Here is a 266409-nt window from a genome sequence, read left to right as displayed (position 1 = left end):
TATTACAGACTTTCGAATGGGTGTAACTTTCTTTGATCCATGGAGCTTCGGAAAATCTTTAATAAGTTTCACTAGATCATTAGTCCTGAACATTTTTGCCAGCAAAGAAGGGAGAGAGCTAATTTTTTTAAATCTATATAATCAAATAAGTCCGCCGTAATTTGGGTAAATTGTAACTAACTGCTGCGTTTGTTTTGGTATTAATTTGAAGTTCTCCATGCCTGTTGATTCATATTCTAGATTTTTTCCTTTAAATTGTGACTGCTTATATGTTTTTAACAGTTATCAATATTCTTTAGATGAAAAGAAATGGGATGCGTTCGACCCGTTATGGTCCCGCCAAATAGAACATTAGCATTTTGCGGACGGCAACTCTTAACGTTTCTGCTTCAGGAATCTATGCGCTCGACCACTCACTGTTTCAGTAATCGATTTTCAAGCAATGGGGTGCTTTACTCTCCTACATTTTCCACGTGTCTGAGACAATCTTCGAAACCGCATCTTTGACAGCATTTTATAATTCACTGACGTTCTTCTATCGTAAACAGCAAAAGTGCGCCTTTCACTGTATTTTCTATTTCACAGACCAGAAGAAATGGGACGCGTTCGTCTCGTACCGGTCCCACCCGACAGAGGAAGACTTTGTCCTCAACACGCTCTACCCCAAACTGGAGAAAGAACTCGGATTCACGCTCTGCCTCCACTTCCGGGACTTTGTACCCGGAGAAAGTGAGTCATGCATGGGCTGTGGAAATTGGCATTTATTGTGAAAATAAAATAATTATATCTAAATAAAATCCAAGCTGATAAAGCTATTTGGCCTTACGTTTCATTTTGCGATTAATTGGCCTATATAACTTCAACCACAATTTACAGCAACAATAGATCAACGATTAGACTTATTAAGATGACGTCTTACTTGCCATATATGTACATATATTTGTTAATCGGGTATCGTCTTATGTTATGCAATGGCACGTGTACATCAAACGTTCGTAGTCAGATGCATTTCTAACTTCAACCCTGTGTTATGAAAATAAACATAACTCATGCTAATTTTACAAAATAAATGTTTTTGTTTTTTCTTTCCAGTTATGTCTAAATGCATCACGAACGAACTTTTTTCCAGCTTTCTTTATCATCATATGTTCGTGTTTTTCAGCCATTGCGAACACAATCACCAAAATGTGTTTTTTTCTGTCCAAATATTTCAAACAAAATGACGGAAAAGTGCATGTCATCGTTCCATCAATCGGAGAGGCATGTACACGTAACATACATTGGTTTCTTTCAAGCTATCTCTAGCAAAATGACCAACTTATTTGCATTTAATTTTAGCTATCTCTAACAACATCATCAATGCCGTGGATGGCTCTAGAAGGACGATTTTGATTCTCACGCCGCGCTATATCGAGAGCGAGTTCACGAGATTCGAGTACGAGAAAGCCCAGCAAGAAATGATGAAGCGGAAACACCGAATCATTCCAATCGTGCTCGAAGACATTTCCCGCCTCTCGTCCATAATGGACAAGAGCTTGAAAGCTATAATTAGCGCAGTGACGTATTTGGAGTGGCCAATGGAAAGCGATTCAAAGAAAATCGATAAATTCTGGAAGCGGTTACAACTTTCACTACCAAAGAAGAAGGTCGCAGACACTGAGCCGAGTTTGGATTCAAATGGGACATCTTTGACTGATTTAAGCTCTACTTGTTCAAACATCACTTCGCCATGCTCCATACTGTTTTGCCAGCCTATCAACAAAATCGATTTTGGCAATTATGCAAACACATTTAATTGCGAAGCTGAAAGACATAAACCTACTGACAACGACGAGACCGGCGAAACTATCTATGACGAAATTACTGAGCTAAACCGAAGTATTTGTATTCCAATTAAATGTGTTAGCGTTGGCGAGGACCAAGTTTAAGATATTGCGAAGGCAGTCTTACGTAAGATCCAGACAGAAAATATGTAGATGTGATTTATGACATGTACCTGTATTTCAAGCCAAAACCTCGGTAGATGACTTTGTAAGTTGGACAGAAGGTTGAAATAAGTAAGATGTATAGTTCCAAGAGGTGAATCTTATGTTATATAATACTCTTTGAAACAACAGTTGTTTAAAAGTATAAAGTTTCGTTTAGTTTTGTGACTAGTGACCAATCTGTGTAATGATATGGTCAATAAACGCAAAATGTTGAGACAACAAGTTTATTGGCGAAATACCAGACATAAAACGTCAGCTCATTTATTATAACTGAATGCTATAATTAAATCTACACAGTAAGTATGTCGCGATGTGTGTTCGTAACGTCAGTTACAAAATTACATCTTTTTTTATTTTTCCAACATTACAATATTATTTCATAAATGTTTATTTATATTTATGCATTGCCCATAACGCAGTTGAAACTGGTTGAAACGCTTTTAGCAGGACTTTAAAGATGCTCCAAAAAGCCGTTTTTATAACAAAAAATGTCAATTTGAAAGGTTACAATTGTGGGATGATAATACTTATACGAATACTATTACTAATACTTCTTCTGCTACTACTACTACTACTACTACTACTACTACTACTACTACTACTACTACTACTACTACTACTACTACTACTACTACTACTACTACTACTACTACTACTACTACTACTACTTCTACTGCTGCTGCTGCTGCTGCTGCTGCTGCTACACTACTACTACTACTGCTACTACTACTACTACTACTACTACTACTACTACTACTACTACTACTACTACTACTACTACTACTAATAATAATAATAATTATTATTATTATTATTATTATTACTATTATTATTATTATTATTATTATTATTATTATTATTATTATTATTATTATTATTATTATACTAATAATAATATTTTATCAAAATTGTTAATTTAATTTTGTTAAGCCCTTGTATCGAAATTTAACTTTGTGTTGATAGCGATTCTTTTTAATGAATCCGTTAACTTGATGACTTTGGATCGATTCTGACATACTACATTGTATATGCATCATATTCCATAAACATGGTCAGTTTTAAATTGTTTGGGATAAGTTAATGATTTAACCATTAGTGGATCCCTTTCTTTTAAACTAATGTACATTTATCAATACTCAATATGTTTAACGTTGATAATGATGTTGACAATTACAAATGTCATGTTTCTTCCGATTCGTAGAAAGACGTTCAGAGAGCTTAATTCCAGTCCTAAAATTTGAATTTGTTAATCATGGTACTTCTAATAAGAACTTAAGACCTTTTAACTCTTTGAACCCTTGCGTACTCGCAAGATAATAATGCTCAGAGCCTTTCATAATGCAGTTCGCCTGCAAAAACATGTATATAATAATATTAATATAAAATCAATCGAGTTTCAATCATAACATAATTTGTTAATGTGAGATATTATCACTTGTACGTTAAAAACTTGCCAATGTTGAAACTGTTTTATGGCAATTAATCTGCCATTATTCAAAGACCAAAGATTAAAATTGTTTCAAATTCTTTTCCGGATAGTTTTACCGTTTTACCTCTAGAACATTGTCCTATGGAACATAAGCCTGCAATTAGCTGATGAGACATTAGATTTTCAGGTTGACAGACATGAACATGTCATGAACTTGAGATCCTCAAACTATTTCTTGGAAACTTTTTTTAATTTGATGAAAAGGCGATGCTTATCTAATTAACTAATTACAAGTAGTATCGTTGTTATTATACGGTATGTCGACGGAACAGTAATGTGGACGATAATAGGCGGCGCTACGTAAGAACGCGTATGTAGCATTTAAGAGGCATTTTATGATAAACAGCTAGTTAAGGCGGTGTTAGAATGGACATAAATACTTGTCGGTCATAGTTTGTGGTATAAAATCCCACGGCGGATGTTTAGATCCGTAAGGATTCAATCCCGTGTGCGATATGTGTTTCTTATACAAACCTAGTTAATATTGAACATATTTCCTTTCACTTAAGCGTTTAGTTTCCATTAGTTGACATAAAGACAACACAACAATTAGCGTGCGACACATTTAATTATTATATTACAATGACATATGATATCTAGCAAAAATGAATTGTTTAAAAAAGGAAAAGATTTTAATAATAATTGTCATTTTTGCCAATGCCGTGAGGTCTTCAATGTTTGTTGGATCTAGACTGCGCAGCAATTGTACGAAATGGATAGGTCATCTGTGATAGCAGAAGTTTATACTAAACACCGTCATATGTGTGCAATGAAATACCATGAAAATCCTAAATGTGCGGCATTCTTGTGTAAATCCACAGGTATAAATATTGGTGAAAGGTATATATAATTGTTTGTTGTACTTGTAAGTAAACATTTAACGATATTTATTCATGGACGTAAGCCTATTACGTTAATTTTCAGGAATTGAAATCATTGACATTAATTACGTAAACTGGTAATGGTACATTTTCTTTATTATAATTGATACTTACAACATTTTTAAATCCAAAATAAAAGGACATACAATACACTATTTTTGATTATGTGATTATCATGAACATAATTTTTAACTTATACAATCAACATAACTGTTACAGAAACGCTAAGAATTTGGACGTTTTATAAATATATGTGTTTATTATATGACCCATACAAAATTGAACTTCATTGGTTTAGACAGTTGAAAGCTAACGACAATACATTTTTAATAAAACAAATTGTTGTTTCCCACGCTATAAATCTGGTACTTCATGGCGTTATTTTAGTTTAAATAGCTGGCGCTGGTACTCTTTCTAGAACTACGGTCGTACAAAAGCTACCGGGATATAATAATATCAATTCTATTACTGCATCAGTATGAAGAACAAATAAGCACCGTAATCATCACTGACATCACTGGCATAAGTCATTATATTGACCTTGGCTAAACCTAGGTCATATGAATTTGTGTCATGGATATCAGATAATATTAGATAGCCACGTTATAAATTTATGTATGATACCTTTATTTTAAGATATGATGTGCTGTAAATAAGATGCTGTTAATGTACTAAAATAGAATTCGTTCGATCTACAGAAATACCAGACACACGTTGCTACACTTCTGAAAAATTAAGTCACTACAATGGAACCTGGTCACGTTCGATGTCCAACAGAACTTGTCAGAGATGGGATTCCCAATCGCCGCATGACCACACCCAACAACAGTTCGTGTAAGATTGCCCCGAATTGAACTTGACCAAGGCCAATAATTACTGTCGCAATGGCGAAAAATAGTTCTGCCTCTGGTGTTATACGACTGACCCGAACCTTCGCTATGAATGTTGTTATATATATCGATGTTTCAACGCCGACGGTATGTTGTTTTTTTTTGTTTTTTTTTTTGGGGGGGGGGATCTTTTTTCCGTTCTATATAATTTATTTGCCTCGTCAATAGGTATGTTGGGGTCGAGGCAATCCCCCTCCATACCGTACATAATTTCCCAGGAGGGCAAAGGGGCATGGCGCATTACTTTCAAAAAGGGCATTTTAGCGCGCAGTTTAGGCAAGAAAGGGCAAAAACGTTCCCTGAATACCTGAATTACGTGGAAACATGTAATCGCATCAGAAGCAGTTGTGGAAAAAATAACATATAAACAAGCACATTTAATGGTAATAGATGTATTTAACTTACTATGATTTATATTAATATATTTACCTTGCAATGTACATTTAAGTTCCATGCTGTTTCAATAAACTGTACAGCACGACAAACATAATAAAGCAATATATGCATATGAATCTGATTATACACAGATCCACTAACATATAAATGAAACCATGTTTGTCTTATCCCATTTTCTAACAATAATCTCGACAGATGTTTAAAATAACATTGCGAGTAAATTGATCGCTAACAATATGCAAACACTCGTTTCCGTGACATACATCCACCGAGTAGATTACAAATAAATAAATAATGTTGTTGCTATCTAAAACATTTTTATGCATCGTTGATTATCACAGACATTTAATTTATTCCTTCTTAATGTATAATCTCCATCGTTAGTTCGATCGTTTACGACGTTATTTGCCATTTTTGCCGAGTCACAATTTAATTCTGTATAGTCCGCCATGTTGATAAAATGTCAAATGATGTAAGCGACAGGTGCGCATAGCAACGTTAAATCGTATACGCGATTCGTATTTGTTAAATTGGTATACGTCTCGGTAATTATTTCAATAATTAGATCTAATTATCTTAATGACGAAAACGATAAAGAATAAATTTGTTTGTGAATTTAAAAGTAATTATGCGTAAAAATATATGTTTTGATATAACTGAATAATGCATGCAAAGCACAATTGCCACAAGAATAACATCGAGTTTTTCATCAAATGTCTCCGAAGTAATGATTATATCGTGGAGGAGTACACATTGCCGAGCAAAAAGTGCGCTTGGTATAACATAGCCTCCGGCATTATCGATTGATACTGACACGGGGTTATTCACGCATGACTAATTCACAGCTTTGGGGCAGCCAGTAAGACCTAATCGAGCACTGTTATAGATTAAATCTGCTCAATTAAATATAGTCGATTAGACGTTGACGCCTCTCGAGTAAATCAAGCACAGTCGGAGCGTCACAGACAATCAAGGAAGCTGATATATAACAGATCATAATGTATAGTGTACAATATTGAATTGTATACATGCGCTAAAGACTACGTGCTGAAAAATACACAAATTGCCATTAATTCATGAACAGCAATAGATGTATACATGAATTGAAGAATAAATAATTATATTGTTAATATATGTAAGTCACTATGTACTACTTACAGTTTTGCAAAGTAGACACAAAGCTTGCAGTTGCGTAGTTAAGGTAATATAATATAGCGGTATACAACTTGATACATATATTGGAATTATCAATATACAGATGAACTTTGCAGTCAGCAATAAATATATACATGAATTGAAGAATGAATATATTGTTAATATTTGCAAGTCACAAAGTACAAATTACAGTATTGCAAAGTAGACAACTGTTCGTAGTTACATAGTTTGGGTAACATAATATAGCGGTATACAACTGGATACATATATTGGATTTATCAATATAGAGATGAACGATGCAAGTCATTCTTTTCTAACGATACAGCCTTAACAAAATGCCCTAATCTTAATTTGAACTTATTAAGTTGTTATCTAAATTGCAAAAGACATTCATATCCTTTAAACTATTATACTGGAATGAAAAATATGATTTTGCAGCGATTGGTAGTTTTTCATTCATTTTACAATTATATATATTTTTTTTAGTAAGAAGGAAAGTAAGATTAAGAGGAGCACTTGTGTTTCAATGTCCTAAAATAAACGAGGGTGCATTTATAAGTTCAGTAAATACATCAAAACCTTCAAACAGTTATGTAATAAACATTTTAACACATTTACATTCCCAAAAAATGTGTTCGATTGTTTCTGGCGCACTGTGACAAAAAGAGCATTCTGCAGATGCTTTATAATTGATTTTATACAAAAAATAGTTGGTACCAATAATTCGGTGTATAATTCTATACTGATACCATTGTAGTGTAGAATCTTTGGTTATTGAAAATGGCATTCCAAAAATATGGTTCCAGTCTTTTAATTCAATAGTTCCAAAAATGCTCGTCCATTTTGACATATATATAGGTAAATTGTCATTTGTTTTAACAATATTATACATGGGCTGGGTACCTTTTTGATATTTTAACATGGATATCATTTGTAAGGGAACACATGGCTTAACAAAGTCAAGATTATTTAAATCTGTAATTCTATTTAAAGCAGATGTTTTATCGAACAAACCATATTTTTTAAGTACTTGGTTACTACATGAGCAATACCTGTATAATGCAAGTGGTTTGGAGTGAAATTATATTTGTTACACAGATCTTCATAGCTATAAAACTCTAACCCCTCTTGATCTTTAATCAAATCGCCTTTAAAATTTACACCATGTTCGAACAACGTTTTTAGGAAAACACTCTTATTACCGATCGTTATATCTGGATTATAAAATATTGGGGTTTGAAGTATGTACTTTATATCAAATGATTCAGCTTTGCGAAAATTGACAAAGGACTGTAAAGTGTCTTTCCAGAAGGCATTGTTTTTTATGTATGAGGTTTTCCGGATAGTGAACACCACAATTATAAAGTTTTTGGGTATCTAATGTCATTTTTACTAAATGTATCCATTTACCATTTCCTGTGGTGAACCTTCGTATCCAAGAGCACTTCAGGGCAATTATAAAAGAAAAAATGTCGATCATATTAAGGCCCCCATCAGAATATTCTTTAATAAGAAATTTTTTGTTATTTTTTGAACTCCCATTCAACACGAAGTTTAAAAAAAGGTCATTAAGCTCCACCAACAGGTTGTGTGGTGGATTAGGAAATGAAACCAAACAAATGGGCAAGAACTGGCAAAGCAATGGTTTTTATCACTTGTATCCTTCCAATAGGAGTTAATATTCTTCTGGACCAGTTTTTAAGCAGTGTTTTAACTTTCGAAATTTTTTCTGTATAGTTAATATCGATCATCTTGTCAAGATCTATATGAATAGTTAAACCGAGCATATCGAAAGTCTGTTGGTTTCATTGTAACTTCCATCTAGTTTCGATACTATCAGAACTGAATTTATGTTTTCCTATCCAAACCACTTTAGTTTTGTCGAAGTTTACCTTTAAACCAGAGCACATTGTGAACAGCGACAATTCATCAAAGGTTTCATTAAGGGATTTTGCAGAGCCATCCAGGAGAATTGATGTGTCATCAGCAAATTGCGATAACTTATATTCAGTATTATTTATTTTTATTCCTTTTATTTTGGGATTTGCCTTGAGTTTAAGAGACAATATTTCGGCGCATACAATAAAAATATAACAACTGAGGGTATGTTCCATTGTTAAAACGTTTGAGTACGACCCCAAAATGGATTTTGAAAATGAGGGTTATTGAATTCGTCATAGTTTTTTTTGACTATCTCATAATAATGATTGATCAATTGCACAGTATGAAATATTACAAATATACTAATTCATAGAAAACTTGTGACTATCAAATGAACGTTTAAATAAGACATTGACTTTGCCACACATATGCCATGAACGGGGGTATATGCCTGTTAAGCTTATTGTTGTTATCTCGTCAATGGTATGTAAAGGCAGCATTCTTACCAGTATATATCGCTATAATGTTTAAAATCTAACGTTTCCTTTAGTATGCAGTTTTTGCATGTTTACAATTCGTTGACTGTTCAATAAAATAAGTCTCATTGACAGTTTCGACCAATATATAATTGCATTTATTGTAATGCTTGCATTATACGACGGGTCAATCTTGATTTATGTTACACATAAACAACTGACGTTCTGTTCTTGTGTTGTAGCCAACTGCAGGCTGTATAACACATCTGGAAAACCATTTGAAGATGTCTAAGGATACAGCTACTTTAGAAAGAAAGAATCCTAAACTCTTGTTGAATAATGTCGTACGTTATGTTAGATGACCGCTGTGTTTTCACAACATTGTAATTATTTTCGCTTTTACATTGAAACACAAACTTTTTAGCTAATATTAAAATTGTGAACGTTTAATACCATATATTGTGCAAGGTTCTTTTCACTTTTAACTAAACTAGTTTTTGACGTTTTATCATGTATTGTATATACTGCATTTACTGGTTTGTAAGTGTGCTTTATTGATATACCAAAACATTTTCCATGTAATTAAAAACAATTGTGCACAGTTATAACGATAGTACAACTCAACTTATACATTTGGTTATAAATCTCCAATAATGTATGTTTGACAATTGGCTTATCGCATTTATGTACTAAATTAATTCGCGATGGATTTATGTTGTGTATACATATCTACCAGGACCGATAATATATCGAACATAATCTTATTATATGTGAACACTTTAACCAGTAAGAGTAAGATAGTTTGTACAAATATAACATTTGTATTTGGCTTACTGATAACAATTTTTCAAATTTCAAAAGTAATGTTGTAAACATATATAATGCAGCAGCTTACTGTGTTGCAATAAACAGTTTATTCCTAAGTGTATAAATAATATTGTTTTACCACTGGCGCAAGTATCACACGTTATTTCTTTTTGAATTATAAAGTGCCCTCTATTTTTTAATTTTATGTTAAATTCTTAATTAGCGAGGCCGCTAGTTTTTAAAGGCTGAAAAATTAATTGTAACTATAAGATTTTGAACAGCGATGTATATAATATGCACTGACTGCCATAGGGCCAAAAACCCACATTCGTCGCTTGCAACTATACGTCACACTCAAAATATCCAGTCATCTCGCTTACAAAGTCACCTATTTGATCTTCTGGTTTGAATTCCAGGTACAGATCGTCAGACATATCAACATATTCGCTGTGCGAATCTTCAATAAGACTGTACACGTTTTGAACAGTGTCTTTATCTTTGTCCTCACACATTTTAACAAATTTTATTGGGCCACAAATACTTCGGTCAATCTCAGATATCTCCTCATAGATACTTTCATTATCCTCATTGTTTTTACCGGTATCGTCTTTTTGGTCGCATCTGAATGTGCTTGCAGAATTGCAGAAGTCGCTTTCGTTGATAGGCGGTAAATATTGCTTGGAGCTAGAAACGACACTGTTTGAAACAGAAGAACTGAAATCAGTTAGAGTTGTTCCATTTGAATCCAAACTCATGCCAATATCCGCGACCTTCTTCTTGGGAAGCGAAAGTTGTAACCGCTTCCAGAATTTATCGATTTTCTTGGATTCGCTTTCGATTGGCCACTCCAAATACGTCACTGAACTAATAATAGCTTTCAAGCTCTTGTCCATCGTGGACGAAAGGCCGGAAATGTCTTCGAGGACAATCGGGATGATTCGGTGTTTTCGCTTCAGCATTTCCTGTTGGGCCTTCTCATACTCGAATCTCGTGAACTCGCTCTCGATATAGCGTGGTGTGAGAATCAATATTGTCCTTCTAGAACCATCCACGGCGTTAATGATATTGTTAGAGATAGCTGGAAATAAAGATGCACATTTTTATGGTTTTATAATTTAGTTAAAAAGAAAGGAAAAAACCTATAAATTTTGTCACAGTGTGCCTCTCGAAAAGAAACAATACAATATTCTGTGATATTGTGTGAGATATAACTATACATATTATAGTCAGTTTTTGATTGAATTATTTGTTCACGGATTCATTAAAATAACGACACGTTGTTTAATTGACGTGGTTGGATGTAACACTTGTATCAACCGAACAGATACCAGTTATAATTTAGCGATACGCGTATCATATTATTTATATTTCCTTTAGATGTCTTATTTATGATGATGAAATAATAGAGGCCATAACGAAACATTATATAAAAGCGTATTTTTATGTATTTAAAAACATTGACATTAGAGTGGTAACTTGTAGATGAATATTAATATCCAAACGTAGCGTAATATGCCCATAGTGTGACAAATACAGTTAACGTAAATTGTCGATTCATATTTATATTCAAACATATCGTAAATACGCAGAATGCGGCAATTTAAGTTTCAGTAGTTTATTCACACGACACGAATTGCTAACTAAGCAGGTATGACGTCAACCCATGCATGAAAACGTCATCTAAATTAGTCAATTTAGTTATGCCAGTCAATCCATACATAACTTTCAAAGAGTTTCTAAGCATTAAAGAACGCGCATATCACTATGGCTGAAAATTGTGTTTTAAGTTTTATGGACCAATTTAGCAAATATATAAAACGTGAATCACTGACTTTCTCCTGGCACGAAGTCCCGGAAGTGAAGGCAGAGCGTGAACCCGAGTTCTTTCTCCAGTTTGGGGTAGAGCGTGTTGAGAACAAAGTCATCCTCTGTCGGATGGGACCGGTACGAGACGAACGCGTCCCATTTCTTCTCGTCTGCGAAATAAAAATGAGTCTCGTCTCACTCTGAGAAAACGGTGTTTAATTGTGCGTAAAGTGTCGCCCAAGATAAGACTGTGCAGTCCACACAGGCTAATCAGGGACCACTATTTTCGTCAATTTTTTTGTTGTTTTTTTTTTGCTAAAATACTTCCTTAAAACGAAAAATGCCATTAAAGCAAAACGTGTCGTCCCTGATCAGCCTGTGCGGACTGAATAGGCTAATTTGGGAGACAATTAACGCACATGCATGAAGCTCTTTTATCCCAAAGCGAGGCTCAAGTTCAGGGAAAGGTGAACTTTTTACTGATGGTGAAAGAACAACGTCAGCGAAATAGACAGTATTGTTATAGGTGTAGTTTTAACCCATTTATGCCTAGCGTCTAGAAAAAAGGCCTGGCAAACAGCGTAGACCCAGATGAGACGCCGCTCGTTGTCTGCAAAATAATAAAAAAGTTGTTTAAGGTGCGGTTCTCCATTTTAGGGTAAAACACTATTTATCTGCGGGCGAGAACGATCCCACTGAGTCCTCTAAATACAGCGTTCAATCTTCAAGAACTATTTACGGATTGGTAGAGTGCCGATGAACACATCTGCTTCCGATGTGTAAAACAGATACATAGATCTCGTTGTCTCGCTGAAAACAAGCATATGCCCTCTATTTAATTAATAAACTTTCTTTAATTAACAATAGCATGTGATATTCGCAAATCTAGGCATGTATCCACTTGTTGCCTCAAAACCCCGCCGATGTATAAGAAAATGACCTCAACATACTAGCAATATGTACAATTTCGCACGCCGTATATTAAGTTTGCAACTTTATATCACTCTAAAATGACCATTTTATGTTATGAAATGTTAATATGCTTAATGACGCGACAGAAATAATCTGTCTGTCTGTCTGTCTGTCTGTCTGTCTGTCTGTGTGCCTGCCTGCCTGCCTGCCTGCCTGCCTGCCTGCCTGTCTGTCTGTCTGTCTGTCTGTCTGTCTGTCTGTCTGTCTGTCTGTCTGTCTGTCTGTCTGTCTGTCTGTCTGTCTGTCTGTCTGTCTGTCTGTCTGTCTGTCTGTCTGTCTGTCTGTCTGTCTGTCTGTCTGTCTGTCTGTCTGTCTGTCTGTCTGTCTGTCTGTCTGTCTGTCTGTCTGTCTGTCTGTCTGTCTGTCTGTCCTGTCTGACCGTCCGTCAGTCCGTCTGTCCGCCAGTCTGTCTGTCTGTCTATCTGTGTGGCTGTCTATAAGAAATTGTTTTCGAGTTACCGCGACACAAAAGTACCATGGAAATAAGCATTGGTGGATAAGCTACATAAATAGTGCAATGAAGGTCTAATTGAGCTTTGCTAGCTCAAGTGACAAAGGGGCGAAAAGGCTTACTTTTTATTAATTGTGTCTTGTTCTGAGAAAACTGGGCTTAATTCATGTGCGTAAAGTGTCGTCCCAGATTAGCCTGTGCAGTGCACACAGGCTAATCAGGGACGACATTTTCCGCTTTAATGCTATATTTAGTTTCAAGGAAGTCCCTCCTTACCGAAAATCAAGTTTAGGCGGAAAGTGTCTTCCCTGATTAGCCTGTGCGGACTGCACAGGCTAATCTGGGACGACACTTTACGCACATGAATTAAGCCCAGTTTTCTATGAACAAGACACAATTGCCTGTATAAAACCAGTACAAGACCCATCAATTTGAAATCGGATATCACATCCACTTTGTGACCGGCACGAATATAAGGGACATGCGTAGTGGTGATTTTTTTTATAGAAAGCATGTTTTGTACCTCGTGAGAGGTCATAACACTCTTTTTAGCGGAAAACCATCGTATCTTAGTTTAAAGACAATATCACTATCAGCAGATGTGAATACTACCAATACTACATGGAACTCATAGATTTATAAAACGAATAACAACAAATTAAGCGTGGGATTCCTATTTTGAGAGTGTAACCGCTGTTTTCATTTGTCTTTTTATTAAAAATCTCTCATCTTCCGCTATTATGACAGTCCGAGTGACGATGTTTATTTTTACCTCAAAGCAGAGTCAACACCGTAATGATTTCCAAATTAGGGGAGACTACTTTGACAAACGCAGGTTTACTTCCTTTAGTTATCACCCATGCATTACTCGCGCAGATTGTTTAGTTAATACATCAACGAAATTCAAAAAAGTGTTGTTGTTTTTTAATCCGTACCGAAACGCCCTGTCAAAAATTCAGATTTGTTCACTCTATATTACATCGATGAGATTAATCAACATCCGTGCAGAGCTCTGAATGTATCCGACCAAAGCTTCATCGAATCTCTGTCGCAATTTCTGTCTATTTGCTTTGTCATTTTTTTGACGTTAGACAATATGATCAAGTACCATTCTGTATAAATCACTCTGCTTTTTATTAATTACAATATTATATGCATTTTATTCGGCCAAATATGGAAAATTGTAACTTATAAATGCAATAGTTGCCGTTAAGGATTTTGATTTAGGATACTTATTAAATGAGCCTCGTTTTGGGAAAATGGGCTATATGCATGTACGTTAAATGTCGTCCCAGATTAGCCTGTGAATTCCGCAAAGGCTTATCAGGGATAACACTTTACGCCTGGACTTGATTTTCGGTGTGAAGAGACTTCCTTCTATCGAACAATTCTATAAAAGTGGAAAAATGTACTCACGGAAAAGCTTGTGCAGACTGCACAAGCTGTTATGGGACCTTTACGCATATTTATTAAGCCCAAATTTCCCACAATTCGGTTAAGATATTTTGTCATTTTACCGTCGTCCTCATAAGCTTGAAAGTAGTGCACAATCTTCATGACAAGGATAACTCTGTGTCTCCACATGTAGTAAAGGATGACGACTGTTCCAATAAGGAGCACGACGAAAGTTCCAACGCATGCGCCAACCACCCACATGTACCACGTGTTCTCTTTCTCTACAACACCTGCGGCGGTACAATACGAACTTGTTGAAATACAAGTGAAATTGTTCTTCGAAATGACAATGCAATTGCTAGTTAAATTCAGCATCGATAGTAAATATTGAAACCTTTATTATTTCTTAACATGCAAAATTGTAAATTATGATCTGGTATAATTTAGTACTACACAAGTCGAGAATTACATCGACCAAACATACAGGGAAACATGTACGTATTAAAAAAGGGACAGTTACATACACAAAAAATGTCTTGCAGCAAATATGAAGTTAATGACAAAGCTATATATTACTTTTATTATTTATTTTATCGTATATGTACGTTTTGGAATGTTTTCGTTTTTTCGGTATATCTGAAACTAAACAACATTATTTTTATGCACGTATAACTCTACAACTACATATACCATTAAAGCCACACACCTTGAAATGAAATATATGGCAAAGTAAATTTAAGCATAAATAAGAACCATATTTTATCTATGCCATTTATAATATATCTGGTGGATACAAGGTTGTAATCTGTTTCTTTTGCGCTTTAAAACTTAAAAATAATAGCGTTTGTCGAAATGGACGTATACGGCTAGAAATCCTACTTTCGGTTTAAAAAGCGGTGCCGTTTAAAAAATAATAAATTACTTGCTAACTAGGCTATAGATTTAATTTTATCTATGCCAATGAGAATATATCTGGTGGTTACAAGGTAGAAATACGTCTTTTTTGCGCTTTAAAACTTAAAAATAATCGCGTTTGTCGAAATGGATGTATACGTATAGAAATCTTACTTTCGGTTTTGAAATTTATAAAAATAATAAATTACTTGCTACTATAGATTTAATGACAATTGTGCACACTTTCAAATTGCATCTATATGTATTGATCAACATGTATTTCATTTCAAGGTGTGTAGCTTTAATTTACTCCATTACCATAAATCGCTCTATACTAGTATCAGGCGATACAGAACAAAACACATACACAAGTATAATTGAATTTCCATGGCAACCCATACTCACTGACTGGGTCAGGCAGGCGGGTCTCGCACCTCTCGCCCACGTATCGGGACCGGCAGTCGCATACCTCGGTATTCTTCAGCAGGTTACAGCGTCCGTTTTCCCCGCAGTCTAGACAACAACGCTCACTGCAGTCGAGACCTATGGGGAGTTTTAGAAATAGTGTCAAACTGAAATAAATTTGCCGTTCTCTGTGAAAAAGAGATGTAATGCATGTGCGTAAAGTATCGTCCCAGATTAGCATGTGCAGTCCGCACAGGCTTATCAGAGACGATACTTTCCGCTTGAATGATATTTTTCGTTTCAAGACAGTTTCTTCTTAGCAAAAATCTAGTCTAGGCGTAAAGTGTCGTCCCTGATTAGCCTGTGTGGACTGCACATTCTAATCTGGGACTACGCTTTACGCATATGCGTTAAACCCTTTTTTCCACAGAGCACGGCCCAAAAACAAATCATGATAACATTTTAGACGTTGCTCACAATGCTGGAAATGGCTCGATATAAGAGTTCCCTGTCCGCTCTCAACGCAGTCCTTTCTGGTAAACGCGTCCCGGTATAAGACGAAAGAAAGAGCCATGTTCTGAGAAAACTGGGCATAATGCATAACGCGCAAAGTGTCGTCTCAGATCAGCCTGTGCAATCCGTACAAGGTAATCAGGGTCGACACTTTCTGCTTTTATGACATTTTTCGCGGACTGCACAGGCTAATCTGGGACGACACTTCACGCACATGCATTATGCCCAGTTTTCTCAGAACGCGGCTCGAAAGCAGACATAGTTTTAACCAACTGCGACATCATTCTTCGTTAGAGCTATAGTAAAGAATAAACAATTGTTGTAATGAAGTTTAATATAAATTAACAATGACAAGCGAATTTGACCAGTTTTATCTGTGTTATTGTGTTTTTATTACAAGCTTGTTTTTGCGTTGCGCGAATCATGAACTGCAATTTTGGATTTTTCAATGACTATGTCCTTATAATCCCACAAAAGCAGTTGCAGTGATAATTCGTATCTTAAAATATCTATAGCACTTATTTAAAAACGGAGATAGTATGAATTGCAAATAATAACTAAAACGACCACGAATGGTGTTATTTTACATGAAAAAATCACAATATAATAACTGTTGTCATAATATAGATTTCATATCATTGCAATTATAGAATGATAGAAGAAAAAAAACAGCATTACTTGTGCGTTTAGTAGACCATCTATACGGCTGTTCGGTATCGATTTTTGTTTGCAACGATATAATCTTTCATTTAATGATATTAATTATAGCATGTTCATTCATGATTTTCTTTTTATAGAAGAATCAATTTTTATTCATAAACATTTACAAGGAAAGACAAAACGCTTGTAAAAACTTTTTAAAAAGGATCAGCGGAAGTGATATTTTGTCACTGACGCATGGTTGTCACTTTGATTTGACGTTAAATGCCAAGCGCAATTAGAGAATACCATTCTTAATGAGATGTTAATGTAACTCAACGCGTGTTTGTGTATTATCGTGTAGGTAGTCACTGGCGAATATGTTTTCGGTCATCGAATACATGTAGCTAATGTCTATTTTAGTAAACGACCGTATATTACTAGTACTTGATTAGTAGATATTTTTGTAAAAAATAAAACGCTAAATACATACACCGAACATAATGCAACAAACGTCATATACATAACGGAATGGCTTCTTTCATGACGATGATGATGATGGTGGTGGTGCTGGGGATGATGATGGTGGAGTGATAATGATGATGATAATAATGATGATGATGATGATGATGATGATAGTAGAAGTAGTGATGATAGTAGAAGTAGTAGTAGTAGTAGTAGTAGTAGTAGTAGTAGTAGTAGTAGTAGTAGTAGTAGTTGTAGTAGTAGTAGTAGTAGTAGTAGTAGTAGTAGTAGTAGTAGTAGTAGTAGTAGTAGTAGTAGTAGTAGTAGTTAGTAGTAGTTGTAGTAGTTAGTAGTAGTAGTAGTAGTAGTAGTAGTAGTAGTAGTAGTAGTAGTAGTAGTAGTAGTAGTAGTAGTAGCAGTAGTAGTAGTAGAAGTAGTAGTAGTAGTAGTAGTAGTAGTAGTAGAAGTAGTAGTAGTAGTAGTAGTAGTAGTAGTAGTAGTAGTAGTAGTAGTAGTAGTAGTAGTAGAAGTAGTAGTAGTAGTAGTAGTAGTAGTAGAAGTAGTAGTAGTAATAGTATATAAGTAGAAGTATTAGTAGTTGTTGTTGTAGGTAGAACTAGTTTATGCCATTTTCGATTTACCTCTTGCCCCTATATCACATTCACACACGATCTTAGTCCCCTGCCAGGTACCGTGGTTCACCACTTCCTGTTTACACGTGCCGAATACGCAAACATGTGGCCCACATTGCCGTTCTTTCATTGGTGTCTGTGCAGAACACGCATTGTAGCGCGGATCTAGGCCCTCAGGAAAAGATGTAACTCCATTATTAGATTGCATTTCGGAAGTAATAACAGCCTTGCTTAAAGGGTGTTCAATGGGGCGCTTGGTTGGAGGCAGAAATAGTTGCCACGTTACGTTAGATACCTGAACCGGTGTTTCCTTCTTAAACTGTTTCTTGAGTTTCTTCATTTGTTCCAGCACGTCATCCAAAGATGACTTTACTTTCTTGTCATGGAATGTGTGCATCAATGCATTGCTAGTAAAGTTAGGTTTGTTGGACGTGTTAAATGACTTTGATGAAAAAACGTCCTTGAGTATTGAACTATTAACTATAGTGTCATCGACCTTCGGTTTAACTTCTAGTTTTCTCTCTTGGTCGGCTAGATTACCCTCTGATAATAAAGTTGGTTTAAGTTTTAGAGAAGGTCCGTGTTGTACTAAAACATCTGACGATGAGTTCACTGAAGCTGATCCTTTTAATGCAGTTAAATCAGATACTGCTCTATGCTGGTTTGCAATTGTTTGTAATTCGGTGTTGTTATATAGCATTTTAGAAAATTGTTCTATAATACGTTGCCCTTCTAAGTTCGGGTCCGTTGTTGTATAAGTTTTACTTGTTAGATTTGTTTCATTTGTTGAGCCTTGATCGCTTCTTAATATGCGTTCTTCTATTGATTTATGTTCACTAGATGTTTCAAAGATTATTGTAGTATTTTGTTTACTGTATCCAGATATTTCGGTCGAATAATTAGGTTCACTTGTTTCAGATATTGCAGTAACAGAATAAGATTTACTAGTTGAAGCTATTTCTCGCTCAGGATTACGTGAATTTGGTGCACTGGTATCAGTTATTTCTGTAATTACAATGGTTGAACTTTGTTCGCTGGGTACAATCGCTTCCTTTAGCGATTTTGATTTACTGGGTATAACTAATCCAGTCACTGAATGGTGTGAATGAGGTGCTTTGGTTACATCTGTAACTGTGTCAGGTGTCATTGCTACAGAAAGCTGTGTTTCAAAGTTTGATTCAGTTGGCATCAAATAAGTAGCTGTTGGACTTGGTCCAAATGACATAGTCGAAGATGATGAAGAATTGCACGGGTAAGACGTGCAATTGAGACTCACTTCCGGCGATACAAAAGTGATCAAAGAAAACATCCGAAAAGTAATAAGAAGTTTCAACATTATGTCTGTATCAGTTTTCGGAATCATGCGCTAAAATATTTGTATAGGTATGTTATCGACCATTATTGAAATCATCCACACACTAAGCGATGGCAGCTTATAGATTCGTGTACTAGTGTTGAGATTAAAGAAAAGGAACAAACACACTAAAAAAGTCCCCTTGAAAAGTCAATATCGCTTCATCTTCAATAACAGTTTATGATAATAAAGTCTTCCTACTACTCAGCCCTTTTTCAAATTGTTACTCATAATCCACAAAAGGCAGTTATCCATCGCCACCGTATCTCTTGCTGCTATTGTTGTTGGTCCTTAGAGGAACTAAATCAAACACCACGAAAACACTACTTTTTCATATTATAATCCAAAACACAATAAAACTTCTTTTTTCTGTTCTGCATTTCGTTTACAATCCGATTAAGTTGACATTAACTGAAATGAACGCCACCACTAAAGTGCGGATTTTATTAAAACAACTGTCACACCATTAACGCTATGCATAAAGAATGCGACCTTTTCAGTTTATGACGCTTTATTTCCTCAACACAATAGTTCAAGCGAAACATTCTCTTAGTTAGAAAATTGGACACCAAGAAACAACAAAAAAATCAATTGTAACTGTTACAAAATTAATAATTAATCGTTTCAAAACGTTTAAAGTCATTCCATTTTGAATTCGTAATCCGAAATCTAGATAAAATAGCACAAGGGACAAGTGTTTTATTTCGAGACAATGTGGTTATTATAGATAATTTACATGCAGCATACAACGTCATTAGAGCGTTAACGTCTTTATTTACGTCGACTAAAGTATTCTTAGCTGCGCAAGTAATGATGCGTAGAGGTTGTAACACGATGTTACTCACTGCAAATATATGTTATTTCCGCAAACCGAATTTACCGACAAGCGTTTAGGTGAAGGCAATATGAGCGATCTCGACCTTGTGACAAATGTGGGCATGTCGTTTTTTATGTATTGTATGGTTCCCTTATATCGAGCGTCTCCTGGTGTCGATCATTTTGTTTACATGAGGAACGAGGCTCTTGCGATGACGTCACACCCATGCGCTCCGAGTAATTTGCTTAACTTACATAATTTCGCATGAAAATATATACCAACACAACCATAATGAGGAAACAACAGTTGTAATTGCACGTCTAGATCTTACTTCAACTTAAATACTCAAATGTATCCACGTCCCATACATTTGTTAGACCTCTTCATGAAATATCCACATAAATTGCAAAGCGAAGTAGGCGATTGACCTAGTGTAAACACATTAGTTTGATTTAACTTTATGGTTCATGGGGGGGATAAAATTCATTAAAACTTCGCTTTGGTTTTTCTTCATTCAATGTGGTACAATATGGTCAAACTATATATCATTTTAAAGCTGAAGACGGGTAGAATAACATAAACACATTTTTGACATTCAATATTTGTGTGCTTTATTTATATTTTGGTTTAAAACCAATACATTTTTACACTAATTTACAAAATCTCAATCTAAAGTTAGGAAGGATATTCACTACCCTAAGTTGAATAAATACAAAGCTATATACATATACAAGGTCAAGATAGCAACATTTCACAGAACATTATTGTCATAAAACAACAAATGAGTTTTTATTCAACTGCCTTTTTTGGATAAATTTCCTAAACAAAGTTCTAAAAATAACTAAAACGTAACTACTTTTTAAAAATCCAGGTATGGTGGATAATAAGAGTCACAATTCTATTTCAAAGGCTTAACAATTTTGTTATTTACCTCTCAACCAAATTGCAAATTTCAACCATCTCAAATTGAAATAGATTGCAGACGACATATAACATTGTAAAGGAATATAAAGAAATTGGCAAACCGATTGATTTTATATTTCGATTCCTTCTACCCATTTTGAAAGCGTGGCCATCGCTGTGCTCCGTAGAAAAACGTGCAAAACAAATCGGTCGAAACCACGTGCATTGGTGAGAAAACCGGGTATGTGTATACACATACCTGAGAAAACACAAACTTATTTTGACAGTTGGTTCGCAACTAGTAAAACAACTATTAACATTAATCAGCAAGAGATCGCACTCAATAACAGAAATGACCACGTAGAGATATCATCACTTACCCTATTTCAAATATTTTCCAGCTGAAAATTGTCCCCCACACGTCTTTTTTAGTTTATTTGTATTGTTTTTCTGGAGCCGAAGTGCATCTCACAGAATATCCATCTAACTTCCGTTGTTTTCACTTTCGTTATTAAAAACTTTGTTTAAAAGAATTATTTCTTCTTTTAGATTGTTAAAGCGATGTGTTATTATATATTATCAATAGAATAGTATACCGTGATGAATTTAACGGAGTTACGTATCGATTTTTCTGTCAGTCTGTAAGCGTACAGTGATTCGACAACAATTGTAAACATTGGTGAAATGCTTTTAACATAGTTATTTTTTTGAGTGTTTATGACGTCTGATCGTGCAGTTTGCAAACATCAACGGAAAGATTACAATCCAATGCATTTGTCATCGTCAACCGTTTGGAATGTCAATTAGGCGATGAGTGAGTTTTTAGCATGTTTCTTTCTATTTTATTAATTTAAAAATGGCTGCCCCCATGGTGATGAAATGACATGTGTTCGTGTTTTGATATTTCTAGATATGTATTTTTTTTTCACTATTTAAGCGTAACTTGCCCTCGTCAATGTCGATATTATTCACTAGTGCTATACTTTTTCACCGAAATACGTTAAATAAACATGATTCAGATTTTTGAAAATAATGTATATTTTAGTGTTAAAATCGCTTTGTATTTTGATTGATTTTGAGGATGGTATGATACGTTGATGTACAAAATTGTTAGCAGTTTGAAGGAAAAACATCCTTTAAAGCATATATGTATACATTTTCAATGTGACACTCTTTCTTTAGTCAAATTTGAGTTCAATGCTTGGGGTCCCACATTTTTCAAAATGAAGCCTCTACATGAACCTTAAGAAAATTACTTTCACTTGCTTCCGATGTACAGAAAATGTCGAACGAAGTTATTGTAGACTCTAGTATAGACCGCACATCGTGTCAGTTGACTATCACGTGTTCTGCGGGAATGTATCCGTCCCGATAGGACGCTAATTTTACTTAATCTTTTCAAACGAACATTTATTCCGAAACTTCTTTCAACAATTTGCGAATGTATGTGTTTATGCAATATTTGAGCACATTTATCTACCCATATTACTCAAATGAAGAATGGCCGATAAAAGAGAAACTTGTTATATTGTTAATATAAGTAATAAACAAGTTTAATTACTGTTTGAATTTAAATTTAAAAAAGTATAGTGAATCCATTTTTGAGTTGTTTTTGGTCTGATGCCTATTGCATTTGAATACTCTCCCTTTTCTGTGAACGTCTCGATACGAGGTTACCATGTGCGTAGTAGATGCTATTGCGGGTGTATATGGAACTATTGGCTTTGCGTAGTTACATGTAAACACGCTGTTAATAAGCAATGTTGACATGCAATTAACGGGAATTAAATAATTCTTTGAAGGTAAATCGTCTATTGTTGCATTGTTTGCATTAATTCATATATTATATTACTCGTTTCCTTAACCGCTCGATACGCGGTAACCTGCGCATACATTAGTATTTATATCGTTACCTTCACAAAAGAGCATATGTTTTATGTGGTCTGTTTGAATGTTATTGATTAATTTTATAATAAACCTCACTTAGGTGACAACTTTGTTACAAAGATATGTAGATCTATGTATAAATGACTCGCGTGATTCTATTTTATATAAATGAAGTACTGTATATAACATACACTTAATGCTACAGAAATATGTTCTAGTTGTTCGAAATTGAAATAACATTTCAAGAAAGGAACATAATTATGTAATTGTAAATGTCTGTGAGTGTACACATTATTCACGCCAAATATGTTACATTCGATTGATTTCAAAGCGATGTTTTGGTTTTGGTCAATAAGATTTACATTAGTGTCTGCACATTTTTTTTCAAGGTTTTGCGAACTCGGACTGTAAATGATGAATGTTTTTTACTATGCTTGACTTAAAATATTCATCGGTCAAGTGTTGTAAATAATTCATTTCATCGTGACTTTAAATGCATTCAACGTCATTCAAAGTTTCGAGCCGTATAAACACTTGTATTTGTTTAGTTAACGTTTATATAACGGTAGTTTTCGATATGCCAAGTTTTTGAAATATTATACTTGTATAGTTAAATGCTTTAAGCGGAATTAGTCTGTGCTAATACTAAGAATAGTATTAATTTAAAATGTACGCCGTTATTGCTTAACTGCTAAAATGCTTAACTGCTAAATTGTAAACAATAAAATACTTGGTGTACATGTAATACGTCAATAATAAACCCCCTCAACCTAGTTAAGTTATTAATAAAACATATAAAGTTATTATCATCATATAAATATTGAACATGATATATACGGGATAATGACTACAGTATTGCCCCACGTTGTATGTATGCTTAGTGTTTTACTTGTTCTTCTTTAACATGTATCTTGAACTATGACATAAATTGAGTTTTGTTCTGAGAAAACTGGGCATACTGCATGTGCGTTAAGTGTCGTCCCAGATTAGCCTGTGCAGTGTGCACAGGCTAATCACGGACGACACTTTCCGCCTAATTTGGATTTTTGCTAATAAAATACTTCATTTAAATAAAAAATGTCATAAAAGCGAAAAGTGTCGTCCCTGATAAGCCTGTGCGGATTGCAAAGGCTAATCTGGGACGACACTTTACGCACATGCATTATGCCCAGTTTTCTCAGAACACGACTCAATTACGGTTGTTGCGTCCTCAATTAGCTATGCAAACTTGTCATGTCGTTTCTAATGTGCTGTATGCTCCAACTACTGTTTCATAATGTGTTCAGGCCTGATGAATATAAGTATATGAAGACCGACTTTGCAACATTTGACTCGTAAATAGTGTGTATATATCAAACAAGTACGATCAAGACACTTTGCAAACCAAAAAACAAAATAGACAATCCGACGCTTTAATTACAAAAAAATAACAAGTTAGATCTTACAATTTTCCTTTTTCTTCTAAACATGAATGCATTTTAAGTTTTGTATTTCGTATTTATTTTGTTTTATTAATAAGCCTTAAACAAACCAAGGAGGAAAATCAGCGGCAGTGGCTATGGAAGAGGAAGCAGAAAGAAGGAGAAAAATCATTGCTAAAACATAAATATAAACAAGAAATATCTTTAAAAAAGATATACGGCGTTGATTTTGGTCGATGTTTATGAACGATTAAAAGTTATCTCTATGAGATAAAAAGTAGCGGATGCCTTTTTTCTGCGCAGTTGTTAGCTACATCATAAGCAAATCAATTACGGGTTGTTGCGCCAGATTTCGTGGCTTATTTTGCTTTATGTGATATTATTACTCAGATATCTATATTTACAGAATAGAAAAACACAAGAAACATGAAAATAAACGAGTGCATATAGGTCAGCCGGCAATACTCGAATCTTATTTAATTGCATAATTATAGTATAGCGAATTATTGTGGTCATGCTTAATAAACTGGTCTAAATGGATAAATATTTCTAATTAATTTTATCAAAATTGGTCCTTATCATGCAAATTTTGAAACCATATTAAAAATCGATGATTGACATACCACAATAATATCGCCGAATATCTTTATTTAGTATCTTTCTGATCAAAACAGACTTCAAGTGCACAAAGTTTACGAGACGGCGTTTATAAAAAGATTTCTGCAACTGACCGCAAACTGACCTTGATACCTTGCGGATTGGAATGCAATGCATTACAGTCACTACGTTATTGTCAGTAAGACACAATGATCGCAACCCCTTTTGCGAACTCCGGTGATGAACTGTATATAAACTCTGACTTTCACAAAATGACCGCGTATTGACCCGAAACCTCGCGGGTTGAAATGCAATGCAAGTAAGTACTAAATATGACAACATAGCCTTTAGTTAAACGCTTTTGCGCTGGTAATTCTCTGAAAATAAAAGGTGAACGCACAAACTGTATTTATGTCGAAAATTGATTGTAAAACTGTTCTATCTATTGGGCCTTTTCATTAGAGATAAAATTGTTTCATGCAGTAAAACAGTGTTACAAAGACGCGGATATGTTTCCAATGTTCTGGTGTTATACTCAAATCAGCCAATGGAATAAATGAAGTGTATTCATTCGTACCTAGCTGCGGGAAATTTTATTTGAGTATTATTGGACACTTACAAAGGTCAAGTCAGGGTGAAAAGCTGGCTTATTCAGCTTACGCCGAAAAATCACTATTGATGGCTGTGCTTGTCACTAGGCGACAAATGATCTCTGAGCGGAGAATGTATGATTGTACCGGTTAACCGGTCACTAGGCGACAAATGATCTCTGAGCGGAGAATGTATGATTGTACCGGTTAACCGACATAAACCTGAAACCTATATGCCGTATTGCGACAGCACATTTGAATCATTGATTAGCCTGCTTGTCATACCTAACTGCATGATCTGCATAGAATCATACGCAAGCTAAATTATTGTCGCGTTTGTCATGTTCAAATGGAAAGCCAATAATTTAAACAAGGTTGAAAGTATACTTCAAACGAAATTTTAGTAAATTATTCTCTATCTCCCGGTAAAACTCACGCCGTATGTATTCCCTTAATCATACCGATCAAATAAATCTACGGGCAATGTCATATGAATGCTGCGTGTACTAAATAAGTAATTAGCAAGCATGCTTTGAAATGATTATAAACTTGATGAAACTAGGTCAGAATGTATATTTTCGATATTCAAGCCAACTACGAATCTCACGTATTTTAAAAAGCATCGTTAACTAGGTCATTTCGAAGACAAAAGCGTGTAACCAATTTACAAACATCACGATTGTGCAACTTCAAATTGATGACGCTTGGTCAGCATGCGTATCTTGATAATATGATGGCAAAGTTTAAAAACAAGTCACCTGTTTCTAAACTTGGTCACCAAGACAAATCTTGAAAAAAAAACACTCTAGACAGTGTGTCTGCAACAACAAAAATTGTGCCTGACACAGTATTCTATGTGCCTTCTTAACAGGTGCTCAAATAGAATGTTCCTAACTATGGACTATTTGTAATGTAATAACAACTTTAAAATATGCAAAAACATATAACAACATAATAATACCTCAAAGGAACGTTTTCTGCCATGAATTTGATTCATTTCAGCACTTTACAATTAATTAAACACAAAATGATTTCAAGGACTTTAAAAGTCGGTTTGACAGAAGTTGCTTAGCAACGGGCACGGTAAAAATCAAGACGGCTGCCGAAAATTTCTAAGAAACAAGTGTGAGAGTTTAAAATCAAAAAGCAATGGATTTAAACAATTCTAACTGTCAAAAAATGGCAGAAATGTGCACAATAGGACTAAAATGTGATAGCTGCTACTTATTTTATATGAATTCTTAAATAATGACATTAACTTTAAGAGACAAATGTCTATCTTCAAACCGGAAGTAGGAACATTTTGACAATAGCAATGGAGTAAAAATCGTAAGTATGAAGGAAAACTAATTCTAGCCTAAACATGTGATATTAGTGGCTGGTCTGTAAAATTGGTCAGCACTATTAATTATATGACCAGGCTAGGAAAAGCAACATGAATGAATGAACAATGAAAACAATTATGCTGTTGACAAGGAAATTCAGGTAACTAGTTTCAATGTAAATTTTGATTAACACTTAAACAATGTACTATGCACTGGGTTGTTACAATATACATATATATATATATATATATATATATATATATATATATATATATATATATATATATATATATATATATATATATGCTATTGGACATTACCATAAAAATGAGAAATACAACTTGTTTCGTTCTAAAAATACAGTGTCCTACAAGTCAATTGTGTTTTTCAAACAATTAGTTTATTTACATCGCTGTTTACTCATTCATGCCGATCGATTCCGAACCGATTTTCCGATAACAAATTTTGATTGGTCTGCACAAGACATTGTGTATCACGTGACCAGGTCAAGGTTGAAGAGGCCAGGCATTCCAAACAAAAAAATGGCGTCAAAAATGAAACATATATTAAAACAAGTATGCATGATGCAATTTCATGTAAAACAAAATATTATACAACACAAAAATATTTTACCGAATTCATGTTCTCTTTCTTTGTTTACGAGGATAATGTGTTGTTTGTACTGCGTCATCAATATATGCGTACTTTACGAAAGAAGCCGAGGAACATCGGAGGTAGCGAAAGTCTACGAAAATTGCAAAGTTGTAAACATTTCTGCAAATTATGAAACTTTTCCATAATTCTTGACAACGTAAGCTGTGTTATTATCATTATGTATGCAATAGTTACTGAAAACCGGTAAAAAATAGACCAGTTTATATGCATAATAATTGGATTTGTCACCTTTTACGGGCCTTTAATGTCATCATCTTGAGCTCTTAATCACTCTAGAAGGTTCTGTTTCCGAAAACTAAACCACCAGGTTAATTTGGGAGAAAACCTATTGACCACTCGTAATACAACATGTACAGAAGGATTATATTGACAACAATAATGCTAGGGCGTGTTTCAAACAGGGTCAAGTGCGGTCAAAAACTAGTTTGAAAGGTCAAGTGCTTGACGATGTGCGCGCCTTGAACTCAGATGAGCAATTAAAGGCCATGAAATCGCTCTTGTGTTTATATTATTCTGTGTAATGGTTCACAGCCTCATACAAAAACCTTATATTCGTTCCGTTATTGGTTCGACAACGTTCCACATGTTTATAGTGTCTTAGATTTTAATTTTGCTTAGTGCTCATTTGAACACGTGAAGTAAGTATGTGATCTTGTGTATTTGGGACATAAAGTCAAAATATTGTATGCTAAACTTGCTGTCTAATTCTTGTTGCCTTTATTTCTAATAAATTTGTCAGAATTAGTGTCAAAGTATTTAATACACATGTACTCAATGTGTCAATATATGAACTTATTTATGTCAAATATTCTCAAATAACTTATATAAGATAGAAATCAAAAGAATTGAAATTAACACTGTCTATCATCACCGCCGAAAATAGATAACCAGCGAAGCGAAATAAAACATCACGCAAGAGGAAGTGCTCGTGAAAAGAATAAAGTTTACCATTTTTATCGCGAACGTTTTTAAAAAACTGTGTGACAAATTAATAATGGACATATCAAACTTATATCGTAAGTAGATGGGAGTTCTTTATTAATACATTCGAGTGTTGAAATAGATCAATCATCAGCTACCTGGTACCGAAAATTAAGTTCATTGGGACATCTTTTTTTCCTTTTGTCCGAGGAAAATGAAATAATTTTGCCGAATTTTGCAATGGTGTGCAAATAGAATGATAGAAACTATCGGGTTTTGCCAGCTTCAGCCTCAAAAATCAAGTTAGTATGCAAATGTTTGGCTAAAATATAAACTTCGTTGTGTACGGCGACTAGAACCTGACGTGTACGGCGTATAGCAAAATAAAATTAAATTGTGTACGGCAAATAGTTTTGAGTTTGTAAGGGAAAATAAATGAAAATTTCGCAAATACGTGACCATCTTGGTATAAAACAAATAAATACACTTATACTCTTGACGATGAGACCGTTTATGGCCGAAGAATACGTCTGATGCATTGTTGATATTTAAATAAATGCTTTGTTTTACGGGCAACTGCTACATAGAGAATAACAGGTTAATGTCCGATCTTTTTGTAATATATCAGGCAAGGCTTAGAATAATATATCGGCGAGGCTTGCCGAGCCGTTATTTTATATGTGCCGAGCCTGATATATTACAAAAAGATCAGGCACTAACCTGTTTTTCTGTTTATCATACCTCTACGTCCCCGATTTTTAAGAAATAATGAAACAAGAGCTGTCAGAGGACAGCGCGCTCGACTATTCGAGTGCTTGACAGTATAACGTAAGGCATCATGGGGAAATTGTTCATATTCAATAATTTATTAGACGATCTTTCAAAAATAAAAAAAGGAAAAAAAATTTTTTTTAGGGGGGGGGGTAGGGGGGGGGGGCTGAGAGGGGGTATAATGTGGAGTGTGGTAATTTATTAGATTACGTTTAAAAAAATGGGGGGGGGGGTGGGGGTAAGGGGGTGGGGAGTAGGGGGTGGGGGTGAAAGGGGGGTATAATGTGGGGTGTGGTAATTTATAAGATGATGTTTAAAAAAAAATTGGGGGTGAGGTTGGGGGGAAAGGGATTCTGGTAAGGGCGTGTGGTATTGTTTGGGTGGAATTTATTGTGGTATTCAGGTAAGTGTTGTTTTGTCAAAGTAATAATAAAATGTGATAATAAATAAAGAAGTTATGGCAATTTAAGCAAAATGTTCAATTATCTAAGTGTAAAAGGGGCCATAATTATGTCAAAATGCTTGATACAGTAGTCTGCTCTTGTTTATAAGTTGGGGTCATGTTGGTTAACAAGTATGCAACATATAAAAGCAATATGTCAAAGGATATAGGAAATATTTGGGGTAGTACGCAAACTTTAACATAGATTTATCAATAATATGCATATTCTAAGTATAAAAAGGGCAATAATTATGACAAAATGCTTGATAGAGTTGTTTGCTCTTGTTTATAGGTTGGGGGTGATGTTGGTAAACAAGTATGCAAAATATCAAAGCAATATGTCAAGGGACAATGAAAATAAATGGGGTAGTACGAAAACTTTAACATTTGCTGCATATTCTAATTGGCAAAGGGGCCATAATTATGACAAAATGCTTGATAAAGTTGTCTGCTCTTGTTTATATGTTGGGGTCATGTTGGTAAACAAGTATGCAAAATATGAAAGCAATATGTCAAGGGACAATTAAAATAATTGGGGTAGTACGATAACTTTAACATTTGCACGCTAACGCAGACGCTAACGGTAACGCAGACGGTCACGCCTACGCCGGGCTGAGTAGGATAGCTCCACTATATATATTTCATATATAGTAGTCGAGCTAAAAATCGCTATAAACAGAATAAAATAACAGCTCGGCAAGCCTCGCCGTTTTAGTATTCTAAGCCTTGTCTGATATATTATAAAAAGATCAGACAGTAACCTGTAACTCTCTATAGATCAGGCAGATATCAATGCGGTGGTATGATAAATCGATCGACCATTGTTCAGTCCGTATTCTAGTTTAATACGAGTCTATTGTATTTCAGCGTAGTTATGTTTCAAAATCAAGATGAATCGATAAAATATTTACTAACAAGTGGTTTCCAATCAGGATTTTATATTCAACTCGTGTAATTATTGGAACTTGGCTGACTTGTTGTTCACAGCGTTGTAGCGTTCAACCGCAAAGTCAGCACATGTGCTGCGTTTGCGTATTTATTCGGGGGCAAAAACAAAGTTTCAAATTAAGATTTATACATCATTAAATCGGGCAAAAGTCCGCTTTTAAGAACATTTATTGACATTGAAAAAATATTTTCTTAAAATCATTTTAATTTGCGACAACTTTGGCCAATACGCTGTAACTATTCTCCGTACATGACTTTAACTATTTACCGTACATGACTTTTGCCATAAACAACTATTCGCCGTACACTACAGTTATTTTAATTTAATAGATTTCCACGAACAATAATAAAACCAAGACAAAAATAGCGTTAAGATGGTATATATTGCATATAAGAATAGGAAAACAACTCCATACCCGATGGCAAACCATGTAATCATGAAAGAAAAGCTATTTCTTCTAGAAGTTCCAATTTCAACTCGGTACCAAGCAGTCATAAATTTGTTAATAACGCTTCATCAATACGAATTATTATAGATACACATTTTTAAACAGAGTAATCTTTCTGTAAGATGCCTAACACGCACTGGTTATCCAGGAGCGAGTTATTATTAGATATTTTAGGTAAATACTGACTGCACTCCGTGGTTGGTTTGTTTACTTTCGCTTCGCTGGTAATCTATTTCCGGTGGTGATGATAGACAGTGATTAAGAAATATAGAAAACTACCAAGAAATATTGTTGATAAAAAACCTTTACAATTATTACCAAATAAGTAAATGGCAATGTAAGTTATACTGCAGCATTCGTATCTGTCTCAAATCGTCATGGTAACATGTTATGTTTCTGTGTTGTTCTCATCATATCACCATTGCTATTTCAACTTGCTCAATGCTGAAAATATATTTACTTGACATTAATGTTGACATTTTGAAACAATGACTATTATATTTTTATTTAATTTATTTATTTTTTTTGTTTTTATTTGACCACGTTTAATGTGGATTGTAAAATTATTGTGTGTATTAGGGTCTATGTAAACATGTTTTTTAATTATTGACAATAGGCTTTCAGCGCGTGTTGTGTAATACAAATAATACAATATAAAAACAAACGTTAACCTACTTTCTATACAAAACTATTTAATAACTCATGTGTTTCGCTAACCCTTCAGTTACCTGCTTAATTATATATGTGTCAATAATGTCGTTTCCTTCAAGAGCAGTTTTGTTACATGGCCAACTATAGATATTATCGGTGAAACAAATCTGAATTAAATCGATTGCCAGCGTCGCATGATTAGGCCTTAAAGATTTTTTTTCTTCAAACTTGAGCGGCTCAAATTTTTTGCAGAGCCCGAACTTGTATTCCGTGTTATGCTTTCGATCTGATTGCATATTTCGATCTTTCTCACTAAATTAACTAATCATATAAAGAGATAATGCATAATGAGAGAATCGGACGATTTCTCCATGGCATATTCTTCTGAAAGGGATTACAGCACGTGAGTCATAGAAAAGTTATCAAAGATTCCCAAAATTACTTATGGAATTGTGTATGTAATTGCGCGGCGAAATAATAATAGTATAATTCGTTTGTAAAAAAGCGATATAGCTCTTTTATATATCTCCGCCATTTAACACGACGTGATGATGGTCGATTAACGTATTTTTATTATTATATATCTTTTATAAGATTTTATGTTTTATTGTTAATATTAGTTAACCGCTTTAAATGTTAACCAGATATAAAACGTAAACAATCCATGTTGTAGAAAGTAGAATAAAGAAAACAAAAAGTTACCAACTAGACATCAGTCCAGATCAGAATGATTTGAACGTACGAGTGCATGGTTTACCGTTAAACCGATCGGTATTGTCGAAGGTTAAATCGCATGACATTGTCTACCTTAAGACCAAATAGCATTGCCAACTGTTAAACCGCATGGCATTGTATACGGTTTAATCGTATGACACTGTCTACCGTTAAAACCTATGGCATTGTTTACGGTTGAACCGCATGATACTGTCTACGGTTAAATCACATGATTTTGTCTACTGTTAAATCGCATGACATTGTCTGCCGTTAAACCGCATGGCATCAAGTACCGTTCAATCGCATGACCTCATCTACCATTAAATCGGATCAGGAGATCAACACTGCGAAGGGGTTGTGCTCTTGCATTCCGGGAAATCAGAGAAGTTAGGCGTTTTTTCATTTTAATTGAATATCTTTATTATTTTTTTATTGGCATTGAACCTTCAGTCCTAGTGATTAAATATGTCTTCATTAAATGACATGTTTTAAATTATGCCCAAATTTGTGAAAAAGTCCCAAGTATTTGCTTATGTGAAGAGGAATTCGTTTAACCCGTTGGATGTTAACCAATTATTTTTATTTTCCGTAAAGCGTATTCAGGGACGCTATCTGGTCTGTACCTACTATCATTTTGTACACACCGTTAGTGTAACGCTTGAAACATATAAGAGTACAACATATTTGATTTAAACGAGCTTCATGTTTGTAAACAGCCATTAAATATGCTTCAATCTGCTCGTTAAAGTGTCGTGCACATTCTCAGTTTTTCTACTCAACTCAGTTGTGATTTGAATTCCCATTGAGCTAAGCACTTATGGTGTCGTTCAGGTAACGAATACTCTAAAATAAATCACAGTTAAATGAATATTACCATTCTTTTTCAAACTATTGATTAAGACAGATTTAAAAGAAAACTTTATGTGATCAAACAATTGGGCATGGTGGTAAACCTCATTTCAAAAATTAAGAAATAAAATCAAAACTGAGTCAGAAAATTGACCCTAATAGGTTATTGGTGCAAAGCCTTTTTTAATCAAGGTTTAAACACATGAACATACTTCTAACCCACCTAATCATTATTATTTTAGACTTGGCCAGACATTCTCAAAAGTTTTGAAACAAAACACCAAAGAACATACCGATACCCAAAGTAGATGTACGATGCATCGTAAAGTGCTTTGACCAAAAAGCGCATTAAACAGCCCTATAATATTTTACGAGTCAACATACATATAGGTCGGTCAATGAACAACGACTTGAAAATGTTATAAAAGATAAATTATACCATGAGTGCGTTTTTCAACGTTGTTCAATAGGCACAACATATCAGCAAAAAGTTGTATATTGACGGATAAATAACAATAGGTCGAACAATATTTCAGGTTAAAAACACAAGACTATACAATTTCTTCTGCGATTCAAATATAAACGTTATTATATAATACTGTATTCAAATGAAAGTTTGTTCTTTGTTTATAGATAATTAAATTAGTTTCAATTAACAATTGTCAATACAATTCGAATTTGATTTTTTATGACTTTGTCTCACACACAAACGTGAGCGATCAAGACTGTGCAATAAATAAATAATTCCGTCGTGAGTTGAGCCGGAGCTTATGCTGAAAAATGATGTTTCATAAATTTCCAATAATCAATATCGAGACACTAATAAACTCCTAAGCAAATGTAAACCCAATTTTATAACTGGATGAAGATTTTCAAATCATAAGGTTCGAATACTTCCTTAAGAACAAATCGAACATCATAGAAGTCATGCAATTAGTGTGGTCAAGTGCGTCGAACGTCACACATAATCTCTAATAATACCCTTTTCCATAAGAAGATTAAATGGGGCCTTTTCACGTTTGGGAAATAAAAAAAATATAAATAAAATGCTTCAGATTCGCAAATTTTCGTTTTAGTTATGATATTTGTGAGGAAACAGTAATACTGAACATTAACCATGCTCTAAAATAGCCATTATATGCATCTGTTTACGATTTAAAAACCCGAAAATCATAAAGCGTTGCAACGCGAAACGAATTAATAATTTGGAGAGTTCTGTTGTTGTCGTTATATTTTGTGTAACTACGAGGATTGCTTATATATAGTAAAAAAATACGTCTAACATTGTATCCGGAAGGATGGCCAAGTCGTCTAATTGGTAGACTTTTTACTCCAGGACTCCGGGGGTCAGTGGTTCGAGCCCTGCTAATGGTTACCTTTTATATATTTTTTTATTCTTGATTATTAACTGGAGCTTTTTATATCCAATGTTAACATTTATCAACATAAAGCATTTAATGACAAACTTCAAAACATGCCAAAATCTGTGAAAATGCCACTTTAAAATGTTCCTTGTGTTGAAATAAATCTTCGTCATGAACGAATGAAGTAACAAATCTTTCTTAGCAATAATCCTGGCGTTCTAGCATTCTTACTTAATATATAGCCACGTGTTAGACCATTACCAGGTGGCTTGTCTGATCTATTGCAAGATAACAAACACGTTCGTGTAGTGTTACCTCATTTAAACTGCATAATCATCAGCCTTACTTTTTTGACTGTCTAGTGATAAACCACATCCTTGCAAAACATTTAAAACGCCGTTAACAGTTATGCAAACATAATGATGAATGTCGTAAAATAAATTGTCTTTACAGACAAAATCGATGTCGTTATTAATTATTCGGTTTCATGTTTGAATACCTCGTGCGAGTACAATGTAAACGTTCCTTGTTCACAACAGTGGTTGACAATATAGTGAATTAGTCCTTTGTGCCGTTGTGTAACTTGGCCTGTTATGAATACCGCATGTATGTTGTGTGTCGCGGAAAAGAACTTACTTCATTGCGTGTAAATAAACGAATCTGTAAATCTGTATGAGACCTCCTTATGTTGGTGATGGCTTGTCGTTGTTGGTGATGGCTTGTCGTTGTTGGTGATGGCTTGTCGTTGTTGGTGATGGCTTGTCGTTGTTTGTGATGGCTTTCGTTGTTGGTGATGGCTTGTCGTTGTTGGTGATGGCTTGGCGTTGTTGGTGATGGCTTGTCGTTGTTGGTGATGGCTTGTCGTTGTTGGTGATGGCTTGTCGTTGTTGGTGATGGCTTGTCGTTGTTTCTTAAATTGGGTTGTTTAAATTGCCGTGGTCCAGAGGGGGTAATCACGCGATAGCCAAGATGGCGTCGTCCATACCGAGACGGTTATTTTTCGCCGTTTTATTTATTAACCCTTTATTACATCTGTTTATTTTTTAAATGACTCTCACTTTCCAGCCATATCAGTAAAAATATGATAAGCGTTTATTTCGTATTTAAATTCGCTTTATATCTCGACTTTACTCCCCGCAAATGTTCTTAATGGAGCCCTAATGAGGTCATCCCGCTAAGAAATTTCGCACGAGTAAAGTCGAGATATAGAGCGAATATTACTATAAAATAAAAGCCAGTAACTTTCTTCCTAATATGGCTGGGAAGTTAGCGGAATAAAAATAATAATACAAGTAATACAGGGTATAAAACGACGAAAAATACCTGCCTCGGCATGGACGTCGCCATCTTGTTTGCCACGTGATTACCCCCTCTGATGGTCGTTTTGAGTCAAACTATAAAATACAAATAAATTCATTACCAGAAAATATATTCTTAATTATGTCACAAATAGAGGAAGAGACATCGAAATCAAACAGAGGAACATGCAAAACAGTCATAATAAATACAAAACATGATTGATTAAAATTGAAGTGTGCGTGATAGTGATTTTGTTTGAAATATTTACAGCTGACTCGGTGTTTGCTAGTTTGTCTGTTTATGAAAAGTATTTAATGATTAAACAATGGGTTAATACATATGTAAGGTTTGGTTAGCAGAAACAGTGTACGACTGAATAAAAAATTAGTACTGAGTATGGATTATGTTAAAACGATTACATAGTGTTAAACCAAAATATGGCCCATGCGTCAATGTGAAATCGGGTGGTATGGTCTCAGGTTGAGAATGGCCATGAGAAATTACTGTGTGTTTGATTAAAGGGATCTTTTCACGTTTTGGTAAATTGACAAAATTGAAAAAAGTTGTTTCATATTCGCAAATTTTCGTTTTAGTTATGATATTTGTGAGGTAACAGTAATACTGAACAGTTACCATGGTCTAATATAGCCATTATATGCATCTTTTGCAAAAAACGATTGAAAATTATAAAGCGTTGCAACGCGAAACGATTGAATACTATTAATTTGGACAGTTCTGTTGTTGTCGTTTAATTTTGTGAAACTACGAAGATTGCTTATATAAAGTATAAAATACTATGCTCTGTATAATTGGCAGGATGTGCGAGCAGTCTAATTGGTTTTTACTAGGTTTTACTCCAGGACTCCGGGGATCACTGGTTCGAGCCCTGCTGCGGGCTACTTTTTTAAAAATTTTATTCTGAAGCTTTTAAGATCCAATGTTTACATTTATCAATATAAAGCATTTAATGACAAACTTCAAAACATGCCAAAATCTGTGAAAAGGCCCCTTTAAGCATGTTTTAGCAAACACCAAAGAGTAAAATACAGTTGAACTGCTATACGGTATAGTTAAATGGTTGGAAAGACGACTCCGGTCTAGAGCACACCGAAGTTTAGTTGTATGATTAAATCAGAATAGGTAATATTTAACTTTTAAGTAAGAATCACAATGTTGTAGCAAATGGTGTTGACAAACTGTGAAATCTTGATTAACCAGTTACGTGTTGCAATGCCTACACGTATAGGGTCAAAGTGGGGTTAGGTGATGAGTCTGGTTATAACTAACAACCGCGAACTCGTAAACGTGAAACTGTTGGAGTTTGTTTTGTATTACTAGACGAAAGGATCAAATTGTCCTTACATCTTGGGGATGGTGATACATTTCCAGACATTATCGTCGACAGGTTTTTGTACATTATAACTGATTCCAGAAATGTTTTCATTTAGTAGTTGCTTCAAGCGTGTTAAGTACTGTGAAACCATTATTAATCGTCAGGCATTAATTTTCATAAATTTCGTCAGTCGACCGATCGGCGAATTTAAGATCCTTACGAACAATCATGCTCTATGTTTGCACAAAAACAAACACTAAGTTGAACAATATTTTAAAACTTTACCGTAGACATGAGGAATTAAATTCTAACATAATCCATGCACACATTCCCTGCTGTTTCGTAATCAAGATTAATCCGGTTTTGACACAAAGGGATGTAGATTACACAAGGTACTTAACTGACACGTTACAATTCTTTAAAACGCGTGTGCAGTACAGCTGTATCGAATGCGTTGACTTCGTTTATGTAGAATGGTAATGCATTAGCGCTAATTGTTTATAACTTTATTACCCATTAGGTGCATTGTGTTTTTCAGTGGTGTTGCATATTAGCCATCACGCAGCGAATGCTGATGAAAGACAATAAACCAAATGAAAAGATGACGATGTGTGATCAATAGATTAAGACTAATTGGCAATTGGCTTGGTTGTTACAAACACTCGTTAACGGTTATTCGATACCACTTGTCCGCTAATCATAACAATGAACGTGTGAATGGCATACATTAAGAAGGTCCATTACTGTCCCTTGATAACAAAAGACTAGTTAATTGGCATGTGACAAACAGGCCCCACCTCCTGCAGTGATTCTCAAGTGTGTTCCCGCATTCGTACCACGATTTTTCGCAACTGCGATTGATCGCGAATATGTATTACACACAAATCGGATATTGACTGACGCATTTTTTTTAAAAATTCAAAATCAAAAATCGGCGAATTTAAGTGCTGACGAAATAGTCATTTTTATAAAAATGACGAAATTTTGTGCTGTCGAAAATAAATGGTTTCACAGTATGTTAATTGAAACTGGTGTATGCTACAGAGGGTGTTTATTAAATATCTTTATAACATTTATCATTAGCATGTAAAATAATACATATAAAATACATGCAAAACAAAGTATTTTGTACTAACTCGTGTGTTGCGTTTGACGTTTGCATATTGATATCATTTATCATGTACTTTATGTTTAAAACAACATGGCTGGATCGATTGGGTATATGTCAATAAAATAACAGGACCTCACGTGATCGATTGAGTGGTGTGATTTTGATTTATTTAAAGTTTAGTCGATAAACAAGTGTAGTTATTGTTTGAAGAGTATAGTCAATCTCGCCTGAGATGTTCCCCACCCCCATACGAATAAACGGTACGCACTGCATTTCTAAGTAAAATTCTTCCAGTTATGTATTCACGCATAACCGTGGTTGTAATGAAATACATGTATATCGGTTGTGAATCACGACTTTCCATTTGAAAGCAATTTGGTTTTTTATGTATCGACTTATCGACTACAAAGAGCAATGAAATCGCACTGCGTATTATTTGCATATTTATAATTGCAAATGATAAAATATTCATTGAAAATCGCATTGAAATTTCCCATACAAATATACACATTTTTGTCGCGCTTTTTGATTTGCATTTGGAATTCGTTTGCAAAAAACAGCACATTTTGAACTTGTGTAACTTGCAACTCAAAACTCATTGTTTTTCAAACAATTAACCCATTTATGCTTAGCGTCTAGAAAAAAGGCCTTGGCAAACAGCGTAGACCCAGATGAGACGCCGCATGATGCAGCGTCTCATCAGGGTCTTCGCTGTTTGCTTAAAGGAATTTCTGTAAGAAATACTCTAAATATAGAAATAAATATACTAGACATCCCTAATTTTGAAAATAAATTGATTCAATATGGAAGGATGGGAGAGTCCACTAGGCATAAATGGGTTAAACTTTACAAAAATAAATATCAGCATGTGCACTTGCACACCTCCATATGTTAGTGTTTTTTTAAGTTGTTCATGACCGCATTTTGCTCTTTTAACAAACAATTTTTTTAACTGTCGGGGGTAACTCAACAAGTATTGCTTGTAGATTGATGTAACTGTAAAAACACATAAACCGTCATGGCAGGATGAGCACATTCATATTTGCTTCTTTTTGTCTAAATAATGCGAGTTTGAAGACACACAGGGAATCTGGGGGAATCCGTGTCTATGAGCGCGTTTAAAATTGATTTAGTTCTTCCGATAAAACGACTCTTTTACAATTCATCGAAGTCAACTATTGGTCGATAGCTTTCGAGACTTTCCAAAGCATGACCAATCGGATTGGCATAACAAATTCATCTATGATCTCAGCTATTGCTACCCAGTTAAAGCTATTTGAAACAGATTATCGGGCACGAGGTGCTGACAATCTGCGGTTTCATTTATGTGTTCAATGTTTTCTAATTAGGATTGAATAATAAACACAATAGTATGCTGTTTTGTATGCCGTATGAAATATAATGGTAAGTTAATTAATATACTTATTTTAAAATGGAAGCATTATTATGGATATTAATATAATGAAGAAGTAATATTAGTAAGAGTTTTAGTGTCCTTTATTTTATATCAACGCATAAACATTTTTTTACCAATAAACTTCGCTTATTAGACACATAGTTCGATTCTCAAATCCGACAAACATATTGAGTTGAAAGTAAAATGACAGAGTCAATTCACTACGATCTGCTCGGAATCTGGATTTATATTTTGATTGACTATGTTTTCTTTGTTTTCTTTTTATCTTCGTTAAAGCGTAATGATCAATCAATCCGACTTTCACGATGTGCATCATCGATATCAAACTATAAATAACCATTTTCACGATGTGCATCGTCGATAGCAAACTATAAATAACCATTTTCACGATGTGCATCGTCGATAGCAAACTATAAATAACCATATCTAAATGAGGCTCGCTCTGTGAAAACCGCGCAAAATGCATGTTCGTAAAGTGTCGCCATATATTAGCCTGTGCAATCCGCACAGTCTAATGTTTGGCGACACTTTACGCACATACATAAAACCTGGCGGGAGATATATATATATAATAGTTTTATAAGCGAGTATCATTTTATACTATAAGATAATATGACGTTAATGTATAGTATAGTATTCATGCGCATCAGTGTCCGTATTCACAAATAGGCTACAAATGTTAATAATGTCGTAAACAAATTGTTCTAAATTAGGAATTGTGTAGTAAATTGTGTTAACTTTCATGTCATATCAAGGTCAAAATCATGGTTTTTGTTTACAATCTGCATCCACAGCAGTAAATTGTTACTTAGGTTAGGCCGTGCTTATTTTCGATATTCCCATTTTCTTCTTTTATTTTTCCAAGCCGGATTTAAGAGTCCGTTTTGTATTTTCCAAAGTGTGTTCCCACTTAGAGTCAGTAAAATAGTGCAATTAAATAATACGAACCATCATTAAGTGTAATAATGTCCGCTTTCGGGCTCCATCCATTATAGAATATTTAACTACATCATCCACCCGGTAGTAGCATTATAAGAATGATAGCCAGACAAGGGTCGCTGGCAAGCGGTAGTTGCATTATAAGAATAATAGCCAGACATGGGTCGCTGGCAAGCTGTAGTTGCATTATAAGAATGATAGCCAGACATGGGTCGCTGACAATCGGTAGTTGCATTATAAGAATGATAGCCAGACATGGGTCGCCGGCAATCGGTAGTTGCATTATAAGAATGATAGCCAGACATGGGTCGCTGGCAATCGGTAGATGCATTATAAGAATGATAGCCAGACATGGGTCGCTGGCAAGCTGTAGTTCAAATTATGTGTCAGTTGTTTTATATATATAAACAGTGATACACATTATTATCATTGAACCTAAAGGTAAGTCTATACGTGTATTTATTACACAATAGAGGCATACACATGGGTATTTTTATTATTTAGTTGTTGTTGTCGTCGCAGACTTTCAACGAACAACAAATATGTTAAGCATTCAAAAGTATAATCTACAACTTCTAAATATGTTACATATATTTTCTAAATGAAGTTTTGTGTTGTAATATGTGTGAAATTCTATATAATAATGAACTGTATAACACTAATAGAAAATTACAGTTTAGATAATATTCTTTATTTGCACATTTTAGTGTAAGAATTGTTTGGTGAATACGGGTACAGAAATGACAATCGCTGTTTACTGGCTATAACAAGTGACGAGTTTAAAATTGTACTTCTTCAACAAATAGTTAAGGACAAACCTCGCAATGCGCTGTAAGATCAATGTTTCCGGAACCTTGTTCGAATTCGATGGAAAAATGCTGGAGAATTTTTCACAACACACGCTGACTGATTTATTTCCGCCCGGGGAATTCGTAGGAAACCAAGAGGAAGTGTTCGTCGGCCGTTCGGCGGAGACGTTCGCCGCCATCTTAGGGTACTACCAGACCGGGGAGCTTCACATGCCGACGACGGTGTGTCCCCAAGCATTCCGTCAAGAACTGGAGTTCTGGAAGGTCCCCGCCGAAGATATGCAGACCTGCTGTTCTTACAGGTTTTCTTCTTTTTTTTTAATTTTTTGTATTTGTTTCATTACGTCTCATTTCTGTCATTTGCTCCCTGACGCAGCATGTTTTCTTTCTATCTTTCTCTTTATCTTGATTTTTTTTCTGTGTGTCTTTATATTCTTTTCTTTATGCAATTCGTTGCATACTGGACAACAAAGTAAAAAGTGATGATCTGATTTACAAACATTTTGTTAACAAAGTGATCGTTGGTGCAGTAAAAGAGTTCATGTTTTTTTGTAGAATATTACCGATATGTTCAAACAATGTTCAGTATCATATTATTGACCATTTGCTAGCAGATAGACCCATACTTTAAGTACTTTTATACTCGTGGATTCGTAGTCAACTTGTGACATCAACTTGTCTGAGTTGTTCGATGCTGAACGCGCAAACAACTACTATAACCGGTGGAGATATGACCACTCCTCAAATGTACTACCATTTTCCAGATCATACTAAATTTATCCCTGCATAAAATAAGAACATTCTGCGTCAACAGCCGATACGCGTTTGTCACAATTATACATACTAACATATATTTAATTGAAAGGAAATCTGTGTTTAAAGGAAAGACAACATTATAAAGCAATTTTAAAATCGACCTGAACTATTTGAACAACTCTGAAAGATGGTCCCTAAGGATCATTCATGTGAAGTTTCGTGAAAATGGCCCTAGAACTTTTGGTGGAGATGTTGTTTGAAACATATTTTTTACGACATACCTGACATGACATGACACTCGACACTTGTCAGTCGACGATAGACTCTTTCCACAATTGCATAATATGAGTATTTGGTGCTAAGATGAGCTAAAAAAATCGTATTAATACATTTACAAGTTCATGCTTAAATCTATACTTCACAACAACATGAATGCAAACATATATTTTATTTGACTTGCGACTTGTCTTTTGTTACTAAGTGTGACATTATAGCTACTGTAGTTAAAATTGAACAATTATAACAAATAAGAAGGGTATCTGGTAAATTTTAGCCAAAGTAAGTGTACATACAATGTGTGTATATACGTGTTTAGTACATAACATAAAATTAAAATGGTTATTTTAAAAATACTCATCTAGCAAACGACGCTTCTTATTCGTATTATCGTAAACATACATTTCGAATTATGTATGCAATTCAGATACTACGGCTTCTTTGACGAGTTTGAAACCCACCAAGATTTCAAGATGGCGTCGCAGAACGAAGACCGGAAGCACCAGTCACTTCCGGTTGTATCGGGAAACTCAAAACTAAGGAATCTCAGGGGCCGAGTCTGGAACGTGATCGATAACAGAACTCAGACCTGGGCGTCAAAGGTGATGTAGTTTATTGCTATGACAACCGAATTTGTTTTCATAGCTAATAAACCAAGGCATTCAAAAATGGTCCCTAGAAAGATAGCATATTCTTCTTCGTCTTCGCCATATCTCAGTGCTATGGCACGTCGACATGGGCTCACATATGATTAGACAACAAACGGCATCGGTTTCAGTCTTTGACCGCCCATGTTAAAATTTGCGGACCCTCATCGTATCTTGAGAATACTGCCGACACCCATGTTGTTCTTGGGCGTCCCCTCTTGTTGTCTTGTCAACTCTTTCAGGTAGTGAAATTTTAGAAACCCTGTTCTTGACCAATCTTAGTACATGACCGAGCCAATGTTTTTGGCGTACATGTACTATTTACACTTTCGCTTCCTTCTGGTTAAGAGCTTTTCCGATGTTCTCATTTGTTATGTGGTCAATGTAGTGAACTCCAAGTTCCTTTCTAAGAACATATAAAACACAATAAGTTGCCTTCCTTCGGTTCTTTAACGAGTCCATGTTTCGCATCCTTACATGGCGATCGGGACCATGATTGTACTGTAAAGTCTCATCTTGGTTTTCGGCTTGATGTTCTTGTGTCTTATATATGCTGTTCATCTCGCTCATTGAGCTCAATGATCTGGCTGTTCTCACTCTGATATCTTTCGCGCTGTCACATGTTGTGGTCAAGATGGATTCTAGATACTTAAATCTGTCTGAATGCTGTTGTGTCTTTCCTCTTAGCATCATTCTCTCTACCAATATCTTCTCCACCGTTCAATCAAGTTCCGAGCTCAATAGCATCCACTTGGTATTGTTGCTGCGTATCATCTGTCTGTATCTAGAGCTGACGTTACATAGTCTATCCGCTAGGAGCTGTTCGTGATTGCGAAGTTTAACCATGACGCCGGAGACGGAAGCACAACGTAAGTCGTTTATCGTTCTACCTTTCGCACAAGCTCCTTTGTCTTCCAGACATTCGAATGCCTCCCGCATTATGTGCTCTGGATAGATGTTGATTAGATCCGGTGACAAGATGCAGTATTGTCTTACACCACCAAATGTTTGTTGAAACCAATCTTCCACATCTCTTCCGACTTTTATGGCGCTCTACATTCTCTTGTAAATGTTCTCTATCAGACCAATCAGCTTTAGATGGATGTCGTGTAAGTGTAACACTCTCCATAAGCCACACTCGGCCAAAGGCTTTCTAGAAATCAATGAATATCAAGTACAGCTCTCTGTCCTGCAGTGAGAGGTACTTTTCCGCTGAGTGAGGAGAACTGTTGAATCGTGCCACCTCAAGCCGGATTTTTCTACCGTCATGTGTGTTTCAATCGAGTTCTTCACTCGACTCCTGATAACTTGGAACATGATCTTTTTTGCGTGACCTATGAGGCTAATCATGTGGTAGTTCTCGCATTTGAGTCTTCCCTTTTGGGGATGGTGACTACAAGAGACTTTGTCGAATGGGGTCGGGAATTCACCGATGGTACATATCTTGACGCTCATAAAATCGCTTTCAACCCTAATAATACGCTTTGCGTTAGATATTGTGTTTGTCTTGTTCATTTGTCCTGCTTCTAATTGTTTAACGTTTAGTCGCATACCATTTGCAAAAGACCAAGCATTATTGATGGTAATAGTCAATTCCTGCTTGTGAAACGGGACTCTAACTTTGTTTATATTTCAATTGATTACGTTATGTATGTAATGTATATAGTTATGAATGTATATGATACACGTTTATAATGTTAATATAATTACCATTTCGGCTGATTTGGTTTTCAAGGAAATTGCCAATGCCAACTTTAATATTCCAGTTCCAAAACCGTGTACACGTATTGAGTCTCTTATATTTCAGGTCTACTTGGCGATAGTGTTCCTGATGATTTTGCTCTGCATTTTGGTGACAGCTCTTAGCACAGAGCCTTCATTGCAAAGAAAAGCGACAAAATGTGAGCGTCTGGAATACTTACTCGCTATCGAACACAAGGATGCGACCATAGCCCGCGAGTATTTCAATTTAACGGAATGTTCTTTTGGAAATGTATTGGATTATTGGGAAGATGAAGATTACGAGGAGTTGGACAATGAAATCCAAAACCCCACCAGAAACATAACGCTACCAAACCTTATAAGAAGAATGGCCGTATTTGATATTCTAGAATATTTCACGACAGCGTTCTTCACACTGGATCTGATCATGCGCCTTTTGACGTGCCCGAATATAGCACAGTATTGCACAAACATTTTGACCTGGATCGACATCATCTCCCTTGCTGGATTCTACATTCACCTGGCGATCACTTTCTCCTTGAAAGAGCACATCTACAATGACGGGTGGATCAAAGCGGTCAACTACTTGCAAGTATTCAGAATTCTTCGCCTGTTTCGCGTCGTAAAAAACGTCCGCGCTAGTCGCGTGCTTAAATACTCCTTGCGCCAGAACGTAAGGGACTTGGGCTTACTCGCAATTTTTCTACTAATAGCCGTTAGCGTCAGCTCGAGTTTGATCTACTTCATGGAACCTCGAGAGAGAATCGACTCGATTCCCAGTGCAGCCTATTGGGCCGTGATCACACTGACCACGGTGGGATACGGTGACGTCACACCGGTCACTGGCGCTGGGCGTGTGCTGGCCTCAATATTGGCGATTTGTGGAGTTCTGTTGCTGTCGATCACCCTGCCCATGTTCGTGAACAACTTTCTGACTCTATACCAGTACACCAATCTCGACGAGTACATCGATAACAAACGACTGGCCAGCAGGAAAATGAAAGGGGCTGTGACTGCAGTCGCTGTCATCAACTTCTTAGAGCCCAAGCTCTCGGGTGACCATGATATCAAAATGAATGCGTTTGCTAACAGTACAATACCTGGAAGCACAAGCGAGTATTAAAATCGTTGCGGAATCGTACAATATATTATATCAAATAACACGCGATTTTGTATCCCTCGGTTTCCTGTTCAATGAATAATACCAGAATCTAGTTACTGCTTTATTCATGTGCTTTAATGAGCAAAAAACAAACAGAACAATCGTTGTGCGATTGTATAATTGGTGACAATCACGCGGGTAGTAAATTTAAGTAATGATTGATTTGTTGTGTGCCGTCGTTATTGTAATATCGAGTTGCTGATTTCAGTAGAGATACAAAATCGAAGAATCAATGGTTTTTGAAACTTCATGAATAATAAAACTGTAGAGTGAAATCCGATGTAGTCTTTTCATCCCCTAAGACGCAATAATGCTTTCAACGCTCGACATTGTCGCAACAAACGCAGGTCGTGTCCTTTTGTTATACGCATCAAACAACTTTCACACTGAGAAAACATTACTGGTCTCGGTCGAAGCTCGATTTCAAAGCCCTATACACATGAATCTCAACGTGACCTACGTTATTTTATGACGTTAATAATGTGTTAGACCAGCGGAGGATACACCAACGCCGATTGTATATTTATATTTTATATTTTACTTACTAATAGATGTGTATTTTTTTCTCATTATGAACAAAATCTCTGTATAAAAACCATTTGCACAGCGAAATACCTAAAACAAATCCAGAGAAAGTTAAAGCAGACATGATTGATATTTACATACGTAATATAAATGAAAAACACTAATTTCGCATGAAGCAATTTTTTGTAATGCTACACTGCTGTGCTCTATACGTATTATCTATCAGTTATCTATTGAAAACTGTACTTCATTTTTGCAGTTCCCTTGTCATATTTGATTCTTTATATTTTATATCACAAGAAAACAGTTTAACGATCTGTAAAAAAATATATCATCAATGATATATATTACACGCATATTCCAATCGATTCACTCTAAATAACATGACGGTTCACAAGTTCAACGATGCATTATCATATGTGTATCTGTTGTTAATCGTGTTAAATACATACATGTACATGCATTTGATTTGAAATTGTTTATATTTGTCATTTTTTCATTATTTGTCTCTACATATTACGTATTCAATACTTATTAAAATGCCACTTGTAAACACCACATTTTTCATTGCATTATCATGTGAATTGCCTGCATACGTGTGCTTTCTTTGTGTCAATACGTTAATGTTATTATTCATTTGCAACGGTATACACTGCTTTTTTTAGCTGTATTGGGAGGCTGAATTATGTAACCTCTCAAATCCGTTTTATGAGAACCGCCATGCATGGGACAAATGAGAAACGATTTTATTTGCGTGCATATTTATTATTATATTCATAATAAAATTATATCTTCAATCCCATCCGTTGATGTTTCATACTTGTTACCAATCAAATATCAGAACAAACCAGAACAGCATTGTATTACGCATAAACTTTACAGTTTATAGTTTTAAACAAAGTAATGATACAAAATACAGGAATATAGTAAATGGATTGTGCAGAAATATAATAAAATAGTGATGGATGATATCTATAGATATTTGAACCAAATTTATTTTATATCGCATTATAGAACCATTTTAGTACAAAACAAAACAAGAAATATCTTTAAAAAGATGTTCGGCGTTTATTTTCTGTACCACTTATCGTAAAAAAAACGTTCTGTTACAGTAAAACGTTTGTGGGTTATAACATTACGTTTCAGCAGATATATTCAAAACGTGTCATGCTCTTTAATTACACCATGCTCTTTAATTACACGTGTATATCTTACCAAACTTTATATTTCGTTGTTTTCTTTCCTAAGTTAATGATGTTATGTGTGCGGACGTGATTTCACTTGCTCATGTGCATGAAGATATGACTTTTCCCTTTTCATTAGTGTTTTTCTCTAATTCAATAAGCTTAGGCATGTTTGTTCGTTAAGTACGGCAATAAGTTCGTGATGATTCTCGAAAGTCGGTATGAGCACATAGCCGGACCCGTGTCGTAGCACTTTTATACGTGAGTTCGCCCATGAACACATGGTAAAGTTAACTTAATCTCCGCGATATGACCTAATATATGTTGAAAACAGCAAACACTATCCAACAAACGAATGAATTATAAAACATAGTATGTGCACTGATGTGTCTCTGTAATTGATGTTTGAAAAGTTTATTAAATATGCATAATGAGTAAGCAGGCAGTAGAGCGAGTTTCATATAATTCTTATGTATCTATGCTGCTTATATACCATTCTCGCTATAACGTATACAAATGGCAGATTCGAAATTATTCGTTTTCTTTACACTCATGATCGCGTTAAACGTTAATTATACACGTTTTCATTCGCAATGTATTTACATAATCACGACAAACGTCAAATACAATACAGAAAATACATAGTTGTTTCATTGATCTATAAACATATAATGGATTGAATATAACTGATTATAAATTAACGTGTTTAAATTATTATTAAATCTTTTTCCCAGAATATGCTGTCCTTTATAGCTGGCGATGTTCTAATTATTGATCTTACACGGCCGAGAAACACTAGCTACGCCTCTACAAAGAGAGCTGTTGGGAATCGTGAATGCGTTCAATGTGTTCTGTCTATTTCGAAGTGCTGTGTGGTAAATGTTTAATGGGGCTTTCTATCAAATTGACCAATGTAAAATTTGGGAAATTTCTTTTAAATTATCTTGGCTTTCTGTGAAGGTCCTGAAAGATCAAATGTGACGTTAAACAGCTATGCCGAATAACCTCATTGATTTGTGAATGATTAGACCACAAATAATACAATCCATATTTAGGTAGTAAGTCCCTCACCTTCCCGATAAAGTTCAAAACATTATCATTAAAGGCAATAAGACAAGCTTCCAATATGGATCGTAATATAATGTTATCACTCCAAGATATTTTAAACGAATGTTTTACAATACATACATATACAACGTGTATCTGCCAAGACGACGGTAAACGGTTATACCGTAGTTGTCTGCACAAAACATTTTGGTCGGTATGGTCAAACGAACCAAACAAGCTTTTCCCGTCTAAGTGTTTTTGTGAATACCGACCAGAGTATTCTATGAAAAATACATAAATCTAATGGAATACTGATACTCTAGAAACACTATAAGTATAGTCCATATTGTTTCCATCAAACATGCATACATTATGAAATAATACTTGTACATACCGTTTCAGATTTATGTAAATGTTCTGAATTCGAATGACATAAACGCATAACGCCTTACAATTAAATAGCATTTCGTAGTGATTATTTCAATGACTTGCAATTTAATGCTTAATACCCATGATACCATTGACAGGTAAAGCAGTGAGTTATTTATGGGAAAAATGTCGTTAAAAATAAAACATGTCAAAACAGGTCATTTTGCGCTCCATTACTGATTTTCTTTCATAACGACCAACCACCGTCATACGTTGAAAAACGCTGATGCATGATATTTTCTCCGATGAAAAATAAAGTTGGCTCGTTTTTCTTTCAATTCTGAAATTGCTACATAATGTTTTGATTGGCATTTTCATATTCCCCCTTTGAACTGTTAGATGCAATATTTAATTTATATTTCTGGTGTTTTAGCGCTACGTGCACGACAACTAAGTGCCATTGATAGTGAAGCAAAAGATCAAAGTCTGGTTTACAAATATTAATACCGAGTTGTCATTTTTTAGTCGCTGAACAAATTCTGACTGCCACGTAGTCTTTGAAACTCAATAAACGTACACAACTCCAGTGCAGTGCTCATAACAATTTATTTGTGTTGATTAAATTCTGATACAAAGATTTTCCAATGTCTGGTCCGTAAATTTTTTGGACTACCAGATACATGCGGCCGGGGTCGCCCCGCGATAACAAATTGTTAGCCTTCTATGTTCGGTTCTGTGCGTTATATTGTCTAGTTACTAAAGTCAAAATACAGATAAAAAACATTCAACCATGGCAATTTGCAAACCATTGCAAATTCTGACGGGCCTTGTGCAAAGTCACGTTTCTAAGAATTGCAACGTAAATATGACGTATGCAACGGTCACATAACTAATACATACGGAATAGACCGATGTTGGACGTTTAATACCCGACGAAATGAATTGCTGGTCTAGGCGTGACGGCTTTTTGAAGAGTGTGTGTGCTCCCGTTGTAGTTGTCCGCCTCCCATATTCAACGCGGATGTGTACTAAGAGTAGTTTGTATCCTTAAAAGTTAGTGGTTTGTAACATGTGATATTTACAAAGAAATAATTTAATGACATTTGTTATTATCGATGAGAATAATAAATACACACTAAAACACTAAAAATAAAACGTAAACATTAAGTGTCAAATTGATATGGTTTGAAACAATCTTGATCAAGAGAACATCAGTAAAACATGGTAAGTGTCTTATAAATTGAGAATCATACAACCATCTTGACCAACACTGACTCAGTGACTGTGACTGTGTGCAACCATAGGCACAGGGGCATTTATAGTTCTGGCTACCATAACTTAAAATGTCGCTTTTTATGATTTTTGACTGGCGCGACTTTATAGTTTTGGACCAACCCCATTAGGAAAGTTAACCAGAAATTCCCGAAAAGTTGACAGTTAACAAAGACAGGTCCAAAACAGCTTTTAAATGCAGTTGTTGGCCCAAATCAACCACTTGATTGGAAAGATTGACATTTTTCACATTTAACTGATATATTCTTTCACAAAATACTATGTTAAACATTTAAAATGTATCCTGCTCTTACATATCGAGAAAAACAGCGATGTGACAGACTTTCTTGAAATGCGAATCTCCCGAGATTTCACAGTCATATAAAGTTATCTCTGTTTTTAGTAACAAACCATGTGCTCAAGTGTTTTCAAATTCAGAATGACATTTCCCGGTATTTTAATAATTCTGGCTTATTTTGTAAACAAATTGTAGTGTCAATACAAAGTCAAAGTAAATATATAAAACTACCTGATTCACATTGAAATCAGTCTTATAATCCACCAGACGTAAGTTGTTAATCACAAATTCAGATTTCATAAAACGAAAGTAATGTTTACAATTTCAGCATAAAATGTCAGTCATTGAAATTGAGATTTAAATCTACAAGCAAGTCGGGCTAGAACTATGGGAATTTGAACAAGCCCGAGTCAGATTTTACTGGCCCAAACATTTTTGTTCAAATTGCAAATAAACATAACATAAAACATCCAAAGAAGCATTCATTTATTCAATCTTTAAAATACAATACAAATCTCTTATCAATTTCATCCTCATCCAAGTTAGCTTCCTCTTCATCTGAGCCAGCCTCTTTCGGATCCTGAAATAAGAAGAAATTAATTCCACACACGGATTTCAATCAAATCACAATTATAAATATATACATAAAGTTTAGGTAAAAATTAGCAGAAAGTTATCCCATATATCCATGTGAAAGAGAGAGCAAACCTGAACCACCCGAAAATATATAAGCAATTAAGTGCCAGGTTATTCTACAAAAAGCCAGTTGACAAATGCGTCAATCACAGTTACCTCAGATTTGCATTCCTCAACGAGGTACTTGAATGACAACTGTTGGCCATTACTCTCTGTGTTCCGAACGCAACGCAAAACATTTACATAATAGTAATCCGGGAATCACAAAACCATGTGCTTTATGCGCAGTAATCCAATTATCAGCTGATTGCCCAGCATGTGTGTGCAGTGTGTTAAAACATAAGCGGTTGTTGATTTAAGCGACTCAAAACTTTGTTTACAAATATTGAAAATGAAAGTGGAACTCGTTTTCTGTTTAATGAATTGTAAAAGCACGTCGGGCTTGTAATATTGGATTTCCTACAAGCCCGAAAGAAAAAATACTAGTTTTTTGCTGTCGGACTAGTGCGAATTTCGACGACTGAAATGTCAAGGTCGATCCCAAAGTATCCAAATGAAAACTCGTCACGTGACAAAGCGATAATGGCGTCGAAATTGTGAATTTCAGACTGATGAGAGTTATTTTCATTTATTGTAAGATGCATTTGAAACATTTGAACCTTAAAATATTCCTCGATGCAGTAATTTATATTCATTCACCAATATATGTAGAAATGTATCCAAGAAAATGAGGTTTCTTTGATTTAAAGCGTGACATAAATATGTTACGACTCTGGTTGACTTTTGATACGGGGTAAGCTTCAGCGTACAGGTATGTCAATACTATATAAACTGTACGCTGAAGTTTCTTTAGCTAGGACATTTAATAAAAATTATCTACATTCTACAAACATATATACAAGGAATACAACTGTAAAATTTCCTTCACAACATCATGGTCTGAACAAAAGCAAAATAATTGCTATGAACAGCAATAGTTGCACCAAATAAATAATATAACCAGGGTTCTAAGTAATAGCCGGCTGCCGGCCAAATCGTCCGTTTGAAATCAGAATTTGGCTGGTTGTAAATCGCTCAGATTCGGAAAATAGGCAATTTACTTTTCGAAATTTGCGTGTCTTTTCGGAAATTTTGCTCCTTGTTGCTTTTAAGCAAAGACATCGCCTGATTATCACCCTTAACGCATTACAACAACAACAATGAAAAAGCGCAAATTAGAATCAGTCAAATAGCAGTCAAATATTTTATGTTCTTTTCATCAATTGGTAAGTTTTTGTTCCTGATTGCTTGCGTTTTTTGTGTTAATGCAAAGTTTTTGTTGTTGTGAAAGTGTGTTTTAATTCAGTTAAGTTTCAAACTAGAAGTGTCACGCAAAATGTGCATGGTAGACGGACAATCATCAAAGATACATGTATACTATTAAATGCTGAACTAATTAAGTGGCTGTGAATCTGATGACAGTAATGGTGATTGGGATGATTAGTAAATGTCCAGAAATATGAGTTAACATTTTACAAAAGTAATAAAGAGATTTTTTTTATCTTTTGTTAGTTATTAAAGCTAAAATTCATAAAATGCACAAAAAATGCTAAAATATAAGTGCCTGGTTGACGATTAAAATGGCCCAAAATGCAGGAACTCAAGTGCTCAATTTAATTTTTTTTAGGGGGAGCATGCCCCCTGACGCCCCTTGAAGGCCTGTTGGTTTTACAGTTTGGCCTGTTGGCTCAAAAGTTATTGAGAACCCTGTATAACAATAGCCAAGACATTTATCTTTCAGAATATTACTATCTTTATAGCAGTCAATGTGTAAATGGTTTTGTTTGAAACGGAAATTTCATGAAAAACTGTAAAATTTTGGAACTCAGACAAGTGTGCACAACCACTTTGACATATTTTGTTCCATAATGTAATAATACTAAGCAGTTCAGCAAATTTTACCTTGTTTTATAATCCATATATAATCTATGAATCAAAGTAGACAACTTTTATGATGGCATGTAACTGCATATGTGTAAAAACATTATCTACAATCTTCAAGCATGTGTACATGCAAGCTGTTAAGTAATGTAACACGCAACGTGATTGGTTAGCTGTTTCCTGCAGTGGAGAATTAACCAATCACATCACTTGTTTGAAATACATGAAGCGTTATATCTAAAATGAAAGTAGACTATTGTTATTGTGACATTGAAGTGCTTTAATACCAATTTCGAGAAAAATTTCACCGTTAATTGTAATTATGTTATATTAAACTTTTCAACAGAAACTAGCAAATGAATATGTTCTTTCAAAAGGGGTTAGTTTTAAAGGAATATGGAAATTACAACTAGAATGATCAGTTTTCAGTTGTACACACCAGGGTCTTCCCCAGGCCATTTAAGCTCCTTGCCGGGGCGCTTGAATTTCGAAATCAGAGTCCCCGGGGCGCTTGAAATTTTCCGATCAGTGTATTTTTCAGTAAAAGAAAGTGGAGATTGTCCAAAAATATCAAGGTTTCCCTATCAGTGTATCAATATTCCCTGTTTTAAAAGAGCACTCAGTACCTACTTTCACAAGTAATCGCCATAAACACCACATGGGGTAATGGATAATCCACTGATAAGAGAATAGCATGACGCGCGTATCGATTTTTCTAGCCACATTACACGGTCATTTAAATGCTGAAAAGGATGTATCTGGTAACTTTCCAGTCGTCAAACTGTGAAGTTCATCGTCCAATCGGTTACGCGAATGCTTATGAGGGCGGGGTTAACTATCGACCATTATTTTTGATTGACGTCGGGCATGAAGTACCGGTAAGAGTTTATCGCAGCTTGATTCGCAAGAAGTTGTATCATTTGAGTAATATAAAACCGGTAATTAGTACAGTACAGAACATTAAAGACGGTTTCGGGCATCATCATCACACCTTTTTACTGTAAACAAGTGTTACCTATTACTCACAATTAATACAATAAATGACTCCCTGTTACAATTATGTGATAACAATTTATTTAATTCCAGTACATGTATATTTCAACATGTCCATTTACAGAACTGATTCACCTCGTTTTTCTGACATAGATTCGACACATTATGCGCTTTAACAAATTTTCGTTGAATTAATTACGCACACTTGTAAATGTTTCGTCTGATAATCGATAGTTCGAAGACTGATGATGGCAACCGGCCGTGATCCTGGCGGACAACGTGAATTTCATGCATAATTCCGTCAAGACATTTATTCGACTCGTAAAGTGTTTAAACAAATTATCGTTGAATTAAGAACACAACGGTAAATATTTGTTGAAATCTTAAATGGGAATAATTAAATGTGTAATCCGAAACCCATTCCCGTAAGTCGATAATAAAGCGTTTTTAATCCGAAACACACTTCCGAATGTAAATGTTATCGCAACGTTAAATATTTTTGCTTCAAATTAGCAGTGCAAATTTATTTTGTGTTGAATCTTTTTCTCAATTAAAAAGAGCGCAAAAATTATGCAGCATGTACAACGTCGCGTCTATTGCATACAAATGGCGTGTATTGAGCGTTTTAACAAGCGCACAACAAGTCAGGGGATTGACGCATATTCAGAGGCAATATTTCATCAAATCTATAAATAGTCACTTAAAAAATGGCAAGGTTTGTGTTAAAGAAATAAGAAATAACTGAAAGGTTTTATCGTAAATATTTACCAGAAAGAGATTGATAAAAACGGAGTAAACGGGATTATCGGGTAATAAATAGAAACTTGAAAAAAGTAAGTATACAGTAATAGAGTCGGGTTGAAACGGATGTATTGGGGAATCGTTCGAGTCGGGATTTTACTATATGTGCGGAAAAGTTTTAAAACAATTAAACAATATAAAAAAAAAATATTTTTAAATGACTGTGGGATTTTTAGCTCATCTATTTTTTGAAAAAAAAATATGAGCTATTTTCATCACCTTGGCGTCGGCGTCGGCGTCCGGTTAAGTTTTGCGTTTAGGTCCACTTTTCTCAGAAAGTATCAATGCTATTGCATTCAAACTTGGTACACTTACTTACTATCATAAGGGGACTGGGCAGGCAAAGTTAGATAACTCTGGCGTGCATTTTGACTGAATTATGTGCCCTTTTTATACTTAGAAAATTGAAAATTTTGGTTAAGTTTTGCGTTTAGGTCCACTTTTTTCAGAAAGTTTCAATGCTATTGCATTCAAACTTGGTACACTTACTTCCTATCATGAGGGGACTGGGCAGGCAAAGTTAGATAACTCTGGCGTGCATTTTGACAGAATTATGTGCCCTTTTTATACTCAGAAAATTGAAAATTTTGGTTAAGTTTTGTGTTTAGGTCCATTTTATTCCTTAAGTATCAAAGCTATTGCTTTCATACTTGCAACACTTACTAACTATCGTAAGGGGACTGTGCAGGCAAAGTTATGTAACTCTGACTGGCATTTGGACGGAATTATGGGCCCTTTATACTTAGAAAATTGAAAGTTTGGTTAAGTTTTGTGTTTTGGTCCACTTTACCCCTAAAGTATCATAGATATTGCTTTCATACTTGGAAAACTCGCAAACTATCATAAGGGTACAGTAAAAGGACAAGTTGCATAACTCTGGATGTCATTTTTACGGAATTATGGCCCTTTTTTTACTTAGTAACTTTGAATATATGGTTAAATTTTGTGTTTCGATCCACTTTACTTCTTAAGTATCAAGGCTATTGCTTTCAAACTTCAAATACTTTCATGCTGTCATGAGGTTACTGTACCTGGCAAGTTGAATTTTACCTTGACCTTTGAATGACCTTAAATTTCGATAAAATTGCCATAACTTCTTTATTTATGATTAGATTTGATTGATACTTTGACAAAACTCTTACCTGACATACCACAATAGACTCCACCCAAACCATTGCCCGTGCCCCCCCCCCCCCCCCTCCGAACCCCCCCCCCCCCCAACCCCCCCCCTATTTTTTTTTTAAACGGTTAAAAAACAAAACTATTTATTTTGATTATTTTCTGTTTGAAATACCGTCCAACCATCGCACCCAAGAATCCCCCCCCCACCCCCCCTCCCCCCACCCTAATCCCCCCCCTAAATTTTTTTTTTTTTTTTTTTAAGATCATCTCACAAATTACCACCACACCCTCACACTATACCCCGCCACCTCAGCCCCCCCCCCCCCCCCCCAAATTTTTTTTTTTTAAACGGTTAAAAAGCACAAATATTTATTTTTATTATTTTATGTTTGAAATACCGTCCAACCATTGCACCCAAGAATCCCCCCCCCCCCACCCATCCCCCCACCCCCACCCCCCCCCCCCCCCCCGATTTTTTTTCCCTTTTTTTCGCATTTTTGGAAGATAATGTAATAAATGTCCACACCCCCACACAATGCACCGCTCTTCATTCAACCCCTCCCTCCTTTGTGATTGAAAATGAAAGTCCCTACACCTTTAAAAAGAAAATAGATGAGCGGTCTGCACCCGCAAAGCGGTGCTCTTGTTTTGAAGAGTCATAGCGCACCAAATGACGTCTTTTGACGCTGTTTTTCTTTGAGTTATAATGCATCACAGAACGTTAATTGACACGTTAAATTAAAAAAAAAATCAACGTCGGGAGGGGACAACCCCGGGGCGCCTGAACAAAATCCTGGGGAAGGCACTGCACACTTGTGTCGCAGTTAGGACTTTTGAGCTTTTTTGCATGAAAGGTATCGTTTTAATTTAATGAATGATCTTAGTTTATTGCCAAGTTTATTATTTTCTGAAAAATAAATGTCTCTGCTGTTGGTATACCGTTTATTTTGTATAATAAATGCTTTTGGAAGAGATTTTTTTTTCTTTTGTTCAGACCATGGTGTTGTGCAGAAAATTTGACAGTTGTATCCCTTGTATACTGTTATATAGTATGTAGTATGTAGGTTTTTTTCTTAAAGATCCCTGTGTGTGCAACTTTCAGATTTCTCACATCACTGAGCCTGAATCTCGGCTTTCATTTTAGATATTCCTGTAAAACTCAACTAGTAGTAACAACCCACAATCTTTTTAACTTGTGTGACTAAACAAATGTGGTGCTTACAGGGCTCAGCCTAGGTTCAAACTTGAGGGAGAAGTGACTACTCCCTGAGCTGAAATTAGGCAGAAGTGAGTCCACTGAAAGGAGAAGTGGTTTCTGTTCGGCTTTTCATAAAATCTTCACTTGTTTTATACCCATCATTACACCAAGCCTATCAATCATCATCAATGATAAACAAATAATATCAATTAAATCAATTTATACAAATAAAACTTGTGATTTCCATTTGCATCATAAAAATAAACAGTACTTCAATAATGCAATTGCAATCCAAACCCTATTGACATCATAATGAACTGTTTGTACATGATAATTACATATTGTAGAGCTTGCGTCAAATAAAAAATCTCATTTTACTACTGTTATTTTGATTAGCAGACAAAATGCCCGCCCTACCCATTCCTTCTGGGACAGAATTGATTATATGTACCGGTTGCACCTTTTCATCACATATTTAACGTCATTATATTATCATCATCCCTATGACTGCTTTTGTAACAAAACACAATCTAAATGCATGGGACATCTAGTATATGTATATATATATATATTACTGTTTATTCGAATACTATACATGTCCGAAATATGTTCACTTAAGAATGCCTTACCTGTTTAACTTAAATAATCCAAATTTTCCTTGTTGTTATCTGGTTTAACAAACCTTATCAAATGTTTGTTAAATCCAGTTAATGCTTTCTCCATTATTGAATCAACATTTCTTGTAATTGGAATCTCTAGCTTTGAATTGAATGCGGATTGAATGTTACAATATGTCCGCCATTTTAAATGTTGAAGGTCATGACGTAGTAATTTAATTCTACTCGGATAATTTATATCTAGGACAGGGTTTTTTTTGGCCCGATTTTATAGCCGAAATTCGGCTATGTTCCCAATCCCAAAAAGTATATTTTTTCCCAAAATGTGGCAAAAAATTCCCAATGGCCAAAAAAAAAATAATTTATGTGTATTTTATCTCAATTTTAATTCAATTACATCTAACAAAGTATTATATGATTTTTTTCTTTTAATTTGAATGATTATAAAGAGTTAAATCAAATTTAGTATTTCCCTAATCAGTGGACTTTTCGTGTTGAAAAAAATGCTAATGAATTTATTTTCCCAATTTCAATTAAATGCCGATAAAATTCCAATGCCATGGGCTATCTTCCCAAAAAGTGGAATAAAAACCCTGTAGGAAATGTGTTTTCTCAATGTTTATGTGTAGTATTATGACTTTTTAGTATAAAAATGAACTGTGATTCCAGTTTTTAAAAGATGGGTGTTTAATACTTGTAATTATTGGTGGATTAACAAACTGACAAAACTCGCTGGACTTAATATTGGGCCAAAAAGAAAAATAGTTGTGATTCAGGTCACCTCCTGAAAAAAAGAAGGGTCGGTAGGTAGGAAAAACTTATTATTATTTAAAATTCTTTTTATTTTTCATGTTTTCCATAAATTAGTGTAAAGTGTTGACCACTGTTCTAATATCTAAATATAGCAGTTTGGATCAGTTATATCAAATATTTGTTGTTAGATATTTCACACAATGTTAACTCTTTACCATCTAAAGGTGAAAATGTTCATTTTGCTGCAGACTACTTTTAGTTCTATAAAATTGTGAAAAACCTTTTATATGTAAATAGTTCTAAAAAGTAATGTTGCAAAAGGAGGTAGTACTTTTGATAAGCAATTTCTTTTTTTTGTCACAATGCTTTTTGAAATACCTCTCGCGAAAACTAATGACACGAAAGACGACTGTCGCAGATTTACACTTGAAAATACTATAAAGGTCATTGACTACATTTAAATTGATCCTCGCTGTTCGCCAGAAATAAAATGATTGTTTTTGTTTATCTCTAAATTAATACGTGTTGCTACAAATTAGTTGACAGGAGCAGGCCAATCCCGAAGGAAGGCTCATTGTAAGCTCGACTGTCCAACAGACAAAAAAACTCACCTTTTCTTCAGCAGCAAACCCACAACTTCCAGTTTCAATCGCTTCGACTGTGCTGGGTGGTATCTGTGCCACACATTCTTTAAAGTCATGGAGATTGAATAAGAATTCAAAGACTTTGTTCCGGCATGATGAAAACATTTGTTCAAATTGACGGACAAAATGGACGACGCCATGTTTACAATCAAACGGAACGCCGGATATCGATTTTGCGGGAAAAACAGGCTGGTCCCCCGATTGCACAATGTGTATAATATAAAGCGTTTGCGGCGACGGGATGTTATTTTGCAGGTCACAATACAATAATTCTGGTAATCGCCGAATTCGACCAGACGGAGATGGAAAAAAATCGCCGAACTCGGAACTCGACGAGGAAAAATTAACAAAAAAGGCATATATTGGATAATAAGTTTGTGGGTCGGCCCCAAAAAGATAGCGTCGGACGGGTGACCGGAAACACAACTATTTTTCTTTTTGGCCTTAGTTGATCTACGTAATTAATAGACCTTTGATCAATTTTGTTTTTCTTCAATTATTTTTGTCGACTTTCTTTAACAGTGCCGTCAGCCAAAAAAACTGCAATTATCGGATGGTCAATCACTTATAACATTATCATTAGACAACTTACGGCACGCGCAAAGAGGCACGAGTGTGTTGTTATAGCAACCAATATTAAGGGACTGCTTTGTCACGGTCAATTAACAATCAGTGGGGGGGGGTAAATTATGTAACCTTAAGACAATTATCACTCTAGTCGCCCGTATGGTAGTCCCTGCAGTGTCACATACAGGCTTTAACCTACCACACTAATCGGTCCATACAGGTATATTCATCAACGAAAAAATCATGACCAGATACTTAAGACTGATGATAACAAGCAGGTGTAATTCTCATGGATATTGAGCATTTCATGCATATTTTTTTTCTATCGAAACACACTTCCTAATTTGAATGTTAACGCGACGTAAAAAAAATCATTCATGCTTCAAATAAACCATGTTCACGAATATTGTGTTGACCAAAAGTTCTGATTAAAAGCATGCGAAAAGTATGCGGGACATGTACAAACGTCACGTTTTTCGCATGGAAAGCGAGGGTGTATTGAATTGTTTGCACTATGTCAATAACAACAAGATTATTCGGGTGAGTTAGTTTTCGTTTATATGGTTATGAATTAATGTATAACAAAATAAATTGCACATTGACTTGATAATTAGTGTTTAAGAGTTTTGTAACACGAAACTAGTAAACAGAAGAATATACTAGAATAAATCGTATTGAAATTTGCTGTTGGGAAAGTGTTGCAAGTGTAAACCTTTCTGTGCGTAAATACATGTATGACAACGTCATTTCATCGCTCAGGTAAACTACTGCATATGTATGTATAATGCGAATGTTCTCACTGGTTACTTTTGATGTTAATGTACCGCTTAACTCCGACTGCAAGGCGTGTACTTATTGCGCTTGCAGAACAGAGAACTATCAAAACTGTCTGCGAAATGGCAATCGCTTTAAACTTTTGATCTAAACCATTATTGTTTGGAGTGAATGCCCATGTATGCTAGTTTCCTGGAAAAGCTTTCACAGCAGTCGATCTTTTGCTCTGATAACATAACAAGCGTCATCAGTGACTTTAGGACATGTGAAAATATAGAATTTCTAGATGGAAAAATTGAGAAAAAAAACGTTGATGTTGTAAAAAAAGAAGGCAAAGTCAACTTCTCCTTCATGTAATTTAAGGGTGACATTATTATGTCCCGGGCGAAGTTATAGCCCACGTCGCCCTCACGGCCAAGCCCTAGCTTATCACAGTGAGCTCTTTGTGGGTTTTCGACTAGCAACAATACTAAATACAGAAACATTGACAGGAATCCTCGTCAGGATGACACCAATCGTCCTCGGAGTTCTAGAGGGAAACTCGTCGGCATGTCAGCTTCACTTTTGGGCTCGTAACCCGGAATGGTACTTTTACCTTATTGGAATACCTCTCAATAGAAACACGTTTTATGACACAGGCCCATGCTTACATATATAATCACAGGCTTACAATTCCTCCTGGCAATTCTCACCTCTGGCAAACACATCTACTCATGTCAACCGCCCGTGCACGAAAAGAGCATAAAAACTTCTGCTCTTTCGTAAGCTCTCTTCCGATTGGCCGCTGGTTCCCAATCATGAGGGATGTGCATGTTTGTGAGCTGGGCAACGTCACTACACTAACAAGTTGATATCAACATCCTTGACTTTAGTTAGGCCTTCAACACGGTCCCACATTGACGCTTGCTACTGTAACTTTACTTGCAATAATTCAACTCTCAGCTTAATAACCCAAAGGTTTGCTGAGAGTTGCAATGTGCCGTCTATTGTCCAAAGGTGCAAAATTGCATTACGACTGCAAAGGCTAAGGAACACTGATACTGCAAAAACTGATCAACGTTTACCTGTCTAAAGCACAAACTTGTGCAAATGGTTCCATCAAAGCAAGAAATAATTGCTTTTTATTTACTTTGTTATTCTTTTGTACGCTCTATCCACCATATTTGGAACTGTCGTAATGTTGCAGACAAACAAGAGTCGCTATCGGTTTGGTTGCAGTACACCAGTCTTATGCACATTGTGATATTTGATGTACCCCTAAGTTTATGACAATGTCGAGAGTCGTTGAATATTTGCACTGTTTAAAGTTTCAAAATGAAAATGACAGCAATAATAGTGTGTTAAAATATCGTCATGTTTTTTAGGTTGCATGCAAAGGATAATGTCTGTAGGCGGCCATTCAGGTAAACTTAATGTGTTTATGAAGTTTATTCATCGCTTTCCTTAATTGGTAGCTAATGACATCTGTTTAGTGATTGGCACGAAATCTTTGCGCAGATTTGCGATTGTGTTTATATAGGGGTGCATATGGAGTACGTTTATATGGACTACTGAAACTTGAGAACCTAGGAATCCCTCTCCTGGATCTCAAACCCGCCCTGAAATGTGTGTAGTTGTTGACGATGGGAAATCACATACAGAACCAGTGAGCTCTGGAGTTCCTCAAGAGACAGTGCTAGGACCTGCTAGGAAGGATGAAGTCTCTGATCTGACTATTTGTAGATGTCTTCTTTACAAACCATGAAACTCATTTAAAGAAAATAACATTATACAGAACGCGGCTTAAGCCCTAGACAACCTTCTGAAATGGGCCAACAAATGGGAGAGGAAATTCAAAGCATAGAAATGTTATCTTCTAACTGTCAAACACACATCTAGCTTCTTCTAAAATGTTAACAAAGAAATCCTCAAAATAGTACAAGAAAACTTTATCCTTGGTATTTATTTGTCAGAAGACATGGAATGGAAAACCTTTATCACCAACATAACACGGTGAGCTAACTCTACTCATGGATTTTTAAGAAGAAACCTCAGTCTCAGTACAATTAAAATTGAGAACTTGATGTTGTCAAGTTGTCAATAATATATTTAATTAGGGGTCAATCAATAAAGCTGCAAAGGGAAACTAACTAAATTGCGCATTTTATTTAAACAAAAATGTATATATATTTGTTAAGAAACCTTCAATAGGTATTTTTTAATGGTTTCATTTTTTTTCGACAGCATTTGGGAAATTTGTAGGTTTTTCTTTTTTGGGAAAGTGCCATTTTCAGGTACTTTATAAAGAAGGAAAAAAAACGCTGATACATAAAGTATGTGTGCCTCTTTCAAAATCTGTCAAACCATACCTTGCCAGTAAAACCATAGCAGTATTCAAAATAAGCAGTTCAAAAACAAGCAAGCCCAAATTCTTACATAATTTCTTGAATACAAGATAAGGAAAATGTTACAAGCTAATGTCCACCTAGCAAATTCTCACATTATTGCTTGAAGACAAGAAAGTTTTTGCCAGCCTGGCTGCATATATGAAACTGGAAGCTGAGAGACAGAAAGCATGGAAAATGGTCATTATTTTATAATATTTTTAGAAACTTGTTTGAACAATTCCAAGTGTTATTAATTGATTGCTATTTTGGCTACTGATACTGTATCAGTAGCCAAAATAGCAATCAATTAATAACACTTGGAATTTTTCCTCCGCGTAACGCACAAAAAATATAAATAACTAAAAAAAAAACAATAACGAAACTCTGGAAAATGCAGCTTTAGTTCATAATTTGTCCCAGCCTTTTGTGCGGAAGGACCTCATAAACTTCGAAATATACGATGCGGTTGTCAAAAATTGAACGAACAAATATACTTTAATAACATTTTATTGTCTGCAACAATTTTGATTAAATTAAATTTTAATGCAAAAATTTATCGTTAAATTACGATGAGCATATATAATGGTAAGTCACAATGTAAGTGCGTTTAACGGCGTACAGATAGATACATTATTCATAGCGAAACACTCGAGTGCAAACTGCATATTTTTGCGAAATACTTCGGGTCATTTGTTTATTTAAGTTCAAGTAGCCGCTTATTTGCCAATGGTATTTAATCATACATATTTGCCCTATATTTGCTAACAATGGTGCAGTGCGAGTGAATGTTCGCTTTTTTTTTCCAAAGATTCTTAAGCAGTTTAATCGATTAAATTTCGTTTGAAATAGAGCACAGCCCTTTTGTTTAAAACAAAATCGACAATGTGTGTATCCATTAATCAGTCATGCATTATAGTTTGCTGATAATGATCTTCGCTGCGTGATGAACTCTAGGAGGGCAGTTGGAAAATAAATCGTCTGCATTTAAACCGGCTGAAACTTGATCATGTGCATACGTTATTTAGCACATGTCAATTCGTTATGTAACTTGCAAATTGCGATGATGATGGCAGATCAGATGAAAAGGGCATTTCGGTAGTCATATTAGGTAAGGGCGGATGCTCGGAGGGGCAGGGCGGATCGTCTGAGAGGCAGGGCGCGGCTTCGGAAGGGCAGGGCGCAGCGCCCTCCGATTTACGCCTAGCTGGAGCACTGATACAAAATGTAAACAAAATGCGTATCGTGTGTTTTTCTATGGTATGGACAATTAAAGGGAATTAACTTATTACTTGTTTATGTGAACAGTAACACAGTTGTATCCCTTGATTAGTTAAATTTAACCTTCAAATAGTTTTAGTTGTTGAAATGTACATGTACGTTTTCATTTGATGGGTCAAATTTAAGAAGTAAGAAGAGTATATTGTAGAAAGACTCCTGGCATTAAAAGATCTTAAATTATGTGTATTACTGCGGTCAAAAGCAACATGTATCCATTGAATCCATTAATCTTGCCCTTTATTTTACATAATTTATATGGTACATTAATCTCTCAACACATAACTCAAAACTTTTGTAATTATCACAATTCTGTCACTGGAGATATTCTCCGTACGCATATACAACTAACAAGCACCAGTGCTCCAGCTAGGCCTAAATTGAAGGGCTCCCCGCCCTGCCCCTCCGAACCTCCGCCCTGCCCTTCCTAGGGACCCCCCTGCCCTTATTTTTTACATATGATAATTTATCAATCTCTTATTACATTGTAATTAATATATTCTTCATTGTAGACATTATATTTGAATGGTTTAATGATAATAGGAATAATATATTCTAACAATTATTAATAACATACAACAGGAAGCATTCCTGAAACGCCAGTGCGTTTGAAAGTGCCCTTTTGACAAAATACTGCGTGTCGAAAGTGCACTTTTCACTTAAAAGCCCCTCTGCCCTTTTCAAATCCTAGCTGGAGCACTGAAGCACTATGCACACTTAATGCTCCTGGAGCACTGCAGCACTATGCACACATAATGCTGAATACATGTATCTGTATACTGTTTGAAATATGTTTGTGCAAATTTTTTGCATTTCACTAAGTATTAAATCCTAAGACACTGGACTGATACATTGTATGTTAATTTTTTATTATGTCCCGCAGTTCCCCAGTTTATACTGGGGGACATATTGTTTTTTCCCTGTCTGTTTGTTTGTTGGTTTGTTGGTTAGTGTGCGACAAACTTTAACATTGGCCATAATTTTTGCAATATTAAAGGTAGCAACTTGATATTTGGTATGCATGTGTACATTACAGCAAATGCAGAACAAACATAATCCTCGGTCACGCCACGGCCAGAACCTTTGTTACTCAATGGCTGCGTCGTGTGTTTACGCAGCGCATCAACGAGGCACGCAGCATCTATCTGTGCAATGACGCAGAGTGTTTATTAACCTCCCGTACTTTCGCGGCATAAATTCGCTGCATAGGTACGCGGCAAATCAAGTGCAATTTAGATATACACCTACATGTACATTTGTGTAACATGGAAACCAAGACTTACGCTAATTTAATGGTAATTATTTTCACGTTTTAATAAGCGGATATGATTTTTATGCTCCCCCAAAATAATTTGGGGGGAGCATATAGTCGCCAGTTCGTCCGTGCGTCTGTGTGTCCGTGTGCACAATTTTTGTCCGGGCTATTTCTCAGCAATTAATAACCGGAATTCAATGAAACTTTATGGGAAGCTTCACTACCAAGAGAAGATGTGCATATTATCATCCGGTTCTGGTCGGATGATTTTTCACAGAGTTATGGCCCTTTGAAATTTTCCATTAACTGTACATATTGTGCAATTTTTGTCCGGGCTATTTCTCAGCAACTAATGACAGGAATTCAATGAAACTTTATGGGAAGCTTCACTACTAAGAGGAGATGTTCATATTATAAGCGGGTTCTGGTCGGATGATTTTTCACAGAGTAATGGCCCTTTGAAATTTTCTATAGAAAAATTATTGTCCTCCCAACTACAAAAAAAACCTTTGTGGAGCATCACCCGTCTCCGACGGTTTCTTGTTATATGATGCTTTATAGACTATTTATATAATATCACGTCCTCAAATATATTCAACACGTAATGCACCTTAAAAAATTATTGTTGAATTAATTACGCACAACTGTAAATGTTTCGTTCCATTCTCAAATGAGCATTATTCAATTTGTAATCCAAAACACGCCCTCCACATTTTAATGCTAACGCGACAATAACAATTAAATTCTAGCATCAAATAAATAGTGCTTTATCCTTTGTCTCAATAAACCGCATACTGACGCTGCTTCAACGACCGACTTGGCATTGACTCGTTGCGCCATGACTCTGCGGATCGCAAAATATGTTTGGTTTACTGTATCTCATGGAGCTGCACATTTGAGTGGTTAAAGGTCAAGGTCATCCTTCAAGGTCAAATGTTAAGTGTAAGGGGGGGGGGACATAGTGTTTCACAAACACGTCTTGTTTCTTCTGTTCTTAATAAATAAACAATAATGATGCTTTTTTCATGTGAATCTCTTGCTTACTTCATCGCAATCTTGATTTATTGTTACATGTATTCAGAATTTTCTCCTTTTTTGTTTTGGCTAGTTTGTCACCAACCATAAAATTTATTAATATTTTTTTTTCTATTCGTAAACAATTGATTTGTGAGTACATGTACATGTACATTGTACCTATTTGCTTACTTGACATGTCAGTGACTGCTATCCTATATACATGTATACCAACTTGACAAAATGCTTTACAGAAATACAAATCAACCATGTCACTTAATTCCTAAACTTATTTGCAAGTCTTAGTGCTTGTTTACTATTTAATCTCAGGTGCTAACATTACCCAAACACACTTTCAATGCAGAAGTAGTTAAAGTGCTGTCAAACAAAATGGTAATTGAAATTGTTCAATTGATTCCTTTGTGCACAATTATTTGCCAAATAATGGCCTTTCTTTTGATGGCTAATTAGGTATTACAGGCCTAAGATGGTCAAATATTGACCACTGGTGATCATGAATGGCCGGAGGTTTAGGTTAAGATGACCACTGGTCAGCATACTCTAGGCTATTCTGTCCAGGTCGTAAGTAACCGTTAAAGAATCATGGACTCAGTTCTCAGACCATAGGCTAGTTCATCATGAATACTTTTAGCATTTGAGTACATATTAAATGCACAGTGACCCAGATGGTTATATACTAGAGTGTTTTATTGCTTTGAGTTTTTTAATATTTTAACTAGACCTTGTGGGCTATCTTATGAAGTTCAAAATGTACCAATTTTGGTCAATAATGAAGTCAAGATTTTGCATCCTGTGACACCCATAGCCAATGCATGCATATACACCGAATCAGTTTCTAATGTTCACATTTATCCGATAATCCAATATAATTACAACATCTTTTACGAAAAATAATCTTTAAACATTTATGGCGATAAATACTGTATGTTTAAGAATTTCATACCATTTTTCAGAAGTGTAAAGAGTACAGTGCATTATGGGACACAGCTTTCATTGGACAAGCAAATTTAAATTTAGATTGAATGCGATACAATCATGTACAAAAATGTGTTTTATTTAGGAATGTCAACGAATATCCGAATATCTGAATATTCGCTCCCGGACCGAATATTCGGATACAGTTTTCCGAATCGAATATTCGGAAAAAAAATTAAAAAAATCGAGTAATTTCAAAGACTTTGTATTCGTGAAATTTGCTTCAAACATTCTAAAAAAAGTTGTTCCTCGTGTCATAATGTTTATTCCTGCCACGCGCGATAATGCGTCGCTATGGTGATGACAGTATACCGGTCATAAATCCCGCTAATTGCCTAACAAAGACAGACACTTTGTGTCAAAATTATGATAGGTGCAAATCGCGTCGGCAATCAAAACACCGACCCGTCTTGATGTAATAACTCGAATTACATTTAAAATGATCAAATGAGTAAAGGAAGTGCCGACTTGGTGTGAAAAACAAAAAAGATCGTATGCTTATAGTCACGTTGTCCAATCAAAAAAGCTTTTAGAAAATAATTTACTTAACCTCTAATGAGTATTTGCGTGTCGTATGGTCCAAACTTCAGTTAATTACTCAATATTCAATCAGGTATTATACTTTAAAAGACTGACTGTTTAGTCTGTTAAACAGGTTCAAAGTGTGTTGTGGCTATGTACATAATTCGTTTAAGTTCTGTTTGGTCATGTAATTATTTTGTCGTCATGTAATATAATGTTTCTCGTTCTATTGTTGATGTACAATATTAATAGTTTAAAAACAGTTTTTGTCATTCAATTTTAACACTAAAAAGTAATCAACAAAATCAGCTTCGAATTAGCGACGGCAACGCTGTGTCAATATTTAGTCACTTCCAGTAAAAACGAAAGTAGAATTCATGCAGTAATGGTACGGTAAACAAAGTTGACTTTTTTTCCAACAGATGTTGACCGAATATCCGAATATTCGTTCGAAAGGATGACCGAATATTCGAATACCAAAATCGGTATTCGTTGCCATCCCTAGTTTTATTATGTCATATACAGTCATGTAAAAAGCATGCTTCCCGGGGACTTTCTGATAACGGGTACAAATGAAAGTGAATATCTGTTAACAGGTAGCTGCGTATGTCACTAATCATGTAAATAAATCGTCTTGATTATTTCATTTATTTTTCTTCCACGTTCTACTCTGATAGGGAATACATGTTATTAACACTGACTTGCGAGTGATTTCTACCTTTATTGACATTTCACAACAGATTAATACCAATTAGCTGTGGAAGGTCGTTTTACATCTAAGCGATTAAAATGTGTTAAACAGACGGATAAAGCCATGAAGCTGTGATTGTCGACATCTTTGTACTGGATTTAGAATTTCAGATTTCCAATTTGCGAAGTCATTTTTTGCCAATTCCAAACGGGCCGAATTTTTATTATTTCGGTTATTTACAACGCAAATCGCGAAAAAAGGTGAATCACTGCAGTTCGCAGTGATTTGCGCTGATTGCCTTACAGTGTGATACATCGCGCGACCATTACCATGGAATCACGGAGGTATCACCCAAATTTTCTTGTCACTAAGAATCACCGCGGTTTGTCATGTTGCATCGATCGCGGTGATGCAAGATGTATGCAAAAGTCACAGGTAGCGTAGTGTACTCATAATTATCCCCACGCTTTTTGAAAAAAAGGTGGGGATATTGTGGTTATCTCCGCCGTCCGTCCATCTGTCTGTCCGTCCGTCCTGGCCACTATCTCCTCCTACACTAAAAGCACTAGAACCTTGAAACTTACACACATGGTAGCTATGAGCATATGTGCGACCCTGCACTATTTGGAATTTTGATCTGACCCCTGGGTCAAAAGTTATAGCGGTTGGGGTGGGGCCGCGTCAGAAATTATCACTCATTTTTTTAGGTTATTTTACATTTACTTCTTTATTTCTACACCGATTCACTTCAAATTGATACTGGACCTCTCTTATGACAATACGGTCAATCTCAACCATGCATGGCCCCATTCCCAACCCTGGGGCGCCCCGCCCACATAGGCCACACCCACCAAAAATTTCCATTTACTATAATTTTTTCATTTCTACACGGATTCACTTCAAATTGATACTGAACTTTTGTTATGACATTAGGGTCAATCTCAACTATGCATGGCCCCAATCCCAACCCTGGGGCGCCCGCCCACATAGGCCACACCCACCAAAAAATTCCATTTGCTATAATTTTTTCATTTCTACACGGATTCACTTCAAATTGATACTGAACTTCTCTTATGACATTAGGGTCAATCTCAACTATGCATGGCCCCATAACCAACCCTGGGGCCCCGCCCACATAGACCACACCCACCCAAAATTGCCTTTACTATAATTTCTTCATTTCTACACCGATTCACTTCAAATTGATATTGAACTTCTCTTATGACAATACAGTCAATCTCAACTATGCATGGCCCCATTACCAACCCTGGGGCGCCCCGCCCACATAGACCACACCCACCCAAAATGGCCTTTTACTATAATTTCTTCATTTCTACACCGATTCACTTCAAATTGATACTGAACCTCTCTTATGACAATACGGTCAATCTCAACTATGCATGGCCCCATTACCAACCCTGGGGCCCCGCCCACATAGACCACACCCGCCTAAAATTGCCTTTTACTATAATTTCTTCATTTCTACACCGATTCACTTCAAATTGATACTGAACTTCTCTTATGACAATACGGTCAATCTCAACTATGCATGGCACAATTACCAACCCTGGGGCGCCCTGCCCACATATGTCACACCCACCCAAAATTGCCTTTTACTATAACTTCTTCATTTCTACACCAATTCACTTCTAATTGATGATGAACTTCTCTTATGACAATACGGTCAATCTCAGCTATGCATGGCCCCATTACCAACCCTGGGGCACACCTAGGTCAAACATTCGGCGTGGGGATACGCGTCGGCCTCTGCCGCGCCATTTCTAGTTAAAGAATATCATGACAAGCATAATCATAACACATGTCTTAAATTGAAATCATGTCTTCCAGCAAATCAAAATGATTTTTTTAGAGAGTATAATCTAGAATTTGTCACTTAATTACTGTACTGTAACCTATACACATTATGAGCATATTTACATTACAATGACATTTTTACGGAAGTGTAATATTATGCTTAAACCACGACCATATGCATTGACTGCTTACCATTTTATTTTGTTCACCTTAATACTCGATAAGACTCGTGCCACTTATCCATGTGTAGAGATGGATAAATCAATAGAAAATGCTGATTTCAACCAAATTCAAATTAAAAAAATAATTGTTACATTGGCATCATAGTTTTTTTTTCTGATCAGCAGGATTAAAAGGAATAAAAAGATAATGGGCCAGTTTCTAAAATAAAAAAAATGTCTCTAAGAACAGAACTTTGAACTTCAACTTTTAATATTACATGTATTTTATGAAAATTTCTTTTAATGTCCTGCTGTGAAAAGGAATGTGTTTTATGAAATGGTTATAAAACTGCTATTGAAATGCTTATATCGAAATGGATGAGATAAGATTAAAAAATAAATTTCAATTTAACACTCCAGTTAAAATATGTTAATATGTAAGACATAAATAACATAGAGATTTCATGTGGAAGTAATGGGATTAGAGGACATTTTGTAATTGTTATACATAGATAATTTAATATCAAGACTTTTATGTATCAAAGGGTTTCGTACGGGCATAGTTGATTGAAATTGGTCGGTTGAAATCTGAAATGAATTATTGTCTGTGTACCCTGGAGAAGTGTCAACTGCTTGATGTACAATCTACACGTGATGTTGCAGTATTGCAAATAAACAGTTTCTGGAATTGTCCATTACATGTAATTCCAATTGATAAGGCAGTTACTTCTTTTGCTTCAGAAATTCAATGGTTCATAGTGTATTGTATTATAATAACACAAATTGAAATGTGCATTTCTGTCTGCTGTTCGCTTGTTTATTAAATTTTCTTTTCTTATATTGTTCATACCCACAAGCAAATCCTACAATACGCTAAATTCAAGCTTGAATTGTCAGTTTGAATTTGCCCAAAGAAATTTAATAAAATCACAATGTAAAGCCTACAGTAATCTAAATTTATGTTCATTCTTTTGTAAATGTCAAGTACAAAGCTTGCAGGATGCATAATGCATATTTGATGGCCTACTGGATGTTGAAAAGCTGTGATATTTGCATATCTTTCTGTTTTATTAATTTTTCCATTCTTCTGTGGTTGAAGAGAATTCAAGTGTAAATGCAAACAGTTTGAATGTTCATTACATGCCGAACATGTTTGTGCTATGGAACCTTGAATTTTTAAGTGCATCATACTTGGTTACTAAGTCCTCAATCTTATCTTCATATACTGGCTATCTATAGCTCACACATAGTGCTAACGGTAAAAATATTGTGAACACCCTATGCACTGTTCTCCATTAAAAAATTGAGTAGCCTGAGTTATATTTTCAAAGAAGCAAGCGACTGAGAACTATAAGAGGCGTTTTTGCGCTGTTTTGAATTGATATTTTGGAGAAAAGTTTGTTAGAAACAGAAGAAATCACCGGCTGCGGGTGCTTCGATCTGGAGTCAATTCTGGCCCTATTTCCTGGGTCAATTTGTAGCTTGTTTTTGCACAAGAGGCCATATTATTCGTTCAGTCTTGATAAAACTTTCTCAGAATCTTGAAAATATTTACGCTCAGTTCAAATCTGGGTCAAATGTGACCAAAATCTAGGTCACCTTGTCTTTATAAAAACCTTGCTATTACTCTAGAGGCCACATTTATTACTCAATATTAATGGAACTTTTTAAGAACAGGACCTGTTATTGAGTGAGGTGCCACATGTATGACTTAAATTTGTTAAACGTTGTGTTGAATCCAGTATACTAATTGTACTGTACTATAGGAATGTAATCCTTCCTATCCTGTTGTAAGATAACTAACAGGGACATTTACTCAATAATTGGAAATAAACAACTGATGGAAAAGTTTTATTGGCTTTGAGCTGCAATTGAAAGTGAGATATGTAAATTTATTCGGCAGCAAAACTTTGCTCTAAGCAGATTTACAGCATTTTTGGCACGCGACAACTTTTGTACCCCTGGCAATATGGAGTTACTGAGCGGATCATCCGGGCGTCAGGTAATGCGCGTGTCACGTCGTTAATCATACAGAAAACATCCCATTCACAATTTGAAGGTCCATTGAAAGAGAGGATTATGGTTCCTTTACGCTAGTCGGCTTTTAATGGCACAGATAAAAATGTATGCAAAAATATGCGTACTATTGACTTAGCTTGTGGAGGGTGCTTCAAATTACTTAATGAATAATTCGTTGGTAAAATTCTTTCTAACATGTATAGTTAAGTTTTATTGAACAAGAACTGTTCAGATAAATGTGTTTGAAGTTGTTTTTTTTGTTATGAGCAAAGATTCTTAATCATCAGGCACTAATTTCTTAATACTACATGTATTGGGAATAATAAAAGGGCTGAATTATACTGGCCTGAATTTGAATGGAAAAAAACAAACACGGATACATTGTCATTTATGAATTTCTGAGAAATTGGGGTCAGAATTTAGTCATATACCGGTATGAAATATAAAGAACGACCGCGATAAATCTGAGAGTATGATCAATAGCAAATCATTATTATTTCAATTTCATAACAGCTTGATATTGTAAATTCAAAATGATTTAAATGTGTGACTGGTAGTTTGACAACTGTGAAATATCATTTCATTGATTTTGAAGTATCATAATTATAAAAACTTATTTAAATGGTCTTTGTGAGGGTGCATATATGTGAATAATACTTTTTAAAACTGAATTGTGTTGTATAGAAATATGTTAAATAGAATAATGTTTAATCAGAAATGGTGCATTGTAAAGTTTGAGTGCAATTCACAATGGCTCGTTTGTTAACAATGTTCAATTATGCAAAAACTAAATGTCATCCTAAAACAGTCAAAGAATTTTGCGTGAGTTATTGATAATGTCTTTTGTCTAAGTCCCATCATAAAAAAGATAAAAATTGCAAAATGCAAAGATTTATTCATCAGATAAATGCTGCGTGCATTGCAATCGCTCAGAGATATCATGTTGTACAGCTTGTACATAATTTGTAAAGGTGAAACAACAGGTTGATCACATTCTCAACTGAGATGTGGTAAACAACATCACATGTTTGCGATGACACGTACAGTGTGGCAAGAATGTAGCATAGATATTTTGAGACTTGAGAGTAAAACTGTTGTATATGCTTAAACACTCTATATAAGATACGGCAGTTTTGTGTTCGACCTCAATCTTCTTTCTTGAAACTCTTCCTTGATTCTTGTAGTACATAGATCTATATCATCTCTATTTATGAATATTTGCATGTCATAGAACAATTAGTTATGCATGGTTATGGTTAACCTTTGTTGTTTGGACCAAATTGATTATTTTCCGTCTTATACATCAATATCTGCACTTAAATCAATACATTTTTGTGCTTTTTTAAGGCTCTGCTATAATTTGACGCTTAATACTTCACTATAAAAAAATAATATTGATACTTTTTTAGTTATTATGAAATAGTTGCTTAAAACTGAAATTTGTACAATTGTACGGTTATAGTAGTACAATCATTATGGATTTAATGTACATGAAGTCCCACTACAAGCATGTACTCTACCGATAACGAAACTGCAATGTGGTTAAATTCTCCTTGAAGTTTGTGATTTTTGTAGATTTTTCTTGAGTGGCCATTATGTAATCCCTTTTAAGGCATAGTGGCATAAACTTATTTTAGCAGTGTGTACATTTTTATGCCCCCGGATCGCATGATCGGGGGTATATTGTTTTATGCCTAACTGTCTGTCAATCTGTCATTGTATGTGTCTGTCTGTCCCAAAACTTTAACCTTGATCATAACTTTTGCACTATTGATGATAGAAACTTGATATTTGGCATGCATGTGTATCTTATGGAGCTGCACATTTTGAGTGGTGAAAGGTCAAGGTCATCCTTCAAGGTCAAAGGTAAAAAATATGGCCTCAAAGCGGCGCAAAAGGGAGCGTTGTGTTTCTTACAAACACATCTCTTGTTTAGTAATGATTAAATTTATATAACATTTTTAGCTCGGCTGTTTTTGGAGAAAACCCAAGGTATTGTCATAGCCAGCTTGCGTCCGCTGTGATAAAACCTTAACATTGGCTCTAAAATCAAAGTGCTTCCACCTACAACTTTGAAACTTCATATGTAGATGCACCTTGATGACTTCTACACGCCACACCCATTTTTGGGTCACTAGGTCAAAGGTCAAGGTCACTGTGACCTCTAAAAAAAAATATGACAAGCTTTCATTTATTATGCCCCCCTTCGAAGAAGAGGGGGTATATTGCTTTGCACATGTCGGTCGGTCGGTCGGTCGGTCTGACTCGGTCCGTCAAGAGGTGGGTTCCGGATGATAACTCAAGAACGCTTAGGCCCAGGATCATGAAACTTCATAGGTACATTGATCATGACTCACAGATGACCCCTATTGATTTTGAGGTCACTAGGTCAAAGGTCAAGGTCACTGTGACCCGAAATAGTAAAATGGTTTCCGGATGATAATTCAAGAACGCTTATGCCTAGGATCATGAAACTTGATAAGTAGATTGATCATGACTCGCAGATGACCTCTATTGATTTTCAGGTCACTAGGTCAAAGGTCAAGGTCACGGTGACCCGAAATAGTAAAATGGTTTTCGGATGATAACTCAAGAACGCTTATGCCTAGGATCATGAAACTTGATAGGTACATTGATCATGACTTGCAGATGACCCCTATTGATTTTGAGGTCACTAGGTCAAAGGTCAAGGTCACGGTGACCCGAAATAGTAAAATGGTTTCCGGATGATAACTCAAGAACGCTTATGCCTAGGATCATGAAACTTGATAGGTAGATTGATCATGACTCACAGATGACCCCTATTGATTTTCAGGTCACAAGGTCAAAGGTCAAGGTCACGGTGACCCGGTCAAGGTCACGGTGACCCGAAATAGTAAAATGGTTTCCGGATGATAACTCAAGAACGCTAAGGCCTAGGATCATGAAACTTGATAGGTAGTTTGATCATGACTGGCAGATGACCCCTAGTGATTTTCAGGTCACTAGGTCAAAGGTCAAGGTCACGGTGACCCAAAATAGTTAAATGGTTTCTGGATGATAACTCAAGAACGCTTATGCCTAGGATCATGAAACTTCATACATGTGTAGGTACATTGATCATGACTGGAAGATGACCCCTATTGATTTTCAGGTCAAAGGTCAAGGTCACAGTGACCTGAAATAGTAAAATGATTTCTGGATGATAACTCAAGAATGCTTATGCCTAGGATCATGAAACTTGATAGGTACAGTACAGCCAAAGCGGAACAAACGTATTTCGCGATCCGCGGCGGCAAGGCGAAACGAGTCGATGCCGCGTCAGTCATTGAAGCCGCGTCAGTATGCGGCGGCAAGTCGCATTTCGCCGCGAAAATTCGCATCTGTCCGCCGAGGCATGCCGCGGTCCGCAACATGATGCCGAGTCGATGCGATCATGAAATATTTTTTTTTTAATTATTAGTTACATGTAGTTAACAAATTTTGAAAGAACAATTATAATAATAATTAAAATCATAATAAATTTATTGTGCGCGGATTGTATTAGCATATACATGTAAGCATAGTTAATGTGTCTGGCCAATTATTAAGTTTGTTTCCCGCCCGTAGCGTATGTATTTCACACATAAACAAGGTCACGTAATTATGTTTTCGCACATACAAGTGGTCAAGGCTCCAGCATATGGTGGATTTAAAAATTAATTGCATGTTGATTCCGCTATTATATTTTAGCTGAGAAAATTAGCAGTTTGAAGCCACATCAATAATCAAGACGGTGACGACGTATTTGTAGTTTTGTTAATTATCAGCTTATTATAACTATTGTTTGAATATGCGTATATAAACACGTTTTATTTTGTTCATATTATACAGTTAATATCACTACTAATTACCCGATAATCCCGTATATTCCAGTTTTAAAGCAAATGCTGGTAAATATTTACGATACACAAACATTCTCGATATTTCCTTATGTATCAAATACATTTTGGCATTTGTTACTATTTATAGAGATGATGAAATAACGTCTAATCAGGGCGTTTTTTTCTCCACTGAACACGCGATTTACGCCTGACGTGATGTTCATGTATTTATACAACACAAAATACACCCAAACTTTCCAAACGACGTTCTACATGTCTGCATAATTTTCGCGCGCTTTTTATGAAACAAAGGATATTTTAGCACTGTTTATTTGACGCTAGAATTTGCCAAAGGACGCGTTAGCATTAAAAGGAAGTGTGTTTCGGATTACAAATTTAATAATGATAATCGAACGAATCATAAACAGTTGCGCGTAATTAATTCTACGCTACACATACATGTATGTACATGTAGGTGGATATCTTTTCACTCGATCCGCCGTGTACGTATGCGGCGGATTTACTCCGCGAAGGTACGCGTGGTTAATACAGACTCGGCGTCGTTGCGCGGATCGATGCCGAGTGCCATGGCGATACGCCGCGTGAACACACGATTCGGCCGCCGCGGACTAATAATCTGGCCGTGGCGTAGCCGCGGATTATGTTTGTGCCGCTTTGGCTGTACTGTAGATTGATCATGACTGGCAGATGACCCCTATTGATTTTGAGGTCACTTGGTCAAAGGTCAAGGTCATGGTTACCCGAAATAGTAAAATGGTTTCCGGATGATAACTCAAGAACGCTTATGCCAAGAATCATGAAACTTGATAGGTACATTGATCATGACTGGCAGATGACCCATATTGATTTTCATGTCACTAGGTCAAAGGTCAAGGTCACAGTGACCCGAAATAGTAAATGGTTTCCCGATGATAACTCAAGAAAGCTTATGGCTAGGATCATGAAACTTCATACGTACATTGATCATGACTGGCAGATGACCCCTATTGATTTTCAGGTCAAAGGTCAAGGTCACAGTGACAAAAACATATTTACAAAATGGCTGTCACTACAACTGAGAGCCCATATGGGAGGCATGCATGTTTTACAAACAGCCCTTGTTCAAAACTGCATCCGCAGCCTAGCGTTGGCACCCGTTATGCGGTGTTCTTGTTACTAGCTAAATATCGACTCCAAAAGAGGACATTGGTTTAGCCATTTCTATTGTTAGGGGGTATGGTCAATGTGCCCCTTTAAAAATACTGATGCACATACTGGTTATTAGGCAAAGTGTTACAAAAAGAAATCAAACTGTGTGCAGTCACATGAGAGTATTTTTTTATTAACATCAAAATAATAATAATATTACATTTGTTTTTACTGTTAGGTTTCATATACGTTGTTTTGTGTAAAAAAAGCATAAAACATTCTAAAAATTCAAAGAATTTTGCTTCCAATATAAACTCTTGCAAGTATTCTCTTGTTGCAAGATAATAATCATAACATGGACTGAAGATAAATAGTATTGTGCTGCCTTTCAGATATTTGTACAGATAAATCATGTCCCACAGCAAATTGTACATATTTTATGAAGGTGTAACATGTCACTACTGAGAAGCAGAAAGAATGCATGTGATGACAATACATTATTTTCCTCAGATAACAAAGGAGATTTTTTTTAAGTCATTACACATGTTCCTGTCATATGAAGGGATTAACATTGCAAGGGAACAGAGCTTGATTTAAGTCTTGAAACTTGCAAAGATGCACAGTTTTAAAGTGTAAGGGAGAGGTCAATTATACACTGAAATTGAAGGTTGACAATCAAATTGTTGAAACAATTGCATACATGCCAGAATTTTTTAGGTCCAAAGCGGGACATTCCATAAAAAATTGTCGGGACATTTGACCAAAAAGCAGGACACCTAAACGGCCTATTATTCCACCTTTACTGTTGTCAGTATAGTACTAACATAAACTATTGATACTTTTATCCAAGACGTAAAACATCTGATATGAAGCATGAAATCTAAAACATAACAATAACAGTTTTATTAAATAAGACAATAGCAAACAACGAAGATAATATTCATCTTTTTAGAGTACAAAATCTGGAACATTACGACAACAATAGTCAATTACTTTCAATGGCAAACATTAACGCAGGGGAGGCTATCCAGTACACTGAAAGTACGGGTTACAGTAAACTATCTACTGAACAGTTACATCAGCTTGACACGGAATGCGCGTCCGTACACATTTCCGAGGTAGGTTTTTGGTGGAAGCAAACCGTCTTTGTGTTCATTTTAACTGCCAACAACGCATTGAACTAAACATTGAATGTAAAAGACTCATTAATGACGTAGAGTTAATTTTATAAAACAATTGTTTTGTAAACCGTTTCAAACAAAGACAAAAACAAACACATTTTCAACATTTATTTAATTTTAATACAACTATCGATAGCAATAAGCGACCACTATCTTGAAGACCACCATGGTGTGAATGCCTGATAAAATCAATAATTAGCCGATAAATCGCTGATAAGGTGTCATAAACAACACTGGTACACACGAGAAGTAGAATCGGATTGTTAATTGGGGGCAATAAAGGGATTAGCGGTGGTAAGTGTTAGCGAAACAGAGCTTGAATAGCGAATTTTATTGGGAACCTATAGACCTTACATCGTTTTTTTACGAATGTCGGGACAAATCGTCTCATATCGGGACGCCGGGACAAAGGGCCCAAAAGCGGGACTGTCCCGCCGAGATCGGGACGTCTGACATGTATGCAATTGTCTTAACCCATTTATGCCAAGTGGACTCTCCCATCCTTCTAAATTGGATCAATTTACTTCCATAATTAGGGATGTCTTGTACAGTAGAATTGCAATAACTCGAGCTGGCGATTTCTCGAAAACGGGCGATTACTCGAACATTAAAGGAAGTCCCTGACATTTTCCTTTCATTTCTATATAAAAATACCAGCAATAACTCAAACATGCGATTTTACAAACTCGCGGTTGTGTGCTGGTCCCTGAAAGGCATTTTACACCTAATTAACGCACACCTAATTAACTGGCAATTATTCGAATACACTTTCTCGTCTGGTCATGCTAAAAATATTTGAGTTGTGAAAACAGCGTGATCAAGCAGACAAAAAACGCTTGATAAGGTGTGAAGTTAGTAGCATAGAAACACTGCAAATTGTCAGCCTTTGAGATGCAGATAAAAGCTACACAGTTTTAATGATAATAAAATAATTACCAGCAATCGATAATAAGGATAAAATGTATGGTATAAAAGAGAACGTAGCAGATAATACATCGGAATTTCTTAACTGACTTCCTTCTTGTCATTTGCGCTGCATCATGGTAACAAGGAAAGAAAATAGTCTTACGAATTGTCAAACTCCCGAGCAATCTAGTGAAGGACCCACTTGTGGGGGGATACAAACTGTAGCTAGATCAGGAAAGCTTCAGAGTGTTTCCTATATCGAGTATATGCTACATGTTACGTACATTGAATATTGTTTGAATATTTTTATTATATATGTGCTATGTGTGTATGTTGATAAAATTAAATGAATAATCATTCTTATTGTTTAGTTTAGAAAGTCTTTTCTCTTCCAAGCACCGTCTTACATGTAAATAAAGCGTTTGCGGTCAGAAGTTAAGCATCACCAACCCAAACAGTGAAAACAAATAATACCATGGATTATTCGAAACCTGCGATTACTAGAGCATCGAGGTCAGTCCCGTGCTATCTGGAGTTATCGCAGTTTTACTGTATATTTTTTTCTTACAGAAATTCCTTTATGCAAACAGCGCAGACCAAGATGAGACGCAGCATCATGCGGCGTCTCATCTGGGTCTACGTTGTTTGCCAAGGCCTTTTTTCTAGACGCTAGGCATAAATGGGTTAATTAATGTTGTAACGATGAAGAGAGGGTGTCTACAGGATAAGTATAGGGTAATAAATTAACGCAAGATGTAGTGATATATACAATTGTAGCATATAAATACAGTCAATCTTGTACTAAAGGGGCCTTTTCACAGATTTTAGAATGTTCTGAAGTTTGTCATTAAATGCTTTATATTGATAATTGTAAACATTGGAAATAAAAAGCTCCAGTGAAATATCGATAATAAAATTTAAAAAAGAAAATAAAGAAACCCACAACTGGGTTCAAACCACTTACCCCTGGAGTCCTGGAGTAAAAGTATAAACCATTTAGACCGCTCGACCATCCGCGCTTACACAATGTAGAAAGTATTTTATACTTAATACTGTAACTCCTATATAACGCTCCGTTATAACGCTGAATTAAATATAACGCGGGGGGTGCTTGGATCCTGTTTTTTCTCCAACCTTCCATTTCTGATTCATATCCATGCAACTTCATGTATTTTCAGAAAATTCAAAGCTGGCGGCGATCACAACTTGATTGCTTAAAATTTTTCAACTGTCCATTTATCCGATTTTAATCGCTTCAAGGTTAAACAACACCGACAGCTTATTGGGGTTTATCTGTATTATTGTAATGTCAATAAAGGTGTGAAAAACTCGCGTGTCAGTGTTTATTACATGTAATCCTTATCAGAGCGGTTCGGTGCGCTAATTTCAATAAGTTAAGTGCAAGCGGGATAATTATCAAATTAACATTGCTCAAAACGATTAAAACATTCTTACTTTTATATGATTGCAGTTTGACTATATTAAAAGAGCTGCTGTGAAATATACTGCACACAGTATGAAACACGTTTTTCTGTCATTTCATTATCATTCTAGTATTTAGGCATTTAATCTTTCAGTCTCGTGTACTAAAAATTAATTAAATAATCCAGACGATTTATTTACATCCTAACGCAGTATTCACTGTCATTTTTGCCCGGTATCAGAAAGTCCCCGTGAACCACGTTTTTTGCATGGGTATGACGAAATAAAACAGTTCTTTGTACATGTATTGTATTGTTGCATTCAATCTATATTTAAATTCGCTCGTCCAATGGAAGCTCTTCCCCATAATGCACTGTTCTTTTTACACTTCTAAAAATGACGTATGCATATGGTTGTGTTTATGAAAGTTTTAAACATATTTATTGTCATAAATGTTCAAGATTATTATTTTTAAAGTGATATTGTAACTTTATTGAATTATCAAATGAATGTGGACATTAGAAAAGCGGTATGTATACTGTTAACAATACGATTCGGTTTATATGCGGATGACAACACAGCATGGCAATAAACATGACCTATATTATAGGCTATACTATACCTGTTTTTTTACAGCTCCCTGCAATAAATAAGCTCAAAATTTATAACGTGGATCCGTTTATAACGCTGTTTCGTGGCTTGGACCCCATTTACCGGGTTCTATTGGAGTTACAGTGTATAAGCAATCCGCGTAGTTTCACAAAATGAAGCGACAACAACAGAACTCTCCAAATTTTTCAATCGTTTCGCGTTGCAACGCTTTATAATTTTCAGGTTATTAAATCGTCAAAAGATGCATATATTGGCTATTTTAGAGCTTGGTAAATGTTCAGTATTTAACTGTTTCCTCACAAATATCATAACTTAAATGAAAATTTGCCAATCTGAAACAACTTTTTAAAATTTTGTCAATTTACCAAAACGTGAAAAGGTGGCTTTAAGAGACCACAAAAGGAAGTTACCGAAATTGGTTTCTTAATAAAAAGTTTTTTTTACGGCTTCTTGACAGGAAGCAGGCTTCCTTTGAATATGTACAAAATGTATAACTGACGATAAATAGGCGATTAAGTTTTTTCCTTAAGATCAACAGATTTTCAAATCTTACCACGACATGGTCGCTAAATCCACTATTAGGAAATCAAAATACTCGAAAATCAGCGGTCGCTAGTTGCGTAAGACAACAGTCGCTAAATACGATATCAAAATAGAGTGAAAACGCTGGGGGAGAATTCAAAGTGGTTGCATAAGACAAAGGTCGCTTTAAATTCAAGTGGTCACATGCACAAGATTGACTGTATAAATTGAAAATAATGTGTGTTATGTAGAATGTAGAATGATGGCCTTATAGTTGTAGACCTAAAGTGTGCATAATTTAGTTCAGGGGTAAACATTATAAAGCTTGAGTATGAGTGTTACAGCCATATTCGGGTAGGAATGTAGCCTTAAAATTAGAGGTGTACTGTAACCTACAGGAACAGGTTGAGTGTAGCCTAAAGGTTGTAGGTATGTAATCTTAAGGTAGTGATGAGTGCAGCTTAAAGGCTGTTGGAGTGTTACCGTAAGGTTGTAGGAGTGTAACCTAGTTGTTGTAGGAGTGTACCCTAATTTTTGTAGGGATGTTGTTTAAGTTTTGTGTAAATATGAAGTCAAAGATTTGTAGAGGAACATGGCATCATTACAACTAATCTAATACATGACAGTGATTTTAGTAACTGATGTTGATGGCTATGATGAAGTAACACTTTACAAATGTCATTAATTTGTTTGAGTTGGTTAGTCTTGAGAGAGACAATGGACAATGCCCCTTGAGAATGTCATATTTTTAGCTCACCTGAGCACAACGTGCTCTGAGCTTTTGTGATGGCTTTTTGTCCACAGTGTGTTGTCCGTCATGCGTCGTCAACATTTTGCCTTGTGAACACTCTAGAGGCCACATTTATTGTCTGATTTTCATGAAATTTGGTCAGAACATTTTTCCCATTGATACTTCGTCTGTGTTCGAAACTGGGTCATGCTGGGTCAAAAACTAGGTAACTAGGTAAAAAAAAAAAGAAAAACCTTGTGAACACTGTAGAAGTCACATTTGATGCCCAATCTTAATGTAACTATGTCAAAATGTTTGTCTAAATGATATGTTCGTTGAGTTCAAAAATGGTTCCTGTCCGTTGAAAAACATGGCCGCCAGGGGGCGGGGCAGTATTCCTTATATGGCTAAAGAGAAACCTTGTGAACACTCTAGAAGTCACAATTTTTGCCCAATCATCATGAAACTTGGTCAAAACATTGGTTTCATTAATATCTCGGATGAGTTCGAAAATGGTCCAGATTGGTGAGAAAACATGGCCGCCAGGGGGCGGGGCAGTTTTCCTTACATGGCTATAGTAAAACCTTTTTAACACTCTAGAGACCACATCTATTGTCCAATCTTCATGAAATATGGTCAGAAGATTGGTCTCAATGATATCTTGGATGAGTTTGAAAATGGTTATGTTTGCTTGAAAAACATGGCTGCCAAGGGGCGGGGTATTTTTCCTTATATGGCTATATATGGCTATAGTAAAACCTTGTGAACACTCTAGAGGCCACATTTATTGTCCAATCTTCATGAAATTTGGTCAAAAGATCATGGTCTCTGCAATGATATCTTGGATGAGTTCGAAAATGGTTACGTTTGCTTGAAAAACATGGCTGCCAAGGGGCGGGGCATTTTTCCTTATACACTACGCGACCCGTGATTTTTGCCGCAATTCTCGCATCACCGCAATCGATGCAACGTGACAAATCGCGGTGTTTCCGAGTGACAAGAAAATTTGGGTGATGTCTCGGCGACTGTCGGGCGATGTATCTCGCTGTTGCGCAATCAGTGTGAATCAGCGCAAATCACCGCGAACCGCCGTGATTCCACTTTTAAAGCGATTTACATGTACGTTGAGCGTTATACTACATTACATGTAACATATATGTTAACACTTACATTATACATTGCAATAATAAAACTTTTTTTGTTGTTGTATACTATGGGCGTATTTAAGCTAAAATACTCCTGTTCCGACATGAACTTGATGAAGTAATGTCGGAAGCTTTAACGGCTCCAAATTAATATAACAGCGCAGAATGATCATGCAATAATTATTGAACATAACATGTAAACGTTATTTAACTAATTGCATTAGCAGAATGTTTATTAAAACTTACAATCAATTATATTCCAGGCCCGAATACACTACCACTGTTCAAATTCCATATTGTTGCCATATACATGTAGCATAGCACTGTGTAAATTGAAAGTTGCATAGTGTTTCGTCATTGGTCGGTTATAAATACCTTGTTTCTCTATGCATGGTATTTGATTTAGACGAAACTAATAATTTGGTAATTTACGAGAAATATGATATAAGTTTTCCTTTTAAACTTTGATCTTACCGTGTGTGTTTATTCACGTTATTAATTATGTTAATACTTATTTTTGCATTTCATTAAGAATTATAACGTGTAGCCTTTTTATACGCCCGTCTATGACGGGACGTATTATGGTATACCCCGCGTCTGTCCGTCCGTCCGTCCGTCCGTCTGTCCGTCCGTCCGTCCGTCTGTCCGTCCGTCCGTCCGTCCGTCCGTCCGTCTGTTAATGTCGTACGCTACGTCAAATATCCTTTGACAGATTTTCTTCAAATTTTAACACAATCTTAATATTGATAAACCCTGATCCCCTTTCGTTTTTGACGGAATTCTGAATTGTCGTTCCAGAGTTATGGGACTTTGTTCGTCAAAATTTCGTGATTTCATTGAATGTCCTACTGTAGCTCAAATATCCTTCGATGGATTTTTTTCAAATTTCAACACAATCTTAATATTGATAAACCCTGATCCCCTTTCGTTTTTGACGGAATTCTGAATTGTCGTTCCAGAGTTATGGGACTTTGTTCGTCAAAATTTCGTGATTTCATTGAATGTCCTACCGTAGCCGTCCGTCCGTCCGTCTGTTAATGTCGTACGCTACGTCAAATATCCTTTGACAGATTTTCTTCAAATTTTAACACAATCTTAATATTGATAAACCCTGATCCCCTTTCGTTTTTGACGGAATTCTGAATTGTCGTTCCAGAGTTATGGGACTTTGTTCGTCAAAATTTCGTGATTTCATTGAATGTCCTACTGTAGCTCAAATATCCTTCGATGGATTTTTTTTTTTTTTTTTTTAGTATCCCTGAAAAATTGAACAAGGTGAGCTTTTTTCTATTCCGATTGTACACTACCACTTACCCATCTACATTTCTCTTTTATTATTGGTCAAAATATCTATAACAGGTTTACTTCAACTCCATATCCTCTAAAGAAATGCATACATATACTCAAAAAAAGATATGGTATGAATGTCAAGGAGACGGCGCTCCATGCTCATGTACTTATAAAATAAACCATGTATTCAAATACAAATAAACTGAAGTAAAAAAATGATTCAAAGGGTTATTTATTACCTTACTACTTCATTGGCGAACGACGGGCGTATCATGCGCTCATGGCGCAGCTCCTCAGTTGTTAACAGTGTTTAGCAAAATATCGCGCCTTAAGGCACGGAAAATTGTTTAAGTAACACTTTCATTTAAAGTTTAAATGTAATCGGTAGATTACGTCTTATTATTTGGACTAAATTATGCTATACTTATTTATTTTCTGTTTCAGGCTCTAATGCGGATAACTCGTGTTACTCGCGTTACTACCGAGCATTGTACATACATTCACAATGCTTGATAAGCCGGAACTCGGATATACATTACCGTTCTATTTTAAAGTACATGTTATTATGACATCGTGTTATATAATATGTTGTTGTTACATCATTGCCTATATATTAAAGCCATTAAACATTGTGTTTGTTTTGCTGAAAAAAAAAACAAGTATATCAACGTAGCACTAAGCATTCGCAGAGTTCAATAAATATGATGATGTATAATGTACATGCATTCCTCTGGGTTTTCACGCCCAAAACAAAAAGCACTCTTTGTACGTGTTCAAACTGTGAAAAGATGTCACAATCACAGAAACAACGATATATGGCGCTGCCAATTAAGTGCGATAATGGATCAAAGGGCATTGACAAAAATAACAGTTTGTATATATTCTTTGGCGCTTACTCAGATGGTCTCTCACAACAAAAAAACTATACCAGTCAAGGTATTATGTTTTACTTCTATCAGTAACGATACGGATACGGCGTGTTTGATTTGATACGACTTTAAAAGAAATATCAAATTGTTGGCGATATAACTGTTTTAAAAATACCAAAGAAACATATAACCAAAATCAACAGAATTCAATGTTCTCTGCGCTTTGCAGTTTGTATAAAAAATCAATACTTGCACACTCTATACCTTGACCTTGTACATTGCCTCATAATTTTCGCGCTCTTTTGTCGGGAAATATACATGATGGCTATATTGGAAGCATTTGTAAACGTCGTGTTAACATTAAAACATCGGAGGTGTGTTTCGGATTATTATTATCATTTTGGAATTTAACGGAACATTTATACTTATGGTATAATTGTTCTGAATTGGATATTAATTTGTTACAACGCTTTACGTGTCGAAAAAATGTTTTGATAATATTATGCATTAATAGCACAATTTCCAGGAGGAAAACTTTTTTTACATGAAGGCGTATGACGTAATAAAACGTTTTTTTGTAAGATCGTATTGCATTCGATCAAAATTGAAATACGCTCGTCCAATGAAAGCTGTGTTCCACATTATGCACTGTACTCTTTACACTACTGAAAAATGGCGTAGTCATATAGTTGTGTTAATGAAATTCTCAAACATATTTACGGACATAAATGTTATAAAGATTATTTTTCGTAAGTGATGTTGCAATTATGTTGGATTATTTGATAATTGTGAACATTAGAAAAGCGTTATGTATACAGTTATCGATACGATTCGGTTTATATGCATGAATTGGCGAATCATCGATGTCACCGATATCCACTGCGATCACAGGGAATTGCGGCGAATCGCAGCGAATCACCACAACATTGAGGGGATTTAGCACAAAGATTATTTTGCTCTCACGCGACGTCGGAGTGACGAGTCACGTGAAATCGCAGTGATTTTACACCCAAAAAGCAAAATGCCCGCCTTGACTCCGCTAATTAGGCTAAAATCACGGGTCGCGTAGTGTATGGCTATAGTAAAATCTTGTTAACACTCTAGAGGCCACATGTATTGTCCGATCTTCATGAAACTTGGTCAGAATACTCACCCCAATAATATCTTGGATGCGTTCAAAAATGATGCTGGTTGGTTGAAAAACATGGCTTCCAGGGGGCGGGGCATTTTTCCTTATAGGCTATTATAAGTAAAACCTTCAATATGTTAACACTCTAGAGGCCACATTTATTTTCCGATCTTTATGAAACTTGGTCAGAAGATTTGTCCTAATGATAACTTGGATGAGTTCAAAAATGGTTTCGGTTGCTTAAAAAACATGGCCACCAGGGGCGGGGTATTTTTCCTAATATGGCTATATATCATGCTTTAATTTGAATACGGAAAAATGTTTATTATTTTAATAAAACATTTTTTTGCTTCTCCTGAAAATTAACAAAATGTCAGTTGCGCTAATTTTTACATTCAGAAAATGACATGTGTTTGTTATGTCAATTTCGAAAATTTGATAAAAACATTATTTTTACCAAAAAGGTTGACTAGATAGTTTAACAGTTGATGTATGTCACCTTAATTAACACAAAAATGGAAAAAAGTAAAAATGTATAAAAATGTCAGTTACATGACTTATAACATTCAGTAGACGATATTTATTGTACGATCATCATGAAACTTTGTCAGAAGATTTGTCCCAATGATATTTTGGACAAGTTCGAAAGTGGTTCCAGTTGCTTGAAAAACATGGCAGGGCTTTTTTTCCTCCTTTGGGACCCGCTGAAAAAGGCCCTTTCCCCGTGGATTTTTTTTCCCCTCAGCAGGTAAATTTTCCCCTAGACTTCATTTTTTTCCCCTAAACTTATTTTTTTTTTAAACTTTAAATTGCCTGTTGCCTTGAATTTGTTTTAAAAACAGCAAAATATGTTCAATTGATTATTTAAGACTTTCCTTATTTTCCCCAAAATCCGGCGGTTCGCATTATTTTTTCCCCCAAAGTCTGGCATTTCGCGTGTTTTTTTCCCTTAAAAAAAAGCCAGGCCCTTTCCCCAAAATCAGATAAAAAACCCTGCATGGCCACCATATATGGACTTATGAATCTTCTTGAAACTTTGTCAGTATATTTGTTTAAATGATATCTTGGATGTGTATGAAAATGGTTCTGGTCTGTTGAAAAACGCGGCTGCCAGGGTGTTCACTAGTCATAAAAGTTGGTAAGAACATATTTTTTGTTCTAATGACTTCTTGGGCTGCACAGAACAGGTCAGTTCCTTTGAATCTCAGGTGAGCAACTTTGGGCCGTTCAGGCCCTCTTGTTGGTTGTTTATTAAGCATCAGTTGTCTTGTTCAGTGGTTGTGTCTGCTGTTCAAACCCACTTGGGAGTGGTAGTCTATGCTGGTCCGGTCTCCTTGCAAGTATAAAGGCCCAGTTGGCTGCTGGTTGCAGCTCTCTGCCTTGTGTGCGCCTGTAATTCTCTTACAGTTCCTTCATGAGGGGAGAGTTTTAATTGCAGAAAGGGCATCATCTGTTACGCAGTTCTGAGAGCCTTTATGCACCCAGTAAGTCAGGCGGACTGTGGCTGGACAGTACAAACCGCCCTGAGGGCTGCCCATCTTGAGGCATAGCAGTAGAATGACATGGTGATCTTTCATACTGTCGCAAGGGCCTCTGGTGCCAAGCTCTACGCCATTTGAGCAGAATTATGGCAACTGGTAACTGCTGCTTCCTGTCAACTCTTATAAGGGAAGCTGAAATGACCAATTTAAAAATGAATAAACAAGCATTAATTATTCATCATCAATACAAATCCTCCCAGTATCAGGCTACCCACCTTTCAACATGATTATTTATAAAGCTCTGTTAACAATTAATGTAGCATAAAGGTGTAAGACATAAAGATCAGAAATCTCCCAGAGAACATTCTATCTAAGATGTAATCATACCTTTTTGTTTTCCAAGCCAAGAAATGTTGCCAATGGAATAAAACTCTGTAAAATGAGTGTTATCATATGATACAAAATCTTGCATTCTTGAAAATTATTGCTACATGTGAAGCTGTCATTTTTCTGGTCCTGTTTTAGTCATTAATGTTAGTTCTGGATTGGTTCTTTGGGAAATCGATGAACTCTTAAGAATTCCCAGTGTTTTGCTTTCAATTGTGTGTATTTTCTGGCTGGATAAAACTGTGGAGAGAATTTCAGAATTTTCAGAACCTGTTTAAAAAGTAAAATGTTAATTGCTTTTGGATTGGAGTGTATGGGGAAAAGGAAAAAAATCTTGAGAATGAATGGTGCATTAATTAAAAGTTCCTGTTGTGCTGATAGCTGTTTGCCTCAACGTTCTCATGATTTGAACATTCTCTTTAATGGAGCATTCATGGAGTAATTATCTGGTTTTCTGTTTATTGTCTTATTATAAAGGAGCTTTTAAATATTGGTGTGCAGTGAATGCAGATGCATACCCAGTAAAATACTGGAGAGTTCAGTTGTTTGTGCGTGGAATATAGCGGAATACGTTATTCTACAAAATCTGGTAATGTGTTGTTGTTTTTAGATCATGTGAGCACAGCATACTCATGGTGCGCTTTTGTGATCACTTAATGATCAACTTTATGAATTTTTGTGTTCTGTGAAAAGGATTTTTCATGCATGTGCGTAAAGTGCTGTCCCAGATAAGCCTGTGCAGTCTGCACATGCTAATCAGGGACAATACTTTTCGCTTTTATAATATTTTTCATTTCAAGAAAGTCTCTTCCTTGAAAAAATCATGTTAAGGCGGAAAAAGTCGTCCCTGTTTAGCCTGTGGGGACTAATCTGTGACGACACATTCACGCTGCTGTCATTTAACCCTCTTTTCACAGAGCATGGCTCATATGTATTCATTTCTGCCGGCAGCATTAATTCCCCTTGAATCACTGTCGGTCCCAATACATTGCCTGGAGAGGTTTCAAAGTTACAGACACAGCATGTATTTCTGGACTGCTTGAACAATTCAAGTTTAAAATAATGATCATCTAGTTGCAGTGAATATAATAATTTATTGTATTCTTTACAGTGGTTTAAAGAGAAATATCAGTGTATTAAAACTGATAGTTCAATGTTTCAAACATTAAATATTAAAAGTGAAAATTATTGATAATTTTCACTGTTATACTGTGAAATGATGTCATTGCATGACATAACAGCGTGATTTTTACAGCAAAAGTACAAAAATAATGTTTGTAAGCATTGAGTAAAAAGAAAATTTGTTGGATTTAGTGGAATATTGATTTTAATTCACTCGTTATTATAAAAAATGGTATATTTGTTATTCCACAGATTCTAACAAATATCCTTTATGTGATCAGCTCAGGAAACATTACCTCTACCTTGATGTAAAAAAAAAAATGTAGCCATTGAGTTGGATAATTGATGCAAGATAATTTAAATGTTTTTGTTGTATTTTCAGGAATTCCAAAACTCTTCATCAGTGTGGAAAAATTGTGATTTGAATCGATGATGTAGCAGTCCAAGTCAGTCTGTATGAAAATATTTACCAGAGCCTTTGCTGCTGCAACAATAATGGATTGGCCTCCAAAGCTCGACTGACAGCAAGAGAAAGGATAAGCTGTGAATCGGTACATTTTAAAAGTTTTCATCCCAACTTAATGGACTTAAACTTAAATCAGAGGATTGCAAGTTTTTACCTTACCTGGCCGTAATAATAAAATGTGACTTAGGCAGTGATTGGTCATGAAATCCATTCTTTGGCCAAGATCTTTCCCCTATTTTTAGCTCACCTGATAGTAATGTGCTCATGGTGAGCTTTGTGATAGCCTTTTGTCCATCGTGCGTTGTGCGGTGTCAACATCTGCCTTGTTAACTCTCTATAGGCCTCATTTTTTGTCTGATTTTCATGAAATTTGGTCAGAACATTTGTGCCAATTTTAAATCTTGGACAAGTTCGAAATTTGTTCCCGGTTGGTAACCGTTGGTTGAAAAACATGGCCGCCATGGGCGGGACATTTTTTTTCCTTTCCTTATATGGCTATAGTAAAACCTTGGTAACACTCTAGTGTTTTCAAGACTAGTAGTCAAATAAGGGCAGCTATCAGCTGATGGCATATTAGTATGTACGCTTAGTACTGGTAAGGTCCTGCTTACCCAGAAAAAAGTGTGACTTGGTAAAATGACTGCCTTGATTATGACTGAAATACTGTTTGAAACAGCCAAACAAATCAACCAAACAAAAACTTAATGGAAATTAATTGTGTTGCACTGCATTTGCATAAAAATGGTAAGTTTGTACATAAGTAATTAAGTTAAACAACGAATAAGTCATGCTTAAATCCTCCCTTTTGCACTGACCTACTAAACTCCATCACCTCATTGCCTGCTAAAGGCCAATTTAGCATGCTTTCTACCTGGGACTTTTGAATTTTTACCTGAACAAAGCCTAGATCTAGGGTCCATGCAAACTGCCAATCAAAGAGAATGTCACTTCTATCTCAACAAAGGGAATGTCACTTCTATCTTAACAAAGGTAATGTCACTTCTATCTTAACAAAGGTAATGTCGCTTCTATCTTAACAAAGGGAATGTCACTTCTATCTTAACAAAATGAATTTCACTTCTATCATAACAAAGGGAATTTAACTTCTATCTTACACTTTTTCTTGTAACTTAAGTTACTTCAAAGTCCTCTGTGGGTTGATGGTTATATGGGCTTTGCTCTGGGATAACTGGGCGTAATGCATGTTCATGAAGTGTCATCCCAGATAGCCTGTGCTGTATGCACAGGCTAAAAAGAAACAGCACTTTCTTCTTTTGTGGCTTTTTTATTTAAAGGAGGTCCCTTCCAAAAGATAATCCAGTGTTTTCCTGATAAGGCTGTATGATCTGCACAGGCTAATTTGGTTTGACTCTTATCGAACATGCACACAGCTCAGATTTCCCAGAACAAGGCCCATATACTTTTCTTACCCCTGTCAAGGGGCCTCACTAATGGCCACTCAGAGACCCTGGGGATGGGTAAACTCTATCTGTTCACTTTCCCCTGAAACCGGTTAATAACAAGCCATATTCCTGTGAAAAAAGGTACCATGTGACATTGAAATTATAAGGCACATGGTACTTTTTGCACCAATCGGGAGATATACTCTGTTAGCCCTGATCTAGGGGTCTCACAAACAGCCACTCAAACATGACCCAGGCTGGAAAAGGAGTCCACCTCTATCTTATCCCTTTAAGTAATACACTGTAACTCCAATATAACGCGCTCCGTTATAACGCTGAATCTAATATAACGCGGGGGGTGCTTGGATCCCATTTTTTCTCCAACCTTCCATTTGATTTCTGATTCAAATCCGTATTATGCAACTTCATGTATTTTCAGACAATTCAAAGATGGCGGTAATCACATGTTGATTGCTTTATTCAACCGTCCGTTGAACCGATTATAATCGCCTCGAGGTTAAACAACACCGACAGCTAATTGGTGTTAATCTGTTGTGTAATGTCAATAAAGGTGTGAAAAACTCGCGTGTCAGTGTTTATTACATGTATTCCTCATCAGAGCGGTTCAGTGCGATAATTTCGATAAGTTAAGTGCAGGCGGGGTAGTTATACAATTAAAGTAATTCAAAACGATTAAAACATTCTTACTTTGATATGGTTGCAGTTTGACTATATTAAATGAGCGGCTGTGAAATATACTGCCCACTGTATAAAACAACTTTTTCTGTCATTTCATTATCATTCTAGTATATTGTCATTTAATCTTTCAGTTCGTATATAAGAAATTAAATAATGCAGACGATTTATTTACATGCGAACACAGTGTACCGGTAATTGTTAACAGAGTTTCACTTTCATTTTCGCGCGGTATCAGAAAGTCCCCGGGAAACACGTTTTTTTTTGCATGCGTATGACGCAATAAAACAATTTTTTGTACATGAATCGTATTGCATTCAATCTAAATTTAAAGTCGATCGTCCAATGAAAGCTCTGCCCCATAATGCACTGTACTCTTAACACTTCTGAAAATGGCATATATGCGTACGGTTGTGTTTACGAATTTCTTAAACATATATCGTCATTAATGTTCAAGATTATTATTTTTTAAGTGATGTTGCAATTTTATTGGATTATCGGATAAATGTGCACATAAGAAAAGCGGTATGTATACTGTTATCGATACGATTCGGTTTATATGCATGTATTTGCGTCAACACAGAATGGCAATATACATGACCTATATTATAGGCTATTCTATACCTGTTTTTTATAGCGCCCTGCAGTAAATGAGCTCAAAACTTTATAACGCGGATCTGTTATAACGCTGTTTCGCGGCTTGGACCCCATTGACCGCGTTATATTGGAGTTACAGTGTACAAACTAACAACTCTCTTGGCAATTGACTTATCAAATCCAAACACACATTTGATTGTTAAATAGTATTACATAAGGTTGTGTTAAGCTTTGTTACAAAAAGAAGGCAATTATTTATAATTACGCCCATTGAAATGTATGTAACTTTGGTGTTTTGAAATGTTTTATGAAACCTAAAACATTTACTCAATGACATCATTTAATGCAGGAGTTCCTTATGCTAAACATAATGTAAGTTAAATTCATTATTTGTACTATTGATTTGTAAAAGATGAACACTTATCAAAATTACAAAGCAAGATTTCTACAAATATTGACTGAGTATGTAAATACAAATTGTGCAAATAGACATCTGCTTTGCCAATAATGTAAGTACTTGTTATGAACATCACGTCCCACTGGTACGGTAATTTATTCAAATAACAATTTATTAGGGAAGACATTGTATTCATCTAAGAACGAATTATCAGCTTTCTGTGTCAATTTTGCTTGAACAGGGATTCTAATTAAAGGCTTTACCTGATTGTGTTATAATAATTATATATCTACAAAGCTGCAGCAGTAAGTGTGTTTCACTTTGTTACAGTCACAGTAACATGGTGGAAATGTACAGATACAAATTTTGTCTTGAAGGCCACATAAGATTTATCGTGGTCATTCTATAGCGTGGTTAAACAAATAATTGTCTTTGATTGTTGACCGTGACAAATAGTTGGCACCAAATGTTATATTGATAGTTGTTCACCATTAGCAAGCAGCCAGATATTTGTTGACCATAATAAAAGACCGCACAAACTGTAAGATTGATTATCAAAGTTGGACATTTATCATCAGCTAAAAACAAAGTTACCATTGTCAACCATTCGTCAGCAGAAAAATATCATAATAACTGACCGTCGTTAACCATAATGCGGCATTCATTATCAATTTGAACATAGCCGTCTATTGGCCAGTACTGTTTATTATTTTACCATGATGATTGACCATAAATTGGCTCCACAAATCAAAGGGACAATTGTTAACTATATATCAACTTCACATCTGATGCAGACCATGGTTGACCACAGCTTCCCTTCACACAGCCAAAGTCTTATCCCAGAATAAAGGATTTAACATTTCTCACTGCAGGCTCGCTTGCCATGGCAAGTGAAGAATGCCCTATGGCAGGCTTAATTAATCTTTCAGTGCATTTTGTGTGTGTTGTATTTTTTTTAATGTCCATATGACAGCATCTTTTCCTTTTCTTCTTATGTAAAAACTTCGGCTAACCATAAATTACATGGAAAAGGCGAAATAGAATGATGTTTATTACCAACCCATCTAGAAGTGTCTTAGACTTTATAAACCCTAGACACATACAGGCACAATATGAATTGATGCACAAACAATTAATAAAACATTTTTATTTGCTTACCATAACATAAGTGTTTAAGGGTGATGACACTACATATATCCTTATAAGTACAATTTGGGATTTGTCATTATTGCAGGACGAGACCATTTCTTGGAATGTTCAGCCCTTTGGAACTTATGAACCTATGTGATAAAATCCATAGCAGTTCACTGGTGAATGGTCTATCGATTAATTATCCATCGCCATAGGCGGAGGGATATTGTTTTGGCATTATCTGTCCTTCCGTCCGTCCGTCCTTCCGTGGCTCTAGGAGAAGTGCCCCCCCGGAGAACTGCCCCCCAAAGATTTTTCACTGGGCGGAGAACTGCCCCCTCACTGTTTTTTTTATAGGGCGGAGAACTGCCCCCCTGCTGATTAATAAGGGGCGGAGAACTGCCCCCCTGTCAGAATTGATGACCCGGAGAAGTGCCCCCTAATTAAAGAAATTTCGCGGCTATATATAAAGCGAGTATTATAATGACAATAACGCCAGTAACTTTCTTGCTATTATGTCTGGAAATTGAGTGAAATTTTAAAAGTAATATAAAGTCGTTCAAGTAATAAAAGTTATAAAACGGCAAAAAAATACCTGCCTCGGCATGGACGTCGCCATCTTGATAATCACGTGATTTTCGTCTATGTGAACAAAGAAAAACAAATCACTTTTTGCTAATAAAAAGTTTTCGCGGCTGAATTATGTTGATATTTTCCCCGTAATTAAAACAAACAATTAGCATGCAATTTAATACATCCATATGCAAGCTGAAAACAATAATTTATTTGTTTGTTTTCGCCAATTACGGATTTGGACGGTTCATTATAATAAACCCGTATGCGGCTTTATTCAAAGCTAACAATTAAGGTCGGTCCGGTCTACCAATTAAAAGATTAAAAGATCGCAGTGCTTATCGTTAACGGTAACAAGTTCTCTGCCTGCCTAATTAGCTGCTAATTAAAGCAACTGTTACCGCTTTTGTTTGTTTGGCATGTCGACATGATCTGCTATGAATGTATGTTTTGAACGTTTATGTAAGCATGTATATATTTTTTAATGTATGTCTGAATGTATGTATGTATGATTGTAACTGTGAATGTATGTATGCATGTAATGTGTGTATTTATGTATGTTATTTTGTATGTCACATGAATTAACTAAACAACATAAATAAATTGATTATAAATTCGACTTCACTTCACTTTTTTCTTCAAGTCAGCCAAATTATTGCCTTTGCTTTGCCTATTAATTTACTTTTTTATACGTAAATTTACGGGTTTTTTTTCCATGGGTCAATACTATTTTTATAATGTAAATTAATTCTGATGTAACTTTTCCTCCATAAGTACTGAGTTGCACGTCTATATTTAGTTGCGACACATGGCCAGTATTAACACGCACGCGTTTCCTGTGTGGATCTCGACTATGTTTCGCGCGCTTATTAAAATACGACTTTTACATGGCATTCATGTATAGTGAGTGGTGCAGATGTACCAAGGGCCTTAAACAGTATTATCACATGCCTCTAGACAATTTGTGTTATTCAGTTCGATAAATGGAAATTAAATTGTTACCGGATAAAATGTGTACGGCGATAACGTAAAATTACCCGTAAGTATTGTTTTCACTACGTAACTAAAAACTAATATGACACCGGGGGGGGGGGGGGGGGGGGGGGGGGGGGGGGGGGGGGGGGGGCAGTTCTCCGCTCCTACAGATTTGATGGGAGGGGCAGATATCCGCCTACTAAATTCTGACAGGGGGGCAGTTCTCCGCCCCTACCGATTTGATGGGGGGGCACTTCTCCGCCACCTTTAAAATAAGAGGGCAGTTCTCCGGGGGGCAGTTCGCCGGGGGGGGGGGGGGGGGGGCGCTTCTCCGTGCGTCAGGCACTTTTGTGTCCTGAGCCATATCTTGGAAGTGCTTTGGCGGATTTCATTGAAACTTGGTATGAGTATATATATTGATAAGAGGATGATGCATGCCAAATGGCATTGTACACCAGCTGTTAATAACGGAGTTATGGCCCTTTGTATTTTGAAAAAAAGCTTTTTTGAGTGTCAAATATAACACTTTTTTGTCCAGAATATATTGGCGAGGGATATCAATTCAATGAATTTGCTTGTTTTAAATAAATTTCCAAAAATACTCTTAGTGTTATTATGTTTCCTTTGAGAAATTTCAATTTAAAACTAAAAGGTATAAGTTTTATTGCAGAAGATTTCTTAGTCATCAATTGAACAGCTTGAAAGGGTATGTGGTCAATTTTTAGAGCAACATTGATTTAATAGAGGTAATCAAACCCCTACCAGATAGCAAGTCTTTGTGCCACATTACATAAATGGCATGTACAGTATCAGACAAATATACACAGGGATTTGAAGCTTAAAGTGTTATAAAGATATCACTGTATTCCCTAGGCCTTGCAAAAAAGCCACGGCATTATGTGATATTTTATGTGTCTTATCTGAAGCAAATGAAAAACTTGTATTTTTAAATATAACCAAGTAGTAGGATTTGAAAAGATCTTGAATAATTGCTCAGCCTTATGTGATGGGCATAATTTCTGGGCTCTTCAAGTAAATAAATCTGCAACAATATAGATAGCACTTTGTTATGAACAGATATGATTATCGAAAATTGAAAATTGGATTACAAAGCACCTTGTTATGAAAAAATTTGATTATCAAAAATTGAAAATTGGATTACCATATAAACCTCATGGTGTTCAAATTTGTTCCTTGATATATGTTTTGTATTATTAATATTGTATCATCAGGTTTATGTTTAATCTTACATATAAAATACCCAGTGTAGTTTATCATTTTAATATTCCATTATAATTCTTAATAAATTTATTGACACAAATGCCTGTTTGGTTAATAAACTTAGGTATCATATAACCAGAGATAACAGTTACAAATTGTTTGGTCAAACTTTTACACCAAATTAAATACACATGATTTTACAATAATTTCCATGATGCTTGACAATTGTATCTTGAAACATATAAACACTAGTCTTTACAACTGCATGAGGAATGAATCAGCGAAATATCCAAATATTTTTTGCTTATTAAAATATGTACGTTCTTTAGATGCGAAAGCATGAAAATCAACCTTCAAGTCAATTAGCGGTAAGAGAATTCTCAATAGTGGCATTTGAAATGATCTAATGCTGATAGATAATCACTTGACAAATTTCTGTCAGTCAGGGGGTAGATTACAAACTTGTGTCCAATCTAATATACATTTTACAAATTACTTGATTTACACTGCAGAAATTAATCCACTCGAGACGTAAGCTTACGCCAAACACGTCTCATAGGAGGAAAACGCTCAAGTTCATACAAAATCACCCTGAGTGACAACCTGTATTTACCCCAAAACACTGAAAAAATATTTGTGGAGGGTGGTTATCCACTATGCTTGTCGGCTTAGGATGCCTTAGTTGTGAAAGATGAAGAATAATCAAAATAGTGTTGAAGGTATCTACTAGACAACCAGGTGCGAGAAAAGATTGTGGAAGTGGATTTGGGCATTCCAACAGTGTATTAAATGTACCATAGGTCATGGTGTGGGTGCTGATTGTGTCCCACTCGGAAGCAAAGTGAAAATGGCTGTGTGTAAACAGCATAAAACCCGAACAGGCTGCGAGTAACTCTCAGTCTGTTCGGGTTTTATGCTGTTTGCTGCTCACCAGTAACAAAAGGTTTAAAATGAAGCCTTTTAAACTTGAATTTAGTAAGAAAAGTATTTAATTAAAAGTAACTTTCTAAAGACCTTTAAATGCCAGTCTTCGAAATGAGCACATGCTTGATTGCCCGTGGGGAGTAAAGTTAGTGCCGGGCACATAAAAAAATCATGTTTGTGGCCCGCCAGGCATGTAAATTAGTGAAGCCAATTAGTTTAACCTATTTATTTTAGCTCGATTGCATGGAAAGCCTAAGGCTTATATAAACGCACTGGAGTTAGTTTCTTGGGCATAGAACCAGTACTTGGTGTCTTTGGTGGAGATCTAAAGAAAGCTTTCATGGTGGGGATCGAACCCGTGACCTCCCAGTCGCTAGGAAGCCAATTGACAGTTCATAAAAAAAAATCGTAAGTTGTTCTTGATATTTGCAAATCTATTTTTCAGTTTTGCAAACAAACACCTGGCCGGAAGTTGTAAAGCAATGAAATTTGATTGGTTTAACAACACGCACCTGCTTGCACACGTCATCGTTATTGTTTAAATTGATGGTTGCATTTCGGTAACATTCGGTTCTTATCGACGGTTTCTCTAGAAATTAATTAAGTAGATGCTTTTTGAATCGATTATTTCAATCAATTAATACGCTTCCGTTTTCGTCAATGTCAACAAATGTCATTGTCGACATAGAGGCTTTTCAGTTACTAAGGTATGTTGATGGACTAAGCCCGGTAAAGCACTTCCAAAATAAAAAATTGACAATGATTTAGAGAAAAAGGAAGCCATAAACAGTACGAGGACACCAGAGAATGTCTTTTTAAGAGCACTGGTGTAACAATCGAACATCTTTATTTTAGTGACTGATTAGATGTCATTGTATTCACTACTATTGAAACAAATGTTCTGCGTTATTATGTGTAGCATTTAGTGCTAAAATGTTGTAATTTATTATATTTTTGGTTAAAAAAGTTTGGGCATGTAAAAATATGTTGGGCATGTAAAAATTCTTAAGTAACTGGCCCAATTGGCATGTAACTTTTCAAAGCTAATTTCAAAGACTGACAGTCTTCGAAATTAGCACACGCCCGATCGCCCGTGGCGAGTAAAATTACTGCCGGGCACATACAAAAATTCACGTTTGTGGCCAGCCGGGCATGTAAATTATTGAAGCCAATTGACAGTTTATAAAAACAAATCGTAAGCGGTTCTTGATATTTGCAGATCTATTTTTCAATTTTGCGAACAAACACCTTGCCGTAAGTTGTAAAACAATGAAATTCGATTGGTTTAACAACACACACCTGCTTGCACACGTCATCGTTGTTGTTTTTTACCGATGCAGTTCAGTAACATTCGGTTCTTATCGACGGTTTCTCTAGACATTAATCGAGAAGCAATCGTGATACATCGGCTATCTCGGATTCCTCCGTAAGATAGGAAAATAAATCGTCTGCTGATCCAGAGTGATCAAAAAGATGCTTTTTGAACCGAGCATTTCAATCAAGTAATACGCTTCCGTTTTTGTCTTTGTAAACAAATGTCATTGTCGACATAGAGGCTATGCAGTATCTTTGGTATGTTGATGGGGCTAAGCCCGATAAAGCACTTCCAAAATAGAAAATTGACAATGATTAGAGAAAAAGGAAGCCAAGAAATGGTACGAGGACACCAGAGAACGCTCTTTTCAAGAGCACTGGTGTAACGATCGACCGTCTTAATTCTAGTGACTGATTAGATGTATTCACTACTATTGAAACAAATGTTCTGCTTTACTATGTGTAGCATGTAAGTGTTAAAATGTTGTGATTTGTTATAATTTTGGTTAAAAAAGTTTGGGCATGTAAAAAATATGTTGGGCATGTAAAAATTCTTAAGTAACTGGCCCGACTGGCATGTAACTTTTCAAAGCTAATTTCGAAGACTGCAAATATTTAATCATTAAAAGTAATTTTCTTTGAAGACTGAAAGAAATTGTGACGAAACAATACAAAGTTATGTCCCTTAAATATGAAAACTGTCCTTCTAACCATATTTATAAATGACCCTTGCTTTGAGAGAACAGGTTTAAATTGTATTCATGTGCGAAAAGTATTGTCCAATAATCGCCTGTGCAGTCCGCATAAGAAGTGACTTCTTTTAAACACAAAATTCTAAGTATTTAGCGGAAGCAAGTCACAATGATTGTTAAGCTTGGATTTAGATGAACATAAATTTTTGTTATAGCCCCTCAAATGAAATGTGATGTTGGGAATAATGGAGTCACAATTGGAGTTGGTTGTTGGTCAGTGACATACCACACAAACATGTCATACATTTATGGAGAACATTTCCTTCAAAAATTTCTCCTGCATTAAAATTTAAAACTTATAAATTATGCCATCACTATGAAGTCAGTAGATGTGCAAGATGTGTATGTTAAAGGATTCTCAACTTCCTGAGTTGTTTACCCCTGAACATTGCTGCAGTGCTGAAGAAGGTCAAAAATCAGTAGTGTTTTTCCCAGGAGAGCAAAGGGGCATGGCGCATTACTTTCAAAAAGGGCATTTTAACGCGCAGTTTATGCAAAAAAGGACAAAAACGTTCTGTTGATAATCATACCTGATTTTGAGAGAAACATTCAATCGCATCAGAGACAGTTGTGGGAAAAACATAAAAATATTAACAAGCACATTTAATGGTAATTGATGTATTTCACTAACTTTGCAAAGATATACACCTAAAAGACCATTTGTGTAGCGTTGAAACATAGATTTACGCTACTTCCATAGCTATTATTTTCACGTTTTTATGCTCCCCCAAAAAGTTTTTTTTGGGGGAGCATAAAAACGTGAAAATAATAGCTATGGAAGTAGCGTAAATCTATGTTTCAACGCTACACAAATGGTCTTTTAGGTGTATATCTTTGCAAAGTTAGTGAAATACATCAATTACCATTAAATGTGCTTGTTAATATTTTTATGTTTTTCCCACAACTGTCTCTGATGCGATTGAATGTTTCTCTCAAAATCAGGTATGATTATCAACAGAACGTTTTTGTCCTTTTTTGCATAAACTGCGCGTTAAAATGCCCTTTTTGAAAGCTCTTTATTTTCACGTTTTTATGCTCCCCCAAAAAAAACTTTTTGGGGGAGCATAAAAACGTGAAAATAATAGCTATGGAAGTAGCGTAAATCTATGTTTCAACGCTACACAAATAGTCTCCGCTTCGTCTGTCCGTCCGTATGTGTGTTCGTCCGTGCACAATTTTTGTCCGGGCTATTTCTCAGTAACTAATGACCGGAATTCCATTAAACTTTATGGGAAGTTTTACTACCAAGAGGAGATGTGCATATTATCAGCCGGTTCTGGTCGGATGATTTTTCACAGAGTTATTGCCCTTTGAAATTTTCCATTAACTGTATATATAGTGCAATTCTTGTCCGGGTTATTTCTCAGCAATTAATGACCGGAATTCAATTAAACTTTATGGGAAGCTGCACTTCCAAGAGGAGATGTGCATAGTATCTGTGGGTTCTGGTCGGATGATTTTTCACAGAGTTATGGCCCTTTGAAAATTTCCATTAACTGTACATATAGTGCAATTCTTGTCCGGGCTAGTTCTCAGCAACTAATGACCAGAATTCAATGAAACTTTATGGGAAGCTTCACTACCAAGAGGAGATGTTCATATTATCAGCCGGTTCTGGTCGGATGATTTTTCAGAGTTATGGCCCTTTGAAATTTTCCATTGTACATATAGTGCAATTCTTGTCCGAGCTATTTCCCAGCAACTTATTACGGGAATTCAATGAAACTTTATGGGAAGCTTCACTACCAACAGGAGATGTGCATATTGTCAGCCTGTTATGGTCGGATGATTTTTATCAGAGTTATGGCCCTTTGAAATTTTCCATTGTACATATAGTGCAATTCTTGTCCGAGCTATTTCTCAGCAACTTATCACGGGAATTCAATGAAACTTTATGGGAAGCTTTTCTACTAACAGGAGATGTGCATATTATCAGCTGGTTATGGTCGAATGATTTTTCACAGAGTTATGGCCCTTTGAAATTTTCTATAAACTGTACATATAGTGCAATTCTTGTCCGGGCTATTTCTCCTACTGACTGGACTTCAATGAAGCTTTATGGGAAGCTTAACTACCTTGAGGAGATGCGCATGTTATTAGTGGGTTCTGGTTAGATTATTTATTTAGAGAGTTATGGCCCTTTGAAATGTTTAGTTGCTAAACCATCCATCGTATTATTTTGTCCAAAGTTATGCACCTCAAGACGTTTCCTTTTATTTGAATATATAGTGCAATATTGTGACAAAAAAAAACATTGGAGAGCCTCACCGGTCTCCGACAGTTTCTTGTAATAAGCGGGTATGATTTTAATATGATGCTTTATAGAATATTTATCAGGTCCTCAACGTTTAACGTTTAATGCATCGTTCGTTATCACATGCATTAATTTGCATGTCAGTAATCCCTTCTAAATGTATGATCTACATCCTTTATTTGATCATTGTAAATGTTTGCCATTTTTGCTGAGAGTCACAATTTATTTTCTGTATTGTTAAAATGATGTTAGCAACAGGTGCGCGGACCCAGGTGCGCATATCTATCTATCTATCTTTAAATACTGGCAGGTAATACACGTAAAATGGTATAATATGTCCATCAAATACACGATTCGAATTTAATTATACCCCCACAAACGAAGTTTAGGGGGGTATATAGTAGTGAACTTGTCTGTCTGTCAGTCGGTCTGTCGGTCTGTCAGCCTGTCTGTCCGTCCGTATTAAGTGTCCGCTCTCTAATTCAAGTAGTTTTCATCCGATCTTCACCAAACTTGGTCAGAAGTTGTATCTACATGATGTCTAGGCCAAGTTCGAACATGGGCCTTGCCTGGTCAAAAACTAGGTCACGGGGTCACTTAGTGCGTTTTAAACATTCAGCATGTTGTCCGCTCTCTAATTCAAGTAGTTTTCATCCGATCTTCAGCAAACTTGGTCAGAAGTTGTATCTAGATGATCTTAAGGCCAAGTTCAAACATGGGCCTTGCCAGGTCAAAAACTAGGTCACGGGGTCACTTAATGCGTTTTAAACTTTCAGCATGTTGTCCGCTCTCTAATTCAAGTAGTTTTCATCTGATCTTCACCAAACTTGGTCAGAAGTTGTATCTAGATGATCTTAAGGCCAAGTTCGAACATGGGCCTTGCTGGGTCAAAAACTAGGTCACTGGGTCACTTAGTGCGTTTTTTAACATTCAGCATGGTGTCCTCTCTTTTTTATGCCCCCCTTCGAAGAAGAGGGGGTATATTGCTTTGCTCATGTCGGTCGGTTTGTCGGTTGGTATGTCTGTCGGTCCGTCCACCAGGTGGTTGTCAGATGATAACTCAAGAACGCTTGCGCCTAGGATCATGAAACTTCTTAGGTACATTGATCATGAATCGCAGATGACCCCTATTGATTTTGAGGTCACTAGGTCAAAGGTCAAGGTCATGGTGACCCGAAATAGTAAAATGGTTTCCGGATGAAAACTCAAGAACGCATACGCCTAGGATCATGAAACTTCATGGGTAGATTGATCATGACTCGCAGATGACCCCTATTGATTTTGAGGTCACTAGGTCAAAGGTCAAGGTCACGGTGACCCGAAATAGTAAAATGGTTTCCGGATGATAACTCAAGAACGCATATGCCTAGGATCATGAAACTTCATGGGTAGATTGATCATGACTCGCAGATGACCCCTATTGATTTTGAGGTCACTAGGTCAAAGGTCAAAGTCATGGTGACCCGAAATAGTAAAATTGTTTTCGGATGATAACTCAAGAACGCATACGCCTAGGATCATGAAACTTCATAGGTAGATTGATCATGACTCGCAGATGACCCCAATTGATTTTGAGGTCACAAGGTCAAAGGTCAAGGTCACGGTGACCCGAAATAGTAAAATGATTTTCGGATGATAACTCAAGAACGCTTTTGCCGAGGATTATGACACTTCATAGGTACATTGACAAAATATTACAAAATACCTCCAAAACACGAAATGAGCAGTTATGTTTGAGAAAATCAACAAAATCATGCCCATTCAAAGCTTGATGTCTTATTCCAATTTGACTTAATACAGTGTGTTTTTAGCTCCACTGGCCAGAGGCCAGCGGGGCTAATGTGGTCCTGTGTCCGTCGTGCGTGCGTGCGTTAACTTTTCCTTAAAGCATCTTCTTCTCCTAAATTACTGGTCCAATTATGATGTCATTTCTCAGGAATGTTCCTGGGGTGAACCTCTTTTAAATTTGTTCAAATTATGCCCCTGGGGTCAAATTTGACCCTGCCCCGGAGGTCACAAAAATGAAAATTTGCTTATATAAGGCCTATTTTGTGAAAACTTTCAAAATCATTTCGTCCATAAACACCTACGAAAAGAGGGCAGCCGATTTCGAGAATTATTTTTACTGTGCCCATGACATCATTTTTCATTGTCAAAACGAAAGTGCAGTTTCTTTGGGTACTAAACCTATTTTTTGTTCGTTAGGAAAATTGTTTGCAATTTGTATCGATGTGGCAGGAGTTCTGGAACTGAATTGATATTTTTCAACTTGAAAAACAGCACTCACCCGGTCGAGTATTTTACAAACTTAACTCGCCCGACCGTCAACTTCACTCGCATATGCGAGCAGTCGAGTGGATTCTTTGAGACCTGGATTTCAAATCCTTAAATTTTCAAGCTACTGGGTCATTTTCTTTTTATTTGATGTGTCATGTGGACCAGTATAATTATTGCTAGATATTATACTCACATACATATAAGTTTACAAAATATTTAATACACTGACAGACAATGTTCATAAAATTATTAATGATATGCATATCATGAACAATATCATAAGATATTTATAAACAATAAGTAAACAAATCCTCAAACAAAATCATTTTAATAGACTGTTCTTTAATGCTTGTAAAATCCTTTAAAACTTAGTTTAAATTAAACTAATTAGTTGCTTCTTTTGCTAATGATATTTGAGCATATTTCAATTTATATTTTTCACTGATGACGATTTGGAAAAGATGTTTCATGGGATATTTGTAATAGTTTCATACAGGGAATATTGAATAGTTCCTATTCCAACAGTCACTGTGTCTTATATACATTGCATACAAAAATGTAACACGGTTTCAAATGAAAATTGTTATCATGAATGTGTACATTCTAATACATGGACATCATCCTACTCCAACAGTCACTGTGCCTTAAACACTCTAATGTCCTTATTGTCCCACATTCCTACAAGGATTGATCCTGTGTGCTTGCTGTAGCAGACAGATATAGGGCGAGTCACAACATCATTCTTTGTGACCACCTCTGCCAGTATCTGTCTCCCATCCCTGTCCACCTGGTAGATTGTGTCTGTAGAGTATCCACACACAAGAACTTGTCCTGAATCAGTCACATGTAAGCCTGCACATGCTTCTCCCGGTGAGTTCAGTCCACGTACAGTCAGGGTAGAGATCACTGTGCCATCCCTGGACAGGGTGACCAGCTGGTTACTGTTATTGTTGGTCACATATATCCTGTCTCCATCTGGACTCACTGCACAGGAGGTAACTGCGGTATGGAAGACAGTGATGATGAGATGTTGTATTTACGTTGAAATGAAGGGTGTGATATAAAAAGCAGCGAGTCGAAGGTTCTTTATATACAATAAATTGATAAAATTTATTGTGGAACTTAGTGCATACAAAAACACGTAACAAAATTAAGAAACATAAATAAATAGCTATACAAGAACACGAATATTGACGTACAGTGCAGTAAATATCAATTATAATGACCAGTTGTGTAGAGAATGTGATATGTTGAGGTTTTTAATTTAGCTTGGAAATAGTTATCAAAGAAATCATTGTCTACTGTGATATAAAGTTGTTAACTTATGATGATAAAACTACTTTTTTCATTTGCAGGTCATCTACCTTTGTGAATATGCATTCAAAACTAGATTTTGTATTTTGTTCATTATGTTCAGCTCATTATTGACAAAAATAACTTTATTTGATAAGATTACTGGTATATGTGCAGATTATTACTCTTTTTTTTTTAATAACAGAAGAAGCATGGGTCCTTAACGTTTTAAACATTAGAATAATGCTAGGAATAATTATTACCTTCATTGTAACCTGATGTATCCTTATACATCTCCCTCACCAGACTTCCATCCAGAGTATAGAGATACAGAGCTCTACCGTCTGTAATGTACAGGTTACCATTCTGATGGGCAATACCATTACAGTGATGTTGGAGCTTCAGTATCCTGTCCTTTATTAACTGGCCATTGGTCACTCTAATAAAATGGACCTCATTGTTTTCTACGGTAACAGCCATCAAACTGGAGTCAATGCTGCACATGGACCATGGTGACCTAGGCAAGACACAGTGGGCCACCACCTTGTAGGTCTGATCCAGGAGCTTCACATTATGGTTGTTCAGATCTGTGAGGAGGAGTTCTCCAGAAGCTGTCTCACAGATACTGCTTATAAAGCATGTGTAATCACCCTTAATATTCATTCTGTACTTCTTACTACTCTTCACTTTTATGATTTGATCAGACTTGCTTACTGCCCCTGGTTGATGTCCCTGGACCAGCTTATGTGATGAACTTGATACTGGATCAGAAACCTGTCCTAACTTGGTCAGATCACTTGTTTGGTTTCCAGGGCTATAACTTCTAGATGTACTGGATTCTGGATTGGATTTGTTTACCTTGAATCCTGAAGTTGTTTGGTGTCCAGGGTCAGACTGGCTGGTATCTTTAGGTTTATTCTGTCTGCTATCCGTGTTCTGTGTTGTCCTTTTAAAAGGTTGTGATTGTCGCGCTGTGCTCAGTATTTGTCCCAATCCTGAGAGAGTGGACAGGGTTTGTTGGATGGTTGTATCAGGCTTAAAGGTAAGTGTCATTTCAGTCTTTGTTGTCATTTCTTGTAAAACTGATTCTAGCTTAAGGGACTGGTCAAGACATTTTCTGTACTTGATAAAACTAAGTGCTTCACTTTTGTCTTTTATTTTCAGCAAATCTTCATGCAGGCATGTAATATTTTTGATGGACTGAGTGCAGTTTTCAATGTCAGTTTGAATTGATGTTCTCATTGTGACCAGAAATGTGTCCATCTCCTTCTTAGTATATTTCTCCAGTTGATCCAAAGAATCATTAATGGTCTTTCGTAAAACATTGATTTCTTCCAAAATTTTCTTGTACGATTTCTCAAGAGACTTAATATTCTCCTCTAAGTCATCTTTCTCATGTATCAATTTCTGGTGTTGTGTATAAATAGTTGCTGACAACTGGTTAAAGTCTCCTTTTTGATGCAGCTGTTTCAATTTGTCAGATATTAGAACCAAATGACTGCATTTCCTACAAAAACATAAATTTACATCATGTATGTGTTTTCCCAAAGGATGGATTATATTTTTAGATCTACAATTTATGTTGAATTATATTGATTTGTCACACAAGATATCTTTAAAAACATATATCAAATTCAAAGGTCAAGGTCACATAAGTTTGGAGCATGACATTTGTATTTGCACTATATTTATTTTAAGAACACCTTGACCTGTGATCATGAAAATTGGTATAATGGTTAAATGGTTGGAAAAGACGTTTTTAGCCCCCACGTAAGCCATAATATTATACCGTTTATCAAGGGATTTTCTTCCGTCCATAAACCAAGTTTATTTGGCAGGGGATATCAATTCAACAAATTTGCTTGTTTTATTTTGAGATCACAAGGCACGGTGCCTATACCATGTGACTTTTAAAGATCTGTGTTGGGAGAATAAATCGAGACCGAGGTAACATTTTTAAAGATGTCTTTTTAAATATGTCACCATTTTTAATGGGATAAAGAAGAGAGCCCACTCATTCGTGAGAGTTTTCTATAGGTATCATGATTTTTTTAAACAAATAAGTATTTTTTCAGTAAAGTGCAACAGTACTGTGCGTTTGAACGATTATAATAATGTGAGATCAGTGTTGAGACCTCATATTATAAACGCCCGGTTGCATTTTACTGAAAAAATACTAATTCGTTTAAAAAAATCATGATACCTATAGAAAACTCTCACAAATCAGCGGGCTCTCCACTTTATCCCATTAAAAATGGTGAACTATTTAAAAAGACATCCTTGAAAATGTTACCTGGGACGCGCTTTATTCTCCCAACACAGATCTTAAAAAGTCACATGGCATAGGCACCGTGAAGGTTAAAGGTCAAGATCATATGAGTTTGTATAAAGAAATTGTTTTCTGCATGATATCTAGAGAACGCTTTCTTATATGATCATCTATATTGCTATGCTTGTTAGGAGGAAAGAAAAATGATATTGAGGTCAAGAGGTCAAAGATCAAGGTCACATGTGCTTAATACATCACAATTGTTTATATATATTTATATCTAGAAATCTCTTAGCATCATTTAAATCAGTATGCTGGTTTGACTATATGAAGAATGTCCCATAATGATTATCAAGTCAAGAGATAAAAGGTCAAGGTCATATGTACGGCTTTGCTGCATTTTCAAATTATCTCTTGTTTCATGAGTGATGCATGGGTTAAACATCTGTATTCAATCAAAACAAGATGACAATCATCTTAAGGCAGGTGAACAAAAAATATGTATCAGGAACTCTTGTGAAATATTTAATATCTTGGGAGAGATAAAGGTTTGCTAAAGATTGGTATACCGTAAAAACGCAGTCATAAGTCAAGATTTTTACTTCCAAAATTTGATTAAAAGGATGGTATCGACTTATGAGGTCAACCATGAAAAAAATTAATGAAATTCGACAAAGGTTGATCCCCGCCGCAATTGTTTTTTTGTTTTTGTTTTTTTAAACTCGTTGATTTACGACACATGAAATGTTGTCTTTAAACTGATACTTACCAATTAATATAACCACAGTTTGCAACATTTCCATTGTTTATATTTTCATAATTTAATCCCAAGTTTTCATGTTAGCAGGTGTTTTTTATAACTGAATGTGTAAACAAAAGATCAGGTCATTTTTAAAGTCAAGCGATAATTGGCAACCTGTGTGAATTGACAGACGTCATCAAAGGAAAGCCGCTTCCTGTCAAGAAGCCATAAAGCATCACCCTTCTAGCCGATAAAATAAGATTCCTTTAATTTGTGAAGCGACATGTTTAAACAATCGCGAGTCATCGTCCAATTATGTTTGAGCACATGCATAGCTCCGCCTTTTTAACTGTTATGTAGAACAAAGGTGGAGTTAGCGGTCTATTGGTTATGTCAATCATTGTAATAAAAATGTGTTTTACCGAGGAAGTAATCAATTGTTTTGATAGTCAGATTAAAAGTGGAAAGATTTGATTACAGTGATCACAGTGTGTCATCGGATTAAAAGTTTGTGGATTATTACTAGCGTGGACAATTTAGTGCAAACTTTATAATAATAATTTATTTATTTGACTAACACATTTGATTTGTGAAAATGCCTGGAAAACGCAAACGCCATGCGTATGACAATGCGTTTAAAATACGCGTGATAGAATTTGCAGAGAAATCAAATAATAATAGTGCTGCTGAACGCGACTTTATGGTTTCGTATGTCGTTGTTGTGTAAATTACAATGTACATGTATATAGGTCTTGGTTTCCTATGTTGTTGATTTTGTTTTTATGTGGTTCATAATGATTTGCTTGTCTGTATTTTTTATCTATTATTTTCGATTTCCTAAATATATATTGTATTGATTATATTACACAAAGTACCGTACATAAAACACGTGCCCACTATGTCTACATCGCACAGGGCTATAATGACGTCATGGTCTATGTATAGAATAAAAACTTCCCGTACATTTAAAATGGCGTCTGTTTATGAAATTCGTAGACGGACAATTTCTGACTCGACTTATGACTTGGACATATTCGAAATCTCTGATTTTCGTATAATTTTTTACCCCCCGACTTATGAGCGGGCAGACTTATGACTGGGTTTTTACGGTAGACATTTAAAAAAAGATCTTCATAACAAGTGCATATGTACTTACTGATGATTGTGGAAAAGGCAGACATGACATATCAGCACATTGTGCTCCTCACAGAATATGGTCAGTTTTTCTTTCCGGTGCTCCTTACATTTCTCTTGTTCAACCACATCAGTCTCAGGCCATAGGCTGATGTTTTCTTTGCCCAAAATTGCATGCTTCTTGTAAAGATAGTTATGATGCTCCACACATTTGTTACAGTACAATTTGGAACATTCCTTACAGTAAAATTCAGCCTCTGTGTTTCTGTTAGTTTCATGACAGGTGAAACAATTGAAGTCAAAAATAAAGTCACATCCTCTATGGATTGAACCCTCCATATTGGAAGCCATTTTGCCACTATTGATATTCTCTATCGTTAAAATCTTAGTAACCAATGTCAGACGATATCCGGTCATGTGATTGTGTATTGCGTCGCACATTTTTTGATAAAGAACCTGTATCATATTACCAAGAAAGGCTATTTACAGTATAACATGGTTTAAATTGTAAACATGAACTCTTTGTCAATGCTGTTGAATTTTAAAAACTCGTCAGTAATCCATACATTGACAGATAAATGTGGTATATTTTAACTCAATGCAAAAGTTAAACATCAGGGAACTAAAAACGTTTTTATGTAAAATTGTGTAAAATATACAAACTATTATTATGCCCCCCTTCGAAGAAAAGGGGGTATATTGCTTTGCACATGTCTGTCGGTCTGTCGGTCGGTCTGTCGGTCCGTCCACCAGGTGGTTTCCGGATGATAACTCAAGAACGCTTGGGCCTAGGATCATGAAACTTCATAGGTGCATTGATCATGACTTGCAGATGACCCCTATTGATTTTGAGGTCACTAGGTCAAAGGTCAAGGTCACGGTGACCCGAAATAGTAAAATGGTTTCCGGATGATAACTTAAGAACGCTTAGGCCTAGGATCATGAAACTTGATAGGTAGATTGATCATGACTCGCAGATGACCCCTATTGATTTTCAGGTCACTAGGTCAAAGGTCAAGGTCACGGTGACCCGAAATAGTAAAATGGTTTCCGGATGATAACTCAAGAATGCTTAGGCCTAGGATCATGAAACTTGATAGGTAGATTGATCATGACTCGCAGATGACCCCTATTGATTTTCAGGTCACTAGGTCAAAGGTCAAGGTCACAGTGACCCGAAATAGTAAAATGGTCTCCGGATGATAACTCAAGAACGCTTAGGCCTAGGATCATGAAACTTGATAGGTAGATTGATCATGACTCGCAGATGACCCCTATTGATTTTCAGGTCACTAGGTCAAAGGTCAAGGTCACGGTGACCCGAAATAGTAAAATGGTTTCCGGATGATAACTCAAGAACGCTTAGGCCTAGGATCATGAAACTTCATAGGTAGATTGATCATGACTCGCAGATGACCCCTATTGATTTTCAGGTCACCAGGTCAAAGGTCAAGGTCACAGTGACAAAAAACATATTCACACAATAGCTGTCACTACAACGGAGAGCCCATATGGGGGGCATGCATGTTTTACAAACAGCCCTTGTTTCAAGTAGTTTTCATCCAATCCTCACCAAACTTGGGCACAAGTTGTATCTAAATGATCTCTAGGACAAGTTTGAACATGGGTCATTCCGGACCTAAAACTAGGTCACGGGGACACTTCACCAAACTTGGTCAGAAGTTTTATCTAGATGATCTGAAGGCCAAGTTCGAACATGGGCCATGTCAGATCAAAAACTAGGTCACAGGGTCACTTATTACTTTAACACATTGAGCATGGTGTCTGCTCTCTATTTCAAGTAAATTAAATCCGATCTTCAACACACTTGGTCAGAAGTTGTAACTAGATGATGTCTAGGTCAAGTTTTAATATGGGTCGTGCCGGGTTAAAAACAAGGTCACCCGGTATCTTAGTGCGTTTTAAACCTCACCATGTTGTCCGCTCACTAATTCAAGTAGTTTTCATCCAATCCTCCCCAAACTTGGTCACAAGTTTGATCTAAATGATCTCTAGGACAAGTTTGAACATGGGCCATTCCGGACCTAAAACTAGGTCACGGAGACACTTAGTGCGTTTTTTAACATTTAGCATGGTGTCTGCTCTCTAATTCGCGTAGTTTACATCCGATCTTCACCAAACTTGGTCAGAAGTTTTATGGAGATGATCTTAAGGCCAAGTTAGAACATGGGCCGTTCTGGGTCAAAAACTAGGTCAAGGGGTCACTTAGTGCCTTTTAAAAATGTAGCATGGTGTCCGCTGTTTTTTGTGAAGACGACATGCAAAATATTATGTGTCAATGCGGCATGTGGGGGTATTCGTCACGTCTGTGACAAATTTCTAGTTAAATTTAAATGGTTCAGTAATTGTTTCAATAATTAATAATCTAAACGACCATAACGCTAAAGATACAACTTTTTGTGTTTTTAAATTATTTGTTTTTAATTTAATTACGCGTAGAAATAAATGTTTTGATATAACTGTATTACTGTATCATGCATGAAATGCACAATTTCAACGAGGAAACCATCGACGTTTTCATTACCGAAGTAACTGTAAACGATTTTGTCGTGGACGAGTACACATTAAGGACCGATTAGTGTGCTACATGTAGGTATAAGCCATTGTGATGATTGATTGATATTGACACTGGTTTATTCACGCATGACTTATACATGTACACAACCACGCGAATTTTCGCTGCTTGGGGCCATTATATGATACTTGTCGGCATAGAAGTTTGATCAAGGGGCAATACAGATTTTATCAAAAAGGGCACATGGCGGATTTTTCCTTTGAAAAGAGCAGAGTGGCGCTTATGAAAGGCGGCCACGCAAAAAGGGCCTGGGAAAAACACTATATCAGTCACCTTTATTTTGAAGCTCTAGTGTAATGTTGTTCCTAAAATATATTGTTTTACACTTTTAACCTGACAAGTTCTTTGTGATTATTAAAATCTAATAGTAATGTATCAATCTGTATGTGTACTATTGCATAAGCAACAATATGTATTTGAGTTTAAAACATAACTCTAAATCTTTAAAGCTCAATTTCATTGAAGTTCACTGAGTTTATTCCAGAAATGCATCTGTTTTTCAGAGAAAACATATGCTACTAATAACTGGCAACTGCAGTTGAAAACATCATTTTCTTGATACCTTATCAATGATTATGAGGAGTAAATGATTGTAATGTCAGTATGCAGTTGTTTGAGCTATTTGTTTTGTGTGGTGCGAGATCTTGGGAGCAACACATGATTAATTTCTTCAAATCTTTCTTAAAATTTATCAAATTTTCCAGATGAAGACTTATTGTTCAGTGCATGGTTGAATACCAGCTGTACAAATAAATTACATAAATTAAAGCAGCGATTCTGTTATCGGATGTCTGGTTGTAAATTACGCCCCAAAACGGCAGTCGTACATCCCAGGGCTTAACACTAACTTGTTTTCAACTAGCCCATTCGGGCTAGTAAATGCAGAACCTACTAGCCCTGACCAATCTTTCATGTGCCCTGACCCAAGTATTATCAAAACCTTTATATTGATCATTCAACTTGTTTTTTCTCATACTTTCTCTTACTTTCCTCCTTCCCTTTTCTTTTCTTATCCGATGAACCCCGATCCCCACTTGTAAAGCTAAACTTAAACAACTACATGAACGTTTAAACCTATTTTACATAGATTGCTATAACAAACCGTGGTTGCTGTCTGACAACAAATGGTAAGTGAATCTAAGGTGTCACAAAATAACGTGTCACGGTAGTCGTAACAATTGTACAGGGTTAACTCTTTACTAAAAGCTGGGATCAACCATTAATATTAGTTTTGCTAATTGAATTGCAGAAAAAAGATTGTCAAAACATTTTTAATAAATCAAACAAATTAAAGTTATTTAAAATTGATAAATAACTAATAATTTTATAATAATTTTAAAACGTATATTTATCGAGAAAACACGTCACTTCATGGAATCCAATCAAAAACCGTATCTAGCATAATTCCATTTAAAAATAGGTACTGACATGTTTTACAACGACAACCGCTGGGGTTTTTCTAAATTGTCGGCCTCTTTTTGATTGCAATCAGGGGGTTCCAAATCTTTTTCGAGATACGATCCGTTGTTGTCTCTGACTTCACTCTGAGATTTAATTGTCATCTGATCTTACTGTATTAAGATTTTTGCATCTTTGAAAAGCTTATTTAAAGCGCAGTTTATTGGTATAGAACACATAATCCTGCCCAGAATACACATGACTGGTCAGATATGTTCCTGGGACAGTGGCTAGCCCGAACCTAGGTACAGGCAGTGAATGTCGTTCGGACATGCCTTGGTGTTAAGCCCTGCATCCGTTTTACAAAAGGTGGAAGTCCCTGGACGACTGATAATCTGCACTAACCCTGTTTTCTAATGCATGGGACATACAAATCCCATAAATAAATCTGGTGATTCACTTAGTTAACTCCACCCATTAGGTACGGCTTAACGAGTGGCCAATATTGATTTTTCTTACTATGCCTACTATGCAGTTATCAGCATTGCGCTAATACACACAATTATGATTTAAGGGTTGTTAACCACCCGTTCTCACAGAGCTGCGACTTTACGACAATTATCCGGATCAAGCCAAGATCTGAAAAAGGTTTGGATCGGGTCAAATCGAGGCCGATCTGAGTCTAAATCGAGCAATTTGGCAAAAAATGATCTTCAACTTTTTTTCTTCTTGTGTCTTGTTGGACACGATCCTGCTACGCTTGTTTTGAGCATGTTCAAAATAAGCGTGGCAAGAGCGTAGAGCTCTCTGATTATGAAGACTGTACCGTGATCATACTGGGCTTATGAAGACTCCACTACGTTTCTCCTGCGATTTGTCACGATCAGACCGCGTTTTCGGCCACGCTTTGATCGTAGAAGAAGCGGCGTCTATGTGTGAACCGGGGGTAATGAAACATGGAAACAAAAATGTTTAATATAATAAAAAAAATTATTTTGTGCTTGGCAATTTTTTTCATTCTGAAATAATCATTTTAAGCTCATCTATTATTTGAAAAAAAATTATGAGCTATTGTCATCACCTTGGCGTCGGCGTCCGGTTAAGTTTTGCGTTTAGGTCCACTTTTCTCATAAAGTATCAATGCTATTGCATTCAAACTTGGTACACTTACTTACTATCATGAGGGGACTGGGCAGGCAAAGTTAGATAACTCTGGCTTGTATTTTGACAGAATTATGTGCCCTTTTTATACTTAGAAAATTGAAAATTTTGGTTAAGTTTTGTGTTTAGGTCCATTTTATTCCTTAATTATCAAAGCTATTGATTTCATACTTGCAACACTAACTAACTATTATAAGGGGACTGTGCAGGCAAAGTTATGTAACTCTGACTGGCATTTTGACAGAATTATGTGCCCTTTTTATACTTAGAAAATTAAAAATTTTGTTAATTTTGGGGTTAAGGTCCAGTTTTTTCCTAAAGTATCAAAGCTATTGCTTTCATACTTGCAACACTTATTAACTATTATAAGGGGACTGTGCAGGCACAGTTATGTAACTCTGACTGGCATTTTGACGGAATTATGGGCCCTTTATACTTGAAAATTTGGTTAAGTTTTGTGTTTTGGTCAACTTTACCCCTAAAGTATCATAGATGCTTTCATTCTTGGAACACTCGCAAACTATCATAAGGGGACAGTAAAGGACAAGTTGCATAACTCTGGTTGTCATTTTTACGGAATTATGGCCCTTTTATGACTACGTAACTTTGAATATATGGCTACATTTTGTGTTTAGATCCACTTTACTTCTAAAGTATCAAGGCTATTGCTTTCAAACTTCAAATACTTTCATGCGGTTACTGTACCTGGCAAGTTGAATTTTACCTTGACCTTTGAATGACCTTGACTCTCAAGGTCAAATTATAAAATTTTGCAAAAATTGCATAACTTCTTTATTTATGATAAGATTCGATTGATTCTTTGACAAAACAACTCTTACCTGACATACCACAATAGACTCCACCCAAACCATCCCCCACGCCCCCCCCTCAATCCCCCCATTATTTTTTGTTTAATTAAAGATCATCTAATAAATGACCACCACACCCTCACACTTCACACTATACCCCCCCACCCCCCCCCCACACACACAAAAGAAAAAAATTGTATGCCCCCAGTAGGGTGGCATATAGCAGTTGAACTGTCCGTCAGTATGTCAGTCATTCTGTCCGTCCGTCCAAAGCAATTGGCCATAACTTTTTCACTTATGAATATAGCAACTTGATATTTGGAATGCATGTGTATCTCATGGAGCTGCACATTTTGAGTGGTGAAAGGTCAAGGTCATCCTTCAAGGTCAAATGTCAAATTTATGGTGTCTGTCCGTCCGAAAACTTTAACATTGGCCATAACCTTTTCAATATTGAAGATAGCAACTTGATATTTGGCATGCATGTGTATCTCATGGAGCTGAACATTTTGAGTGGTGAAAGGTGAAGGTCAAGGTCATCCTTAAAGGTCAAATGTCAAATATATGGTGTCTGTCCATCCGAAAACTTTAACGTTGGCCATAACTTTTTAATATTGAAGATAGCAACTTGATATTTGGCATGCATGTGTATCTCATGAAACTGCACATTTTGAGTGGTGGAAATTCAAGGTCAAGGTCATCCTTCAAGGTAATTTTTTTTTTTAAATCAAAGCGGCATTCTCATGAAGCTGCACATTTTGGGTGGTGGAAGTTCAAGGTCAAGGTCATCCTTCAAGGTCAAGGTCATCCTTCAAGGTCAAAGGTCAAAGAATAAATAAAAATTTTCAAAGTGGCGTTCTCATGAAGCTGCACATTTTGAGTGGTGGAAGTTCAAGGTCAAGGTCATCCTTCAAGGTTAAGGTCATCCTTCAAGGTCAAAGATAAAATAAATAAATATTTCAATGCGGCGTTTTCATAAAGCTGCACATTTTGAGTGGTGGAAGTTCAAGGTCAAGGTCATCCTTTAAGGTCAAAGGTAAAAAAAAACTTTTTTTTCTCAAAGCGGAGCAATAGGGGGCATTGTGTTTCTAACAAACACATCTCTTGTTTTTTTCAAACATGGTTAAAAATTACAAATATTTATTTTTATTATTTTATTTTTGAAATACCGTCCAATCATCCCACCCAAGAATCCCCCCCCCCCCCCAAATTTTTTTATATATTTTTTGTTGCATTTTTTGTTGCATTTTTGGAAGATAATGTAATAAATGACCACACACCCACACTATACACCCCTCTCCACTCCACCCCTCCCTCCTTTGTGATTGAAATTGAGATAGGTCCCTACATCTTTAAAAAGAAAAATAGATGAGCAGTCTGCATCTGCAAGGCGGTGCTCTTGTTATTCTTCTCAAAATGGTCTGTTACATTCAATCTGAATTTTAAATTCTCTTGTTGATTGCTTGTTAAAACAAAATGTGAATTTTGCTCGATGCTTGCTGATCTTGCCACTTGATTCACACATGTTCAAATGGGAATTCTGCCAAGCCATAATTCACTGAATGTATATGCATTTGTGTTAAATAGCAGAAGTTTGTGTTGAAGAAATTCTTTAACACATTATTGTCAATATTGGGCATATTTTGGTTTTGAAAATAGAAATGGTAATTATACTGCATTATAGGGTAATGAACATAGTTGAAACATGTATGCATCAAGCAATCAACACAAACATTATGGTTTCTTTAAAGTATACAGTACAGCCAACGTGGAACAAACATATTTCCCGACCCGCCGAGTCAAGGTGCCACGAGTCGATGCCGAATCGGCTGTTAAAGCCGTGCCAGTTTGCGGCGGCACGTCACATTTCTCCGCGATGCTTCGCATCTGTCTGCCGAGGCAAGCTGTGATGCCCGTCATTAAATAAAAATCTTGTACAAATGACTAGTTAGTTAATTAATTTTAAAAGAACAATTATAATAATATTTAAATATTTAAATAATAATATTTAAAATCATAATTAATTATGCCCCCCTTCGAAGAAGAGGGGGTATATTGCTTTGCACATGTCGGTCGGTCTGTCTGTCGGTCGGTCCGTCCACCAGGTGGTTTCCGGATGATAACTCAAGAACGCTTGGGCCTAGGATCACGAAACTTTACAGGTACATTGATCATGACCCGCAGATGACCCTTATTGATTTTGAGGTCACTAGGTCAAAGGTCAAGGTCACGGTGACCCGAAATAGTAAAATGGTTTCCGGACGATAACTCAAGAACACTTAGGCCTAGGATCATGAAACTTGATAGGTAGATTGATCATGACTCGCAGATAACCCCTATTGATTTTCAGGTCACTAGGTCAAAGGTCAAGGTCACAGTGACCCGAAATAGTAAAATGGTTTCCGGATGATAACTCACGAAATCTTAGGCCGAGGATCATGAAACTTGATAGGTAGATTGATCATGACTCGCAGATGACCCCTATTGATTTTCAGGTCACTAGGTCAAAGGTCAAGGTCACAGTGACCCGAAATAGTAAAATGGTTTCCGGATGATAACTCAAGAACGCTTATGCCTAGTATCATGAAACTTGATAGGTAGATTGATCATGACTCGCAGTTGACCCCTATTGATTTTCGGGTCACTATATTAAAGGTCAAGGTCACGGTGGCCTGAAATAGTAACATGGTTTCCGGATGATAACTCAAGAACGCTAATGGCTACGATCATGAAACTTCATAGGTACATTGATCATGACACGCAGATTATCCCTATTGATTTTGAGGTTACTAGGTCAAAGGTCAAGGTCATGGTGACCCGAAATAGTAAAATGGTTTCCGAATGATAACTCAAGAACGCTTATGCCTAGGATCATGAAACTTCACAGGTACATTGATCATGACTCGCAGATGACCTCTATTGATTTTCAGGTCACCAGGTCAAAGGTCAAGGTCACGGTGACCTGAAATAGTAAAATGGTTTCTGGATGATCACTCAAGAACGCTAATGGCTAGGATCATGAAACTTCATAGGTACATTGATCATGACTGGCAGATGACCCCTATTGACTTTCAGGTCACTAGGTCAAAGGTCAAGGTCACAGTGACAAAAAACATATTCACACAATGGCTGTCACTACAACGGAGAGCCCATATGGGGGGCATGCATGTTTTACAAACAGCCCTTGTTTAATGTATCTATTACTGCATACTTGCTATTTTCCCCGTCGCTACTCATTACCCGATAATCACGTATATTCCAGTTTCAAAGCAAATTCTGGTAAATATTTACAATAAAAGTTCTCATGAATTTTAAAAAATTCAAGCATTCACCATTTTTCTTAAGTGTCAAACAAATTTTGGCATTTGTTTCTATTTAAAGATGTGATGAAAGAACGTCCAATCAGGGCGTTTTTTTTTCACTGAACATGCGTAAATCGCCTGACGTGATATTCATGTTTTTATACAACACAAAATACACCCATACTTTCCATGCGACATTCTACATGTCTGCATAATTTTTGCGTGCTTTTTATTTAGACAAAGGATAAAGCACTGTTTATTTGACGCTAGAATTTAATTGTTAATGTTGTGTTAGCATTAAAATTCGGAAGCGTGTTTCGGATTACAGATTGAATAATGCTCATTTGAGAATAGAACGAAACATTAACAGTTGTGCGTAATTAATTCAATGATAATGTGTTATGGCGCATTAAGTGTCGAATATATTTAAGGACGTGATATTATATTAATAGTCTATAAAGCATCATATAAAAAACTTATTGAAACGTGAAAATAATAACTATGAAAGTAGCGTAAATCTAGGTTTTGACGCTACACAAATGAACATATAGGCATATATCTTTGCACTCAATCCACAGTGTATGTACATACATGGCGGATTTATGCTGCGAAAGTACTCGAGGTTAATACAGACTTGGCTTCGCTGTGCAGATCGATGCCACATGCCTCGGAGATACGCCGCGTGAACACATGACGCCGCTGCAGAGTACTTACGTTCTGGCCGTGTGGTGACCAAGGATTATGTTTGTTCCGCATTGGCTGTACTGTAGATTGAAAGTGGGACTTCAATCATTATGTCATGTAAATTGAAGTCTTAGAAGTCAAAACTACCAAGTTTGGAAAACTAGTGGAAGTGTTTTCAAAGTGTATACAGTCAAAATTGATCTAACAGTCACTTGAGAAGAACGGTCAAATGCAGACAACGGTCAGCCTGGATCTCACCCCACCCCGGACGAAAATCACTCTGCATTACACTTGAGAATAACGGTCAATTGTCCATAACGGCCAATGGCCAGTATATTTTGCTCCGAAAGTTATGTTTGAACCGGAAACAACTGTCGCGAAAATTAAGGATTCAAACGAAATAGGTGCACATAACAATAAGAAAGTATATAATTAGCAATTATCGGCTGCATTCATAATGACAAAGCATCAGCGCATGACAAAGTCAATATATCTTGATCGTTGATAAGGTGTTAAAAACAACACTTAGCTGGTGATTGTTGTTATAAGGTGATAAAAAGATTAGTGATTGTCTATTCAGGAAAAATATACATTGAATTGCATCTTTTATAAACAAACTAAATATTTTTAAACAAGATTTTGGCGTCTTTTTCTTTGAATTAGAATGATACAGTTACACCTTTCGGTTTATGACAGCGAATCCGCTGTTATAATTGTTGGGATGTGACGTCAATAACACGTGACAATCTTTATTTGAAAATACTGTCGGATTTACTGAATGAACAAGATGCACGAGTAAACAACAACTCTAAATAATCATTGATAATGTCGTATATTTAGTTTAAAAATAATTATGAAATTAAATCAATTTATAAGACTTTATTCTGTATTATTTAATAGAAATTATTTCTGTTATTTTGCAAGATATTGGCAATTAGCCTTTGTTTTACTCTGTGTGCCAACGACTGGGTGGGGTAACGACGTAGCAATACTACTTACTGACCAACCATCTAAAAAGTGGGGATCCGAGAATTAAGCGGTCACTCGTCGACAGTTTTGACTGTATGTACAATTTGTATGTCCACATTTATTTTGCTCATTCTTCAATCAACACAAGAATGTCCATGCAAAGGTACTTATATGATTGACTGTATAATTATGATTGAGTGATTGACAATGTAATGCTCTAATAGCAAGACTGCTTTAAAAAGTTATTCTTTTTTACGCAAGATTCTTATTCATCAAAGTTTTTGTGACCTCTTTACCTTTCTATTAAAGTTCACCTGCCACGGTTTTAAAAACCCGTAAAACACCTTTATTTATCGAATTTAGTGCATATCTAAACTATTTCGCACCTCACTTCATTTCAAATACGGTGTTATTAGTGAGAACGAATAGAACAAAGTCGCGATTTTTCACACATTCCGATGTTCTCGCCATTTTCATTCAAACCGGAAGTGACGTCACAGGCACTCAATAACGATTCAATTACGAGCCGGCATCATAAATGGCTTCAGATGTATTATATCTTGCAACTTTAGTTAAAAAATTGTTGAAAAATGGAAGATGATAGCGATTACGATGAGTTTTCCGTTCAACCGTATATGTATGAGCCAGAATTTAGTGACAGTCAATCAGATTTTTCTGATTCTGACTCGGACAGCGAGGAAAATTTTGCCGATGCCCAAGACGACCATCGTGTTGGGAATACGGATTGGTAAATATATAATTTTGTTACATGCAGGTGTCGGCAAAAAACAAAATAAAATTATTCTTTGATTGTTATTCTACAGTACAAGCTTGTTGAATATGACTAGGTTGTATGATCTAATTATTATAAATTAGAACGGATACTTGAGCCTGTTCTGATTAGGAAGGAATGTTTGTATTGCAATTCGACGTATTTGTTTTATTTTCAGATGTGCATGTTCATGTTGCACACCATATCGTGTGCAGATTGAGTGCAAATGCTGCACAGAATACCCAGAGCTGATGGAAAGGATGGACGAGGCAGGGGTAAAGTGCATAACTGAGCATACTGGCTTCAAAGCTAACTGTCTCCATCCAGATGTCATTGAAGTTTCGTTTTATGAGTTCCTTGATGTAAATGGTCCCATCGGTGATGAAGAACCAATACATGAGTAAGTTGTCATTAATTATTAAAAATGTTTATGAAACCAGGACAGATTGTTTGTAAAGAAAATACACTGTAGACATTAAATAACACAATGTTTTGTGTGAACTTGTCATTTGTATTTCATACTGTAAATATGTTTTGATACAAATAATAAAAATAACATAAAAAAGACAACATTAAAATACGCGTGTATACAAGATGACTGGGTTATCTCACAGGTGGTTAGCGTGTGGCTATGATATTAATTAGTGAAAACATCATTTTGAATGATAAATAATCATATTATAACGAAAAATTAACTTTTCTGAAAAAAAATATTTCACTATCAAATATATATATAACAAGGTATGCAACTCAAAATCAGCCCAAAACGGGGTGCATCGCTTTGAACAGCCATATCTTCATCAATTTTGCAGCGATTTTCACGATCTCGGTCTTATTCAACGCAGAAATGAATTTCCTTTCTGGAAATGTATATGTCTTGCAATATTTTTACAAATGCTGGGTCAACTTTTAAGAAATAACACGATACACAACACGCATGACCCAGTTGACAGTGATCATGTATTCTTTATGAATGAAATTTCCAGTTGTAAAGACACACCTCCGCATTGGACCAATGAAATCACTCGTATGTTTAAAATGTCAGTTAGTTGAAATGTATGTAAACAAAGGTTTCAAACGGCGCTGGACAGTTAGTCTTGATGCAGAATGTAACGACAAGAACGGTAATAATGTTTTTTCATACGTTTTATTGAATTATGGTATCAAACTACATGAACTTTATAGGGAAGTTGCCCTTTACTCCGTGAAGATTTCAGTCTTAAAGACAGCATGATCACTGTCAACTGGGTCATGCGTGTTGTGTATCGTGTTATTTCTTAAAAGTTGACCCAGCATTTGTAAAAATATTGCAAGACATATACATTTCCAGAAAGGAAATTCATTTCTGCGTTGAATAAGACCGAGATCGTGAAAATCGCTGCAAAATTGATGAAGATATGGCTGTTCAAAGCGATGCACCCCGTTTGGGGCTGATTTTGAGTTGCATACCTTGTTATATATATATTTGATAGTGAAATATTTTTTTTCAGAAAAGTTAATTTTTCGTTATAATATGATTATTTATCATTCAAAATGATGTTTTCACTAATTAATATCATAGCCACACGCTAACCACCTGTGGGTTATCTAATTGTAAAATGAAGTATCAATTTGCTACACAATGATTTTTGGTTACTTACAAATGCCAGTTCATTATTATTTTTCAACATTTGAAATAAAAATATAAATACAAGCTGTTTAATTTTTTCATAAGTACACTACAATAACAACCTGCTACAACATGATGTGAAGTTGCTTACAAAATCTGATTTCTGACATATTTTCAGTAAAATATATATTATATAATATTATATTCAAGCTGAATAAGTTTGTTAAACTGTAAACTTAAGTAAGAATCTGCTACAGCATGGCTTGTGTAATTGTCAGGTTGAAAAGTACCTTTGTTTTACTAAACATACTAATATTTATCATAATGGTATCCTTATACATTTATAACTTCAGAGTATACAGATACATTGCATATAGAAGACTGGCTCCTTGGATTTGGCACCGTCTGAGCAAGAAGGACCGACGACCTCTTCCGTCAAGCGCTGTGGCAGCCATTCGCCAGAGATTTCCATACGACTCATACATTGGATTTTGCTCGCCAGGGATGGAAACTAACATTTTACAGTTGGTTTCCCACATGGACAACCATCTATAGTTTTTTGGTTTCCCATCGTAAGCCTTAACGCGCCCAGTACTATGTACATGTAGTGTCATGTGTAACCAATACTTTCTTTAAAAGTAATAGATAACTATACAACAAAACGGGCAACCACTAATGTCCATCCCTGTTCGCTAATTAAATCGCGAACGATGGTTCTGCACAGCCTCTGACTTCAGGATTCTGTTTGCAGATGAAGACAGGGGTGGCGGTGAAAACAGAATGTTGCCAGAGGCAGCCCTTGCATTGGCATCGCTCTTGTACTCCTTTCATCCTAAGCAGCCCTGCCATTAGTTCATCAACATAGTCTGAAAGTTATATTAAAATAAATTATAATTATTGATAAATTGTTCCTTCTTATTAGAGAATAATAAACAATGAATGTTTTTTGTATTGTTGTCTTCAACCATGTATTACAGAAATCTATTGCTTTAAGAAACCAAACATTTTGATAAAAGATTGCATGTAAACTCATGTATTTATTTTGATATCTTAGATAATTTCACTATCTGTTCAGAAAAAGAGACTTGTATCAAGCTTATTCTAAAAACTCAACAAGTTCAAAATGCAAATACATTTAATGTTGTTTTACATTCAGAATAATCACCAGATTTTAGAATCATAATTTCTAAATTTTGTTTCAACATATTGGACAAGTTCAGGTGATTTCTGTAAGCGGTAATGTATTTTTTTATGTGCAAAAACAAAATTCTTCAACAAGATAATTCAATATTGCTATCTGTGGTTATTATTTATACAATAAAATTCATTATGAATACATTACCATAAGTGCAATTCTCTTTAACTGCTTTAACCACATGGTGTCCAGCCTTGTACTTAGGATAGGAGAGTCTGTATCTTTTTTCCCCCTGTCTGGTCTCAGCCTGCTTGCGGTTTGCATTTGCCACGGAATGCAAAGCAGCAAGATGTAGTCTGCAATTTAAAAGTAACATTATTGGAATGAATTACAATATGAACTGAGACACACAACAGAGGCCCTAACACTTTTGTCCTTTCCCTGTGGTTTGACAGTGAACCCCATATGTTCTGTTGGCCAAAATACAACCGTCTGAAATGATGAACATTTTGCATTTTTCAGAAAAACACAATGCCCCCAGCTGCGCCACTTTGAAGCATATATTTGACATTTGACCTTGAAGGATAGCCTTGACCTTGACCTTTCACCACTCATAATGTGCAGCTCCGTAAGATACACATGCATGCCAATTATCAAGTTGCTATCTTCAATATTGCTAAAGTTATGACCAATTGTAAAGTTTTCGAACAGACTAACAGACTGACAGACGGATGAACTGATGGCCAGTTCAAAAACTATATGCAACCCTTTGGGAGCATAAAAAATAGAAAGTTTCCCCATGTATAGAAACAGAAAATAAAGAATTAAAACTATATCACAAGAATTGAGGATTTTTTTTCAAGCCAATGTAAATATGTAACTCCTATCACATAAAAATCAGGCTGTTTGGAAATAATTAAACACACTTATTAATAATTGACATTGTTTGGAGATTGTTAAACAAACTAATTATTAATTGACATTATTACGAACCTCAGATGTCTGTGATGACTGTGAATACACATTATCAAAATGTGATTCAGGATCACTGATCCGAACAGGCGACTGTTCACAAGACATTTCTTCACAGACATCTGGCTCTTCCACACATGATGAATATGGGTCCTACAAATAATTGTCATGTTACTTTTTATAAATTCACACAGAATAATGACAGAATGACACAAATGTTTATATCACTTAATATAAGCCAAACTATGCTATTGAACTTTGAAATAGTATGTGTCGCACTCTGAGAAACTGGGCATAATGCAGGTGCGTAAAGTGGTGTCCCAGATTAGCCTGTGCAGTCCGCACAGACTAATCAGGGACGACACTTTCCGCTGGAATGGTATTTTTTGTTTAAAGGGAGTCCCTTCTTACTGAAAATCTTGTTAAGACGGAAAGTGTTGTCCCTAATTAGCCTGTGCGGACTGTACAGGCTAATATGGGACGAAACTTTACGCACAGGCATTATGCCTAGTTTTCTCAGAACGCGACAGATATATTGCAATCATTAGCCTTTTAGTGGAAGTGGGGATAGTCTGATCAGTTTCCTTTTCGGATTTTGAAATTGAAGGGTGCTAATTTTTAAAAGAGCTCTTCAGTGCACAATGCCATATTATCTCATTTGCATAATTTTAATATAAAAGCATGTGTTTCATTATAATTACTAAGTAAATATTTCTAATAACATGATTGTTAATTGAAAACACAATTTCTATTATAAATAAAACTAGTTTCAGTTTGAACATTTATATTAATTTATTGATAAATACAACTTCCTTTATAATCATATGATAAAATCCACACAAGAGCATGGTGTAGGGCATAGTGAGACCTTGGGTGGGACTTGGAACTGCACCCCTTGGTTAGCTAAGCTAGGGCACTGGTCTGATAGTAATACATTTTATGATTGTTTGTTGATTTAATTGGGCTAGGAATAATCTTTATCTTGAAACCATACTGTGGTCTACCATAATCTTGTGATATATCCAAAGATAAGGCGCTATTCAACAACTAAATAGCCATAAACTCCAAGACACTGATAGCAGTTCTGTATGGATTAATACACAACACTGGTAACTGGTGTCAATTTGACTGGTAACCATGGACATTCTTGAAACTTAAGAAACTAAGAAGCAATCATGTGCTTTGTTATATTTAATTGAATCTAGAGAATATTATTTCAGAGAAATGCCAAGCTGTTCATTGTTTAAGAAATAATAAATTGTACAAATAATTACAGTCCATGCACAAAACCCTTCTCAATTTACATTTTTATCTGAATAATTCAATACAGCATGCTGAAATGTGTTAGTAAATACTATTAATATTTTTATTAATACTATTCTAATTTACTTTTACAATGTCTTTTAATCATTTGTGTAATAGACAGTACTTTTTTTATTTTGTTCAATATATCAGTATAAGAAAGTTTACATAATAATTATTGTTTTACCAGCACTTTGATTCTCTCATACTTTCTTATCTTATGGAAATGTAATTGAAATAAGCCCAATATTATTTTTATACTTTGAATATTTTTGGTGAGTTAGCTAGTCTTATTTATTTATCAAATGGAATGTTTTTGTCAGTTTTAAAGCTGTTCCACTGATTAACCTATTTTTCCTTATTAATAAGAGAAGTGTTTTAATTAATTGTTTGTCACTAAGCCATTAATTCATACATGCATACAAAATATAAGAAAATTTTGAAAAATATATATTAAAAGGTAAAATAATTAGGCATATCCATACTGGGCATAAGGCTGAGCCTGTACATGATCGAACCCATGTGTGCCCCATCATTCCTTATAAACTGACTAGACTTTTAAAGTGTGGATGAAATTGGAATTATCATATAAGCAGCATTTTCCAGCTACTTGGTACAGAAAGATTTCCATTTTTTGCGGATGTGTTCTGAGTGGAAGGCTCATTATCCAGAAAAACCTAATCCATCCTGTATGTTGACCATCAACAGCACTGACATTACTCAACAATATACAGGAAATGGCCTGCCGCCTTGAGCTCAGGTCACCTAGCTGAGAAGGACACATATCAACCACTGCGCTTATAAGACCATCTTTATGTTATTGATAAAATATAATTTATTTAAATATAATGCATGGTTAATACTGTGAAGAAATACTTATAAGTTGTTTGCGGATTCAAATGTTTGACAAAACAATGTGTGAGAATACTATAGTCTATAGGTCAAACAATATTTCTACAGTACAGCTTCCTCTCCTTTGTATTAGCCTGACCAGTATTTGAAATAAACTTGCATCGGAGACTATTGTGCATTATTTTCTAACCAGATGTCAACGCATTTTTTAATACAAATGTCTTGAAATCATTTGTAATAATATGCTGACTAATCAGACTAAAATTATTAAGCACTATGAATATCAAAATAAACAAGCATAGATTTATAGTCATTAGAAACATAATTACCGGTTTCTGGTTCCTATTAGAATATGCGCCATACTTCGCTCGGTTGTGCTTCCCTGGTCCAAGGTCGTTGGGATTTAGTGGAGCTTTCTTTGAAGCTTTGTATGCCTCTGTTTCCGGAAATATCGTTGGAATTGCACCAGCTTTGAGCTTGAGCTTTAACGCCATTCCAACACTTGCCATAACACTTGGAGGATGAAAAAAAAAACTGTCGTCAAAATGTTTCAAGCACAATCTAGATGCCTTACTCGGTTTGAAATCAACCAGTCCCCCATCGATTACTCTCCTGGAATTCACTGCCTTTATCCATTTCTTACAAGTAACATCATCCTTCGGAAAACGGAAAAAACCTTCTTTCCCTTTTCCTCACGTTCTTTGCACCCGAAAGCAACACACTGAACCATATCGAATAACGATTGTCATGCAAAAAATACAGAAAAAAACACACGATTTCAATAAAACTTGTGTAAAAGAAGTGTATTATGCTAACGTGATAGATCTATTGAGCGTCAAATTTGACATTAAGCGCGAAGTGTTCACGCTTTGATTCGTAATAACAATGGACGAGTTTCCGATTCATGCGCGTTGAGTGCCTGTGACGTCACAACCAAAATAGGTGGCGGAAATACCCGGGCGGTTTACGGAAAACAAAAACATAGTTTTTTAGTATCGTAACATTTTTTGCCATAGCTCTTGATGATTCCACTCGTTTTAGAATATACATATTTATAAAAATGCATTTTTCGTGATAAAATCGACAGTTCACCTTTAAGATTTTATATCGCATTTTCAAATCATTGTTTCTTAACCCTTTATCACTTAGATACGTATTTTTACGCAATTGTTGTCCCTTAGAAAGTTAAATTTAATTTGAAACCTTTCTTACTAGATTCAAAATAAAAAGGCTTTATATTTCCAACCCTTAGATACTGATGAGCATCAAACAGCATTAAACCTGAAAAGACTGTGAGTTACCTGCAGACTATTCTGGTATAATGCCGTTTGCATATAGCCATTTTACTTTGCTTATGAGTGGGAAAGGGTAAATGTATATCAATTGATTCAGACTTGGTGAGTTAGCATTACTAACTGCCATTTTAGAAAGCCATCTAAAGTATTGAGTAATAAAATGATATTGATTATGCCAGGAAATTAAGTACTTAACAATCTAATCTACTTGTCAAAAAATCAATTATTCTCAAATTTCACATAAAAAGAGACAAATATCATTAGCATACTCAACTCTGTGTAAAATGGATACAATTTCATTGCCACCATTACAATACTTGATTCTCATTATTAGCTTCTTTTAGGCCCAAATGACCCTTATTAAAGAATAGTCCATGACTTGCCACAAGTGGTTAAAGGTTATTCTTGAGCTGATCCCTGCATCCAGTGCCCCCTTTTGAAGTGTCAAAACCAAAAACCATCTGTGGGCTAATAAGGGTCTTGAGATATTATTACAAAAGGGCAAGCATGACATGGTGACATTGAACCAATCACCAGTAAGGCTCTGTTGCTTTTTATGCCCAGAGATGGAAAGATTGGGGCATATAGTTTTTTAGCCTGTTTGTCTGTCTGTCATTCATTCATTCATTCATTCATTGTGTGTGTCCCAAAACTTTAACCTTGGTTAAAGTTTTGCAATAACTTTAAAATTATTGAAGATAGCAACTTGATATTTGGCATGCATGTGTATCTCATGGAGCTGTACATTTTGAGTGGTGAAAGGTCAAGGTCATCCTTCAAGGTCAAAGGTCAAATATATGACTTCAAAGCAGCGCATTAGGGGGCATGGTGTTTCTGACAAACACATCTCTTGTTCCATTTAATTGGAACTTAAATTTTCAAGGTAAGATTTAGGTTTTGAGGGACATGTAGGAGTTTTAGGTTAGGACAAGTTTAAATTACTGTATTAACTTTGATCAATTCAAAATGTTTTAGGAAATTAAAGCTTGTAACTAAATACTTTTAAGAATTGTACAATCTTTTTATCTGACCTAAGAATTTTTTTCTCAAGGTGAGAGTTAAATGATCGCCTTTTGTTTATCATGGGTTGACAACCTTGTTACCTTGTAAACACTAAAGGCCACATATAGTGCCCAAATTCATGTGATTTTCTTTATAACATTGTCATTACAAAGACCAGCAGAAGTATATTTTATGCCCCCGAAGGAGGGCATATTGTAAGTGATCGCATTGTCCGTCTGTCTGTCTGTATGTCCTTCCGTCACACTTTTGCGTTTAGGTTTCGAAAAATGCTCGTTATTTCTATGTCGCTTCAGATGTAACCTTCACAGTTGGTATGCATGTGTATATGGACAAGGCCTTTCCATATGCACAACAATTTTGACCCCTTTGACCTTGACCTTGAACTTAGGGTACATGTTTAGGTTTTGAAATCTGCTTCAAGGTTTCGAAAAAAGCGTTTTTCGGGGCATTGTCTTCCGATGGAGGCAGCTCTTGTTTAGTCTTAAATATGATTGAACAGGAAACCACAACAATAATTGTGAATATTGCAGGTGATGAACATTAGGTTACTGTTTGTGGTTAACAATGGTAAATACATTCTGATATGTTCTGATTTTGTATCACCAATACTCTAATTTGCATTAAAACTCTTCTTTGGTATGCAAGCTCAATTTTCACTCGTGTGTCAACCAGGGAACAATGAGTGTGAAATATTTAATAAGACAATGAAATACTTTACATGTCACCAAATTAAAATGAATTTTTTTCAATCAGTGCACTCATCTTCTTATGTTTGGCTTTGTTCCCAGAGTGAAGCAAAAATGAGTGTAGAAACTACTTTTAATGAAAAAAGACAGCATATGAAAGATATAACTAGTGTCTAGTAATAGTTAAAGCAAGGAAAAGCCATGGCAGTTTCTTAATTTAAATCTATGTATTTTATGTTGATTGAATGGAAAAGCTTAGTTTGACATTCTCAAGTCCATTCCCTGGGTAGAATATCAGTATGTCTGCAGTATTATGGTATTGGCAGAATATGTTTTCCTTTTGCCAATCATTTGTCAGAATATTTGCAGAATATTGGAAGCTTATGTTTGCAGAATATATTCTGCAGGTAAGGATTCTAAAGGTGATAAGCAATTAATTTGCAAATATTTTGTTGCGCTTGTTAAAATAAGCTTTACTGTCTCAATATTTTAATTAAGTATTGGCAAATGCTAAGTACAGAATTTTACAGAAGTTCCTGATAGCAGAACTCTTCAGTGTTTGGATTGAACCCTTTAAGTTGCTGATGCTTATGTTTGCAAAAGGCTTGCAGATAATTATAATGTGCAATAATCTTTAAGTACCTGGCAACTCCTTACTTTAAAAGCTAACATGTTGCACAGGGAAAATGATGTATGGGTTTTATATTATTCTGGGTTTCCTTAAAGAAAATCTTGAAAGCCATGATTGCCTGAGTGGGGATCAACTACTGGGCCTCTTGGTCGCTAAGGGGACATCATATCCACTACCTCCCTTGTTAAACAAGTCATTATACCCAGCAATAAGGGGACATCATATCCACTGCCTCCCTTGTTAAACAAGTCATTATACCCAGCAATAAGGGGACATCATATCCACTGCCTCCCTTGTTAAACAAGTCATTATACCCAGCAATAAGGGGACATCATATCCACTACCTCCCTTGTTAAACAAGTCATTATACCCAGCAATAAGGAGGTGTTGAATAGGCGGGCATTGGTTATGTTTTACATCTTCATGATCCTGCTTTTGACTTTTGGTAAAACTTAAGACTCATTTTGCCAATGTTGACAATGTTTCTGATCGATATAAAAGCTTAGTTAACAACTGATGTAGTCTGTGACCTTAGATTGCTCTCACTTTCTTAGGGAATTAGAACTCACAATTTTCTCACAGGCCAGTGCTAAATTGTTTGAATTGTTCATGTCACTTCAATGAATGCAAGTGATACTAAGGTATCATATATAAGTTATCCTTTATTTAACGAAGATTAGAAGTTTTAAAGATATCTACCCAAGATTGACAAGTTTACGACCTGCAGTATTTACCCGATTTCAGAATTTTCCTTTTTTCTGCCAAGCACAGACTGATCCAAGCCAGGACTTTAGATAAGGCCCAGGCTTCGACTCACTTAAGGCAGATTTGGCTATCCAGGACTTCCAACAAATCACCAAACAGGGTCTAATTATCGTAGATTTATCACACCTGATTGTGGAGCTACCCAGTTAGGCTCAATAGTTGTTGAGGTTGACGAAGATGAAAGTGAAGTATTTATCGTTTGTCAACACTGGCATTGATATGTTGTGTAATAAATAACGATTATCGATACGACCAACTGCTTCTGTAACAAGATTGGTGCTTGATTAAATGCCACATTACAGTTGCGTGAGTCAGATTTATAAGCTGTTAAAGAAGTGAAATTTTTTTGGAATTTTTATATCCTTTCTCGCAGGCATGCATTGTGAAACTGAAATCAGTAATCAATAAATATAACTACAATCTAATGCAAAAGTATATGTATGTATTGGTATCAAATGATTGATTTTAGCCTCACTGTGGAAAAACGGTGCTAAAAACATGTGGGAAAAGTGTCGTTCTAGAGTAATTGGTGACAACACTTAACACGGTGACAACATTTAACACTTGTGTAGTATAATTTCCATTAAAGGAAGTCACTAATTAAATAGCAAATATCCAGTGTAAGTGGAACGTGTCCTCCTTGATAAGGGAAGGAAGCAAAGGCATATCTGGGACAACACTTGATGCACATGCATTATGCCCCGTTTTCCTGAAGTAAGGGGCTTTTTTTGACAAAAGTAAACAGAAACTGAATGACAAACTATCAATGTAAACTTCTGTCTGTCAACTCACGTTAGAAAGTTTCACTCAATCATTGCATACTGCTTTTATTATAAATTCTCCTTTGACTTTATTTGCCTATTCATTCTATAAGTTAACGTAGATGTTCCTGATCAGACTGCTCAGTCTGGTCCATATGTTATCATGCCCAATAATGGATTTTTAAAAACATTGGTTCAAATAATTGCAATATTAAGAATACGAGTAGTTTGCAATTACCATGTCTCTTACTGAAAGGTCAAGGTCAAAGTGGACAGTTTAAGCGTGAGCATATTTGTTATACAGTACAGCCAACGCGGAACAAACATAATCCGCGGCTATGCCACGGCCAGAAATTTAGTACGCGGCGGCCGTGTCGATTGTTCATGCGGCGTATCGCCGAGGCACTTGGCATTGATCTGCGCAACGACGCCGAGTCTGTTTTAACCATGTGTACTTTAGCGGAGTAAATCCGCTGCATATGTACGCGGCGGATTGTGTGAAAAGATATACACCTACATGTACATTTGTGTAGCATAGAAACCTAGATTAACGCTACTTTCATATGTATTATTTTCACGTTTTAATTAGCGTTATGGCATGTTATGTGATTAAACAAATTATCGTTGAATAAATTACGCACAATGTTAATGTTTTGTTCGATTCTGAAATGAGCATAATTCAAATTTGTAATCCGAAACACGCTTCCGAATTTTAATGCTTATGCAACATTAACAAATTCTAGTGTCAAATAAACAGTGCTAAAATATCCTTTGTCTCCATAAAAAGCGCGCGAAAATTATGCAGACATTGTTGAACGTCTCATTAAAAGTTTGGGTGTATTTTGTCAGGCGATTTATGCGTGTTCAGTGGAAAAAAAACCGCCACGATTGGACGTTATTTCATCACATCTTTAAATAGTAATAAATGCCAAAATGTATTTGATACTTCGATAATTGCGAATGTACGTGTGTGTGTGTGTCTTTAGTACTTTTATCGTAAATATTTACCGGAATTTGCTTTAAAATTGGAATATACGGGATTATCGGGTAATGATTAGAGATATCAACTGTATAATAAAAACAAAATGAAACTACTTTATATACGCATAGTCAAACAATAGTTATAATAAGCTGATAATTAAGTGTTGGTTATTGATGTGGCTTCAAACTGTTAATTGTCTTAGCTAAAATGTAATAGCAAAAACAACAAGCAATTATAAATCCACCATCTGCTGGAGCCTTGACCACTTGTATGTGCCAAAACATAATTACGTGACATTGTTTATGTGTGAAATTCATACACTACGGGCGGGAAACAAACTAACTTGGCCAGACACAATAAATATGCTTATATGCTGATACATGTTGTCGTAAAAAATAAACCCATAACAAATATGTTTGTTGATCCTTTAATATAAAGACAATAATCATACGGCACACAAAGTAACTTAAAGTACTTTAGCCTATTCTAAAAATGACAATGGTAAATGATTATTGGAATTTTATTAATACATGCCCGTGATAATCGTATTTTGTTTTTATAATTATTTTTATTTGCATTCTTTTAAAATAATAATTATTTGTATCCGGATGACATCAATTTCTTTAGAAACCGGAATGCAATCACTAAAAAGATAACAACAACATGCTTTTTTATTAACTCGTTAATCTATTTTGATTCCGCGCACATTAAATTAATTAAGATTTGAAATATTATTATAATTGTTCTTTTAAATTTCTTTGACTAAATAATCAATTTAAAAAGATTTTGATTTGAAGATGCGCATCGACTCGGCGTCATGTCGTGGATCTCGGCATGTCTCGGCGGACAGATGCGAAGCTTCCAGCGCATTATGCAACTGTCCGCCGCATACTGACGCAGCTTCAACAGCGGACTCGACATCGACTCGTTGCGCCTTACCGCCGCAGATCGCGAAATACGTTTGTTCCGCGTTGACTGTACTGTAGATTATAGTAGAAGTTCATGTTTCTGTTTGGTCCATAACAATATTGTGCTTGGTTGGACATTGAAAATGCTAAGTTTGTGATGATGAGCCACTGTGATGCATTTACAATGTCTCTTGCTGAAAAGTCAATGTCACAGTGGACAGTTGAAATATGAGCATATCCTGCATATGGGTAGTAAAAGTAGATGTTCAAAATATAGTGGCACAAAAAGATCATCATTTCAATATAAAATCATTTGTACATAGTTATGTTTGAATATAATTGCTTTGATATAGTGCGATCTGGATGGTCTGGTTTTAACATTTTGAGGGAGTGAAAAGTACCAGTATAATTAACCCTAACATTAGGTCCATACTTCATGTCTGGTCACCATTGCTCTAGTGACTACCTGAAGCTACTTCAGTTTTGAGAACACAACTAATTTAAAATAATTCTGAAAACAGCTGGGCAGGTGGAAATACTCACAGCAGTGAATGCTTTAAGTACTTTATGTCTTTATTTGCTATGTAAAGACTTAAAGCATTTCTGCATTTCATACTGATTTTGCTATTAATGCAATGTGAACTGATATTTAGGACCAAAGGTCTAAGAATAAGATGCCAGTGGAAATCACTTCATATTTCAGGGCAGGTGATTTGTGGATTCTTCTCAAAGTATGTTTGATCAGTGAAACATTATCTTGTCAAGTAATCAACTGGTATTTTTATATTGTGTGATGTTTTCTTTCTGTTATAATTTAATGCTTTCAAGAGCTTAGGTTGGGAAACAATTTATCAAATGAGGAATAGTGGAAATTCAGGGTATCAGATAGTGTTTGACCGTAATGGAATCAAACATGCACTACAGAAAATGAGGATAAAAATACATGGATATTTATTACTACTTCAGACAAGCAAAATGTTCATTGACTCCCTTCTCATTATATTTTTTTTTAATTTAAATATTTATGCTCAATCAGTCCAGTATTCAACCAGAGACTTAAATATGTTACAAAAAGCAGCCTTCTAGACGTAAATGTATATTACGATATGTGGGCTTAATATTATGTAACCATGCATTAATTGTTAGGTTATGTCACTGGTTACATGGCCATTGCCAGGTGTGTGCTTCTGCATCTAATTGTCATGAAATTGGTTGCGTGCTTCTGGGTGGTGCCATGCTAATTAGCTACAATAACTAGGTTATTTTTGTAATCACAAATAAACATTCAAATGAACATGAATTTCATGCACTAGCTGTAACTGCAATTTTTGCTATCTTAAACAGTTAAGGTGAAACTTCGTGACAATGTTTTAATTGGTTTCCCTTAAATACTGCAGATCATTAAATATTAATTCTAAGTGATGTATTGTAGTACTGCTGTGCCTTGTATATTTTTGAAAAGTTGGCATTACTTTTACTTTTTAGTACATGACCCAATTTAAGCTCCAACTGGCTGTTTCGTATTCTTTAATCAGTGTCAGCTATACTGTCTGCACAGCAAATTTGTATGGGAATGTGTATATAGTGCAGAAGAATAAAAACTCTCGCAATATTTTAAAAGTTATTTTTAAATTTTTATTGTATGGATGATAATTGATTAAGGATGATTGGAAATGCAGTGCACATGAAACATACATGCTGCTTTTATAATTTTACAGTAATTGACCTTGTGAATTTTCAGTGCATTTCTTGAATATAATATGAGGTATCAAGTCAAAATCATACGTTACAATTTATCTAAGCTTGAAATATTGTTGCTAAACAAGTTCTCATAACTGAACTGCCATGGGGAGGGGATGACAGTGACTTGAACAGTTTTTGTAAACATACCTGCTAAAAAAAATGTTAATTTAATTGCAAGTTTTGTATGATGGCGGATTAGTCATAATGTTTAAATACAGGTTTGATGTTTTTACTCTGTTAATTGCTTCAATTCTGCTGTGTTAAAGTAACAATTTGATAGGAGTCATTCATCACAATTAAAATTTGAATCACTTCCTTCAACGAAACTCAATAAATTCCCAGATTTACAATCAATCTTGTGTGTGCATGGGGACAGAAAAATATGTATCCTTTAAAGTTTAATTGTGAAAATTGCCTGTGATCTGTACTGAAGCTAGGTGCAGGATAGATCAAATGTTGAAGAATAATCAAATCTACTGCTAATTGGAGAACATGTCAATAAGCAGCTATCAATAATCATGAAGATATTCATGATTTTGACAAGTCCAACCTCTTGAAAGCCCTTTCTTGGGAGGGATACTACAGCTCTTGTATTTACTTTCAATTTCTTATCAAGTGTGCTCCTTAATGGTGTATTGATCAATTTCATTTCTCTTCTGATCTCTTGAGAAGGTAATGAAGATTTCTTTCAACGCCTGATAAAATTGTTTTGGACAATCTGGTTTAAATATTTTTGAACCTACTGGTATATAAGTTATTTTAATATAAAAAGTGTATTTAGCTCAAGTGTGCTCCTTATAAAGGTGTATTGATCACTTTCATTTCTCCCCTGATCTCTTGAGAAGGTAATGAAGATTTCTTACCATGATTGATACAATAGTTTTGAACAGTCTTTTATAATATTCATTGAGTCTTTTATCATAAGTTACTTTAATGAAATATGGACAAATAAGGACAAGTTAGGATTTGTGATCATTACAGAGTGAAAACCATTTTTAGCTCACCTGTCACGAAGTGACATGGTGAGCTTATGTGACCGTGTGATGTCTGGCATCCGTTGTGCGTGCGTGCGTCCATCAATAATTTGTTTGTGTAGACAGTGGAGATCACAGTTTTCATCCAATCTTTATGAAATTTGGTCAGAATGTTTATCTTGATGAAATCTGGGTTGGGATTGTATTTGGGTCATCTGGGGTCAAAAACTAGGTCACTTGGTCAAATAATAAAAACCTTGTGTAGACAATAGAGGTCACAGTTTTCATCAAATTTTTATGAAATTTGGTCAGAAAGTTTATTTTGATGCAATCAGGGTTCGGATTGTATTTGGGTCATCTGTGGTCAAATACTAGGTCACTATGTCAAATAATAGAAAAACCTTGTGTAGACAATAGAGGTCACAGTTTTCATCCAATCTTTATGAAATTTGGTCAGAATGTTTATCTTGATATAATCTGGATTGGGATTGTATTTGGGTCATCTGGGGTCAGAAACTAGGTCACTAGGTCAAATCATAGAAAAACCTTGTGTAGACAATAGAGGTCACAGTTTACATCAGATCTTAATGAAATATGGTCATAATGTTTGTCTTGTTAAAATCTTGGTTGGGATCGAATTTCGGTCATCTGAGGTCAAAAACTAGGCCACTAGGTCTAATAATAGAAAAACCTTGTTTAGACAATAGAGGTCACAGTTTTCATCCAATATTTATGAAATTTGGTCAGAATGTGTATCTTGATAAAATGTGGATTGAGATTGTATTTGGGTCATCTGGGGTCAAAAACTAGGTCACTAGGTCAAATTAAAGAAAAACCTTTTCTAGACAATAGAGGTCATAGTTTTCATCTGATCTTAATGAAATATGGTCAGAATGTTTATCTTGATAATATCTTATTTTGGATTGTATATAGGTCATCTGGGGTCAAAAATTAGGTCACCGGGCCAATTCTAGTAAAACCTTGTGAATGAGGTCACAGTTTTCATCATGTCTTAATGAAATTTTGTCAGTATGTATTAATTGATGAAATCTGGCTTGGGATTGTGTATGGGTCTGATAGAATTTAAGTTGATGTAGCAATGTTAGTCAGATGAGTGATTCAGGGCCATCATGGCCCTCTTGTTAGGAATTTTACACTATTGTGGCATATATGAAGCTATGTGATACAACACATAGCAGTTGACAGGTGAATGTTTTATCAATTTATTTTAATAAAATTTTGATAAATACATGTGTGTTATAACTTGTTCTGTTAAACAAAATATTTCAAGATTTCAGGTAATTGTTTTATTGCAGAGCATCTCTCAGTCACCTATTACATGCTTGAAAGGGAATGTGGTCAATTTTCAGAGCAACATTGATTTAATAGAGGTAATCAAACCCCTACCAGATAGCAAGTCTTTGTGTCACATTACATAAATGGCATGTACAGTATCAGACAAATATGCACAGGGATTTCAAGCTTATAGTGTTATAAAGATATCACTGTATTCCCTAGGCATTGCAAAAAGCCATGGCATTATGTGATATTTTATGTGTCTTATCTGAAGCAAATGAAAAACACCAAGTAGTAGGATTTGAAAAGATCTTGAATAATTGCTCAGCTTTATGTGATGGGCATAATTTCTGGGCTCTTCAAGTAAATAAATCTGCAACAATATAGATAGCACTTTGTTATGAACAGATATGATTATCGAAAATTGAAAATTGGATTACAAAGCACCTTGTTATGAAAAAATATGATTATCAAAAATTGAAGATTGGATTACCATATAAACCTCAAGGTGTTCAAATTTGTTCCTTGATATATGTTTTGTATTATTAATATTGTATCATTAGGTTTATGTTTGTCTTACTTATAAAATACACAGTGTAATTTATCATTTTAATATTCCATTATAATTCTTCATAAATGTATTGACACAAATGCCTGTTTGGTTAATAAACTTAGGTAGCATATAACCAGAGATAACAGTTACAAATTGTTTGGTCAAACTTTTACACCAACTTAAATACCCATGATTTTACAATTTGCATGATGCTTGACAATTGTATCTTGAAACATATAAACACTAGCTTTTACAACTGCATTAGGCATGAATCAGCAAAATATAAAATGACTTCTCGCTTATTAAAATATGTACGTTCTTCAGATGCCAAAGCATGCAAATCAACCTTCAGGTCAATTAGCGGTAAGAGAATTCTCAATAGTGACATTTGAAATGATCTACTGCTGATAGATAATCACTTGACAAATTTCTATCAGTCAGGGGGTAGATTACAAACTTATGTCCAATCTACTAGAAATTTTAAAAATTACTTGATTTACACTGCAGAAATTAATCCACTCGCGACGTAAGCATTTAAGCCGAACACGTCCTGTACGAGGAAAATGCTCATGTTCATACAAATCACTCTGAGTGATAGAAAAAATATTTGTGGAGGGTGGTTATCCACAATGCTTGTCAGATTTGGATGCCTTACTTGTGAAAGATGAAGGATAATCAAAATAGTGTTGAAGGTATCTACTTGACAACCAGGGGTGAGGAAAGATTGTGGAAGTGGATTTGGGCATTCCAGCAGTGTTTTAATGTACCAGAGGTCATGGTGTGGGTGCTAAATGTGTTAGGAGGGATTTGGAACTCTGTTGTTAATGGTTTGAGGTGTGAATGGGATCTGACCAAGATTGCCATCAGATTTGGAAATATATTTGTGAACATTTTTTTGGAATAAATTAGGAAAATGGATAACAATAAACAAATTCAATCATTAAAAGTATATATTTTGAAGACAGAAAGAAACTCTGATGAAACATTACAAAGCTATGTCCCTTGAATATATAAACTGTCCTTCATCTAACCATATTTATAAATGAGCCTTGCATTGAGAAAACAGGTTTAAATTATATTCATGTGCAAAAAGTAATTTGTCCTATATTCAGCATGTGCCTCCTGCATAAGAAGTGACTGCTTTTTAAAACACAAAGTTCCAAGAATTAAGCGGAAAGTGTTGTCCCTGACAAGCCTGTTTGAATTGCACAGGCTCATCTAAAACAATGTTTTATGCACACGCACTAAACCCTGTTTTACCAGAGCAAGGCTCAAATGATTGTTAACCATTTGCATGCTGGGAAATTTGTCGCTTTCTAAAATGCCGTCTGCTGAATTTCTTAAATTAGCATTTTCTTCGATTTTTTTCAAAGAATACTATCAGAATAGCAAACAGTTTGGATCCTGATGAGACGCCACGTTCTGTTGCGTCTCATCTGGATCCAAACTGTTCGCAAAGGCCTTCAAAATTCGGTTCCAGCACTGAAAGAGTTAAGCTTTGATTTAGAATGGGCATGACTGTTTGTTATAGCCCCTCAAATGAAATGTGATGTGGGGAATAATGGAGTGACTTTTTTAGTTGGTTTGTTCGACAGTGAACATTCCACACAAACATGTAATACATTTTAGGTAAAACTTCCTCCAAATTTAATTCTCCTGCAATAAAATTGAAAACTTGTAAAATATGCCATCACTTTTTACGTTTTTGTTTAAGGATTCTCAACTTCCTGAGTTGTTTACCCCTGAACATTGCTGCAGTGCTAGCTGAAGAAGGGCAGAAATTAGTCATGTTTATTTTGAAGCTCTGTAGTGTCGTAAAATTTAATGTTTCAATCTTTGAACATCCTTTGTGATTATTAAAATCTAATATTAAATTTTAATATAATGTATCAACCTATATGTCACTGTAATATTGAATAAGCAACAGTAAATATGTGAGTTTGAAACAATTGATTCTATATCTTGTATGCCCAATTTCATTGAAGTTCACTGAGTTTCCTCAGAAATGCATTTGTTTTTTTAGATAAACATATGCTTCTTATAACAGGCAACTGCAGTTGAAAACATCCTTTGCTTGATACCTTATCAATGATTATGAGGAGTAAATGATCATGATGTCAGTATGCTGCTGTTTGAGCTATTTGTTTTGCGTGGTGGGAGATATTTGGAGCAACAGATCATTCATTTCTTCAAATCATTCTTAAAAATTATCAAAAACATGTATGCCAGATGAAGACTTATAGTTCAATGGTTGAATACCAACTGATACAGACTTCCATAGATAAATAGCAGTTTTATTACCCTTTTATGCCCCCAAAAGAGGGCATATAGTGATCGGACTGTCCGTCCAACCATCTACAAATTTTGATCCCTGTGACGTTGACCTTTATAGGGTCTTTGTTTAGGTTTCGAAATCTGCGTTAAGGTTTCGAAAAATGCTCATAACTTCTATGTTCCTTGAGATATAACCTTCATATTTGGTATGCATGTGTATATGGAAAAGGCCTTTCCATACCCACACAATTTTAAACCCCTGTGACCTTGACCTTGAAATAAGGGTCTGCGTTTAGGTTTCAAAATCTGCGTTTAGGTTTCGAAAAATGCTCATAACGTCTATGTCCCTTGAGATATAACCTTCATATTTGGTATGCATGTGTATCATAGACAAGACCTTTCCACACAAGCAAAAATTTTGACCCCTGTGACCTTGACCTTGAACTTGTGGTCGGCATTTTGTTTCAAAATCTGTGTTTAGGTTTCGAAAAATGCTCATATATTCTATTTCCTTTGAGATATAACCTTCATATTTGATATGCATGTGTATATGGACATGGCCTTTCCATACGCACACACATATTGACCCCTGTGACCTTGACCTTGAGCTTACAGTCCGCGTTTAGGTTTTGAAATCTGCGTTTAGGTTTCGAAAAATGCTCATAACTTCTATCAAAGCGTTTATAAGGGGCATATGTCATCCTATGGTGACAGCTCTTGTTTACTGTGAAACCATTATTAATCGTCAGGCATTAATTTTCATAAATTTCGTCAGTCGACCGATCGGCGAATTTAAGATCCTAACGAACAATCATGCTCTATGTTTGAACAAAAACAAACACTAAGTTGAACAATATTTTAAAACTTTACCGTAGACATGAGGCATTGAATTCCAACATAATCCATGCACACATTCACTGTTGTTTCGTAATCAAGATTAATCCGGTTTTGACACAAAGGGATGTAGATTACACAAGGTACTTAACTGACACGTTACACTTCTTTAAAACGCGTGTGCAGTACAGCTGTATCGAATGCGTTGACTTCGTTTCTGTAGAATGGTAATGAATAAGCGCTAATTGTTTATAACTTTATTACCCATTAGGTGCATTGTGTTTTTCAGGGGTGTTGCATATTAGCCATCACGCAGCGAATGCCGATGAAAGACAATAAACCAAATGAAAAGATGACGATGTGTGATCAACATGCGTATTTATCACAAATTAATAAAGACTATTTTAATTGCTGTTTGTTGTTTGATTGTTTGCGTTTAACCACACTTATTACTATTTTATATGTATCAATTTATTTATTTTTAAATTATTGACATTATCGATTTATATACCGGTAGTTTACTTTTTAAGAACAAACACACACATAGAGTTTATAATTTTAATGTTGATATCAGAATAAAAAAGCATTTTATTTGAAAAAAAAAACACTTAACAATCTGGAACCTCCAGATTACGATACGATTGTTATCAGTATGGCAATTATAATAATAGAATAAAACTAATTGGCAATTGGCTTCGTTGTTACGAACACTCGTTAACGGTTATTCGATCCCACTTGTCCGCTAATCATAACAATGAACGTGTGAATGGCATACATTAAGAGGGTCCATTACTGTCCCTTGATAACAAAAGACTAGTTAATTGGCATGTGACAAACAGGCCCCACCTCCTGCAGTGATTCTCAAGTGTGTTCCCGAATTCGTACCACGATTTTTTGCAACTGCGATTTATCGCGAATATGTATTACACACAAATCGGATATTGACTGACGCATTTTTTTAAAATTCAAAATCAGAAATCGGCGAATTTAAGTGCTGACGAAATCGTCATTTTTATAAAAATGACGAAATTTTGTGCTGTCGAAAATAAATGGTTTCACAGTATCATGTGATTAATTTTAAAATAACAATAAGTTTTAGAATTCTTAAGATCCTTAGATCTTTTTTTCAGCCATACATAGTCTGTACCGGTATTACATAACAATTTCAATAAATTAAAAATGTTTTTTGGTTTTGGCTAAGGAATTGCTGACCTCACTGTACTCAGATTGGGCATGCAATTCCAAATATTCTTTACCATCCAGTGTATTTATGTACTGTTTAAATGAATTCAGATATCAAATACTTGCAGTCGTGCATCGGTTTTACAAATGAAGGAAGTTCTTTGAAGATCTGCTGATCTGCTTGTAAGCTGTTTTTCTAATATATGAGATGTACAAATCTCAGCCATAAATATGGTTATCTCTTTCAGTTTTTTCCTCATCGTGACTTTGTAAGCATTGAAAGCGTGGACGTACTGATTTCTGTATAACAACTTTTTAGTGCAGAAAAACATTCAGATCATTTAAGTTTGCTTCAAAGTTTTGTAACTAATTTTTACTCAAATATGATTAAAGAGTCGTTAATGAGACATGGAAACAAGTATGTTTAATATAAGAAATTAGTGTCTAGTTTTTATGTCCCCCTTGGAAGAAGAGGGGGTATATTGTTTTCCTGGATGTTGGTCGGTCTTCTGGTCAGTCAGTCAATCTGTCTATCAGTTGACCAGTTCGTTTCTGATCAATAGCTTGTTAACGAATTTACCAATTGGCTTGATACTTCCCATTGCAATGGCCTTTGCCAGTAGATGACACTTAGTGATATTGGGGTCACTAGTTCAAAGGTCAAGGTCACTAACACACTAAGAGTGAAAATTGTTTACTATCAATAACTTTTGCATTATTGACCAATTGGCTTGATTTTTACCATGTGCATTGATGTTGGACAGTTAAGATGGCCCTTATCAAAATTGTGGTTACTAGGTCAAAGATCAAGGTAACTTTCACACAAAGTGTGAAATCGTTTCCGATCAATAACACCTCAACTGATTCACTTATTGGCTTGATACTTACCATATGCATTGGCATTGGACAGTAAATGGCCCCTATTTTATGTTGGGTCACTAGGTAAAAGGTCACTGTCACAATAAGTGAGAAATTCGTTTCTGATCAATAACTTGTCAACAAATTTACCGAGTGGCGTGATACTTCACACGTGCTTTGGATAGACAGTAGATGACCCCTATTGAGATTTGGGTCACTGCTTCAAAGGTCAAGGTTACTGTGACACTAATAATTAATTAATTATTCATTCTTATGGTTAATTTTGTTGCAAAAAACTTGTGTCAAGGTCCTGTTGGGGGGGGGGGGGGGCCATCTGTCTCCGACTGCAGAGCTCTTGTTTATTTGGTAATGGCAAGATTTTTACAGAAAGAAGATTTTTTTTTTCTCTGATAATCATTTTCAATATTCGCAAAATTGTTGGTTACATTCAATCTTAATTTGAATTCTATGGTTGATTGGTCGTTATTCAAAAGTATGGACATTGCTCAATTCTTGCACATAATTACAGGCTTGGCAAAATTGGAAAAATTATATCCATTTAGGCATTAAAACAACGTCAACTAAAGAAACAAGAGGTATCAAAAATAAAATTACGGTTAACGGACACTAACTTGTACAATGTAAAATGATAACATTTTTGGAGACCAATGACGAGTGCATGTTTTAAAGATATCACTAGAACATTGTTTATATTGAATAAACAACCTTTTTAAAACAATGCTTCATAAAGAAATGCATATTTTAATGTTCTTATCTACTCGAAAAATATGTCAAAGCTATCAAGATCTTTTGCGATTTTGCGACTGAGTTTAAAGTAGGTGTTGTGTTACCAGTTGGATTTGCTAATTGTATGTAACAAACTTATTGCAAACATCAAAACAATAAGCGATTTCATTTTCATGATGTAGAAAGGGGTTTGCTCTTGGAATTTTCAACTTTGAAAAAAATATGATTTGTTTGCATTCATTTCACATTTTGCCGGTCGCCAGGACCGACATTCTTGTTAAACCTGTCGGACCAAATCGAAATCTGCCGGTCCAGACCTGCGGACCGGCAATTTCGCCAAGCCTGCATTATAGTCACTTGATTCACGCATGTTCAATGGGAATTTCCCCAATCCGCAATTCACATTGTATTATGCACTTGCGTAAAATAGCGGATGTTTGTGTCAAGTATGTATCCCTGAGCAATCAGCACAAAATTACTGTATGGTTTCTTATATACATACATTTAAATAAAATTGTGACTTCCAACATTATGTCAGGGACATCCACAATTTAAGTCTTGGAAGTCAAAACTTCAAAACAAATTAAACTAGTGGAAGCGCTGTCAAAGTGTTACTATCATGTATTATTTGTATGTCCACATTCATTATGCATATACCTTAAGCATGACACATGAATGTCAATTCAAAGATAGTTATATGATTAGGTGTAGTTGATTAATTGTTTGACAATATAAATATGCGCTAATAGCAAGGCTACTATGAGTTATTCTGTTGTTTTGTATTAATCACCAAAGTTTTCTTTTGCCTCTTTATACTTTTCTATGAAGATCCAACATACATGTAACATCTAAAGCAATGTATCTTAAACCTTTTCCACTTAGATACGTATTTTTACGCATTTTTAGTGCCTTAATAAGAAAGTTATATTTAATTTAAGACCTTTCTTGCTAGATTCAAGTTTTTAAAGCTTCATTTCCAAACCTCAAATGCTGATGTGCAGCAAACAGCATGGTTTTATGCTGTTTTCACTAAGCATGGTTTAATGCTGTTTTCACATAGCATGGTTTTATGCTGTTTTCACAAAGCATTGGTTTTATGCTGTTTTCACATTGCATGGTTTTATGCTGTTTTCACATAGCATGGTTTTATGCTGTTTTCACATAGCATGGTTTTATGCTGTTTTCACATAGCATGGTTTTATGCTGTTTTCACATAGCATGGTTTAATGCTGTTTTCACATAGCAATTTCCATTTTTCCTCTGAGTGGTAAATGGTTAATGTATACCAAATGACTCAGACTGGGTGAGTTAGTGTTACTAAATGGCCTTATAAAAAGCCATGAAGATACCAGGAAATTAAGTTACTAAAATCTAATCAACTTGTCAAAAAACAATTATTCTCAAATTTCACATAAAAAGGGACCAATTTCATTAGCATACTCAACTCTGTATAAAATGGATACAATTTCATTGCCAGCTTTAAAATACTAAATTCTAATTATTAGCTGCGTTTAGGCCCAATTGACCCTTAAAAGAATGGGCCATCACTGACCACAAAGGGTTAAAGATCATTGCTGAGCTGATCCCTGTTTCCATTGCCCCTTTCAAAGTGTCATTTACCGTGGCCATCTGGGGGCTTTAAAGGTCTTAAGACAAGATTGCAAAAAGGGCAGGTAGGGCAAGATGATTTTGAAACACCATAAAGCTCTGTTGCTTTTTCCATTAATAAATTGAGACATACATTTCCAAGCTAACATTGAGGTTTTTAAGGACAGGTAGGATTTTTAAGATAGGACCAGTTGAAATTTATTTGATAAACTTTGATCCAAAAAAAGGAAATGAAAGTTTGTTTCTTACTTAGTATTTTGACATATTTTTTTCTGACCTAAGCAACAAATTCTCAAGGAGAGGGTTTGTGATGGTCTTTTGTTTAGTGTGCTTCAATAACCTTATTACCTTGTGAATACTCTAAAAGGCCACATATAGTGCCCAAATTCATGTGATTTTCTTTGTAACATTGTCATGACAAAGACCAGCAGAAGTATTTGTATTATTCTTTAAAATATGATTGAAGAGGAAACCCCAACAATAACTGTGAATATCGCAACCGTTAGAAGGTGAGGGAAATATTGGTAAAGTGTAACCTAACAAGGTTACAATCTGTTTTTAACAATGGTTAATATTGTCTTTGCCATTTTGTATCACCATTACTATAATTTGCCTTAAAACTCTTCTTAGGTATGCAAGCTCAATTTTCACTTCTGTGTCAACCAGGGAACAAAGAAATGTGAAATCTTTAATAATACAATGAAATACTGTGCATGTACATGCCACCAAAATAAAATGAATTTTCCTATATATGTTTTGCAATTTACTGCACTGTTTATCTTCTCATCTTTTGCTTTGTTCCCTGAGTGAAGCAAAAATGAAGCACAGTACTCTAAAGTAAAAAAGAATACAATGTATAAAAGAATTTTAACTAGTCGCTGATAATGTTAAAGCAAGGAAGAGCCATGGCAGTTTCTAAATTTAAATCTATGTATTTTAGGTTGATTTCATTAAAAGCTTAAGGCTTAGTTTGACATTATCATGTCTATTCCCTGTATGCGTAGGATATGTATGCAGACTATAATGGTATTGGCAGAATATATGTTATCCTTTTTCCAATCATTTGTCAGAATATTTGCAGAATATTGGAAGCTTATATTTGCAGAATATATTTTGAAAGTCAGGATTCTAAAGGTGATATAAGCAATAAATTTGAAAATAGTTTGTTGCACTAGTTAAAATAAGCTTTGCTGTCTCAATATTTTAATTAAGTATTGGCAAATGCTTTGTACAGAATTTGGAAAAGTTCCTGATTGCAACACTCTTCTGTCTTTGGATTGAACCCTTTAAATTGCTGAAGTGTAGTGTACAAAAGGCTTGCAGATAAATATAATGTGCAATAATCTTTAAGTACCTGGCAACTCCTTACTTTAAAAGCTAACATGTTGCAGAAGGAAAATTATGTATGGGTTTTATATTATTCTGGGTTTCCTTTAAGAAAATCTTGAAAGCCATTGCCTGAGTGGGGATCATTTACTGGGCCTCTTGGTCGCTAAGGGGACATCATATCCACTGCCTCCCTTGTTAAACATTAGTCTTTATACCCAGCAATAAGGAGGTTTTCAATAGGCATGCATTGATTTTTTAGCTCGGCTGTTTTCGGAGAAACCCCGAGGTATTGTCATATCCAGCTCATCCTCCGCCGTCCACGTCGTGCTTAAACCTTTACATTGTCTCAAAAATCAAAGTGCTTCCACCTACAACTTTGAAACTTCATATTTAGATGCACCTTGAAGAGTTCTACACGCCACACCCATTTTTGGGTCACAAGGTCAAAGGTCAAGGTCACTGTGACCTCTCAACCACCCGCAGCCGAGCATTGGCACCCGTTATGCGGTGCTCTTGTTTTACATGTACACACTGTTTTTGACTTTTGGTAAAACTTAAGACTCATTTTGCCTATGTTGAAAATGTTTCTGATCCATATGAAAACTATGTTGACAACTGATGTAGTCTGTGACCTTAAATTGCTCACACTTTCTTAGGGAATTAGAACTCACAATTTTCTCACAGGCGAATGTTAAATTGTTTGAATTGTTCATGTCACTTCAATGAATGCGTGTGATACTAAGGTATCACAGGCTTGGCGAAATTGGAAAAAAACTGCCGGTCATCCGGACAGGCATTTCAGAAAATGTGCCGGTCCGGAGAAAATTTAGCCGGACCGAAAAAAAACAACAACACAACTATGTACATTAAGATAAACCCTTTTTTTCTCAGAAAAATCGGAAAAAACGCATCGTACCGAAGTATGAGCGTCCTAGAAACTGGTCCATATTCCGTGTTTTGTTGAATTCTCAAATGCGCATAATTAAATTTTTATTCCGAAACACTCTTCCCAATTTAATTTTTACTCGACGTTATCACATTCTTCAAATGAACTGCAAATGTACAGTGTGTTTTAATCCTTTCTCTCCAGAAAAGCGCGCGCAAATTATTCCCTACATGTACAACGTCACGTCAAACGCATGGAAAGCGTGCGTGTATTAAGTTTCTGTTAAATGTTTCGTGGTAAATTTTAATAGAATGATATCGCGAAGAATGTGTGAGTGTTGTGAAAACACGCTTAGCGGTTTTACTGACCCTGTGTAGACTGCGATGTTTTAACAAAAGGGATTAAAATGTGCGAAAGCAGTTGCCGATTTTGCGAGTTTGAAGTAGGTGTTGTGTAACCAGTTGGATTTGCTAATTGTACGTAACAAACTTATTGCAAACATCAACACAATGAGCGATTTCATTTTCATGATGTAGACTGTAGTAAAGGGTTTGCTCTTCGAATTTTCAACTTTGAAAAAATATGATATGTTTGCATTCATTGCACATTTATTTTGCCGGTCACAAGGACCGACATTCTGGTTAAACCTGCCGGACCAAATGAAAATTTGCCGGTCAGGACCGACGGACCGGCAATTTCGCCAAGCCTGGTATCATATATAAGTTATCCTTTATTTTAGGAAGATTACAAGTATTAAAGATATCTACCAAAGATTGACAAGTTAACGACCTGCAGTATTTACCGAGTTTGGAATTTTCCTTTTTTCTGCCAAGCGCAGACTGATCCAAGCCAAGACTTTAGATAAGGCCCAGGCTCGAGTCACTTGAGGCAGATTTAGCTATCCAGGACTTCCAACAAATCACCAAACAGGGTCTAATTATCGTAGATTTATCACACCTGATTGTGGGGCTACCCAGTTAGGCCCAATAGTTGTTGAGGTTGACGAAGATGAAAGTGAAGTATTTATCATATGTCAACACTGGCATTGATATGTTGTGTAATAAATAATGATTATCGATACGACTAACTGCTTCTGTTACAAGATTGGTGCTTGATTAAATGCTACATTACATATGCGTGAGTCAGATTTAATAAGCTGTTAAAGAAGTGACTTTTTTATGGAATTCTTATATCCTTTCTTGAGATCATGCATTGTGAAACTGAAATCAGTAATCAATAAACATAACTACTCACAAATGCAAAATTATAATGTATGGTTTCAAATGATTGATTTAAGCCTCATTGGGGAAAACGGTGCTAAATACATGTGCGAAAAGTGTTGTTCCAGAGTAATCAGTGACAACACTATAAACACTTCTTGATAGCAAAAATCCAGTTAAAATGGAAAGTGTCCTGGAAAGAGTAAGGGTCATTTTTATGCCCCCCTTCGAAGAAGAGGGGGTATATTGCTTTGCACATGTCGGTTGGTCGGTCGGTCTGTCGATCCGTCCACCAGGTGAATTCCGGATGATAACTCAAGAACGCTTTGGCCTAGGATCATGAAACTTCATAGGAACATTGATCATGACTCGCAGATGACCCCTATTGATTTTGAGGTCACTAGGTCAAAGGTCACGGTTACCCGAAATAGTAAAATGGTTTCAGGATGATAAATCAAGAACACTTATGCCTAGGATCATGAAACTTGATAGGTAGATTGATCAGGACTCGCAGATGACCCCTATTGATTTTCAGGTCACTAGGTCAAAGGTCAAGGTCACGGTGACCCGAAATAGTAAAATGGTTTCCGGATGATAACTCAAGAATGCTTATGCCTAGGATCATGAAACTTGATAGGTAGATTGATAATGACTGGCAGATAACCCCTATTGATTTTCAGGTCACTAAGTCAAAGGTCAAGGTCACGGTGACCCGAAATAGTAAAATGGTTTCCGGATGATAACTCAAGAACGCTTATGCCTAGGATCATGAAACTTAATAGGATGATTGATTATGACTGGCAGTTGACCCCTATTGATTTTCAGGTCACTATATCAAAGGTCAAGGTCTCAGTGACCCGAAATAGTAAAATGGTTTCCTGATGATAACTCAAGAACGCTTATGCCTAGGATCATGAAACTTAATAGGATGATTGATCATGACTCGCAGTTGACCCCTATTGATTTTCAGGTCACTATATCAAAGGTCAAGGTCTCAGTGACCCGAAATAGTAAAATGGTTTCCGGATGATAACTCAAGAACGCTTATGGCTATGATTGTGAAACTTCATAGGTACATTGATCATGACTCGCAGATGACCCCTATTGATTTTGAGGTCACTAGGTCAAAGGTCAAGGTCATGGTGACCCGAAATAGTAAAATGGTTTCCGGATGATGACTCAAGAACGCTTATGCCTAGGATCATGAAACTTCATAGGTACATTGATCATGACTCGCAGATGACCTCTATTGATTTTCAGGTCACTAGGTCAAAAGTCAAGGTCACGGTGACCGGTAATAGTAACATGGTTTCCGGATGATAACTGAAGAACGTTTATGCCTAGGATCATGAAACTTGATAGGTAGATTGATCATGACTTGCAGATGACCCCTATTGATTTTCAGGTCACTAGGTCAAGGTCACAGTGACAAAAAACATATTCACACAATGGCTGTCACTACAACAGAGAGCCAATATGGGGGGCATGCATGTTTTACAAACAGGCCTTGTTTTACAGAAACTGAATAACTATCAATTAACTTCCGTCTGTGTCCTCACCTTAGAAAGTTTCACTTAATCATTGCATACTGCTTTTATTATAAATTCTCCTTTGACTTTAATTGCCTATATTCCTTTTATAAGTTAACATTGTCTTGGATGTTCCTCTCTGCCCTGTGTGCTCCATCAGTTTATCATGCACAATACTGGATTTTTTAAATAAATTGGTTGAAATAATTGCAATATTAATAATACGAGTAATGTGCAATTACCATGTCTCTTACTTAAAGGTCAAGGTTAAAGCGGAGAGTTTAAGCATATTTGTTAGATGGATATAGTGAAAATATATGTTCCTGTTTGGTCCATTAAAATATTTTGCTTGCAGTTGGGACATTGGAGTAAGAGGCAGAAGACAACCACTTAGTGGGAGATAATGTGGGACATTGGAATAAGAGGCATAAGACAACCACTTAGTGGGAGATAATGAGCCATTATAAGTTTCTTGCTGAAAAAACAATGTCACAGTCCGGGGACAGTTGAAATATGAGCATATCCCTCGCATAGGTAGTGAATTAAGGTAGATGTTCAAAATATAGTGGCACAAAAAGATCATCATTTCAATATGAAATCATTTGTGAATAGTAATGTTTGAACATATATTATTTGCTTTGTTAAGCAGCTATCTGGATGTACTGGTTTTGACATTTTGAGGGAGTGAAAACTACCAGTATAAGTTACGCTAACAAGGTCCATACTTCATGGCTCACGTCACCATTGCTCTAGTGACTGACTAGCTTCAGTTTTGAGAACACAACAAATTTAAAATAATTCTGATAACAGCCAGGCAGGTGGAAATACTCACAGCAGTGAATGCTTTAAGTACTTTATGTCTTTATTTGCGATGTTTAGACTAATAGCATTTCTGCATTCAGTTAAATTTCATACTGATTTTGCTATTAATGCAATATGAAGTGATGTTTAGGACCAAAGGTCTATGAATTATCTGCTATAGTGGAAATCACTTCATATTTTAGAGCAGGTGATTTGTGGATACTTCTCAAAGTATGTTTGATCAGTGAAACATTATCTTGTCAAGCAATCAACTGGTATTTTTATATTGTGTGATGTTTTCTTTCTGCTATAATTTTATTTTTTCAAGAGCTTATAAGGTTGGAGAACAATTCATCAAATGATGAATAAAGGAAATGCAGGGAATCATAAAGTGTTTGACAGTAATGGAATCAAACGTGCACTACAGAAAATGAGGATAAAAATACAGGGACGTTTAATATTACTACTTCAGTCAAGCATTTTAATGTTCATTGACTCCCTCCTCATTTTTTGTACACATTTTTTTAATTAAAATATTTATTTATGCTCAATCAGTCCAGTATTCAACCAGAGACTTAATGATGTTACAAAAAGCAGCCTTCTAAAAGTACATGTATATTATGATATGTGGGCTTTACATTATGTAACCATGCATTAATTGTTAAAAAAGTTAATGTCACTGGTAACAATGCCATTGCCAGGTGTGTGCTTCTGCATCTCATTGTCATGAAATAGGTTGCATGCTTCTGGGTGGTGCTATGCTGATTAACTACAGTAACTAGGTTCTTTTTGTAATCACAAATTAACATTCAAATGAACATGATTTCATGCACTAGATGTAACTGCAATTTTTGCTATCTGAAATGGTGAAGTTGAAATGTCATGACTATGTTTTAATTGATTTCTCTTAAATACTGCAGGTTATTAAATATTAATGTTAAGTGATGTATTGTGCACAGACAATGATGAAATGTACTGCTGTACCTTGTATATTTTTGCAAAGTTAGCATTACTTTTACTTTTTAGTACATGACCCAATTTAAGTTAGAAGTGGCTGCTTTGGTATGCTTTAATCAGAGTCTGCTATACTCGGTCTGTTCAGCAAATTTGTACCTGAATGTGTAGTTCAGAAGAATAAAAACTCGCTGCAATATTTTAAAAGTTAATGTCCTAAAGTTTATTCTTGAATTTTAATTGTATGGATGATTACTGGGATGATTGGAAGTGCAGTGCACATGAAACATAACTCCTGCTTCCATAATTTCACAGTAATTGCCCTTGAGAATTTTCAGTGCATTTCTTGATTATAATATGTCAGGTATCAAGGCAAAACTTCATAAGTTACAATTTAACTAAGCTTGAAACGTAAAATTGTTGCAATACAAGTTCTCATAACTGAACTTCCTTGGGGAGGGTATGACTGTGACTTGAACATAGTTTTTGTAAACATACTTGATAATAAAACATTTGTTAATTTAATTGCAAGTTTTTCATGATAGCGGGTTAGACATTATGTTTAAATACAGGTTTTTTCTCTGTTAATTACTTCAATTTTGCTGTGTTTAAGTAACAATTTTATAAGGAGTCATTCATCACAATTAAAATTTGAATCACTTCCTTCAATGAAACTCAATAAATTCCCAGATTGACAATCAATCTTGTGTCTGCATGGGGACAGAAAAATATATATCCTTAAAAGTTTAATTGTGAAAATTGCCTGGCGATCAGTATTGAAGCTTGGTAAAGGATATAGATCAAATGTTTAAAAATAATCAATTCCACTGCTAATTGGAGACAATGTCAATAAGCAGCTATCAATACTCACGAAGATATTCATGATTTTGACAAGTCCAACCTCTTGAAAGCCCTTTCTTGGGAGGGATACTACAGCTCTTGTATTTACTTTCAATTTCTTATCAAGTGTGCTCCTTAATGGTGTATTGATCAATTTCATTTCTCTTCTGATCTCTTGAGAAGGTAATGAAGATTTCTTTCAACGCCTGATAAAATTGTTTTGGACAATCTGGTTCAATTTTTTTTAACCTACTGGTATATAAGTTATTTTAATCTAAAAAGTGTTTTTTGCGCACCTGAGTACAACGTGCTCATGGTGAGCTTTTATGATCGCCTTTTGTCCGTCGTGCGTTGTGCGGCGTCAACATTTGACTTGTTAACTCTCTAGAGGCCACATTTATTGTCCAATCTTCATGAAATTTGGTCAGAAGATTGGTCTCAGTGATATTTTGGATGAGTTCGCAAATGGTTAAGTTTGCTTGAAAAACATGGCTGCCAAGAGGCGGGGCATTTTTCCTTATATGGCTATATATGGCTTTAGTAAAATCTTGTTAACACTCTAGAGGTCACATTTATTTTCCGATCATCATGAAACTTGGTCAGAAGATTTATCCCAATAATATCTTGGACAAGTTCGAAAATGATGCTGGTTGGTTGAAAAACATGGCCACCAGGGGGCGGGCATTATACCTTATATGGCTATATTAAAACCTTGTAAACTCTCTAGAGACCACATTTTTGCCTGATCTTCATGAAACTTGGTCAGAAGATTCATCCCAAAAATATCTTGGACGAGTTCGAAAATGATGCCGGTTGGTTTAAAAACATGGCTGCCAGGGGGCGGGGCATTTTTCCTTATATGGCTATGTATAGTAAAACCTTGTTAACACTCTAGAGGCCACATTTATTGTCTAATCTTGATGAAATATGGTCAGATGATTTGTCTTAATGATATCTTGGAAGAGTTTGAAAATGGTTACGTTTGCTTGAAAAACATGGCCGCCAAGGGGCGGGGCATTTTTCCTTATATGGCTAAATAAGGCTATAGTAAAACCTTGTTAACACTCTTGAGGTCACATTTATTTTCCGATCATCATGAAACTTGGTCAGAAGATTTGTCCCAATGATATCTTGGATGAGTTCGAAAATGGTTAGGTTTGCTTGAAAAACATGGCCGCCAAGGGGCAGGGTATTTTTCCTTATATGGCTATATAAGGCTAAAATCTTTTTAACACTCTAGAGGCCACATTTATAGTCCGATCTTCATGAAACTCGGTCAGAAGATTCATCCCAATAATATCTTGGACGAGTTCGAAAATGATGCAGGTTGGATGAAAAACATGGCAACCACAGGGGCGGGGCTATTTCCCTTATATGGCTATAGTAAAACCTTGTTAACACTCTGGAGGTCACATTTATTTTCCCTTCATCATGAACCTTGGCCACCAGGGGCGGGGCATTTTTTCTTATATGGCTATAATTGTTATGGCTAAAGTAAAACCTTGTTAACACCCTAGAGGCCACATTTATTGTCCAATCTTCATGAAATTTGGTCAGAAGATTGGTCTCAATCAGGGATCATATTTTCCCGCAACATCAATCGGTCTGGATATAAATGGGGAAAAAGTATCGGATAATTTATGCCCGAAATCATGACAAATTACGTTAAAATATATACCATCGATTTTGCCATTCATGAAGGTGGTATAATAAACGTACAAGTAAAATTCCCTTAGGTATTTTTTTTTAAACGGAACATGCGAGTTTTTTATCAGACTTTTTTCATCGTTGTCAATACTATTAATCCGTGTAAGTATACCAATGTTTTAAATCGTCGACTCGATTATAAGTTACAAACATCCACTGAACCAAACAAATGTCTGTGCGTAGGTTGGCTTCTGACAATAACAAACCAAATAATTAAGAAATAATTTGTGTATGTTATAGTTTGTTTCAAATAACCCACGGCCGATAGTTTAGATGCGTAGGGATTAAATCACGAGAGCGAAGCATTTGAAACCACGCATCAAATTTTCAGTTCTTGATTTATTTAACAACAAACTATAAAGTACACAAATTATTTCGATTCTAACATGGTTGTACGAATAATTTATACAATGTATATTATTTTTCTTTTGTACTATTTTATGTGAAGTTCCGCCCATAAAAAATAACTTTCGACTGTTCTGTCGATCAGATCCGCGACTTTCATTCATAAGTATATTACCGGATTATTACGCTGGTGGAAAATGTATCAGCATGTTTGTTTAGTTACAGCGCGTGCTTTCAGAAGATTATTTTTTGATGCGTCTTTAATCCGCTGTTCGCAAGTTTTTGATTCTTGGTCTGACATGCAATAAACCTGTCCTGACCGGTTTAGAGACAGTGCAGCGAATGATTTATCACACCTTATCGAGATAAGAATGTCAGTAGGGTGTGTTAGCATGTACACCGTGATATTGATTTCATGACATGGGAATTTTAGCAAACAGAATCGGACCGACTGTTTGGGATTTTCAATCAGTCTTTCATGACCCCAATTGGTCTAGGACCAACAAAACCGAAAAAAATATGTTCCCTGGTCTCAATGATATCTTGGATGAGTTCGAAAATAATTATGTTTGCTTGAAAAAAATGGCTTCCAAGGGGCGGGGCATTTTTCCTTATATGGCTTTATAGTAAAATCTTGTTTACACTCTAGAGGCCACATTTACTGTCCGATCTTCATGAAACTTGGTCAGAAGATTCATCCGGATAATATCTTGGACGAGTTAAAAAATGATGCCGATTGGTTGAAAAACATCACTGCCAGGGGGCGGGGCATTTTTCCTTATATGGCTATAGTATAACCTTGTTAACACTCTAGAGGCCACATTTATTTTCCGATCTTCGTGAAACTTGGTCAGAAGATTTGTCCCAATAATATCTTGTTATCTCAGGTGAGTGACTTTGGGCCTTTCAGGCTCTGGTGTATTAATAATGTATTATTTATGAATTATATTGCGCAGTCAAACTATTCTAATTTAGAATGTGAAGTTGGCATCGTAATTCATGCTGTTTAGACTTTTTTTAAATGTCTGGATAATGTCATTTTGAACACTTATCTTGAATGATTTGAGCATTCAATATTAAAATCCTTCATTTTTGTTGTATTTAAGACGGGCATTATTAGTTTTATCTCTGACAGTGATCAAACCTGATTAAGCCCTCTTTTAAGCTTTGGAATTCACAATTAGCCGTGATTATCTGTACAATAAGACTGTATGTACCTCAAGCGCTATACCCTTTCCTTCAAAGCCAATTAAAGGCTGATTTATCAATTATTGAAAAGTCCAATTAGATAGGTGTAACAGCAATAGGCATCTCTTGGGGATACTTGTAGAATTCGTCAATTTTAAATGGTGACAATGACATCTTTTATTCCTCTGTTATCTGGGAAGTTTCTTGTGATAACTGCTTAAGAAACCTCTAACTAGCAGGTATTCATTTTGTATTGATAATTTTTGGAAATTATTTGAAGCTGACACAAGTCAATAGTTTTAAGTTTTGATTAATTGGTCTCTTTTCTTTAGAAAACATTACAAATTAGGTCACTCACAGAAGGAAGATTGAAAATAATGCAAATTATTTACAAAATGTGAGGTTTTGTTTTCATTTGAAATACATAGCTTTAAATGTTTTGAGATGAATGCATTTAAATGATTTTAAATTGCATTTTAGACGGTACATATTTCTTGTGTCAAGATTACGATAGAATTTCGGACAATAAAATGCTTGACTGTAAGACGTGTGCATTCACTTTAATCACCATAATCAGTAAAATTATAATTATTTTGCATAAGCTGTTTTTAATGCATTCATACTGTAATTCTCCATGTTTAAATATAAACTTAAAAGTCAACAAGAATCTGTCACCACATTGGCATTTGGTACCGACACCCCTTTCCATCTTGAACTTATCTTTTACAAAACCTATCTCACCAATATCTCCATTGTTTGTGAGATTTTACCATTCAAATAAAAGATACCCATAGACCAAAACAAAAACTGCTTTTAATGTGTTTTGAGTGTGTTTTTTGTGAAGAGTATCAATTTAAGTTCAATGAGAGCCCAAAGTGAGTTCTTTTGTGCCAAAAGCAAATTGTACACCCTAAAAGGAAATGAAACTGTAACAAAATATTTCCCTATGCATGAGCTTGTGACAAAAGCTCTTAATGTTGAAACATCGCAGGATAATGAAATATTTTCAGCGATTTAGTCAAATTTAAAAGAAAACACAAAATGAAAAGATTGTGGTTTGACAGAAAACAGTCAAGATTTGGATATTGTTAGCGATTGGAAGATTTAAATGTGGATAAAACCTGCCAAGATGGTATTCATGATAACTACTATTTGTTGGTCAAATGGGTTAAAATGAACATCATCGAATTTGGTTTTGAGTTACATTTTGTGGAAACCCCAAGTAGTTAATTTGAAACAGTTACAATTAATGATTGTTTGTACTTGTTAACACATTAATCAGCAGTTAAACGTAATGTGCTAATCGGAATGACTCTTTCATGTCTAATGTTCCTCAAAGAAAATTTTAGATACTCTAAAGGAATGATACAATTTACAAAAAATATTTGATGTGTACTTAAAATTACTTATAATAGTCAAGGGATTTTGCATATTGAAAAAATTAATCCCACATGCATGACAAAATTTTTTGGTATGTTTCTAGTACAGTACAGTCAATTTTATTGTGAGAAATTAAACTTAAACTATTTTTAAACCTATGTTTTCACCAAAGTTGAAAATCCTGTTTATTAGATTGGAGTATGGTGGCAGCAGTGGGGTGTTGATGGGTTTGTGGTTGCAGCATCAAACAGTGGTTTCAGGTCAATAACTGTATTTAAGGGATTGACCAAACTTGATAAAACATTGGAAAAAGCAAGCTTTCTTCTTATTAAAGAAGACCTTGCTTGGAATTACATTTGGGTCCAGTAACAGGGTCAAGGTCACAAATACTAAAAATAGAAAAAAAAGATCAATAATTAGAGTAAATACAATCCTAAGGTTACATTACATGTAGCTTACATTCAGACTTAACATGGGATTGCATTTGTGGTTAATGTCAGTTCAAGGTCACAGTAATTTAAAAAAAGGGAAATGTTTTTCATCGAAAGATCGGGGGCTTTTTTTGGCCTGTCTGTCTGTCATTCATTCATTGTGTGTTTCCCAAACTTTAATGTTCGTTAAAGTTTGGTCATAATTTTTTGAATATTGAAGATTTGACATGCATATGTATCTCATGGAGCTGCACATTTTGAGTGGTGAAAAGTCAAGGTCATCCTTCAAGGTCAAAGGTCAAATATCATTGTTTTTTTCGTTCCTAAAACTTTAACCTTCATTAAAATTTGGTAATAACTTTTTGAATATTGAATATAGCAACTTGATATTTGGCATGCATGTGTATCTCATGGAGCTGCACATTTTGAGTGGCTAAAGGTCAAGGTCATCGTTCAAGGTCAAAGGTCAAATTTATGGCTTCAAAGCGGCGCAATAGGGGGCATTGTGTTTCTGACAAACACATCTCTTGTATAAATTATTGTTCGGACGTGACGTCAAAAATAATGTGATAACCTTTTAAAAAAATATCTCCCAATGAATGTAATAAGAACTGTCGGATTTACTGAATGGACGATTATGCATGAGTAAAGAATTATATACTATCGTTGATAAAGTCATAGATTAAGTTTAAAAATATTTATGAAATACAATCAATGTAAAAGATATTATTCTTTATTATATAATAGAAATAATTTATGATATGCTAAGTTATCAGCAATGAGCCATTTTGTTTTACACTGTGTAAACGACTGGGTGGGGGTAACAACGTAGCAATACTCAGCAACTGGACAAACAATCTAAAAAGTGGTAATCTGAGAATAGCGGTCACTTGTTGACAACAGTCACTTTGGCCATTTACCTTGACTGACCGCTGTACGCAGTCTTGACTGTATTGAACTGCTTAATGTCTTTATTGCAGAGAATTATTTGCAATTGGCTGCCAGATTAGCTCTTTTCTTATTAAATTGTAATGATGTTTTATTCAGCATTATTATAATATTAAGATATTTCACTTAAACATTTATATATAATGCTTTTAGCTCATACATTATGGCGATACAAACATGGAATGTCAGTGTTTTACAGGCTTCTCCAATTTGACTGTCATTTTCTGAAGTGTACTGCAGTTAACTACTGGCAAAATAAGGCTAATTTGGAGACCAAATTGACGGGCCATTATAAAAATCAACTGATGCAAAAATAAAAGACAAACCATAAAAACATAGAGCTGTTTTAGGAAGACCCCCTGGTGTATAACAAGGCAGTTTATTTGCACTAACTGTTAAGCTCTTAAACCAAGATTTTCACAGTATGAGGCTACTGACAAATAAATCTCTATAATTTATTTGAAAATATGTATAAACTGTAAAATCAAAATTTCTTGTGTGTGGTTTTAAATGAAGATAGTTTGGGTGCCAACAATAATTATTTTATAATGCTTATTCATACTTGTTTATGTTACAAAAAAAACTTATGTTTGTCTAGATCAAGATGTTTGTTTAAAAAAATAATAATAACCACGATGTATAATCAAACATACAACCATGCAAAAGCCCATTCAAAATCTTAAAAAACAGTAAAACATTTACAACTGGAAACAAATCTTTTTTCTTATAATTATTTTGTCAGATACCAAAATGGTAGCACTGCACATTTAAATCCCCTGGGCGTCACAATGCATTGAGCTGTGTGTGTGCTTTGGTGGTCTACTCTGGGCTCATGAAAAGAGTCCTGCTGAGCTTGATAGAGCTGAGAACCCATGAGTGCTGAGTCTTCACTGTTGTCACCAGTGGTTGCTTAGCGCGGTATGGGTAAAGAATTTTTATGTGAGCATATTGGTACTCAGTCAATTTTGTTATTTGAGCATTTTGTGTGATCATTTGAGTCGAGTTCTGAGAAAGCTGGGCATAATGCATGTGCGTAAAGTGTTGTCCCAGATTAGCCTGTGTTAAAAGTCCACACAGGCTAATCAGGGACGACACTTTCCGCCTAAATTGGATTTTTGCTAAGAAGAGACTCCATTCAAGCGAAAAATGTCATAAAAGCGGAAAGTGTCTTTCCTGATTAGCCTGTGTGGACTGCACAGGCTAATTTGGGACGACACTTTACACACATGCATTATGCCCAGTTTTCTCAGAACGCTACTCATTTTATTGTTGCTGGCATTTTATTTCAAGGTTAGAGGTGTGAACAGTTGTATCTGCGAAACATTTCTGTATAAGATACATTTGTTTGACATTTGACTGTTGCTAATGACTGAGGATTGTGAAAATTGATAATAGTTTAATTGCTTGATGTTAAGTTGAGTCCTATTTATTTTTTGTCAAAAGCTAAAAAGCCAACTATTTAGAAACGTTTAAGTAGACCAAACCAATGCAACTGAGTAAAGCTTAAGTATCTCATACACTGATAGTTTGATATACAGGCCACAAGCAAAATGTGAAAAACCATAAACAATCATGTTTCTGAATGCCCATATCTCTGACCAGTTTTTAAACCCAGGTATTGTAAAGCCTCTGGGGCAATCAAGTGGCCATAATCATTATAAAATTGCCCTGGGCATTTGAAAATGGCCATTAGTGGGTTGACAGAGGGATTTGGCTCCCAGTTGAGCACAAAATCACCGCCCAAGATTAAATCGGTCACTTAAGCCTGCATGTGGATGACAAAGTAAAAATTTGTGGCAAAAGTAGCAATCATGGGGTTCAACAGTAGTTCAGTGTTAAGTGACCACAAACCCGGGATTGTGACCGTGCTTTGTTGTTTAGTGTTTGTATTTCATTATTGTATATAATAATCCTGCAATTTCTAATTTAGAGATACCTTGCAAATATTGGCTATTTTGAATTAAATCCTCTTAGAACCTTGTATAAACCTCCGGTCCACGTTATATCTCTTTCATAAACATTTGCTTTGTTCAATTAAGTTGTCCATTCACAAATATTGAACTTTGGTGAATTACCTCCATTTCAGAGAGTAGCAGTATAGAGCGAACCAATCGGAAGCCATCTTGCATAATTTGACTTTAAATGGATGTGCACAAGTGTGCCAATTAACCAATGAAAATGCATGTGACATAGAGCTGCGAGGAAAAGTGGGTGGAGTTACCAAATTGAAGTAAGAAACTTTGTCTTCTTTAATAGATGTAGTAGAAAAGTGTGTCGCAAGCAGACGACTATTGTGGTTGAATAATATTACACTGTGGAACATTGGTAAACAGTGCTCACTATCCAAATTCGGAAGTAATTGATGTTAAAGTGGGGCTCAAAGATAATTTAATCAGGCTTGATAAACTTGCTGGTTTATAGTCAGCTGTGAATACATACATACAAGTTTGCAAATGTATGATTATTATCCAAGCGTTTGATAAGTTTTGTGTGTTTGGTTTATATTTAACGGAGGACTACCTAATATACATGTAGCTGGTGAGTGTTTTTCACGTTAATGATTCCCACGTGTATTATTAGAGTGAAATGATACTTTTCCCGCTATTTTTAATTAAATCATCCTTTGTATTGGCAGGGTTTGAAACTTGATATTGTATTTAATTCACGACCTGACTCTGAAAGTAACAACTTAAGATTGTATTTGGCTGTAGTTATTATTGCTTTAATGATCAGTATAGCTAATAACAAATTGGTATGTCGATGAAATGATATTATGAATGCATTCTGAAGAGAGTAGTATAATAATTGCCTTAATAAAGTGTATGTTTATGAACAAATATTAGGGTAATAGAGAAGAAAGTTATGTCAGTGTAAAATAACCCTTGCAATTAGGCATAATGTCAATGTATAAATCTGCAAATAATACATATTGTCAATATATAACTTTTTCAAATAGGGGTAATATCTATGTACATGTATTACTTAGCAAACATGAGGAATGTAAATGTTTCAAATAGGAGTAATTTAAATGTATTTCTGTTTCAAAAAGGACTAATTTAAATGTATTACTGTTTCAATAGGAGTAATGTCAAAATGTTCACTGTTTCAATTAGGAGTAATGTCAATGTATTACTGTTTCAATAGGAGTAATGTCAATGTATTACTGTTTACAATAGGAGTAATGACAATGTATTACTGTTTACAATAGGAGTAATGACAATGTATTACTGTTTCAAATAGGAGTAATGTCAATGTATTACTGTTTCAAATAGGATTAATGTCAATGTATTACTGTTTCAAATAGGAGTAATGTCAATGTATTACTGTTTCAAATAGTAGTTAAATACCAATGTATTACTGTTTCAAATAGGAGTTAAATACCAATGTATTACTGTTTCAAATAGGAGTAATGTCAATGTATTACTGTTTCAAATAGGAGTAATGTCAATGTGTTACTGTTTCAAATAGTAGTAATGTCAATGTATTACTGTTTCAAATAGGAGGTAAATACCAATGTATTACTGTTTCAAATAGGAGTTAAATACCAATGTATTACTGTTTCAAATAGAAGCAATTTAAATGTATTACTGTTTCAAATATGAGTCATGCCAATGTATTACTGTTTTAAATAGGAGTAATGGCAATGTATTATTGTTTCAAATAGGAGTAATGCCAATGTTACTGTTCCAAATAGGAGCAATTTAAATGTATTAATGTTTCAAATAGGAGTAATGCCAATGTATTACTGTTCCAAATAGGAGCAATTTAAATATATGACTGTTTCAAATAGGAGTAATGTTACTCTCAATTTAGAGTTATGTCGATATATACATTGAAAATAGAAGTAATATCATTTAATACCCATTATAACTTTAAAATAGCAGTGATGTCAATGTGTAACTGTTTCCAATTGAAGTTACATGCTAATATAGTACTCCGCACATAAGAGTTTTGTTGATGTCCATATTATCTTTATACCAAGAAAGTTCAATGTATTACTTGAAAATTAGTGTAAAGGTAATGTTTTACTTTGCAAGTTATTATTATCCCCACGCTTTTTGAAGAGTGGGGATATTGTGATTATCTCCGCCGTCTGTCTGTCCGTCTCTCCGCCTGTCTGTCCGTCCTGACCACTATCTCCTCCTACACTATAAGCATTAGAACCTTGAAACTTACACACATGGTAGCTATGAGCATATGTGTGACCCTGCACTATTTGGAATTTTGATCTGACCCCTGGGTCAAAAATTATGGGGGTTGGGGCGGGCTGGGTCAGAGATTTTCACTCATTTTTTTATGTTATTTTACAGTAACTTCTTCATTTCTGCACCGATTTACTTCAAATTGATACTGAACCTCTCTTATTACAATACGGTCAATCTCAACTATTCAGGGCCCCATTACCAACCCTGGGGGGCTCCGTCCACATAGACCACACTCACCCAAAATTGTCTTTTACTATAATTTCTTCATTTCTACATCGATTCACTTCAAATTGATACTGAACCTCTCTTATGAAAATACGGTCAATCTCAAATATCCATGGCACCATTACCAACCCTGGGGCGCCCCACCCACATAGGCCACACCCACCCAAAATTGCCTTTTACTATAACTTCTTCATTTCTACACCGATTCACTTCTTATTGATACTTAACTTCTCTTTTGACAATACGGTCAATCTCAACTATGCATGGCCCCATAACCAACCCTGTGGCGCCCCACCCAAATTGGCCACACCCACCGAAAATTGCCTTTTACTGTTATTTCTTCATTTCCACACAGATTCACTTCTAATTGATACTGAACTAATATAATGACAATATGGTCAATCTCAACTATGCATAGCCCCATTACCACTGGGGCGCCCCATCCACATAGGCCACTCCCACCCAAAATTGCCTTTTACTTAACTTTTTCATTTCTACACCGATTCCCTTCTAATTGATACTGAACTTCTCTTATGACAATACGATCAGTCTCAACTATGCATGGCCCCATCAACAACCCTGGGGCGCCCCCTGGGATAAACATGCGGCGTGGGGATACGCATTGGCCTCTGCCGCGCTATTTCTAGTTATATCATGATTTAACCATTGAAAATATGATTGTGTGTATTTTGTATAAAATGATTAGTGATAGTATAATTGTCAATAAATTACTTCTGAATATTGCATAAATATCGATTTTAAACTTATGATGCAAATATGAGCAGATCAATGTATTATATTTGAACTCTCAAAAATTACAGCGTATTTTTTATTGTAAATAATTAATGTTCATCTCTGTTTAACAATTTTAAAACATAGAAGTCAGACTGTGCTACTCTTTGTAAATACACATGCAATATCAGTGAGACCACTTTTACCTTTGCAAATACAGGATAGATGGAACTCAATACTGTCAACAGGTGGTCCTGCTTATTTATTTTACTCATATAAGTAGAGGAATATTTGTAAAATGTGTATGATTATACTAAATAATTGTGAAGTTGTCACGATTAGTGTTTTCTTTTCACATTGCATATATGATATCTACAATTACTGTTAATTTCTGCAATAATATATCAATTATACACATGAGAATAAAATAATTCAATTGCATATAAGCCCAAACCTGTAAAACCTGTGAATACCGTATAGATTGTACTAGTTTTTCAAATCAGAATATTATAAAGCAATAAGAGAATTGTTGCCTATTGTCTGTCAATATAATTTACGGCTTACCAATCCCTTGAGGTTACAGTGTCAGTATTATTCAATTTGAGCATAAAAGATGCATCTCACGTATTCAGCTCTGTTGTCATAAATCATAAAGAGAGGTATCATAACGTATTATGGTCAATTTGTTTTTAGTACACTTACCGGCAATACGAGTTTATTTAAGGCATTCAAAAAACCATCCATAATCGTAGCCGTTTAAGAGGCAAAATGTTTATAGAATACAATTTGGTTATAGTCTGTTGTAAAGTAATCCACCGATTATTGAAATTGCATCCCATACAATGGTTAACATTTGGGTTTCAATGTAGCAGGAACATGAGATCAGCATTGAATACTCGTTCTCACGCATGATCTATTCACAAGCTATTTGCTCTGGATCAAGCAGCAGATAACAGTTTGTTGCGCCCTGCCCTGCTTGTAAAAATTAATTTTTGCTCCTTAAACTTGGGATCTCATCTGTTCTTCAATTTTTGAGTTGCTGTATACTTTTTTAATGGCAAAGGGAATAAAACAACACAATGGTAACCAAATAGTTAATTGTGTACATCCATTTATTTATGGGTTTGCTCTGGGAAACAGGGTGAAATGTATGTGCAAAAAGTGTCTTCCCGGGTTAGCCTGTGCTGTTTGCACAGGCTTATTATAGTCAGGGAAGATACTTAACGAATTCATTGGATTTGTTAAAGGAAGTCTCTTAAATTCTTAGCAAAAATCGAGTCAAGGTGAAAAGTGTTTATACTACAGTGCATATATACTACACAGGCTCATCTGGGACAACATTCTATGCACATGCATCAAGCCCCCTTTACCCAGAGCGAGGCTCAAGTGGTTTTGCATCTTGTTAAAACATATCACAACCAGTTCTACAGATAGGATTTCCACTCCATGGTGAACATGATATCCTATCAAACAATATTGGTTGTATACCTGATTAAATAACAACTGATGTTACCTACTATACTGTTTAGGGCCGTCATGTCCTGAGTATATTTAGGTATGTGATATGAGGTTGGATCAGTGTATGAGAGGTGGAAGATAATGAGGATGGATAGTAAAACAGCTGTATCTCAGTTAATATTTTTATAGTGGATGTTACAGTTTCCTCAGTTCAACTCTCTTTATATGGCTAGTTGCATAATAATAGTTATTTCCTGTTAGATATATGAGAACTTTGTGCTCACCAGAGCATTTTACAGATTGATGGAGTTTTTTTTGTCTGCATTTTGTATGCTGGAATATAAATATTAACTGCTCAAAGTGCAATAAAATACAGTTTAATCAGAGAAGGTTGCATGTAATTCCAAACAAAATTGTACGCTTTCAGTAGGTTGAAATAAATCTTACAATAGATATTTAACTTTGGCTATACAAACCAGTGTACATTGGGGCATAAAGTTGCATAGCATTTAAATAATTCAACTTGTTAATCATTACCTTTAAGTCGAGTTGTATCGATGCAAACCTTTAAGTCGAGTTGTATGGATGCAAACAAAATTTAAGACTGTCTGTTTGCAGATACAGTTATGATGCCTAAGTGTAAAACTGTAAAAATTGATTGAATGAATTAATCTGTGGCATGCGTAATTACGTGAGTACAATAATCTGACAGAGAAATTATTACACATGGCTGCATTCGTGCAGTTGTAAGACGTCCATAAATCAAGCGGCCCGCAGGTTCGTCTCCTATTGTGGACTAACAAATTGTGTTGGCATTGTCAGCTGCAGTTTTAACCCATTTATGCCTAGTGGACTTTCCCATACTTCTTAATTGGATCAATTTATTTCCAAAATTAGGGATGTATAGTATATTAATTTCTATATTAAGAATATTTCGTACAGTAATTCCTTTAAGCAAACAGTGAAGACCTTGATGAGACGTCGCATCATGCTGCGTCTCATGTGGGTCTAGCTATTTGCCAAGGCCTTTTTCTAGACGCTAGGCATAAATGGGTTAAACTTGAAAAAGTACATAAAATAACATCGATTTAGCAACTGTTTTAGTGATAACATATTTTTGTATTCTTTATGGAGGATAGATAAATGTCAGTGTCCCAAATGTTTTGTTGTTTTATTGTACTTTGTAGTGTATGTGTGGTCATTGTTTATAGATAGCTTCTGAACTTAATCACTGTCTGCTATCTTTTTAAAGGGAATCCAAATGGGTAATTAGGTGAAATAACAATTGCATGTCGTGTCAGATAATTCGCCCGTATGTGGCAAAGTATAGGCTTGAAATCAATTTAAATCAATTACTTATCTTTTGGGTTGTTTTTTTATAAGGAAAGCTGAAATCCGATCAAGTGAGTCTCATGGATACTAGTTGTATCATAATTTGTCTTGCTGTAATTTTGGTAATTGCTTTTTTAATTTTACATGTTATTGAATTATGAAGTGTCAAATGGTGCATAAATTGAAGTAGATTACATGGAAGGAGTATAGACAGAATAATGAACTTATTCTTATCAGAAACAAATTAGAGACTGTCAAATAATTTATAGATTTTATGAAATATAATGTTTTAATTTTCTAAATATATTTAAATTTAATGGGTATAATTATTCAGAAATAAACATCTATTCACTAAGGTATACCTATATGTAGTCATATGTTTTGCTGATTTGCATTTCAGCGCAATACAAACTTTTCAGTTGATTTGAGTGTAACAAATCTTATAACAATTAGTTAACACTTTGATTTGTGAAATGGGCATTTTTTGTGTGTACAATTTTAAGTATTAAATTTGTAAAATACATTTCATGTCAATGTGTTTTGGGTTATTTTATCTTAATAAAGATTTAAAGATCCCATGGCAAGTTTCCATCTGAGACTCTGGGTTGATTAATTAATCAACCAAATGGCCTGACTGACCTAAACAGCCATTAGTTGTGTTAATGTTTGGCCTGCTGGGTGATAAAATTACAAAGAAGGTTTGGAAGGATGCATTTGAGTATGCATCATGGCTTACAATGTCCACAAGGGATTGAAGTGTATCCTATATCTACAAATTATTGTGTGGTGGTGATTGGTTGATGATGATTATACAAGATAACGTTATGCATAGTGCAAAGGTGATGCAATATAAATTAAATCAACTGTGATAATTGCTTATTAATTAAACACTCATTAGTAGTTTAAGTTTCCAATGTAGCATTTCATTGCTGTCATTTGAAAATGTCGTCATCAATGACTCAGATGGTGACATCCTCTCGCCATGTCTAAGATTATATACTTATCGAAAGCAGTTATACTTTTTTGAATAATTTACTGAATTAATATAATGATATCTCATGAATGATAAAACACAATTTGTTAATAAATTTACTATTAAATTAATTTGATCTAAAAGACTACACATGAATAAAAATGTGTATCTAGGCGGTAAAGTGTTAAACTTCATAGGAAGACAATTCCATACTGGCATCGGGAGATCAAGGAATTTCCTGCATACTAATTTCAAGAATAGACCTGGCACATCACTATGTGAGGACAAGATGTTTCCCTGGAAAAGAATGACATGTTGATGCTGCCTTATATTGATCAGCTATGTATCCTCGGGATGTTACATTAAGGAAGGCTAAATACTGCTAGAGAATATTGCATTTTCTAGAATAGCTTCAGGTCTCCAGTGTTTTGTATCCAGCAGTGTTGTCATGTAGATCAACTGGCTGGCTGATTATCTGTCATGTTCATTAGGTTTATGTTTGTGCCTTGATTTATTGAGATGTAGTTTATAATAATGGGATACTGTATGTGAGATGTCAGATGTAAGGTATAGAAACATGTGGTGGAATATTTTAGCAATATAGAAATTTGATGTGTGGACAGTTTGTTGAAGTGCTTTAAATGGTATGTTTTTCTAGGAGACACTGGTGACTGTCTGATGTCACTTTGCATATTTATTAAAGATGATAAATATATGCATTGAAGAGACTTACAAAGACTGTGTCATGGGATATCTGTTGAGATGAATGGACCTGAAGTAAGTTTGCATAAAGCATAAATATTTGTCAAACATGCAATATAAAATGCATACAACTTATTGGTCTGTGTTGATTTCAAATATCTTTGAACATGAACAGTGTTATTTATGAAGATTAAAGATGGAATTTTAGAGGCTATTGTGTTGAAGGTAAATTTGTTTTCAATCATTGGTTTGAAAAAATGTTATAATATGTATGAAGTTGCAAACTCGTCAAGAGCAGTATTTATTCCTTTCTATTTATGCCTTTCTTTACTTATACTTCTGTATGTAATACATCATAAATATGGCTGATATATATGGCTGTAACAGGAGACAGTATAGTCACTTCATTTTGACTTATAATTCATTTTAAATTATTTTTTTATGTAATATGTTTCTAAACTGTTTTCACTAATGCATGAACATAGTTCCATTTTTTTAGGCAGATTTTATTTGTATCCAAACATAATTTTTTGGGTAAAATCATTTTAAAAGATGTAATTATATAAATGCAAATATCTGTAATTTACATATAATTTGTGGAAATTAATAAATGCAATAAAAGTACATTATAAAAAAAGCATGGTTGACAAAACACAATTGATTTTAAGATTGCTGTTTTTGAACATTAAAAATAAATTACATATTAATGGGTTCTAATGTTATTTATAAATATAATGTAAAATTGTTTAGGCCTCAGTGATTCCTCAATGATTTTTTAAGTATCATCTCTAAAGTGAAAGAAGATCTATTAATACACGTATGGCTCTTTTATGGCAACATTTACAATAATCTGTAAAAATGATCAGCAGTCAGTGAAAACCTCAAATGTCACTGGCATATTTTATTAAACATCAAAATACATAGAAATAATTTTGTATGATATGAATTTATAGCTTTTAAGCTTTCAAACGTATACTAACAATTTATATGTAGGCATGGCCTAAATCAAATAAAGATACATGATTTGAATATGTATCAACTGGTTAGAAGCAATTTCAGATAACAAATAGCAGAAATATTGGTGTTCAGTCAGTAATACTGAGTAATTGACGCACATGTTGTGGGATTAGAATGCCATCAAATATCTTTTTAGAGATTAGTGGACTCAAGTGTTTTGTGTATCAATCCTTTCATGATATATTATCATCTTATTATGTCAATAGATATATGGCTGATAAACATATGCTTAAGTCTTGCTGATAAAGCTTTTTAGCATGTTCTTGTATATTTTTTCAAGCACATATTTCTTTGAAGAGATTGATTGTGTAACATTTTGTTTTAATGGAGGTAAGGAATTGTTATTGACAGTAGATAAAGGGTGATAAATTCATATTAAAGTTGTTCCATACATTTTGCTTATCAGCTGAAAGTTAAACATGCAAATAAAAAAATCTAATGTGTTTGGTCCTGTTTTCAGTGACAGTTAAATGTTGATATTATAGTGTTATTTTAACCTTATTTAATGTTTATTTTTCTGTTTGAAGTTAAGAAAATGACCTGGGTAAAAACAGTACACTGCTCCATTGATTATGCAATAATATCTTGGTTATGTAATAAACAGCGCCAATTATGATCAACAATTATCATGTGATACATTTGCAAGATTAAAAGCAATAGTTCTTTAATGTAACATTTGCTGTCAAAGGCAAAGGGATATAGAATTAGGGGTGTCAGTCTGTCCGTCAGCCAGTCTGTTCGTCCCTAAATTATATTGTTACACCAATTGTCAGGGCTTTTTCTTAAAAATTATATAAGATATTAACATGAAATGTCATGGATGTATAGATATTAATGAGGAGAAGTGTCATGCACAGCATAAATAACCATGCACTTTCTTTGATAAAAGTTATTGCCCTTTGTATTTTGTATGATGTAACTTTTCAGGGCTCTTCTCTGATACCATACAAGGCTTCAACATGAATTTTTTTGGGTGTGTTGATATTAAACAGGAGTAGTGCCAAGTTAAAGAACCATAACCCTTCTTTTTCTTAAATAAGAGTTATTTCCCTTTGTTGTTTTTGTATGATGCAACTTTTCTGAGGTCTATATCTTGGTTACTATAGGATATTTCAACATGAAACTTCATGAGACTGTGTTGACAAATAGGAAGAAGTGCTCTGCACAAGAACCATTACCCTACACTTTCCTAAGTAAGACTTATTGACCATTGTTTTTTTTGTATGAATTGTAACTTTTCAGAGCTTATTTCAGATACACCAGAAGATTTCAACATGAAACTTCATGTGTGTATAGATATCATAAGGAAAATTGTAATGCACAATATTTATGCCCCCGGTAGGGTGGCATATAGCAGTTGAACTGTCCTTCAGTCTGTCTGTCAGTGTCCGTCCGTCCAAAAAGTTTAACATTAGCCATAACTTTTGCAATATTGAAGATAGCAACTTGATATTTGGCCTGCACGTGTATCTCATGAAGCTGCACATTTTTAGTGGTGGAAGGTCAAGGTCATCCTTCAAGGTCAAAAGTAACAAGAAATATCTTTAAAAAAGATATACGGCGTAAATAGTTTAATGAATGAGATCAAGGATAGCGAATGTCTTTTTCTGTGCAGTTCTTAGCTGCATCACACGCAGTACGGGATGTTACGGGGAGTTTTCGCGGCTTATTTTACATTATAACATATTGCTGGTCATAAACCTATAGATACAAAACAGAAAACCAAAAGAAGAATGGAAGTGAAATTTAAACATATGAGTCAACCGGCCACACGAGAAGTATCCGTATTTATAGGCGCATTCTTCGAACAAACCTGTTTTAGTGGTTTGTCGGGCATTGCTATTTGATTCGATTATTAACAGTATCAATTATCATCGTGCTAATGCTTAAAGTAATATTATGGGCATTTTGCACTGTTGAATTGAGCTGAAAAGAATTAACAGGTCAAAATAGTTAGTTAAAATGTGGTTACTGATTAATTATCTGCAACTCACCTTGCTACCAGTTGTTTATAAAAATATATTTTATATTCGATATTCTTACGTGACCCACCCAGTCCTGTAAGCTGAAATGATCCGTAAAACAATTTCGTGTCTTTGTGTCGTATGAACAAATCTGCACTAAAACTAAATTTAGGTTCAACTCGTAAACGCATGATCAGTTGTCAAACGAAAGTACGGTTGATATTCAAATGCATTATTTTTCTCTTTCTGGTATATTGTTTTAGTATGATGATGCTGCATTAATTAATATAAGTGTATATGAAGTAGAAACATCAAAAATAATCAACGGTTGCGATAGACACCTATAAACTGTTACATGCTCATAATATCACTTTAGTACATTAGGCAATATGGACGAATAATTATTGTTAAATTTATCAACAATAATATTTATCATTGTATTGTTGAAAACACATTAAGAATCTATTATTTACATACCATAATTATATTGCTGAATATCTTCATTTAACATATTTCTGGTCTAAAGAAAATTCCAGGTCACCTAGTTCACGGATAGCGTCTGTATTATATAACGATTATTTTACTGGCCGCCAACTCCGGTGATGACCTGTATATAAACTCTGAATGTCCGCGAATTGACCCGATATACCTCGCGGGTTGAAATGCAATGCTTTAAAGTGAGGCCTCGCTTCCATTGCTCTCTATACTTTTACATGTTAACATGTTAACAGGAATAAGGAAGTAAGTACTAAATATGAGAACATAGCCTTTTAAGTATAAACGCTCTTGCGCTGGTAATACTCTGAAAATAAAAGGTGTACGCACAAACTGTATTGATGTCGAGAATTGAGTGTAAAACTGTTCTATCTATTTAGCCTTTTCATTCGAGATAAAATTGTTTCATACAGTAAAACAGTGTTACAAAGACGCGGATATGTTTCCAATGTTCTGGTGGTATACTCAAATCAGCCAATGGAATAAATGAAGTGTATTCATTCGTACCTAGCCGCGGGAAATTTTATTGGAATTTTATTGGACACTTACAAAGGTCAGGCTAAGGTGAAAAGCTGGCTTATGCAGCTTACGCCGAAAAAATAGAATCCAAGGGAAGTAATAAGCTGTAAAAGGCAGATAATTTCTAAACCTGCCAAATGATATATTGAAATTTTATTTCAAAGCGGCACAATAGGGGGCATTGTGTTTCTCTCGGTCAGCAGCTGGAGCGTGCTCGTCGCGACCGAGGCCAGGAGCCGCCTGCAGAAGATTGATTCTCGCGGCTTGATCTTCTGCGGATGGCTCAGCAAATCCAGCTGAGTCCGTCACCTTCGAGCCGGACGTCTTCTTCACTGCTGGGACTGCTGTCTTCTCCAGGATGCAGCGGACCTGACCAATCCGCTGTTTATCGTCGAGAGCTCGCCTGCCCGTACCGGTCCAGAGGTCCCGTCTGTAGAGGGACGGGTACGGCGGGACAGCAGGACCACCAGTGGAAGGACTTACGGGACGGCAGGGTTCGACATTAACTTTTTTTAGAGTAAGACCGTCGGACCAGCTCCTCTTAAAATGTACTAGCCCAAACCTGATGTCTACTAGACCATAAATGACATTATCATAGCAAATTAACACAATTGTGCTATGTAACTGTTTAATCAGGATTTATCAGTAAATAATCAGTGAACACCAGATTTTTTTAATGCATAGAGTAAAACAATAAAATAAAACTTTTTTTTTTGCTTTTCTTCGTCAAATTCAAGCCATGGGAACTGACTCGATTTTCCATCTAGGATAAAATTGACGTTTTCGTGTTTCTTCATATTTACGTTTCGTGTCAGTTTGAGTGTGGGATTCTTTTTTATTAACTGATTTGTCGGACAAAAATCCGAACTTGAACAAAGCCATTCTTTTAATAACATTCTCTTGTCTGCTACGCAAAAATGTTTACATTGACGATACCGATTTTCGATATAAGTCGTAAAATCATGCTCTACAGTTTTACGACACTGCAGAAAATCATTAATATTCATGACAACTTGACCAATGGAAACCAGCAATTTCTGCAGGAAGCTCTATTTTGCGTCTAAAAATACTGATGAATCATGTGAATGCTCCGCATTTATTAGACTAGTTTTGTTTTAATGTAAATAACGGATACGAGAGTAATTTTACACATTAAAAATAAAGGTTTTCACAGCAGTTAGTTATAGTTATATATATATAAATCAGTATTGATTTTTTTATGTACGACCAGTCGGACAAGCTAGCCCGCAGTTTTACTAGCCCGACCACCGATCTTACTAGACAATGTCTGTCGGACGTGCCTTAGTGTCGAACCCTGGACGGACTCGGGGTTCCTTCGTTATGGGAGGGAACTCGAGGGTGTGGCTTTAAAGAGGGACCCCGGGGCGGCGGTACCTAGTGCGCTCAACGCGCTGGGGAAACTGTCTCGGGGATGAAGACGACAGCCGGTGACAGCGAGAGGGGCCATAAAGGCAGAGCGGTGCTTGCACTCCCTTGGCGGAGGCGTCCAGACAAGAATTTATCTTGAGATTGTCTCCCCTGAAACATCACAGGGGCAGGTCGATACCAAATGTAGTTGTGAAGACGCGGGAACGACCTGTAAATAACCTACAACAACACACACACGGGCATTGTGTTTCTGACAAACACATCTCTTGTTTTTACCTTACACCTAATTCTATTTTTTAGGATTATACCATATTTCAAGGGATTTGCATCCATCATTAAACAAAATGTATGTGGCACTCAGGGATATCAATTCAATGAATTTTCAACATCATTATCTCAGGTCCTTGAACTTATAATAAATTCACAGTTGAAAAAAAGCTAGGCATTTTAATTAAGAGCTTAATATACTCTCATAAACTTAGAATTTTGGATAAGCTATTTTGCAAATGTACATGTTTCTAAAATGTTCTACCACAGCCTTTTGTGATTGTTTGAATCAAACTGTTATAATGGCATATTATAAGTATTTTAGTACTTGTATTATATTAAAAGTTTAATAACCCTGCTTTAAAATCCTTGAAAATGTTAAATTAAATTACTCGGAGGTCTTAATAGGTACCCAGTGTTTGTCTGAAATATTAATGATATTTATTCTGTTCAATATCAACATTTAGGTTATGTTTAAAATTAAGTCAATGACGGTCATTAATATGGTATAATGATGTATGTGAAGAGGTAAATTGTCCTTATATTACATGTTTAAGATATCTTGATCACCCTCTAAATATTTGTCTATGATGTCCCATGAGTAAAATATGTGTACACTATTGAATATCTAAACTTCGATGAGGTTTTATTTGGTAATGAAAGATTATTTATGACCCTCATCCAAGTTATTTCTTTTGCCAGCATACAAGGTTTGATTATTTTAAAATTCCACTGTTACAGTCAAATCATGAAAACATGAACATTAATTCTGAACAGTGAGCAGTGTTACTTAAAGATTGGTTGGGGGTAAATTACGATTAATTTATTAGGAAAAGAGTATTTATTTTTCCATATAATGTTTTTTTCTTCATGTCACATGTGCAATGTATTTTTTTCCCATTAATTATATATTTAGGTATAAAATCTTTGTTTGGGTGCTATTTGTTTTATATGGATTAATATCATAATGTATGCACGAAAACTTAATTATATCTGTTATATATTATATTATTCAATAAACAACACATGTTCTTAGGGGTGGTCTGACAGCCACTGTTGCAATTTTAATAAAATGTAATTGTAAAATATTAATATACCCAATCAATCAATTATTCTTATCTGTACACTTTTGATTTCAGAATCGATTCATGCTGAAGGTCATAAACTTGACATTAATTATGTTTTTTTATTGCTCAAGAGCTCAAAAGTGTTTTTTATGTCAGTTAAATGTGAATTTCGTTCTTTCTTTGAGACCAGTCTAAATCTTGTACAAGATTGATAGATATTAAATGACTCATCTTGAAGAATGTTAATTTACTTACAAGCTTTCAACAAATTTTTAATGTGTTTCTCATCTTTTACTTTCAGATTAAGTTTTGAACATATTATAGATGGCATACGTGACCTGATATTGGAAATCAAATGTTTAACTTTTTAAATTATTCTGTTTGCTTTGATAATTGTGAACCTTAACTACATCAGGGTTTCTCATGTTCTTAATAGTTTGAGTTTGCAAGGGCAGATTTTAATGTCCATGATTCTTGTAACATTATAAAGTTGGATAAAATGTCATGGAAAAGTTCACAGTTGCACAACTGACATCATTATTTCATATTCGATTTATGTTAAATAGAGTTTTCCGGGAAAGAAACATTCTTTTGAAACAGCAAGAGTTATCTGAGATAAGCTGGTGTGAACTGCATAAAATTAAGGAAATCCAGACTGGCTTATCAGGGACAACCAATCCTGACCTTAACTGGGTTTTCTCTAAGAAGATAGCTCTTTTTAATGAAAATTAAATACAACAAAAGCGGAAAGTGTTGAACCTGATTAGACTTTGTGGACTTTCTAAGGGCTAATCTGGGACGACACTTTACATTCATGCATTATGCCTGGTTTTCCCAGATTACCCTCATGCATTATGCCTGTTTTTCCCAGATTACCCACATGCATTATGCCTGGTTTTCCCAGATTACCCACATGCATTATGCCTGGTTTTCCCAGATTACGCTCCTGCATTTTATAATGCCTGGTTTTCCCAAGGTACACCATATTAACTAGTTATGCCCTCGGATCGAATGATCCGGGGTATATTGTTTTTGGCCAGTCAGTCAGTCAGTCAGTCCTGTGTGTGTGTGTCCCAAAGCTTTAACCTATGTCATAACTTTTGCAATATTGAAGATAGCAACTTGATATTTGGCATGCATGTGTATCTCATGGAGCTGCACATTTTCAGTGGTGAAAGGTCAAGGTCATCCTTCAAGGTCAAGGGTCAAATATATGGCTTTAAAGCGGAGCAATAGGGGGCATTGTGTTTCTGCCAAAAACATCTCTTGTTTATTTATACTGATTATGATAATCCATGGATGACTAATGCTTTCTTAGAATATTAAAGATCTCAAAAATGTAAATCAGCCTGCATTCATTTTATCATTCATCTTGACAAGTCTGTTTCTGACATAATATCTTTTGGAAATTTGTAATAATTGTGTGTTAAATGTACAAAGTGGCATACTTTTTATGATACATTTAAGTTTTTTTTAATTAAACAAATAATTTTAAAAATAGTGTTGTTTAATGGGGTAAGTTTGAGTTCTGAGACAGATGAAACAAACTAATGTATGGTTGGGTCAATAATTTGCTGAATTGTGAGAATTTTAAATAATGGTATGTCATGAAACTGTTTGCATGCAGTTTGCAATAATAATTGTTTGTATCTTTTTGTAGTTTAAAGAGCCATAATTATTCTCGTTATGTACATAATTTTATCTACAAGTATAATTGTCAAATAAAATTTCAGTTTAAAAAAGTATTTAAATTAGTATATGTCTCTACAAAATTGAAACAAACATGTATTTGATATCTTTCCCTGTAAATATGTCTCATGTTTTTACACTGCTATTCAAGTTTTGTGCATTAAATACATAAACATGGAGACTGTATGTAAATTTATCGTCATATCGACAATCTCTCGCAACATCATAAATCTTTTATATTCTTATCATATGACAAGCCGTTTTGAATATACAGGGACAAGATATCACCTTTTCCCCATTAAGTCACTGTATTGAATTTTCGTAGCTCAGCTTTTAATTTACATATTAGTTTTTCAATTTCGAGATTCATATGAAAGTTTAACTGAGTACTAAATTGGATGTGTTTAATTTAAGTTGATGTACACTGTTCTTTTTTTATTGTATGAAATTAATATCAGTCGTTTATCTCTATTTGTGTTGCTTTTTATTGGTGGACATTTAAAGGGACTTTTTCACAGATTTAAGTATCTTTGAACAATCTCATTCAATATGTTTACTTACAAATCTTTTATGTTTTTAATAGTATTAACTTATTACAATGGCAAAAAAAGGTTAATGAAACTCATCGCTGGTCCAGGACATCTGGAAGCAAAAGCTAATTGGCTGCATGCACCGGGCCGTGCCACGCATGCTTTAGTTATACACTACAATTATAATTGCATGATTATGAAATACATGTATTTTCCAAATTATTGAGGAAATGATGGTTTACGATTAATGAATCAATAATTTAAAAACATTTCTTGGTCATTACTGTTATTAAGCTTTAGCTTCATCTCCTTGAAAGCTGTTACATTTCTGTAATATATCAACACACTTGACATTTTACTCTAACCCTTTGCATGCTGGGAAATATGTGTTCTGCTAAAATGTTGTCTGCTGAATTTCTAAAATTAGCATTTTCTTCGATTTTTTCAAAGAATACTATCAGAATAGCAAACAGTTTGGATCCTGATGAGACGCCATGTTCTGTGGCGTCTCATCTGGATCCAAACTGTTTGCAAAATTCGGTTCCCGCACTGAAAGGGTTAATTGTTGCCAGCATCTTTATGCTCAAGGTGGAGGGATAATTGCTGTATAAATCGCCATCAATCACAAAATGCAGTTTGAATCTTCAAAAGAGTTCTTATATATATCATTCTTAGCATACATCCATTTGAGTTGAACAATTTAAGCATAAATGGTCATCCTAGATTATGCAAGCGCAGACTGTTAAGGGTTATGATTTGGGACGACACTTTACATACATGCATTAAACCCCATTTTCCCAGAGCAAGGCGCAAATCAATTTTCAGACTCCAAACTTTGATGGATTTTTAAAAATATTTTAAAGCTATATGTGTAGTGGCTTCGCATTCTAGCATTGATTACTTTTATTAACGACATATAAACTTAGAACACAAAGCATGACAAACAATGCCGGCAGAGTATCATCAAAGTATCATTACGACATTCCATGTCAATGTTTGCACAGATATTCAGGCGATATATGTTTTCAAGAGGTTTGTTTTCATTAATCAGCCCAGGTGGTAGGTTCCGTAGATATCACAGTATTATGTAATGTTTGTCTTTGCTGTTGTAGACCAAGGTGTGTTGGATTGGATGCATGTATGGGTAAATTTTATCTTTGAATGTTTTTGATTCTATGTTCCTGATTTGTATTATCTTTTGCGTTGCATTAGCATTTTGTGCTTTGATTAAAGGATGAAATACCATATCTGGATGAAATTATAAAACAAAAATTATTACATGAATACAATCAATCAAAGTACATGTATACATGTCAAATAATAACAACCTTGTTTTCAGATTGTCCCTAGTTAAACTTAAACAGTTATCTCCCCTTCTAAATCATATTTAAGACATTGAATATGCTGAGCTTAGAAGATTGATAGTTCTTTTCCATTTTGATTTAAAATACTCCGGAGCATTCTGCAGCCCAAAAGCTATAGTATACCAATCACTTTGCTGCTCTCAGCAGTTTTATTCATATACCCCGGTAAACAGTTGAGTGCAAAACTATTGTATCTTTGGTAATATTTTTATCATTTTTCTTCTCAACTGTTAATTTATAGAACTGCTGAGAGCAGCTAAGTGATTGGTATACTATAGCTTTGTGAAGCATGCAGATACAATAGTGTCATACTAGACTGGTGTGATGCACTTTACTACTGTATAAGTGTTAGGTAATTATCACTTGCACCAATGGAGTATATCTGAAGATTTGTCTTATGTTCAGTTGTCCTGGTTACTGTGGAAGAAAGATGCATGGATGATTCAAAGTTGTTTTTCTGAATGAGTCCATCTCTTATTAGTCATAAGTCATATATTTACGAGTTGTGAATAAATACTAAACAGCGTAACTACTGATACTTTTCAGTTATACTAATTTTGATGCATAGGGTCCTGCTAATGTTTGCTCTGCTAGTGCTTCAATATTTACTGATGGTTTAAATGTCAAAGTCAAACACAGTGACATTTAGCCTGAGCTGGAGACTGTTTGTTTAGGGACTGATGTCAATTGTGAATGCACTGTGGCCTAATCCCATTGTGAAGCTAGTGATATTTGATTGCAATGACATCTTTTAGTTTATTGAGTAGTAGTGACCTTTGAAAGTTTTGGCTTTATCCTGTAGTAATGGGATTTATGATTTACATCGTCGGTACGTGTACATGTATACAACATTCAAGTGTAAGTAAATTATTTGTTTAACAGTTATTATTTTTTACAGTATTGTTAATGAATATGAATTGTTAGTCTATTATTTTATAACCGATTAAGTATATTATATAATCAGATTTGAACAAGGGCCTGTTGCAAGTTGCTGAAACCATTGCACAGTCAGTGTGGTTAATGAAATAAATGTTTAATTGTTTGAAGTCACATTTGGACTAAATATCTGCCCCACATTTGTGGTGACACTGAGATCAAAGGTTGGGGTTTGAGGTAGAGAAAGACTGAATGTCATACCTGCTCCTATCACATGTATCCTCTGTTAGAAAAACCCATTAAGACATGTAGGGTGGCATGTCAAACAAGCAGATTTATGTGAAATGAACATCATGCTTGGTGTATTATGTGTGTGGCTATGTAGTGGAAAGAGGAGGAGGTCGTTTAATACTGCTACATTTGACACTTGTTTCTGTGTTTTAGCTGTGGTTAATTGGTTTATTAATGGGCATGGTAAGGTTGTTTAGATAACTAATTCATGATTAGATAACTGTAATTCGCGAAGAGCATTCTTTTTAGTTGCTTTGACCAACTGCACTCCTCAGGGGTCTCATGTTCAAAACTCTGCTACAACTTAATTTTACTATATACCTTGCGGAAATAAACCTTGCATATACAACTTTAAATGAGCATTTATGACATGAAATTTAGACCTGGTTCATGCATGTTGGCAAAGTCTTGTCCCAGTTTCAAGAGTGCGATCCACACAGGTTATATCTAAGACGACACTTTCCACTTTTATTGTCTTTTACGAAGAGAAAATCCAGACAAGACAAAAGTGTTTTTCTGATTATACGGGTAAAGACTGCACAAGGTAATTTGGGACAACACTTTATGCACATGCTTTAACCCTTTGCATGCTGGGAAATTTGTCGTCTGCTAAAATGTCGTCTGCTAAATTTCTAAAATAAGCATTTTCTTTGAATTTTTTCAAAGAATACTATCAGAATAGCAAACAGTTTGGATCCTGATGAGACGCCACCTTCTGTGGCGTCTGATCTGGATCCAAACTGTTTGCAAAGGCCTTCAAAATTCGGTTCCCGCACTGAAAGGGTTAAAGAGGGTTTTTCCAGCTTGAACCTCAATTGATTATACATTGGGCACGCATGCAACACCCTGCATGGCGTTTGCCTCACTGGGAAGGGCTATTCTTGTATATGTAGTAAAAACCTTTCTCATTAATTACCCCCTTTTATCACCCCTGTCCCCTATTTATCCCAAAATAAACTACTATATACCTTGCACAGAAAAATTATCTGAAATTTACAGCTATACAAAGTCAAATGAATCTCTGAAAAATTGTCCCTCATCCAAATACAATCTCTCCACAAATATTTGTTTACTGCTTGAAAGCATCAGTGATTCTTTACAAGGAAATGCAAGTGTTTCATGGTTAAGTTTATATATGCAAATATGGATCAATGTCAACATTCCAATGGATTTAGGCCCATATTTTCTACTCATGCTAATTCGATGTGGCTTTGATGAATCCAGTATTGCATAATAATGAAAGAATAACTTGCAATAAATGCGACATGCAGTTGATTTGAATCAATGCCAGAAAAGGACAGACATAAATCCCCAAGGTATATGTGGAATTATGTAATACTTAGTATGCATATTTGGCTGCATAGATCATTCAAAGAATGTGTATTTATGATTTCTGCGTACTTAACTATTTATTGACGAGGGGAAACATATGTTACAGGTGCATAATACAGGAACCTCGAAGTTAAATTAGCATTTAGAGAGGAGCGTAAAAACTAGTTTTAACCCTTTTCCACTTAGATACGTATTTAAGTGCATTATTATCCCATAGAAAGTTACATTTAAGTTAAGACCTTTCTTACTTAATTTAAGCTTTAAAGACTTCATTTCCAACCTTTAGGTACTGATGAGCAGCAAACAGCATAAAACCTGAACAGAATGCGATTGAGTTACTCGCAGGCTGTTCGGTTTTATGCTGGTTGCAAAAGCCATTTTCACTTTTCTTCTTTTGGAGGAAGGGGTTAATTCAACATTCACAAGGACTTTGATTTTAACAACAAAATGCTGCTGTTGAGATTTTGCGGTGTGCATGTTATGGACATATTTACTATTGACACCACTAAAATGTTTTTGTTTAAGTATCTTTATATATATATTATTCTGACAGCTCAAGGAAAGACGCCAGAAATTTGGTCTAACAATATCTCATAAATTCCTTGGCACTGTCATCATCAACCATTCTTATAGACTTCAGTCTTAAAATAAAGAATATATCTTAAAATTGGAAATACTTTATTGCTGAGTCTTAAATGACATTTGACATTTAGTGTGTTTATGACATATCTATCAATGAACAATTATTCATAATATTCTGATTGATAGAGTCTGCTCCTATGCTAACTTTGAGGTAAGATTTCTTGGCTCAAAGTCTATTATTTGTATTGAAGTCTATTAGAATAGGATGGTGGATATGTACCCTGGACGGCCCAAGAAGTCCCTAATCTGTCTCAAACTACTGTCACCACCTTATATGTTCTTATAATTCATTTAAACACTTTCCAAAACAGAAGCAAAGTGAAAATGGCTATGTGCAAAACAGCATAAAATCAGAACAGCCTGTGAGTAACTCACAGTCTGTTCAGTTTTTATGCTGTTTGCTGCTCATCAGTTTCTTAGGATTGGAAATTAATTGCCTTTAAAACTTAAATCTAGTAAGAAAGATCTATAATTAAATTTATCTTTGTTAGTGACTACCAATGAGTCACAATACGTATCTAAGTGGTAAAGGGTTAATAAAGCCCTTCAAATAGAAATGAACATGAAATTTACCCTGCATAAAGCAATGTTGATCCTTTAATTTATGAATTAACATAGAGATGAATTTATGACTTTCTTTTCATCTGACCCTCATATCAAAGAGCAGGTGTGGTATTAAAGTGCACAGAGGAATTCCATGATAAAGACCCTGTATTGAGTGGTCAAACATCTAAATTCACCCAGGGATACTTGAAATGGTCAACTGTCTCATACCCATCAACACAGGTCACACTTCAGTTTTAAGTGGAGACTTCTTTTCTTGCAGCTGCCTGTTTTATGGTGACTCATGGGAGGAAGATGTTTTTGTCCTTACCAAGATGTCCATTAAATGAGGATTGAGGTCTTATATAGAAAATATCATCTCACTGCAATATTTAATTTAATTTAACAAATGTGATTAATTCTCTCAGAGGTTCATAATGTATATGGTATATTTAACAGCTGATAAAACTTGAGGTAGAGCGGATGATTTGAGGTTTATGAGGTTATTAAAGGTCAAGGATAATGACTGCAAGCAGGTAACAATTTTTTCAATTTGCAAACATGTGTCACCAGACAGTATTAGTCAGGCAATATTGCATTTCACTACCGGGCATTTGGCGTTTTCATAAAAATTGATAGACTGACAATGTATATTTGCGTTGTCTGTGGTATAGTACATTGAATTATGCAACTATATACTCTTGTAAATATTTTAAACGTGTATGAGACTGCCTCTTTATTGCAGAAGATAATTAAGTTGACTAATCATTCAATCAAGATGTGCCTACTGCTATATCATTCTGTTAATTAGCTTTCATTGATCAGTCCTAAATCTGAACTTCCTTGTCGAGCTTAAGTCAAAGTTCCAATTACTTTATGATGGACTAGCTGCATTATAAATGCTTACTTTATCCCATCAAATAAATTTATTTACATCAAAGTAAAACTAACTATTTTCCTGGTATGTTTCACTTACTCTCTTACTTTTGTAAATATTTATTTTAGAGAAGAGTTATGTCCCTTGATCTATAGCCTGGATATTGACTTTTTATTTAATTTCATTCAATAACATATGGTTAAATTGCAGTCTTTGTGTCAACAGTTATTTATTATGCTCCCCAAAATTTTGTTGGGGGGGAGCATATAGTCGCCGCTTCGTCCGTCCGTCCGTCCGTGCACAATTTTTGTCCAGGCTATTTCTCAGCAATTAATGACCGGAATTCAATTAAACTTTATGGGAACTTCACTACCAAGAGGAGATGTGCATATTATCAGCCGGTTCTGGTCGGATGATTTTTTACAGAGTTATGGCCCTTTGAAATTTTCCATTAACTGTACATATAGTGCAATTCTTGTCCCCCCAACTACTAGACGTTTCCTTTTATCTGAATATATAGTGCAATATTGTGACCCAAAAAAAACCTTTGGGGAGCATCACCGTCTCCGACGGTTTCTTGTTATAACTGTCACTATTCATTTTAAGATAGAAGCATGCCCTTCAAGCATAATTCATAGGTGTAAGAAAAAACAGAACAATGATTATTATCTCCCTTATGTTAATAAGAAATATTAGCCATAGATTATTATCTACCTTGACATGTTTCAAATCAAGATAAGAACTTATCTCCCTTAAAGGATCTAAAGTGTTGATACATAAATGACATCACCTCCTATTAATTGATAATGTTAACAACAGTTCTTTGATTGTTTCAACAGATATGTACATAATAATTCATTGTTTTTGCAAACACTTGTCAATCACCGTTCGTTGTGACTAATATAAGAGTGTATACAGGCTAAGTGCTGACAATGACCAAATCAATGTTTCGTTGAAATAGGAATGCTATGTATCTAAATTGAATTCATTCTTACTAGTCTCAAAATTCTTGTGGTTGCAAAACATATTCACGATGAAGTGAACCAACAGTCAAAAAACTGTGGACGTAAATGTAGTTTACAATGACAACACCCTTGTGGTTTTGATTGAATGTTTTGGCATGTTCCGTATCCTTACTGTTTTATCAACACATTTCAATACACACCTAACTAACAATTTCTCATCTGTTTTGCGTACTTCAAATTTCATGTAAATCATCAGTTTTCTCACTCTGTTACTTTTATAAGCTCATGCTTTTATGATTTTCTTTATAATTATCTATAACAATTGCGTAAGTGATATAGATTTCTCCTTATTAGGCTGCTAAATATGTGTAGCCAATGTCGAAGCATCCCCTGCGAAATGTTGTTCTGCAGTTCACGACTAATTCGTGAACAGTTCATGAACTGTTCGTGAACTGAGTTAATGAATTGTTCACGAATAGTTCGTGAACAGAAAATGAGCCACATCTGTGAAAAAGTTCTTGAAATTTTAGTTCATGAACTGTTCATGAACACTAATGGCATGAAGTGTTCGTGAAATATTCTTGAAACCTAATGGCATGAAGTGTTCATGAACTATTCTTGAACCCTTATGGCATGAAGTGTTCATGAACTATTCTTGAACCCGTGTGGCATGAAGTGTTCATGAACTATTCTTGAACCAATATGGCATGAAATGTTCATGAACTATTCATGAACATCAATGGCATGAAGTGTTCTTGAACAGTTCATGAACAACACAATTCTTGAAAAATTCTTCAGGGTTTTGCTGTTCACGAACAGTTCATGAACATTTTCCTTCTATTTTTCAATGGCTCATTTTCTGTTCACGAACTGTAAGTGAATAGTTCATGAACCATAGTTCTTCAAGAGTTCATGAACTGAGGTGGCATGAAGTGTTCATGAACTATTCATGAACAAGAATTTGTCAATTTATGCAAAGGTTATCATAAGTGTTACCAAAGCTCAACAAACAGGTCAGGGTAAGAAAAAACAAGTCTTGTATTAGCACTTAACATATTGATAGCAACATATAACAATAATTTAAATATAACACTAATAACTGAGATACAAGTGGTTTGATAATACTCTTTAAATTTCATAATACAACTTTGCACTCTATGTTCATGAATAATTCATGTATTGAAAAGATTATGAATAGTCTCATTTTCAGTTCAAGAATCATTTACTAATCAATGGTTTCCCTGAAATGGTTACACTTACAGTGCCAAAGAACTTGAAATGGAACCAATGGCTGATCAGTTCAGCCGGTAATTTATTAAAGACTTACATTTTCAAATATAACATAAACAATGTGCCTTCCGTTTCAACTTCCTGTGCACACAATATTCTTTCTTTGTAAAAATAGCAATGCAATGTACATTGAGTTCTTGATATCATCTTAAACTGTTCTTGAAATAAGATGTCCTTAAAACGTTCTTAAACTTGTCTTTTAAGTCTTCCAAGAACAATGACAGATCCTTTTAAGAACATATTGAATTCTTAAAAAGTCCATCATACGTTCAAAAACATTGTGTAGACCTGTTTAAGAACATCAGAAGGAAACATGTTGTTCAAAAAAGTTCTTAAAGTGTTCAAGAATAGTTTAAGAATAATTCAAGAACAGGAAAGGTCCTTAAAAAGTTATTGAAGTGTTCCTGAAGGCAGTTCTTGAACAGTTCTTGTACAAAATAATGTTCTTAAAATTCTTTAGAACAGGTCAAGAACTCTAACTTACAGTGGTGAAAGTACTATGCATATTCATCTAACTTCACAGGTTTCACAAATCTACAAGATTTGTATGCTAGACATTTCAATATTACTTTCTAAAATATGTATGAAACATCTAGCACAAAGGAATTCATGAATTATTCATGATGGATCCTTAAAGTCTGTCTCAGAAAAGTCATTAGAAATACTTGTGCATGAAATGTTCATCACTAAGTATTTATGGTTAGATGAAGAACTGTTCATGAACTTTGAAATGTTCAACAATAATTCATAAACAGTTCATGAACATGTCTTAAGAACAGTTCATGTCCAAAAGTTCATGAACCAAGCTCAGGAACTTTTTCAGAACCGTTCATGAACAGTTCTTGATTGGCTTGAAGTGTTCATGAAATCATGAACAACATTTCGCCGGGGATTATCTGATTATTATAACAGGCCTATTCCTGGAGTATCTACGCGAACGTTAAACGGACCAGTATAGCAAACTTTTTTTTAATTGCATATTTCGAAAAAAAAAGCAATTTAAGAAAAAAAAGAAGTGTCTGTTGATTATTTTATCTCAATTTAACATCAATTCCATCTTTCAAAGTATGTAAATACTAATATTATTTTGTTGTTTGAATTTTAATTGCTATTTAGAGTTATAGTGTATTAGATTTTCCAAAATCACTATTTTAAAAATCCCCAATCCAGCTGTTGTATTTTTCCCAAATGGCCAGTGATGCATTTCTGAGTTTGGCTTCTAAAGATACAAAGATATAGATCATCAATTGGTCAGGAATGTTTGGGGCTTGATGATTGGACACTTTTTTTATCACATTTGCGTTAATTCGGACTATGGGGCACTATGAGGACACATTTGATATTTTGATAAAATAATATCACTATGTTGTTTTTTTTTGTATGATGTCTACTCCTGAATGTCAACCAAAAATCAGGAACATGTGACTGAACATTTATGTGTTAAGAAATTTACTAAAATGTCCCCTTTAAAGCTCCATCAATCAAGGCCAACAACTCACTATCAGCTACTGGGAAATTTACATTTTTATCATCCCATCTGTACCTGGTAGATACAGAACTTCTGCAGCATTCACTGAGATGATAATTATGGTCATTTGTATGCAGACAACCCCCCTCCCCCCATTAGATGTTGTCCTTGTAAAATTTGACCGGGGCATGACTGTGGTTCAAGCTGACCATTACAGGGTTTTGAGACATTTTATCTTAATGGTGTCTGCCCATTTTGGGATGTCATTTGTCTGACAATCAAATGAACTTGAAACAGGATCAAAAGTAATGTTAAATACTAGCAGAAGTGTATAGATACATTGTATAGCCAACTTACAAAAAAACAAAACTTAATAGCCTGATATAGTTATGTTTTAGCTCATTTAAGTGCAGTCAGTTAAGCCACTTAATATTTAAGAAAAAGATCAATAATTGTTAATTTTTATTCTGCAATTTTCTGGTAAAGTGGGATGTGGGGGAAAGTTGTAAATATGGGGAAGAGGGATTATGGGCCGTTGAACAAGTCCCCATCCTTAGAAGTATAAAGGGGTATTATGTAATGTTTTGTTTGTAATTATTGGAAATTTCTTTGTAATTCAAAATTGACAAAATGATAAGTCACTAAAATTGAATGTGATGCAGATCAGTGTGTGAATCAGCTGCAAGTTAAAGAAGGGCTTTGAGCTGCATCATGCTAAATTGGGTCTTATGCAATACTGTGTATGATGGCCAGCATTGTTCCAGATCTTCCTGCGCATTTGCAGCTGCTGATGAAACCACAAAACCTTGTATTACTATATATTGAGCAGAAAAAAGGGTCGACCCTGACCAAACCCTGTGAAAAATGCAGGCTCAATAAAACCCAATTTTGCGCGACACGGCTCCTCATTATATTGTAAGGTCTGGATATTTGCTGTATTAAGTGGAACATTACACTTGTTGGGTTATTAATGGTATTAATGACTTCTGTATCATTCCAAATACCAGACTGACACACAAAAATTGATGAGAGAGGCGTTATTACTATCATTTAAATATATGACTTTGCTGCCCCCAGTTGACAGTGTATTATTTGAGGACATGACCCTCATAAGCATGAACTTGACACATTCATCTCTCACCTTACATAGTAAAATGACCGCTCAGTGGACACTATAGGCCATACTTAAAATATTGTTGTTGTTTTTTCGTTTTTCAAAGGAATTATTTTTTAGTTATAAGAGTATTTGTCCTTTTCATGGGTTTCACCTTATTTTCATCTGAACAAATATGTTGACCTGTGCCATATGTGTAGGAATTCACAATGAAGTTGTTTTTGAGTGATAGATATATATACGCCTTGTCTGAACTAATAATTAATAATCAGTTCAAAGATGTTTAATTTTTGTGTTATGGCTTCCTACAATTTATGATGAAATATTGGTGATTAAAAATCACGCCCGTTAATTTGACGCGCGCAACCTTTTTTTTGAGATGCATTAATAAATGAGCCAATGCAACTTCACAGGTGGCATTCAGGCCCGGATGTGATGCAAAATATGTTGAAAAAACATATAAAAACTAAACACCCTTTAAAATTATCCGTTAAATTTTAAAACATCTGGGCCTGAGCGCCACCTTGGAAGTTATAGCGTTGACTCATGAATATTAATGCATCTCATAAAAGAGGTGACACGCGTGATTAACGGCCGTGAAAATAGGTATTTCACTTTTCTAAACAATACAAAATATCAGCGAAAATTATCAATAAATGATTTTGATTTTAATTCCACTTATCATGATTGTACATAAAATCCATAACTATCTAGTAAAACCAACAAATATCAACAATTTATTCGGATATTCCTATTCTTATGGCTTTGTTACTGTGACTCTCACTTTTTTTGCACAGCTTATCGGCCACAATTTTTTTAAATTTAAAATCAGCACAATTTCTCAGATACTGTAACAACACTTATTTGAAGTCAATTGGAAACACACAATAGATTTGGCCTAATTGTGACAATATTTTGCTTGTGTGAAATTAGTTTAGATTGTAAATCATGATGTTTCTGCTGTTGATGAAGAGACAAGAAAGAAAGGTCAAACTGCGAACATGATAGTTATCATAATGTTTTAAAATACCATTGGTTCACAGTTAAAAATGTATGAGATCTAGTCTCTACCAAATGTCACTGAGTCAGTGAATTCTGGTCGTCAAGTGTTGCGTTGTTTATGAGGGATTATATCAGGATATGGTTCAGAATTAAAAATAAATGATAATAAATGTACAATTATGATAATTATTATGAAAAAATAAAAGTGTTTTTTTGTTGTTGTTTTTTTTAAATATGACTTATAATTTATTCTTAAATATTTTGTTTGTGAAAATCAGATGTTCAGTAAGATTTCTTCAACTAACATAATAAAGTTTAAACATGAAATCATTATAAATTGATTAAATAATTATATCTAAATGTTAACTGAGATATTCATAATTAGCATTAGTATATGCAATTGTATCATAAATTTAAATTTAAATAATTGAGGCAACTTAAACAGAATCACATAGATAGCTGAGACATACATTATACACTGGCTTCATACCAATAATATTTTAACTTAAATGTAAAACAATTAACTAATACAAGGAAAGAATAAGCAAAAAATGCAGAATTCAATTGTATATAATTAATTATTTGTGTCCAAACCTAAGTTACCAGTCAACATGTCTGCAATTAAGGAAACAAATAATTATTATTATTTAATAAATTTATTTGTGTGTCATGTTTTTAACTTTTAATTATTACCTAACCGAGATTTAATTACAGGATAAAGTGTCAAGTTAAAGTAGGATGATTGAGCAAAAAGGGACATAAATTGTGTGACAATAACACCTAATTGCTGTGGAATGCACTCTCTCTATCTCCAAAGTGAAAATTGTCAATAGGGTGATATGCTTTTTTAGCTAAAAATGTGTGAAAAACATTTTGATTGGCATGTCCCATTGAAGTCATTGAAGAAGTTGGATGGACTTTATAAAAAGATGTGTTTTTAGGTGTTTACTATGTATTGTTGTTTGTGAGCTTAATTAAGTGCTTAAGACAGAATTAGGAATCAATGTTGCACAATAATTATGTATTCTTGACATAAAGTAGATTCACATTGGATGTGTAGATATTAGCTTTGATGGATCATTTAACATTTGGTTGACTTAGTTAACACAATATGTTTTGTGAATGAATTAATTATTCATGTTATTTAAATAAGGAGATTTTTAATATCTGTTTGGGTTGATATCCAAATATATTAATAAGGTATATGTATAGTTAGCATATTAAGAAAATAACATTTCTATGTGTTGAAGTTTTTTTAATTAATGCTAATGTGTCATATTTACTTATATAGTATGAATAGGAACACGTATCTTTGTTTTGATAAAATATAATATAATGTATTGTATTGTAAATAGTCGACTCTAGTACTAATTAGCACGCTGTTATTTATTTTCAGGTGAAGACATAGTGCGACTCTCTGAAACTTTTATCTGGAAAATGACCAACAGTAAGTCCAATTTAAACTGTTAAAAACATAATTAATAAGGCTTGAGAAATGAACGGTTTCAAATCTGCTGATATACATTTTGGTATAATTATAGGCAGATTTAACAGTTACATTCTTAGCTGTTTAAACAAACACAACATTTAAAACCAATTAAATGTGCATTATTACAAAGTTTGGCTAAACTATAGGTAGTGAAAGCAAATATCCATTATTCAAGGTTATAATATTAACCCTTTGCATGCTGGGAAATTTTTCGTCTGCTAAAATGTTGTCTGCTGAATTTCTAAAATTAGCATTTTCTTCGATTTTTTCAAAGAATACTATAAGAACAGCAAACAGTTTGGATCCAGATGAGACGCCACGTTCTGTGGCGTCTCATCTGGATCCAAACTGTTTGCAAAGGCCTTCAAAATTCGGTTCCTGCACTGAAAGGGTTAATATATTGACACTGAGTATTTCATAACGGGGTAGGTGTGGGATGGAAACACAATTTTCATAACATTAATAGCTTTAGGACAAAAAAAGACATAAATATATATATATATATATGGGGATATTTGTAATACGATCAAAATTGTTATTCAAATGTTGATTTTGGCAAGCTTTCATTAGATTTATGTTATATGGATGATCAGATTTGTATTCAAATATATGCTTAAGAAAAACACCTCTGGACGCATTTGCATTATGGTCTCTGAGCTGCAATATTTCATTTTTAATTAATTGATACAAAAGAAAATTGGCAGACATTCAAACCTATTTTTTCCAATATCTATCAATCATCGAAGGTTTTACGACTTGCTCTTTATATTTAAGTGATTTGCACTCTTGGTATATTAAAACGTTTTTTAACAGAGCAATTAATTTGCTAACTATGAATTTGCTGCAATATGCTGTGTAGCATTAACTAATGTTTGCATTGAAGCTTTTAATTTGTAATAAAAATATAAATATGTATTGCGTTGAATATTTTTCATATGTAGACAGTTGAACAAATGTTATGTTAATTACATGTTACATCATTAACATTATACCTATTTTTATTACGTTTTACCACAACATTGAAAGCCACAAAAATATCAACCATTCAATCTGACATGTATTTATATTTTTAGTATGTTTAATCATAATTTCACCTTTTTGCAGTTGATATTAAAACTGTCTGACTTTGCACACATTTGATATTTACATGTGACATTTATTCTTCTTGTGTGTAAGCATTTCACCCTATGTTTTATTTGACGTTCTGTAATTCCCTAGGAAAAATGAAGTTGAACAAATTTCTTTTCTCGTTATACCCCCAGAAACGAAGTTTAGAGGGGTGTATAGGAGTGAGCTTGTCTCTCTGTTGGTTGGTCGGTCGGTCGGCCCGTAATTAGTGTCCGCTCTCTAATTCAAGTTGTTTTAATCCGAACTTCACCAAACTTGGTCAGAAGTTGTATCTAGATGATGTCTAGGTCAGGTTCGAATATGAGTCATGCCGGGTCATAAACTGGGTCACGGGGTCACTAAGTATGTTTTAAACATTGAGCATGGTGTCCGCTCTATAATTCAAGTAGTTTTCATCACAGCTTCACCAAACTTGGTCAGAAGTTGTATCAAGATGATGTCTATGTCAAGTTTGAATATGGGTCATGCTGGGTCATAAACCAGGTCACGGGGTCACTTTGTGCGTTTTAAACATTGAGCATTGTGTCCGCTCTCTAATTCAAGTAGTTTTCATGCCATATTCATCAAACTTGCTCAGAAGTTTTATCTAGATGATGCATAGGTCAAGTTCGAATATTGGTCATGTGGGGTCATAAACTAGGTCACGGGGTCATTTAGTGGATTTTAAACATTGAGCATGGTGTCCACTCACTAATTCAAGTAGTTTTCATCACAACTTCACCAAACTTGGTCAGAAGTTGTATCTAGATGATGTGTAGGTCATGTTCGAACATGGGCCATGCTGGGTCACAAACTAGGTCACGGGTCACTTAGTGTGTTTTAAACATTGAGCGTTGTGTCCGCTCTCTAATTCAAGTAATTTTCATTCCATCTTCATCAAACTTGGTCAGAAGTTTTATCTATATGATGCGTAGGTCAAGTTTGAATATGGGTCATGCGGGGTCATAAACTAGGTCACAGGGTCACTTAGTGCGTTTTAAACATTGAGCATGGTGTCCGCTCACTAATTAAAGTAGTTCTCATCACAGCTTCACCAAAGTTGGTCAGAAGTTGTACTTAGATGATGTGTAGGTCATGTTCGAACATGGGCCATGCTGGGTCAAAAACTAGGTCACGGGGTCACTTAGTGCGTTTTAAACATAGAGCATTGTGTCTGGTTTTTTTTAAAGACAAAACAGGGGGTATTCGTCATGTCTGTGACAGAGCTCTAGTTAGCGCAATGTGCTTATAAAAACTTCTTAGGTATTTAAAGCCAATACACTAAGTACATGTGATTTCAAATAAATGTTATGTATCATTTCATTTTTGGTCCTCATTTTTAGCTCGACTAATATATATGAAATATATATAGTGGAGCTATCCTACTCACCCCGGCGTCGGCGTTAGCGTTAGTGCTGCGTGCAAATGTTAAAGTTTTCGTACTACCCCAAATATTTTCTTTGTCCCTTGACATATTGTTTTCATATTTTGCATACTTGTTTACCCACATGACCCCAACCTATAAACAAGAGCAGACAACTCTATCAAGCATTTTGTCATAATTATGGCCCCTTTTCCACTTAGAATATGCAGCAAATGTTAAAGTTTTCGAACTACCCCATTTATTTTCATTGTCCCTTGACATATTGCTTTCATATTTTGCATACTTGTTTACCAACATCACCCCTACCTATAAACAAGAGCAGACAACTCTATCAAGCATTTTGTCATAATTATTGCCCCTTTTATACTTAGAATGTGCATATTATTGATAAATCTATGTTAAAGTTTGCGTACTACCCCAAATATTTCCTATATCCTTCCTATATCAAGCATTTTGACATAATTATGGCCCCTTTTACACTTAGATAATTGAACATTTTGCTTAAATTGCCATAACTTCTTTATTTATGATCACATTTTATTATTACTTTGACAAAACAACACTTACCTGAATACCACAATGGATTCCACCAAAACAATACCCCACGCCCCTACCCAGAATCCCTCCTCCCCCCCCCAACAAAACAATTTTATTTTTATTTTTGAAAGATCGTCTAATAAATTATTGAATATGAACAATTTCCCCATGATGGCTTACGTTATACTGTCAAGCACTCGAATAGTCGAGCGCGCTGTCCTCTGACAGCTCTTGTTCAGTCTCTCCTTATTATGAAATGCTTGTAAGTGTTCTGGGTTTTTTTTCGTTCAAATTTGGGGGACAAATCCCAATCTTTAAATTCCCAATTGAGGGTTTAAACAAAAAACTTTTTTTAAGCCAATAACAAGTTTACTTTGATCCTTACCTAATTTTATAGTATTTGCAAGCAAAAACACCCACACATTTTTCTAATATTAGTAGAAATAACGCTATTTTTCCCAATCCGAATCCAAAGGTGTCCCAGTCTCATTAAAAAATTGGTGAACAAAGTACTGCTTGTACATTTCTCAGTCCGAAGTAACCCCTCTACCATTTCATGAATTCCTTCCATCCTTCTTGTCGCCAGTCATTCAATTGTTACAACTCTCTGTCTATCTATCTGCTAATTATTCTGTAAATATTAGTCTTAAATAGGGAGACATAGCATTATCTAATTAGTTTATTCAACCTTGAAGCTAATCTATTTACAACTTTGGCTACCAGAGGGTTTTCGTTTTTATGGTTCATAATTTTCTTTTGTCCGTCCAAACATAAAATTACAGGGAGCTTAAGATATTTTCTATTTTACTTTGATAGCGATCTCAGTGCAAAATCAATTTTCTTCATCTCTCTTAAATATAATATTGGAAAGGAAAATATTTTGAAACAGAATGAGACGCTTGTGTTACTAATATGCGCGTTTATATCACCATCAAGTGATAGGTTTACAAATAACAGAGTCATTTAAAACAGGTTTTGTTTGTATTACAGTTTTTCAAGTAACAGTTTTTGGACTCTTTCTTTCTTAAAAATGGGTACGTTATGATTTTATTTCTAGTTTATTATATCAGGCTCTATTGTTGGAAATTCTTTTGAAACAGGGTATTAATCGTGTAATATGATTGACAATTCAGTAACTCTTTATAAAGACTGTTTGCTTTAGTGGCGACATTGGAAGGGAAATATTGGTTTAATATTTTATGTCATGTATCTGAATGACATAGTGGTATGTCAATAATAATTTGGATTCATAGACAAAACTCCATACAAAACTTCAAATAGGGAATCTCTATTCTTAATGAATAATTTTTATATTATCAATATTTGCTGATTTTGTGTATACGCTTAAGATATCATTCATTATATATATAATACATCAAAGATTCATCTCTTCAAATAACTCAAAGAATAATTATGTTGTAAGATCTCAAAAATCTATCAGAAGTTTATGTAAACATTCTTTATATATGCCTGTTGTGTACTAATTTGTTTCTATGGTACAGTGTATTGCCTCCCTTCTCTGCATGTACAAACTAGTTCACCCATTTATGGCTAGTGGACTCTCCCATCCTTCTAAATTGGATCAATTTATTTCTAAAATTAGGGATTTCTAGTATATTTATTTCTATATTTAGAATATTTCTTACAGAAATTCCTTTAAGCAAACAGCGCAGACCCAGATGAGACGCTACATCATGCAGCGTCTCATCTGGGTCTAAGCTGTTTTCCATGGCCTTTTTTCTAGACGCTAGGCATAAATGAGTTAAGATATGATTTTATTTAGGATTATTTATACAGGAAATGCTCACGTCTGAATAATAATTTAACATGAATTTTCCATTAATTTAAGTTTGTAAGGAAATGTGTTAACATTTAAATAATTTCAACACACCCATTTTGAATACTGGTACACACTGTCATGGAACATTTCCTTATGCTACATTTATCTTGATAACCAAAAAAGCGGCACACAAAATAATAAAACATATGTTTGAAATAATTGTAGTAGTCTTTACACATGTTCCAGGGCGCTACCGCTTGTTAAATCACATAGTTAAACAAGCGATATTTCTTGAAGCATCACATTGTTTCTTGTTTTACAAGACATTGCAAAATTGTGTTTTTTGTTCCACGCTGGGAAAACCGGCCTTAAAGCATGTGTGCAAAGTGTCATCCCAGATTAACTTGTGTAGTCTGCACAGCCTAATCAGGGATATTACTTTCGCTTCATGAGGTCATATTTTGTTAAAAGGAAGTACAAACAAAAACAAAAATCCAGTCCAGGCAGAACACGCTCTCCTTATTTAGCCTGTGCAAACTGCACAGGCTTATCTGAGAAGACATATTACACACATGCATTCAGCAGTGTGCAGCACTAATGTTTTATTATGCCCTCGAAGTCGGGCATATAGTGATCGCATTACCGTCCTCTGTCTGTCTGTCTGTCCGTCACACTTTGCGGTTATGTTTCGAAAAATGCTCATAACTTCTATGTCGCGTCAGACGTAAAATTCATATTAGGTGTGCATGTGTATATGGACAAGGCCTTTCCATACACACACAAATTTCGGCCCCTTTGACCTTGAACTTAGGGTTTGCGTTTGGGTTTCGAAATCTGCGTTTAGGTTTTGAAAAAGCATTTTTCAGGGGCATATGTCATCCTAATTGGTATCTAAGTGGTAAAAAGCGTTAAGCCACATCGCTCCAATTTATTGTTAACACCATTTTCAGCTCGGAAATTCAGATGAAGAAGACGCTAGGAAGCTGTGCTAACACAATGATGCGGTTCAACAAGAGGGCGTTTGTGTGCCTGCTCGCCCTGTGTACGGTCCTCACATGCTTCTCGTTCTGGTCGCGCTGCACCACCAGCACAAACCCAGAAAGGTAACCTTGGTTATACACTACTGTAAATTTTGATGTTTTTTATGTGGTTTACATTTCAGATTTCGACTCAATGGTGAAATGAATACTGTTGAAAATTTGTTATAATAATGTTTTGATGAAAAACAAGAAATGTGTCCACTTTAATAAAAAAAGTAAGTACAGACGTTTTGCAGTAACTCATTCCATTCTGCAGACTTATCTCTAGGCAACCGCTATCAGTAAAAGCCATATCAACCCCAAAGATCAATAAGTCTAAAAATAGGGGAGCAAGAGTTTTTTGTATCCAGCAGTTAATATCCGCTCAATTCAATCTACCCAATTATGAAATTTCTGTTGATACTCCTTTTAGTTTGTTTGTGACTGCTAAAGTGGAGGTGTTTCCAACATTGAAGTTTAACATGATTTCAGTCTCACTCTCGGAAAACTGGGCTTAATGCATGCGCCTGTGCAGGCTAATCTGGTGTGATACTTTCTCCATACAGTGGACCTGTGCAGGCTAATCTGGTGTGATACTTTCTCCATACAGTGGAGTCCTGTGCAGGCTAATCTGGTGTGATACTTTCTCCATACAGTGGACCTGTGCAGGCTAATCTGGTGTGATACTTTCTCCATACAGTAGACCTGTGCAGGCTAATCTGGTGTGATACTTTCTCCATACAGTAGACCTGTGCAGGCTAATCTGGTGTGATACTTTCTCCATACAGTAGACCTGTGCAGGCTAATCTGGTGTGATACTTTCTCCATACAGTAGACCTGTGCAGGCTAATCTGGTGTGATACTTTCTCCATACAGTAGACCTGTGCAGGCTAATCTGGTGTGATACTTTCTCCATACAGTGGACCTGTGCAGGCTAATCTGGTGTGATACTTTCTCCATACAGTAGTCCTGTGCAGGCTAATCTGGTGTGATACTTTCTCCATACAGTAGACCTGTGCAGGCTAATCTGGTGTGATACTTTCTCCATACAGTAGACCTGTGCAGGCTAATCTGGTGTGATACTTTCTCCATACAGTGGACCTGTGCAGGCTAATCTGGTGTGATACTTTCTCCATACAGTGGAGTCCTGTGCAGGCTAAGCTGGTGTGATACTTTCTCCATACAGTGGACCTGTGCAGGCTAATCTGGTGTGATACTTTCTCCATACAGTAGACCTGTGCAGGCTAATCTGGTGTGATACTTTCTCCATACAGTAGACCTGTGCAGGCTAATCTGGTGTGATACTTTCTCCATACAGTAGACCTGTGCAGGCTAATCTGGTGTGATACTTTCTCCATACAGTGGACCTGTGCAGGCTAATCTGGTGTGATACTTTCTCCATACAGTGGACCTGTGCAGGCTAATCTGGTGTGATACTTTCTCCATACAGTAGACCTGTGCAGGCTAATCTGGTGTGATACTTTCTCCATACAGTGGACCTGTGCAGGCTAATCTGGTGTGATACTTTCTCCATACAGTGGACCTGTGCAGGCTAATCTGGTGTGATACTTTCTCCATACAGTAGACCTGTGCAGGCTAATCTGGTGTGATACTTTCTCCATACAGTAGACCTGTGCAGGCTAATCTGGTGTGATACTTTCTCCATACAGTGGATTTTTATGCCCACAGATCGAATGATCAGGGGGTATATTGGTTTTGGCCTGTCTGTCATTGTATATGTGTGTCTGTCCCAAAACTTTAAACTTGCTCATAAAATGAAAACTTGTGGGTCTAAGTTCTTTAAACTTCACATATGCATTCATCTCATTGAGATCTACAATCAAACATGGTTTGATGTAACTAGGTCAAAGATCAAGGTCACTGGGGGCATTGTGTTTCACAAACACAGCTCTTGTTAATTAATTACTTCCTTGAAGAAAAAATCCATAAACGTAGATAGCCTCTTCCCTTATTACCCTGTAAGACCGCACAAGCTAATCTGGGACGACGCTTTACACAATGCATTTAGTTTTACTCGAATGAATCGTTTCTCAGGCAAGCAGTGTCCACAGAAGAGTCGGACCAGGCCCTGCACTTCCACAACCGGAACGCCAAGAACTACGACCTGCCGGTCGAGATGGAGATCCCGGTTGCCGCTGCAACATCGCCCATGCACGACGTGGATTGCGACATCAATCACCAGTACATCGTCCATTGTCGCCGAGAGAATGACGAGATCTACATGCCATTTAGCTTCATCAAGAAATACTTTGAGGTACAGGAATGCATGTGCGTAAAGTGTTGTCCCAGATAAGCCTGTGCTGTCTGCACAAGCTAATCAAGGATGACACTTTCTGCTTGTTTGTAATTTTCATTGGAAAGAAAGTCTCTTTTCAACAATAATGCATTGTAGGTGGATAGTGTTGTTTCTGGTTTGCTTATGCAGACTACGCTTTAAGAACATGCATCAGCCCCATTTTAACTGATCTTAGTTCCATGTCTATTCAGGTTTGTGGAGAATTGAAATAATTATGTTGAGGGCTAAGAGAGGTTTTCTATCTCTCACCCGTGTCTATTTGTATCCATGTTTATGGGGAGCTGCAGTCGGTGGAGGGCCAGGAGAGGTTTTCAATCCCTCACAGTGTAATAATCCATGTCTATTTGCGTTAAGGTTTATGGAGAGCTGCAGTCGGTAGAGGGCCAGGAGAAGTTTGAGTTCTCTCACAGCTACTCAGAGGTCCACCAGCCCCCCGACGTGATCCGACCAGACGGCATTTTCATGTCCTTTGAGCATTACAATGTGGAGATACGCAAACGTGTGCTGTGTGTCACTGCCACAGAAGGTGTGTATGATAGAGAATACTATGTTAGAGTGGGCTATGTAGATGAAATAGGCATGTGAAGCACACGTTTACATTACTCTTAAAGTTTCCCCCTATAAAATCATTAGTTTGTTAGATACAATAATTTTTCCCTTACTACTAAGACACGCACTTCGACGGGTGTGTTATTCCTAAGAAAATCAAATTAAAGATATATCCTAACAGATTTAAGTTGTAGAGCCTTGAATTAAATGCAGCAACCTACTGTTGACATGCAAATAGAATAAAACCTGAACAGACTGCGAGTTACTCACAGCATTCGGGTATTATGCTGGTTGCATTTTGCAATTTTCACTTTGTTTTTCAGAGTGAAATGGTTCAAACAGTTTAAGAATTATTTGATAAAAAAAATGAAACATTTCACCAATGGGCTTTGTGAAGGCCTTGTTTTGATAATTATGACAATGGCTGTTGTTGTTTTTATGCCCCCAAATCGAATGATCGGTGTTATATTGTTTTTGGCCTGTCTGTCTGTCAGTCTGTCTGTCTGTCATTCTGTCACAAATCTCTTGTTTAAATTTAATGTGAAAAGCTTTCTACTTTCATGGTTATTTAAAACCAATTACATAACGTGTTTGGGGAAATGTCATAAATTGTTATTTACAGCCATTCTCCTTATATCTTTGATTCAAGAAGGGCAGTTGTCAGTTACTTGCAAAACTGTCAGCGCATTAACTCTTTGCCTTGATATGACTGAAATATTCTTGAAATCCAACTGACAAAAAAACCTAACAATTCGACCTCAATGTTCACCATGGCAGGTGTGCCAATGTCAACACAGTGGGAGCCAGCTGGTCACTACTATCCCATCCAGATCGCCCAGTTCGGCCTGTCCCACTACAGCAAGCAGATCTTCGAGGGCGACCCAGAGGTCACGACCCTGCTGAGCGGCAACGACCTTGACCTAGATAGGTGGCTGGTCGCCAGTAAGACCACAGTGCACAGTCTGTTTGACAAGATGCGCCTGTCTGATGTGATTGAGTTCCAGTCGTCAGGTTGGTTGTGGTAGATTTACACAAAATAAAAATCATGGTTTCCTCTTGGAAAACAGTTCTTCATGCATGTGCGTAGTGTATTTCCTGATTAGCCTGTGTAGACTGCAATGAATCTTTCAAATAATACAGGAAGAAACAAAGTTATATTTTCTGAGCCACATGTTGAACATTATTAACACAAACAGGCATTTTCAAATTGCCAATTTATCCTATAAAAAAATATTCATGCATTTTGCTGAGCTGTTAATCAGTGTGCTTTTAACATAGGCCAAGCAGTTGGTCAAAGTTTAATTATTGCGAGTGAGTTATTAAATATGTATTTATTGATTACCAGAATATTATAGAGATCTTTTGATTGGTTCTATTACATAGTCTTACAAGTTTATGCATACTGGGTTTATCCTATTGAACATGGTCTACTTTCAGACTCCTTGACCAATCAGGGTTTCCATGCATCAATGAAAGAAGGCTCACACTTTGCCGTTACCATGGATATTAAGTTTATCTCAAACGGGAGCATCACAGCGACCATTCGAAGTGACTCCAACACATTCCGTGTTCATTACGTTTTCTCAAGGCGGCTCATATCTTGCAGTGGAAGAGACATTTACTACGGACTCGGTGAAAATCATCTTGGGAAGTGGATTCATTTAGCGAGAGACATCGACCTTGATTTATTCAAGGGTCTGGCTCTGAAGTGTTCAAAATCGAGAAAAACAAAGGATTTTACGTTGTTAGACATTGCCATTCGTGGTCACGGGTGGGTAGATAACGTGACGATATCGTCTTCTGCACACATGGATCATTTCTACGATGCCGCCAACTGGTTCTTGAACAATCAAGACACAAGGGGTGGCTGGCCAATCGGTGTCCAGCGTAAGCTTATTCCTGATGTTATGGAGCTAGCGCCAGGCTGGTATTCAGCCATGGCTCAGGGTCAAGCCATGTCCACATTAGTGCGAGCATACCTAAAATCTAATAACAGCGTGTATTTACATGCGGCTGAAAACGCTCTGAAAATATTTGAAATCAGCAGTGCTCAGGGCGGTGTCAAGGCAAGATTTGGCGACACCTATGACTGGTACGAGGAGTATCCCACTACTCCGAGTAGTTTTGTGCTAAACGGGTTCATTTTCTCCCTTTTTGGACTCTATGACTTGAAACAAGTCGCGAGCGGCGAGGCGTTAGAAACAGTGACACGTTTTTATAACGAGGGACTACGGTCCCTGAAAGCAATGTTGTTAATGTACGACTCGGGTACGGGTACTTTTTATGATCTCCGTCACTTGACCGTGGGTCTTGGCCCTAATCGCGCCCGCTGGGACTATCACACAGTGCATATCAGTCAGCTTCTGCAGCTCAGTCGCATGGAAGACGATCCGCTATTTGCTAGGACAGCTAAACGCTGGGACGAGTATCGCGTGGGCAAATGGGCACCTCATAATTAAAAATACCTGGTGTTGTGTGTGTGATAAGAGTGGAATATAGCCTTTTTGGAAGTTATAAAATGTGGTATGTACCCTATCACAGAAAGGTCGAAAGATTGGAATGTTACAAAGAGTGGTGTGTTGTTTATCATGGGGAGTTAAAAAGAGTGAAGCCTATCATGGGAAGTTACAAAGAGTGGAATGAAGCATATCTTGTGAAATTTAGTCTATCATGTGAAGTTACATGATGGTGACTTCTTAGTATTGGCAAGATCCACAGTCCAACTGTAGACAGCTTGTAGTTGCACTGAGGAATCAAGAGTTCTGTGATAATTGTGTCTCGATGGAATGAGCGGTTGTGTTCATTTTTCATTACAAAAAGCAAGAAACTATCTGCTGATTCCACAGATATGGATGTTCAACAGGAAACCTGGCTAAAGGAAGTTAAGTAAACGCAGGACAACTGCAGAAGATTGTTATATTGTCTCAATGGGACACAAGAAAAATGTGTTCATAAACCATGAGACAATTTATGACTATGTGGCTATCTGTAATAAACAGATAATAAACAGACAAACTTGCTTCAGGCAGTCTCAGGGTCCAAGGACAGAAAAGAACGGAAATGTGTACCTAGCTAGCAGAGCAATATTTATATTGATTTGATTATAATCAAGGGAAAGATCTACGAAGGAATTTGTAAGAAAACTCATTACACATTTGTATTGTCCTATGCTTTCATTATTTTTTGCTATATGTTATCAAAATTAATACTAAAGCAGTTCATTTGCAGAATTGTGTACATTGATTCCGATGTGAGCTGGTATTTCATTCAATTTGTATTTTTAAGCCAAAATTACGCTAAAGAAATGTATTGCATCATTGTTGTTTCTGTTTAAATGAATTGTTGTTGCAATAGATTAATTTACTCAGTTACTAAAAGTATTTTGAGAAAATGTACCTGTTTGTGCCAATTGCTTCACATTTGGTTTGCCTAATCAGGGTATAGGATCAACGGGGTTCACACGGGTTTACATACGGGCAAGACAGAATGAAAACACACTGTTGAGATCTTTTGTTTTACAAATGTCTCAAGTTATTGAAATATGTTACAAATGTAGCAAAAATCTTAAGTGCATAACAGACAGTTTTTCTTGCAGTTTGTGGCGATTCCTTAAGATTTAAGAATACATGATTCAATACGCCTGAAATCGGTGCCAAAATTTCATGTTGCATGCAGCACAACCATGTTTATGAATTCATTATACATAGAATTGTTGAATATCTGGCCAAGAACACAGTCTTATTAAATTAAATAATTCCGATGTTTTTCACATTGCCGTATTAAGCGACATATAAAACTGTATTTTATGCACTAGTTGAATTTCTTAAGAAAAATTGTTTTAAAAAGTAATTTAAAAAATAAAGAACGACTAACTGGTGTGTTAACAGTCATTTACATCCATTTGTGAACCCCATTAAGTCAGGTGATCCTGTACCATGTAATTGATGTGTGCGACAGGTTAAATGTCTTATAGTGTTCCATTTATAACAGACATGTACACTGTGCTTCACTCCTCATAAGTACATGTATCATTATAAGTATTGTATGTATATATAAGAGATTGTAATACCCTGTTGTGATATCATGTAAATATGTCTAGATTTAACTATTGATCCGCGTTCTGAGAAAACTGGGCTTAATGCATGTGCGTAAAGTGTCGTCCCAGATTAGCCACAACTTTAACATTTGCAATAACTTTTGTAATATTGAAGATAGCAACTTGATATTTGGCATGCATATGTCTGTGCAGTCTGCACATGCTAATCAGGGACGACACTTTCTGCTTTTACGGTATTTTTAGTTTCAAGGAAGTCCCTCCTTACCGAAAATCAAGTTTAGGCGGAAAGTGTCATCCCTGATTAGCCTGTGCGGACTGCACAGACTAATCAGGGACGACACTTTACGCACATGCATTATGCCCAGTTTTCTCTGAACATGACTCGATTCATGAACCAGAGTGGTTTTAAAATTTCCAGAAAGAGGTGATATCAGATGTAGATGTAAATAGTATTTACCTTGATTAAATTAATTCAGTTGTTGGGTATGTAAATAATGAATATATCAGAATAATGTTATATAAGCAAAACTTAATTGTTTTCTAATTGAGCACATATCACTATTTATCCAATACTTCAATTTCCAGTATCAACCTGTGACCTTCGAACACACATACTTTTTACCACAGCAGACCTTTTATTTGGATGATTTTATAGCCGATGTTTAGTCAAATTCCCAACGACAAAAAATGTTTTGTTTTTCTTCTATAAACTTCCAAAACTCCCAATATGTTTCTATTTCTAAAGTTTTGGTAATAGAAATGTTAAAGTGCATAAATAAAGAAACCAGTTATTTTACTGTTTACAAGATTTAAAATTTAGCCAATTAAATTAAGCTTCTATGTTACCGTCATTTTAAGCAGTCAAGATGCACATTTTAGGAAAAGTGACAATTTCCTTTGGGTGCGGGATATTACTGTAATATTTTCGCAAATACTAGTATCAGAGATTTGTGTTTTGTATTTAGCTTGAGGCACTATACTAATATGTTTTAATCTTCTATTGTGGCATAATAAACAGACCATTCCAATTAATTGTATAGGATATTTAAAGTGTGTTAACACCAATCATATTATGTTTTCTTTGGGGAAATGAATGCTTTATACATATCGTTGATTGCTTACATATATTATAAATATTTTGCATGTTTGAATATCCAACACAATGAGAAATCGTGTGCTGAGATTCATATTTGCAGCGTTTTAACAATGGTTGTGTAATAAGTTTCACTTATTTTTCCTCCTGAACACATTTTGTTCAATATTGTGTCTTAAAAATGATTTTCTTGTAAGAATATCTGTGAAGTCCCAACAATTTCTTGGCGTCAATCATTCTTCTACTTATGCTACTGGTAGCATTAACCAAAGTATCCATGCTTTTATTTCATTATGAATATTGTTGACAAACACAGGCAACCATTATTTTAGCAGACTATATATTAAATATATATGTAAAATGATACCAACAAAGACTGACACAATGAGCACATAAAATTGATTTGTATAAACATATAATTGTCTTTTTTTTTTCATGTGAAATTCTGTTCAAATACACCCCAATACATTACTTCTGAGCACTTTTATATTTAATGTGATAGTTGTTACATTAAAAAAAGGACTGACCAATAATCTGTGTAATTGATAAATAAAACACGTCAATTTATTTTAATTTTTTTGTATCACTTTGAATATGTTATCGGCTTGTTTTAAAAGTTTCTGGAATCAACTACTTTACCTATTAACTTAACAAATGTTTGTAGTAATCTCCTTTACTTGTTTATGAATGTTTTATTTTGAACCATAATGCATATTTCTGGCATACATGTCTTACCTCCCTTCAAGGATGTACACATTAGTGTGCTTTCATCTGCTAGTTACTTTTATTCTTTAAGATTTTTGTAACTGTATACATCTTTGATTTGATCAATTTGGTCACTTTTTCATACAACAGTGTTGTGGCCCCGCATTTTGCTTGTTACCCAATTATGATTGTTACTGATTGTTGTCTATGTATTTTTGTTATGTATTTCAATGCAGAAACATTGAATGCCTTTAAAGATAAAAATAAAAATCTAAATGCATGGGGGATTGTTGTTGTTGTTTCAAAAAGTCTGCCAAATACATATAATACATGAAGCAGAATAACAATGTTTTATTATTGAGATATTTGTCTCAAAACAACTTAATTAAATTAAAGCATTGTATATCAAACTATGTTCTTAAGCAACTTGAGTACCTATCCAAAACTATGTCAATGCAAGTCAATAAATTTCTAGTTTCAACCCTATAAAACCAGTATACATTTATTTCAAAAGATGTCACCATACCATTGCTTTTATCTAACTTTTATAGGAGAGTACCAATACTTTTAACATAGCAAAGTCACAAATTCAATTTCTACCAAGTAAATTTAAAATAATGTCTAGTTGTCATGTACATTTAGAATGTTATAGTAATCCATGATAGTGGACTGAATTGGATCATTTGTACCCTAACCAGACAAGCAGTTACGTTAATTGTTTCTTGTGAAAAGTAAGGCCGTCTTATTCACATGTATGCAATGAGATCCTAATATTCACCAATGTTAACAATAAGAATGTATTTTTCACATGTATAAACAATGAGATATTAATATTCACAAGTGTTAACACTTGGATTTTTATGTCCCCCACCACTATAGTGGGGGACATATTGTTTTTGCCATGTCTGATGGTTGGTTGGTCTGTTGGTTTGCGCCAACTTTAACATTTGCAATAACTTTTGTAATATTGAAGATAGCAACTTGATATTTGGCATGCATATGTATCTCATAGAGCTGCACGTTTTGAGTGGTGAAAGGTCAAGGTCATCCTTCAAGGTCAAAGGTCAAATATATAGCTTCAAAGCGGCGCAAAAGGGGACATAGTGTTTCTGACAAACACATATCTTGTTTTATTCATAAGTATTACCAATGAGATCTAATTATTAACCGGTGTGAGCAATTAAATTTTAATGCACACAAGTGCTGACAATCAGATATTAAAATGTTAAAAAGTTTTAACAATAATACCCATCCTAATATTCACACGTGTTACTATCAGACCTTAATACTCACAACTCGTGACAATGATTTCATATTAACACTCGTTAACACTGAGATCTTATCATACTCACATTAATGCTATAAGATCATAATCTTTGCGGTCATGGTCTTACCAGACATATGTTCTATTCCATTCAACAAATGAAAAACGACTTTGCATGATATTTTCGAATTAACGAAAGTTGGATATTATGCCAATAAAAAAAACTAAAGCACTATTGACCACCAGGATTTATTTGAATTTCCAACATGAAATTTTTAAGTGGTTATTTTGTTGTCCGTTAAAAAAATGGGACAAATAACATACACTGTAGAAATAAGGAATGGCATTTTCGTTGCATCTTATTTTGCATTGTCTGTCGTGCTGAACACCGTTTCACTTCTTCAGAGACATAAGCAAAAGCTCACGCGTATCAACAAAGCTTTTATGATACGAAATTCTCTCACGATTCGATGCATGATAGTGATCGCATATCATCGATCTTGATTTCTTCAATTCAATTACTTAAATGTAATGATAACCACGAAATATGTGGAACTTGACAGCCTTTGCGTTCTTATATTACCAGTGTAAATTATCGACTACAAAGGGTAATACGATCGCAGAAGCTTGCACCCACTGACATTGATAGAATGTAAGCATTAATCTGATCATATCAGTGCAGTATATGTCTATTAACTTGCATGATTAATATAGTGTACAGTCATAGAAAACTTCTTCGTCGCCTATTTTTATTATCAATATTTTTGCACGTCATCACGTTATATAAAACGATTCCGCTCGCTGCCAGTGGGAAAATGCATGTGTCAAATAAAGAATGTAGACAGTGAAACCGTGTTCACCGCTTCTCACGAGTCGATATTTTAGTTTGGTTTATAATCATTATAATAACTGACAATACCTCACAATATATAACCATACCTGGCCATTAAAACTGAAAAGCTGGTTATTGCAACTATAATGAAAAATTCGTCCTAACTTTCCTAAATTTAAATGACATTTCTACTATCGGAATAATCCAAACCACGTGCTACGACCCGAACGCTGTGCCAATAGAAAGAAGTATGGCCTTGTTTTATTTGTTGTATTTTTTTAGTTGAGCGGAGATATTTGCCATGATTTACAGCATTGTTTGTAGTAATAACTGTCACCAAAGATCACAGTAGCATTTGTTTAAATATTGAATAACAGGTTACTGCCTGATTTGTTTGTAATATATCAGGCAAGGCGTGGAATAATATAACGGCGAGGCTTGCCGAGGCAGATATTAATGCGGTGGTATGATACTAGTAAAGAAGAATATCACGTTAAATGTCGCAATAAGGATCAGGATTATCCGGTAACAGAATACAATACTTTTATAATGTTAAATGCATACTAGTATACGTGTGTTTGGTATTAATTCATTAGTTGTCATATAATCTTCATCCAAGGTTTAAAAGGCGTATTTCAAAAAACGGTTTTGTAATGAAAGTAAATGGCGTGTCAAAATCTGAACGACAGCATTGAACTATTTAGTGAAGAGCACAATATCAGATTGAATAAAATGCATTAAATCAGAGAGAAAGCATAATTATTTTAGATATTTTCCTTTTGTTCGACAAGCTTATACGGAGAGCTTTAAGCAATAGGCAATAAAGCGTGATTGGTACGATAAGATAATTCTGCAAGATTGTGGGCGAATTATGCATGTAAATGTGTGTGTAAGACAAATTGAAAGGATTGTAGATATTAATCTTGAATTTTTAATGTAATTGTTCAATAACCAGATCGTAAGTGTGACATTTACTGGGATGAAATGGGTCTCCGTAATGTGGTACCGTTCATTAAGCATATAAGGAATTACAGTTATGTTTGCTTCTACGGCCCTACTTTTGGCCAGTTTTAGAGAACCAAACATATGTGTAAGATGTATTAAATGGAGATTATACGATTTTGTCAAATATTTATGAATTTATATAAAATGTGTAAATAACTTATTATACATATATTTCAATATAAATCAATATAAATTAAAATAAAAGTTAAGAAGAACATGTGTCGAAAAATGCTAAATAAGCCAGCTATTTATTTCTGAAATCGAAAATGTCTGTACAGTCGAATTCGCCAGCATGTACATCATGCATGTACGATGTAAATTTAAATTAAGTTTTAAGGATCATTTTAATTTCCTGCAACGACATCTATTCATACGACACACGAACACTAACTCCTATCCTAATAAAAAGACGAATGCTTCGGTTATTGTAGGAAAATATGTGAGAAATATCTTCGTCGCAATCGGCTCGGGGCGTTAATTTGTTTTGCTGCATTTTATGAAAGTCGTCTTCAATGTATAATTTGTCTTTCCTATTTTGTGTTATTGTAACATATTTTTTATCAATATATTGCAATTTAACACAAATAAAATTCGTGAATTGTGTAGTACAAACAGTTATGAAGACTTGCTCTCTACTGTATTTGTACTATTGTAAAAGTATATTTTTCGTATCGAAAAAATTGTCCTCGGATAATGAAAACATTACTCTCGGTATTCGAAAATAAGGTAGTAATATATTATATACATATACACGCATTTGGATTCATTAGTCAGTAAATGCAAACAAATGCGTGTTAAATACCAGATTCATTTACAGTCTAATAACTTCTACAAATGACAGTTGTTTGGAGACATGCACAGTTTGTTAAATGCTGTATGAGAACTAACATTATGTACCAGGAAACACTTGGCATGTGGATAGCTATTGACATTTCTCACGGTAAACAAAAAATAAACTAAGTAGAAATTTTCATGCCAAAAGATATACGCATACATATTGTTTATACCGGTAATAACAAACCGGAAACCTGGTTCAATAAGCCGTCGTAATATACTTAAGATTCGTAAACTATTAGCGATTCTCGCAATTGATCATTTTTAAATTAAAAAATCGTTGCCACTTGTTTATGGGTGTTAACTAATAGGGTTGCAACTGAAGTTGAAATTGAAGGATATTGTCAGAACACTTTTTCTATAAGAAATACAATTTCGTCATCTTACAATAAACTACTAAAATGTTAATAACTTAGGTGATTTTTACTTGTTTAAAGTATGTTCATGTGAAAAGACGTACACACACAATGGTCCGAAGCGTCATGAATTTGATAAATTTAAGGATCTTAAGTCTATCCTATGGAGCTTTTTGAATACGGACCCATGGTGTAACATTCTTGACTCTGTCATTTTATTTCAACCACGAAAGCTGACTCATTAGAGAATTGTGTCGTATAAACAAGTTATCTGACCATAGTTATCTTATTACGCACAGTGTGTCAGAATAATAAAATGTTTGATGTTTTGTTAACGGGACAACGAAAATAGTCGTGATGAAATGTTTAACAATATGAAGCGATACATCTTCCACATACCTTCATTGCTATATTATACATGTACACATGTTTCGTTGAAATAGCATTGGTATGGCAATACATCAAAGCAATACGATATAATTTGTAGAATGTTTTTAAATATGACTGTTTACTGAATCGATCAAGCGGCAGATAATGGTTTTTGTGCCCCGCTTTTCTTGTAAAATAATAAGCTATGCTCTAGAACAACGGGACTTAACGCATTTGCTAAACGTGTTTCCACAGATTAGGCTGTGCAGTCCGCACAGGCTAACCATGGACGACACATTCCGCCCACACTGGAATTTCGCTAAAAAAGAGCTTCTTTAAACAAAAAAATTCCTTAAAATCAGAAAATGTCCACATATATCTGGGACGACAGTTAATGCATATTCATTAAGCCCTTTTTCACTAAGCAATGTCATTTATTCATTTATCTCTTATGAAATATATCTTCAAAAGGCAACAATTATGTCTCTTTTAAATGCTATTAAGTATAATACTACTTAGCCGTAGTTTATGTAAAAGAAGTACAGATTTATCCGTTACATTGAGAAGTCTAATTTGTTTTAACACTTTTGGCCGAAACTTTGTAAACAAACGTTTAATACGGTATACAAAACAAAATTACAGATTTTATTGGCGCAGTACTTTAAACTTGTATTTGTACATATTAATAGATTTTCTTGCTCACATTCAAATGTTTAAAATGTTATTGGCACAGATTTAATAATTTTAACATATTCTTACATAAAGTTTAAACATGTTTTTAATGCATGTACAGGTGAACTCCAAGAGCTATCTCCACATACACAAGGACTGAAAGCCCTTGATGATGAATGAGACTCGCATTGTGAAAAAAGGCTTACTGCAAGTGCGTAAAGAATTCACCAAGAAAAGCATGCGCAGTCCGCAAAGGATAATCAGGGACGAAACTTTCCCCCTTTATGGTAGTTTTCGTTTAAAGAAAATCCATTGTTTGAGAAAATCCAGTGTAGATGAAAAGTGGTGTCCCTTATTAGCTTATACGGAATGCAGAAACCAATCTGGTACTACACTTAACGCACATGAATTATGCCCCATTTTCCCATTACATTGTAATCGAATACTGGCATCACAACCAGTTCTTAGGGATCTCCACTACATGTTGACCATGATATCTTATCAAACAATATTGGTGGTATGCCTGATTGAATAGCAAGTCATGTTATCTTCTACGACTGGGACAACACTCTATGCACATGCATTAAGGAAGCGCACCTCTAATGATTTCCCGCGATTTCTTCGAAGGTTGAAGAGCCTACTATTAGGTGCCGTAGCCTAGTGGTTAAGGCGATAGACTAGAAATCTTTTGGGATATTCCCGCGCAGGTTCGAATCCTGCCGACGACGTATACTTTTTTGCGACGCGTTTTATTTATTTTCTAACGTAATTTGATTTAATATGGCATATAAGCTATATTTATTGTTAAATATGTTGCAATTTTTATGCACATTGTTCAATTATTAAAATTTAAACAACGTTATGGCGAAATTGGGTGATTTACTGTTGAAAATACGAACCATGCATGTTGCATTTTTATTTTTATTTCAAAAAGTAAACGGTAAATCTGTCTAGTTCTTGGTAGTTTTGCTGTATATAGTGTTTCTATAAAAACTAAGTTTAAAATATGACTTAAATGATACTTTTTTGAATTTTTTGACACTTTGTTTTTAACCGACCCAATTTTTACTTGGCTGAAATCACTTACATTTCATGGCGCTCTTCCATAGATAAAAATTTGTAAAAAATAAATGTCTGTAAAAGAATACTTATTTCACCTTGTTTAAACTTTAAACACCTTTACAGCATCTGTACACACCAACTGCATGCCCATATTTGGAAATTTGAATGAATTATGGAACTTTTATATACCCCAGGGGTGAAAATAAACTGGACAAAAGCCGAGCGTTGGGGTGGTTTTGAAAAAATCGGTATATTTTTTTAAAAAGCATGGAAAGCCTACCTAAAAATTGGCATGTAGTTCAGTGAAATGATGCTGATTAAGAAAATAATTAATTAGATTATATTTGGATATGTGCCCATTAGAGGTGCGCTACCTTAAGCCTCCTTTACCCAGAGCCTGAGGCTCAAATGCCTTAGAATCTTCTTAAAACATATCACAACCAGTTCTTCAGATAGGATGTCCACTTCATGGTGAACTTGATATCCTATCAAACAATATTGGTTGTATACCTGATTAAATAACAACTGATGTTACCTACTATACTGTTTAGGGCCGTCATGTCCTGAGTATATTTAGGTATGTGATATGATGTTGGATCAGTGTATGAGAGGTGGAAGATAATGAGGATGGATAGTAAAACAGCTGTATCTCAGTTAATATTTCTATAGTGGATGTTACAGTTTCCTCAGTTCAACTCTCTTTATATGGCTTGTTGCATTATAATATTTATTTCCTGTTAGATATATGAGAGCGTTGTGCTCTTGATATCACTAGAGCATTTTACAGATTGGTGGCGATAGTTTTTAGTTGGTCGCGTTAGCGGCCGACTAAATTTACAGAGCATATTTTGCAAATCAGTATGTGCTGTGAAGCCTTAGGTACGGTAAGAACCGCAACTCACTCTGCTAGGGATGATTACCGCTGCCGGTCTGCAGCAGACGACAAATGATTCTGCTCTAGCAGTGAGTGTATATACCAGCTTGTAAGGCGACACTGGCCAGTCTAGTGTTTATCATTGAAATCTGTACATATTGGCTGCTTTCAGGGAAAACGGGGCTTAATGCACGTCAAATAAGATTAGCCTGTGCACACTGATTAGCCTGTGCAATGCACACAAGCTAATCAAAGACGACAACAGCGAACAAGTTCAGTGCCTTCAGCGCTTTGATTTTGCCTGCATTTTGTATGCTGGAATATAAATATTAACTGTTCAAAAGTGCAACTAAATACAGTTTAATCAGAGAAGGTTGCATGTAATTTAAAACACAATTGTACACTTTCAGTAGATTAAAATCAATCTTAACAATATATATTTAACTTCACCTATACAAACCAGTGTACATTGGGGCCTACAGTTGCATAAGCAGTTAAATATTTACACTTGTTAATCATTTATTACCTATAAGTCGAGTATTATCGATGCAAACAACATTTTACGACTGTCTGTTTGCAGATACAGTTATGATGCCTAAGTATAAAACTGTAAAAATTGATTGAATGAATTAATCTGTGGCATGCGTAATTACGTGAGTACAATAATCTGACAGAGAAATTATTACACATCGCTGCATTCGTGCAGTTATACGGCGGATGTAAATCAAGCGGCCCGCAGGTTCGTCTCCTAGTGTGGTCTGACAGAAGTTGGCATTGCCAGCCGCCGTTTTAAACTGGAAAATGTACATGTACTTTGTTGTGAATGTGTGGTCATTGTTTATAGATAGGTGTTGAACTTAATCGCTGTCTAACAGTCTGCTATCTTTTTGAAGAGAATCCAAATGGGTAATTAGGTGAAATAACAATTGCATGTCGTGCCAGATAATTCGCCCGTATGTGGCAAATTATAGGCTTAAACTCAATTTCAATCATTTACTTATCTTTTGGGTTGTTTTTTTTTAAAAAGGAAAGCTGAAATTCGATGAAGCCTTAGTCTCGTTGATACTTGTATCATAATTTATCTTGCTGTAATTTTGGTAATTGCTTTTTTAAAATTGTACATGTTATTGAATTATGAAGTGTCAAATGGTGCTTAAATTGTAGTAGATTAAATCGATAAATTATTGACAGAATAATGAACTTATTCTTATTAGAAACACACTAGAGACTGTCAAATAATTTATAGATTTAATGAAATATAATGTTTGAATTTTCTAAATATATTTTAATTTAATGGGTAAAATATTTCAGAAATAAATATATTTCAACTCAGTATACCTATGAGTCATATGTTTTGCTGATTTGCTTTTTCAGCACAATACAAACTTAACCAGTTGATTTGAGTGTAACGAATCTTATAAAAAGTTAACACTTTGAGTTGTAAAATGAGCATTAAGTAAGTAATGTGATGATGGTAAATTTGTTTTCAATTATTGGTTTAAAAAATTGTTATAATATGAAGTTAAATTAGTCAAGGGCAGTATTTATTCCTTGCTATTTTTGCCTCTCTGCTTATACTTCTATATGTAATGCATCATATATATGGCTGTAACAGGAGACAGTATAGTCACTTCATCTTGACTTATAATTCATTTTAAGATATTTTGTTATTTAATGTTTTTCTAAACTGTTCACTTTTGCATGAACACAGTTCCATTTTTTAGGCAGATTTGATTTGTATCAAACCATAAGTTTTGTGTAAAATCATTTTAAAATATGTAATTATATAAATGCAAATGTCTCTAATTTACATATAATATGTGGAAATTAATAAATGCAAAAAGTTGAACTTCATTATAATAATGCATCGTTGACAAATCACAATTAATTTTAAGAACCCTATTTTTGAACATTAAAAATAAATCACATATTAATGGGTTCTAATGTTATTTATAAATATAATGTATGTTTAGGCCTCAGTGATTCATAAATGATTTTTTAAGTGATCACAAAAGTGAAAGAAGATCTAATTAATAATAATGGAAACATTTACAATAATCTGTAAAAATTATCAGCCGTTAGTGAAAACCTAAAATGTCACTGGCATATTTTGTGAAACATCAAAATACATAATCATTAATTTTGTTTGATATGAATTTATAGCTAATAAGCTTAATCTTACATATATTAACAATTTTTATGTAGGCATTGCCTAAATGTCAGAAATAAAGATACATGATCAAATATGTATCAACTGGTTAAAAGCAATTTCAGATAACAAATAGCGGAAATATTGGTGTTCAGTCATTTACTGAGTAATTGATGCATCTGTTGTGGGATTAGGCAGACATCTAATATCTTTTTAGAGATTAGTGGACTCAAGTGTTTTGTGTATCAATCCTTTCATGATATATTATCATCTTATTATGTCAATAGATATATGGCTGATACACAGATGCTTAAGTCTTGCTGATAAAGCATTTTAGCATTTTCTTGTTTATTATTTCAATCTCATATTTCTTTGAAGAGATTGATTGTGTTATATTTTGTTTTATTGGAGGTAAGGATGTTATTGACAGTAGATAAAGGGTGATTAATTTATATTCAAGTTGTTCCATACATTTTGCATATCAGCTGAAAGTTTAACATGCAAATAAAAAAAATCTTATGTGTTTGGTCGCGTTTTCAGTGACAGGTAAATGTTGATATTATAGTGTTATATTTTAACCTTATTTCATGTTTTTCTGTTTGAAGTTAAGAAAATGACCTGGGTTAAAAAAAACAGTACACTGTGCCATTCAATTATGCAATAATATCTTGGTGATGTAATAAATAGCACCAATTATGAGATTAATAAGATATTAACATAAAATTTCATGGGTGTATAGATATTAATGAGGAGAAGTGTCATGCACTGCAAAAATAACCATGCACTTTCTTTAATAAAAGTTATTGCCCTTTGTTTTTTGTATCATGTAACTTTTCAGGGCTCTTCTCTCATACCATATAGGCTTCAACATGAAACATTTTGGATGTGTTGATATTAAACAGGAGAAGTGCCAAGTTAAAGAACCATAACCCTTCTTTTTCTTAAATAAGAGTTATTTCCCTTTGTTGTTTTTGTATGATGCAACTTTTCTGAGGGCTATATCTTGGTTACTATAGGATATTTCAACATGAATCTTCATGAGACTGTGTTGACAAACAGGAAGAAGTGCTCAGCACAAGTACCATTACCCTACACTTTCCTAAATAAAACGTATTGACCATTGTTGTTTTTGTATGATGTAACTTTTCAGAGCTATATTTCAGATACACCACAAGATTTTAAAATGAAACTTCATGTGTATAGATATCATAACGAAAATTGTAATGCATAATTTTTATGCCCCCGGTATGATGGCATATAGCAGTTGAACTGTCCGTCAGTGTCCGTCCGTCCAAAAACTTTAAAATTGGCCATAACTTTTGCAATATTGAAGATAGCAACTTGATATTTGGCATGCATGTGTATCTCATGAAGCTGCACATTTTGAGTGGTGAAAGGTCAAGGTCATCCTTCAAGGTCAAAAGTAAAAAAAAACAATCCAAGGGAAGTAATAAGCTGTAAAAGGGAGATAATTTCTAAACCTGCCAAATGATATATTGCAATTGTATTTCAAAGCGGCTCAATACGGGCATTTTGTTTCTGACAAACACATCTCTTGTTTTTTACCTTACGTTATAATGGCATATTATCAGTATTTTTGAACTTGTACTATATTAAAAGTTTAATAACCCTGCTTTAAAATCATTGAAAATGTTAAAGTAAATTATTCGGAGGTCTTAATAGGTACCCAGTGTTTGTCTAAAATATTAATGATATTTATTCTGTTCAATATCAACATTTAGGTCATGTTTAAAATTAAGTCAATGACGGTCATTAACATGGCATAATCATGTATGTGAAGAGGTAAATTGTCCTTATATTACATGTTTAAGATATCTTGATCACCCTTTAAATATTTGTCTATGATGTCCCATGAGTAAAATATGTGTACACTATTGAATATCTAATCTTCGACAAGGTTTTATTTGGCAATGAAAGATTATTTATGACCCTCATCCAAGTTAATTTTTTTGCCTGCATACAAGGTTAGATTATTTTTAAATTCCACTGTTACAATCAAATCGTGAAAACGTGAACATTACTTCTGAACAGTGAGCAGTGTTACTTAAAGATTGGTTGGGCCATAATGTTGGGGGTAAATTATGATTGGTGTATTAGGAAAAGAGTATTTATTTTTCCATATAATGCTTTTCTTCTTCATGTCACATGTTACAATGTAAATTTTTTTTTCCGTTAATTATATATTTAGGTATAAAATCTTTGTTTGGGTGCTATTTGTTTAATATGAATTAATATCATAATTTATGCACGAAAACTTAATTATATCTGTTATATATTATTTTATTCAATAAAGAACACATTTTCATAGGGGTGGTCTGACAGCCACTGTTGCAATGTTAATAAAATGTAATTGTAAAATATTAATATACCCAATCAATCGATTATTCTTATCTGTACACTTTTGATTTCAGAATCGATTCATGCTGAAGGTCATAAACTTGACATAAATTATGTTTTTTTTTATTGCACAAGAGCTGAAAAGTGTTTATTTTATGTCAGTTAAATGCGAATTTCGTTCTTTCTTTGAGACCAGTCTAAATCTTTTACAAAATTGATAGATATTAAATGACTCATCTTAAAGAATGTTAATTTACTTACAAGCTTTCAACAAATTTTTAATGTGTTTCTCATCTTTTACTTTCAGATTAAGATTTGAACATATTATTGATGGCGTACGTGACCTGATATTGGAAATCAAATTTTTAACTTTTTAAATTAGTCTGTTTGCTTTGATAATTGTGAACCTTAACTACATCAGGGTTTCTCATGTTCTTAATAATTTGAGTTTGCAAGGGCAGATTTTAATGTCCATGATTCTTGTAACATTATAAAGTTGGATAAAATGTCATGGAAAAGTTCACAGTTGCACAACTGACATCATTATTTCATATTGGATTTATGGCAAATAGAGTTTTCCGGGAAAGAAACATTCTTTTAAAACAGCAAGAGTTATCTGAGATAAGCCGGTGTGAACTGCATAAAATTAAGGAAATCCAGACTGGCTTATCAGGGACAACCAATCCTGACCTTAACTGGGTTTTCTCTAAGATGCTTTTTTAATGAAAAATACAACAAAAGCGGAAAGTGTTGAACCTGATTAGACTTTGGGGACGACACTTTACATTCATGCATTATGCCTGGTTTTCCCAGATTATGCATTATGCCTGGTTTTCCCAGATTATGCTCTGATGTATTATGCCTGGTTTTCCCAGATTATGCATTATGCCTGGTTTTTCCAGATTATGCTCTGATGTATTTTGCCTGGTTTTCCCAGATTATGCATTATGCCTGGTTTTCCCAGATTATGCTCTGATGTATTATGCCTGGTTTTCCCAGATTATGCATTATGCCTGGTTTTTCAGATTATGCTCTGATGTATTATGCCTGGTTTTCCCAGATTATGCATTATGCCTGGTTTTCCCAGATTATGCTCTGATGTATTATGCCTGGTTTTCTCAGATTATGCTCCTGCATTATGCCTGGTTTTCCCAAGGTACACCATATTAACTTGTTATGCCCTCGGATCGAATGATCCGGGGTATATTGTTTTTGGCCTGTCAGTCAGTCAGTCAGTCAGTCAGTCAGTCAGTCAGTCAGTCAGTCAGTCAGTCAGTCAGGTCAGTCAGTCAGTCAGTCAGTCAGTCAGTCAGTCAGTCAGTCAGTCAGTCAGTCAGTCAGTCAGTCAGTCAGTCAGTCAGTCAGTCAGTCAGTCAGTCAGTCAGTCAGTCAGTCAGTCAGTCAGTCAGTCAGTCGTGTGTATGTGTGTGTGTCCCAAAGCTTTAACCTATGTCATAACTTTTGCAATATTGAAGATAGCAACTTGATATTTGGCATGCACGTGTATCTCATGGAGCTGCACATTTTCAGTGGTGAAAGGTCAAGGTCATCCTTCAAGGTCATAGGTCAAATATATGGCTTTAAAGCAGAGCAATAGGGGGCATTGACTGTTTCTGCCAAAAACATCTCTTGTTTATTTATACTGATTATGATAATCCATGGATGACTAATGCTTTCTTAGAATATTAAAGATCTCAAAAATGTAAATCAGCCTGCATTCATTTTATCATTCATCTTGACAAGTGTTTCTGACATAATATCTGTTGGAAATTTGTAATAATTGTGTGTTAAATGTACAAAGTGGCATACTTTTTATGATGCATTTAAGGTTTTTTTAATTAAACAAATAATTTTTAAGATAGTGTTGTTTAATTGGGTAAGTTTGAGTTCTGAGACAGATGAAACAAACTAATGTATGGTTGGGTCAATAATTTGCTGAATTGTGAGAATTTAAAATAATAGTATGTCATGAAACTGTTTGCATGCAGTTTGCATTAATAATTGTTTGTATCTTTTTGTAGTTTAAAGAGCCATAATTATTCTCGTTATGTACATAACTTTATCTACAAGTATAATTGTCAAATAAAATTTCAGTTTAAAAAGTATTTAAATTAGTAAATGTCTCTACAAAATTGCAACAAACATTTATTTGAAATCTTTCCCTGTAAATATGTCTCATGTTTTTACACTGCTATTCAAGTTTTGTGCATTAAATACATAAACATGGAGACTGTATGTAAATTTATTGTCATATCGAAAATCTCTCACAACATCATAAATCTGTTATATTCTTATCATATGACAAGCCGTTTTGAATATACAGGGACAAGATTATATCACCTCTTCCCCATTAAGTCACTGTATTGAATTTTCGTAGCTCAGCTTTTAATTTACATATTAGTTTTTCAATTTCGAGTTTGATATGAAAGTTTAACTGAGTACTAAATTGGATGTGCTTAATTTAAGTTGATGTACACTTTTCTTTTTTTATTGTATGAAATTAATATCAGTCGTTTATCTCTATTTGTGTTGCTTTTTATTGGTGGACATTTAGAGGGACTTTTTCACAGATTTAAAGATCTTTGAACAATCTCATTAAATATGTTTACTTACAAATCTATTATGTTTTTAATAGTCTTAACTTATTACAATGGCAAACAAAAGTTAATGAAACTCATTGCTGGTCCAGGGATTTAAACCCAGGACATCTGGAAGCAAAAGCTAATTGGCTGCATGCACCGGGCCACACATGCTTTAGTTGTACATGTACACTACAATTATAATTGCATGATTATGTAATACATGTATTTTCCAAATTATTGAGGAAATGATGGTTATCGATTAATGAACCAATAATTTAAACACATTTCTTGGTCATTACTGTTATTAAGCTTTAGCTTCATCTCCTTGAAAGCTGTTACATTCCTGTAATATATGAACACACTTGACATTTTACTCCAACCCTTTGCATGCTGGGAAATGTGTCTTCTGCTAAAATGTCGTCTGCTGAATTTCTAAAATTAGCATTTTCTTCGATTTTTTCAAAGAATGCTATCAGAATAGCAAACAGTTTGGATCCTGATGAGACGCCACGTTCTGTGGCGTCTCATCTGGATCCAAACTGTTTGCAAAGGCCTTCAAAATTCGGTTCCCGCACTGAAAGGGTTAATTGTTGCCAGCATGCTTACGCTAAAGGTGGAGGGATAATTGCTGTATAAATCGCCATCAATTACAAAATGCAGTTTGAATCATCAAAAGAGGTCTTATATATATAATTCTTAGCATACATCCATTTGAGTTGAACAATTTAAGCACAAAGGGTCATTCTAGATTATGCCAGCGCAGACTGTTTAGGGTTATGATCTCGGACGACACTTTACATACATGTGCCAGCGCAGACTGTTTAGGGTTATGATCTGGGACAACACTTTACATACACGCATTAAACCCCATTTTCCCAGAGCAAGGCGCAAATCAATTTTCAGACTCCATACTTTGATGGATTTTAAAAAATATTTTAAAGCTATATGTGTAGTGGCTTCGCATTCTAGCATTGATTACTTTAATTAACGACATATAAACTTAGAACACAAAGCATGACAAACAATGCCGGCAGAGTATCATCAAAGTATCATTACGACAGTCCATGTTAATGTTTGCACAGATATTCAGGTGATATATGTTTTCAAGAGGTTTGTTTTCATTAATCAGCCCAGGTGGTAGGTTTCGTAGATATCACAGTATTATGTAATGTTTGTCTTTGCTGTTTTAGACCAAGGTGTGTTGGATTGGATGCATGTATGGGTAAATTTTATCTTTGAATGTTTTTGATTCTATGTTCCTGGTTTGTATTATCTTTTGCATTGCAGGAGCATATTGTGTTTTGATTAAAGGATGAAATACCATATCTGGATGAAATTATAAAACAAATTATTACATGAATACAATCAATCAAAGTACATGTACACATGTCAAATAATAACAACCTTGTTTTCAGATGTTGAATATGCTGAGCTTAGAAGATTGATAGTTGTTTTCCATTTTGATTTAAAATACTCTGAAGCATTCTGCAGCCCAAAAGCTATAGTATACCAATCACTTTGCTGCTCTCAGCAGTATTATTCATATAAACAGTTGAGTGCAAAACTATTGTATCTTTTGTATTTTTTTTATCGAAGATAAATATTTTTCTTCTCAACTGTTGATTAATAGAACTGCAGAGAGCAGCTAAGTGATTGGTATACTAAAGCTTTGTGAAGCATGCAGATACAATAGTGTCATACTAGACTCTTGTGATGCGATTAACTTCTGTATAAGTGTTAGGTAATTATCACTTGCACCAATCGAGTATCTATAAAGATTTGTCTTATGTTCAGTTGTCCTGGTTACTATGGAAGAAAGTTGCATGGATGATTCAAAATTGTTTTTCTGAATGAGTCCATCTCTTATTGGTCATAATTCATATATTTGAGAGTTGTGAATAAATACTAAACAGCGTCTTTACTGATACTTTTGATATCAGTTTGACTAATTTTGATGCATAGGGTCCTGCTAATGTTTGCTCGGCTAGTGCTTCAATATTTACTGATGGTTTACATGTCAAAGTCAAACACAGTGACATTTAGCCTGAGCTGGAGACTGTTTGTTTAGGGACTGATGTCAATTGTGACTGCACTGTGGCCTAATCTTATTGTGAAGCTAGTGATATATGATGGCAATGACATCTTTTAGTTTATTGAGTAGTAGTGACCTTTGAAATTATTGGCTTTATCCTGTAGCAATGGGATTTATGATTTACATACAGGAGAACATAGTTGGTACATGTACATGTATACAACATTCAAGTGTAAGTAAATTATTTGTTTAACAGTTATTATTTATTACAGTATTGTTAATAAATATGAATTGTTAGTCTGTTATTTTATTACCGATTAAGTGTATTATATAATCAGATTTGAACAAGGGCCTGTTGCAAGTTGCTGAAACCATTCCACAGTCAGTGTGGTTTAAATGAAATAAATGTTTAATTGTTTGAAGTCACATTTGGACTAAATACCTGCCCCACATTTGTGGTGACACTGAGATCAAAGGTTGGGGTTTGAGGTAGAGAAAGACTGAATGTCAAACCTGCTCCTATCACATGTATCCTCTATTAGAAAAACCCATTAAAACATGTAGGGTGGCATGTTAAACAAGCAGATTTATGTGAATTAAATGAACATCATGCTTGGTGTATTATGTGTGTGGCTATGTAGTGGAAAGAGGAGGAGGTCGGTTTAATACTGCTACTTGACATTTGACACTGGTTTCTGTGTTTTAACTGTGGTTAATTGGTTTATTAATGGGCATGGTAAGGTTGTTTAGATAACTGTAATTCATGATTAGATAACTGTAATTCGTGAAGAGCATTCTTTTTAGCTGCTATGACCAACTGCACTTCTCAGGGGCCTCATGTTCAAAACTCTGCTACACCTTAATTTCAGACCTGTTTACTTCTACGGATTCGCCGTAGTTGCTAAACTACGCACTACGGATTTGTACTGAAAACTACGGATCCATCGATCAAAATGGTCAAATTTCAGTTTTTAATCGTACATGTACTTTCGCATATTTTCGGTCTTTGCGGGTAATTTATCAATCATAATCATTTTGGCGCTTGCGTAGTTATTAAAGAAACGTTAATATTCAAGCCTCACATGGAACGAGTGCTGTCGAGCTTGTCGAGTCGTCACCGAACGACAACTGACCTTAGTATTGGTTCGCAAATTTAGCCGAATAAATACGATTTTACGTTGCTATCCAGTATACACATCTCTCTCTCTATAGCGGAGAATACCGACGATAGTCGATGTATCGGAATTGAGCACGCCTGTTTTTACACACATCCAAGATGGCGGCAAGCAGACGAAAAACTGTGATTAACGGCGAAAATAATAAATACCATTCAAATTAACAACGGATATCATTATGGTCATTGGGGAATAATGTAATGCCTGTGTCAATTAACGCAAAATACTACGTTTGAGATAAAAAAAACAGCAACACATATTTATCAGAAATCTGCACAGTGTGCGTCACGGAAATGAGTGTTGAAAAATTGGAGTTTAGTCTACTCACAAAGTTAAAGCATTTATTATAATAAGTGAGTGTCGTTCGAAAATGGAAAGAGACAAACATGATTTGATTTTTATGTTAGTGGACCTGTGTATACTCAGATTCATATGCATATTCTGCTGTTGCGCTGTACAGTTTAATGAAATAGCATTGAACTGAGGTTTTCAAGTGCAAGATATTGAAAGGTAAACAAATAAAATATATTATTTTAACTCAATTTAATACATCATTAACACAACAAGAACACTAAAGGGTGTGGTGTTTGTCAATATTTGTTTGTTTTCCCCTTATGATATTTAATTTAAAAAAAAACTGAATTAAATTAATACTAGCTACTCTTAAAAAGCTTATGATCAAATGGTGTATTTAAAAATTTATAGATTATTGCAAGTTTATTATTATTATTCATGTGGATGGATATAAACTAAATATTGTCTTCATTGTAAGTAGACATTAAAGCAGCACTTTATAATATTAAAATGCTGTCAAACATGCACTTAAAAACAGTTTTAATTCTGTTACTTATAATCATATTTATAATGCTTAATGTTTCTCAATGTCATGGTTTATCGCGCTATTATTTTTCCAATTTCATGGTTTATCACGCTATAATTTTCCCAATCTAAATGGCACAGGCTGTATCAAATAAAAGAAAAAAAATCACTTAACAGATTAAATTATTAGCAAGTAAATTCATCTAATGCTTTATGTACCGTTAAACTGATATGTGACCCAGTCATGGTGTTTTAATGCTCAAAATGATTGAAAAGGTTAAAACTACTGACAACAGCCCAAAACTACTGAGAGATGCCCTCCATACTACTGAGAAGCAATCGGTAGGGTAAACAGGTCTGTAATTTTACTACCTGGCGGAAATAAATCTTGCATATACAACTTTAAATGAGCATGTATGACATGAAATTTAGACTTGCTATGGGAAAACCTGGTTCATGCATGTTGGCAAAGTCTTGTCCCAGTTTAAATGCGATCCACACAGGTTATATCTAAGACGACACTTTCCGCTTTTATTGTATTTTTCGTATAATAGAATTCTCTTTGTAGAGAAAATCCAGTCAAAGCCTTAGTGTTTTTCTGATTATACGGGTATAGACTGCACAAGGTAATTTGGGACAACACTTGATGCACATGCTTTAAAGAGGGTTTTTCCAGCTTGAGCCTCAATTGATTATACATTGGGCACGCATGCAACACCCTGCATGGAGTTTGCCTCACTGGGAAGGGCTTTTCTTGTATATGAAGTAAAAACCTTTCTCATTAATTACCCCCTTTTATCACCCCTGTCCCCTATTTATCCCAAAATAAAACTACTAAAATCTTGCAAAGAAAAATTATCTGAAATTTTCACCTTTACAAAGTCAAATGAACCTCTGGAAAGTTGTCCCTCATCCAAATGAAATCTCCCCACAAATATTTGTTTACTGCTTGAAAGCATCAGTGATTCTCTACAAGGAAATGCAAGTGTTTCATGGTTAAGTTTATATATGTAAATATGGATCAATGTCAACATTCCAATGGATTTAGGCCCATATTTTCTACTCATGCTTATTCGATGTGGCTTTGATGTATCCAGTATTGCATAATAATGAAAGAATAACTTGCAATAAATTTGACATGCAGTTGATTTGAACCCATGCCAGAAAAGGACAAACATAAATCCCAAGGTATATGTGGAATTATGTAATACTAAGTATGCATATTTGGAAGGATAGATTATCCAAAGAATGTTTATTTATGATTTCTGTGTATGCATCTGTTAACATGTTTATGCATACTTAACTATTTATTGACGAGGGTAAACATATGTTACAGGTGCACGATACAGGAATGTCTAAGTTAAATTAGCATTTAAAGAGGAATATAAAAATTGTTTGCTGCTCATCAGTTTCTTAGGGTTGCAAATGATGCCTTTAAAACTTGAATCTAGTAAGAAAGGTCTTTAATTAAATTTATCTTTCTTAGGGACTACCAATGGGTCAAAATATGTATTTAAGTGATAAATGGTTAAAGCCCTTCAAATATGAAATTTACCCTGCATGAAGCAATGTTGATGCTCCCTTCCCAAATAGATACATTTTTATGTCCCCCACTATAGTAGTTGGGGACATATTGTTTTTGCCCTGTCTGTTGGTTTGTTGGTCTGTCTGTTGGTCTGTCTGTTTGCGCCAACTTTAACATTTTGCAATAACTTTTGCTATATTGAAGATAGCAACTTCATATTTGGCATGCATGTGTATCTTATGAAGCTGCACATTTTGAGTGGTGAAAGGTGAGGGTCAAGGTCATCCTTCAAGGTCAGAGGTCAAATATATATGGCCAAAATCGCTCATTTTATGATTACTTTTGCAATATTGAAGATAGCAACTTGATATTTGGCATGCATGTGTATCTCATGGAGCTGCACATTTTGAGTGGTGAAAGGTGAAGGTCAAGGTCATCCTTCAAGGTCAGAGGTCAAATATATGTGGCCCAAATCGCTTATTTTATGAATACTTTTGCAATATTGAAGATAGCAACTTGATATTTGGCATGCACATGCATCTCATGGAGCTGCACATTTTGAGTGGTGAAATGTCAAGGTCAAGGTCATCCTTCAAGGTCAGAGGTCAAATATATGTGGCCCAAATCGCTTATTTTATGAATACTTTTGCAATATTGAAGATAGCAACTTGATATTTGGCATGCATGTGTATCTCATGGAGCTGCACATTTTGAGTGGTAAATGGTCAAGGTCAAGGTCATCCTTCACAAGTTCAAGGTCATCCTTCAAAGTCAAACGTAATATAGGGGGACATTGTGTTTCACAAACGCATCTTGTTGTACCCATTATAAGTCCTTTACAAAGTTACGATTAATTAAAAACCCTTCTAACCAAATACACGTTTTAAAGGCTTCATTTCCAACCCTTAGTTACTGATGAGCAGCAAACAGCATAAAACCTGAACAGACTGTGAGTTACTCGCAGGCTGTTCTGGTTTTATGCTGGTTGCAAAAGCTATTTTCACTTTGACTGTTATGGGGAAAAGTGTTAATTTATGAATAAACATAGAGATGAATTTATGACTTTCTTTTCATCTGACCCTCATATCAAATAGCAGGTGTGGTAAAGTGCAAGGAGGAATTCCATGATAAAGGCCCTTTATTGAGTGGTCAAACATTGTAAATTCACCCAGGGATACTTGAAATGGTCAACTGTCTTATACCCACCAACACAGGTCACACTTCAGTTTAAGTGGGGACTTCTTTTCTTGCAGCTGCCTGTTTTATGGCGACTGAGGTCTTATATAGAAAATATCTTCTCACTGCAATATTTAATTAAATTAAATAAATGTGATCAATTCTCTCAGAGGTTCATAACGTATATGATATATTTAACGCTGTTAAAACTTGAGGTTACAAGAGCGGATGATTTGGAGGTTTATGAGGTCATTCAAGGTTAAGGATAGTGACTGCAAGCAGGTAACAATTTTTGCATTTTGCAAATATGTGTCACCAGACAGTATTAGTCAGGCAATCTTGCATTTCACCACCGGGCTTTTGGCGTTTTCATTTGATGGACTGACGGATCTATTTGCGTTGTCTGTGGTATGGTACATTGAATTATGCAACAACTCTTGTAAATATTTAAACGTTTATGAGACTGCCTCTTTATTGCAGAAGATAATTAAGTTGACTAATCATTCAATCAAGATGTTCCTACTGGTATATCATTCTGTTAATTAGCTTCCTTTGATCAGTTCTAAATCTGAACTTCCATGTCTTTAAAGAGCTTAAGTCAAAGTTCCAATTACATGGACTTGCTGCATAATAAATGTTTACTTTATCCCATCAAATAAATTAACTTATATCAAAGTAAAACTTACTATTTTCCTGTTATGTTTTCCTTACTCTCTTACTTTTGTATATATTAATTTTATTTCAGAGAAAAGTTATTTCTCTTGATCGATACCCATGATTAATCTTGACCTTTTATTTCATTTCAATTGGTATCCGGAGAGGCGCCCCCCTCCCCCCCCCCATGTCAGAATTAAGCAGGCAGAGGTCTGCCCCTCACAATAATTCATTGAGCGGAGAAGTGCCCTCCCGTGTCAACTTCAATTAACATGAAATGTCGGGCTTCATCATCACACCTTTTACCGCAAACAGTTACTCAAACATAAATGGTTTCCGATGAGAAGTAAAATGCAAATGGTGAGCAATAATTTACTTATGGCGAATACGTAATGAAAACAATACTTACAGGTAATTTTATGTTAAACCTGTACACAATTTAATCCGGTAACAATTTAATTTCAGCACAAGTATATTTCCATTTATCGTCCGCATCACTGTTCAATTAATGACTTACTGCAATAAATGCAGTATTCTTTAATATTATAATAGTTAAAGGGTCGTTTTGGATTCATTAAGTTATGAACTTTTTGTATACTAATACAGTTTATTTATAATTATTAATAATTAACTTACTGCATTGTCGGAAGTGACAGTTCCCTTACAGTTCTCACTTCGTCGCTGAGAACATTCCCATCGAATCGTCGACTTGGTTTCCTTCTTCTTTGTGTACAAAAAAAACCTTCATAGCATAACTTAGCAGCGCCTCTCTGACTTCTAATGAACTCCATAATTGTTGAAATGGTTATAGTGATTTGACAGTCTATGTTGCATTTTATGCATTTGACGGAAAACAGTTTGCATTTTGAGCAAAGCATGTCGTGCATTTTCAAAAACAAAATCGGTTTCAGTTTGCTTGAATTTGCAGCTAATTAGGCTGGCTGCAAACGTGTTACCGTTAAAGATAAGCACTGCGATCTTTTTATCTTTTAATTGGTAGACCGGGCGGACTTTAATTGTTGAGCACTTGTTACCTTTGAAAAAAGCCGCATACGGGTTTATTATATTGAACCGTCGAAATCCGTTATTGGAGAAAAAAACAACAACAAATAAATTATTGTTTTCAGCTTGCATAAGGATGTAATAAATTGTATACTAATTGTTTATTTTACTGACGGGGAAAATATCAAATAATTCAGCCGTGATAACTTGTTAATAGCAAAAAGGGGAAAATCACGTTATTATCAATATGGCGACGTCGATGCCGATGCAGGTATTATCTGCTGTTTTATAACTTTTATTAATTGCATAAATTTCACTTACTTTCTAACCATATTAGCAAGAAAGTTATTTGCGTTTTTTTGTCATTGAAATACTCAATCTATATATTAGTTTAAACCTATTTATTTTAGCCCGATTGCATGGAAAGCCTAAGGCTTATATAAATGCTCTCAAGTCAGTTTCCTGGGCCTAGAACCAGTACTTGGTGTCTTTGGGGGAGATCTAAAGAACCCTCCCACGGTGGGGATCGAACCTGTGACCTCCCGGTCGCTAGGTGGACACCATATCCATTACACCACGGCGACCTGACAATATATTGACTTTACTCGCCGCGCAATTTCTTTATTTAGGGGGCACTTCTCCGGGTCTTCAATTCTGACAGGAGGGCACTTCTCCGCCCCCTATTTTTCAGCAGAAGGGCAGTTCCCTGGCCACTTAAAAACATTGAGGGGGCAGTTCTCCGCCCATTACAAAACAGTGAGGGGGCAGTTCTCCGCCCAGCGAGAAATCTTTGAGGGGGCAGTTCTAGATAGAAGCATGCCCTTCAAGCATAATTCATAGGTTTAAGAAAAAAAACAGAACAATAATTATTATCTCCCTTATGTGAATAAAAAACAAGCCAAAGATTATTATCTACCGTGATATGTTTGAAATCAAGATAAGAACTTATCTCCATTGAAGGATCTAAAGTGTTGATACATAAATGACATCACCTCCTGTTAATTGATTATGTTCACAACAGGTCATTGATTGTTCCAACAGATATGTATATAATAATTCATTGTTTTTGCAAACACTTGTCAATCACCGTTCGTTGTGACTAATATAAGAGTGTATACAGGCTAAGTGCTGACAATGACCAAATCAATGTTTCGTTGAAATAGGAATGCTATGTATCTAAATTGAATTCATTCTTACTAGTCTCAAAATTCTTGTGGTTGCAAAACATATTCACGATGAAGTGGACCAACAGTCAAAAAAATGGTGACGTAAATGTAGTTAACAATGACAACACCCTTGTGGTTGTGATTGAATGTTTGGGTATGTTCCTTATCTTTACTGTTTTATCAACACATTTCAATTCACACCTAACTAACAATTTGTCAACTGTTTTGCGTACTTCTAATTTCATATTAATCACCAGTTTTCTCACTCTGTTACTTATTTAGCTCATGGTTTTATGATTTTCTTTATAAATATGTATTACAATTGCATAAGAAAAACATCACTGTCTTGTTCATATATATAAATATCTGTTGAATAATTCTCAAAAAGAAGTAGAACATTATACATTCAATTGCTCAATTAGTGATATAGGTTTCTCTTCGATAGGCTGCTAAATATTTGTAGCCAAATTGTCAAGACATTAACAGATAATTATAACAGGCCTTTTCCTTGGGTAATCTACATGAATGTTAAATGGACCTTATTATAGCAAACTTTTTTTTAATTCCCTACTTCGAAAAAAATAAATAAGAAAAATAAGAAGTGTCTGATGATTATTTTACGTCAATTTAATATCAATTCCATCAAAGTATGTAAATACTGATAGTATTTCGTTCTTTGAATTTTATTTGCTATTAAGAGTTGGAGTGAATTAGTTTTTCCTAAATCACTATTAGCGCAAACAAATTCCCAAGCCAGAAGTTGTAATTTTCCCAAAATGGCCAGTGACACATTTCTGAGGTTGGCTGCTAAATATACAAAGATATAGATGATCAATTTGTCATGAACATTGCTTTCCACAGGAATTTTTTCAGGCGCCCGGGGCTTATAGGGGTGGCTTCAGGAGCGGACACCAATCCCGAAGTTGATTTAACAAAACAATTACGTGTCAATTGACGTTCTGTGATGCATTATAACTCTAAGAAAAACAGTGTCAAAAGACGTCATTTGGTGCGCTATGACTCTTCAAGAACCCCCCCCCCCCCCCAGCTATAAAGTCATTTATAAAGACATATTTTAATAATTGTTTTAAAACTTTTTCGCAAAGATAGTAAAATCTCGACTCGAACGATTCCCCAATACATTTTTATCAACCCGACTCTATAATTACTGCATACTTACTACTTTTAAAGTTTCTATTCATTACCCCATAATCCCATTTTAAAAACACTTTCTGGTAAATATTGACGATAAAAATGCTCAATAATTTCTTTTATAAACAAACATTGGCATTTTTCTCAAATATCAAATAAATTTCTGCACAAGTGACAATTTATAGATTTGATGAAATATTGCCACTGAACATGTGTAAATTGCTTGATGTGGTGTGTGCTTGATAATACAACGCTAAATACACCCACGTTTTCTATGTACATGAAGCAACATTGTACATGCTGCATAATTTTCGTGCCTTTTTTATTGAGACAAAAGGTCAACACAAAATAAATTATCACTGTTTATTTGAAGCAAGAATCTGTTAACGTAGAGTTAACATTTACATTCGGAAGTGGGTTTTGTATTACAAATTTAATTATGCTCATTTGAAACTGCAAGAAAACATTTTCGGTAAAGTCGACATCGCTTTAATCTTAAGAATGGCTAGTTGCAATAACAGCCAAAATACTATGATCAGAAAATTTCAGGCGCCCCACGGATTCCAATTTCGAAAATCAAGCGCTCGGGTAAGGGACCGTTAAATGGCCTGTGGAAAGCACTGATGAATGTTTGGGGCTCAATGATTGGACACTTTTTTTATCACTTAAGCGTTAATTAGGACTAAGGGGCACTATGAGGACACATTTTATATTTTGATAAAATAATATCACTATGTCTTTTTTTGTGGGATGTTGTCTACTCCAGAATGGCAGCCAAAATTTTGGAACATGTGACTGAACATTTATGTGTTAAGAAATTTACTAAAATGTCCATTTAAAAGCTCCATCAATCAAGGATTACAACACACTATCAGCTACTGAGAAATTTACATTTTTATCATCTCAATTGTACCTGGTAGATACAGAATTTATGCAAGTATTCATTGGTGATAATGATGGTCATTTGTATGCAGACAACCCCCCTCCCCCAGTTGTTATTTTCATAAAATTTGACCCGGGCATGACTGAGGTTCAAGCTGACCATTACAGGGTTTTGAGACAGTTTATCTTAATGGTGTCTACACATTTTGGGATTCTCCATAATGTCATTTGTCTGACAATCAAATGAACTTGAAAAAGGGTCAAATGGAATGTTAAATACAATGTACTGGCATTTTAAGTGTCCTTAGATACATGGTATAGCCAACTTACAAAAAAAATACTTAGCCATCATTTAGTTTTTATGCCCCGGTAGGGTGGCATATAGCAGTTGAACTGTCCATCAGTCTGTCCGTCCGTCCGAAAACTTCAACATATATATTGGCCATAACTTTTGCAATATTGAAGATAGCAACTTGATATTTGGCATGCATGTGATTCTTATGAAGCTGCACATTTTGAGTTGTGAAAGGTCAAGGTCATCCTTCAAGATCAAAAGTCAAAAAATACAATCCAAGAGAAGTAATTAGCTTTTAAAGGGAGATAATTTTTAAACCTGCGAAATCATGTATTGAAATTTTATTTCAAAGCGGCGCAATAGGGGGCATTGTGTTTCTGACAAACACATCTCTTGTTTTATAACTCCTTAGTACAGTCAGACAAGCCACTTTATTAAAAAAAAGATTAATGATTGTTAATTTTTATGCTGCAGTTTTCTGGTAAAATGGGATGTGATGTTAAAGTGGTAAATATGGGGAAGAGGGATTATGGGCTGTTGAACAAGTCCCCATCCTTAGAAGTATAACTGGGTATTATGTAATATTTTGTTTGTAATTATTGGAAATGTTCTTGTATTTCAAAATTGACAAAATGATAAGTCACTTTGAATGTGATGCATATCAGTGTGTGAATCAGCTGGAAGTTAAAAAAGGGCTTTGAGCTGCATCATGCTAAATTGGGTCTTATGTAATACGTGGCCAGCATTGTTCCAGATCTCTCTGTGCATTTGCCTCCTCTTATGAGACAACAAAAATTTGTATTACTTTATATTGAACTGACAAAAACGGGTTGACCCTCAGACTGGACTCTGTGAAAATGCAGGCTCAGTAAACCCAAATTTTGAGTGACACGGCTCCATATATATTGTAATGTCTGGATATTTGCTGTATGAAGCGGTACTTAACGGTGAGTTATTGAATGTATATTCTTGACTGCTGTAATCGTCCAAATATCAGAGTGACATAAAAATTAATGGTAGAGGCCTTATTACTATCATTGAAATGTATGACTTTGCTGCCACCAGTTGACAGCGTATTATTTGAGGACATGACCCTCATAAGCATGAACCGGACACAATTTCATCTCTCACCTTATATAGTCAGATGACTGCTCAGTTGGACACTATAGGCCAAACTTAAAATTTTGTTGTTGTTTTTTTTCGTTTTTCAGAGTAATTATTTTTTTAGTTACAAGAGTATTTGTCTTTTTCATGGGTTTTGCCTTATTTTCATCTGAACAAATGTGTTGACATGTGCCATATGTGTAGGAATTCTCAATTTTAATTCACAATCAAGTTGTTTTTAAGTGAAAGATAATATATATATACGCCTTGTCTAAACAAATAATTAAGAATCAGTTCAAAGATGTTTAATTTCTGTGTTAGTCCTTCCAGTGCGATTTATGAGGAAATATTGAGGTTTCAAATCACGGCCGTTAATCACGCGCGCCACCTCTTTTTTGCGATGCATTAATAAATGAGCCAATGCAACTTCCGAGGTGGCGCTCTGACCCGGATGTTTTGAAATTTCATGAATAATTTTACAGGATGATTATGTTTTATATGTTTTTTCAACATATTTCACACTTTTTTTAAATAATGCTAAATATGTTGAAAAAACATATAAAAACTAATCACCCTGTTAAATTATCCGTACAATTTCAAAACCTCCGGGCCTGTCAGCGCCACCTCGGAAGTAGCATTGGCTCATTTATTAATACATCTCATAAAAGAGGTGGCGCATGTGATTAACGGCCGTGAAAATAGGTATTTCACTTTTCCAAATGATAAAACATAACAGTGAAAATTAGAAATAAATGATTTTTTATTTAATTCCAATTATCATGTTGAAAATAAAATCCATTATTATCTAGTTAATCTAGCAAATATCCACAATTTATTCCTAGATTCATATGGCATTGTTACCACACTCAATGCACAGCTTAGCCATGCCAAAAAAAAAATCGAAATCAGCACAATTTCTGCTTCTACTACACATATTTGAAGTTTATTGGAAACACACCGTAGATTTGGCCTAATGTGACGTTATTGTGCTTGTGAAATTTGTTTAGGTTGTAAATCATGATGTTGCTGTTGTTGATGAAGAGACACGAAAGAAAGGTCAAACTGCGAACATGATAGTGAATGATCATAATGTTGTAAAATACCATTGGTTCACAGTTTAAAATGTATGAGATCTTATAATTGTCACTACACACTGGTGGTGTGTTGTTTATGAGGGATTGCATTTAAAAGGTTCTGAATTAAAAATAAATGATTGTGTACAAGTATGATAATTATTATGAAGAAATAATTTTTTTTTTTTAAATATTACTGAATATTTTTTTCTTAAATGTTATGTTTGTGAAAATCAGATGTTCAGTAAGATTTGTTCAACTTACATAACAAAGTTTAAAAATGAAATCATTATCAATTATTTAAATAATTCTATCAAAATGTTAACTGAGATATTCATAATTTAAGCACCAGTTTATGCAATTGTATCATAAATGTAAATTCAAAATAATTCAGGCAACTTAAACAGAATAACATTATAAGGTAGCTGAGACATACGTTATAAACTGGCTTCATACCAATAATATTTTAACTTAAATGTAAAACAATATACTAATGCAAAAAAAGAATAAGCAAAAAATGCAGCATTCAATACCATGTAATAAATTATTTGTGTCAAAACCTATTAGTTACCAGACAACATGTCTGCAATTAAGGAAACAAATACTGACTTTTATTTAATTAATATATTTGTGTGTCATGTTTTTAACTTTTAATTATTACCTAACTGAGATTTAATTACAGGATAAAGTGTCAAGTTAAAGTAGGATGATTGAGCAAATAGGGACATATATTGTGTGACAATACCACCTAATTGCTGTGGAATGCACTCTATCTCCAAAGTGAAAATTGTCAATAGGGTGATATGCTTTTTTAGCTAAAAATGTGTGTGAAAAACATTTTGATTGGCATGTCCCATTGAAGTCATAGAAGTCATTGCAGAAATTGGATGGACTTTATAAAAAGATGTGTTTTTAGGTGTTTACTATGTATTGTTGTTTATTGGCTTAAGTGTTTAATACAGAATTAGGAATCAAAGTTGCACAATAATTATATATTCTTGACAATAAAGTAGATTCACATTGGCTTTGATGGATCATTTAACATTTGGTTGTTGGATCATTTAACATTTGGCTGACTTCCTTAACACAATATGTTTTGTGAATGAATTAATTATTCATGTTATTTAAAAAAGGAGATTGCTAAGATCTGTTTATGGTAGGTTGATATCCAAATATAATAATAAGGTTTATGTATTATAGTTAGCATATTTATAAAATAGCATTTCTATATGTTTATGTTTTTTATTAATGTTAATGTAAGTGTCATATTTACTTATATAGTATGAATAGGAACACGTATCTTTGCTTTGCTCAAATATAATATGGTATATTTTATAATAAATTGTCTACTCTAGTTCTAATTAGCACGTTGTTATTTATTTTCAGGGGAAGACAAAGTGCGACTCTCTGAAACTTTTATCTGAAAAATGACCACCAGTAAGTCCAATTTAAATCTGTTAAAAACATATTAAGGTTTGAGAAACAAACAGTTTCAAATCTGCTGATATACATTTGGTATAATTATAGGCAGATATAACGTTTCGTTTATTGGCAAAAACAGCAAAAGCATTGCCTTGGGCCATTTACAAAAATTATTAAGATTATGGCCAAGACACACAGACAAGTATCATATATATACATACATAAGTCAAACCTGCATATTATATGACTATTTTTACAATATATACATCAAATAAGTATATTCAAAGTTCACACAGCAAGCAATGCATCACGTCAAATCATAGCATTATGACAATATATAGCAACTCTTCTGATTTTTCGTTTAGACCTAGATGGCATGAAATTAATAAACATATTCATAGACGGCCAGGAAGTTACACTTACTAGGTATTTTTTCCTTATGTCAGTAAAAGCAGTACAACATAACAAGAAATGGTATTCAGATTCAATAGTGTTAAATGAACATAATCTACACACTATTACTGCGGTCTTCATTTCTGCATCTACCGGTTTCAATTTCTAGATTAATTATGAGAGCTCGAGACGAAGTCTTGTAAGGGATATTCTTGATTTTTCATGTGATACATAGTCTAAATAATCCTCATTCAAAAGTACTTTTAAATGTACAGCAGTAGGATAACTTAGGCATATTTGAAATGGATTCTAACCATGTTTGTTGGAACTGGTCACCTATCCGTTGTTTCACTGAGGCAAAATTAATGTTGACATTAGGATTTCCAAAAAAAATCACAATTCCCCAGACAATCAAAGTAGGATTTGCATGCTTTAAACCAGCAAAAGGCATTAAGATTTCATTGATTTGTGAACACTCCATACATAATGGAGTCTGTATTATTCATTATTAGCTCATCTATTTTTTGAAAAAAAAATATGAGTTTAGCTCATAATTTTTTTTCAAAAAATAGATGAGCTAATAATTGTCATCACCTTGGCGTCGGCGTTGGCGTCCGGTTGGGTTTTGCGTTTTATGCCCCTTTTTCTCAGAAAGTATCAATGCTATTGCATTCAAACTTGGTACACTTACTTACTATCATGAGGGGACTGTGCATGCAAAGTTAGATAACTCTGGCGTGCATTTTGACAGAATTATGTGCCTTTTTATACTTAGAAAATTGAAAATTTTGGTTAAGTTTTGTGTTTAGGTCAATTTTATTCCCAAAGTATCAAAGCTATTGCTTTCATACTTGCAGCACTTACTAACTATCATTAGGGGACAGTGCAGGCAAAGTTATGTAACTCTGACTGGCATTTCAACAGAATTATGTGCCCATTTTATACTTAGAAAATTGAAAATTTGGTTAAGTTTTGTGTTTAGGTCCACTTAAGTCCTACAGTATCAAAGCTATTGCTTTCATACTTGCAACACTTATTAACTATCATAAGGGGACTGTGCAGGCAAAGTTATGTAACTCTAACTGGCATTTGGACAGAGTTATGGGCCCTTTATACTTGAAAAATTGAAAATTTGGTTAAGTTTTGTGTTTTGGTCCACTTTACCCCTAAAGTATCATAGATATTGCTTTCATACTTGGAACACTTGCAAACTATCATAAGGGTACAGTAAAAGGACATGTTGCATAACTCTGGTTGTCATTTTTAACGGAATTATGGCCCTTTTTTGACTTAGTAACTTTGAATATATGGTTAAATTTTGTGTTTCGATCCACTTTAATTCTCAAGTATTAAGGCCATTGCTTTCAAACTTCAAATACTTTCATGCTATCATGAGGTTATTGTACCTGGCAAGTTGAATTTTACCTTGACCTTTGAATGACCTTGACTCTCAAGGTTAATTATTAAATTTTGCTAAAATTGCCATAACTTCTTTATTTATGATTAGATTTGATTGATACTTTGACAAAACTACTCTTACCTGACATACCACAATAGACTTCACCCAAACTATCCCCCGTGCCCTCCTCCCCCCCCCCCCCCCACCCCCCGAATCCCCCCCCTCAATTTTTTTTTTTAAGATCATCTCACAAAATAAATGACCACCACACACTCACACTATACCCCCCCCACCCCACCCCACCCCCAATTTTTTTTATAAACGGTTAAAAAACAAATATTTATTTTTATTATTTTATTTTTGAAATACCGTCCAACCATCGCACCCAAGAATCCCCTGGTCCCCACCCCATCCCCCCCCACCCCCGAATTTTTTAAATTATTTTTTTTGCATTTTTTTCCCACATTTTTGGAAGATAATGGAATAAATGTCCACACACCCACACTATACACCCCTCTTTACTCTTACTCACCCTCCCTCCTTTGTGATTTAAATTGAGAGTCCCTTCACCTTTAAAAAGAAAATAGATGAGCGGTCTGCACCCGCAAGGCGGTGCTCTTGTTTTTATGTAAAATTTAAGAGCTCTTTCTTTACATAACACTGCTAATGGATGTCTGCCGGTTTCACCTTATACAGCCATATTTGATGTTGACTGTTTTACACCAAGAATTATTTTCAAAAGTTTAAAATGTAAGGAATCAATTTCCTTAAAGTTATATATTCCCCATATTTCTGAGCCGTACAGCAGAATAGGTAAAATCATACAATTTAATAGATATACTTTAGTCGTAACATCCATTTTAACATTACTGTATTAAATAAGCAAAGAAGACTATGGTATCCTTTCAGGGCTTGATCAGAGAGAGCTTTGACAGCATATCGCATATAACATGTATAATACAATTTTACACCTAAGTAGCAAAACCTGTCAAATTTTTTGATGATTTGATCATAAATAGACCACTGATAATTATGATGACTCTTACGCTTTTCAAAGATACATACTTTAGTTTTGTTAACATTAATTTTTAAACCACATGATGTGGAGTATTGCGATATACTATCAAGTTGTGCTTGAAGACTTTGTATTAGTGGTAAACAGTGCGATGTCGTCAGCAAATAGCAAAAGATACAGTAGACTCTGCCAATACCGGACTCTCCGAAAACCGGAACTCTTCCGATTCCGAACGGTCGGGCCAGTCCCATATTTTCCCCTTCTATTTCTTTGGTTAAACAATGTTGAATAAACCGAACTCTCTCAAAACCGGAATCCGAACAGATATCTCCTTGAATTTTGTCGTTTTAAACGTAAAATACATTGAGTACTCCGGACGGTCCAAATTCTCAAGACCCGAAGCATGTAAATTACAATACCTAGTCAGCAGGGCGCTTGCGGTGTCACACATTCCGCTCGCGCAATTATCGATTATCGGATTAAACATACCATTAACAATTTAATTGCAAAATTAATGCATGCCGTTGCGACGATCACTTCCTTGTGACCTCAGGTAGTTTAAAAGATCTTATAGCCATGTTTTAATCGCTTAAATGATTGTTTGTTGGTTTGTCAGGTAAAACTGTCAGAAATATGATCGTTAAACATCCATCAATTTGTCTGCAAATTCATTCATTGCCAAGTCGGTATGGAATGTTTTTTGCTTTTAATCGAATAAAACACATTTTTTGAAGAATACTTTAAACATAAACATTACATGAGAACAGTTATCACTTGGTACATGTGAATGTATATGGTTTGTTTTATTCTTATATGATTTTGTAAACAATGCAAACAATTTATATTTCGGCAATATGCCTACTCTTGGTAAACCGGGACCCTCTGAAAACTGGCCGATCAGGCCGATCCCCAGACCGTCCGGTTTACAGAGAGTCTACTGCACAATGATAACTGTTCAATATCTTTGTCCGATAGATTTACCATATCAATATAATCAGTGATATCATTAATAAAAAGTAAAAATAAAAGGGGTGAGAGTCTGAGCTAGCATCCCCAGCAAAACCCGATAATCGATTCGCCGATAGTAATTTTCTGATGGTCATATAATTTAACAGCATAATTAATTGTTTTTCACTAAGTGTATAATAATAATTCATATATCAGATTAAAGAGAATAAAATTTTCTTTATTTTGGTTTTTACTTCATGAAATCTATAAAGGATAAGTGTTATAAATCGTTGCTTAATTATTGAACAATGCGGATTATCGGCATTTTCACACGTCCGCGGTAGAGTGCAATATGGTGGACACGGTTTGGTGACGGTGGGTATTTTCCACATGTTTTGCGGTGACGTAAATCCTAATGAATATTTATGAAGAGTGGCTCACCATGTTTTAAACCGATTGATATGTAAAAAAATCTAAAAATAGTTCATTGTCGAGCTTGATTGGACACATGCTTTTATGATTGCATAGATTGACTTAATAATGTTTATAATTTTACAGCTCAGGCCTGATTGTACCAGTTTTACCCATAGTATACCGTGGTTTACAGTATCAAATGCCTTTTCATAATCTTTAAAAGCACAGAACAATTTGTTACTGGATGCTAAAACTTTTTGGATAATTAAATGCAAGATGAAAATGCAGTCCGTTGAACTATGATTGTCCCTGAAACCAAATTGTGAGTCATTATTTTTTTTGTTATTTTCACACCATTTATTAATTCGAGTTCTTATCAACAGAGAAAACAATTTAGAAGTAATATTGATTAAAGTTATACCCTGATAATTCGAAGGATTTTTAGTAACGCCCTTTTTGTGAATAGGGACAATTACACTCTTCGCCCATGCGTCAGGATAGTTACCATTAGTAAAAATGTAGTTAAATATGACCACAAGATAAGGTGCGATAAAATGTTTTGCATCTATAATAAGGTCGCAAACATTTCCATCAAGATCGCAATTTTTATTTTGTTTGAGTGATAATAATTATTGTTTTTTCCACTTCATCTACTGTAAAATCCATATCAAGTTCATCGATATTTACATCAAAATCATGCACATTTTCGGTATTCACACTCGAAATTTCAATCGAATTAGAAATATTTTAAAAATGGTCTACGAAATCTTGTAAAGACACATCCGAACAGTTACATTCTCAGCTGTTTAAACAAACACAACATTTAAAACCAATTAAATGTGCATTATTACAAAGTTTGGCTAAACTATGGGTAGTGAAAGCAAATATCCATTATTAAAGCTTATAAATATAATAAAAATTATTGACACAATTTTGACAACAAAAATAGCTTTAGGACAGAAAAAGACATACATATATATATATATATATATATATATATATATATATATATATATATATATATACCAGATATTTGTAATACAATCAAAATTGTTATTCAAATGTTGATTTTGGCAAGCTTTCATCAGATTTATGTTATATGGATGAGCAGATTTGTATTCAAATATATGCTTAAGAAAAATACCTCTGAGCGCATTTGCATTATGGTCTCAGCTGCAATATTTCATTTTTAATTAATTGATACAAAAGAAAATTGGCAGACATTCAAACCTATTTTTTCCAATATCTATCAATCATCGAAGGTTTTACGACTTGCTTTTTATATTTAAGTGATTTGCACTCTTGGTATATTAAAACATTTTTTAACAGAGCAATTAATTTGCTAACTATGAATTTGCTGCAATATGCTGTGTAGCATTTACTAATGTGTGCATAAAAGCTTTTAATACAAATATAAATGTTTGTTGTGTTAAATCTGTTTCATATTTAGACAGTTGAAAAAATGGTGTAGTGTTAATTACATGTAACAACATAAACAATTAACTATTTTCATTAGCTGTTACCACAACATTGAAATCCACAAAAATATCATGCAACCATTCAATCTGACATTTATTTATATTTTTAGTATGTTTAATGATAACTTCACTCTGTTAAAAGGAAAATTGCCCTGCTGTTGATATTAAAACTTCAGATGAAGAAGACGCTAGGAAGCTGTGCCAACACATTTGATATTTACATGTGACATTTATTCTTCTAGCATTTCACCCTATGTTTTATTTGATGAACTGTAATTCCCACTGAAATATGAAGTTAACCATAAAAGAGAAAAGACAATATTGAAAATTATCACTGTACACAATGTACTTTTACAAACTTCTCAGGTACTTAAAATCAATACACTTAGTACATGTGATTTAAAATATACTTTATGTATCATTTCATATTTGGTCCCCATTTTTAAGTCTCTCCTTATTATGAAATGCTTGTAAGTGTTGTGTTTTTTTTTCGTTCAAATTTAGGGGACAAATCCCAATCTCTTAATTCCCAATTGAGGGTTTTAACAAAAAAACTTTTTTTAAAGCAAATAACAACCGTACGTTTACTTCCTTACCTAATTTTAAAAGTATTTGCAAGCAAAAACACCCACACATTTTCCTTATATTAGTAGAAACAACGCTATTTTTCCCAATCCAAATCCAAAGGTGTCCCGGTCTGATTAAAAAAATGGTGAACAAAGTACTGCTTGTACATTTCTCAGTCCGAAGTAACCCCTATAACATTTCATGAATTCCTTCCATCCTTCTTGTCGCCAGTCATTCAATTGTTACAACTGTCTGTCTATCTATCTGCTAATTATTCTGTAAATATTAGTCTTAAATAGGGAGACATAGCATTATCTAATTAGTTTATTCAACCTTGAAGCTAATCTATTAACAACTTTGGCTACCAGAGGGTTTTCGTTTTTATGGTTCATAATTTTCTTTTGTCCGTCCAAACGTAAAATTACAGAGAGCCTAAGATATTTTCTATTTTACTTTGATAGCGATCTCAGTACAAAATCAATTTTCTTCATCTCTCTTCAATATAATATTCGAAAGGAAAATATTTTGAAACAGAATGAGGCGCTTGTGTTACTAATATGCGCGTTTATATCACCACCAAGTGATAGGTTAACAAATAACAGAGTCATTTAAAACAGGTTTGTTTGTATAACGTTTTTTCAAGTCACAGTTTTTGGACTCTTTCTTTCATAAAAAATGGGTATATTATGATTTTATTTTCTAGTTTATTAAAGCTGGCTCAATTGTTGGAAATTCTTTTGAAAGTGGGTATTAATCGTATAATATGATTGACAATGCAGTAGCTCTTTATAAAGACTGTTTGCTTTAGTGGCGACATTGGAAGGGAACTATTGGTTTAATACTTTTTGTCATGTAGTTGAATTACATATTTTTGTATAGTGGTATGTCAATAATAATATGGATTCATACGCAAAACTCCATACAGAACTTCAAATAGTGAATGTCTATTCTAAATAGATAATTTTTATATTCTCAATATTTGCTGATTTTGTGTATACACTTAAGATATCATTCATTATATATATAATACATCAAAGATTCATCTCTTCAAATAACTCAAAGAATAATTATGTTGTAAGATCTCAAAAAACTATCAGAAGTTTGTGTACACATTCTTTGTATATGCCTGTTGTGTTACACTAATTTGTTTCTATGGTACAGTGTATTGCCTCCCTTCTCTGCATGTACAAAACTAGTTCACCCATTTATGCCGAGTGGACTTTCCCATCCTACTAAATTGGATTTTCTAAAATTAGGGATGTCTAGTATATTTATTTCTATGTTAAGAATATGTCTTACAGAAATTCCTTTAAGCAAACAGCGCAGACCCAGATGAGACGCCGCATTATGCAGTGTCTCATCTGGGTCTACGCTGTTTTCCAAGGCCTTTTTTCTAGACGCTAGGCATAAATGGGTAAAGATATGATTTTATTTAGGATTATTTATACAGGAAATGCTCACGTCTGAATAATATTTTAACATGAATTTTCCATTAATTTAAGTTTGTAAGGAAATGTGTTAACATTTAAATAATTTCAACACACCTATTTTGAATACTGGTACACACTGTCATGGAACATTTGCTTATGCTACATTTATCTTGATAACCAAAAAAGCGGCACACAAAATAATAAAACATCTGTTTGAAATAATTGTAGTAGTCTTTACACATGTTACAGGGCGCTACTGCTTGTTAAATCACATAGTTAAACAAGCGATATTTCTTAAAGCATCACATTGTACCTTGTTTAACAAGACATTGCAAAATTGTGTTGTTTGTTCCACGCTGGGAAAACCGGCCTTAAAGCATGCATGCAAGGTGTCATCCCAGATTAACTTGTGTAGTCTGCACAGCCTAATCAGGGACAACACTTTCGCTTAGAGGTCATTTTTTGTTTAAAGGAAGTACAAACAAAAGCAAAAATCCAGTCTAGGCAGAACGCGCTGTCCTTATTTAGCCCGTGCAAACTGCACAGGCTTATCTGAGAAGACATATTACACACATGCATTCAGCAGTGTGCAGCACTAATGTTTTATTATGCCCTCGAAGGTGGGCATATAGTGATGCATTACCGTCCGTCCGTCTATCTGTCTGTCTGACCGTCAAACTTTGCGTTTAGGTTTTGAAAAATGCTCATTACTTCTATGTCGCGTCAGATGTAAAATTCATATTTGAAGTGCATGTGTATATGGACAAGGCCTTTCCATACACACTTAAATTTCGACACCTTTGACCTTGACCTTTAACTTAGGGTTCGCGTTTGGGTTTCGAAATCTGCGTTTAGGTTTCGAAAAAGCAATTTTCAGGGGCATATGTCATCCTAATTGGTATCTAAGTGGTAAAGCGTTAAGCCACATCGCTCCAATTTATTGTTAACACCATTTTCAGCTCGGAAATTCAGATGAAGAAGAGGCTAGGAAGCTGTGCCAACACAATGATGCGGTTCAACAAGCGGGCGTTTGTGTGCCTGCTCGCCCTGTGTATAGTCCTCACATGCTTCTCATTCTGGTCACGCTGCACCACCAGCACAAACCCAGAAAGGTAACCTTGGTTATACACTACTGTAAATTTTGATGTTTTTTATGTGGTTTACATTTCAGATTTCGATGCAATGGTGATATGAATACTGTTGAAAATTTGTTATAATAATGTTTTGATGAAAAACAAGAAATGTGTCCACTTTAATAAAAAAAAGTAAGTACAGACGTTCTGCAGTAACTCATTCCATTCTGCAGACTTATCTCTAGGCAGCCGCTATCAGTAAAAGCAATATCAACTCCAAAGATCAATAAGTTTAAAATTAGGGGAGCAAGAGTTTTTTGTATCCAACAGTTAATATCCGCTCAATTCAATATACCCAATTATGAAATTTCTGTTAATACTCCTTTTAGTTTGTTTGTGACTGCTAAAGTGGAGGTGTTTCCAACATTGAAGTATAACATAATTTCAGTCTCACTCTCGGAAAACTGGGCTTAATGCATGCGCGTAGTGTTTTCCCAGATTAGCCTGTGCAGGTGTGATACTTTCCCCATACAGTGGATTTTTATGCCCCCAGATCGAATGATCAGGGGGTATATTGGTTTTTGCCTGTCTGTCATTGTATGTGTGTGTCTGTCCCAAAACTTTAACCTTGCTCATAAAATGAAAACTCGTGGATCTAAGTTCTTTAAACTTCACATGTGCATGCATCTCATTGAGATCTACAATCAAACATGGTTTGATGTCACTAGGTCAAAGATCAAGGTCACTGGGGGCATTGTGTTTCACAAACACAGCTCTTGTTAATTAATTACTTCCTTGAAGAAAAAATCCATAAACGTAGATAGCCTCTTCCCTGATTACCCTGTAAGACCGCACAAGCTAATCAGGGACGACACTTCACACAAATGCATTTAGTTTTACTCGAATGAATCGTTTCTCAGGCAAGCAGTGTCCACAGAAGAGTCGGACCAGGCCCTGCACTTCCACAACCGGAACGCCAAGAACTACGACCTGCCGGTCGAGATGGAGATCCCGGTTGCCGCTGCAACATCGCCCATGCACGACGTGGATTGCGACATCAATCACCAGTACATCGTCCATTGTCGCCGAGAGAATGACGAGATCTACATGCCATTCAGCTTCATCAAGAAATACTTTGAGGTACAGGAATGCATGTGGGTAAAGTGTCGTCCCAGATAAGCCTGTGCTGTCTGCACAAGCTAATCAAGGATGACACTTTTTGCTTGTTTGTAATTTTCATTGGAAAGAAAGTCTCTTTTCAACAATAATGCATTGTAGGTGGATAGTGTTGTTTCTGGTTTGCTTATGCAGACTACGCTTTAAGAACATGCATCAGCCCCATTTTAACTGATCTTAGTTCCATGTCTATTCAGGTTTGTGGAGAATTGAAATAATTATGTTTAGGGCTAAGAGAGATTTTCTATCTCTCACCCTTGTCTATTTGTATCCAGGTTTATGGGGAGCTGCAGTCGGTGGAGGGCCAGGAGAGGTTTTCAATCCCTCACAGTGTACTAATCCATGTCTATTTGCGTTTAGGTTTATGGAGAGCTGCAGTCGGTAGAGGACCAGGAGAAGTTTGAGTTCTCTCACAGCTACTCTGAGGTCCACCAGCCCCCTGACGTGATCCGACCAGACGGCATCTTCATGTCCTTTGAGCATTACAATGTGGAGATACGCAAACGTGTGCTGTGTGTCACTGCCACAGAAGGTGTGTATGATAGAGAATACTATGTTAGAGTGGGCTATGTAGATGAAATAGGCATGTGAAGCACACGTTTACATTACTCTTAAAGTTTCCCTCTATAAAATCATTAAGCTGTTAGAAAAAATCATTTTTCCCTTACTACTAAGACACACACTTCGACGCGTGTGTTATTCCTAAGAAAATCAAATTAATTAAAAGATATATCCCCAAATCGAATGATCGGGGTGGTATTGTTTTTGGCCTGTCTGTCTGACAGTCTGTCTGTCTGTAATTCTGTCATAAATCTCTTGTTTAGATTTAATGTGAAAAGCTTTCTACTTTCATGGTTATTTAAAACCAATTACATAACGTGTTTGGGGATATGTCATAAATTGGTATTTACAGCCATTCTCCTGATATCTATGATTCAAGAAGGGCAGTTGTCAGTTACTTGCAAAACTGTCAGCACATTAACTCTTTGCCTTGATATGACTGAAATATTCTTGAAATCCAACTGACAAAAAAAACCTAACAACTCACCCTCAATGTTCACCATGGCAGGTGTGCCAATGTCAACACAGTGGGAGCCAGCTGGTCACTACTATCCCATCCAGATCGCCCAGTTCGGCCTGTCCCACTACAGCAAGCAGATCGTCGAGGGCGACCCAGAGGTCACGACCCTGCTGAGCGGCAACGACCTTGACCTAGATAGGTGGCTGGTCGCCAGTAAGACCACAGTTCACAGTCTGTTTGACAAGATGCGCCTGTCTGATGTGATTGAGTTCCAGTCGTCAGGTTGGTTGTGGTAGATTTACACAAAATAAAAAAATCATGGTTTCCTCTTGAAAAACAGTTCTTAATGCATGTGCGTAGTGTTTTTCATGATTAGCCTGTGTACACTTCAATGAATCTTTCATATAATACAGGAAGAAACAAAGTTATATTTTCTGAGCCACATGTTGATCAATATTAACACAAACAGGCATTTGCAAATTGCCAATTTATCCTATAAAAAATATTCATGCATTTTGCTGAGCTGATAACCAGTGTGCTTTTAACATAGGCCAAGCAGTTGGTCAAAGTTAAATTACTGCAAGTGAGTTATTAAATATGTATTTAATGATTACCAGAATATTATAGAGATCTTTTGATTGGTTCTATTACATAGTCTTACAAGTTTATGCATACTGGGTTTATCCTATTGAACATGGTCTACTTTCAGACTCCTTGACCAATCAGGGTTTCCATGCATCAATGAAAGAAGGCTCACACTTTGCCCTTACCATGGATATTAAGTTTATCTCAAACGGGAGCATCACAGCGACCATTCGAAGTGACTCCAACACATTCCGTGTTCATTATGTTTTCTCAAGGCGGCTCATATCTTGCAGTGGAAGAGACATTTACTACGGACTCGGTGAAAATCATCTTGGGAAGTGGATTCATTTAGCGAGAGACATCGACCTTGATTTATTCAAGGGTCTGGCTCTGAAGTGTTCAAAATCGAGAAAAACAAAGGATTTTACGTTGTTAGACATTGCCATTCGTGGTCACGGGTGGGTAGATAACGTGACGATATCGTCTTCTGCACACATGGATAATTTCTACGATGCTGCCAACTGGTTCTTGAACAATCAAGACACAAGGGGTGGCTGGCCAATCGGCGTCCAGCGTAAGCTTATTCCTGATGTTATGGAGCTAGCGCCAGGCTGGTATTCAGCCATGGCTCAGGGTCAAGCCATGTCCACATTAGTGCGAGCGTACCTAAAATCTAATAACAACGTGTATTTACATGCGGCTGAAAACGCTCTGAAAATATTTGAAATCAGCAGTGCTCAGGGCGGTGTCAAGGCAAGATTTGGCGACACCTATGACTGGTATGAGGAGTATCCCACTACTCCGAGTAGTTTTGTGCTTAACGGGTTCATTTTCTCCCTTTTTGGACTCTACGACTTGAAACAAGTCGCGAGCGGCGAGGCGTTAGAAACAGTGACACGTTTGTATAACGAGGGACTACGGTCCCTGAAAGCAATGTTGTTGATGTACGACTCGGGTACGGGTACTTTTTATGATCTCCGTCACTTGACCGTGGGTCTTGGCCCTAATCGCGCCCGCTGGGACTATCACACAGTGCATATCAGTCAGCTTCTGCAGCTCAGTCGCATGGAAGACGATCCGCTCTTTGCTAGGACAGCCAAACGCTGGGACGAGTATCGCGTGGGCAAATGGGCACCTCATAATTAAAAATACCTGGCGTTGTGTGTGTTATAAGAGTGGAATATAGCCTTTTTGGAAGTTATAAAGTGTGGTATGTAGCCTATCACAGAAAGGTCGAAATATTGGAATGTTACCAAGAGTGGTGTGTCGTTTATCATGGGAAGTTACAAAGAGTGAAGCCTATCATGGGTAGTTACAAAGAGTGGAATGTAGCATATCATGTGAAATATAGTCTATCATGTGAAGTTACATGTTGGTGACTTCTTAGTATTGGCAAGATCCACAGTACAACTCTAGACAGCTTGTAGTCACACTGAGGAATCAAGAGTTCTGTGATAATTGTGTTTTGATGGAATGAGCGGTTGTGTTCATTATTCATTACAAAAAGCAAGAAACTATCTGCTTATTCCACAGATATGGATGTTCAACAGGAAACCTGGCTAAAGGAAGTTAAGTAAACGCAGGACAACTGCAGAAGATTGTTATATTGTCTCAAAGGGACACAAGAAAAATGTTTTCATAAACCATGAGACAATTTATGACTATGTGGCTATCTGTAATAAACAGATAATAAACAGACAAACTTGCTTCAGGCAGTCTCAAAGTCCAAGGACAGAAACGAACGGAAATGTGTACCTAGCTAGCAGAGAAATATTTATATTGATTTGATTATAATCAAGGGAAAGATCTACGAAGGAATTCGTAAGGAAACTCATTTCACATTTGTATTGTCCTATGCTTTCATTATTTTGTTATATGTTATCAAAATTAGTACTAAAGCAGTTCATTTGCAGAATTATGTACATTGATTCAGATGTGAGCTGGTATTTCATTGCATTTGTATTTTTAAGCCAAAATTACACGAAAGAAATGTATATTGCATCATGGTTGTTTCTGTTTAAATGAATTGTTGTTGCAATAGATTAATTTACTCAGTTATTTTGAGAAAATGTACCTGTTTGTGCCAATTGCTTCACATTTGGTTTGCCTAAGCAGGGTAAAGGATCAACGGGGTTCACACGGGTTTATATACGGGCACGACAGAATGAAAACACACTGTTGAGATCTTTTTTTTTTACAAATGTCTCAATTTATTGAAATATGTTACAAATGTAGCAAAAATCTTAAGTGCATAACAGACAGTTTTTCTTGCAGTTTGTGGCGATTCCCTAAGATTTAAGAATACATGATTCAATACGCCTGAAACCGGTGCCAAAATTTCATGTTGCATGCAGCACAACCATGTTTATGAATTCATTATACATAGAATTGTTGAATATCTGGCCAAGAACACAGTCTTATTAAATAAAATAATTCCGATTTTATTCACATTGCCATATAAAGCGACATATAAGACTGTATTTTATGCACTAGTTGAATTTCTTAAGAAAAATTGTTTTAAAAAGTAATTTGAAAAATAAAGAACGACTAACTGGTGTGTTAACAGTCATTTACATCCATTTGTGAACCCCATAAAGTCAGGTGATCCTGCACCCTGTAATTGATGTGTGCGACAGGTTAAATGTCTTATAGTGTTCCATTTATAACAGACATGTACACTGTGCTTCACTCATAAGTACATGTATCAATATAAGTATTGTATGTATATATAAGAGATTGTAATACCCAGTTGTGATATCATGTAAATATGTCTAGATTTAACTATTGAGCCGCATTCTGAGAAAACTGGGCTTAATGCATGTGCGTAAAGTGTCGTCCCAGTGCATTCTGCACATGCAAATCAGGGACGACACTTTCTGCTTTTATGGTATTTTTAGTTTCAAGGAAGTCCCTCCTTACCGAAAATCTAGTTTAGGCGGAAAGTGTCATCCCTGATTAGCCTGTGCGGACTGCACAGGCTAATCTGGGACAACACTTTACGCACATGCATTATGCCCAGTTTTCTCTAAACATGACTCTATTCATGAACCAGAGTGGTTTTAAAATTTCCAGAAAGAGGTGATATCAGATGTAGATGTAAATAGTATTTACCTTGATTAAATTAATTCAGTTGTTAGGTATGTAAATAATAAATATATCAGAATAATGTTATATAAGCAAAACTTTGTTGTTTTCTAATTGAGCACATAAAACTATTTATCCAATTCTTCAATTTCCAGTATCAACCTTTCGAACACATATACTTTTTACCACAGCAGACCTTTTATTTGGATGATTTTATAGCCGATGTTTAGTCAAATTCCCAACGACAAAACATGTTTTGTTTTTCTTCTATAAACTTTTAAAGCTCCCAATAGGTTTCTATTTTTAAAGTTTTGGAAATAGAAATGTTAAAGTGCATAAATAAAGAAACCAGTTATTTTACTGTTAACAAGATTTTAAATTTAGCCAATTAAATTAAGCTTCTATGTAACCGCCATTTTAAGCGGTCAAGATGCAATTTTTAGGAAAAGTGACAATTTCCTTTGGGTGCGGGATATTACTGTAATATTTTCGCAAATACTAGTTTCAGACATTTGTGTTTTGTATTTAGCTTGAGGCACTATACTAATATGTTTTAATCTTCTATTGTGGCATAATAAACAGACCATTCCAATTAATTGTATAGGATATTTAAAGAGTGTTAACACCAATCATAGTATGTTTTCTTTGGGGAAATGAATGCTTTATACATATCGTTGATTGCTTACATATATTATAAATATTTTGCATGTTTGAAAATCCAACACAATGTGAGATCATGTGCTGAGATTCATATTTACAGCGTTTTAACAATGGCTGTGTAATTAGTTTCACTTATTTTTCCTCCTGAACATATTTTGTTCAATATTGTGTCTTAATAATGATTTTCTTGTGAGAATATCTGTGAAGTCCCAACAATTTCTTGGCGTCAAGCATTCTTCTACTTATGCTACTTGTAGCATTAACCAAAGTATCTATGCTTTTTGTCAATATGAATATTGTGTACAAACACAGGCAACTATTATTTTAGCAGACTATATATTAAATATATATGTAAAATGATACCAACAAAGACTGACACAATGAGTTCATGCACATAAAAATGATTTGTATAAACATATAATTGTCTGTTTTTTTCATGTAAAATACTGTTCAAATACACTCCAATACATCACTTCTGTGCACCTTTATATTAAATGTGATAGTTGTTACATTAAAAAAAGGACTGACCAATAATCTGTGTAATTGATGAATCAAACATGTCGATTTATTTTAATTTTTTCGTATCACTTTGAATCTGTTATCGGCTTGTTTTAAAAGTTTCTGGAATCAACTACTTTACCTATTAACTTAACAAAAGTTTGTAGTAATCTCCTTTACTTGTTTATGAATGTTTTATTTTGAACCATAATTCATATTTCTGGCACACATGTCTTACCTCCCTTCAAGGATGTACACATTAGTGTGCTTTCATCTGCTAGTTGCTTTCATTCTTTAAGATTTTTGTAACTGTATACATTTTTTATTTGATCAATTTGGTCACTTTTGCATACAACAGTGTTGTGGCCCCGCATTTTGCTTGTTACCCAATTATGATTGTTACTGACTGTTGTCTATGTATTTTTGTTATGTATTTCAATGCAGAAACGTTGAATGCCTTTAAAGATAAAAATAAAAATCTAAATGCATGGGGGATTGTTGTTGTTGTTTCAAAAAGTCTGCCAAATACATGTAATACATGAAGCAGAATAACAATGTTTTATTATTGAGATATTTGTCTCAAAACAATTAAATTAAATTAAAAGCATTGTATATCAAACTATGTTCTGAAGCAACTTGAGAACCTATCCAAAACTATGTCAATGCAAGTCAATACATTTCTAGTTACAACCCTATAAAACCAGTATACATGTATTTCAAAAGATGTCACCATACCATTGCTTTTATCTAACGTTTATAGGAGAGTCCCAATACTTTTAACATAGCAAAGTCACAAATTCAATTTCTACCAAGTAAATTTAAAATAATGTCTAGTTGTCATGTACATTTAGAATGTTATAGTAATCCATGATAGTGGACTGAATTGGATCATTTGTACCCTAACCAGACCAGTAGTTACGTTAATTGTTTCTTAGGAAAAGTAAGGCCGTCTTATTCACATGTATGCAATGAGATCCTAATATTCACCAATGTTAACAATAAGATCGTATTTTTCACATGTATAGACAATGAGATATTAATATTCACAACTTGGATTTTTTTATTCATAAGTATTAACAATGCGATCTAAATATTAACCGGTGTTAGCAATTATATTTTAATACATACAAGTGCTGACATTCAGATATTAAAATGTTAAAAAGTTTTAACAATAATACCCATCCTAATATTCACACGTGTTACTATCAGACCTTAATACTCACAACTCTTGACAATGATATTTTAATATTAACACTCGTTAACACTGAGATCTTATCATACAATAATGCTATTAGATCATAATCTTTGCAGTCAATGTCTTACCAGTCATATGTTCTATTCCATTCAACAAATAAAAACGCCTTTGCATGATATTTTCGAATTAATGAAAGTTGGATATTATGTCTATAAAAAAAATAAAGCACTATTGACCACCAGGATTTATTTGAATTTCCAACATGAAATTTTTAAGTGGTTATTTTGTTGTCCGTTTAAAAAATGGGACAAATAACATACACTGTAGAAATAAGGAATGGCATTTTCGTTGCATCTTATTTTGCATTGTCTGTCGTGCTGAACACCGTTTCACTTCTTCAGAGACATAAGCAAAATCTCACGCGTATCAACAAAGCTTTTATGATACGAAATTCTCTCACGATTCGATGCATGATAGTGATCGCATATCATCGATCTTGATTTCTTCAATTCAATTACTTAAATGTAATGATAACCACGAAATATGTGGAACTTGACAGCCTTTGCGTTCTTAGATTACCAGTGTAAATTATCGACTACTAAGGGTAATACGATTGCAGAAGCTTGCACCCACTGACATTGATAGAATGTAAGCATTAATCTGATCATATGCGTGCAGTATACGTCTATTAACTTGCATGATTAATATAGTGTACAGTCATAGAAAACTTCTTCGTCGCCTATTTTTATTATCAAAACTTTTGCACGTCATCACGTTATATAAAACGATTCCGCTCGCTGCCAGTGGGAAAATGCATGTGTCAAATAAAGAATGTAGACAGAGAAACCGTGTTCACCGCTTCTCACGAGTCGATATTTTAGTTTGGTTTATAATCATTATAATAACTGAAATACCTTACAATATATAACCATACCTGGCCATTAAAACTGAAAAGCTGGATATTGCAACTATAATGAAAAATTCGTCCTAAGTAACTTTCCTAAATTTAAATGACGTTTCTACTATCGGAATAATCCAAACCACGTGCTACGACCCGAACGCTGTGCCAATAGAAAGAAGTATGGCCTTGTTTGATTTGTTGTATTTTTTTTAGTTGAGCGGAGATACTTGCCATGATTTACAGCACTGTTTGTAGCTATAACTGTCACCAAAGATCACAGTAGCATTTGTTTAAATATTGAATATAGAGAATACTAGGTCGGTGCCGAATAAAGCAAAGTTTATTTTGCGAGGCTTAGAAAATCTGAACCACGAGCCTTGGCGAGTGGTTCAGATTTTCGTGCCGAGCATGATAAACTTTGCTTTATTCGGCACCGACCTAGTATTCAATTTATCCCATCAATTTTCTTAGTCGTAAATTATTTATTTAAAAATAGATTAGGAAAATCGAACTAGACGGAAAATCCCAAAGATATTTTAAGCAAACATTGTTTCATTTTTTTAATCGTGTCGAGCCTAATACATTACAAAAAGATCAGTAACTAACCTGTTTTTCTGTTTATCATACCTCTACGTCCCCGATTTTTAAGAAATAATGAAAAAAGACACTTAACAACTGCATCTTTAGCGTAAAACAACATGCATTGTGTCGTATGACGTGTTAATAATGACGTCACGAGTACGCGCACTTAATATTTATAAATAATGTTAATTTGCTTTTTGAGTTGCATTATGTGTTAAAAATATATTACATCTTGGTATCAAATTGTTTGTTTTGTTGAATCTGATTCGATTTTACTAAAAATGATAGCTTTATAGTTGATTCCGAGTAATATGAACATTCTTCGCCGCGCGTTACAGCTATATTTCAGCACTGCTGAAATACAGGTAAATTTATTCCACAGTGGTTTATTTCGACAATGCCCGTCTGATGATGGGATAAAACAGGTTACTGCCTGATCTGTTTGTAATATATCAGGCAAGGCGTGGAATGATGTAACGGCGAGGCTTGCCGAGGCAGATATTAATGCGGTGGTATGATACTAGTAAAAAAGAATATCACGTTAAGGATCAGGATTATCCGGTAACAGAATACAATACTTTTATAATGTTAAATACATACTAGTATACGTGTGTTTGGTATTAATTCATTAGTTGTCATATAATCTTAATCCAAGGTTTAAATGGCGTATTTCAAAAAACGGTTTTGTAATGAAAGTAAATGGCGTGTCAAAATCTGAACGACAGCATTGAGCTATTTAGTGTAGAGCACAATATCAGATTGAATAAAATGCATTAAATCAGAGAGAAAGTATACTTATTTTAGATATTTTCCTTTTGTTCGACAAGCTTATACGGAGAGCTGTAAGCAATAGGCAATAAAGCGTGATTGGTACGATAAGATAATTATGCAAGATTGTGGGCGAATTATGCATGTAAATGTGTGTGTAAGACAAATTAAAAGGATTGTAGATATTAATATTGAATTTGTAATGTAATTGTTCAATAACCAGATCGTAAGAGTGACATTTACAGGGATGAAATGGGTCTCCGTAATGTGGTACCGTTCATTAAGCATAAAAGGAATTACGGTTATTTTTGCTTCTACGGCCCTACTTTTGGCCAGTTTTAGAGAACCAAACATATGTGTAAGATGTATTAAATGGAGATTATACGATTTTTTCAAATATTAATGAATTTATATAAAATATGTAAATAACCTATTATACATATATTTCAATATAAATTAAAATAAAAGTTAAGAAGAACATGTGTCGAAGAATGCTAAATAAGCCAGATATTTAATTCTGAAATCGAAAATGTCTATACAGTCGAATTCGCCAGCATGTACATCATGCATGTACGATGTTAATTTTAATTAAGTTTTACGGATCATTTTAATTTCCTGCAACGATATCTATCCATACGACACACGAACACTAACTCCGATCCTAATAAAAAGACGAATGCTTCGGTTATTGTAGGAAAATATGTGAGAAATATCTGCGTCGCAATCGGCTCGGGGGGGGGGGGGCTAATTTGTTTTGCAGCATTTTATGAAAGTCGTCTTCAATGTATAATTTGTCTTGCCTATTTTGTGTTATTGTAACATATTTTTATCAATATATTGCAATTAAACACAAATAAAAATCGTGAATTGTGTAGTACAAACAGTTATGAAGACTTGCTCTCTACTCTATTTGTACTATTGTAAAAGTATATTTTTCGTATCGCAAAAATTGTCCTCGGATAATGAAAACATTACTCTCGGTATTCGAGAAATGCACAGTTTGTTAAATGCTGTATGAGAACTAACATTATGTACCAGGAAACACTTGGCATGTGGATAGCTATTGACATTTCTCACGGTAAACAAAAAGTAAACTAAGTAGAAATTTTCATGGCAAAAGATATACGCATACATATTGTTTATACCGGTAATAACAAACCGGAAACCTGGTTCAATAAGTCGTCGTAATATACTTAAGATTCGCAAACTATTGGCGATTCTCGCAATTGATCATTTTTAAATTAAAAAAAATCGTTGCCACTTGTTTATGGGTGTTAACTAATAGGGTTGCAACTGAAGTTAAAATTGAAGGATATTGTCAGAACATTTTTTTTCTCAAAGAAATACAATTTCGTCATCTTACAAACTACTAAAATGTTAATAACTTAGGTGATTTTTACTTGTTTAAAGTATGTTCATGTGAAAAGACGTACACACACAATGGTCCGATGCGTCATGAATTTGATAAATTTAAGGATCTTAAGTCTATCCTATGGAGCTTTTTGAATACGGACCTATGATAAAACATTCTTGACTACGTCATTTTATTTCAACCACGAAAGCTGACTCATTAGAGAATAGTGTCGTATAAACAAGTTATCTGACCATAGTTATCTTATTACGCACAGTGTGTCCGAATAATAAATTGTTTGATGTTTTGTTAACGGGACACCGAAAATAGTCGTGATGAAATGTTTAACAATATGAAGCGATACATCTTCCACATACCTTCATTGCTATATTATACATGTACAAATGTTTCGTTGAAATAGCATTGGTATGGCAATACATCAAAGCAATACGATATTATTTGTAGAATGTTTTTAAATATGACTGTTTACTGAATCGATCAAGCGGCAGATTAAGGTTCTCGTGCCCTGCTCTTCTTGTAAAAAAATAAGCCCTGCTATAGAACAACGGGACTAAACGCCTTTGTTAAACGTGTTTCCACAGATTAGACTGTGCAAAAAGCACACTAGGCTAACCATGCAGGGACGACACATTCCGCCCACACTGGACTTTCCCTAAAAAGGAGTTTCTTTAAACAAACAAATCCTTAAAATCAGAAAGTGTCCGCACAGGCTTATCTTGGACGACATTTACTGCATGTGCATTACGCCCTATTTTCAGTAAGCAATGTTCATTTATTAATTATCCCACACAAAATGTATTTTCAGAAAGCCAAAATTATGCCTATTTTAAATGTTATTAAGTATAATACTTTTTAGCCGTATTTACTGTAAAAGAAGTACATAATTATCCCTTACTTTGAGTAGTCTAATTTGTTTTGACACTTTTGGCTGAAACTTTGTCAACAAACATTATGGTATACAAAACGAAATTACAGATTTATTGGCGCAGTACTTTTAGCTTGTATTCGTACATATTTATATATTTTGTTGCTCACATTAAAATGTTTAAAATGTAATTGGCACAGATTTAATAATTTTAACATATTCTTACATAAAATTTAAACATGTTTTTTTTTATGGATGTACATGTGAAATCCAAGAGTTATGTCCACATACACCAGGAGTGAAGGTCTTTTATGATGAATGAGACTCGCGTTGTGAAAAAGGGGCTTACTGCAAGTGCGTAAATTGTCAACCCAGAATAGCATGCGCAGTCTGCATAGGCTAATCAGGGATGAAACTTTCCTCTTTCATGGTAGTTTTCGTTTAAAAAAATATCTTCTTTGAGAAAATCCAGTGTTGATGAAACGTGTTGTCCCTTATTAGCCTGTACGGACTTCATGAACCAATTTGGGACTACACTTTATGCGTATGAATAATGCCCATTTTCCCCTTTATTCGAATACTGGCATCACAACCAGTTTTAGGGATCTCCACTCCATGTTGACCATGATATCCTATCAAACAATATTGGTGGTATGCATGATTGAATAGCAACTCATGTTATCTAATACGACTGGGACAACACTCTATGCACATGCATTAAGTCTCCTTTACCCAGAGCGAGGCTCAACTGCCTTAGAATCTTCTTAAAACATATCACAACTAGTTCTTCAGATAGGATTTCAACTCCATATTGAACATGATATCCTATCAAACAACATTGGTTGTATACCTGATTAAATAACAACTGATGTCACCTACTATACCGTTTAGGCCGGTCCTGTCCTGAGTATGTATAGATATGTGATATGAGGTTGGATTAGTTTATGAGAGGCAGAAGATATTGAGGATGGATATTAAAACAGCTGTATCTCAGTTAATATTTCTATAGTGGATGTTACAGTTTCCTCAGTTCAACTCTCTGTATATGGCTTGTTGCATAATAATATTTATTTCATGTTAGATATATGAGAACTTTGTGCTTTTTGATATCACCAGAGCATTTTACAGATTGATTGCGAAGTTTTTTGTCTGCATTTTGTATGCTGGAATATAAATATTAACTGCTCAAAAGTGCAACTAAATACAGTTTATTCAGAGAAGGTTGAATGTATCACAAAACACAATTGTTCACTTTTAGTAGATTAAAATCAATCTTATCAATAGATATTTAACTTCAGCTATACAAACCATTGTACATTGGGGCATAAAATTACATAGCATTTAAATATTTCAACTTGTTAATCATTACCTATAAGTCGAGTTTTATCGGTGCAAACAACATTTTACGACTGTCTGTAAATAACATTTAGTATGTTTGAAATTACACGGGTACATTATTGAAGGTATAGTATTTCTGACTGTGTGTTTGCAGATACAGTTATGATGCCTAAGTGTACAACTGTAAACATTGATTGAATGAATAAGTCTGCGACATGCGTTATTAAATAAGTACATTAATCTGACAGAAATTATTACACATGGCTGCATTCATGCAGTTATAAAGATGCCGTAAATCAAGCGGCCCGCTGGTTCATCTCCTATTGTGGCCTGACAATTGTTGGCATTGTCAGCCGCAGTTTTAAACTGGAAAATGTACATAAAATAAAATCAATTTAGCAACTGTTTTAGTGATAACATATTTTTGTATTCTTAATGCAGAAAAGATAAATGAGTGTCCCAAATGTTTTGTTGTTTTATGTACTTTGTAGTGTATGTGTGGTCATTGTTTACAGAAAGGTGCTGAACTTAATCGCTGTCTAACAGTCTGCTATCTTTTTGAAGGGAATCCAAATGGGTAATTAGGTGAAATAACGATTGCATGTGGTGTCAGATAATTCGCCTGTATGTGGCAAAATATAGGCTTAAAATCAATTTCAATCAATTACTTATCTTTTGGGTTGTTTTTTTTTATAAGGAAAGCTGAAATTCGATCAAGCCTTAGTCTCGTTGGTACTTGTTGTATCATAATTTGTCTTGCTGTAATTTTGGTAATTGCTTTTTTTAAATTGTACATGTTATTGAATTATGAAGTGTCAAATGGTGCTTAAATTGAAGTAGATTACATGGAAGGAGTATTGACAGAATAATGAACTTATTCTTATCAGAAACACACTAGAGACTGTCAAATAATTTATAGATTTAATGAAATATAATGTTTGAATTTTCTAAATATATTTTAATTTAATGGGTAAAATTATTCAGAAATAAATATCTTTCAACTCAGTATACCTATGAGTCATATGTTTTGCTGATTTGCTTTTTCAGCACAATACAAACTTAACCAGTTGATTTAAGTGTAACGAATCTTATAATAAGTTTACACTTTGAGTTGTAAAATGAGCATTAAGTAAGTAATGTGTTGATGGTAAACTTGTTTTCAATTATTGGTTTAAAAAATTGTTATAATATGAAGTTAAAAATAGTCAAGAGTAGTATTTATTCCTTGCTATTTATGCCTCTCTGCTAATACTTCTATATGTAATGCATCATATATATGGCTGTAACAGGAGACAGTATAGTCACTTCATCTTGACTTATAATTCATTTTAAGGTATTTTGTTATTTAATGTTTTTCTAAACTGTTAACTTATGCATGAACACAGTTCCATTTTTTAGGCAGATTTGATTTGTATTAAACCATAAGTTTTGTGTAAAATCATTTTAAAATATGTTATTATATAAATGCAAATGTCTCCAATTTACATATAATATGTGGAAATTAATAAATGCACAAAGTTGAACTACATTATAATAATGCATCGTTGACAAATCACAATTAATTTTAAGAACCCTATTTTTGAACATTAAAAACAAATCACATATTAATGGGTTCTAATGTTATTTATAAATATAATGTATGTTTAGGCCTCAGTGATTCATAAATGATTTTTTAAGTGATCACAAAAGTGAAAGAAGATCTAATTAATAATAATGGAAACATTTACAATAATCTGTAAAAATTATCAGCCGTTAGTGAAAACCTTAAATGTCACTGGCATATTTTGTGAAACATCAAAATACATAATCATTAATTTTGTTTGATATGAATGTATAGCTAATAAGCTTAATCTTACATATATTAACAATTTTTATGTAGATATTGCCTAAATTTCAGAAATAAAGATACATTATTAAATATGTATCAACTGGTTAAAAGCAATTTCAGATAACAAATAGCGGAAATATTGGTGTTCAGTTATTTACTGAGTAATTGATGCATCTGTTGTGGGATTAGGCAGACATCTAATATCTTTTTAGAGATTAGTTGACTCAAGTGTTTTGTGTATCAATCCTTTCATGATATATTATCATCTTATTATGTCAATAGATATATGGCTGATACACAGATGCTTAAGTCTTGCTGATAAAGCATTTTAGCATTTTCTTGTTTATTATTTCAATCTCATATTTCTTTGAAGAGATTGATTGTGTTATATTTTGTTTTATTGGAGGTAAGGATGTTATTGACAGTAGATAAAGGGTGATCAATTTATATTCAAGTTGTTCCATACATTTTGCATATCAGCTGAAAGTTTAACATGCAAATAAAAAAAATCTTATGTGTTTGGTCGAGTTTTCAGTGACAGGTAAATGTTGATATTATAGTGTTATATTTTAACCTTATTTAATGTTTATTTTTCTGTTTGAAGTTAAGAAAATGACCTGGGTTAAACAACAGTACACTGTGCCATTCAATTATGCAATAATATCTTGGTGATATAATAAATAGCACCAATTATGATATTAATAAGACATTAACATGAAATGTCATGGTTGTATAGATATTAATGAGGAGAAGTGTCATGCACAGCATAAATAACCATGCACTTCTTTAATAAAAGTTATTGCCCTTTGTTTTTGTATGATGTAACTTTTCACGTCTCCTCTCTGATACCATACAAGGCTTCAACATGAAACTTTTTGGTAGTGTTTATATTAAACAGGAGAAGTGCCAAGTTAAAGAACCATAACCCTTCTTTTTCTTAAATGAGAGTTATTTCCCTTTGTTGTTTTTGTATGATGCAACTTTTCTGAGGACTATATCTTGGTTACTATAGGATATTTCAACATGAAACTTCATGAGACTGTGTTGACAAATAGGAAGAAGTGCTCTGCACAAGAACCATTACCCTACACTTTCCTAAATAAGACTTATTGAACATTGTTGATTTTGTATGATGTAACTTTTCAGAGCTATATTTCAGATACACCACAAGATTTCAAAATGAAACTTCATGTGTGTATAGATAATATAAGGAAAATTGTAATGCATAATTTTTATGCCCCCGGTAGTGTGGCATATAGCAGTTGAACTGTCCGTCAGTGTCCGTCCGTCCAAAAACTTTAAAATTGGCCATTACTTTTGCAATATTGAAGATAGCAACTTGATATTTGGCATGCATGTGTATCTCATGAAGCTGCACATTTTGAGTGGTGAAAGGTCAAGGTCAAAAGTAAAAAATTACAATCCAAGGGAAGTAATAAGCTGTAAAAAGGAGATAATTTCTAAACCTGCCAAATGGTATATTGAAATTTTATTTTAAAGCGGCGCAATAGGGGCATTGTGTTTTTGACAAACACTTCTCTTGTTTTTACCTTACACCTAATTCTATTTTTTAGGATTATACCGTATTTTAAGGGATTTGCAACCATCCTTAAACAAAATGTATGTGACACTCAGAGATATCAATTCAATGAATTTTCATCATAATTATCTCAGATCCTTGAACTTATAATAAATTCACAGGTGAAAAAAAGCTAGGCATTTTAATTAAGAGCTTCATATACTCTCATAAACTCAGAATTTTGGATAAACTATTTTGCAAATGTACACGTTGCTTAACTGTTCTACCACAGCCTTTTGTGATTGATTTAATCAAACTGTTATAATGGCATATTATCAGTTTTTAAGTACTTGTATTATATTAAAAGTTTAATAACCCTGCTTTAAAATCATTGAAAATGTTAAAGTAAATTATTAGGAGGTCTTAATAGGTACCCAGTGTTTGTCTGAAATATTAATGATATTTATTCTGTTCAATATCAACATGTAGGTTATGTTTAAAATTAAGTCAATGACGGTCATTAATATGGCATAATGATGTATGTGAAGAGGTAAATTGTCCTTATATTACATGTTTAAGATGTCTTGATCACCCTCTAAATATTTGTCTATGATGTCCCATGAGTAAAATACGTGTACACTATTGAATATATAAACTTCGACAAGGTTTTATTTGGTAATGAAAGATTATTTATGACCTTCATCCAAGTTATTTCTTTTGCCAGCACACAAGGTTAGATTATTTTTAAATTCCACTGTTACAATCAAATCGTGAAAACGTGAAAATTAATTCTGAGCAGTGAGCAGTGTTACTTAAAGATTGGTTGGGCCATTGTTGGGGGTAAATTACGATTGGTTTATTAGAAAAAGAGTATTTATTTTTCCATATAATGCTTATCTTCTTCATGTCACATGTATACTGGACTTTTTCCCCGTTAATTACATATTTAGGTATAAAATCTTTGTTTGGGTGCTATTTCTTTTATATGAATTAATATCATAATTTATGCACGAAAACTTAATTATATCTGTTATACATTATTTTATTCAATAAAGAACACATGTTATTAGGGGTGGTCTGACAGCCACTGTTGCAATGTTAATAAAATGTAATTGTAAAATATTAATATACACAATCAATCGATTATTCTTATCTGTACACTTTTGATTTCAGAATCGATTCGTGCTGAAGGTCATAAACTTGACATAAATTATGTTTGTTTTATTGCACAAGAGCTGAAAAGTGTTTTTTTATGTCAGTTAAATGTGAATTTCGTTCTTTCTTTGAGACCAGTTTAAATCTTGTACAAGATTGATAGCTATTAAATGACTCATCTTGAAGAATGTTAATTTACTTACAAGCTTTCAACAAATTTTTAATGTGTTTCTCATATTTTACTTTCAGATTAAGTTTTGAACATATTATTGATGGCGTATGTGACCTAATATTGGAAATCAAATTTTTAACTTTTAACAAAGTCTGTTTGCTTTAATAATTGTGAACCTTATCTACATCAGGGTTTCTCATGTTCTTAATAATTTGAGTTTGCAAGGGCAGATTTTAATGTCCATGATTCTTATAACATTATAAAGTTGGATAAAAGGTCATGGAAAAGTTCAAAGTTGCACAACTGACATCATTATTTCATATTGGATTTATGGTAAATAGAGTTTTCCGGGAAAGAAACATTCTTTTAAAACAGGAAGAGCTATCTGAGATAAGCCGGTGTGAACTGCATAAAATTAAGGAAATCCAGACTGGCTTTTCAGGGACAACCACTCCTGACCTTAACTGGGTTTTCTCTAAGAAGATAGCTCTTTTTAATGAAAAATACAACAAACGCGGAAAGTGTTGAACCTGATTAGACTTTGTGGACTACCTAAGGGCTAATCTGGGACGACACTTTACATTCATGCATTATGCCTGGTTTTTCCGGATTACCCTCATGCATTATGCCTGGTTTTTCCAGATAACCCACATGCATTATGCCTGGTTTTCCCAGATTACCCACATGCATTATGCCTGGCTTTCCCAGATTACCCACATGCATTATGCCTTGTTTTCCCAAATTACCCACATGCATTATGCCTGGTTTTCCCAGATAACCCACATGCATTATGCCTGGTTTTCCCAGATTACCCACATGCATTGTGCCTGGTTTTCCCAGATTACACACATGCATTATGCCTGGTTTTCGCAAGGTACACCATATTAACTTTTTATGCCCTCGGATCGAATGATCCGGGGTATATTGTTTTTGACCTGCCAGTCAGTTAGTCAGTCAGTCAGTCAGTCAGTCAGTCATGTGTGTGTGTGTCCCAAAGCTTTAACCTTTGTCCTAACTTTTGCAATATTGAAGATAGCAACTTGATATTTGGCATGCATGTGTATCTCATGGAGCTGCACATTTTCAGTGGTGAAAGGTCAAGGTCATCCTTCAAGGTCAAATGTCAAATATGTGGCTTCAAAGCGGAGCAATAGGGGGTATTGTGTTTCTGCCAAACACATCTCTTGTTTATTTATACTGACAAGTTTTTCT

At 34.9% G+C, this 266409-nt stretch overlaps 7 protein-coding genes across 11 annotated transcripts in view; 4 read left to right on the top strand and 3 right to left on the bottom strand.

The window, feature by feature from the left end:
- The window catches only part of LOC127869814 (interleukin-1 receptor accessory protein-like), a 13981-nt gene extending 4533 nt beyond the window's left edge, over nucleotides 1-9448 (top strand). The window contains exons 4-6 of the mRNA XM_052412472.1: nucleotides 586-729; nucleotides 1339-1665; nucleotides 9399-9448. Of these exons, the coding sequence (XP_052268432.1) occupies nucleotides 586-729; nucleotides 1339-1665; nucleotides 9399-9448 (521 nt within the window). The remainder of the gene's footprint in view (nucleotides 1-585; nucleotides 730-1338; nucleotides 1666-9398) is intronic.
- Nucleotides 9449-9727: 279 nt separating this feature from the next.
- LOC127867596 (uncharacterized) lies at nucleotides 9728-19843 on the bottom strand. The gene is made up of 5 exons (XM_052408874.1): nucleotides 18145-19843; nucleotides 15887-16024; nucleotides 14710-14877; nucleotides 11796-11939; nucleotides 9728-11041 (listed from the first exon to the last, which is right to left on the bottom strand). The coding sequence occupies exons 1-5, from the start codon at nucleotides 19496-19498 to the stop codon at nucleotides 10305-10307; spliced, it is 2541 nt and encodes an 846-aa protein (XP_052264834.1). The 5' UTR covers nucleotides 19499-19843; the 3' UTR covers nucleotides 9728-10304.
- A 21893-nt stretch (nucleotides 19844-41736) lies between these two features.
- LOC127869812 (potassium voltage-gated channel protein egl-36-like) lies at nucleotides 41737-46245 on the top strand. The gene is made up of 3 exons (XM_052412471.1): nucleotides 41737-42023; nucleotides 43181-43355; nucleotides 45208-46245. The coding sequence occupies exons 1-3, from the start codon at nucleotides 41737-41739 to the stop codon at nucleotides 46243-46245; spliced, it is 1500 nt and encodes a 499-aa protein (XP_052268431.1).
- Nucleotides 46246-50495: 4250 nt separating this feature from the next.
- Nucleotides 50496-208208, top strand: LOC127867599 (D-glucuronyl C5-epimerase B-like). Of its 5 annotated transcripts, XM_052408877.1 has the most exons (9): nucleotides 50496-50633; nucleotides 91288-91456; nucleotides 163649-163792; nucleotides 193287-193337; nucleotides 199138-199290; nucleotides 201262-201481; nucleotides 201878-202049; nucleotides 202850-203083; nucleotides 203510-208208. In XM_052408877.1, the coding sequence occupies exons 5-9, from the start codon at nucleotides 199151-199153 to the stop codon at nucleotides 204529-204531; spliced, it is 1788 nt and encodes a 595-aa protein (XP_052264837.1). In that variant the 5' UTR covers nucleotides 50496-50633; nucleotides 91288-91456; nucleotides 163649-163792; nucleotides 193287-193337; nucleotides 199138-199150; the 3' UTR covers nucleotides 204532-208208. The 5 variants fall into 5 exon arrangements, with proteins under 5 accessions (XP_052264837.1, XP_052264841.1, XP_052264836.1 ...); XM_052408881.1 differs by lacking the exon at nucleotides 163649-163792; XM_052408876.1 differs by lacking the exons at nucleotides 50496-50633; nucleotides 91288-91456; nucleotides 163649-163792 and adding an exon at nucleotides 163808-164100.
- LOC127867598 (uncharacterized) lies at nucleotides 106086-111750 on the bottom strand. Its single transcript, XM_052408875.1, has 3 exons — nucleotides 111346-111750; nucleotides 107442-108685; nucleotides 106086-106884 (listed from the first exon to the last, which is right to left on the bottom strand). Exons 1-3 carry the CDS (start codon nucleotides 111738-111740, stop codon nucleotides 106520-106522), a joined length of 2004 nt encoding a protein of 667 aa, XP_052264835.1. The 5' UTR covers nucleotides 111741-111750; the 3' UTR covers nucleotides 106086-106519.
- LOC127867601 (uncharacterized) lies at nucleotides 124603-129343 on the bottom strand. The gene is made up of 4 exons (XM_052408883.1): nucleotides 129214-129343; nucleotides 126752-126883; nucleotides 125966-126114; nucleotides 124603-125489 (listed from the first exon to the last, which is right to left on the bottom strand). The coding sequence occupies exons 1-4, from the start codon at nucleotides 129243-129245 to the stop codon at nucleotides 125320-125322; spliced, it is 483 nt and encodes a 160-aa protein (XP_052264843.1). The 5' UTR covers nucleotides 129246-129343; the 3' UTR covers nucleotides 124603-125319.
- Nucleotides 208209-237722: 29514 nt separating the features above from the next.
- Nucleotides 237723-251008, top strand: LOC127867600 (D-glucuronyl C5-epimerase B-like). The gene is made up of 6 exons (XM_052408882.1): nucleotides 237723-237776; nucleotides 246365-246517; nucleotides 247399-247618; nucleotides 248015-248186; nucleotides 248724-248957; nucleotides 249385-251008. Exons 2-6 carry the CDS (start codon nucleotides 246378-246380, stop codon nucleotides 250404-250406), a joined length of 1788 nt encoding a protein of 595 aa, XP_052264842.1. The 5' UTR covers nucleotides 237723-237776; nucleotides 246365-246377; the 3' UTR covers nucleotides 250407-251008.
- The last annotated feature ends 15401 nt before the right edge of the window (nucleotides 251009-266409 follow it).

This window comes from Dreissena polymorpha, chromosome 2 (assembly GCF_020536995.1).
Source record: "Dreissena polymorpha isolate Duluth1 chromosome 2, UMN_Dpol_1.0, whole genome shotgun sequence".
Lineage (NCBI taxonomy): Eukaryota > Metazoa > Mollusca > Bivalvia > Myida > Dreissenidae > Dreissena > Dreissena polymorpha.
Note: the sequence above shows the minus strand (reverse complement) of the source record. Positions and strands in the feature narration are given on the sequence as shown.

Coding starts and splice junctions, on each gene's coding strand:
- LOC127867598 (XM_052408875.1), bottom strand. CDS start 111,740: ATGACCGGATATCGTCTGACATTGGTTACTAAGATTTTAACGATAGAG. Junction 108,686..111,345: donor TGCCTTTTCCACAATCATCA/GTAAGTACATAT, acceptor ATGTTTTTGTAG/GAAATGCAGTCATTTGGTTC. Junction 106,885..107,441: donor TACATCAGGTTACAATGAAG/GTAATAATTATT, acceptor TCCATACCGCAG/TTACCTCCTGTGCAGTGAGT.
- LOC127867599 (XM_052408881.1), top strand. CDS start 199,151: ATGAAGAAGACGCTAGGAAGCTGTGCTAACACAATGATGCGGTTCAAC. Junction 202,050..202,849: donor GTGTGTCACTGCCACAGAAG/GTGTGTATGATA, acceptor TCACCATGGCAG/GTGTGCCAATGTCAACACAG. Junction 203,084..203,509: donor GATTGAGTTCCAGTCGTCAG/GTTGGTTGTGGT, acceptor GTCTACTTTCAG/ACTCCTTGACCAATCAGGGT.
- LOC127867600 (XM_052408882.1), top strand. CDS start 246,378: ATGAAGAAGAGGCTAGGAAGCTGTGCCAACACAATGATGCGGTTCAAC. Junction 246,518..247,398: donor ACCAGCACAAACCCAGAAAG/GTAACCTTGGTT, acceptor ATCGTTTCTCAG/GCAAGCAGTGTCCACAGAAG. Junction 247,619..248,014: donor TCATCAAGAAATACTTTGAG/GTACAGGAATGC, acceptor ATTTGCGTTTAG/GTTTATGGAGAGCTGCAGTC.
- LOC127869812 (XM_052412471.1), top strand. CDS start 41,737: ATGCGCTGTAAGATCAATGTTTCCGGAACCTTGTTCGAATTCGATGGA. Junction 42,024..43,180: donor CAGACCTGCTGTTCTTACAG/GTTTTCTTCTTT, acceptor TATGCAATTCAG/ATACTACGGCTTCTTTGACG. Junction 43,356..45,207: donor CTCAGACCTGGGCGTCAAAG/GTGATGTAGTTT, acceptor CTTATATTTCAG/GTCTACTTGGCGATAGTGTT.
- LOC127867596 (XM_052408874.1), bottom strand. CDS start 19,498: ATGATTCCGAAAACTGATACAGACATAATGTTGAAACTTCTTATTACT. Junction 11,940..14,709: donor TCAAGCTTATGAGGACGACG/GTAAAATGACAA, acceptor TTTATTTCGCAG/ACGAGAAGAAATGGGACGCG. Junction 11,042..11,795: donor GGACTTCGTGCCAGGAGAAA/GTCAGTGATTCA, acceptor CTTTATTTCCAG/CTATCTCTAACAATATCATT.
- LOC127867601 (XM_052408883.1), bottom strand. CDS start 129,245: ATGGCGCATATTCTAATAGGAACCAGAAACCG. Junction 126,884..129,213: donor CTAATAGGAACCAGAAACCG/GTAATTATGTTT, acceptor AATTATTTGTAG/GACCCATATTCATCATGTGT. Junction 125,490..125,965: donor TAAAGAGAATTGCACTTATG/GTAATGTATTCA, acceptor TATAACTTTCAG/ACTATGTTGATGAACTAATG.